Source organism: Homo sapiens, chromosome 1 (genome assembly GCF_000001405.40).
Source record: "Homo sapiens chromosome 1, GRCh38.p14 Primary Assembly".
In the NCBI taxonomy this organism is placed as follows: Eukaryota; Metazoa; Chordata; class Mammalia; order Primates; family Hominidae; genus Homo; species Homo sapiens.
In genome coordinates, this window is record NC_000001.11 from 203258336 (window position 1) to 203535337 (window position 277002).

Below are 277002 nucleotides of genomic sequence, written 5' to 3' on the forward strand. Positions count from 1 at the left end.
TGAATAGTGCCACAATAAACATACGTGTGCATATGTCTTTATAGCAGCATGATTTATAGTTCTTTGGGTATATACCCAGTAACGGGATGGCTGGGTCAAATGGTATTTCTAGTTCTAGATCCCTGAGGAATCGCCACACTGACTTCCACAAGGGTTGAACTAGTTTACAGTCCCACCAACAGTGTAAAAGTGTTCCTACTTCTCCACATCCTCTCCAACACCTGTTGTTTCCTGACTATTTAATGATTGCCATTCTAACTGGTGTGAGATGGTATCTCATTGTGGTTTTGATTTGCATTTCTCTGATGGCCAGTGATGGTGAGCATTTTTTCATGTTTTTTGGCTGCATAAATGTCTTCTTTTGAGAAGTGTCTGTTCATGTCCTTCACCCACTTTTTGATGGGGTTGTTTGTTTTCTTCTTGTAAATTTGTTTGAGTTCATTGTAGATTCTGGATATTAGCCCTTTGTCAGATGAGTAGGTTGCGAAAATTTTCTCCCATTTTGTAGGTTGCCTGTTCACTCTCATAGTAGTTTCTTTTGCTGTGTAGAAGCTCTTTAGTTTAATTAGACCCCATTTGTCAATTTTGGCTTTTGTTGCCATTGCTTTTGGTGTTTTAGACATGAAGTCCTTGCCCATGCCTATGTCCTGAATGGTAATGCCTAGGTTTTCTTCTAGGGTTTTTATGGTTTTAGATCTAACGTTTAAGTCTTTAATCCATCTTGAATTAATTTTTGTATAAGGTGTAAGGAAGGGATCCAGTTTCAGCTTTCTACATATGGCTAGCCAGTTTTCCCAGCACCATTTATTAAATAGGGAATCCTTTCCCCATTGCTTGTTTTTTTCAGGTTTGTCAAAGATTAGATAGTTGTAGATATGCAGCGTTATTTCTGAGGGCTCTGTTCTGTTCCATTGATCTATATCTCTGTTTTGGTACCAGTATCATGTTGTTTTGGTTACTGTAGCCTTGTGGTATAGTTTGAAGTCAGGTAGTGTGATGCCTCCAGCTTTGTTCTTTTGGCTTAGGATTGACTTGGTGATGAATTAATGAAATAAAGTGAGAGGAGAAATTTAGAGAAAAAAGAGTAAAAAGAAATGAACAAAGCCTCCAAGAAATATGGGACTATGTGAAAAGACCAAATCTACGTTTGATTGGTGTACCTGAAAGTGATGGGGAGAATGGAACCAAGTTGGAAAACACTCTTCAGGGTATTATCTAGGAGAACTTCCCCAACCTAGCAAGGCAGGCCAACATTCAAATTCAGGAAATACACAGAACATTACAAAGATACTGCTCGAGAAGAGCAACCCCAAGACACATAATTGTCAGATTCACCAAGGTTGAAATGAAGGAAAAAGTGTTAAGGGCAGCCAGAGAGAAAGGTTGGGTTACCCACAAAGGGAAGCCCATCAGACTAACAGCGAATCTCTTGACAGAAACTCTACAAGCCAGAAGAGAGTGGGGGCCAATATACAACATTCTTAAAGAAAATAATTTTCAACCCGCAGTTTCATATCCAGCCACACTAAGCTTCATCAGTGAAGGAGAAATAAAATCCTTTACAGACAAGCAAATGCTGAGAGATTTTGTCACCACCAGGCCTGCCTTATAAAAGCTCCTGAAGGAAGCACTAAACATAGAAAGGAACAACCGGTACCAGCCACTGCAAAAACATGCCAAATTGTAAAGACTATTGATGCTAGCAAGAAACTGCATCAACTAACGGGCAAAATAACCAGCTAACATCATAATGGTGGGATCAAATTCACACATAACAATATTAACCTTAAATGTAAATGGGCTAAATGCCCCAATTAAAAGACACAGACTGGCAAATTGGATAGTCAGTGTGCTGTATTCAGGAGACCCATCTCACGAGCAGAGACACACATAGGCTCAAAATAAAGGGATAGAGGAAGATCTACCAAGCAAATGGAAAGAAAAAAAAAAAGCAGGGGTTACAATCCTAGTCTCTGATAAAACAGACTTTAAACCAACAAAGATCAAAAGAGACAAAGAAGGCCATTACATAATGGTAAAGGGATCAATTCAAAAAGAAGAACTAACTATTCTAAATATATATGCACCCAATTCAGGAGCACCCAGATTCATAAAGCAAGTCCTTAGAGACCTACAAAGAGGCTTAGACTCCCACACAATAATAATGGGAGACTTTAACACTCCACTGTCAATATTAGACAGATCAACGAGACAGAAAGTTAACAAGGATATCCAGGACTTGAATTCAGCTCGGCACCAAGCAGACCTAATAGACATCTACAGAATTCTCCACCCCAAATCAACAGAATATACATTCTTCTAAGCACCACATTGCACTTTTTCCAAAATTGACCACATAGTTGGAAGTAAAGCACTCCTCAGCAAATGTAAAAGAACATAAATCACAACAAACTGTCTCTCAGACCACAGTGCAATCAAATTAGAATTCAGGATTAAGAAACTCACTCAAAACTGCACAACTTCATGGAAAATGAACAACCTGCTCCTGAATGACTACTGGGTAAATAATGAAATGAAGGCAGAAATAAAGATGTTCTTTGAAACCAATGAGAACAAAGACACAACATACCAGAATCTCTGGGACACATTTAAAGCAGTGTGTAGAGGGAAATTTATAGCACTAAATGCCCACAAGAGAAAGCAGGAAAGATCTAAAATTGACACCCTAACATCACAATTAAAAGAACTAGAGAAACAAGAGCAAACAAATTCGAAAGCTAGCAGAAGGCAAGAAATAACTAAGATCAGAGCAGAACTAAAGGAGATAGAGACACAAAAAACCCTTCAAAAAAATCAATGATTCCAGGAGCTTGTTTTTTGAAAAGATAAACAAAATTGATAGACTGTTAGCAAGACGAATAAAGAAGAAAAGAGAGAAGAATCAAATAGATACAATAAAAAGTGATAAAGGGGATATCACCACTGATCCCACAGAAATACAAACTACCATCAGAGAATATTATAAACACCCCTACGCAAATAAACTAGAAAATCTAGAAGAAATGGATAAATTCCTGGACACATACACCCTCCCAAGACTAAACCAGGAAGAAGTTGAATCTCTGAATAGACCAATAAGAGGCTCTGAAATTGAGGCAATAATTAGTAGCCTACCAACCAAAAAAAGTCCAGGACCAGATGGACTCACAGCCGAATTCTACCAGAGGTACAAAGAGGAGCTGGTACCATTCCTTCTGAAACTATTCCAATCAATAGAAAAAGAGGGAATCCTCCCTAACTCATTTTATGAGGCCAGCATCATCCTGATACCAAAGCCTGGCAGAGACACAACAAAAAAAGAGAATTTTAGACAAATATCCCTGATTAACATTGGTGCAAAAATCCTCAATAAAATACTGGCAAACCGAATCCAGCAGCCCATCAAAAAGCTTTTCCATCACGATCAGGTCAGCTTCATCCCTAGGATGCAAGGCTGGTTCAACATACGCAAATCAATAAACATAATCCATCACATAAACAGAACCAAGGACAAAAACCACATGATTATCTTAATAGATGCAGAAAAGGCCTTTGACAAAATTCAACAGCCCTTCATGCTAAAAACTCTCAATAAACTAGGTATTGATGGAATGTATCTCAAAATAATAAGAGCTATTTATGACAAACCCACAGCCAATATCACACTGGGCAGGCAAAAACTGGAAGCATTCCCTTTGAACAGTGGCACAAGACAAGGATGCCCTCCCTCACCACTCCTATTCAACATAGTGTTGGAAGTTCTGGCCAGGGCAATCAGGCAAGAGAAAGAAATAAAGGATATTCAATTAGGAAAAGAAGAAGTCAAATTGTCCCTGTTTGCAGATGACATGATTGTGTATTTAGAAAACTCCATTGTCTCAGCCCAAAATCTCCTTAAGCTGATAAGCAACTTCAGCAAAATCTCAGGACACAAAATCAATGTGCAAAAATCACAAGCATTCCTATACACCAACAGCAGACAGAGAGCCAAATCATGAGTGAACTCCCATTCACAATCGCTGCAAAGAGAATAAAATACCTGGGAATTCAACTTACAAGGGATGTGAAGGACCTCTTCAAGGAGAACCACAAACCACTGCTCAACGAAATAAAAGAGGACACAAACAAATTGAGGAACATTCCATGCTCACGGATAGGAAGAATCAATATAGTGAAAACGGCCATACTGCCCAAGGTAATTTATAGATTCAATGACATCCCCATCAAGCTACCAATGACTTTCTTCACAGAATTGGAAAAAACTACTTTAAAGTTCATATGGAACCAAAAAAGAGCCTGCATTGCCAAGACAATCCTAAGCCAAAAGAACAAAGCTGGAGGCATCATGCTACCTGACTTTGAGCTATACTACAAGGCTACAGTAACCAAAACAGCATGGTACTGGTACCAAAACAGAGAGATAGACCAATGGAACAGAACAGAGGCCTCAGAAATAATACCACACATCTACAATCATCTGATTTTTGACAAACCTGACAAAAACAAGAAATGGGGAAAGGATTCCCTATTTAACAAATGGTGCTGGGAAAACTGGCTAGCCATATGTAGAAAGCTGAAACTGGGTCCCTTCCTTACACCTTATACAAAATTAATTCAAGATGGATTAAAGACTTAAACATTAGACCTAAAATCATTGAGGAGTGACAAGGTTTGAAACATACGGCATCAGAGGCTAGTCTGTGGAAAATTCTTCACACGTCTAAAATTTTTCTTTTTTTTTTTTTGAGATGGAGTCTCGCTCTGTCACCCAGGCTGCAGTGCAGTGGCGCGACTTGGGCTTACCGCAACCTCTGCCTCCTGGGTTCAAGCGATTCTCCTGCCTCAGCCTCCCAAGTAGCTGGAACTACAGATGCATGCCACCACACCTGGCTGATTTTTGTATTTTTAGTAGAGACGGGGTTTCACTGTGTTGGCCAGGCTGGTCTCAAACTCCTGACCTCATGATCCACCAGACTTGGCCTCCCAAAGTGCTGGGATTACAGGCACGAGCCACCATGCCTGGTCTCAGAAATTTCTTTATGCTGTACAGTCCAGCTGCTAGCTTTTTGAACTGTGGGCATATGCCACCTGACTCTAAAGATTGGCTGCTAGCTTTTGGATCTTTGGGAAGATTTCTTTGCTCTGTAATCCAACCCCTGGCCTTCTGTGCTTTGGGAGATCTCTCTCCACCCTGATTCCTGTCCCTAGCGGTGGAGCGCCAAGTCAGTATATTCACTGAAAGACCAGAGTGTCTGTGAGCGGCTTTCTCAGTTCTCCTTTCCTGTTCCCAGCTTGAGCAGACTCTGCGTGTCTTTCCTCAGGAAGGTCTTTCTCAGCCCTCCTGTCCTGTCCCATCTCAGGCAGCCTCCGAGAGGGCCCAGTTTCTCAGAGGGTTTCTCTCAGTTAACGACCCTGTCCTCAGCAGGCCCTGTGTGTGTCCGCCTGAGGAGAGAGTCTCTCGATTCTCTGCCCTCAACTTTCACACCCTGGGAAGGTCTGTGGTGCGGCTTGGTGAGCAGGTGCAGACTCTCTTCACGGCTGGGGCTTGTTGGGACCCTGGCCCAGTATGCTAGCCCACACTGGTTTCTTTTTACCCTGATCAAGGGTGGCCTCCTTTCCCTCCTCTGAAAGTGGCTGTGGGAATGACTTATTACTTTGAATTACTTATTACTTTCTGGAATTTTAATTAACTTATTTTTGTTTTGCTTTGTTCTGTTTGCAGCCTCACTTCTGCTCTCTGATGGCTTTTAAAATCTATGCTGCTGTAGGTGTTCCAGCTGTCACGTGATGTTATAATGAGAGCCATGTTCTCGCAGGATTTTTTAAGTGGGAGCAGAACGCCCCCAGTTGTTTTTTTATTATGTTCGGGACATTGTGCTTGCAAAACTGTAGGAATAATTGAGGCCTGGGATGATGTCATTTTCTTCCAGAGATGATTTTTATTTGCTTCTTCCAAGCCTAACAAGCCTAGGAGTCCTGGTAGTTGGCAGTCTGGAGTAAGTTTAATCCAGCTTTAAAAATTGAGGTTTTTCTGGGCCGCCCAGATGACTGGAAGCTGGGCTGCAGCATGCAGGGAATAGATGACCTGCTCTTGGGATGCAGCTGTTTTGGATTCCAACCCACAGTATGTGTCAGGGCGGGGTGTGGGGTGTTATCAGGGCCCCCACCTTGGTGGGTTCTAGACTCCAATTTTTTTTTTTTTTAGACGGAGTCTCGCTCTGTCACCCAGGCTGGAATGCAGTGGTGTGATCTTGGCTCACTGCAATCTCCGCCTCCCAGGTTCAAGCTATTCTCCTGCCTCAGCCTCATGAGTAGCTGGGATTATAGGCATGCGCCACCATATGCGGATAATTTTTGTATTTTTAGTAGAGATGGGGTTTCACCATGTTGGTCAGGCTGGTCTCGAACTCCTGACCTTGTGATCCACCCGCCTCAGCCTCCCAAAGTGCTGGGATTACAGGCGTGAGCCACTGTGCCCGGAGACTCCAACTTTTATCCCCTAACCCCATGTGGCTCTCATGAATAATGTTCAACCTCTCAGCTGTCTTTTCTTGATTGGCAAATATTGTTAGGTCAAAAGTGGCCCAAATGCAGCTCACCTGTCAGGATATCCGCTTTCTTCCGGATCTTAGCCCAGGATTCTGTACTATTTTGTCAGGGCTCCTATGCTTTCAAGCAAGCATTCAGCTCACCTCACTGTCGTTAGCAGGAGGGTTGGTCCAAATTAGCTAATTTGCTATTGCCAGAAGCTGCCATTTCTGTATCTTAGTTTATTCTTTCAAAAACTCAATCTTCGACAGCTGAGAGCAGTATTTAAAAATTTCTCTTCTCCTATATGATTTGTGGTTTAGGCAACTCCTGAATTTTTGATATATTTCACATTTTATCTTTTGAGATAGCATTATTTAATGTCTTAAGGTTTATAATGGTTATAAACACATGGTGAATATTTTATGCCTTCTATTTCCCAGCCATTGCTTTTTTGTCTTAAATTTTACGTTCTGTTTTTTGTGTAAATTTCATCTACTTTGTATATCTTTGCCTATATTATTATTTTGTAACCATTCAAAAATATTTTGCTTTAAACCTGTGTTATAAAAACATTCACATTGCTTATCATTACTAGCATGATTTACCTACTGTAATTTTATGTTACACATTATATATCTTTTGTTCCTCTTTATTATTTTCTTGTCTTTTGCTATATTAATCCATTTTTTTCTTACTCTTTCTCTCTAGGTTCTTGGGAATTTTCCATTCAGCTTTTATTCTATTAGCGGATGGATAACTTTTATTTATTTTTTATCTTTTTATTTTTGAGACAGGTTCTTTCCCTGTTGCCCAGGCTGGAGTGCAGTGACTCAATTTTGGCTCACTGCAGGCTTGACTTCCTGGGCTCAAACCTCCGAGGACTGGGACTACCAGCTTGGCACGCACCATCTTGCCCGGCAACTTATCTTTTTTGTAGAGATGATGGGGGTGGGGGGTGGTTCTCAATATGTTGCCCAGGCTGGTCTCAAACTCCTGGGCTCAAGCAATCCTCCCACCTTGGCCTTCCAAAATGCTGGGATTATAGGGGTGAACTACTGCACCTGGCTGATACCTTTTATTTTTAAAATCTCTTAACTTCCTTTTTTTTTTTTTTAGATGGAGTCTCGCTCTGTCGCCCAGGCTGGAGTGCAGTGGCATGCTTTCGGCTCACTGCAACCTCCGCATCCCAGGTTCAAGTGATTCTCCTGTCTCAGCCTTCCAAGTAGCTGGGATTACAGGCGTACGCTGCCACGCCTGGCTAATTTTTTTTTAATTTTTTAGTATTTATTGATCATTCTTGGGTGTTTCTCGGAGAGGGGGATTTGGCAGGGACATAGGACAATAGTGGAGAGAAGGTCAGCAGATAAACATGTGAACAAAGGTCTCTGGTTTTCCTAGGCAGAGGACCCTGCGGCCTTCCGCAGTGTTTGTGTCCCTGGGTGCTTGAGATTAGGGAGTGGTGATGACTCTTAACCAGCATGCTGCCTTCAAGCATCTGTTTAACAAAGCACATCTTGCACCGCCCTTAATCCATTTAACCCTGAGTTGACACACCACATGTTTCAGAGAGCACCGGGTTGGGGGTAAGGTTATAGATTAACAGCATCCCAAGGCAGAAGAATTTTTCTTAGTACAGAACAAAATGGAGTCTCCTATGTCTACTTCTTTCTACACAGACACAGTAACAATCTGATCTCTCTTTTTCCCCACATTTCCCCCTTTTCTATTCGACAAAACCGCCATCGTCATCATGGCCCATTCTCAATGAGCTGTTGGGTACACCTCCCAGACGGGGTGGCAGCTGAGCAGAGGGGCTCCTCACTTCCCAGACGTGGCGGCCCGGCAGAGGGGCCCCCCACCCCCCAGACGGGGCGGCCGGGCAGAGGAGCCCCCCACCTCCCAGATGGGGCGGCTGCCGGGCGGGGGCGCCCCCCCATCTCCCAGAAGGGGCGGCTGGCCCGGGTAATTTTTTGTATTTTAGTAGAGACGGGGTTTCACCGTGTGGCGTAGGCTGGTCTCGAACTGGTGAGCTGAGGCCATCTGCCCGCCTTGGCCTCCCAAAGTGCTGGGATTACAGGCGTGAGCCACCGCGCCCGGCCTAAATGTCTTAACATCAAGAATAAGGCCATATCGATCAATAAGATACATGCATACTATTTTGCCACCTCTCACTTTTTATTAATAGTATACTCTTTCTTTGCTACCTCCCAGTTTTTGTCAAAGTAAATTGTGATACAAAAACCCCAATTTATAATCATGAAATATTTATTATATTTAATTTTAATAATAATGATTAGTTTCATATTATATTAATTATAATTATTTCGTTCATTTAGTTTTATTGATTTGATTGTTCTTTGCCTTTTCTTTTACATTTTTTCTGTTGAATTATTTATTTTGATTCGTTTCTTAGCTGGCAGGACTATGTCCTCAAGTACTATTTTTCAAAAAGGGCTTATAGAAGAGCTCTCCCATCCTCAGTGGAGTTGGCTAACATCCTGTACCAGTTACCAGTTTATTACTCTCTGGCTCCAAACGTTTCTCCCTTGCCAGCGGGCACAGTGTTAAACTGTGTCAGTAGAGGGCGCTAGAGGACAGAGAGAAGAAGAGACTTCTCTTGCGGTTTCTTTAAGCTTTCCTTCCTACTTGCTTTCGGGACTCTGAACCCCCGGGGTTCTCAGCTCAGTTTCAGGGCACTTCCGCAGGCATCTTCACGGCTAGTTCTGTGGGTGTCCCACTTAGTTTCCCAGTGGCGAGTTCAGCCGCACCGTCTTGGGTGGATTCCTGGTGGAGCCGACTTGACCCAGCCAGTTTCCTGCGAAGTCCCGCATGCGCACTTCCCCGGGGGCAGCTTCCCAGCAAGTTCTGCGTGAGTCCTAGGTGGCTTTGCCATGAGTTCAGCGCATCCCCCAACAGCAACTTCCGGAGGAATTTTGTGGGCACCCCAGCAGGGGGCTTCCAGCCCCTGAGCCGTGGCCTGCCGTTCTCTTCCCCACAATGTTCGCTCTCTTGACTGTGGCCCGGTTCTGTCCAGGGACAACCCAGAGAACTCTTCTGCCCTCAATGGGCTGCAACGCACTTTCTCCAGCAAGGACTGAACCCCAGTCTCGGAGAGCTAGGCTTCTTCACGTTCGTTCTTTCTTTTTGGGTTCTCCCCCACCCCTGCGAGATCATCTAACATTCCTCTTTATTCCCACTGCACCATTAATTTCTATCCTGACTGATTCACAACCCCGAGTTCCGAAGCAAGGGCAAGCTGTGGGGCGCTTCTTGCCGTCTCTACTCAAAACGGAAAAAGCTGGCCAGGCGCGGTGGCTCACGTCTGTAATCCCAGCACTTTGGGAGACTGAGACAGGAGGATCGCTTGAGCCCAGGAGTTCAAGATCAGTCTGGACAACGTAAGGAGACCCTGTCTCTTCAAATATATATATATATATATATATATATATATATACACACACACACACACACATATACATATGTGTATATATACATATATATGTGTGTATATATATACACATATATGTGTGTGTATATATGTATATATGTATATAATTATATATGTATATATGTGTATATATACGTATATAATTATATATACACACATATATGTGTATATATGTAAAATTAGCCAGGCATGGTGGTACGTACCTATGGTCTCAGCTACTCAGGAGGCTGAGGCAGGAGGATCGCCTGAGCCCTGGGGTGTTGAGGCTGTGGTGAGCTGTGATGGTGCCACTGCACTCCAGCCTGGGGCAGGGACTGAGACCCCATCTCAAAAAATAAAAATAAAAAGAATGGAAAGAACCAATGAAATCTTGATGCTATTAACACCTCTGAATATTTCACTGGTTTCTAGAATCCACACAAAACAGGAATCCTACAGAATGATGGCTTGCAGAGGACATTGTAACAGGGCAGTCAAACCAGTTGGAGAAGTGTGCTCTGTCCTATAAAAACGTGCTCCTTCCTGACGTCTACCCCATGTTGGTGGGCCCATGATCTCCTCCTAGACCTCTCAGCTGAAATCAGTCCTGTCCCTGTGTTTGGTGTCCTTCATACCCTCTCGTGGCTGCCTCCCTGCCACGGCCCTGGCTCAGGCCCTGGTCACCTTGCCTAGGGTAGTGGCTTCCCTGGGAATGCCATCTCCACTCAATACTCCTTCTGGTGCTAGAGTGCCCTGCTCAAGGCCTCACCTCCCACGAAGCTTCCTGAACAGCTTAACTCACTGTTTCTTCCTGTTCTGCCCTCTCCTATTATCTGTGCAAATCTGAAGGCACTTTCTGCTCTGTCATGTACCTGATCTTTCCTGCCAGCCTAGACTGCTTTGATGAAAACTGCATCAGATAGCAGAGGAAACACTTATTTGTATGGAAGTGGCGTCCTCTGCTGGTAGAAGTATGTAATGACTGGAACTTTTCCCTAGCTGTGTAAAGGACCCTCACTGCCCAAAGCTGAGACAACCAGTGATACCCAAGGAAACCCAGCTGCCCTTCTCTCTGCCCACCCCAGTCCCTAAGCATGTAAAATTCAATCCACTGACTCACTCACCAGATTTCCACACCTCACTATTACACTAAGATGTTCCTGATGCTCCAGTCTCATGGATAATGGCAATCTTTAACATTAATTGGATATGCACTGTATATGCCAGGCACTGGGCTAATCTCTTCATCTGTATTATATTATTTAACCCTCATAGCAACTTTGTACGGCAGACAAGTGGACCAGATTCCTTAAAAGCAGAGCCTGGGACAGATTTCATGCATATCTTCTTCTGTTGGGGAAGAACCCTCAGAAGAAAGAAAAGGAAGGAGAGTGGGGTGGGGAAGGAGGGAGCCAGGCTGTGGTGTCAGCTGTGGCTGAGCTGCGGCCTGATTTCATGGGGATCCCTGAAGCATGTGCTACACCAGAGTTCATCTTGTCTTGAGGTCGGGGACTGGCCTTTCCTGCCCCTGTGTCAGACAAGCATCGGCTGCAAGCCCCAAGTAAGGCAGCTTCCATTCCCGGGGAAGTCTCTGCAGAGGGAATAACTGTGAACTGTTACCAGCCAAACCTCACAGCAGCCGGTGGGCAGGGATGGAGGGTTGCACCAGACCAGTAAAGGGGATTTGGCTGGGCACTAATAGCAACCATGGTACTGTTATTTCTACTGTACAAATGCAGAATTATAATCTTCCAGGTTTGTAGATACTTTATAGATTTTGAGTGTTTTCATATTCATTACCTCATTCAATGTTACAGTAAGCTTGAGAGGTAGTGATCATGATCCCCACTTTATGAATGAGAGTGAGAAGTGGGAGACTTCCTCAGGATTGTCCAGCCAATAAATACCTTCTCTGTTTATAAATAGCGTCTTCTCAGATACATAGGCAGCTGTATTGGGTCCCAGTCCAACCTCTTCCCTGTGACATTCAGGCTCTGGTCGTTTACCAAGGATCTTACAGCCCTTTTAACTCAAAAGAGCCATGAAGCTGGCAACCTTCCTTGCTGAGACTAGGTACGAGGATACACCTCCTATCAGGTGAGGCCTTACCTTGCCTGCCTGACACTTTGCTGGGCTCAGAATGCTTCTCCAAATTCCCCCATGGAAAGAAGACACCCGGGCACTTCTCACCTGCTCCTGCTTCTGCAGTTCCCTTGGCAGTTTCCTTAGAGGTGTCCCAGCAAGCTAGAGTCTGTCAGAGGACATTGAGGGCCAGGCCAGAGAAGTTTAGAAAGAGTCCCAGGACTACCTGAGCACTGCCTTCACCTGCCACAGGGGTAGCTGTGCAGCCAGTCTTGTGGCAGAGGCTGGGGTTTCCTGGATCTTAGAAGTGTCACCTCTTCCACCCTCTCAGGGCCCTGGACTTTCGCCCTCAAGCTGCCTCTGGATCTAGCAAAGGCCCTGAGCCATCTTTGGAATGGATGAGTTCGAAAAGCTGCATTAGAGTGGCTCCCCTCCTTCAACGCCACCTCATCAGAGTTCTAAGGGATGCTTCACACCTAAGAGCTGATGAGGTACAGCAGGAGCACACAGGGGACCCAGAAACCTCGCATTGTGTTGAGAAACAGCTGACTGACTCAGGTTCAAATCCCCCACTCTATCACAGGGCATCTCAGTTAAGATGAGGTAGAAATGAGAGTAACAGAAAATTCACAACAGCAGCAATTGTGTTGTTATTGAGTGGCCCTTGCCCTCATGGTACAAGGTAGCACCTGCCTACCAAGTAGCAAAACAGAGGGAGGGACAAAGAAGAAGGAGCAGACAGCAGATGCACAACCTGTGTCTTAAGAAAGGTTCCCAGACACTGCTGCATAACGCGTCTACTTACTTCTCTTTGGCCAGAACTCAGTCATGTGACCACGCCTACCCACACAGGAGACTGGGAAATGCAGTCTTCATTCTGGGCAGCCATGTTTCCTGCTACAACTTTTCTTACCCTGATAAAATAGTAGAAAGTTATTGGAGACTAGCAGCTTCTACCACACTAGATTCTGGCCTCGGGCAAGTCTCATGGCCTCTCTAGGCTTGGAGATAATGCTATCTTACAACAAACAATTTGTATTAACTGAAGCCTCCGATGCAAAGGATCTAGCACAGAGCCTGGAATATACTATGCACAACCTCCCCTTCTCTGTTCCTGCCTCCAGATATTCTGAAGTGTGTGGCAGTAGCTCAAGTGCTCTCAAATGTGGCCACAGTTCCTGCAGCCCGTGTCTGAGTGCTTTCTCTATGCAAACTCACAGGATCACCCTGTAACTTCTTACCAGAACTTCTGAACCAGACCTCAGGGTAGTAGAGTAAGTCACAGTGACATTTAAAGAAGAAATAATGCCACTATCACACAAACGATTTACTCCGTGGAGTCCATGCATTATCCCATTCCATTCCTGCACAACCCCAGGCCATAAGAACTATTATCCTGACTGACAGATTTGGAAACTGAGGTTCAGAGAAGTTAAGCAGCTTGCCCAAGGTGACAGATAGTAATTGGCTGAACTGGGATCAGATCCCGGTCTATCTGGCTCCAAGTCCTTGTCCTGTAATCATCATGGTACAGCAGTGAGGGGTTTCCCTGTATGAGGCATCTACTCACTGCCCAGTGATGGGAACTATTGTTAAAAGATCTCAGGCACACAAGAGAATCAGGGAGGAGTGGGCCCATGAAGGAAGCCTTTTCCCAGGTGAGGAGACTTAGCTGAGCTTTGGGGCCTGTGTGAGACACTGACTACAGTTGTTACCAGGCAGGCAACCTAAGAAGACGCCTGGAGCCTGGAGACATGATGGGAGTCATAGCCTTGGACTTGCCTACACACTCCTCATATTGCCCCAGCCTCAAGGGCAGACCGCCAGGACCAGATGGGAGTGGGGACAGCCCTGGCCCCTGGCCAACAGCTCTGAAAAGAAAAAGTTTCTTTGTAAGCTGCAGTAAATCCTTAGGGTTAATTGCAGCCTGAACGTTCATTTCAAAGACCTCACTTCCTGAATCCCAGGAGCATCCAGAAGAATGGCACCAAGGTGGCCCAGCCCAAAAAAGCAAGACACGAACACTGTCTCAACCTGTACGTTCTCAAGGATAAAGAGGGCCCCTACTAGCAAGACAAATGGGTGGCCCCTATGATCCTGGAGGGGCTGAGCACAGGGGAAGGATGGCATAGGAGACTCCCACCAAGAAGGCAGTGATCCTGGGCTTGGGCGCCCACTCCCTGCCAGAGAACCCAGCCTGGCCTGGCTTCAGGAGCCCTCTAACCTTCACCCTCAGGCCACTTGACCTCCACCTAAATCCAGCACTGCTCCCTGTAGGAAGGCAGGGGTGTGACTTCTTGGTAGTCTCATCTGGCCTGTCTCCCCCAGGGGTGGGAGCTCCCCGAGGGGAGGGCTGTTGCAGGCCCCTTCAGGACCTCAGTTCCTGCAGTGGTCCCCCAATTACGCTTCCTCACTAAGTGTCTGAGGGAGCATTTGCCCAGCATCGCGATTCCTTTAGCCCAGAGCCCTCCCTGAGCAGGCCCAGGATATAGAAATGGTCCAGCGTTGGCCTTTGACCCGGGAGAACAGGGTGAAGGGGACACCCAGGTGCGGACTCCTGCGGGGGTCTGGGTGGGCCCAGTGACGTCAGTTCTGGTTCTCCAGTGAAGGAGACCAATTCCAGGACTGCCCCCAACTTGCTGTGTGATCCTGGGACATTTGCTTAAACTCTCTGAGCCTCATCTTTCCTTTCACACGACAGGGAGACGATCCTGCCTTTGGGAGAATGACTTGAAGTAAATCACTCTTAATCCCTAGACGGAAAGGAGGGAGCGGGAGAATTTCTGCCATCCCACGGGACGCAGCGCAGAGGAGGCGGCTCCCCCAGCTTATTAACCACAGACCAGGTGTGCACGCCCAAGCTCACCGGCAGAGGGCGCCAGGCCTCCGCTTGGTGCTCGAGCCTCGAGGCCCAGAAAAGGTAACCTGGTCCCCAGAGGTCTGAAATCGCTGATTGTGTTTATTCAAAGCCAGTCACCATTGCTCACCCGTCTGACTTACTCTGGGTGTGTGTGGACGGGCGTGCATGTGACCGCGTCTGTGCACCGGGGCTGTGCTGTGGGCTTTGTGCTGAGCCAAAGGTGGGGCTTCTCCTGTCCGCCCGGTCCTGGACTCCCGGCAGCGGCCGGCAGAGGCGGTGCTGATGCTGTAGGAGGGTCAGGAGCCACTGCCTCGTGCTCAGCCCCACGGGCGCCACTCTGTGTGCCCTGCAGCGGGGAGGACCCACAGGGTAGACCGCCTCCTTGGCCGGTGACCCCTGCAACAGAGCCGTCTCTCCGGTGCTCTTGCTCGCCAAGTCAGTGTGAGGCCCGGACGGAGGAAGCCCTGCTTGCTTCTCTGTTCAGAGGAAAGGGGCCAGGGGATTGTAAAATAGGCCTTAGGTTATTGGACAAGAAGACAAAACCAAACCAAACCAAAAGCCTGGTGAGATCACGGTCTCACCCAGACGCAAGTGATTGCTCAGGTCAAATCAGCCAGCCTGGGCTCTGATAACTGCCGGGCCAGGTGGAGCCCGTGCACAGGGGAAGGGGGTTAGCATGGCCTCTGCCTGGGGCTCCCAGCCTGAGGAGGCAATGCATCCTTACCCCAAGAGACCACTGTTTGCAGGACGATACTCCCCAGGATAGTCAGGCTGGTCTGGGAGGCAGCCTGTGGCCACACAGGGTGGAGAATGCGAACTCAAACTGTGAAGCAGACAGGGCTCGCGGAGGCCCCTCCCATCTGCCCCGCCAGCATCCCCTTTTTGCTTCTGCACTTCCCAGAATCACCCTTTTCATAGACACTTACCGAAGGGCCACCATGTGATCATCCTTCCCAGGCTGAGGGTACAGACAGGAGCTGGCAGAGCAGGGAGGGTGCTGGGCATCTACCACAGGGTCAGGAGCCCTGGGGAAGTCTCCTGATGGTGGTAGGTGGCTGGGGGTGGGGTGGGGGTAGAGGGCTGCCAACAAAAGCTTCCAAGACCCTGAAGGAGGCAAGGCACGCTGAGTTTTAAGGAGCCAGAGGCATCATCTTATCGGGTGACAGGAGTGAGGCCCCACTGCAATGCCTGCCGTGGAGGGGCCAGTGGGCTAGGCAGGCACACACAGCAGCTGTGATAACTTTGGGCAGACCATAAGGCAGTTTACGGTTTGCTGAGTCATTTTACAAATCTTTATTCTGTGAGGTTGGTAGAAAAATGAAGCTCAGAGAGGTTAGGTAACTTGTCCCAGGACACAGAGCCAGGACTTGGGCCTGTATATCCCAAGCTCTAGCCTGAACTGGCTCCTTAGGTAGCCTCTGCCCCTCCCACTACCCCAACTCCCTGAAGCAGAACCTTGGTTAGAGCGGCAGGGCCCGTCTTGTTTTGACAGGTCTAGAACTTGTCTTTGTTTTATTTTTCAGGACACCAGAACTGGTTAACATCTACAGGCCTGGCTCACCCAACCAAACATACGGGAGGTGGGTGGATGGATAAACAATGCCACTGTGACCGCTTACAATGAGCGCCAGTTCGTTTAGAAGGCTGATGTCAGGAATTGGCTCAAGTCATTCATTCCCTCCTGGTGATGCCGGGCAAATGCAGAACCAGGGCAAATGCAGAACCAGAGCAAATGGAGCCAGCCTTTCTCGAAGGATTTCTCAGTCTGTCAGACTGGGCTACAGAAATGTGTGACGTGCCGGGAAGTGTCAGGGAAAGTGTGGCTCAGGAGTGACCTGGGTTGTAATCTTAGCTCTACCAGTTCTTAACAACATGTCCTTGGCAGGTTGCTTAAGCCTTGGCCTTTTGTTCATCTGATACATGGAGATGATCATAGAACAACCCAGAGAGTTGCTGGGAGGAGCATACAGATGATGTGCTGTGCAATGACTAGGTCCAGGCAGATGCAACATAAACAGTAGCTCTTGCTATTACTGGACAGCTGGGTGACTTCCCTGTCTACAGAAGGCGTATTTACAATGGCCACTGTCTGCAAGCTGTTCTTCTTCACCCCGGTCAGCCCTGGGTCCTCTCACAAGCCCTTGCTATTCCTCGAGCCCTTCTCTTATCACAGTGTCTCTCCAGTCAGGCAGGTGTCAAATAATTCATTGGGCTACAATTTGATTTAGTGACATTCTTTTTTCTTTCCTTTTTTTTTTTTTTGAAACAGAGTCTAGCTCTGTTGCCCAGGCTGGAGTGCAGTGGCGTGATCTTGACTCACTGCAACCTCTGCCTCCTGGGACAATAGGCACACACCATCATTCCTGGCTAATTTTTGTATTTTTTGTAGAGACGGGGTCTCACTGTGTTGCCCAGGCTGGTTTCTCAAACTCCTGGGCTCAAGTGATCTACCCACCTTGGCCTCTCAAAGTGCTGAGATTGCAGGTGTGAACTCCATGCCCTGCCAACTGAGTGCCATTCTTACCTTAAGGGTGCACAGCACTCAACTTGAGGGAGATGTTCTCTGGTTCCTAGAGTGGATTTGAAGATACTATATCTCACTTCCCTCAGCCACATGCCTTCCCTGAGTGACAGGTTTCCCAGGTGACAGATTTCCAAGTCTGGGGGACCTGGGATGACAGCTGATCCTGCCACTTGCCACAGCGTGTGAACTTGGGCATGTTTCTTGCCCTTATGGAACCCCAGATTCCTTATGTGTCAGTCGGGGCACACTCAGCCACAGAGCTGGGAGAGGATTACATTTGAAATGTGTAAAGTGTCTAACGCCTGGCCCAGTGTGAGGAGGGACTCAGTAGGTGATCGTTGTCTTGGCCGGGCGCGGTGCCTCATGCCTGGAATCCCAGCACTTTGGGAGGCCGAGGTGGGTGGATCACAAGGTCAGGAGATTGTGACCATCCTGGCTAACACAGTGAAACCCTGTCTCTACTAAAAATACAAAAAATTAGCCGGGTGCGGTGGTGGGCGCCTGTAGTCCCAGCTACCGGGAGGCTGAGGCAGGAGAATTGTATGAACCCGGGAGGCAGAGCTTGCAGTGAGCTGAGATTGCGCCACTGCACTCCAGCCTGAGTGACAGAGTGAGACTCCATCTCAAAAAAAAAAAAAAAAAAGATAACTGTCTCATAGTTATGACACAGATGCTGGTTTTTAAAGTTTCAAATATAGAGATTTTACCAAGCCCATGGGAGAGAAAGATCAACTTCACAAACAGGGCTATGGGGCAGGTTTTCCGCAGGCATCTGAACCAGGTTGGCCGAGTCCCTCTGCTCCTTGGCCTCAGCTCTGTGTCCCTGATCCTGCTGGTATGAGCCCACCGGTGGAGAAGGGAGACGAGGGAGGAGGAAGTCCCGGGGTGATCTGCTTCCCCCATTCCCCCCAGACTGTTTCTTACCTGGAGACCTGAGGGACCAAGGAACTGAGGCTGGAGCTGCCCAGAGAAATCTGAAGATTTGGGGTTGGTGGGTGGAGAAGAGGGTGTGGGGTGCTGCTTGGGCCAGGAGGATGGAAGCCTTTTGGAAGAGCCTTTCTTCCCGGCGATGGCCCCCTCCCAACCTCTACCCCACTGACACTCTCTACACAAACCTCTGAAGGAGAGAGGCAGCCCCCAAACAGATCTTCTTGAAGATACCCCAATTCAGGGTCACCCTTCAAGAAAACACACCCCTAAGAAAGCTAACTCCTATCCCTGCTCTGCTTGGAAGCCTGCTGTGGGTGACATGAACACAAGCCAGCCTAGAGCAGGTAGGACATCGGGATCCCCTGAACTGTGTGTGCTGCACACACAGCTCACAGACGTCCTTCACAGCTGGCACTTCCATCCCTGCTCATCACTATCCTGTGGGTTAGCAAAGCAACTGTTTTTATTCCCATTTTACAGACCAGGAAACTGGGTCCCAGGAGGGAAGGGGCCTGCTGAGGTCACACGGCCTATCCTTCATGCTAGAGTACATGGAGAACAGGACTTGCTGTCTCCCAGGGCGGCCCCTGATGAGCCGAGAGCCCAGAAGGGTGTTTGGCTGACTCGAGTGCTCAGCTCAGCTGCCTGGTGAGATGTGCCAAGTCGCAGTACTTTAGAAGGGTGGGAGGCAGCCCGTGCCTGGAAACAGCACCCTGGCTGCCCCCACCCAGGCCCTGACCTGCTGGATGGGGCTCAGACTCAGGAAGAGCTGCTGGAAACCTGGGTTCCCCCTTGGCTAGGAACAGAAGGGTTAGGAAGCGCTTGGGGAGGAAGCTGCCCTCAGTGCTTACCTGTGGGAGTCTGTGGTTTCCCTCTGTTTCCTTGTCCCTCTGGGTTTTTGTGTTACTTTGTTTTTGGTTTTCTTTTTGCTTTTTTCCAGGGCTGACAAGAAAAGGGGAGACAGGGGTATAAATTTCTGAGCTGGAAATCTGGAAGGGGAACTGAGCTGGACTCTGATATGTATCACATTAATCCTGTGTAACATTTCTCATAGGCCTGCCCTTGCTGTGTCTTTGAAAATTGTCATGGCTCGCCAAGGTGGGTGGATCACCTGAGGTCAGGAGTTCAAGACCAGCCTGGCCAACATGGTGAAACCCCATCTCTACTAAAAATACAAAAATTAGCCAGGCACGGTGGCGTGTGCCTGTAATCCCAGCTACTCAGGAGGCTGAGGCAGGAGAATCACTTGAACCTGGGAGGTGGAGGTTGCAGTGAGCGAAGATCGCGTCACTGCACTCCAGCCTAGGCGACAGTGAGACTCTGTCTCGAGAAAAAGAAAAAAAGTTGTCATGGTTTGAACCCATACTTGGTGGCCCCATCTCTGTCTCTGACTGTCTATCTGCCTCTGCCTCCCTCTGTCTCTGCCTGTTTCCTGTGTCTGTCTTTGTCTCTATGTGTGTGTGTACAAATACATATAGGTATATATATTCTGTCTTTCTCTGTTGCTGTCTCTCCCCCGACCAATCTGATCTGAAGGATCACAGAGCTGGATGGGACAAGGGTCACCATCTCATCCATTCACAGCCTTTGACCAAGATGGTCTGTGAACCATTGGATGTGGGTTAGGTTTTGAAACAAACTTCCCCTTCCCGCCCCACTTGGGCATCAGTTCATGCTCAGCTTGGGTTTAACAGTCTCCAGATTTCCTCTTTGAGCCAAATTCTCACCCTTCCTGCTGCTGTTTGGACACTTGCTTTGGTGTCCTACAGGGAATAATGATAAGGCAGAGGTCACAGTCCTGGCCCCCACCCAGCCTTGCCTGCTGCGCAGTGAAACTGGTGTTTGCCGGGGCCGGTCTTGGCCAGGAGAGAGGAGGAGGGGTGGAGGCAGCTGGGGAGTGTGAGCAAGATGCCGCGGGGGCTCGGGGGAGACTGCAGCCAAGTGCTGCGTCTGAGGATATTTATAGACAGACACACAGAGAGACATGCACGCAGGGACAGAGTACTGTTTGTTTCCTGGAAACATGGACTGTTCTCTCAGTCCTACCAGATTTCCCAGGGAGCATCATACTGAAATAGGGAAAACTGTGTCTGCTGCCTGGTGTCCGCCCTCCACATAAGGAGAGATCTGATTCGCTCCACACCCCCTTGGTAACTGCAACGACTGCCCCTAGCCTGGGGAAGCCCTTTCCAGGCGTTCCTGACTGCCCCGCTCACTTCTCTGTCTCATCTCGCCTCCCAGGCCTCCTTGCGCTACTCCCACAGCAAAACACTGCACCAGTGCTTGCCCTTCTTGGGGGCTTCCTGGCCTTTGCACACACAGCTCCGTCTGCCAGGAATGCTTTTCCATCCATTCCTATTCTTCTGGCAAAGCCCTACTCATCATCTGCCCACACGTCACCTCCTCTGAGGGGTCTTTTCTCACCTCTCCTCTGAGAGCTTAGGACTTTGCATGGTTATGTCGCTGTTGTTATTTCTATTTACCTCTGTCTCCGCCTCCAAACCATAAATTCCTCAAAGTCAAGGACTTTCTCTTACTCATCTGTGCGTCCTCAACATGTAGACCAGTGCCTGAAGCAGAGCTGATGAGCAATGGAGAATTGTTGAATGAATGGATGAGATTTGTACAGTATAGCTGCTAAGAGTTCAAGGTCTGTGTTCAGTGGAAGATTTGGTTTAAATACCAGCTCTATGTGAACTTAACCTGGAATTAGAAAACAAAACAAAACAAAAAACAAAAATAAATAAATAAATGCCAGAGCTCTGCCTCTTGCTAGCTATGTGATTTTTCCAGTCACCTGGCCTCTCTAAGCGATTCCACGTCTATAAAGTGGCCTATAACAATAGAACCTTGCAAAGGCCGGGCACAGTGGCTCACGCCTGGAATCCCAGCACTTCGGGAGGCCAAGGCCGGCAGATCATGAGGTCAGGAGATCGAGACCATCCTGGCTAACACGGTGAATCCCCGTCTCTACTAAAAATACAAAAAATTAGCCGGTCGTGGTGGCGGCACCTGTAGTCCCAGCTACTCGGGAGGTTGAGGCAGAAGAATGGCGTGAACCTGGGAGGCGGAGGTTGCAGTAAGCCGAGATTGTGTCACTGTACTCCAGCCTGGGCAACAGAGCAGAGCGAGACTCCGTCTCAAAAAAAAAAAAAAAAAAAAAATAGAACCTTGCTTACGTGATTAACGTAAAATTTTAACGACATTACATATTCCCATGGTGCCTGGCACACATGGGTTTTTCTCACAACCCACATTTTGTCAGCAAACCCTGTAGATTCCTCTTTTAAAATGTCCAGTCTCTTCTTACCTTCCAACTGCCAACAACCCAATCCAAACCACCACCATTTCTCACTGACACCCAGCCCTCACTTATTTCCAGCACAGCTTTCAGAAGCAGTCTCTTAAAAATATGTCACATCATCTGACTCCTCTGCCAAAATTCTCCTTGGCCTCTCCTTCTCACTAGAGGAAAAGCCCAGGTCCTCATCATTCTCATCATGGCCTACGAGGCCCTTTAGGATGGTGTCGCCCACCACCACTGACTCCACCTCTTCACTTTCTCCCCTGCTCTCCTGGCTCCAGCTGCACGCCACTCTGCCCAGTGCCCTTCTACGTGCCATTTCCTCAGCTTGGAATTCTATTCCTTCAGAATCCTCATGCCTCCCTCAAAGGCTGCCTTCTCCATGAGGCCCTCCCTGGCTGTCCAATTTAAACTTTCAATGATATGCTCGCTGTTGGCACATTCTTTTTTTTTTTTTTTTTTTTTTTGAGATGGCGTCTTGCTCCTGTTGCCCAGGCTGGAGTGCAGTGGTGGGAACTCAGCTCACTGCAGCCTCCACCTCCCAGGTTCAACGATTCCCCTGAGTTGAGTAGTCCCTGAGTAGCTTGGACTACAGGCATGTGCCATCATGCCCAGGTAATTTTTGTATTTTTAGTAGAGACGGGGTTTCATCATGTTGGTCAGTCTTGTCTTGAACACCTGACCTCAAGCAATCCACCTGCCTTGGCCTTCCAAAGTGCTTCTTACAGGCATGAGCCATTGCGCCTGGCCTCACTATTGGTACCTTCTATCCCACTTTGCTGCTGGATTATTTCACGTTAGCCTTTATGATAGTATTTATCATTAGTAAATATCATTAATATTTATCAATAGTAAATATCATTACTATTTTAGGTATTTCCTTATTTACCGTCTGTCTTCCCTGGTAGAATATAAGCTTCAAGGGAGCAGGGATTTTTGCCTTTTGTGTTTGTTGCTGTATCCCTAGCATGTAGAACAGTCTGGCATGAATGAGTACTCAGTAAATACTTTGTTGAATAAGTAGATCAGATCTGGGAAGTTTTGCTAGAGTACATTTCCCTCTGTTTACAAGAACTTGGTGCCCCGAGACTGTGAAGATGAGAGCTTATACTGATGTAAAATACGAAAATGTAGCATCCCAGAGATCTGGGTGGGGCTCGGCCACTCCTCCTTGCCCCTGGGCAGCCAGAACTGACTCAGGAGGCAGAACCCCAAAGCATGCTTCTGCCTCAGACTGGATTTTCCCCTCCTTCCAGCCCAGCCCAGCTGCCTCCAGTAGAGGGCTTGGCTGGGAACTTCAAGCTTGTCCTTTTCTCTGGAGAGGATGGGCATTGGGCCTCCACCCTTGGAAGAAGGAGTGGCAGGTGAAGATGACCCACAGCTAAATGGCTGCTAGCTGCCTTTTGTCCAGTTTTCTTGGGATTCCCACAGGGCCTTCCTAGGGAAAAAAATCAATGCCATCCTCCTTGGCCTTGGTTTTCCAAGAAAGCAATGCTCTTCGCTGGGCATGGTAGCTCACGCCTGTAATCCCAGCATGTTGGGAGGCTAAGGCAGGAGAGAATCACTTGAGCCCAGGAGTTCGAGACTAGACAGGGAATCATAGGGAGATCCCGTCTCTACACATAATAAAATAAAATAAAATAAAAAATTAGTGGGGCATGGGGTGGCACGTTCCTGTAGTCCTCACTACTCAGGAAGCATCCGTCTTGTTTCTCCAGATAAACTGAACATTTGCTGACAGCACAGACCCTGTCTTATTCACCTTCATTTGCCAGTACTTTAGAGCATGGTAGCTGCTCATTAAGTTTTTGTGAAATAATTATGAAATTATTCCTATTTCATAATTAATAGTGAAATAAATATTTCACTAGGAGTGAAATAATTATGAAATCACCGTTACCGCCCCCACCCCCAACCTGCCAAAGTCTTCCTAGAAAAGCATCCTGCTGTTTTTCACTGTAACTCCCATCAGGCAGAAAGCCCCAGAACTCGGGGCAGGGAAATGTTCACCCAACCCAATGAGGCCTTCCTGGACCCTCCTTGCCCCTCTCCCACTCCCAGTTCTCTAGCCCCATGTCTAGGAACCTCTCTGGGTCCTCTGGCACTGGTGGTGGGTCCTCTGTCCTGCTCCCAATCCCCTCCCTCTGTCCTAAGAACACTCTTTCCAGGCTCCTAGCTGTGAGTGACACATCAGATACCGCAGCACAGGGTGCTCCTGGATGGAGACAAGGTAGGAGGGTGAGGGATGGTGACAGGATATAAGAAATTCAGAGAGCAGGAGAAATTGGAGAAGGCAGCAAGCCCACTGCCCTCCCTCCCAGCTTGGAGGCTAGATCTTTAGACAAGGTCTGTAAATAACATCAGAGTGGCCTCTGGTTCTGTGTTTGAACTGTGACGTTCTACTCCCCAAATAGAACTCGACTATCTGATCCAGGCATTCCCTGGGCCTGGGGGAGCAGCGAGAACCTGTCTCTCCCTCTCAGGGTACTCTAGAGCCAGGACCCAGGACCCTGCCCCCATGACCCAGCTCACATATCTACGAATCCGTGAGGTTGTACTGAAGGTATGGTTTGTGTGACCTTTGCAACACACTCATGTCTCTGGAGCACCCGAGGTTAGAGTTTTCAACAGTTCATAAGAGAGACAAGTAGTGCTGTGTTTTCTCCCTGAAAATAAGCAGAGATTCTGATGCCCAGGGGGAACACCAGAGTGGGCTCAAAGGTCACTTACTGTGGTCAAGCTCCACAGAAATTCAACCACTCACTCCCCTGTGTTTTGGGTCTCCCAGGAGGGCCTTGGGAGTATGTGCAGTGGGCTGCCCCTATGGGAGGTGGCTGAGAATAGGGAAGGTGGAGAACACAGCCAGGGCCATGCAAGCGTGCAGTGAGGCGTTCTGTCCTGTTACAGTGTGTCTCCCTGCCACCCTCTGTTTCTCCCACCCTCTCGCCCTTTCTGCTCCAATAATCCCTCCTCCCTCCAGAGAGCAGAGGGGTGACTGACGGGTCTGCCATCTGCTGCCTTCCCTCATGCTCCAGGTACCCTGCACAGGAGTAATCTAAACGACTTGGGTAACCGAGATAAGATCCTTGCTGCCATTAAACATTGACAGGCCCCAGTGTGATGAGAGTGCTCAGTTGCAGAGAAACTCCTGGACTAGTCCATGGGGAGGCAGGGAGACCACAGCAGCTGGGCCATTAAAAATGAATGGAAACCAACCCTTCTAAGGGGCTGTGCCTCTTAAAGTGACAGTTCTCCTGTTGGCTGGGGGAGAAGCCAGGAGGATTCAGAAAAGGCCAGGAGGCCCAGGCCCTACCCAGTATTCAAAGTCGTAGCTATTTGTGCCCTTCACACTCTGTTAGTTGGGCGGAAAGAGCGTGGGTTCGGAATCAGGCAGATTTGAATTTGAGTCTCAGCTTGACCCTACAGTGTGGGTTTAGGCACCCTGAACGTTAGTTTGTTCATCTGTAAAATGGGCTTAATACTTACTCAAAAGGCTATAGGAATGAAGTGAAATAATACATATAAGTTGTCTAGTATGGTGTTTGGTCTATTAGAAATAATTACTTAAGGCTGGACATAGTGGCTTATGCCTGTAATCCCAGGACTCTGGGAGTCTGAGGCTTGAGCTCAGGAGTTTGCGACCAGCCTGGGCAACACGACGAAACCCCATCTTTACAAAAAATACAAAAATTAGCCAAGTGTAGTGGTGCATGCCTGTAGCTTCAGCTACTCAGGAGGCCGAGGTGAGAGGATCACTTGAGCCTGGGAGACGGAGGCTGCAGTGAGCTGAGATCACACCACTGCACTCCAGCCTGGGCGATAGAGCCAGACCTTGTCTCAAAAATAAGTAAATAAATAAATAATAATAACTTACAAGTTAGTCCCCCCAGCCAGTTGTAATGGCTTACACCTATAGTCCCAGCTACACAGGAGGCTGAAGTGAGGGGATCCCTTGAGCCCAGGAGTTTGAGGCTACAGTGCATTATTATTGCATCTGTGAATAGTCATTCACTTCAGCTTGGGCAACATAGTGAGACCCCATCTTAAAACAAAACAAACAAAAAATGTTAGTCCCCTTCTCCCTTGCCCCTACTTCTCCTGGAACGGGGTGAGTTTCTTCTCAGACCCAAGTCACCTGAGGAAAACCCTTTCTGGCCTGCTGGGATCTTTTCCCTGTTCTTCTCCCTCCCACAGCTTCCAGAGACCCTGGTCTCATTGTCTGTTCTCTTGCCTGCCTTCCTCTGCTAGACTGGAAGCACTCTGAAAACAGATATCTCAGCACCATTGATTTTCCAGTATCGGGTCAATGTCGGGTGTATACCAGCTGCTTGGAGAATGTTGAATTTAACTAAACTGATAAAATCCTTTAAAAAGATGTATATAAGACCAGTAAGTGGAAGGCAAATGACACAAGATGGAAGGAATTAGGGTAATTTGGCACAGAGAAGGTCATCCCGGCTGTCCAAGCTCACGGCTATCTTAGGTACGGTTAGTCCGACATCCTCACTTTATAATGAAGAAGTCTGAGACCCAGAGAGTCGGTGGCTGAGCCAGAGAGTTCACCAGGCTCCTGACTTCTGGCATCATGCCGGAGAGCTGGGGCTGGGACTGACGGGCTCTGTCCCTCTCCCCCGTGAGCAGGGCAGGATGATCCTCCCAGGCCAAGTGTATGGAGAGGGTCTGTGTCTTACTCCCAATTCCTCAGAATCAGTGCAGGGTGACCCTAAACCCAGAAAGCTCTTGTGACTTTGAGGCCAGCACCACTGTCCTCAGGGCACCTGGAATTTCTTGTTAGCAGGCTGGATGTGCACTTGACTCTGCAAATTTTGGCTCTAGCAATAAGGCCACGTACTTCCTTGATTCTGGGAGGTCAAGCATTAAGTGGGAGTGTTTTTGAAGAGGGAAGAGGATGAGCCACGTCTAACATGGCCAGCCCTTTCCCTGCAGTGCCTGCTCCAAATAACAAACTGATTCAACCTGTCATTAAGTCATCCTGTTATTATGGACTCTGAACTGGTCCTCCATGGAACCACCTTGCAGCTTCCTCAGTGGAATGGCCTGGGGCAAAGATGGATAGGATCCTTCTCAGTAGGACAGGAAGTGGGAGACCCGTCCCAAGGTCCCAGTTGCCTTCTCTGATAAGATCTTTATAGCCTATTCTGTGGGATCATCATGAAGATTAAATAACACAATAAATGTGAAAGTTCTGGGATATAATATAGTTATAATAAATATATGGCAGGATAGGGACTGAATGAGTCAAGTCAGGGACACCTTGGCCAGGTGGGTTTCTTAGTTTGAAAAGGTTCTCAGACCTTCCACTTCCTAATACTCCCAAATGGCTCTCATCACCCCATTGCTGTTGATGAATGTCTCCTGTGGCTTTTAGTCCACAGGAAGGAACTGAGCATTCTCCTCTTGCTGAACCTGGAGCTCAGAGGCCAGGAGAAACATAATATATTATATATAATGTCATATATATTATATATTGATCATGCCTATTACCCCAGCACTTTGGGAGGCTGAGGTGAGTGGATGGCTTGAGCCCAGGAGTTTGAGACTAGCATGGGCAACAAGGTGAGACCCCTTCTCTTAAAAAAAAAAAGAAAAAAGAAAAAAAAAGAAAAAGAAAGAAACAAAGGTGTCGGAATCAGGGAGAGAATTTCTTTTCATAATGGTAGAGAAATTAAACTAGGAAGCCTCTTAAGTAAAGTTCTTTCTTATAATAACAATACTGAGCCCTAAGTGTTTTGCACATAGTAACTCATTAATCAAAAACAATCCAATGTGATAGATATCATTGTAATTTCTACTTTATGGATGAGGCAACTGAAGCACAGCGAATATTAGGTAACTGTTAAAGATAAGATTTGAACCCAAGCGGTCTGGCACAGCAGCCGGAACCTCCGACCACCCATCACACAGTTCCGCCTCTATTAGAAGAAGACCACTCTGGTGAGCTTCCTGGGGGAGGAGAAACTCTTGTTACAATAATCAATAATCAATCAAATTTCCAAGGAGATTTCTCTGGACCTTTGGAGGGAGATTCAAAAGCCCTTCTCCATCCCACTTCTAGGTCTGCTTGCTAAGTCAGGAATAAAGCTACCCTGGATCTTCTGGAACTTTCTGTTCTCTGAGGCAGGAGGGCATTTCTTTGGCCAGGACCTCCCAGCTCAGAGGCTCATTGGCCCCAGAAACATGGGTGGCCCACTGGAGGTGGGCTGTGCCAGTTGGCTTTCAGACGGGAAGCTGCTGGGCACGCTTGTTCTCCACCACACCTCTGCAAGGTGAACCTGGGACTGGGAGGGACAGCCTGCTGAGGACTGAGAGCGTGGGACACTTATGACTGTCACACTCCTTCTCTGCAAATCTTCCTCTAAAAGGCTTCCCAGGGCTTGGCTCTGCTTGGTTCTCTGAGCTCCTCCTGCAGGCAGCTGCCTTTCAGTTCACTATTGTATCCCAGTGAATCCAAAATTAGCTTGATTCACAACAGAAAATGAGCACAAAACCCCTCTATAGCCAGAGAGTGATTGTCTACAAAGTCCTATGTGGTAGAAATAAGGCTTTGCCCCAAGGAGCCATCTGGCTGTGTGCCCTCTCCCACACGCACACTTCCATTTGGCACACTTATTGTTATCCTGTGCTGTGAGGGAACAGAGGTACTGGCCACGGATCCATTGCAGAGGAGCCAGCTTATACTCCCACGGTGCTAGGAAGGAGGCGGGACAGGTAAGACAAGCACACAAACCATGGAAAAAACTGGAGGAAACTTTCCACACCTCTTAAGCAACTGGTGCATTTCCCTGTGGTGTAGGTTGAGTAAGTAAGCCCGAGGAGAGAGGATGGGGTGGACTCAGATGCCCAGGGAGGCAAGTCTTGGTTTGGGGTTTTCAGGAAGGCAGGGCCACTTGTAGAGATTGCAGCTGGTGGTGAACTGGGGTCTGTGGAGGTGGCAGGCAGAAATAGCAACTCGTGTGTCCATGGTGGCACCGTTTTCAATGCGCCTTCATAACCATATCTCGTTTGATCCTGACAGTCCCTCTATAAGCAGTTTGCCACTGTCATTTTTCAGATGAAAACATCGAGGCTTAGAGGGGTTTCTGAGTAGCTGAGAAGTCAGGACTTCACACTCCCGATCTTTCCCCTGGCCTCCAGTTTGCCTGGCAAAGTCACAGGAAGTATCTCCATGGCACCGCATCAGCCCTCACAGAGCAGGAAACCTTGATTTCTACAGAGGCTGTTTCCTCCCAGCCTTGTGCAAGGCCCACTGCAGAGACAAAATTATGGTGGCCAAAGTGTGAATGCCAAGGCCACACTGGTAAGAGCCAGTGGCTGGGCAGCTGCAGTCACCCCACCGAAGGTAGACGGGTGTGGCTCAGTGGCAGGCAGAGGCTGGTCCCCACAGGGAGGAGGAGGGAGCCTGTGGGCGGCCCAGGGGCTGCCCCTCTGTCCCCAGGGGAGTGGGTGGAGGCCTGAGGGGGACTGTGCTGAGATGTTTGGTCATCAGAGGTCTGGGTGGGGGGTTGGGGAGGTAAAGCAAGAGTCTCTTATTTTTAAACCAATCAATGAGAGGACAGCTGTTCTTTGTTTCCATGAGCTCAGCAGAAGAGGAAATGGTTTGCCTGTGCGGTGGGGGAGGAGGAGAGGGTAGGGTTTTAGGTTAGTGCCCTGGCTGTGATGAAGTGGAACTTGTTACCCAAGGACTTCCCTTTTAGGCAGAATGTCTGCTTTCCTACCAGGAAGAGTGGCTTGGCCCTCTGCTGAGGCTCTCAGAGGTTCTCCCAGCCTTGGGATCGCTGAGTAAAACCAGTCAGCACCATGTCACCCTATGGAGACTGGTATTACCTTGCGCCTGTGTGTGGTGACAGCGGGCATCCTTTGGCCTGCATAGCAAAGGGCCACTCCCCTCCTTTCCTCCTGTCTCCCTTCTTCCCCAACCCCTCTCTCTTGGAGGACAGAGTCTGCTCCCCTAAATTCTACTGGGTTCTTTTTCAGGCCTCCATCCCTGGGATTTGCTGGTAGAAGAAAGGGAATCAGCGCTGACTGAGCTCCTACTATGTGCCCTTCCTGGGCCTGGCACTGGAATCACAGGATGAATGAATAAGGCATATTTCCTGCCCTGAGGAGGCGTCTATAGGGGAAGTCGGAATTAAGGCACCTCCAGAATTCTGAGGTCAAGGGAATGTCAACAGAGCTGTGAACAAAATGCCCAAAGCCATGAAAATCTACAGAGAGAGACTCGAAGGGGAGGAATGGGGTAGGAGCTGGTGCCGAGGATGAGAGGGGAGAATTCACCTGGTGGAGAACTGATAGGTGGGGGCTGTTTTCAAAGTATTTTCACAAACGTTTATTCTCTTGACTCTCACAATAAACGAAGCCAGCCAGAAAGTATTCTCCCCATTTCAGTGATAAGGAAATGGAGGCTCAGAAGGGTGGAATGGCCCAGGGCAGGGCAAAGCTGGGGTGGAAGCATCGGTCTTGTGCTTCCACACTCATTGCACTTTCTTCCAGGCCAGGCTGAGGTCGGGATGGTGGAGGAGGTGGTGGAGGTGATGAGGTACCAGAGCAACCTCGAAGAAAGCTGAGAGGCAGGAGACCGCCAAAGGCAAACTTGGAACACCTGGTGACTCCGACTAACTCTCCATGTGGTGTCCTTGAGGACTTTTATGATACTGCTACCACTGCTAATAGTAATAAAAGCCACTATTTAATGTGTTTACTATGCGCTGGGTGTGCAAATATTGTGGAAAGAGTGAACATATGTGCAGAATGCTTAATAAACGTGATCTCCTTTTATCTTCAAAAGAACAATACAGGCCAGGTGCGGTGGCTCATGCCTATAATTCCAGCACTTTGGGAGGCCGAGGCAGATGGATTGCTTGAGCTCAAGAAGTTTCAGACCAGCCTGGGCAACATGGCAAAACCCCATCTCTACAAAAAAATACCCAAAAAATTAGCCAGGTGTGATGTTGCCTGCCTGTGGTCCCAGCTACTCCAGAGGTTGAGGTGGGAGAATCGCGTGAGCCCAGAAGGTCAAGGCTGCAGTGAGCTGTGATCCTGCCACTGCACTCCAGCCTGGGGTGACAGAGTGAGACCCTGCCTAAAAAAAAAAGAATCAATACGATTAATACTTTTACTTCTATTTTTCAGACAAGGAAATTGAGGCTCAGAGAGGTTAGGAACTTGCCAGAAGACCTACCAGCAAGTGGCAGAGCTAAGGTCCCATCTGACCCCAAAGCCCACCCATAACCGCTATGCAGTACTGTCCAGGCAGAAACACAAACATTACCCCATTGTTTTTATTCTTCAACACCTTTGGTATCATCCAGTCCCAGGACACTGGCTCCTGAGGAAGGAAGGCCCCTCCCACATCCTTTAAAATTCCCAGGCATAAAACCATGTTCACCAGCCACCGTGAGGGTAAGCCTCAGAGACAGGGACCGTGCCCACAGCCAAAGCAAACTTGCCACATCCTCGGCCAATGCCCTGCCAAGGAGGGCCACTAGCTATTTTTCATGCCTCAAACTCCCACTCTATCACAGCACCCAGAGCTTGGGGATGGGGTGAGTTGTCCCCCCAGACAACTCTCTACCGTGGAGAGACTGGGCCAGGGGAAGTAGAGAGAGGAAGTAGACCTTAGATAGAGGAGCGAATGTGGGTGGCTAAGCACTGTGGGTGTGAAGGGATGGTTGGGAGGCCCTGGGGACTTTCCCCGGAGGCTGAGCTACCCAATTTACTCCCCAACCCACCACAGGCAGGCACGCACACCCATAATTTCAGGCGAGACGAGGCAGGCCTCTGAGAACAGCACTCCAACAGGCTTTATCTGAGTGCTCAGCTGGACTCAGAAATCAGAGCGCCTCCCCCAACCTGCCCCAGGACAGTGAAGGCTCCATGATGAGCCCTGAGTTCTCATCGCAGTTTCTCTTCCTTTTCTGTTTTTTTCTTGGCCTCTGCCTGGCAGGAGGCCTCTGGAAACCCTCGTTTTTCAGGCTGCTTCTCCGTCAGCCCCTAGGCCAGACCTTTTTATTTGACTGGTCTGGGGAAGACATGGGGAGGCCACTTGGCTAATGAGAAGCCAGTCGCCTTACAGCAGTGCCTCTTCTGAGACTTTCTGGGATTCTCTGGAAACACAGATGCCAGTTTTTCTTTTTATTTGCTTGTTTCAGGACAGAAGAGATTGAGTTTCAATAGGAGATGTGATTGTCTTTAAACACCTATGGGAAAATCCCTGGGCTCTGCAGTAAAAATACACACCATGGCTGTCCATGTCATATGCGTCCTTGACACCACCAGGCAAAATGCACAGGCTGTGAAACACATTTGGACGCCCAAAGAGCAGGTCCTCCAGAGCACAAACACCTGCACCCACCCCAGGACAGAAGTGCTCAGGCAGGTGTCACCAGCGCAGCCCCTGGCCCCCGACTTTCCCCACTCCACACCCCCATTCACACAGAAGGGCAAAGACAGCCCACAACCTTGGCTGGCTGCGCTCAGTCCTTGGCTCCAGCTGCCTGGGCAGGGGTTAACGAGGCAGGCGCGGCCACTCCCTCCCGCCACCTGCCACCCACCGCCTCCCTCCCGCGCCGCGTCACTTGTTTTTCTGCTGGGCTTTCCCGCCTCCCGCCGGCCGCTGACGTGGACTGGGGGCGTCACAGCCTCTACCTCAGCTGCCGGGAAGTGCTTCCCTTATATGGGCACAGACTCCGGAGGGGCCGGCAGGGCAGGGGCGCTCTTGGGGAGGGCAACAGCTGCCAGCCATCAAGGGCCAGGCTCTCCTCTCCCAAACAATGCCCAGGCCGGGGCAAAGGTGACCCGCATTTGGAAAAGGGAGGCCAGCCTCCCTGTCTCCTCTCAAGAGCCAGAGCCCAGGCGGGCAGCCTTCCCAGACGCTGTCGCTCTGCATCCTCCCTCTTTGGGTTTCTCATGAAATGTGCAGAGCTAGATTGAAATGCAGATGACCAGGTGGCCTTTCACTGATGCACTCTGATAGTCCCTGAATGCTCTGCATCCCAAAGTCTACGGCCGGAAGGCTGTGATGCTAGGCCACTGTTGGGTGGTAGAAAGGACATCCTTGCCTCTGCCTTGGGGCCTTAAATTTGTCTCATAATTCTTCAGGCCCCAGCTTCCTTCTCCATAAAATATGGAGGATACTGCCCTCGAGCCTTGTAAGGACTAGATGAGTGTTCTGCTTGGTGTAAAACAGCTTTGCAAGCTGTAAAGTGCTATTCAGACTTACAGGTGGTCACTTGGTGCCAGGGAGGAGGAACCTGTTCAGGAGCCCCCTCCAGAACCTGCCTTTCCCGGGCCACACCCATGTGCTGTGAGAATGCCCTTTGACCCTGTTGAAAAGCTTAAGCTGTGTAAATAAAGTCATCTGGAGTTTGCCTCTTGTGTGTACTGTGGCGAGCTGTTTGTCTGGGGCCTCTGTTAGTAAGCAAGTGGTGAGCATGCTGGAGATGATCCTTCCAGCAGGGAGGGGAACCGCGGGTGAGCGGTCATCGTGCAAACGCCTCGCACAGTACTGGACACTGTGCAGCACATGACTGTCTTCTGTTGCTGCTAGTAAGAACTCTTTCCTTCCAAATCCAGCTCAGCTCAAAACTCCCAGGCCCAACAAGCTATTTCCTGCTGACACCTTCACTCCAACTCCTTGGTTAATTGTGAATCGTGTTTGTGCAGTGTGGCTCTGCCCATATTTGCCTGTCTCCTGGCAGCTTTGCGTCTGTGTCCTCGATGTGGATGCTTCTCCCTCCTTGGGAACTTGCAGCGTCCTGTGGGCAGGAACCGTTTCTCCCCAGTCAGAATGAAGAACCCACACTCTCTACCTCTGAGGGTGGGGACTAAATCTCCTTCCTCTTATCACTCTAGGACAAAGACGACAAAAGGTATCCAGATCACGAGGTCAAGTGATTGATTTGTGACCCATGTGACCCATACATAAATGGCAGTGAGCCATAGGGCCAGCCAGACATGGTAAATTTCTGCAGCATTTCTCCTCCCCACTCATTGGCTTCAACGAGCCCCCACGGAACCCTCTCTCAGGGAGGACTGTGCTAGGTAGCCAAGAAGTAGACTGCACAGTGGGCAGGCAGGTATCCTCCCTTTGGAGATGGTTGTCCTCATTAAACATCAGGTATTTGAAGGTGACACCTAATTCCATGCTCCCAGTGGGTAAACTGTTCGTCAGCTGTGCCCAACTGCTCTTTAGGTGCTGGGCAAGATTGGTTCAATGTTTTATTCGAAGATCGATGAGTGATCCAATAGTTTTCCTCAAAATATTCCAGATTCCCCTGGAAGTGGGGATGGAGGGTGGAGAAGACATTCCTTCTCATCAGTGCCTCTGGCTTTGGGATCTCAAGTCAGTTCCTTTTGGGAATCATCCTGCTGACCCTGAGCGCTCTCACTGTTGTGAGCCGTGTCAGGCCTGTCTCTTGTTTCTTCATATGAATTCCTTACAAGGTCTGTATATACATCATGGGCTTTAGTGAAGGTTGGGGTCTCCTGAGGGGGTTAATTTTGCAAAAATGTAAAGAGCTTAAAAAGGGAGTGTTGGGCATTTCTGTTCTTAAACTTCCCTCGGCTTCCTCTCTCACATTGGCTCTAGGCCCTCCCAACACCATTTTAAGGTTACTCAAGCCCCCTTTTTTTGCTGCTCTCTCTCAGGAACAAAAATATAGATTCCTCTTGTTTTCTTCTGTGGAGTAATTCAGCTCTAACCTCCAGCCACACCTCTGAACCTGTCTAAGAATTCAACGAGATAGGTCCAAAGCTTCTGAGTGTGTAAGTTCGTAGGCAAAGAGCCACTTTTTTTTTCTTTTTTTTTTTGAGACGGAGTTTCGCTCTTGTTGCCCAGGCTGGAATGCAATGGCACAATCTCGGCTCACTGGAATCTCTGCCTCCCAGGTTCAAGCGATTCTTCTGCCTCAGCCTCCCGAGTAGCTAGGATTACAGGCAAGCGCCACTACGCCCTGCTAATTTTGTATTTTTAGTAGAGACAGGGTTTCTCCATGTTGGTCAGGCTGGTCTTGAACTCCCGACCTCAGGTGATCTGCCCGCCTCAGCCTCCCAAAGTGCTGGGATTACAGGTGTGAGCCACTGCGCCTGGCCGAGCCGCTTTTTTTAAGCCTGGCAGGTCAGGCTGGAAGATCGTGGTGGTGGTCTTCCTGGACTTATGCAATGTTTTTACATAAGGATATTGACTTACAATAGATTCTGCTGAATTCAAAAAATAGGGGACACAGAGTTGTTCTCTTTCTAGGAGCTTACCCATTCCCACTAAGATAATCATTCTGTTACATGTTTGGGAGCTCAATCGTCTCAAAGCCCTCTTAGACATACCTCATAACCTTCCTGTCTCCATTCACCTCATGAGTTTTTGCCATGGGTTCCACCTTGCTTCTACACAACTCTAATGCTTCAGGGAGGCAGCTGAAACCACCTGGGGCCACCTGACTATTTGACCGAGCGAGGCTCAACCCCTGACCTCAGAGAGTTCCTGAGCCAAGAGGGAAGGAAGGAAACCCTGAAATAAGGATAGAAAGAAATGTAGAGATGATATTGATTGTTACTATCCCAGCCATTATCCTGATTACTTCTGTTGTCGTTATGGGCTCTTATGAAAGGTAAACCCAATTGAGGAAGATACTAAATGCCAACTGAGAACAACTTCAGACTCTTTGGCTCCAGTATTCCAACATAGGGATTCATATCATAAATTTCTTCTTGAGGAATGTGTGGATGTAGCGGGCTGGTGGGGGTGGGTTTTAACAGGCTAACTTGAATGCTTTTTTATATTTCACAATGAAAACTATATAATGCAGGTATTTCCCTTTTTACCTTGGCTTCCTGGAAGTTCAAAGATAAATTTAGGTGTCAAAGAAGTATCTGATTCAAACAAGTTTGTAAATATCTATCTTTCTCTTTCTTCCTCCTACTACCAATTCGTTTCTGATCTTTAATATAATATAAACACACACATAAAATCATCCTCTATGTGGTTTAATATTTTAAGCTGTCTCAAATTCTTCTTGGAAGTAAGCAAAGTATAAATTATAAGTAATAATAGTTAACATGTACTGACCACTATTATGTGCCAGACACTATTCTAAGTATTGTAAACTCATTTGATTCTCCCAACAACTCTAAGAGGTAAGAATTACTATTAATCTCATTTTATAGATAAAGAAATTAAGGCACAGAAAGCTTCAATAACTTGCCTAAGGTAGCACAGCTAGGATTTGAACCTAAGCAGTGTGGCTTTAAGGGATGTGCTCTGCCCATCGCACTAGAACAAATCCGTCAGTTCAAAAACTTAATTAGCCCATCCAGGGACACCAATGTAAAAAAGCATAATTATATGCCATCGGAGCCAGTCATCATCAAAACAAGACTGATATAAGGCCAGGTGCCTATAATCCCAACACTTTGGGACGCCGAGGTGGGCAGATCCCTTGAGGTCAGGAGTTTGAGACGAGCCTGGCCAACATGGAGAAACCCCGTCTCTACTAAAAATAACAAAAATTAGCCAGGTGTGGTGGCGCACAGCTGTAATCCCAGCTACCCAGGAAGCTGAGGCAGGAGAATAGCTTGAACACGGGAGATGGAGGTTGCTGTGAGCCGAGACCATGCCACTATACTCCAGCCTAAGCAACAGAGTGAGATCCTGTCTCAAAAAAAAAGACTAATATATCATAACAAGCAGCTCAGGCCACCCATTCTTAATCTAAATAAAGATTCCTTTCCACTCCTCCCCAACCTTATTCTTAGTGGAAGGGATGGAGGAAGTAGGATTTAGAATCCTTTCCCACCCTTCCCTAGCCCACTCTCACCCCACTACCCCAGCCCCCTTTTTAGAGACTTTCCTGACATGTCCATTGCCCTATATGTTCCTTACTTTTTTCTTCAATAATGTGGGAAAAATAATGTTTTCACTCCTTCTGTATCACTTGCACGGAGATAATTAGTCAGCTTTTTGATGGACAAAGAGCTGAACAGAGAGAATTTCAGGCAGAGCAAATAATATGAGTAAAGGTACAATAAGCTGGGCACTCAGCTACTCAGGAGGCTGAGGGAGGATGATCACTCGAGGTGAGGAGTTTGATGCTGTAGGGAGCTATGTTCATGCCTGTGAGTAAGCACAGCACTCCAGAGCCTGGGCAACATGGCAAGACCTCACTGTTGAAACTACAAAGGCACAATGGTATGAAAGTGCAAAGTATGTATTTGAGAAACACTGAGAATGGGTTAATTGAGCTTTGAGGTTGGGCCAGATTGTAAAGGCCTTGAAGGCCAAACCAAGAATTAAACTTTCAACTGTAGGGAGCCTTCAGAGCTTTTAAACATGAAAGAGACAAGACAGACCTGTAGTTTAGGAGCTCTGACAGCAGAGTATGGACTGAGGAAAGGGCAGGAAGGGAAGCACTTCAGGCAAAGAGACCACTTAGGGAACTGTTGAAACTATCCAAGAACGATCTAACAGTTGGTGGCTTCAGTGATGCTGAGTAGAAGGTATTTCAAGAGGATAACTGACAGGACTGGGCCAGTAATTGGATATGGGATCCGCTCAGGAAGTAGGGCTCCAGGATATCTTGTCACCTCATCAGGAAAATCCTCTCTTGCTGGCAGGTGATCACGTATTCCACTAGGACCCAAGGAGTCATCAATGTGAACCATAGATGACAGATTAAGAGGCAGGGTGGGTCTCCTAGCCCAATACTCTTTTGTTACATATAAGCAAACTAAGGCTCAGGGAACTCCAACCATCTCTCCCTTTCTCCTAGCTCCTTCCTCCAAACCACACGGATCCCTGGACCTGAACCCATGGTGCAGTAGAGAAGTACCTCAGGCCCAGAGCCAGGAGGCCACAGGTGAGAAGCTGCAGTACCTCTTCTTTAGACTTTTTCTTGTGTCCTCCTTTCTGAATCTGTCTTCCTCTTCCCTTCAGCCCCCATCCCCCAGGTGGTCTCTGGCTGTCACAGCTGTGATGCCAGCTTCCTGCTTGCCCCAGACACTCAGCCCCAGGAGGCCCAGCCCCATTACGGCTCTGCCAAAACAACATCTGGGGAAGCTCCAATAGGTTCAGGGCCTCTTCTCTTGTTTTTTGTCTGGAGATAAAGGGGGTTTATCCTGGGCCCCTGGGAGTGAGGATGAGGAGGGTTTACAACATGTCTGTCTTCTAAATTTGGGAAAGAGGCAATAAATTCAGCTTCAGATCTGCTTCTGTCCCAAGTCCATGTGTTCCCCTGTGAGTTTCTGGCACTTTCAGTCACACCTTCTCGTACCATAGGAGAAGGCCTAGAGGGAGAAGGTGTGGGAGGTCACATTCTTGGGGGGCCTCCAGGATAACAGACTTTTAGCAGATCGTTCCCATCCTTTTGCTCCTGATACACCGAGGGAGTCGCAGAAACAAAAACACATCACTAGGGACCTTTCCAGCCATATTGGTCTGGCCATCTGTCCACGTCTCTTCCCCTTCCCCAGCTCCCACCTCATCCCGTCTTCACTGTCTCTCCTGTACCCTCCGCCATCCTTCTTGCCTTCACCCTTCCCTGACCACACAGCCAGGGTGGCAAAGGAGGGTGAGAAGCCCAGATCATTCATCTTCCCACAGACACTACTGGGTTAGTAGAGCACAGCAGCTGAGAAGCAACCCTCAGGGGAATACATGCCTTTGGGGGGAGCAGATTCCTTCCCCAGATGGGGCCTGGCATAGAGTCAGCTTTAGTTACAAGCTTGATGAATTCCTAACACTTTCCAGCCCCTCCCTCCCAGCAGCAGGAGAGTGGGCCTGTGTGGGCCAACGCGATGCAGAGTAACATGGAGAGGATGAAGAGGTGAGTTAGGGGAGCACACAGCCTGCATCCAGGACCCTGGAGGCCCTGTCCCTCCGAGACACGAAGACCACTCTGCAGTCGTCAAGGCAGTGGCTGGCCCCTGACAGCAGAAATGGAAGTTCCCTGGAGGTTGTCTTTCTCTGCCCTGTGCAGCACTCTGGGTCTCATGTCTCAGTTGCCAGGCCTCTCTCCTAGAACCCTGTGTTTGGTTGCCACCTCCAAGGCCCAGACAAGACTAAAATCCTCACTCCCTCTATGGATGCTGGTCACTGTCCGAAGGACACATGTTCTCATCCCCATTCCACTGTGGGTGTGCTCTGTGGTAGTCTAACTCTCACCACCCTCCTTTCCAAACCCTTTCATTGAGCCCCCTTTGGGCCCAGAAAAGTCCCCTATATCCTCACCCCTCCAAGCATTTTCTCCATCTCCTGGCATTCCCTCAAACAGGCTGTGTCAAGAGAAGCCTGTTTTTCTGCCTCACCCAACACTCCTCAGAATGAGGCAGTGGGGACCAATGTGTCTTGCTCTATGTTAGCCTTTCCCTGCCATCATTCCTCATGCCTTTCTCCGAAGTTCATTTATCCCACTGTCTCATCAACATGGGCCCTCCCGGCCGCTCTTTCTCATTGACTAAAGATCTTGCCCTGCGAGGGTTAGGGCCTTTCTCTGTACTCTAAATTCCTGCTACCACCTGATGAAACATCAACTTCTATGTGAGTAGCTGAACTCATTCTGCTCCTGGGCTCCTCTGTGTCTCCAAGTGGCCATCTCACGCACTCAGCCTCCAGCCCTCACCCCCAGATAGACACTTGGAATGCTGATACCAACTCCCAAACCCACCATGGTCCACCGCTGGCTCCCAGGGGAACCCAATACATATTCCTTGAGTAAGTGAATACATGAATAAAGCCAGGGTCACATGATGGGAATCTGGCCTAATGGAAAGGGCCCTAGGCTGGGTGGGAGATCTAGGTTCTAGTCCTAGCCCTGCCACTAAGTAGCTGTGTAACTTTGGACATCTTTTTTTCATCTCATGGCTTTCTTTTCTCCATCTGAAGAATTAAAATTTTTGTGTAGATTATTTCTGAAAACCCTGCTTCTGACAGTTGGCAATTATGAGATATGGTTTGCTGAGCATCTATAATACTTAGGTAGTATGCTAGGTGCTTCCTATAAATTACCTCTCATATACCTAATAACTAAAGGCCAGGTGAGGTGGCTCACGCTTGTAATCTCAGCACTTTGGGAGGCTGAGGCAGGCAGATCACGAGGTCAGGAGTTCAAGACCAGCCTGGCCAAGATGGTGAAACCCCGTCTCTACTTAAAATACAAAAATTAGCCAGGCGTGGTGGCAGGCACCTGTAATCCCAGTTACTCAGGAGCCTGAGGCAGGAGAATCACTTGAACTCGGTGGGGGGCAGAGGCTGCAGTGAGCCGAGATCTCGCCATTGCACTCCAGCCTGGGTGACAGAGTGAGACTTCATCTAAAAAAAAATATATATATATATATACACACACACACACACACACATATATATATATGATATGTATGTATATACTTAATAACTGATTCAGTAGTTTGAGGTGGGTGGGTCCAGAATCTCAGGGAGAGGCTGTGTGATCTGAATTTTTATCAAACTTCCTGGGTGATTTGAATGGGTATCCTAAGGTCCCTTGGTATGCAGCCATTTGAATGTCAGATGAGAGATTTTTAATTAGTACTACAGGCAATGGGAAGCTATTGAAGGTTTTTAAAGCAGAAAAAGAAGGGTAATACTAAGGAGAGAGAGAAAGAACTAAGAAACAAGGAAGATGGGAGAGAAGTATCTTTGATCTGTTACATGTTGAGACTGAAACACCAGAAAAATGCTCCAAAGATGTCCAGCTCTCAGTTGGAAAAAAATGAATTGGAAGCTCTGTAATAAAGGTGAAGTTAGAGATGACAATTTTGAGATTTATTCTTTATCAGGAGATGCAAACTCAAATACCTCCAGAATGAAGGCAGGTAATGCAAATGAGGATTAAGTATAATTAAAAAAAACAGCATTCATCCTTAATAAATGGCATGTACCACTTTGTCTCAGCAGGGATGCAGTAGGTAAAGGTGGAGACTGTGGTGAGCTAGAGGACATACCCCCTGTCTTAGGGGCCAGTCATTGCCAAATAGAAGTGTGGGATCAGTGTTAACAGATCTTCTGGTTTTTAGAGAGAAACTATAGATATTTTCATTTTGACACTTTCTAATTATTAAATGTTCACAATGAATTTTTTAAGTGCTTAAACACTATACAGACAAAACCATTTGTATCTATGGTCAGCTTTGCCTTGGGGGGTTCTAATTTGTGACTTCTAAGCTGCACAGATGGGATTCAAGAGAGAGAGTTGAGTAAATTGAGAAGAAATCCAGGGGCTGCACTGTGAAGAACGACGGCCCTCCCAAGCACCCAAGCTTGCCTGGCGGTGAGCCCAGGGCTTAGAGAGACCCTGGTTCTTTTGGCCACTGGGTGTTTGGTGAGCTCCCATGTTGGTGGCAGCAAGTGAAGCCTGCACCTGCCACAGCTATTTCTGCTCATCAGCTGGAAATCATGTGGGTAGCCTCTGAGGTCCTGATACCTCCGGGGTTAGATGCCACCTTGGGGAGGGGCCTGCAGCCTTCACTCCACCACTCTGTATAGTCACTTTTATCCCAAACTGTGAAGATGCTCTCCATCCAGGAGTGTCTGAGTCCTGGCTGGAGCAGGCATCTTGTTTAACACATCTTAGACACCCACTTTGTATCAGGAAATTCTTCTGTTGTCTAATTTAAGTGCTTTTTGTACAATTTAATCTTTTTTTGCTTCTTCTATCTTCAGAGCAGGTGGTGGAATGGGTTACTCTTTAGCTTCCAGATTCTTCCTCAGCCTTCAATAGGGTCTCAAAAAGCCCCAGGCTGGGCCCGGTGGCTCACGCCTATAATCCCAGCACTTTGGGAGGCTGAGGAGGGCAGATCACGAGGTCAGGAGTTTCAGACCAGCCTGACCAACATGATGAAACCCCATCTCTACTAAAAATACACACACACACACACACACACACACACACACAAAAATAGCTGGACATGGTGGCATGCACCTGTAATCCCAGCTATTCAGGAGGCTGAGGCAGGAGAATCGTTTGATCCTGGGAGGTGAAGGTTGCAGTGAGCCGAGACCATGCCACTGCACTCCAGCCTGGGAGACAGAGCGAGACTCTGTCTCAAAAAAACAAAAAACAACAAACAAACAAACAAACAAAGTCCTATCTCAAAAAGTGTCCTCAGGGATGTAAAACTTGTTACCTGCAGATTAGAAAGCTGTTTGCTTACTGATATGTTAGCAAGCCTTCCTTCGGTCTAGATGGGTAGTTTTCTGCTTACCCTCAACCCTAACCGTCTTTGCATTATCTATTTCTGTACCTACTCTCAGTTCATTCTGGGGTGGAGGAAGGGGTTCAAACCAGAAATATTAAAAGTAGCTAGCATCCCCACCTTCCTGTAGTTCTCATTAGCAGGTTTTAGAGACAATCTTATCTTCTCCTCTTCTTAAATTCTCTTCTGATTCTAAAGAATGACTCCCAGACTGGCTGGCCTAGAACTGACCTTGAAAGGCTCAACTTTGTGAGAAAATGATAGGGAACCCACAAAGATGTCCCGATCATTACCCAACGATGCTTGCAAAGAGTTGTGATATATTTAGCAGTATTTCCACCCTGATTAGGAAGCAAGGAAGAGGCAGCTGGTCTTCCCCGGGTGATGTTTCTTATCAGCTCTGGGCAGCACAGTCAAGTTGTCACCAATGAGGTCTGTAAAGAGGAAAGATCAAATTAGTATTTGCACCAGCTACACTCAGACATACTCCACCAAAATGTACACTCTACCATAACACCCACATTTCACAAGACGACTTTCTTCAACAGATACCATTATATGTGCTTACTAACATAGTGAACACATATCCATATCCCCTGCTACCCACAAACATCAGAGCCCACATGCAATCTAAGTATGTATGCTCACTCAAATATACATACTAATACCTCCCTAACCACACCGACACACAGACCAACAAAAACTACACTCTGCATGGTGGAGAAATGACCTGATATTACCCTCCTACAATATCTCAGCCCAGCCACTGCCTGCCTCACTCAACCTCAGGTTTCTACTTGTACTCAGAAAATTGAGCCAACCAAGCCAAGTCCCCACAGGCCCAACAGGGCGCTGGGAAAGATAGAAATCACTTACAACGATCCAGTTGCTTCTGAGCTGGAAATGGAGAGCAGGGCTGCTTGCTAACCCCACAGACGGGGCCAGCACAGAGGCCTGAGGAGTGGGACCCACTTCTGCGTGGGAATATGGCCTGAAGAGAGCAGGTGGGTCAATCCTGAGTCGGCCACACAGGTGGGCTGTGCAAGTGGGCGAGATGAGCAACCAGGACTAGAGGAACCAATAGGTCTGAGGTCACATGGGACAGAAATTCTGGTCCAGATGAGGCATAAATGAAGTCCACCCTCACTTCCATCACCCCATTCCCCCTCTTCAGTGGGTGAAGTCACTGGTCAGCACAAGTCAACATTTAAAGTTCAAAATTCAACCCAAGACCCTTGGGTGGGAGTGGAGGGAGGTAGAGAAGAATGAGGAGGAAGAGGAGGAGGAAGGGCAGGAAGGGAGAAGGAGAAGCAGGAAGGACAGGTGGGGAGGGAGAGGAAACCCACTCTCCTTATCTTGCTGCTCAAACAGCACCTTGATTATACCAAGGAATGGGAAGCAACAGGCAACATGCAAAGAGAAAAAGCAGGGGTGATATCTTGACTTTTAGAGTTTCTAAGGATTCTGGTCCTAGCAATATAAGAGTAGTTTCAGGAAATTTCAAAAACAATTGGGACTGCTATAATGTATTCAGAAATTGATTGAGAACCTAAATCCAGAGTTGAGTACAATTACACTGTGTGTATATATATATTTTTTTTAAATTATTTTTTATTTTTTACTTTTTGAGATGGAGTCTCACTCTGTTGCCCAGGATGGAGTGCAATGTCGTGATCTCGGCTCACTGCAATCTCTGCCTCCCAGGTTCAAGCGATTCTCTTGCCTGAGCCTCTGGAGTAGCTGGGATTACGGGCATCCGCCACCACACCCAGCTAATTTTTTTTTTTTTTTTTTTTTTTTTTGTATTTTTAGTAGAGACTGGGTTTTGCCGTGTTGGCCAGGCTGGTCTCAAACTCCTGTCCTCAAGTGATCAGTCTGCCTGAGCCTCTGAAAGTCCTGGGATTACAGGTGTGAGCCACCACACCCGGCTACACTGTATATTGACTTGGGAACTTTGAATGTGAGATACATTAAGTTTCCTCTCCCTAGGCTTGTGTATAGAAAGAAAAGAGGAGAGGCTGGGCACAATGGCTCATGCCTGTAATCCCAGCACTTTGGGAAGCCAAGGTGGGTGGATCACGAGGTCAAGAGATCAAGACCATCCTGACCAACGTGATGAAACCCCACCTCTACTAAAAATACAAAAATAGCTGGGCATGGTGGTGCATGCCTGCAGTCCCAGCTACTCGGGAGGCTGAGGCAGGAGAATCGCTTGAGCCCGGGAGGCAGAGGTTGCAGTGAGCCAAGATCGCGCCACTGCACTCCAGCCTGATGACAGAGTGAGACCCTGTCTCAAAAAAAAAAAAAAAAAAAAAAAGAGAGAGCAGTGGGACTGCCTTCTGGTATTTATGGATCATCTCTGCCCTACACAAAGTTCACAAACTAATCACCAATGACGAGGCCAAGGCACACCCTGGGTAATGGTGGAGACGAGGGGTTCCAGCCTCCTGGCTCCTGTCCCATTCACTGCATCATCGCCTGCAATGACAGCTCTGTCGGACCACGGCCCATGCAACAGCAGCAGAGGGGCCCAACAGTCTAATGAAAAGGCCCCATACTTGAAGTCAGAAAATTTGGTCCCAGTCCTGGCTCTCTTGAGAATTCACTATGTGGCCTGGTGTGGGACAGAAAAATCTACATAAGGACAGAATTCTATTTTCTGAAGCAAAAAACAGTCGAGGGGCTACCATAAGATTTTTTTCAGCAGTTCAGTTGCAAGAGATGTTAGGCATCTCCTACAACTCACACCTGTCAAAGACATACCCAGGAAGATGTTCAGCGTTTTCACATTTAGGTGCTGAACAACCCTATATAGCTGTCTATATCTTGACCTATTTCCCTGACTTCCTTGGTGGTTGACCTTGGTCAGTTCCGGCCTTGCTGACACCTGGTCTCCATGGCTGGGTATATCTCTAAGTTATCTTGTTTCCAGGGTCAGCCCTGTTTCCTGTAACAAATAATTCTTTCCCCTCAGTGAGCAGAAGTAATGGCCTCATCTGGCCTGATCCAGCATTTGGGGAGAAGCCGGTGAAAGAGGCCATCTAAGAGATATGTTTAATGCCAAACTATTAGAATTTTGGGTCATTTTTATTTGTTATATGAAGCAGTAGAGCAAAATATTTGAATTCTGAATTGTTCCAGAAATGTGGGACATGTGAGCATAGTAACCTGTTTTCAATTAACTTGCAAGCTCTGGTTGAATCTCTAAAAAGATCACTAACAATACCAAATGATAGATTATGAATGCCCAAAGAATGGTATGGATGACTAACTCAGCCTCGAGAGAATGGTCAGCATAGGTTTTCAAGGTGGAAGACCAAGATTACACTGTACCTTCAGTAGTGTGAGAGATTGAGGCAGGGGTGGGGCGTGGTATAGACAATGATGTATGCAGGAGATAAGGACATGAGCCACGGAGCAGCAGGGTCACGCATGTTCAGGCATGCATGGAATGGGGACCACGTTACAGGGCAGAGATGGGGATCATGGGCAAGCTGTTGAGGGATCCAGGCTGTAGATTTGCTGATACTTAGAGGGCAGTGAGAAGAGTGACCCTGGAGCACAAAGTAGCAGCAACCTAAAAAGGCAGATGGGGCTAAATTATGAAGGGTCTTAAACATTAGGCAAAGGAGTCTGGACTTGATTTAGTAGACGAATGGGGGAGGGGATGTTTCAGAATGACCTGAGCAAGAGAAGAGCTAGGGAATGAAGTCTTTTAGGAAGGGAACTCCACTAACAGTGGGAAGGGTGGTCTGGGGATGGGACTGGATAGAATCCACTGCAACCATCTAGATAGTAAGAAGCAGCCGATTTGGGGACTGGATTTAGGGAGCAAAGTACAAGGAGGGGCTGACCTTTCTGGACGGAGTGACTGGGAAATGATGGTATCGCTGACAGAAATGGAGATCAAGAGCTTTGGAGAGACACTGGGCTTCGGCTGACATTGAGGTGGTGGCTGGACATCTGAGGGAGAGGACAGAGCCGGTGGGAACAGGAGCAGGATGGAAAGACAGGAGGACAGACTATGCAGATGAGAAAAGCCACTGTAAAACAGTAAACATCAAGACAGGCTACATGCATAGGACCTCTCCAAGGAAAGGCAGCCTAGAGAAAAGGGAGGAGGACTGAGGAGACATAGTGCGGGGAACGGGGCACGAAGGGATCCAGGGGCAGCACAGCCAGACAGGGGGGTGGAGAAGCCTGGGGCACAAGGAAAAAAGACAGGGACACGGCTTCCAGAAGGTGGTCAGAGGGCTCAGAGTCCAAGGAAAATAGGAATTTACAGAGGCCACTGGGTTTTAGTCACCTTACAAACACGGCATCTGTATGCCAGACCCTGGGCCAGGCTTCACGGTGTTGGGTAGAAGTTATCCTCATTCAGCAGACATCTACCGAGTGCCTGTGATGGTGGCGGTCCCTGAGTGTGGAAGAGGGAGACTGAGGCCAGATTCTTTCTCGAGAAGGTCCAAACCACAATGAGGAAGGAAGACGGCTGGGGGAAGGAGGGAGTGGACGGAAAAATACGTACAGTTGAGAGCAGACCACTAATTCAAAAAAATTAGCACTTAAGGAAAGTGAGAACTAGAAAAATAAGTTGAGAAGACAAAAGTCTTGCAACACACCCCCTACCCCTACCCACCAGAAAACTTAGACTTGAATGGTTCTCAGCAAGAGAAAAGACATTGCTGTAGAATGGAACTTGTTGTGGGAGGTGGGATTACCACGGAAATAAATAGAAGACAGCCTCCCTTTCCAAAGAGCCAAAAGGAACCCATTTCGTCTAGTTAAGAGACGAGGCAAAGCGGTAAAATGGTGACAACACGTCCTGGTGAGTGGTTCTGACCGTGAATGGTTGGAAAATGCTGTGGGAATCAGAAAGGGGAACCGTCTGGGAGAGGTGGTGTCACCGAAGGCTTCTCGGAGGAGGTGGCCTCTAACTCGAGCCTTAAAAATGGGCGAAGAGGCGAGGCCGGGGCCTGCCCCGCGCGGAGTACTCGGGAGCCGCCTCCCTCCTTTCAGAGCTCTCAGTCCCGTCCCCGGGCCTCGCTTTCTCCTCTCGCCTCGCTCAGCTCAGCCGGGCGCAGGTTCCTAGCACTGACGACAGCGAGCGATGACCTCAGCGCCGCCAAGGCTGCGAGGGCGGGGGCTGGGGTGGCGGGGGCGGGGAAAAGCGCCGGAGCGGGGCCGAGCGGAGCGGCTCCGGGCCCCGCCCCCATCCTCTGGCCGCGACCAATGAGCGCCGCCGCCGGCTGCCCCCCTACCTCCCTGGACCTCCTGAAAAACGCTGCCCGGGGAAAGTCCGGGCAGAGCCCGAGCAGCGGCCAGGGTAACGCTGTCTTGTGGACCCGCACTTCCCACCCGAGACCTCTCACTGAGCCCGAGCCGCGCGCGACATGAGCCACGGGAAGGGAACCGACATGCTCCCGGAGATCGCCGCCGCCGTGGGCTTCCTCTCCAGCCTCCTGAGGACCCGGGGCTGCGTGAGCGAGCAGAGGCTTAAGGTCTTCAGCGGGGCGCTCCAGGAGGCACTCACAGGTGAGCGCATGCCGAGGGGCCTGGCGCCACCGGGGGTCGGCCCCATCCCTGCCAGGGCCGTCTTTCTTCTACTCCTGCGGCAGGGTGACCCACGGGAGCAGCTTTGGGACTCGGTGGCCCTCCTCCGACCCCCGGGGCGGCCCGCAGTCCCCAGTTTCCTGGGTCCTCCTCCCCAGCCCTGTGCTCGGGTCTCGGCCGTGGCGGTTCTGATGGGGCGCGCCCCTCTACGCTCTCGGAGGCGCAGACCCTGGTCCTGGAGTGCCAGCCCGAGTCCCCAGCTTATGCCCCTGTCTCATTACGGGCTCGTCTCCCTCGCTGGACCCTCGAGATCTTAAGACCCTCGATGGATGTTGTTGCGGGCCGCCCGGTCGGCCGAGGGGTCCCGATGAGGGAAGAAGGTGCAGTCGAGCCTTTTCAACAATTTGGAGTCCCAGTGCGGTTCTTCCTGCCGGTCGGGGTGCGCTGTGCCTGGGGTAGTCCACTGGTTGCTGACTGGCTTCAAGTTGGAATTTGGGCCCCCTTTGTGTTATCTTTGGTTCCCCTTAGCCATCTGCCACCTATTGTGGTAGGGAGGAGAGCCTCGTAGCTCGTGACCCTGCCGTGCGGGCCTTCAAGTTGGGAGGTGAAGAGATAAGCAGCCCGCTCGCTGGCTGGGGAGAGACCTCTCTCCCAGCTGTTTCTAGCTGGTTACTGTCAGTTTTGGGAAGCGATAGCCATCTCGGAACGCACCCACACAGACCCTGCCTTCTGAGGAAAACAGATGTTTCATCAAAACAACCCAGTTTTCACTCCCTTAGGCACTGCTAAGGAAGGTTCTCTGACTCTTCTGAAGGAAGCAGAGGGAACACAGGGTGGGAGGTCCAGTGACTTGCTGTGGACCCAACAATGTTGGCAGCCTTCCTGGCCCTGAAACTTCAGCTCACAGGTCTCCAGAGGCCCTGCCTGGACATGCCAGTCCCAGTCACACCCTTCCCTTGCTTTGGGGGTGTGCCAAAAGCAATACACTGGCCACTAGAGAGTACCCTAGAGCTCTAGAATCCCCTCCCAACACGCACACACACACACACACACACTCTCTCTCTCACACACACACACTCAGTCACACACACACACACACACACACACACTCTCTCACATACACTTGTCCTGGAAGCAGGAAAGTGGATCTTTCCAGCTTCCATAAAATTTTCTCTGCTAAGTGGAAAGAGGGTCCTAGAACTCAGAGGAATCCACCTCCCTTACTTAAAGGGCCCCTTTCTCTCCTCCTGTCCCTTGACCCTCCACCCCGCCCTATGGTAGTATCCATGGCCTAGCTGCTCTAACCAGGGCATCTGCCCCTGGTCCTGTCTCCACAGAGCACTACAAACACCACTGGTTTCCCGAAAAGCCGTCCAAGGGCTCCGGCTACCGCTGCATTCGCATCAACCACAAGATGGACCCCATCATCAGCAGGGTGGCCAGCCAGATCGGACTCAGCCAGCCCCAGCTGCACCAGCTGCTGCCCAGCGAGCTGACCCTGTGGGTGGACCCCTATGAGGTGTCCTACCGCATTGGGGAGGACGGCTCCATCTGCGTCTTGTACGAGGAGGCCCCACTGGCCGCCTCCTGTGGGCTCCTCACCTGCAAGAACCAAGTGCTGCTGGGCCGGAGCAGCCCCTCCAAGAACTACGTGATGGCAGTCTCCAGCTAGGCCCTTCCGCCCCCGCCCTGGGCGCCGCCGTGCTCATGCTGCCGTGACAACAGGCCACCACATACCTCAACCTGGGGAACTGTATTTTTAAATGAAGAGCTATTTATATATATTATTTTTTTTTAAGAAAGGAGGAAAAGAAACCAAAAGTTTTTTTTAAGAAAAAAAATCCTTCAAGGGAGCTGCTTGGAAGTGGCCTCCCCAGGTGCCTTTGGAGAGAACTGTTGCGTGCTTGAGTCTGTGAGCCAGTGTCTGCCTATAGGAGGGGGAGCTGTTAGGGGGTAGACCTAGCCAAGGAGAAGTGGGAGACGTTTGGCTAGCACCCCAGGAAGATGTGAGAGGGAGCAAGCAAGGTTAGCAACTGTGAACAGAGAGGTCGGGATTTGCCCTGGGGGAGGAAGAGAGGCCAAGTTCAGAGCTCTCTGTCTCCCCCAGCCAGACACCTGCATCCCTGGCTCCTCTATTACTCAGGGGCATTCATGCCTGGACTTAAACAATACTATGTTATCTTTTCTTTTATTTTTCTAATGAGGTCCTGGGCAGAGAGTGAAAAGGCCTCTCCTGATTCCTACTGTCCTAAGCTGCTTTTCTTGAAATCATGACTTGTTTCTAATTCTACCCTCAGGGGCCTGTAGATGTTGCTTTCCAGCCAGGAATCTAAAGCTTTGGGTTTTCTGAGGGGGGGGAGGAGGGAACTGGAGGTTATTGGGGTTAGGATGGAAGGGAACTCTGCACAAAACCTTTGCTTTGCTAGTGCTGCTTTGTGTGTATGTGTGGCAAATAATTTGGGGGTGATTTGCAATGAAATTTTGGGACCCAAAGAGTATCCACTGGGGATGTTTTTTGGCCAAAACTCTTCCTTTTGGAACCACATGAAAGTCTTGATGCTGCTGCCATGATCCCTTTGAGAGGTGGCTCAAAAGCTACAGGGAACTCCAGGTCCTTTATTACTGCCTTCTTTTCAAAAGCACAACTCTCCTCTAACCCTCCCCTCCCCCTTCCCTTCTGGTCGGGTCATAGAGCTACCGTATTTTCTAGGACAAGAGTTCTCAGTCACTGTGCAATATGCCCCCTGGGTCCCAGGAGGGTCTGGAGGAAAACTGGCTATCAGAACCTCCTGATGCCCTGGTGGGCTTAGGGAACCATCTCTCCTGCTCTCCTTGGGATGATGGCTGGCTAGTCAGCCTTGCATGTATTCCTTGGCTGAATGGGAGAGTGCCCCATGTTCTGCAAGACTACTTGGTATTCTTGTAGGGCCGACACTAAATAAAAGCCAAACCTTGGGCACTGTTTTTTCTCCCTGGTGCTCAGAGCACCTGTGGGAAAGGTTGCTGTCTGTCTCAGTACAATCCAAATTTGTCGTAGACTTGTGCAATATATACTGTTGTGGGTTGGAGAAAAGTGGAAAGCTACACTGGGAAGAAACTCCCTTCCTTCAATTTCTCAGTGACATTGATGAGGGGTCCTCAAAAGACCTCGAGTTTCCCAAACCGAATCACCTTAAGAAGGACAGGGCTAGGGCATTTGGCCAGGATGGCCACCCTCCTGCTGTTGCCCCTTAGTGAGGAATCTTCACCCCACTTCCTCTACCCCCAGGTTCTCCTCCCCACAGCCAGTCCCCTTTCCTGGATTTCTAAACTGCTCAATTTTGACTCAAAGGTGCTATTTACCAAACACTCTCCCTACCCATTCCTGCCAGCTCTGCCTCCTTTTCAACTCTCCACATTTTGTATTGCCTTCCCAGACCTGCTTCCAGTCTTTATTGCTTTAAAGTTCACTTTGGGCCCACAGACCCAAGAGCTAATTTTCTGGTTTGTGGGTTGAAACAAAGCTGTGAATCACTGCAGGCTGTGTTCTTGCATCTTGTCTGCAAACAGGTCCCTGCCTTTTTAGAAGCAGCCTCATGGTCTCATGCTTAATCTTGTCTCTCTTCTCTTCTTTATGATGTTCACTTTAAAAACAACAAAACCCCTGAGCTGGACTGTTGAGCAGGCCTGTCTCTCCTATTAAGTAAAAATAAATAGTAGTAGTATGTTTGTAAGCTATTCTGACAGAAAAGACAAAGGTTACTAATTGTATGATAGTGTTTTTATATGGAAGAATGTACAGCTTATGGACAAATGTACACCTTTTTGTTACTTTAATAAAAATGTAGTAGGATAAACTTGTGTGGTGTAGAGAAGTTAAAATCCTCACGTTGTACATTTGTGTTTCCCTTTCAGATCCAAATCCTTTCTTTGTGTTTAATAGTATTTCTCCTCACTTGCACTCAGACAATCTATAGCATGTGGGTGGTATAAAAGAAAAATCTGGTTGTATGGCTGGGCCATTTCCAAGCATCCCCTCTTTCCTGGAAAGTAGCTCCTTACTTCCCTCCGTTTTGTTTGTTTGTTTGTTTGTTTTGAGACAGTTTTGTCACTCAGGCTGGAGTGCAGTGGTGCAATCTCAGCTCATTGCAACCTCTGCCTCCTGGGCTCAAATAATTCTCCCACCTCTGCCTCTTGAGTAGCTGAGATTGCAGGCATGTGCCATCAGGCCCAGCTGATTTTTGTATTTTTTGTAGGGACGGGGTTTTGCCATGTTGTCCAGGCTGGTCTCAAACTCCTAAGTTCAAGTGATCCCCCTGCCTCTGCCTCCGAAAGTGCTGGGATTACAGGCGTGAGCCACCGCGCCCAACCTACTTCCACCTTTAATGAGGATTCTAATTTCCCTGTGAAGATGCTAGAAGTAACAGGGTTCTAGTCTGAACATTCCCTAGTCTAGCCAGATCTCCATCTTATGCATCTTGTTTTTGATAGTCGTTCATTTCATTCATTCATTCATTCAGTCAGTTATTCATTTAGCAAGCATGTATTGTCAGTAAGTGCTAGGCACTGAACTTATTAAAAATCCTTGAGACACAGCCTGTCTCACAGACCAGGGTTTGGTAAGCAGCGGGTAATGAACTCCTTCCCAGGCTAAGGCAGGATTGTTGGCAATTCCCAGAAAAGGTGCTCTTGTCATCTCTGGGGCTGTCATTTGCTATCCACCATACTTGTCTTGTTAGACAAGAGCAGCTAGGCCTCAGGATCTATGCACTGGAGCTGAATGCCAATGCTACAGGTTAGCTAGAGAGCAGCTACTTCTGACAGCAAACACTGGAGTGAGAGCCAAAAGTTTGTTACCAATTTGTAACTCCCTTTGGTTACATGCAAGGAAATAACAGTTTTTATCTTCCCTGACTTTTGAGTTCTTTCCATGAGATTTTTGACACAAGCCCAGAGTTTCCCACTGAGGGCAAGTACATTCCCAGCCTGGTCTAGTTTTTTCTTGGCTGTAGGTGAGCTGTATTTATTTGTTTATTTATTTATTTCTTTTCTTTTCTTTTTTGAGACGTAGTCTCACTCGCTCTTGTCGTCCAGGCTGGAGTGCAGTAGTACGATCTTGGCTCACTGCAACCTCCGCCTTCCGGGTTCAAGTGATTCTCCTGCCTCAGCCTCTGGAGTAGCTGGGATTACAGATGCCTGCCACCATGCCTGGCTAATTTTTGTACTTTTAGTAGAGACGGGGTTTCACCATGTTAGCCAGGATGGTCTCGAACTCCTGACCTGAGGTGATCCACCCTCCTCGGCCTCCCAAAGTGCTGGGATTACAGGTGTGAGCCACCGCAGCTGGCGGTGACCTGTATTTAAACTAAACTTTACACATGTTGCTTCATATACAGTGACAACTCCCCCAACTTCATTTCTTACCTCCATGACCTTTATCAACAAACATACAGTTTTCCCTAGATGTGCTATGTTGGAAGTAGCCCAGGGAGGCTGTGTGTGCTATGCCTGTGTTGAGTGAGGAGGGTAGGGGAGCCAGGGATGGGGTTAGGGAAGGCCAGGTCATCTGTATCATAAATAGAATTTGGTTAAGACTCATTGTATCAAGGGGTTGTTACTGAAAGGAGTAGTCCCATTTTTATTTGTAGCTTCTGAAATAAATGTCCTAGACACTTGTTTAAAAAGACCTACTTTTTTGGATGTAAGGACAGGGTTAGTTAGGGTTGAGGAATTTTTGCCCACCCTCTTTTGAGTGTATGGTACAAAGTCAGCATCTATCTTCCTGATTCCTAAAAGGCCTAGCTCATGAAGGATATTTCCTTGTTTAGTGGAAAGCCTGAAATTCGGGGAAGGTTGTCTGGAGACTGAGGGGACCCTTCACCCACGTGTGTCTTCAAGTCAGGGAAGCCACAGCATGGCAGATTCACCTCAGGGCCACTCTCGGCTGTTGGTAAACTAGTAGTCCCTCAATTTACATGAGAGGGTTCTGTGGTCAAGCAATGTGTTTTCTTTTTTGATATGAACCAATTTCAGTAGAACTGGAGCATACCCATTGGCTACCTGGGGTTACAGGGGCTCTGGCCTGAAATTGCTTGAAGAGTTGCAGTTGGTGGCTTTCATGTGTTCAGGGACTAGGCATTGGTTGGTCTGTTCTGCTTCCATCTTCTCCACTTGGTAAGCAGTGCCAGCCTGGGAGACCTGTGGTCAGTCAGCTGTTTTTGAATGATAATGCACCTCCCCAGAGAGTGTAGACAAGGCTCTGCATGCTGCAGATTAAGAGCCCATCCTGGATCCTGATAAGGAGTTCTGGGTGGAGGAGTCCTTGGTGCTGCAACAAACAAGTCCCAGGAGGAAGAAACCCACTTCTGTAGGCCTGACTCCTGTAAGGAGCCTTTGGTAAGGAAGGTGAGGACTCAGGTGTCCTGGCTTCCAGGCCAACACAGCATCCCTGGCCCAACAAAGATTGGTGCAACAGAAAGAGTTCTGGACTGGGAGGAAGAATGTATGGGTTGTGGTCCTGGTACTTCTTAACTAGCCATGTGAGTCTGGACAAGCTCCTCAGCTTTTCTGTCTTAAAAATTAGGGAGTTGGCTGGGTGCAGTGGCTCATGCCTGTAATCCCAGCACTTTGGGAGGCCGAGGCAGATGGATCACTTGAGGCCAAGAGCTCAAGACCAGCCTGGCCAACATGGTGAAACCCTGTCTCTACTAAAAATACAAAAATTAGTCAGGTGTAGTGGTGCGTGCCTGTAGTCCCAGCTACTTGGGAGGCTGAGGCAACAGAATCACTTGAACCCGGGAGGCAGAGGTTGTAGTAGCCGAGATTGAGCCACTGCACTGTAGCCTGGGCGACAAAGCAAGACTCCGTCTTAAAAAACAAAAAAAAAAAACTGGGAATGGTGGCTCATGCCTGTAATCTCAGCATTTTGGGAGGCTGAGGTGGGCGAATCACGAGGTCAGGAGTTCGAGACCAGCCCGGCCAACATGGTGAAACCCCGTCTCTACTAAAAATACAAAAAATTAGCTGGGCATAGTGGCGGGTGCATGTAATCCCAGCTACTTGAGGCAGGAGAATCACTTGAACCCGGGAGGCCAAGGTTGCAGTAAGCCAAGATTGCGCCACTGCACTCACTCCAGCCCGGGCAACAGAGTGAGACGCCGTTTAAAAAAAAAAAAAAAAAAAAAAATTAGAGTTTTGGATTAAATGACCTACGTTCTTTTCTTTGGCTATTTATTTATTTATTTATTTATTGAGACAAGGTTGCACTCTGTTGCTCAGGCTGTAGTATAGTGGTATGATCACAGCTCACTGCGGCCTTCATCTCCGAGGCTCAGGTGATCCCCCTGCCTCAGCTTCCCAAGTAGCTGGGACTACAGGTGTGAGCCACCTCTCCTGGCTAATTTTTTGTTATTTTTTTTAGAGATGGGGTCTTGCTATGTTGCCTGGGCTGGTCTCAAACTCCTGGCGTCAAGTAATCCTCCTGTCTTAGCCTCCCAAACTGCTGGGATTACGGTTCTTGCCCAGCCTTTTTCAGCTTTTGATTCTAAATCATCCATCCCCATTATACTGCCAATCACTGGGGGGGCAAATTAGCACCATTATTATCATTATTTTCAATTAGTTGAACTGAAAGGTAAGGTAATTTGGGCTGAGAAGTACAGTAATTAATAATCTTTTGCTTGGGTCAGACTCCTGCCTGTTAAGGTTTCAGTTTGCAAACACTGTGAAGCAGTACTACAAAGAGGTTAGGAGCTCAGGCTCTGGTGTTAGGCTCCCTAGGGAGGTTTAATCTCAGCTCTACCACCCACCTATCCACTGTGCAACCTGGTGGCTAGTGACTTTAGCCAAGCCTCAATTTCCCCCTTTGTAAAATGGAATGAAGAATATAACCAACTTAAAAATGTTGTTACGAAGATTAAATGAGAGCCATAATCTACTTATAATTGTCCTGGCACAGGTAAGTACTCGATAAAAAGAGAATACTTGTTCTTTCTTTCTTTTTCTTTTCTTTTCTTTTTTTTTTTTTTGAAACAGAGTTTCGTTCTTGTTGCTCAGGCTGGAGTGCAGTGGCATGATCTCTGGTCACTGCAACCTCTGCCACCTCGGTTCAAGAGATTCTCCTGCCTCACATGGGCAAGGACTTCATGACCAAAACACAAAAAGCAATGGCAACAAAAACCAAAATAGACAAATGGGATCTAATTAAACTAAAGAGCTTCTGCACAGCGAAAGAAACTACCATCAGAGTGAACAGGCAACCTACAGAATGGGAGAAAATTTTTGCAATCTACTCATGTGACAAAGGGCTAATATCCAGAATCTACAAAGAACTCAAACAAATTTACAAGAAAAAACCCCATCAAAAAGTGGGCAAAGGATATGAACAGACACGTCTCAAAAGAAGACATTTATGCAGCCAACAGACACATAAAAAAATGCTCATTATCACTGGTCATCAGAGAAATGGAAATCAAAACCACAATGAGATACCATCTCATGCCAGTTAGAATGGCAATCATAAAGTCAGGAAACAACAGATGCTGGAGAGGATGTGGAGAAATAGGAATGCTTTTGCACTGTTGGTGGGAGTGTAAATTAGTTCAACCATTGTGGAAGACAGTGTGGCGATTCCTCAAGGATCTAGAACTAGAATTACCATTTGACCCAGCAATCCCACTACTGGGTATATACCCAAAGGATTATAAATCATGCTACTATAAAGACACATGCACATGTATGTTTATTGCGGCACTGTTCACAATAGCAAAGACTTGGAACCAACCCAAATGTGCATCAATGATAGACTGGATTAAGAAAATGTGGCACATATACACCATGGAATACTATGCAGCCATAAAAAAGGATGAATTCATGTCCTTTGCAGAGACATGGATGAAGCTGGGAACTATCATTCTCAGCAAACTGTCACAAGGACAGGAAGCCAAACACCGCATGTTCTCACTCATAGGTGGGAACTGAACAATGAGATCACTTGGACACAGGGTAGGGAACATCACACACTGGGGCCTGTCAGGGGGTGGGGGACTGGGGGAGGGATAGCATTAGGAAAAATACCTAATGTAAAAGATGAGTTGATGGGTGCAGCAAACCAACATAGCACATGTATACTTATATAACAAACCTGCACGTTGTGCACATGTACCCTAGAACTTAAAGTATAATAATAAAAAAAAACCTTAAAAAAAAAAGAGAGATTCTCCTGCCTCAGCCTCCTGAATAGCTGGGATTACAGGTGCTGCAACTATGCCCAGCTAATTTTTATATTTTAAGTAGAGATGGGGTTTCACCATGTTGGCCAGGCTGGAATCGAACTCCTGACTCAGGTAATCCACCCACCTCAGCCTCCCAAAGTGCTAGGATTACAGGCGTGAGCCACCATGCCCGGCCTGAGAATAGAAATAACCCCATCTCCTTAAGGACTCTGAAGAGGGTCCTAAAGTGAAAGATCCTAAAATGAAGAAGAACACTCTGGCATACTTCTAACTGGAAGGAAATCATTCTTAAAATCATAGCACCTACTAGTACCTTCAAGAATGGCTACAGCTGGCTGAGTATGGTGGCTCACGCCTGTAATCCTAGCACTTTGGGAGGCCAAGGCTGATGGATCATGAGGTCAGGAGGTCGAGACCAGCCTGATCAACATGGTGAAACCCCGTCTCTACTAAAAATACAAAAATTAGCTGGGTGGTGGCACGCACCTGTCATCCCAGCTACTCAGGAGGCTGAGGCAGGAGAATCTCTTGAACCTGGGAGGTGGAGGTTGCAGTGAGCTGAGACCTCACCAGTGCACTCCAGCCTGGACGACAGAGTGAGACTCCATCTCAAAAAAAAAAAAAAGAAAGAAAAAAAGAATGGCTACAGATAACACCATCCGAGCAGCCTGTGGCCTCTCCCCTACAAAGATGATTTTCAATCCTTTGTTTAAAAACATGCACAGGGCCAGGCGTGGTGACTCATGACTGTAATCCCAGCACTTTGGGATGCCGAGGCCAGCGGATCACAAGGTCAGGAGTTTGAGACCAGCCTGGCCAAAATGGTGAAATCCCGTCTCTAATAAAAATACAAAAATTAGCCGGGCGTGGTGGCGCATGCCTAATCATCCCAGCTACTCAGGAGGCTGAGGCAGGAGAATTGCTTGAACCTGGGAGGAGGAGGTTGCAGGGAGCTGAGATCGTACCACTGCACTCCAGCTTGGGTAACAGAGCAAGACTCCGTCTCGAAAATAAAAAAAAAAGAAAAATTAAAAATTAAAAAAAACATGCACAGGCCAGGCATGGAGGCTCACGCCTATAATCCCAGCATTTTGGGAGGCCATGACAGGTGGATTACTTGAGCCCAGGAGTTTGAGACCAGCCCAGGCAACATAGTGAGACGACATCTCTACAAATAATACAAATAATAAAAATAAAAAACATGCACAGCCCAGGCTGTGGCAAAGAAAATATGCACAATACAAAAGCCCTTCCTGGGTCATATGTAGCCTACAGTAGGGACTCTAAAAGTACCTGCTGAATTAATGATTGATAACTGAATGAACTCATGTCTGACCTCTGTCATTCTTGCAGAAATGTACGGTATCCTTGCTAGGCATCTGACCTCGGTGGGCCACGGGGCAACTTTGACCCATTGGCTCCACTGGTCTGCTTGTGGATTAATACCAAACTGGGCTATGTGCTCATTTACACACAAAGTGGATGGGGAAAGTTTTCTAATAGCAGCTTTACTTACCTCCACTCAGCCCATCTGTGGAGTACACCCACAGGTTCTCCCTTCCCAGAAGAGAAATAAATGGAGAAGCTAAGAAGGGCAGGGCCAAGCTCTCTGGCTTTTTCTCCACACCACTTCTTTGCAGAGCTGGCAAGAAAAACGTTTGAGCTCAGTCTAAGAGGCTACCAGGGCCCTGGATAAGGATCTTATACAAACGAGTATGCCCTGGATACGCAGCCAATCCTTTCCCCTGATGTGAGCCTGGTTCTCTGGGCCCCAGCAGCTTCAAGCCATTTTGTTCCCATTGGCTCTGCCATTCTCCACCCTCATTCCTATAAACAAGAATGAACCTTGATTCAACTCTTGTCCAGTAAACTGCACAGGCTGCCTAGAGCATATCAGATAAGAAGAGGTAATAGCTGGGTGAGTTTGGAGCAAGAACTGCTTTACTTAACATCACTATCAGGGAAGGGCCATTTAAAATTCGATGGGCAGGGGAGTGAGGGTGGGACCAGGCAGTAGATAAGTGAGGCTGGCTGGACAAAAGCCATGGTAAACTTGAGGAGTGAGCTCAAACCTTGTCTGAACAGAGCCTCTGTTCCTTAGCTTCAGTCCACTGCAATCATGAGGCCAGTGATTTCAGATATGGTAATTTTCAAGAGCAGCCTGAAATGTAGATGTTTATTTGACATTTCCCTAAACTCTAATCATGGCAACTAATTTTTTGAAAGTGCTAAAGGCTGTTTTTTTAAAAGTACATATCTGCATGTGCTCTCAACTTGTGGCCTATGATGTACCTGGGGCCACCTGGGAATGGGATGTAGGGGTTTTCAACCCTATCCCCCAAGCTAGGAGTGAGTCTCTGCATTGAGGACCTCAGTGGAAGGCTGTCCCTATGGCCACAATCTCTAAGAAGGAGCATTCTGGCATGTTCCTGATAGAAATGAGGGCACACAAGGGGCCTCTTCACCCCTAAAATTAGATAAAAAGCAGCGCTCCCCACCTTCAACTGGTGGTACCCGTTAAACTTGTGCTTGGGACGGCAGCCTCCAGGCTTTTGCTCAAGGAATGCCCTGTCCCCTTCCTTTCCACCTACTTTAGCCAGGTTCACTCACGTTTTTAAGTTCACACTTTTCCAATGTTCACTGTTCAGTGTTCACACTTTCAAGTTCACAGTTTTTCAGTGACATCTCTCCTTCACAGACTGGGCTACATGGCCTTCCCCTGAGTTCCCATGATGTTCGGTTTTATAACCCTGAATTTATAGCTAGAATGTAGACTAGAGACCTTGCCTGAACAGTGTCTGGTACTTAGTAGGTATTAGTGAATACTGGTTGAACAAATGAATGTCAAAGTTGCCAAGAGTGGAGGCTAGTGGATGAAAGGAATTTAGATCAGGGGTGGAAGAAAAAAAATTAAGCCCATTCAGCAATTTTGAGCTGGGACTCCCTAGGAACCTGTGATTGCACCTTAAGAAAACTTGGTCCTTTGAATCTTGCAGGCTTTTAGGTCTTTAAACACCTCTTATTGAAATGTAAATGTCACTTAAATAGGGGTGTTCACACCTTAAATCATAATGTGAGAGAGCCTTCGTTATCAATTAACTCCCTAAATGGATTTACCCAAAAGGTAACAACCTGGAGAGAAGAAATCTGGGCTGATGCCAGGAAAGGACTCTGGCCCCAGTGGCAGGAGAGGGAGAATAGATTCCACAGCTACTAAACGCTGATTTCTATCCAGAGAAATCCTTCCTAGTGTCTACTTTGGAGGCTGGCTGGGGGCTCACAGAAATGGCACTGGGGTAGGAGTTGTTAGGAAATAGGGGGCCTAGCTTCAGGGCTGACAGTAACTTGTAATAGAAGTCTTCGATATCTTGAACAAGTCCCTTCTCCACTCTGAGCCTCAGTTTTTGTCTTCCTTCTTCCTTTCTTTCTTCCTTTCCTTCTCTTTCTTTCTTTTTCTTTCCTTCCTTCCTTCCTTCCTTCCTTCCTTCCTTCCTTCCTTCCTTCCTTTCTTTCTTTCTTTCCCTTCCTTCCTTCCTTCCTTCCTTCCTTCCTTCCTTCCTTCCTTCCTTCCTCTCCTCCTTCTTCTTCTTCTTCTTCTTCTTCTTCTTCTTCTTCTTCTTCTTCTTCTTCTTCTTCTTCTTCTTCTTCTTCTTCTTCTTTCTTTCTTTCTTTCTTTTTGGAAAGTGTTTAGTTTATAAATCATCTTGTGAAAAATCCACAATGGCTGCAGCCTTGCACCACCTTTTCTCCTTCATGAGCCTCAGTTTTCCTATCTGTAAAATGAGTCACCTGTGCTAAATTATCTCTTACCATTCTATTTTTGTTTCCATATGGAACAGGAAAAAAAAAACAACCTATTTCTTCTGCTCTATTTCCTGCCGGCACATAACCCAGGTCTTGTCCTCGTAACATTCATACAACAGCCTCCTGCCCTCCCTGCCCTACCACCGGACTGACCATCATCCTAGCACAACGCAAACTCTATTTTCTTTTTTTTTTCCCAATTTTTTTATTTATAAAAATACGGAATGCTTCACAAATTTGTGTGTCATCCTTGCGCAGGAGCCATGCTAATCTCCGTATCGTTCCAATTTTAGTATATGTGCTGCCGAAGCGAGCATGCAAACTCTATTTTCATCATGCCATTCCCTTCCTGCAGACTTTCTTTGCCATTCTGTATTCCTAAGATGGGAATCCCAGGCTCTCTCAGTCTTTCCAACCCCAAACTCCTTGTGCAGTAGCCCAACCAGGCCAGAGCCCCTCACCGAATTCTCTCCTGCTCACCTTTCCTTGCAGCTCTGCTGACATCTGCAAGTTTCTGTACTCTGCCAATTGATGTGGCACAAATCACTTTCTTCTAGGATGTGAGCACCTACTGTGTGCTGAACACTCACTATTGCCAGGGACTCCGCCTGGTATTTTACACACAGTATCTCTACTGTTTTTTTGAATGCAGTCTCTGAGATCTTATGACCTCAGATTCACGGATGAAGAAAGCAAGGCACCAGTAACTAGAAGAGGGCAGTGGTGGAAATGGGTTTAAAACCTATGTGCGCCTGTCTCCAGCATCAATGCTGTTTTCCCTTACCACTGCCTCTTCAGGATGCCTTCCCTGAATAATTCCACTTGTCCTCTATATACATTCTTACCTCAGGGGTTTCCAGCATTCATGCATATGGTTTAAAACTGCTCACATCTTTATGACATATTTCTTACTTCAGAACTCCTTAAGGATGTATACACATAGTTTATTACTGTTCACACTTTTATAGCAAACACAGTCAGCACATTGCTCTGTGTGTGTGTGTGTGTGGGTGTCTGTGTGTGATGGAGTCTCGCTCCTTCACCCAGGCTGGAGTGCAGTGGTGTGATCTTGGTTCACTGCAACCTCTGCCTCCCCAGTTCAAGCCATTCTCCTGCCTCAGCCTCCCAAGTAGCTGGGATTACAGGCACGTGCCATCACACCGGGCTAACTTTTGTATTTTTAGTAGAGACAGAGCTTCAACACAATGGCCAGGTTGGTCTCAAACTCCTGACCTCAAGTGATCTGCTGGCCTCGGCCTCCCAAAGTGCTGGGATTACAGGCGTGAGCCACCGGGCCCGGCAGCACATTGCTTTGAGTTGACGTCTGGTGGCTCTGCAAGCCCTTCTCCCCTCTCCAACTGTCGTCACTCACACCTCCATGGCAGGAATCATTTCTATTTCCTTTTTCACCTCCATGTGCTTGTCTACCATTCTGCACGGAGCAGGCCTAAGTACACTGACCATTGGATGACAGATACGGGTTGAACAAACTACAGTGTGGTCCTCAGGTAGCTGTGGGGCAAGTGTCCCCTCCTCACCACCCCTCCATCCTCCCACTCTAAACCTAAAAGGAAAAGTGCTCTATTTGGGAGTCTCCTAAGAGGGAGTGAAGGAGCTCTGTAAGCTAAGCCAGCCTGCATACATGGTTCCCGGCACAAAGTCTACACACCAGTGAACACGTTCTTGGGTGGATGCTGGATGCTGATGGCAGGGCTTCATTTGATGTTGGTGAAGTCAGTTCTACCCTGAACCTCAACAACTTGAAATCATAAGCAGTAAATAGGCAGACACAGATGGAGATCTAGGTAAGTTTGGAAATAACTGAAGACTTATCTTTGGAATGAGCTTTCACATTACATGGGCGGGCTTTTACATCACGTGGGCTGATGAAGACTGATGATTCAGTCTTCATGCCTGAACCACGGGTTTACTTTTACATGGTCCACAGAGGTTCAGAAGCTCTGGCTGAGGCTAAGGAGGCAAAGCCTTCTGAGGAGTCTTTCCTGTATGATTGCTCTTGTTCTCACTCAAGGCAAGCTGGTGCTAGACAGGGATGATCCCTTTACTGTGTATGTGTTAGTGGGGGACTGAGAGGAGGATGGTGCATTTCAGCAACTCAGCTGTTAGTTCCCAGCAGCTGGTGGGTGCCATGAGAAGTGCAATTAAGCCCCTGACCCCCCTCCCCCAGCTCCTCCCCAGCCTAGCTACTCCCTTGCAAACCCTTTCTTCGTGGGCAGAATGTTCCCTTGCCAGCTGCCTGCTCCTCCAGGTGTTTCCTGTACTCTCTATTTACTGGCTGGGGTGGCTGAGGGTGGAGAGAGGGAGTCTGTTTTGGTTTCCTGTTAGCCAATGGCAGTGGGTGTGGGGAAGGCTGGCGCTCCTGTATCTAGGGGGAGCTAACCACAAGCAGCAGCTGCCTCCTGACACCTGCCTTTCTGAGAGCATGTAAACAGTTAGGGGACGAGGGAGGAAGAAGGCCTCCTGAGCAGGGCAGACACTTCTGTTCGGTCAGGCTGGAAGAGGTCATTTCATAAGCTCCCAACCTCCATTCTTTCCAGGGGGGAAAGGGTGGGGTCAGGTCACCCCAATGACCTCAGGCCTCCCTGGACTCTAATCTCTACATGAGAAGCCCAGGTAGTACTGGGTCTACCTCCACTGTCTACCTGCCATGAAATGGATGGCACTGCCTCCCCAGGCAAAGGCCAGGAGTGGAGAGCGAGACCTTGGCAAAGCCTCCATTTCCTTACCTGAGACCTGAAACAGCTACACATTCCCCACCTTCACCAAGGTCCCCAAATCCAGCCAGCTTGGTGCAGAGACACTGTCACGGGTTTCCCCCTGGCCACTCTTCCCAAGAAGGCAGGACAGTATTTTTGGTTTGTTGCAGTTTTTCCAATCCAGTTGAAATGATACACTTGTCTATGTATGTGTGATCCTTCCCTTCTTTCCTTCCCTCCCTCATCCCCTTCCCTCCCCTCCTCTCTCCTCCCTTCCCCTCTTCTTCTCCCCTCTTCTCCCACTTCTCCCCTCCTCTCCCCTCCCTTCCCTCCTCCCCTCTCCTCTCCTCTCCTCTCTTTTCTCTTTCCTTGACAAGGTCTCACTCTGTCACCCAAGCTGGAGTACAGTGGCACCATCTTGGCTCACTGCACCCTCAAATTCCCGGGTTCAAGCAATCCTCTTGCCTCAGCCCCCGGAGTAGCTGGGACTACAGGCGTGCACCACCACACCCAGCTAATCTTCATATTCTTTATAGAGACAGGATTTTACCATGTTGCCCAGGCTGGTCTTAAACTCCTGAGTTCACGCTATCCACCTGCCTCGGCCTCCCAAAGTGCTGGGATTACAGGCTTGAACCACCATGCCTGGCCTCCTCAGAGCAGTTCTATAGCATTGACATTATTACCCTTAGACTGTAGAGGAAGAAACAGGCTCAGAAGGTTAAGCAAAATTACCTATGGGCACAGTGCTAGTAACTGGCAGTCAGGCTTGAATCCAAGACTGACTGAATAAACAAGAAAAATTATAGCAAACAACCCAGGGTTTCTTATGTTTCTTCTTGTCACGCTTAGTGCTCTTGTCTTCTGGATTCTAGGAACTTTTACACAAAGCCACAGTTCACTTTGCAGATAGCCTACATAAGATAAGCAGTCTGACATCCCAGTCTTACACATCTCTTATGCCCAAGCTCAGATCACCTCTCCTCTGTGAAATCATTGCCATTCATCCTAATGTTAGGTGATGTTTTAAAAACCTGCTGAGTTCTTACAGCAAGAAGCCACTGCTCCCTCCCACTGTGTGTCTTCCATGGGTTTCTTTTTTGTGTATATGTCATATTTCAATTTAAATATAAGGTCCTAGAGATCACCTCTGATGTTGCCCAACATTCACACAGCATCTGCATCTAACACAGTACCTGGACATGAAGCTGAAGCAAGAGGGACTGAGGAGACTAGATAGTCTAGATGCTTTAGGGAAGCCTCTCTTTTACCCTTTGTCTCACTCCAATTGGAGAAATCCCAGTTCAATACAGACTGGCCAGCCAGATGGGTTGCTTCACCCTAATCAGGAATTTCAGCTGCTGACTTCCCAGCCCTGGTACAAAACACAGGAACTCCTTGTGTTCATTGTGACCCACTTCCTTACTGGAGCCTGCTCAGGGTGGAGGCTTAGGTCTCAGTGGCTTCTCTTGTTTTCACAAAAGGAAAATAATCTCTGTCATAATTACTGCTTGACCAATAGGCTTCTCCTGTGACAACTCCCTGGGGGAAAGAAAATGGAGCACTGACTGTTTCCTAGGATGAAATTCAAAGATATCCAGGGGGGTGGGCCAGGATGTAAAAGCACTTGTTGAGATTATGGTGCTATTTGAATGTGAGGGATTGATGTGGATCCATGCTGGCCTTGGAGTCCAGAGGTTGTTATCTGGGTCTAGCATGGGGCCAGCTGCAGCTGGCAGCTTGAAACCCATTTTTATGGTTTTGAGTTTTCAGCCATCAGTCTGGCAGGCAAGTAATGAGTGTCCTGCAGTAAGTGCCCTCTTATGGGCAGAGACAGGTCCTTTCGAGAAGCACAGGGAGAGAGGACAGCAGAGGAGAAAAAACAGGGATGGGTCCACAGTGTGTTGCCAGTCCAAAGGAGGTGACAGGAAAATTATATATCAAAGTACCTAAAACACTGACCACATGGGATTGAATGCAAACTAATGGAATTACACAGCATGATCTACATCAGTGCTGGGATGTTAGGTACACAAATGGAAATGATCAGAGATGGGTGAGGTTAGCCTGGGCAAGGATTGGGAAAGACAGATGTTTTGAGAAATGCCTTTGCAGCTAACATGTCTTTACTACCTTATTTATGCCCAGGAGAAGACATTTCAACCACTTCTGAGCACTGGCACTTTGGCCAACACAAACAACAGGAGGTCAGGTGGGTGGGCAAAAGAGCAGGGCATGAGGCCAGTTAGGAGAGCGTCAAGTACTGTTCCCTGTGTTCTCTGGGTAGCCACTTTCCTCCCCTGTGCTTCCCATCCTCCCCTGACACCAGCATCACCAGCTCAGCCCTCTGCAGTGGCATTTAGCCTAGAAGAACGCATGCCTGTGGCCTCAGAATCGTAACTTTACTAAACCTTTGATTAAGACATAGGGATGATTCCCTTTTATTCTGAATGTATTGACCTCAATAAATAAACTCTTAGCACCTTAACCCAGAGTTCCCCTTGAATCCTCCTAAGTCAGGCTAGATTGATGGAAGGCAGAGGGAGAAGGGAGACAAAAATCTGAGATTCAGGAGGTTGCGGGGAGGGCACTAGCCTTAGCTCAGCCTCCACCCCTACTCTCTAAAAAAAGATCTCTGCACAGCCTTAGACCTTTCTACTCTCAGTTGCCTCACGAAATAATAGATGTGAAGTACTTTGAACTACGTTTAAAGTGCTGTGCCCACTCCACTTCCTGGGAGATGTGGGTGTGGGAAACTTGAGAGGAGAGCCTTGCGCAGCTTCTTCTGTTTACCTGGTGTTGGACCGAGCATCAGCTTGCTCTCTACCACACTAGGAGGTAGGGCGGTGGGGGTTTTTAACTCCCCAATTTACAGAGAGGAAACTAGAACTTGAACAACCCAGATGACTTGCCCAGAATTACACAACACGCAGACAGTGAGCTGAGACTGGAAGCTGAGTTTTCTGACTCCTGGCCCACTCCTAGCTTCTTAATGTTTGCGGGAATGTGGGAATGATTTTAACAGAATCCCATTCTGGAACAACTCAAACTTTATCATTTAACTGCAGAGCACCCAGATCCCACTATTCCCCACCTGTCCCAGAGGCCTTGGATTTTCCATTTAAACCCATTTCTGAAGAGGCAAAACGATGCGGGTCAAGGGATGTTTGCCTGATGAAAGCCTCAAAGTACAAAGTCCCAAAGTACTGCAGCTTAGTGCTGCTGCCCCAAACTGAAGTCTTCCTTCCCAGGGGCCCTGGCTCTGCGCAGAGCTGGTCAGAAGCCCAGGAGGAGCGTGGGGGCAGAGCTTCCCCAAAGGAGGACAGATGGGCAGGCTGGCCTCAGTACCCGTGCTTTCAACAAACTTTTGTTTTCCAGCCAAACATGCAGTGTCAGTTCCCCTCTCACCTCCCGCTCCCTGGCAGCCCACCCTCTAGCCCCCATTCTGCCTTCGGGTTGGCCCTGAGGAGCCGATGGGCTGTAGAGGGACTGGGGTCTTTCTCCTTTATGACTTGGGAGAAGGATGAAAAGGAGGCTTGCAACTGGTGTGGGGCAACTGTTGCCATCTGTCTGGTGGGATGTCACCAGGGAAGGTCTCGCCCATTCACTCCTTCATGCACCGCTGGGCTTGGGCCTTTTGTTTGGTTGGCTGGGGAGGGGGGCTGCTGTAGTGGAGGGAGGCCGTGGGTGAGAGAAGCAGCTTCTTTGTGTCTGGACCAAACTTTCAGTGACTCACCAGGTTAATTTGCATGAGGATGCTGCCCAAACCCCAAACCACTCAAGTGATTGACACCCCCTTCCCACTTCACAACCTCTCCCCGCCTCCTTTGGTCACACAGCTCCCCAGAGTCGGAGGGAGATGCTCTGGCTCCTGCACTGGGATGAGGAGCAGGCCAAACCTCTGGGTTCTCTCTCTCCACCCTCATCCCTGTCCCTTTCCCAGTGTAAGGTGGATCTGGTGTCCTCCTCCCTCCCCACCCCTAGCCTGGAAGAGCTGACATCCAAAGTCCTGCTTCCTCCTTACAGCTCTTTTTGTTTGTTTTTTCGGTGCACTGGGCCTGGCAGGCGAGGGGCCAAAGCCGGAGAAAAGACCCAATAGCCACCGCCCAGCAGCTGAGCAGGAAAAGAAAGGAACTGAATAGAGGCGGTGGGGTTGGCAGCCCTCCAGTCCAGCTTCTGGTCTTTGAATAAACACCCCAGCCAGGGGCTGGGGATCAGTGTGGGGAGGCTTTGGGGCATTTAATTATTTAAAGGTCTCAATTGGATGAGCTAAGTCCCTTGGGAAGGGGGAGGACAGGCAGATGGTGTGCCCCAGGAGCTGGGAAACGGGTGCAGGGTGCAGCGGGGATGGTGGAGGATGGGGGTGGGGGAGGTAGGGGAGACTACACCAGAGGCAGGGCTCAGAGAGTAAGAACATGGCGGAATGGGAAGTGAAACCGCGGACTGCCCTCCCGACCCAAGCAGCGCCCTGAAAATAGCCTTTCCCAACACCAGCTGGGGGCAGGTTCTCAGCCTCTTCTTCCTGTACCCCTTCCCACCATTCCCCATCTTCAAAGTTGGTGTCTGCCCTAAGCGAGATCCATTTTGAAAATATACAACAAAGCTGTGACGTTTGGGGGATGAATACTTCACTTTTCTCCGGCTCTGAGGCATGCTCCAGGCTGGGCCAGGGGATCAGGACTGTACTGATGGGAGGATTTTCTTGGCTCCATTTTTTTTTTTTTGCATAGTGGTGAAATTCACCTATAAAATTCAGCATTTTATCTGTTTTCATTTTATATGGTGAAGCCACACGGGGAATCTCTTGGGAGTCTGGAGAAGTCTTGGGAGTCCTAAGGACCTTAACTGAAGTCCTGCTCTTGGGGGGCATGTGGTGTTTCAAAAGGCAACCATTCTAGCCTTTTCCTTTGGCAATATAGCAGGAAAGTCCCCGTCTTCTAGAGCAAAGTCAGATGGGTTTCCCAGGTGGAAACAGACTACCTAGGTACAGCTAGCTCTGTGACAACAGGCAAGTTACCTAACTTCTCACTGCCTGTTTTTTCATCCTTAAAATAAGATAAAAGTAGTTCCTAGTCGGTATTGTTGGGAGGATTGATTTTTGTGAGGTGCTCAGAAGGGTACCCAGCTCTTAGAAAGTACACAATAAATGTGATTAAATATTATTATGGCCATTACTAGAACAGGAGGCATTCATCTAGGTTACACAATGGAAACTGAGATAAACAGGACTGGGGAATTGAGTATGAGGCCAAAGGAAAATGTGTGAGGGGTAGAAAATGTGTGAGGGGTAGATCTGCCTCTGCCCTTTCTCCCTTGTGTAACTGAGCTATGGTTGGAAAAGTGAGACCCTATCGTCCAGACCCTTGCTTTGTGGCGGTTTGGGCATTATTGTTACATGGGGAGAAGGTGTGCGATTTACGTCTCCTGCTTCCCGGGGCCCTTTTCATTCTCTCATTAGCACCTCCGGGCCTGCAAGGTCAGCTGGTCCCTTTTGGGGCACACACTGCAATACAGCACTGTCTTCAGTTCATAGTCTGTTCTGCCTCAGAAGTTAGGTGGATGATTTTTGCACCTTCTCACGTTTGCAAGTCCCTCTTCCTCAATATGCTTGGTGGTGAGGGTAAGGGGACAACGGTGATGCCTTTCCACCCGGGACCGTTGCGGCCAAGGCGATCCCACACGGGCTGCCTGGAGTCAGACCTGTCCAGCAAGGAAGCTTCGGGGAGGAGGGAGACAGCGCCGGCTGGGCGTGCAAAGGCAGGCAGGTGACCCTCCCTCCGTCCCGGATATGGGCCCTCGGCCGCTCACCCCCCAGCCACCCACCCACGTCCCTCAATCCCCACGAGCAGCTGACTGGGACCTGAAAGTGCCACCAGACGCCCTCACAAGTCTGCTTTCTTTGCTGGGAAACAGCAGCCGCGCCGCAGCCTCCGCCCGCTCTGGGGAAGCCCCACCTTGGCAACAAGCCGCTGATTGGCTGGCTCGGGGGCGGCGCGGGCCAATCCAAGCCCGCCCTGACGCCGCGGCGTTTGGCCGAGAACTATTAAGAAAAAAAAAAAAAGAAAAAAAGAAAGGTGGGGCCGGGCGCTAGGTGGCTTCCCAACGGAGTTGCTCCCCCGGCGGCTGTGGAGAATGGGGCCTTTCAGAGAAGGGGGAGGCGGGGAAGGGGCGAGGCGGGGCGGCCGTTGGGCTTGGGCCTTTTCGCCACCTGCCGCCGGAGCTCAGGTCCCTAAAACCTCGAAGGCGTCCCCGCTTCTCAGGTCCTCCTCGCAGCTTGAGCGACTGCAGGGCCCCGCCCGGCGCTTCTTGAGCAACTGGAGGTTCGGGGGTGAACCTCTGGCCCTTTCCCGTCCTCCCTCCAGAGTCCCTCAGGCTTTGGGCATTGATTTCCCCAAGTTCGGGCTCAGGCCCTCTTCCTTTTCTTCTCGTGCCTCTGCGTGCTTGCGCCCTCCTATGGGCGCAGTTACTTGAGCTCTGTCTGCCATCGCCAATCCGCCATCCTCTAAAACCAGATTAACCACCCCCTCCATTGTACTGTGGCCACGGGCGCCAGCCTCAGCCTCTAAGACAGCATACAGTTCCCCAGCACGTACATTGTAAACGTCGTTTAATGTATCTCGAGTGACGTTGTTCCCCCGCCCCAGGACACAGAAGCACACACACACCCACAAACTCAAAGAATTCGGCACAGTAGCATTGAGATTTAGACTGAAGAGACAGGTGACCACGATTCGACTCTAGCCTCTGCCACTTTCTGGCTGTGTTACTTTGAGCAGTTACTTAACCTCTCTGAGCCTCAATTTTCTCCTATGAAAAATACTAATGATAATAATGGCACTATCTCCTCTCATTATTGTGACAAAATGCCTGGCACATAATTGCCTAATAAATGGTGATATTATTTTAGGTATTAATAACAAAGGAATGAGCATTTCTTTCTCACATTTTACCTCAGCTCACAATTCTTGGTTTAGGTGCTGGGGATAGCACTAGATCCTAAGGACATTTAAAGTCCTATGAGTAAAGTAATTTAAGACTCAGAATAAAACTTGGTATGGTTTCAAGGCCCTGGGATGGGTCCTGCGTTTGGCTCCTAGATTTTTACTAAGGGAGAATTATCTTGGCAAGACTAGATTTCTCTTTTCTTCAAGGTCTTTTCTTCACATTTCCACCTCTCAAAAATTTTTAGAACAGCAGCAAGCAAGGACTTACAACTCCCTTTTTAATAGGATTTAACTTTCTCCTTTTGTTAGGTAGAACATTCCATAAATGTTCTCTCCATATATGCACATTGACACTTAGATGGGCTTGTTTGTTTTCCCCAAATCCCTTTCCTGAAGTCTTTTCGTGTCACCTGGAGACTCACCCCTTCTGCATTCTCTTGCCTGCCCCAAACATACCACATGCTGATACATCATACATTATCTTCAGTGGACGTGGAGACTGGTTGTTCAGTGCTCACAGACCCCTGGCGGCTGTCCAGTCCTATCACCTGCTGGGCTTGGTTGATGTTTCACATTGTTAAGAACAAAAGCAGTGATGCGTCTGGGGCATTTCAGTGACGCCTGACGGCGAGGTCAGGGAAGAGGGTAAGGAACACACAAAGATGGGATACAGTTCAATGGGGAGCCAGTAAGACTGGGGTTCTGGGGTTCAGTCTTGAGTCTGTGCCTTTAGGGAGACAAGTCAATTAAACGTGCTAGGTCCCAGTTACCCTGTCTTGTAAAGTAGGCTGTATCATACCTGTATCCTTACCGCATAGATGTGTCAGGGAAAGAAATGTCATAGAAGTGAAAGCACTTTATATTTTCTGGGTTAAAAAAAAGGTGTGGCGCCGGGCACGGTGGCTCACGCCCGTAATCCCAGCACTTTGGGGGCCGAGGCGGGCAGATCACGAGGTCAGGAGATCGAGACCATCCTGGCTAACACGGTGAAACCCCGTTTCTACTAAAAATACAAAAAATTGGCTGGGCGTGGCAGCGTGCGCCTGTAGTCCCAGCTACTCGGGAGGCTGAGGCAGGAGAATGGCGTGAACCCAGGAGGCGGATCTTGCAGTCAGCCAAGATCGCGCCACTGCACTCCAGCCTGGGTGACAGAGCGAGACTCCAACTCAAAAAAAAAAAAAAAAAAAAAAAAAAAGGTGTGTGTGTGGTAGGGGTGGGTGTGTAATGGGCTATTAAATCCATTTCATGCCACTCTTTTTATTGGGCCCCAAAGAATATGATTCCACAAGTGTCATTAAAAACTTAGGAATGCAGCTCTGTGTTAACTCTTGGGGAGTATTAGCAGGAATCATATGATATGATCCCTACCTTTAAAGAATTTACAATCTAACCATGTTGCTCAGCTAACACATGAAACATTGATGTGTGGCCCTACTGTGGTTTATAACAATGGTTCCTCAACCTATCCAGTTCTGTCCTGCAATAAAAGGATCATCTGGTGATGTGACAGTGGAGCCGATCAGCGGATGTGCCTCACCCCAACCAGCACAAGTGCTGGCCCCTTACCTCTCCCTTTCTGTCCTTGGCAGTGTTACAAACCATCCTTGCTGCTGCCTTCAGTGTTCATGAGCCATGGCCTGATGCCTTGAGTCCTGGGCTTGGGATGATAGTGCATTCATTGCGGCCTTCTCTCCTTCTCACCCTTGATGCTGCCCTTCACCTGCAGTCACACAGTACCTGTTCCTGATGCTTTCCTGCCTGCACCTGCCACTGCCACTGTTCACAAATGCCAATACAGCCATTGTAGCTGCAGCTGCTACTCTGGGGTAGACCCTGGATAGGACATTGGGGGTGCTGTTGTCCCTGCCTCTTCCACCCTGGGATAAAAGGGCCATCTCCCTTCCCCCTTCTACAAGAGGAAGAAGAGTGCTAGTGTAGCCCTCTAATCTCTGCATTTGCTCCTGAGGCCAGGTAACCAAGGAAAGATGCAAGGTAGCCAGGTGCAGTGGCACACATCTGTAATCCCAGAACTTTGGGAGGCTAAAGTGAGAAGATTGCTTGAGCCCTAGGAGTTCGAGACCAGCTTGGGCAATATAGGGAAAACTTTTCTATACCAAAAAATTTTAAAACTAGCTGAGCTGCACTGAGCCATGATTGTGCCACTGCACTCCAGCCTGGGCAACAGAGTGAGACCTTGTCTCAAAAAAAAAAAAAAGTGCAAGGAGCTCATCTTTTCCCACAGCACACCTCCTTGGTGGAGGGTGTTAGACTGGGTTGGCAAGAGGACCGGTTCTGTTGCTGCATGCTCAGCAGGCAGCTCCCAGGTCCCGGTTCCGGTTTCCCAGTGCTGGGCCAGCAGACTCTGCTCCTTTCCTTTTTTTTTTTTTTTTTTTTTGAGACGGAGTCTTGTTCTGTCGCCAGGCTGGAGTGCAGTAGTGTGATCTTGGCTCACTGCAACCTCCGCCTCCCGGGTTCAAGTGATTCCCCTGCCTCAGCCTCTTGAGTAACTGGGACTACAGGCGCTCGCCACCATGCCCTGCTAATTTTTTGTATTTTAGTGGAGACAGGGTTTCACCATGTTGGCCAGGATGGTCTTGATCTCCTGACCTTGTAATCCACCTGCCTTGGCCTCCCAAAGTGCTGGGATTACAGGCGTGAGCCACCGCGCCCGGCCAGCTCCTTTCCTTTTTTCGAGGATTGCCAACAAAGTTTCAGTATAACTTCTGGGAAGGAATAGATCAGTGTAATTGCTACCATCTTTGAAAACAAAAGATGGAACATGCCAGTTAAAATTAAAAGCAATACCAAGTCCCACTTATCAGTGTCACACAATTTCTGAAGTCTGAAGCAATATTTGGCATTGGGAGGATGTAGGGACATGGGGACCCTGGTATACTGATGGTGTGAGTGAACATTTGTACAACCACTTTGGAGAGCAGTTTGACAGTATCGAGTAAAGGTAAATTGGTCATACTTCATGACTCAGCAGTTCCCTCTTGGCATATATGCCAGTGGTTCTTAACTGGTGGTGATTTTGCCTTCCAGAGAACATTTGGCAACTCTGAAGACATTTCTGATTGTTCCCACTGGGGTGTAGTTAGAGGGTGGGTGCTACTGGCATCCAGTGGATAGAGTCCAGGGATGCTGCTGAACATCCTACAATACACAAGCAGCCCCCACTCCACCAGCAAAGAATTATTCAGCACCACATGCCAAAAACTACCACTGTTGAGAAGCCCTGGTATATATCCTAGAAATGCTCTCAAATGCAAGCCCAAAAGAGAAGTGAAAGGATGTTCACTGCATTATGTTTTTAACAGTAAAATATTGGAAAACTATCTAAACGTCCTTCAAAAGGAGAAGAGAGAAGTAAATTTACAGGAGCTAGAATGAATGAACTGGAACTATGAGAATCAATATGGATAGATCTTAGACACCCAATGTTCGGGGAAGAAACCAGAGTGATACATAATGTATGATGCCACATGTAAAATCTAAAGAAACAAACAACTCTCTATGGCTACATAAATATGTAATAAAAGTATAAAAATACACCAATCTCAGAAGAGCATTTACCTCTGCAGGGGAAGGGAGATGAATGGGAAGAGGTAAAAGGAGACTTAAAATATAGTTCCAATGTTCTTTTTTTTTCTTAAAAATTTACCTAAAGCAAATATGACAGAATGTTAACATTTGTTAACTCTGGTAAACAACTAGATGGTAAATACATTGGTCTTTGTTATATTGCTTTCTGTGCTTCACTGTAGGTTTTTAATTAATTAATTTTTTTTTTTTTTTGAGACAGTCTCACTCTGTCACCCAGGCTGGAGTGCAGTGGTGAGTTCTTGGCTCACTGCAACCTCTGCCTCCGGGGTTCAAGCGGTTCTCCTGCCTTAGCCTCCTGAGTAGCTGGGACTACAGGCAGGCTCCACCACACCTGGCTAATTTATGTATTTTTTAGCAGAGACAGGGTTTCGTCATACTGGACAGGCTGGTCTGGAACTCCTGACCTCATGGTCCGCCTGCCTCGGCCTCCCACAGTGCTGGGATTATAGCATGAGCCACTGCACCCGGCCCATTGTAGGTTTTTAAAAGTTTCATAATTAACAAAGTAAGGAAAGATACAGACTCAAGAATAAAAGTGAGCTGGGCGTGGTGGCTCACACCTGTAATCCCAGCACCTTGGGAGGTCAAGATGGGAGGAAGGCTTGAGGCCAGGAGTTCGAGACCAGCCTGGTCAGCATGGCAAGACCCCATCTCTATTAGAAAAGAAAAGAAAGAAAAGGAAAAGAAAAGAAAAGAAAAGAAAAGGATAAATGTGAGTTGTCATCTGTATACACCAACCCAGGATGTCCCCTTTTCTTTTTCTCTGCTGTTTAGTTTGGTGAATAGACGATGCCTTCCTTGGGCTGTTTTTGCTGTTGTCAGGGTATCATACACCAAGGCCTGGGTTTCAGGTGCCTGGGACTTAGTGCTTGGCTGGTATTCCATTCCCAAGGCCCTGGAAACATCTGTCTGACATCCTAGATGAAGCTCTTTTGTCTGCCTTATGGAAGTCCCTGTTAGATGGCACAGTGCATTGAATAGTGTCCCCCCAGGATCCATGTCCACCCGGAACCTTACAATATGACTTATTTGGAAACAAGGTCTTTGCAGTTATAATTAATTAGGGGTCAAGATGAGATCGTAAGATAAATATGTACAAATATTACGTGTCCGTAATAAATAAAAATAAAAATAATTTAAAAGATGAGATCCTAATGAATTAGGGCGGGCCTGAAATCTGATGACTGGTGTCTTTTTTTTTTGTTTTTGAGACAGAGTTTCACTCTTATTGCCCAGGCTGGAGTACAATGGCGCAATCTCAGCTCACTGCAACCTCCACCTCCTGGGTTCAAGCAATTCTCCTGCCTCAGCCTCCCGAGTAGCTGGGATTACAAGCACCTGCCATGACAGCTGGCTAATTTTGTATTTTTAGTAGAGATGGGGTTTCACTATGTTGGCCAGGCTGGTCTCGAACTCCTGACCTCAGGTGATCCACCCAGCTGGGTCTCCCAAAGTGCTGGGATTACAGGTGTGAGCCACCGCTTCCGGCTATGACTGGTGTCTTTATAAGAAGCAGAAGACACAGAGACAGGGAGAAGATGGCCATGTGAAGACACAGGCAGGTGAAGACTGGAGTTATACTAGCACAAGCCAAGGCACACCAGGAGCCACCGGAAGCTGAATGAGGCAAGGAAGGATTCCTAGAGCCTTTGGAAGAAGCATGACTCTTCCAACCCTTGACTTGGGACTTCTGGCCTCTGGAACTATGAGAAAATAAATACATCTTAAAAATTGTTTTAAGCTACTCAGTTTGTGGGTACTTAGTTACGGCAGCCCTAGGGAACAAATGGAAATGGGTTCTGTGGATCTGAAACCAGATTCAAAGCAGTGTTAGCTTTCACCAGGATGTAATGTTTCTGGATTAAGAAGGAGGTGTTTGTATGTGGCAGTCCTAATTTATATAAGGTCATTCTATACCCCTGTTGGTGTCTCTCTTACCCAGTTCCACAGAGCTGTCTTGGCGGCTGGTATATGGATGAATGCAAGGCCAGGCATGGTGGTTCACGTCTGTAATCCCAGCACTTTGAAGGGCTGAGGCAGGAAGATGGCTTGAGCTCAAGAGCTTAAGACCAGCCTGGGCAACATAGCAAGACCCTGTCTCTACAAAAATTGAAAACCAAATTAGCTGGGCATGGTGGCGGGCACTCGTGGTCCTAGCTACTTGGGAGGCTGAGGTGGAAGGATTGCTTGAGTCTGGAAGTCAAAGCTGCAGTGAACCACGATTGAACCACTGCACTCCGGACTGGGTAACAGAACAAGACCCTGTATCAAGGGGGAAAAAAAAGATGAATACACCTCACAAACCCCTTCCACAGATTTCTTGAAAGGAAAATCTTCTATTTTTTGGCTGTTCGGCATCTGAGCCCTTTATTTATTTTGGGAAATTCCCCACTATGTGAGACAGAGCCTGACTCCTATTATTAAATATGAGATTGCCAGATACTCACCTCCCAGTCTCACTTGCTGGTAGGGCACTAGCACCTGACTTGGTTCTGCCAGTTTGACTTGGAATTGAAAGTTAATGACATGATAAAGCAAAGGCCCTGTGGAACCCACCCTGATGACGGTAGGGCAGTGATGGCAGTGGCCTCCAGATTCCATAGGCAGGAACAGCAGCAGTTCTCATAAATGGAGCTCCCGAGTCTGTGCCAGGGCGGGGTGGGGGGTCTTTATGGACATGAACTTGGGTCCTTGGGTGTTGTTTCTGATTGCATGCCCTCAAGCTTGGTCTGGAGCCCTCCCAGAACTACCTGATATGCCATCCCCCTTTAAACGAACAAACGAATGAATTCTCGTTCGGTTTAAATCAGCTAACTTCAGTTTCTGTTGTTTGCAAACTAAGAACTGGGACTGACACAACCCAGCCTCTAGCTGGTGGTCTGGCCCCAAATGGTCCTTGATGATTATTTCTTGGACTTCTAGGACATGAATGTTTAAAAATATTCTGTTTTGGCCGGGCCCAGTGGCTCACGCCTGTAATCCCAGCACTTTGGGAGGCTGAGGCAGGAGGATCACGAGGTTAGGAGATCGAGACCATCCTGGCTAACACGGTGAAACCCCATCCCTACTAAAAATACGAAAACGAAAAATTAGCTGGGTGCAGTGGCGGGCGCCTCTAGCCCCAGCTACTCAGGAGGCTGAGGAAAGAGAATGGTGTGACCCCAGGAGGCGGAGGTTGCAGAGCGAGACTCTGTCTCAAAAAAAAAAAAAAAGTCTGTTTTATTGTCCTATGAAAACATAGGTATTTATTAAAATGTGTCATAATTTTTGGCTCAGAAAACATAATAAGTGAGGCCAATGAGAGATGCTTTTCATAATTTTAAGGTGCCTATGGGCTGAGAGTCCCCTTAGGGGAGGACGGGCCAGGAAACACCACCTGACACTTGCTCTGGGCCAAAGCCCTCAGGGCTGTTCTGGGTCCACTCCCCTGCTGCCATAAGGACATCCCCTCTGCTCCTGGCTTACCCTTGCTACAGGGCTTGGAACTGCTTATGCCCCTGACGCCTTGACCGTGTGTATACCTTGATTGTATATATCTGTTTCTACTTTGGGACTTGAGTTTTCTGGCTCCTTCCTTGGAATAGCTTTCCGCACACCTTCTTGTGCAAACTGCCATTGTTGGTCTTGTTATCTGACTCAGATCTACCTCTGGGACTGCCAGCTAAGCCTGGCACTGATAGCATGCTTCTGTTATTGTCCCTGCCTGCCTCCAGAGTCCTATTTTGCCAAAACTCATGGCTCTGATGAACACTTGTGGAGAAAATGTGGGGATTATTGGGGTAGAATACAAGGACAAAGCTGCCGATTCTCTATTTCTGGTGGGTTGTAAGAAAGTTCAAGACTGACCCCTCTGATTTCCAATACTCTTGCTTATGTAGGTAGGTCTTCTTATTGCCTCTTGGAACTCTGACCCATTTCCTGTTTTTATTTCTTAAACTGGGTCAAATGTACTTCTGTTCTTTCTCCCCTACGTGTAGCTCACAATCTGGACACATAGATGGAAACAGCTCATTTATCTTTAGTGTTTGCAGTTTCTTTTGGAGCCCAGCATGGCTGGGCATGGTCTGCTTGGTCCTTTTGTCCATTCCAGTCTTTCTGGACTCATTTCCCCCTTCTTCTGCTCCCTGGACCACACGGTCCAGGAAAGGATTAGGTCCAGTTTATTGTGCCATTTCATGCAGCACATATGAGCATGGCCTAGTTTCCAGAAAAGTTTCCTACTCTGGAAACCTGGGCTGCTACAAGATTGAGCAATGTGTTTGCTCCATCTGGGCACAACTTTCTAGCCTAGGTACCCAGAGGCTCAGCTGGCAACAGGAGTCATGTCTACTAGCTCCCATCTGTCTGAGGCAGAAGAATTTCTGGGAGAGTTTGAGGTCTACACAGGATACTGAGTCTCCTGATGATATACATCAACTGTGGACCCTGCATCTGAGTGCTTAGTAGAATAAATGGCTGAGCTAGCAAACAAAGCTAACAAAGAAGTGCATTGCAAGCCCCCAGTGAGAGGGAGCTTGGGGCTGTTCTGCAGCATTCCTGGCTACCCTGCCCCTCATCATTCCCCACCCTTGGAAAAAAAAAATGAACATTTTGTCCCTATGCCTTAATTGGCACTTATAGCAAACTACCTCATGGGTTCTTGAATGAACTAGGTGTCTTTTAAGTTGTTAAGGTAAAACAAATGTTAGTTATTATTATTTCTATCACATGCCATGGCAAGAACCTTGAGAACTTTACATTCAACTTTCACATACTAAATGCAGCAACTACTGACACATTATCTAGCTCAAGGTTTGCATTCAGTAAAAATTTGTTGAGTGATTAAGCTATGTTCATAGAGAGAAAAGACGATGATTTGCCTATTTTTCTTGCCTTCCCTCTATGATCCATGTTTCTGCTTGTCTTTCCTTGGCTTGACTTAGAGAGAAATGGGAAATCCTATCTTTGTTTTTCATACATCTAACAGAAATGTAGCATTCCTTTCAATTATGAAGGTAACAAACCACAGCCTTATTAGCAGTACCTGAGGCTTTGTCACCAGCTGAAATCACATATATTTTTATTTATTTTTTATTTTTTGAGATGAAGTCTCGCTGTTGCCCAGGCTGGAGTACAGTGGCTCTATCTTGGCTCACTGCAGCCTCCGCCTCCCAGGTTCAAGCAATTCTCCTGCCTCAGCCTCCTGAGTAGCTGGGACTACAGGCATGCGCCACCATGTCCAGCTAATCTTTGTATTTTTAGTGGAGACAGGGTTTTATCATGTTGGCCAGGCTGGTCTTGAACTCTTGACCTCAAGTGATCCATCCGCCTGAGCCTCCCAAAGTGTTGGAATTACAGGTGTGAGCCAGAGCACCCGGCCCACAGATTTTTTTTTTTTTTTTGAGACGGAGTCTTGCTGTGTTGCCCAGGCTGGAGTGCAGACCGCTCACTGCAAGCTCCGCCTCCCGGGTTCACGCCATTCTCCTGCCTCAGCCTCCCGAGTAGCTGGGCCTACAGGCACCCACCACCACGCCCAGCTATTTTTTTTGTATTTTTTAGTAGAGACGGGGTTTCACCGTGTTAGCCAGGATGTTCTCTATTTCCTGACCTCGTGATCCGCCCGCTTCGGCCTCCCAAAGTGCTGTGATTACAGGCATGAGCCACCGCGCCCGGCCAGCCACCGCGCCCGGCCAAGATATTTTTATATCACATTACAGTTGTTAAAATAGTTTGATATGCCATTTACATGCATCAATAGTTTGAAATGACTATAATTAACTAGACCTGTTGCTAAATCTTGTTATTCATCGACTTAATAAAGAAACATATATATTATTATATCAAAAATGTATATGTTTTATATTTTGGTAACTGTACTTCAATGTAATTAGTTTCCTTTGTAATCCTTTACAAAGTCTTTGTAAGCCTAGGCATGTGGCCTAGGCGGGCAGATCGCTTATGTCCAGGAGTCGGAGACCAGCTTGGGCGACATGATGAAACCCCATCTCTACAAAAAAGCCAAAAGTTAGGTATGGTGGTACATGCCTGCAGTCCCAGCTACTTGGGAGGCTGAGGCAGGCAGGAGGGTTGTTTGAACCCAGGAGGTGGAGGTTGCAATGACCTGAGATCGCGCCACTGCACTCCAGCCTGGGTGAGAGTGAGACCCTGTTTCAAAAAAAAAAAAAAAAAAAAGGCCGGGAGTGGTGGATCACGCCTGTAATTCCAGCACTTTAGGAGGTCGAGGTGGGCGGATCATGAGGTCAGGAGTTCGAGACCAGCCTGACCAACATAGTGAAACACTGTCTCTACTAAAAATATAAAAATTAGCCGGGCGTGGTGGCGCACACCTGTAATCCCAGCTACTCAGGAGGCTGAGACAGGAGAATCGCTTGAACCCGGGAGGCGGAGGTTGCAGTGAGCCGAGATTGTGGCACTGCACTCCAGCCTGGGCGACAGAGCGAGATTCCTTCTCAAAAAAAAAAAAAAAAAAAAAAAGGAAGTTGGGAAAAAGTGGGCTAAGTGGGCTGCGATTTAAAGGTTTCAGAAAAGGCTGGTGGTGCGAGATGAGATGCTGCCCACTAGTGGCTAGAAGGCAGAACTGTGAGCCTGCATGTAAGGCAGGCCCTGGGACATGGGGTTTGGGACGGTGGTAATTAAGTTTCTTCGTACTTGGGTCTGAAATAAGAGAACAAAGCCTACTGCCTTTGACCCCTGCCTACTGCATCAGCGTGATCAACTGAAACTCTCTCCCTTTCTCTCTGTGCTGCAGCCATTTTCGCTGTCTAGAGCCTCAGAAGCTTCCTTGTGCATTAGGGTGTGTATGCATGCTGCTATCTTTGCCTGGACCTGCCCTTCCATCTCTTCGTCTGGATTACTATGCTCTCACTCTGTATCTCAGAGTATCTAGGCCAGGCTCCTTGATAATCCTGGTGTAGACCTATGCTCATCGTCACAGCTCTTTCTCAGTCTAACTACATGATCCTCAGTGTGATTTTTTTGCCGTTGTTCAAGGACTGTCACTGCACTGGACTACAAGCCCCCAAGGGCAGGGGCTGTTTGCTTTTGTTCTCTGCAGTATCCCCAGTTCCTGCTCAGTGGCACTCACTAAACATTTACTGATGAAAAGTGAATTTTGAATTGGAAATTCATAAAGGAACTGTGAATGCTAGCAGAATGGATTTGGGTCCATCTCCAAAAAAAGTAAGATGATCTTTCTCTATTTATGACAGCCAGTGACCCACAAGCCTCCTGCATACACCTAATAATCCAACAATACAAGGATCCTTAGGACAGCACAGTGTAAATAATATTGCAAAACTGACAGGCTGGGGAGACAGACGGCCAGGGTCAGATCCTGGCCTTGATGCGTCCTTCCTGGGTGACCTCTGTGTCTTTGTTTCCAGTTTCCTCCTCTGTAAAATAGTGAAAATAATAATCTCCATGGTAGAGAATGGTGAAGAATACTAAATAAGTAAAGCCCTTAGCACATAATAAGACTGATCAAATGGCAGCTGAAAGAAAAAGAGTCAACTGAGCCTGAGGGACAGTCTATTCTTGCTACTCTGTTTCTTACAAAGCACTGGGTTTAGAAACAAGGGAAGCCTTGCAGCAGGGCTGGCTCCCATTCCTCTCCCTGCTCTGTCTTGGTTGGGATGCTCATGGGAGCTGCAAAGAAGCAAAAACGGAGAGGCAGAGGATTCCTCCTTATAGTTAGATAATTCCTGCCCTATGTGCCACATCTCTGTCTCCTCCACATGGCATCTTCCTGTACTGGAGATCCAAGGCAGAGGGGCCTTATCTGCTGTCCTTGAGGAGAGGACTGTGATTAGAGCTATGATTTCTTTCTGGTAGTTTCACACACTAGCATTCCTGCCTAACTCTCACGTCAGAGAAGTATAGTCAAATTAGTTTACTTTGGCTTAAGATGGAGTTGTAACATTTGCAACATGCTTGGTACAGAATTTAGTGCCCAATAACTATCAGTTGTTATTTCCCTATCAGAAAATAGTGGATTGTTCTGAAGGCACAAGCCTAGTCTGCCCTCCTAACTTATGCGACATTTGCTAAGCACCTATCACAACATCTGGCACTCAAAGGCTTTCACGATATGAACACAGGATGAATGAGAAAACAAATGGGGGGTAAAGGTTTGTTTTCCTCTTCCAGGGCCAACGGGCTTTGGCAGGCTTGGCTGCCCTCAGATCTGCACAGTTGCCACTAGAGGGCAGAAGCAGTTAAGACAACAATACCCAGGACTAGCCAGATCCCGAATTACCGGCTTTGCAAGAGAGGATGGTGGAAAGGGTTGAAAAAAAAACCCCAGTTATTCTATATCTCTTGGGGACCATATGGAAGGGAATGTGTAGAGAGGATTGAAGTTAGACTTAAAGAAGAACTTCCAGAACACAGTTTGCTAACTACAGCTTTTATACAAGTGACTTTTTTTTTTCATTTTTTTTTCCTCTTAGCTTCATCTGCCCGAACAGAATAGATGAGAAAGAGGGCTCATCAGTCCAAGGCCTGTGTGACCTGCGACCTCACCAGGTCCTCCTAAAGTAACCCTCCTGCAGTCTGCTTTAAATGACTCCACTCTTGTAGATGCAATCATAAAATAACTTTATTGGTCAGGTTAGCCACCACTCATGCTTTTCCTGTAATAAGGATCCTTTATAAAGGCATGATGGTGTTCACATGCAGATGCTTTCTGAAGAGCCCTGGGGCAGGGGGCAGCCTTGCCCCTCACATCGGAGCTCCTTTGTTGAAATGAGCTGGTTTGGCTTTTGTGGATTCCAGGTCTGGAGCCAAGAACGTAGTCCAAAGATCCCCTCTTCCCTTCTCAGGGAAGGTGCTTCAAAGCATACACAGTATCAGGGATGTGATGGCATCTGGGCAGAGCCTATACTTGGGCTAACTCTCCTCCAACAGTCCTTGCCCCTGACTGCCCAGATGGCTTTGTCCCAACCTTGCCCAAAGGGCAGGTGGGTTAAGCCCCAGGCAACATTACCTTTTGAAATGGGAAGAATTAAGTGCTCCCCAGCCAAACTATAAAGCAAAAGCCACCTTCACTAATGAGGATATAGCTCAGAGATGTGAAAGCAGAGGGTTGTATGCCCAGCACAGGCAAGATTTGGCTGCCTGGCCTGGGCTTCACGGACCCCAGCCAGAGCTGGTACTTTTTAACTATGGCCTTAGGACAAACCAGGTGAAACAGATTAACCACATCCTCCTTCTTTGGGCTAGCAAGTCCAGGGCTGCCTGGAGTCTGTCTCTACCATCAGGATATAGAATCTTCCTGCTTGGATAAAAGGAGAGGACAAACTGTGTTTCTCATACTTTAAAAACCATGTGGCCGCTACCTTTGTGGATAAAAACCCAGGTAGGATGCTGTTTGGAATGCAGAAAGTGCTGGGCAAGAATGGAACTACTGGGGCTGCTTTCTCAACTCAGCCAATTTGAGGTGTGTTTGGCCCATTGCAGATGCTGATGGTAAGCAAAGTCTGGCCTTTCCTCTTCTGAAGTCTTATCCACCTTCAAAGAGCTACCCAGCTGCCAAAATATAGCCCTATACATTGATCTAAGCCTGAGGTTGGCTGTCTCCTCCCACATCAGGTCATGAATATTATCATCATGCTGGTGACCTCCAATCTGGTGGCTTTCCAGGGGTGAGGTTAGGGAGGTATAGAAGTGACTCCTGGTGTCCTTTCACCCTCAGACACAGTGTGGGTTGTCTCCACAGGTTGCTGGGCAGATGCTCACATGCCTTGGGGTCTCCTGACTCTGCTTAAGGCACAGAAGAGGCATCTGTGGAGGAAAGTGGAGTGGGTGAAGTGGATTTCAGAAGAGGCAGCTGGGCAAGAGGTATATTTTGAGAAGCAACAAATGGGAGCCCAGAGTAACTGCACGACCAGCCCAGCACAGAGGGAGAGCTGTCAAGTGCTGCTCACAGACAGCCAGGGATTGTTAGAAAAGTATGGTTATATACTATTGCCCATGCCACTTTTGAAGTTCCATGACCTCAGATCATTGGGAAGAACTTAAGAGCCGTGAGATTTATGGGGTTGGAACATCCAGGGATCCTTCCATCTACCACCACTTCTGTCCCTGGAAAAGAGTGAGCTTCTGCCTATGTCCTCAGCAGAAGGCTGCCTGTCCCTGATCGCCCCCCCTAACCCCACCTACAGGAAAGAAGACTACAGAGGGTGCCCGTGGACTTCTGTCACATGGTCCATCCTGGACCTTCCAGCAAAAGCCAAACCAAACCATCAAGCCAAATGCCACGGGGGCTCTCCGCCCAGTACCCGGTGCCAGGGCTGCTCAGATCTCGATGAGGCTGGCAAGGCGCAGGCAGAGGGGCGCGTCGGCAGGCATGGCGCTGCGCTTGATCTCGTTCCCGTCCAGGCGCAGCACCTGCAGCTTGGAGAAGTTCACGACGTCCACCACGGTGCAGAAGCTGCTGATGGAGAACTCTGTGGGGACAAGAGGAGCACGGGTCAGGGAGAGAAGCCCAGATTACGAACCTGAAGCCACAGTGAGATTAGCCTTTGTGAAGCAGCTTAGATAAAGGGGTGGAAGTTGGGGATGGAGGGCAGATGTTTTCCAGGATTGGAGTCATACTTACTGGCGCCACTAGGGGCAGAACTAGGGACAGAGTGAGGACTGTGCCTGCGTCTGCAGCTCACCTCCTAACCACCAACCTGAACTTTACTCTGCAGGCCCAGGAATGTTCTTAAGCGTCCTTCCCTCTGGGACATTTTTTTTTTTTTAGCAGGATAGGGGGGCAGGTGGGCAGCTGTGGGCAGCAGTAGGAAGCAGAGGGTAGCCAAAGACCAACCGTAGACACCTTGAAATACTTGATTGTTTTTGGAGAGGGAGGGCTTTGCTGAATTGCTGTGAGAAAGAAGACTGGGGAAATGGAGGGACTTAATACTTTACAGATAGAAAAAGTGGCAGGAAATTAAAGAGAGAAAGCCTGGGCCGAGAGACAAGTGTCTTTGTGTGCCAGGGCTTTGAGTGGGTTGCACGTCTCCATTCTAAATACTGCCAGAGCAGTGAGCAAGGCTCTGAGTTTAAAGGAAGCTGGGGACTCATAGAGCACTGGGGCTGCTAGGGACCTCAAAAGTCAAATAAATAATTTCCCTGCCTCCTGCATTTAATATGATTACAATCTACTCCCTTTTTTAAACCTGAAAAGAAGTCTCCTAAGATTTTCCCCTAAACCGCAGAATTCTAGTAGAGACAATAGTTCTGCTTGGATGGTATTAGCATAAATCTTTCTGTTGCTATTAACCCTGTTGTCCCTCTGGTTGTCCTCTTTGACAAATCAACCACTCTGTCTCCAGTCTACTGGGTCAGTAACTTGAAAGGAAAAGCCAAGAACTCAGCTAAAACTTCAGGAGAGATGGCAAAAGTCACCATTGAAAGCTGAGGAAGCCTCGTAGGGCTGTCTTTACCATGGTGAATGAGGCTTTCAGGAAACTTGCTCCTGTTGTCATTCTCTGCAAAGGGGGTTTGAATGAAGTTACCCATTGGGTCTTGAGGGTAGGATTGTCCATGGACACATCCCTAGCAGCTGTAATACTTGGGTAGACCCAGAGCTGGGGCTTGCTGTTGTACCAGAGGCATCCATCGGCTTGCAGCAGTGGTCAGGAGGTGCGTCAGTCTGGGGCCAGGCACGAGGAGTGGGGGCAGGGGGTGCTTTTCTAACTCTATTCTTAGGTGTGACCATGAGGGCTCCCCTTGGGAGAGGTTATAGGTATGAAGAAGACAGTTCCAAGAAAGACAGCATGGAGAGCTTAAAGAGGCTGATGAAAAAAGTGTTTTTAAATTAGCATTTTCAATGGTTTTCAGTCTCTGTTAAGCACTGACCAAGATAAGATGAGGTGAGGTTGCAGCAAATTAACTTGTATTGCAGGCATAACACAGAAAATCTAGGCCTAAAGAAAATTAGACACTGAGAAAAGTAGCGGAAACTGGGAAATACTCGTCTTTGGAAAACACTCCTGGTGGGGTAGAATTTCTGGAATACTTTTGGATGTTTCCTTTCTGGTCCCAAGGACTAGATTAAGTGGCCTCTGAGTGAGCAGGTTGGGGGCAGAGCCTAGACCGGGGCTGGGTCTATGTTATCTGTGTACAAGCAGAGCAGTGGGGTGAGGAGAAGAAGCAAAGTGGCTCAGCTTAAGTATCATTTCCAGCCCTACTTAGGATGGAGCTGCAGGCTCCGTGATAGATTCTTTCCCAGCCTGGAGCCCTCAGACTGCCTGCTAAAATTCCAGATCCCAGCTGTGGATAGGTAAATGTGGGACATACCTGTGGGGAGCTAGACACACAGTGTATATGGACTCTAGCCACATACTGGGTACTGTGAGCACCCCCCCGTCTTCCCCAAGCCCATGAATAGGACAGGCTTCTGCGTGGAGGCACTGGAGGACATTTTTCTAGCCCAAATTAAATACTGACATAAGTCTTTCCAAATTCCTACTGGTGTACCCGCCCTGCTCCACTGAATCCCAAAGCTTCTGAATAACATTCTGAGCTGTGTTCTTGCCAGGCTGGAAAAACTGAGGGAGATACTGATGGAAGAGGGAAGTGGCGAGGAGAGGACCACATCTGATTCCCCTGTGCGCCCCTGAGCTCCTGTTCTTCTTTAAGCTCCTCTCTCAGAAGCTTGTTTCAATCCCACCTCCAACACCCCCCATCCCCAAGTCCCTGACTGGTTTGCAGGGAGATGTCCCTCACGTTTGCTGTAGGAGAGGGGGCTGAGCTTGGGGAGCTGTTTTCCTGCTAGTGGTCTGCATCAGAGAGATATTCCTCACCATTCTCAGTCGGAGATGCCTGGCTCTAGGTCCTTTAGGTCAGGATTCTAATCTACATCATCTGGAGGACTTTGAGAGATGGCTTTACCTTCTCTGTGTCTCTTTTTCCCCAAAACAACAACAAAAACTGCCTGTCAACTTTAAAGTGGCAATGAGAAGAAAGGCTAATAATAATAGCTATCATTGGTTTTTAAATTCTATGCCAGGCCCTAGACAAAGCACTTTACATATATTAATTCACTACTTTAAGGAAAATAAAGCATTATTTTGTCTAAAAAGAAGGCTGAGAGAGACTAAGTGATACCTAGTCACGGGGCTTGGACTTAAATTGCACAAGAATTGATTTGGGAGTAGACACCGAAAATTTGGGGGTTGTTTGAACAGAGAATTTGTTTGCGGGACCTTAGGAAACTGCACTAATTTTATTTTCTGACAAGCGTCTGGAAGAGGTGGTCCACCTCCCATTTGAGTGGCAGATGTGGTTCTGCATGAAGGCAGAACGATGATAAAAGGTTGTGATGAAGCCTTTTCCATCCCAACTTTCTCTGATTGTATGGGTAGGTGCTAATAGATTCTTTCCCATGACAGCTGTTCTTTGCTGTCACAGTTTCAGGGTCAAACTTGGATGAAGCACAGCATACGTGTGACATTTCTGATGTGACTGCTCCTGGATTCAGAGTGTGTGGCAGGTAAGTAGTGGTAACTGCTGGTGTGATGATAGACAGCCACAAGGAAATGTCAAACGTCTGCAGCTTGCAACATCTTCAAGATGTCTTGGCTGGGCGCGGTGGCTCATGCCTGTAATCCCAGCACTTTGGGAGGCCGAGGCAGGCAGATCACGAGGTCAGGAGATCAAGACCGTCCTGGCTAACACGGTGAAACCCCGTCTCTACTAAAAATATAAAAAGTTGGCCGAGCGTGGTGGCAGGCGCCTGTAGTCGCAGCTACTCAAGAGGCTGAGGCAGGAGAATGGCGTGAACCCAGGAGGCGGAGTTTGCAGTGAGCTGAGATCATGCCACTGCACTCCGGCCTGGGTGACAGAGCGAGACTCTGTCTCAAAAAAAAAAAAAAAGACGTCTTAGAGGACCCCTCAATCCCCACCTTGGGAATAAAAAGACCCCAAAGAAAGAGAGATTTTAATAAAAAAGAGTTTAGGCTGTACATGATGGTGTCAGGCACTTCAAACTAAAGGTGCCAGACAGATGCCTCTTTGCCTTGCCCACCCGACTGTCAACTCCCAAATTGCCCTCTGGGGCTGGTGCCTCTCTCACTCAGAGGGCTGCCCAGCTTGTTAACATCTTGCTCAATGACTGATCTGTTCCCTGAGCACAGGGGAGAAAGGAATGAGAGGGAGAGGGTGACGACTCTGTTCTTCTCAGCGCTTTGATGGTGCGGTTCTATCTCAGCAGGCTCCACTTCAAAGCCCTTTGCCAGTGGTCGTTAATGAGTCCTCCCTTCTCCAGATGGAAGAGGACTTTGCTGACAGGAAGGGAGGTCAAGTGCTGGCTCAGTACCTTCCAGCTGGGATTAAGACATCAGAAGCCCTGGGGTAATGTAAGCATGTTCTGAATACTAGATCCTAAGACTAAAGGGAGCTGAAAATCAGCTAGATAATTCCATCTGAAATGAATATTTCTTAGAGTCAGGGAGGCAGCCTTTTTTTTTTTCCTTTGGGCATTGCAAGGAAGTGCTTATGAAACAGGAAGCCCAGTGTCCTAGGCTTGGTGGTAGTCAGGCTCATGTTACCCTAGGAAGGATATCTGCCCTGCCACCAGGGGGTCCTTGTACTCCAGGAAGAACTGACCAGAACAAGTGCCGCATTCAGCTCTGAGAATAAACACCAAAACACAAGACCAGGCTGTAGACGCAAGAGTAGTTCAAGTGGAAAAAGAGAGCTCATCCTCTTCTGGGACAGTGAGTAAGTGCAGGGCTTCAACCCACCATTCTCCTGAAACAGACTTTAGAAGCTAAACTTAAATCTCCCTCCCTTTGAAGTATTCCCTCCTAAACTTCTCCGAACTCATCTCTTACTGCTCCCTGACACATGACCCCTTCATCTCAGACACGTGACATTTCCCAGCTGTCCCCTACATCGACAGGTGACCTGTGAAAATGACTGGCTCCTTTGTGGCAAGCCTCTGTCCCAGAATGTCTCCATCCTGCATACCCCCAACCCATGCCCACTTATCTCTCAAGACCTGGAATGAAACTTACCTCTCCTGGAAAGTCTTCTTCTGTACCAACCCACTCCCCACTGAATTGTCTTAGCACTGCTATTTAGTATAAGTGTATTCTCTTTTGTACAGGGGTATGGCTTGGTTGTCAGGTTGCTTCATTTGTGCTGTCTGGTTCCCCTATTTCTATTTCTTTTGTTTTGCCACTAGCACTCAGAATAGTGTCTTTCAAGTGAAATAGACAGCCAGTCCCCGCCTCCCTTTGCCAAGGTCTCACCATTGATCCTATTGCCTTGGAGGTAGAGGTTCTCCAGGTTGGTGTTGACTGGGGGGATCTTCTGCAGCTGGTTGTAGGAGAGGTCTAGCTCAAGGAGGCTGCTGGAATTGAAGGTGTTGGAGGCCAGGCCATTGTTGGTTAGACTGTTGTGGGACAGCCGCACATACAGCAGCTTGGGCGCCCCCCGGAAGTAGCTATCGGGGACGGTGTAGACATTGTTGTGCTCCATGTACAGCTGCTCAAGAGCTGAGGGCAGCCCATCAGGCACCTTCCGAAGGTGGTTATAACTCAGGTCCAGCAAGATCAGTGACCGGAGGCCCCTCATGGAACTGCCCACTTCCTGGATCTCATTGTGTTGGAGGTACAAGGCCGTGAGGTTCTCCAGCCCCTCCAGAGCATTGTTGGGGACCCGTGAGATCTGGTTGTGGTCGAGATGGAGCTCTCTCAGGGATCGAGGCAGGGGACCGGGCATCCGGGTCAGGTTGTTGTGGTCCAGGTACAGCCTCTCCAGGTGCCTCAGCTTGGAGAAGACCTTCCTGCCCACCTTATCACTGGTGATCTGGTTGCCGTGGAGAGCAATCCAGAGCAGCCCTGTGGCATTGTCAAAGACGCCTTCCTGGATGGAGGTGATCTGGTTGTTCTGGAAGTACACATACTTCATGCGGGAGGGAACGAAGGGCAGGTACTTGAGGTTGCGATTGTCACAGTACATGGCCGTGGGGAAGTTGGGTGGGCAGTCGCACTCCTGGGGGCAGTCGCGGGGATCTGGAGGGGATGGAGAGCCGTAGGTGTAGGCTGGCCCTTCATCCACCCCATAGGGGTAAGGCTCGTAGGTCTCATACGGGTAAGGGTCATAGGGATCGTAGTAGGTGGACTGCTGGCTGCGGAGGTAGTGGAACCACCAATGAGGGTCATCTTCATACTGGGCCTGGGAGAGGGAGAAGAGCCCTGCCAGCAGCAGGAGGGAGGTCCACTGCATTTTGTCTCTGCAAGAAGCGGGAGAGAACAGAGCAAGCCAGCATGAGTGAGACTCCACAGAGGCAGTGAGGCAGAGTAGGCAAGCCTTAGGCTTTGAGCTATGCAGAGCTGACTTCCATGTCAAACATCTGAGAGCAGGAGCCTTGCTCTCATTTCTTCGGTGCCTCCTCCCAGTCTGGTTCTGCACTTGGTCCAGCCGGACCATGGCTATTTGGGGTGAGCTAAGTGCATTTTCCCCTGGTCATAGAGTCACAGACAGAATGTCTTTGAATGGGAACAGCTGCATTTTTTTTTTGGAGGGGCAGATTCTTAGGAGCCTCTAGCACTCTGAAAGTCCTGTGGGAAAGCTGAAAAGCCCACAGCAATCCCTGTGTTTGTGGTGTGGTGGTAAGGATGGTAGTGGGATGCTCTTCAGATCTGAACCCAAATCCAGTTTGGATGTTCCGGGGAAATAGTATTTTTCTAAGAGTCCAAGGAGAAAGCCCTAGGATGGGAGACCTCCAGAAGCCGCTTGACGCATCGAAGGGGAAGAGCTGAACTACATCTGGAAAATCTTTTGGTCTCTTGGGCAGGCTGGGAGTTTTTGGTCTTGAGTGTTTGGGGAGGAGTGTGGTCCCTCTGCAGCCACCACAAGGCTCAGGTTGCCCTCCAAAGTGCCATCATCTGTAACAGTCTGCTGAGTGAGGAAACTCACTGGTTAGCAGTTTGTGGCTACACATGCAACTTGGCTGGGACAGGGTCTTCATGCAGCAGTTACAAATCCTTTCCAGACTGAGGACCCTGGCACTGGGTGTGGCACTTGCCTTCTAAAGCAGGTACTCAGTGTGTGAAGTCTGAGTTAATCTGCTTCTCTCTTCCATGGTGCCTAGTAAGGTGTTAGCACTCCTCATGCTCCACCATGGGCATCATGCAAGAGCCATGTGGGGCCAAGAGAAATGAATGAGGGACACCAAAAGAATAGCTAGAGATTGGAAACTCTTGTGTATGCTCAAGGGAAAGCAGCTTGAGGTAGGACCCTGACATTCTCCTCTCCTTTCCCAAGCTACCTGCTCCCAGCGATGACACCTAGATGACCAGGCTCTGTGTCTAGGTCCCCACATTGCTGGAAACCTGTTGCTTTTGAACCTGTTGTGCTAATGAGATAGGAACAGGGCAGACTGAAGAGGAAATGTGGGTCTGATGTCATCTGAGAGGGAAACTAAAGGTATGGAAGGTAAGAGACTAGGGGTGGCCTGGGTACCCTACCCTGGTTACCTATAGCCAATGCATGACATACTCCTGTGAGCAGTGGGCATCTTCCTGAGTGTCACCCTTGGACAGAGAAACCTTAGAATCTTTCTTGGCCTGGAAGAGTCACATACAGCCCTCACATTGCTGTTGGGCCTACTGGGGTTGGCAACTGTAAACAGAAGAAAGAAAGGAGTATAAAAGCCAACATCATCAGATCCAGTGAACTGATGGGAAAGACCCCAACTATGACACTCAACAGAGTTACCTCCTGACCACCATCCATCCCAGACCTCTCTGTCCCCTCAAAACAGTTTCCTTGGGCCCACTTCATCCCATCAGTTCCTAGGTTGCAGAGGAGCAGGCACCCTGGCTCATCCACAGGCAGCCTCAGGCCTCAGACAAAGAGCCACAGTGTTTTGGAGAAGCTGACCCAACTGCCCACTGCCTGGGCAAGCTGGCTGGTTCCTGGCTCTGGCCAGGAGAGAAGACGAATGGAGCGGCCCACTGCCAACAGAGCATTTTTCCATGCACAGCCCTGGGCTGTTGCAGGACCAAGGTGGCTGTCTGGAGGGCTGGCACAGTGAGCCTCTGTCTCCGTTTCTCCTTCTTTCAGACTGGGCACCTTGGCAGACAAGAGCCACCTTCCCCTTCAGACTCAGCTTTCTAGGGGCTGTGCACCCTGCCCACTTCAGCCTCTTCTTAGAGCCATGGGTGCTGAAAGGGTTTGATGGGGAGCTTATGCCTCTCCTTACCCCATCCCATCTCTTAGCAATGTTGCTTCAGGGTTGCATAGTCTTACACTGTTTCCCATAATGCTAGAGGCCCTCCTGTGCTCAGAGTTTCTGTAAGGTCGAAAGTTTCCAGGACTGCCACACTATCAGCTGGGGGAAGTTTACTCAGGAGCTACTGCTGTTCTTTCATTTCTCCACTCTAGAGAAAGATCTCTCCCTCCTATCAGTGGAGAAGGTCAAGCCAGAGGCCATCCCCTCACCTGGATTGCATCCCCACCCCAATCCACAGCTCCCTGGACATGGCCAGTTCTCAATGCTTCTTTTTATTCTCTCCTTTCCACTCCAAACACACACACACACACACACACACACACATTCTACACAAAAGTTTCCCCCTCTCCCATAATAGCATTTATGTACCAAACCCCTCTATAAGAGAGATTGCAGGGACATCCAGGTCTTGGAATACCCTTCAAAATGCCCACACTCCCAGCATGATGGGATTTATGAGTAGCAGGGAAGAAGCTTCCCTAGACAGAGGGTCCTTCACTTTTTCATGCCTGAGAATTGGAGGTCCCCTCAGCACCCATAAAGGAACTGTAAGAGAAAGGTACAGGGCTGGAACCCCTCCCTTATACACCCTCTCTGCCACTCTCCAGCATCCCTGGGGTCATGGCCCAGATGTGGAGAAGGAGGAATGAACCCTCCCTGCCTCCCCATCTCCCCTATCCCCTACCACTTTTCCTTTATTTCTTTTAAGGAACTGCTAGGGACAAACCCGAAGTAAAACGACTATACTTACCTCAAGTTGAACTTTTCAGAGAGTGACCACGTCCCTCTGTCTGGCCTCCTTGGGTTGGAGAACGTGTGAGAGAGGAAGAGAGAGAGGAGTGAAAGAGTCTACTGAGAGTGTGCGTGCCTGTGCCAGACCAGGGTCCCGCCCCAAATTCCTAATCAAATATTGTGAAAAGGGGCTGAGGAACCCGGATCCTGGTTTTTTTCAGCTCTGCTGCAGGGGCGGAGTTCACGCTCAACCACGCAAATCCTTCGGTCCGCCTGACGCTATAAAAACCACCTTTTTTCCACTCACTTATCTTCCCTGAAACATTGGCAGCCCTGGGTCCCTTTCTGCTGAATGAGTTAGTGGCGCCCTAGAAGTTATTTGTACAGTCTCTTATGAAGCGCCTGGATTTCTCATTAAAGCCACAAAGGCAGATGCAGGGATGGGGAGGGCCAGGGTTTGGTAAGAGACATCTTAACTCCTTCAGCAACCCACATGTCCCTCCAGAGAGCGAGAACTCGCGCTTCTCAGCTCCCCCTATAGACAGGTCATCAGGCTAGTGGATAAGGGAGCATGAATGACAAGGGACAGCCGGCTCTGGTTCCAGTTCTATCCCTAAGCAGTGTAGACTTTTCTAGGCTACAGGTCCTGCCCACCTCCACCACTGGAACAAAAGGAAAGGCAGGGACTCCAGCATTTGCTGATCACTGCTTATGCACTAGCATCATCCACTTCCACTTAATGCTCACAACAAATTCAGAGTTAATAACACTTACCTTGCTGGGTTGTAGCAAGGACTGTATCAGGTGATGTGTGGGAGGCTCCTGACCTGGCACATAGCTGAGGTTCACTGTGTCCTACCCATTTCACAGCCATAGAATTCCTCAGCCAGGGAAAGACAAGATCAGAAAGCTGGGCAGGAGCTGTACCATGAAAGGACTTTTGGGCGATGGAAGTGATTTGGTTTTTATTCTAAATGTTTTTGTTGTTGTTGTTGTTGTTTGTTTGTTTGAGAAGGAGTCTCAGCTGGGCGTGGTGGCTCATGCCTGTAATCCCAGCACTTTGGGAGGCCGAGGCAGGAGGATCATGAGGTCAGGAGATCGAAAAGGAGTCTCGCTGTGTCGCCCAGGCTGGAGTGCAGTGGCACAATCTCTGCTTTCTGCAACCTCCGCCTCCCAGGTTCAAGCCGTTCTCCTGCCTCAGCCTCCTGGGTAGCTGGGACTACAGGCACACGCCACCACGCCCAGCTAATTTTTTGTATTTTTAGTAGAGACAGGGTTTCATCATATTGGTCAGGCTGGTCTTGAACTCCTAAACACAGGTGATCCACCCACCTCAGTGCCCCAAAGTGCTGGGATTACAGGCGTGCGTCATCCGGTCCGGCCTATTCTAAATGTTTAAAAAAAAAAACATGTTTCAAGCAGGAGAAGCCATGGGATCTGATTTGCATGGGATCTAATTTACATTTTAAAAGCATGTAGGAGGGGCTGCTGTATGGAGAAGGGGAGGCCAGGGTGGAAGCAGGGAGGCTCCAACCCAGCCTCAAGGAGAGGTAATGGCAGATTGGACTGGTGCAATGGAAGAGAAGATCTTATATTTTAGACAGAGAACTGACAAGTCTTGCAGAGTTAGGAAAAGTCAAGGATGATTCCTAGAATTTTAGTTTGAGCAACTGGGTAGGTGGTGGTAACATTTCTTGACATGGGAAAGGTGACGTGGGACTGAGTTGGGTAGAAAACCAAAGTTACATTTTGGATATGCTGTTAGAGATGCCTGCTAGGCATTCCCCTGGAGATGCACGTAGACCGTTGGACATATGAATCTGAATCTGGAGTTTAGGGGCTGGAAGAAAACATTTGAGAACCATTATAATGTGGGTCACACAGAATCTCAATAGCTTAGATAAACTCATGTGTCCTAAATGTTCTCTCCTCAAGTATGTTAACTGGCTTATGCCAACATCAAAGAAACACCTTTATCTTAAAAAAATACCAACTGAGAAACCCTGAGATGACTTGAATTTGAAGAATTTAGAAGTGTCGAGGCAGATGGTCCTTTTGGTTTCTCCAATAGGTTTGAGCTTTTGACTTAGCGTGTGGGCTGTCAGAAAGGGCCTTGTCAGGGACCCATTCTCAGAATTTAAGAAGAGATTTCAAAAAGATGAAACCTAATGAATGAGCCTTTTCTGACCACCTACTATAGACTAGGTGGTTTACTTATGTTATCAAAGATAACAGTAGATATTTTGCATTGGAATTAGTGTTTTTTTTTCAAAGCTACTTTTAATACTTTGGGGTGAGCCCCACAGGAATAAAAAAACACTGGGAAGGGGTAACCTCCCACCCGCCACTTCCAGGAGGGGCCAGGGGGAGAGAGGCTACGTGAGGGGAAGGAAGCACAAAAGGGACCCGCTGCAGACTCAGGGCAAAAGGAGGCCATGGGTGCGGGGACCTGCGGGCACTGCAGGAGGAAACGTGAGGGTGGTGGGACTGGCTCCAGTCACATAGGCGAAGGGCAGGAGGGTTGGACATGAAGCCACAAAGCTACTCGGGTTCCTCCTTCTTCTCTTTTGCCTTCTTCTGCTCCTGCTGCTTGGTCTCTGAGCTCCTCTGCTTGCCGCAGCAGCAGAAAGCCCGTCATCTCGACGTTTTCCCTTAACTGAGTCACTCTGCTTTTTCCTATTTTTCTAGCCAGTAAGCTCATGCTGGTTACTGCGGGTCATGGTGACAGCAGTGGCTCCGACCTGCCTCTGTTATGTCACCTCATTCTGTCAGGATTTTTTTTTTTTTATTTTTGACCCTGCTTTCAGCCAAGGAATTAGGGTTTTAGTGATATAAAGTGACTAGCTGGTAAGTGGCAAAACAAGGATCTGAACCTTGGTCTACATGACTTGAAAGCCCACACACTTTTCTCTAACTCTAGCACAGAGGATTGGCAAAGTGGAGGGGCAATGACTACCCTGCTGTCAGGCTGGCCTCGACTAAGATGAAGCTTAATTAATTACGATTGACCAATCTGCCTGAATCTGGGGGCAGGGGGGTTTTAAAGTGAGATGGGGCTGGGGTATAGGGGTTCTCTTCCTCATCCCACCCATATTTCATTTCCGTTTAATAAATTTGAGCATCTACTATGTGTTGGGCATGATCCTAAGTGTTGGAGACACAAAGAAGGCTTCGGTATAATGCCTGATTATAATAAAGCAGATCTGAATGTAGCAAACTCTGACCTCATGAGTGAAGCAGAATGGCCTTACTGTGAAAATGCTTATGAATAATGCACAGATAACTTTCTAGTCATTTTTGAGTCCAGAAAGCAGTCACCTTTCAGTGGAGGACACTGATCTTGGCAACCGAGCCTGGGAAACACTTTTAAATGAGCCTAGATAGCCTGGACAGATTCACCATTGGGTACAGATGTTTATTTTTTTAAATTCCAGCATGCTGACTAATTCTGCATTTACTAACAATGAAAGTTACTAAAGTCTGGGAACCAAATAGTGACTGGATTCTTCCCAACCGGGCACCACCAAAAAGACAGTATCTCCATGGGGTTTTTTGGCCATTTCTAAAGTGGTGAGATGTGCACCAGGTCTTTAGCTATCCATCCTGTTCCAAGGCAGGCCTGGGATGAAGGAAGGATGGAAGGGATGATTGGGACCAGGTCAGAAGGCAGAGTTTCAGGGAACCACCCACTGTTCAAAAGTTCTTTTCTCTAACCTTTAGTGGAGGTTTCTACCTCCATTTTGGCCACTGCTGCTTTGTTTGCCTGGTTCCTGGATCTAGGCCCTCAGAGCTTGCCTTCAACATGGGAAGCCAAGAATGAGATATTGATGTCCACCAGATTGCTTGCTGAGGGAGTCCACATGTGAAGGAGGACACCAGTATCTTCTAGGGGGTGTCTAGCCAGCACTATGCAGTCACTAGACTGAAAATAAACTAAAGAGAAAGGCAATGTCATGCATTTCTGTAGCCCCTGTCCCAGCTGGGCACACAATGCGTTGGCACTTAGTAGGCAATCAGTAAAGGGTTATGAAAGGAATTGTATTTTTGGCTCCCCACAGAGTATGTCTGTCTTCAGTACTCAATGCTGGGTGGAAAAACCACCACCAACCAGGCCAGGAAAACCTTTAGACTTTCCAGGGGTTCAGGCCACTGCTATTTCCTCCCTACCCAGAAAAGTACAGGTTAAGCCACAATCACTAGGCAAAGCTCATTGCCTCTGATGCTGGACCCACCCTGTCTGGGAGAAATGAAGTCCCTTCTGACTCAAGTTCCCACCAGCAAAGACACAGTGACGTTCTTGTGGCCACCAACCCTTTTCTTCCTCTTCATCCCCCACAAGACTCAACAACCCTTGTTTTTATGATCCAGCCTCTGATCCCAGATAACTCAGGGAAGGTGGAGGGCAAGAGGGTGTGACTGAAAACCCACCCAACCAGATTTCTTGAATTGAATATACAGAGGTCAGCAGAAAGATGACCATGGCGATATTATATAATCCAGACCCCGCTGCTGGCCCATCCTGAAAACTCTTGACGCCAGCGAGGGAGTTTTTCCTAGTCTGATGTTTCAATGGAAATTCTTGGCTACATTGGCACCCAACAATGGTGTCCCAAAGCTTCCAAGAGAGATATTTTCTCCTATTCCCTTGGCACCAAAGGGCCATTAGAAGTCCTCATCATGGAGAGTGTCCTCTTTCCAGAAGGATGAGAGCCATGAAGATGTTGGAGCTGGAGAAAGACTTGTTTTCTTTGAACTGCAATAGGAGAAAGACCTCAACTTCCAAGTTCTAGAAGATGCCTGAGGGCTTATAATTTCCTTTTAGCAATAAGCTGCTTAAAAAGAAGGTAGAGAACAACCTTTCTCTTTTAATGGATAGCATCTCTTATTTTTACTGTGTGTTTACTGCATGCTTGATATTGTTAACATGATGATGACATGATGGATCCCAGAAGACCACTTTCTAGAAGGTATGAGTGTATTTGAGTCAGGAAAGGGGGGCCGTTCAGGGAGAGATACCTGAATAAGGAAGGAGGCAGAGGGGATAAATTAAAACCTGAAGGCTAGAGGATTTGGCCATTCAGTGACTCTGTACATGATGTTCACCTTTGTTCTGCAAATGAGCCAAGAACTAATGGTGTCCCTCAGACTGTGCTGAGGGCTGTTGGAAGAAACCAACATAAGACAGACCAGCTCCCAGGATGCTATTAAGGAAATTACATGACTGCAGGGGAGAACAGACCCAGATATTAGCTCTAAAATGCCAGTCCTAGATATTAGCTCTAAAATAGTTTAGCTCTAAGTTAGCTGAAATACCAGCTATCATTTCTGAGATTCTCACCACAACCCTGAGATAGGTATTATCATACCTTATTTTTACAGATGAGGAAATTGAAGTTCAGAAAAGCTAATTAATTTGTTCAACATTGGATAGTAATTAAATAGCCAAGTTGGGATTCTAAACTTAAGTCTGGCTGTTCCCAGAGTTTGAGTTTCTAACCACTATGCTATATAGAATCTCCAGTGTAGAGGAAAAAGCATGGGCTTGGAACGTAGTTATATGCTCAAATTCCAGCCCTACCACTGATTAGCTCTGTGACTTTGGGCTAATTGCTTAAGTATCAATGAGACTCAGTGTCCTCATTCATAAATGGGGACAATAACCGTAACCTCGTTAGCCATTGGGAGGATGAAATGAGATAAAGAATAAAGGCTTCTAGCAGAGGGGCTGCCATGTGATGGCCCTTCAGCAGCAACCACTCTTGGTTATTTTAATAGATTGGAAGCTCCCTGAGGAAAGAGGCAATGTCATTGTGCCTTCAAAAGTTAGCACAGTGCTTGGCCAAGTGCTGGCCTGTAGAAGGCCCATTCTAACCCTTACTTGAATAAATGAAAGGTGAAGAAGTTAGCTTTCACTAGAGGCAAGTAAATCTACTTTGGTAACTTAAACCAGAGAGAAGCTAGCCAAGGGTAGAGCAGGACTTTTGATGACTGGAATCATCAAACCCCCAACAAGAGCAAGAGAGCAGGGCAGGGTTGGTACAGAACTGTCTACAGCTATGGAAAAATATCTTCAGGGGATATATAGGAAAATATCTTACTTACACAGGGTATATTAGTCCATTCTCATGCTGCTATGAAGAAATACCTGAGACTGGGTAATTTATAAAGAAAAGACTCACAGTTTAATTGCCTCATAGTTCCACATGGCTGGGAAGGCCTCAGGAAACTTATAATCGTGGCAAAAGAGGGAGCAAACATGTCCTTCTTCATGTGGCAGCAGGAGAGAGAAGTCCCGAGTAAAAGGGGAAAAGCCCTTATAAAACTATCAGATCTCGTGAGAACTCACTCACTGCCTCACTGTCACAAGAACAGCATGGGGGGACTGCCCCTATGATTTAATCACCTCCCATGAAATACCTCCCACAACACATGGGGATTATGGGAACTACAATTCAAAATAAGATTTGGGTGGGGACACAGAGCCAGACCATATCACAATGGGTCATGGAAAAGGTCAGCATCCAAGAGCCAAGTACAAAGCATCCCAGAAGAGATGTCCTGAGTCTTAGCAGTTTAAAAATCAAGTTTGGAGTTGGGGGAAGAGTTGACCAAGAATACCACTTAAGCAGTAGCATCATTATGAATTCCCTGGAGCTAAAGAGACAGGGTAGCTCCTACCTGGGATGGGTGGGGACATTTCTTCAAGGTGAGAAGCGTGACATATCCCATGTGCCCATCCAAAGGTCTAAGAACTTGGATTCTAGTTCCATTGGAGTTCAGTGAAAACCCAGAATAATGACCCCTAGTAATGTGTGAGATTTCTTTAACTCTAGTTTCTTCCATTGTCTGTTTGCCTGTGTATAGTCCTTATGGTAAAGCAACAGTTAGACAATTTTTTAAAATAAAGAAAACCTCTTAAAAAGAGGGATCTATTTAGGAAAGCCAATGTATCATTGTTGTCTTGGAAAGGGAGTGGATTTGGGGTCAGACAGAAAGGTTTTGAATTCTGGAAATCTAGAACATTTCCTAAATTGTTTTGGTCCTCAGTTTCCTTATGTGTAGAGTAGGGATGACTAACACCTATCTCAGTGGGTGGTTGTGAAACAATTGTAAGTATCCAGCATACATCTGGCTTAGGCTAGATGCTTAGAAAATGCTCGCCTTGGGTGTTTGTCCAGAGACTAGTTGGTGGGTAGAAAGGAGGACCCTATGTCCTAATCTATCGAAAAATCGAAGGGAAGATTATTTTAGTAGGAATGTAGGTGGTGGCAGCTTGGAAAAAAAAAGAGAGGACATACCTGACATTTGTGAGACAAAACAGAAGTAGGGATTTAACAGACCCAAAGCGTCTAAGCTTCTGACAGTACAGCCCTCCATTTAAGAGGGATGGTTCTCTCGCTCCCCCCTCTTTTTTTTTTTTTTTTTTTTTTTTTTTTTGAGAAAGGGTCTCACTCTGTCTCCCAGGTTGGAGTGCAGTAGCACAATCATGGCTCACTGTAGCCTCAACCTCCAAGACTCAGATGATCCTCCCACCTCAGCCTCCCAAGTAGCTAGGACTACAGGTGCATGCCACCACACTCAGCTAAATAAAGGAGGAATGGTTCTTAGCCCCGGCCACATATCAGAACCACCAGGGAGCTTTGGAAAACACCCACACCCAGGCTCCTCTCCAGGTCAGAATCTCTGCAGACGGTGCCTGGCATCCTTTTTATTGATTGATTGATGATTTTAGTCTGTAGCCAGGTTTGAGAGTGCTATCCAGAGGTGAGGGATGGACACAATGACCTCTAAAATAATCTTTAAACATCTAGCTCCGAAAAGAGGGGTTGTTCAAACTTTTCTTTAAGAAATAACCAGAAAGGGATAGAAGGATGATTGTGTACCTCCAGGTGATCAAGGGGCATAATCTAAAGCAGCCCGCTCAAGACAAAATCTCACATTTGACGTTAACAAATCATGCAAAGTTTGCATTTTATCTTACCAAATATTAGTGTTTATTTCAACAGAATTTCCTTGCCTCCCCAGAGATCCTTGAATAAAAATGGTGCTCTAGACCCATCATGCTTCTCTGGGGTTTTATGAACTTCTAGCTGTCCCAACTTGAGTTGCACAGTTTTAGGCTATTCTTCTTGGCTGGTAAGGTCCTCAGCCACTGGAGGGAGAGCTCAGAGAGCTGTCTGTTTGCATCTTGGGAAAGCACCTTGGCTGTAGGGTTCCCTGGGGCAGGAACTGGCATACCCATCTCCCTATGTCTTTTGCTGCAGCTTCTTGGGGGGCACTGTTGCTTCTTCCATAACTTTCCTGCTGAGAAAACTGCCAAATGGCTCCCAGCCAGGCTGTTTGGTAAGCTTTGTGAAGAAATAAATTCCTTTCCCAATCCCTATGAGGCTGTATTTCTAAGGGAATTTGCAAGAATAGAAATTGTTTTGATCTTCAATCAAGATACAGAAAGATTCACTCCCTCCCCCATCTCCTACTTCTTAAATTTCCAATCACTTTAAGAAACACACCCTGTGGGAGAATTTGCTTCTCCCCCATCTGGCTGCCAGCAGCCAGCCTCAAAGTTCTCAAACTTCACCACCTTAAGGCATTTCTATCTGGCCTGCTACATTTTTTTCAGACCTACCCCTCTCTCCATTGGCCCCTCTTTCTCCAGCTCCCCATTTCATTAACTTCAATGAAATAGCATCTTCTAGGAGCAAGAGTGTTCTGGTTTAAGGAGATCACTGGGGTGTGGGGTGTAGGATTAGAAGGAGGTGACTTCTTTCTGGAGAACTGGAAGAGGGAATGAATATTTTTTAAGGCTCTAGACTAGGTCCTCTACCTACATCATTTCAATCTTTTAAATCAATTCATCATTTGTTTTTGTTTTGTTTTGTTTTGTTTTTTTGAGGTGGAGTCTTGCTCTGTCGCCAGGATGGAGTACAGTGGCACAATCTTGGCTCACTGCAACCTCCACCTCCCGGGTTCAAGTGATCCTCCTGCCTCAGCCTCTGGAGTAGCTGGGACTACAGGTGCGAGCCACCACACCCAGCTAATTTTTTGTATTTTTAGTAGAGATGGGGTTTCACCATGTTGGCCAGGATGGTCTCGATCTCTTGACCTAGGGATTCGCCCGCCTTGGCCTCCCAAAGTGCTGGGATTATAGGTGTGAGCCACTGTGCCCAGCCTCAATTAATCATTTGAATCTTTGATGAACTGAGATTTAAACACAAGCCCAGTACCTGGCATATAGTACCAATGAATGAATGGATGAATAAACTAATGGATAGAGTAAATTGGGACCAAAGTCAGGGTTCTTTCGACTACAACACCTGCCTGAGGGCCACCAGGAGCTGTTGTCAGTGATCCTTCTCAGGGAAATATACAGAAAGATTCTCCCGGGCTTCTCACAGCTGCTGCCAATCCCTCACCATCCATGCTTCTCTTGTTGCCAAGGATCCCTCCTCACCAATGGCGGAAAGAGGTGGCCCCTGAGGCGCTCAGCATTTGCCCTGAGACCTGCATTACAACCCATACTTGTCTGAAAGAGTCAGCTCTCCCCACCTGGGAATGCGAGTTGAAAAAGAGCTCTCCCAGAAAGCCTCAACTCCAACAGATCTGCTCCTGGGGTCTCCATGTGACATCCAGCTTCCCGCTGGATCGTGGTGGGTCATAGCAGGACCCACCCTACCTACTGCAACAGGCCTGTCTTACCCTGTCCTCTCTGTCCACCAGAACCAGGTTTCCATGGAAACCAAACCTGGAGGGTACATAAGAGGAGGGCTTTTCCTTTTTATCCTTTTTTTTCTTTCTGTATTCTTGCCTAATTCTTTGACTTTGGCCCTGGTTTGTACTGACATTACTGAAGGAACAGCTCCCCCAGCTCTGCACCCATGCCTAGGATATTGTAGATAGCAGTTTGATAAACTGCATTGAGTTAACAGCTGCCAGACACACCATCTTGCCTCAACAGGAGGGAAGAGAGCCGCAGGCATGACTAGGAAGGCAGCCGAGGAGGAGGCAGTGAGGAGTGGGAGGGAGCGGGGAGCAGGAGGCGATCCTCTAAGTCGGAAAGGCCGTGGTCTGCAGCTGGCTACTGTGGATTTGTAGGAGAGGAGCTAGCGTCACCAATTATTGGGATTTGACATGAGCAAGTGCTTTTATTTGGAAGGAAATAAAGAATTGAAAGGTTAGTAGCTGGGACATGTGCTTGCCTAATCATACTGTTATCCTTAGAGACCTGTGTCTGCAACCCTAGACTGGGAGCCCCGTGGAGGCTCAGAGATGTGTGGGGATATCATCAGCCAGCATTTTAAGTAAGTGGAAGAAGTGACTGGGGTGCAGGGACAAAGTTGATGCTTTAACTAGTGTCCTCTCTGCTGTGTGAGACCCTCTTCTAATGTAACATAGAGGAAGGGATGGGAAGGAGCACCTGCTGGCTGTAGGTAAAGGCAAGTCAGATTGTGTTCCTATTCTTTCTTGTTTCTTTCATGTTTACTTCCCTTCCCTCCCTCATCTCCCTCCTCCTCTTTCTTTCTTTTTTTTTTTCCGCCTGTCTTCTTCTCTCTCCCGGCTTTAAGCTGGATGCCACTCCAACTACAGAGGACCACCTCTGACAAACTCTCTCCTCTCTTCTGTATTCTGTATGCAGAGATGAGTGTGTGTGTGTGCACATGTGTGTCCTTTTACATGTGTAGGAGAGGGCGATGGGTCAAGCAGTTTGAATGGCTTGTACTGGCTCCCTCTCCTTTCCCACAAAACCTCATCCAGACCCCTGTCTGTGCCATGATTGAGGCAACCACATGGCAGCCATTGAGTTTGGTACAGCCGTCAGCTGCCAGGAGCTTCTCATGAAGCCTCAGTACCTCCCAGGCCTGGGAAAAATGCAAGGAGACACGAAGGAGCCATCGTCTAAGGCCCATGGCATCCGGGAATTGAGTGGGCTTGGCCACCAGGTCGAGGGAACCTTGAGTGCTGCTGGCAGGGCCTCTGGCAGTTCGTGTGGTAACTGCAGCGCCAACCCAGGGCAAAAGAGCCCAGTGGCATGCACTCACTTCCTCTTTCAGCTTTGCAATTCAAAGGGGTCACCTGGTTCAATTTATCTAGGTTCATTAGGGTCTGTGACCTCAGAATCAACAAGGCAGCTGATCCAGAGGTTGGTAACCAGATGCCTTCTAGACCTCTGTGTCCTGAGGAGGGACAGGGGGATGAATATAGGAGACCTGATGACTCCTCCTCCTTGGCAGTCTAAAAAAGTAGCCTTTGCCTGATGAGTCAGGAACAGCACTACACTGCCCTGTCTGCTCAGCCCTGCTGGGATCTTTATGTAAAGTATAAAACCCAGTGCAATCAGCGGAGGAGGATACCAGTCCCAGAGTGCTGAGAGCAGCAATGATTCAGCCACCCCTCCTTCCCATGGTGCACATCCATCCCTACAAGGCCCTGGCTCCCCTCCTTATCCCTGCTTCTCCAGGGACCCTCCTGAAGAGAGGCAGGAGTGGAGATCAGCTTGGAGATCAGCTAGGGAGAAGGAGCCAGGGAGTGTGGCACACTATTAATTAGCTAAAAGCAAATGCCACCTGCATAATGCATTATGGCTGCTGCCTCTGCAGCCTCCCACTCTCCACTGGCCTGCTGCTTGCTATTGTCTCTGGAGCCTGTCTCGCCTTTATTGGAGCCCTGATGAAGCACTGCTGTGTATGAAGTGGCTCGGTGTTAATAGAAACTCATCATATTCACTGATAATCCTCCATTGCCTGAGATGGGCCAATTAGGAGCTCTCAGGCACATTTGCTTACTGCAGAGGGGCCTCCCTGTGGGAACTGTGTGCTCCTGAGCACCACAGTCTGTGGGCACATCAGTGTATGCATGGGTAACATATGCCTGTGCAGTTTGGCAACAACACTGACCCAGGAGGCTGAATTCAACCATATGTAGTGGAGCATGGCTGCAATATGCTTGTGTGGGAAAGTTAAGGCAAGCTGCCCCCATTCCTTCTCATTTTAGAGGAATGAGTTAGCTGGCAGTTATTTATTTGTAAATAATCAAAAACCAAAAAAGCCAGACAAGCTGCAGAGGGTGCTCCACATGGAAACTGTGCTCCTGAGCCATGACTTTAAACAGTGCGCAAACTTCCACAGAGACAGATGTTTCTATCTTTTATTGAGGTGAAATCCACATAACATACAATTAGCAGTTTTAGAGTGTACAATTCAGTGGTATTTAGTGTATTCCCAATGTTGTGCAGCCACCACCACTCTCTATTTTCAAGTCTTTTTTGTAACTCCAGAAGTACACCCTATGATTCTCTGGCAATCATTAATCTATTCTGTCTCTATGGATTTACCTATTCTGAATATCTTATATAAAATAAGTCATAAAACATGGGATTCCGTGTCTGGCTTCTTTCACTTAGCATAATGTCTTTAAGGGACATGCAGGTTGTAGCATGTATCAGTACTCCATTCCTTTTTATGGCTGAGTAATATTCCATTGTCCATATATACTATGGCTTGTTTATACAGTCATGGACATTTGGGTTGTTTCCACCTTTTGGCTATTAGAGTCAAGTTGCTATGAGCATTCATGAACAAGTGTTTGAGTGGCTTGTTTTGTTTCAATTATTTGAGGGTGTATACCTCAGAGTAGCATTGTTGGTTCGTTGGTAATTCTGTTAAGTTTTTGAGGAAATATATTTTTTATTTGATCCTCACAGCATCTCCGTGAGGTAGAAAGGACAGATATTAAAGAGAATGCATATTAAGCATCCAGCTCATCACCTAGCACATAATATGTGCTCAATAAATTAAAAATTGTTACTATTGTCAGGTGCAGAAACTGAGACTAAGAATGGAAGTGACTTGCTCAAGCACACTCTAAGTAGCAGATATCAGAACTAAATGGAAAGCTTCCAATTTCTAGCCCATAAGGCCAGTCTTCTTGGAACTCAGGCCATAGTTTTTTTTTTTTTTTTTTTTTTTTTTTTTTTTTCCAGAAAACAGCCCTGGTAGTATGAATTTCCCCATGGGCTTAGAGATCTAACCCACTCTGGCTTAAGGAAAACAGACAGGACAACTGAGCAGAGATAGCTTTTGCATCCAGTCCTGTAATGATCTCGCCTTTTTCCAGTGCCTTGGCTGCTGCAGGCCTGCCAGCACATAGAGAGTGGCATTGATTGTAATCGACATCTGTTGAGCTGTCACTTCCCCCAGCTCCTGTCCTCCCTCCAGAGACCCTCACTTTCCTGCCTTGTGGGTGCATCTGCAGAAGTAGCTGCATTGAGTCTCCACTGAGGCAGCCAGGGGCGGTGTGAGCTGGAGGCTTGCCACTACAAAAGGATCCTTCTGTTTTTCTCTCTTCATCTGGGAACCTGGGGAGCATCTTATGTCTGCATCAGTGTTGCCACAGGGACTTGACCCGTTGCCCTCGCTTCAGAGGGCAGGATCTGCAGCCCAGAGGCGTTAAGTGACTTTCCAGAAGTCAGGCAAGGGAATGATGGCTCAATATCCTGGCTGGAGCCTTCTGACTAGCCCCTGTTTTCTTACTCTCCCCTGTTCCTGCCTTATCTATCCTCTGATACTGACAGCAGGCGCGCAGACTCCTGGCGAAGAGAGGGATCACAAACTCAGACAGGAAGGCGCGACAAGAAGCCACGTGGCTTGCGCCTGCCTCTAGGCAAGATTAGACTAAACTCCTGTGGGTCTTGCTTACCCCTGCTGGTATAGCAGAGATGTCTCTGGTAGGAGGAAGGGAGGGGGATGTGGTGGACAGGCTATTCTCAGGGACTTGATAATTATTGCTTTGTTTCCTTAACCATCCATGATCCCAGCCCTGGGGTCTACCTTCTGATCTCCTCCCTCCCTTCTTGTTCAAAGTCTATGGTTTTACTGCTTAAAAAAAAAAAAAATGTGTCAGCCACTCCCAGCTTTTACAATTCTGAAAGTGTCAAGACCAGTGAAGAGTTGTGTGTTGTGTTTTGTTTTGACGTCTCTAAAGAAAGCGATGGGGAAGAGCCCTAGAGAGGCTTAGCTTCAGGGAAATCCTGAGCCTTAAAGGAAGGAGAGCAGGGGGTTCCCCCAGTACATATACAGGCTTCCATCTTTTTACTGCTGCCTCCAATGATTCTTAGTGACACAGAGGTTGAAATGGGATGCGTCGTCCAATCACTGGCCTGGCATGGGGCAGTGGTTACCTTGGTTAGGAGGAAATGGAGAGTGATTGCCAGGGGGGCAACTGGGAGGCAGGCAGTATTCTATTCCTTGACCTAGATGGTGTTTATGTGGGTTGTGCTGCTTTGCTTGAGCTATACATTTGTGTTTGTGCATTGCTATATGTGTGTTATTACACTTCACAATAAAAAATTTAAAGAAAAAGAACTTTGGCTTAAGAGTTAGAATATTTGGGTTCAGTCTTTGCTCTTCCACTTATTTGTCATGGTATCACAGGATAATCACCTTAATCTCCCTGATCTTCAGTTTTCACATCTATAAAATGAGATCAAAAAGCCTTTAAACTCTGATCATGTGCGGTGGCTTATGCCTGTAACCCTAGCGCTTTGGGAGGCTGAAGTAGGAGGCTCGCTTGAGCTCAGGAGTTCAACGTTGCAGGGAGGTATGATGGTGCCACTACACTCCAGCCTGGGCGACAGAGCAAGACTTTGTCTCTAAAAAACAAACAAAAGAATGGTTCACATGTGAAATATGGTGTTATTTTATGTAGAGCCAGATAAAGTTGGGGATCAGCAGGAGGGTAAAGGCTGCCGATGGGAATGGGGCCAGCCACAGAAAGGTCAGCAGTGGTGCTTCAGGTCTGGGGGAGAATGTTAGTGTTCGTTTCCTAGAGCTGCTGGAACAAATTACTACAAACTGGGTAGTTTAAAGCAAAAATCTATTTTCTCACTGTTCTAGAGGCTAGAAGTCTGAAATCAAGATACGGGCGGGGCCCCTTTCTCTAAACCTTCAGAGAGGAATCCTTTCTTGCTTCTTCCTAGCGTCCGGTGGCTCCCAAGAATCCTTGGAGCTCCTGGGCCTGTGGCTGCATCACTCCAACCTCTGCCTCTGTCTTCGCATAGCCTTCTTTGTGTATCTTTGTACCCAAACCTGCCTTTTTTTTCTTTATAGACACCACACTCCAATCCAGTATGACTTCATCTTAACTTGATTGCATCTGCAAAGACCCTATTTCCAATTATGGTCACATTCACAGGGGACTAGGACTTCAGCCTATCTTTCTGGGGCACACAATTCAACTTACTAGCATGATATTCTATGTAGGGCGACAGAAAATCCAGACTCAGACCCCACTTCTACCATTTTGTGGCCTTGCATACTGGCTTCTCAACTTAAAGGAGAAAGTAAGTAGGTAATTAAGCTTTGTTAAGTGACTGAAATGTGATGGAAGGGTATTGTGAAGTTGGTGGTATCTTTCTATTTTACAGATAAGGAGATTGATCCGGGAAGGGGCACAAAGGCTACCCAAGCATACGGCTGGTAAGAATGGTTTCCTGGAACATGAGTGGTGATGGGTTTCAGTCCATCTGGATTTCAAGTTTGATATAGTAAAAGCCTTATGATTTGATAGAATACCAGAGGGTTGATTCCTGGTCCGCAAGTGAATCAGAAGATGGGAGATTAAATAAATAAACTGTAGTTGAAACCAGAAACCAAGACTTGTACTGGCCTTGGGGAAATGATTTAGACTGCTAGAGCCCTGAGACAGGATGCACGACTATGTCATTACCTCTGGGCAGTGGTCAGTGCAGCACAAAGCCCTGCTCTGGACATGTGATGTGGACCTTGAAGGACAGGGCAGATTCAAATCTCTGCTCTATCTGCAACTGAAGTGGTCCACAGCTGCAACCCTACAGTGCCTTGACTCAGACTGGGCATGAATAGGTTCCCATCTTGAATTGTCTGTGGGTGGTCAGCCTGTCCACCTGTCCTCTACAGTCTGAGACCCCTAGAGACTCCGTCTGCTGGGCATGCAGCACAGCCCACCTCCCAGGCACTGTCTGAATGTAAGCACTGTGCTAGGGATGCAGAGAAGGAATGGGTTTTCCCACTCTGAGGAATTGGCCCTGTATCTGGGGTACATTCCCTCTTCTGAACCCTCTTGCCAGCCCCTTCTCAGGGGCCTAGCTCTCCAGCAGGTAAGGATTGATCTTCTTTTGCCCCGGCCCTCTCGTGGGGCCACAGCTGCAGCTGCCAACAGTTCTGGTCACAGCTCCAGGTGCAGGGGAAAGGAAAAAAGCGATTCTGTTTGCTCATTTAACAGCTTTGAATAGAGCCTTTCAGAAGGGCCTTTGCTTGGCTGGCTCTCTGGCGGCCAACAGAAACTGCTGCCAGGTATATCAACAGCCTTGGAGAAGTTGTCTATTCCAGCCTTTTCCTTTCAACAGGCCAGTCACCTAGAGAAGACTAAAGATGCCCCAGGGTTTGCTCCCTACCATTTGGGCTGCACTGGATAGGGTCAAGGGACCACAGCTGGAGTCAGACTTCTACAGGGTCCCTTGGATCAATGGCTCCCAAACTTGAATCTACCCAGGACCACCCAGGGCAACAGGTTCTCAGACTGGAATTGCATCAGAATCACCTGAGGAGTTGTTAGTGCATTTCTAATAAGTTCTCAGGTGTGGCTGCTGCTGGGGTTCACACTTTAAGGACTACTGATCCAGGGAGTTATAAACACAGAGTCTCAGGCCCTTATCCAGGAGATTCTTGGTTTGAACTGGATGGAGCCTAGGAATCTATATGTTACCAAGCTTGCAGGTGATTCTGAAACACAAGGTTTAAGAAACCAGTGCCTTTGATCTGCATTAAGTCAGTGTGTCCCAAACATACATTCAGGGGGTGGGCTTTGGGCCCATTTAGGGCAAGGGTAGTTATGTATATATAGACATCTCTGTACTTAGCAGCAAGCAGCAGGAAAGAAGTGTGAAATGAGAGTTTATTGCTGAGTGAAAACTGGGATTGCCCCTAAGGTAGATGGAGCTTATGTGCTTTGCTTTTTTAGTAGGTGAGAAATCAGATGTAGCTGGGGGTTCTGGTTACACTCTGGGACTTTGCTCAGCCTATCAGGGGATTATTTCCCCAACTTTGGACCATAAGTCAAATAAGAGTCCTGTACATTCTTCGCTCCTCAAAATTTCCCTCTTCCTAAAATGGATAGAGTAATGCAAGTCTTTGAGATTAGAAGGAAAAATGAATTTAAGTCATAATTAGCATCTTTGAGCTTCTTGCCATATTTGGGGCATAGCCTGGTGAAATGGGGCAAGGCGCGGGGGTGGGGGCGGGGAAAATGAGGGCAGTCCTTGCTAGAGGTCCCAGCTGCAGGGCCTGGGAGGGGTCCAAATGGAAAAAGCAGAGATGGCAAATAGGATTCAGTTCCCATGCTGGGTGTAATGGTTTGGTAGTGGCTGTCTGGAGCTCTGTGTCAAGGGGGATTTTAAGTCTTGCTTTAGCGGAAAAAAAACAGGAAAGAGTGATGTGATCGATTAAGAATGGCTACCATGGATATCTAATTGGGATCTTCTGTCCCTGGGCAAGAGCAGGAGGGCCAGGAGAAGAAACAGCTTCCAGAAACGGGTTCAATGGATGGAGCCTTCACTATAAGGCTGGTGGAGAAGTCTAGGTCCTCATGGGATAAGGAACTGGGGCTCAAGAGCAAAACAGAAAAAAGCCAGTTATCAGGCCTGGGGCTTGAAGTCAGAGGGGCATGAACAGCTAGGGGATGTGACGCACAGTCCCAGAGCACTGGGCTTGAGCACCTTCAATCCCACCTGCACAGGACCAGGATGGGGATGCATGGACTGTGCTGTGGCCCCGGTCACCTGGAATGGTGACCCGGCAAGGCTGCCTGCTGTGGCAGCCTATTCTGACTCATTCTGGAAAGAACACAGATTGGGTTCCTTGGGGCTCCAGAGTCCTGTTGGCAATGCTGACCTCTCCACCCTAACCTCTTCTATCCAGCCTCTGCTGAGGGACTGGCCAGGCCTGGACAAGTCATTTGGGAAGTGTCTGCAATCAGAAGAAAAAGAAAATAGCAAGGACCTGGGAGATCCATTAACTTTTCCACCCTGTGTCCTGACACCTGATTTTCCACTAGGGAAATTCATAGGATGCCTCTGCCTCCTTGACCTCTGTGGCCCTGGCTGGGCCTCCTGACTTTGTTGCTTCATCTCATCCTTCAGAAGATGACCTTGCATCAACTCAGGCAAAGCTTAACACCCAGGATTTCCCACCCCACCCTCCAACATCCTGTCCCTTGTGCAATCCCAGTTTCTGCTACAAGCCTGTGCACATTCCTATCTGAGGACAGAAGAGGTCGTGATGGGCTCACAATTAAGTTTCTGGAGCACCAGAGTGGAGCCAATTAGTACGCAAGGCCTAAACAAATCTTGTGCAGCAGGCTGGGGTTGACGATCTGGTCTTAGGGTTTTTGGGCTCTCAGCAGAACTGGCTAAGGAGAGGAAGCGATAAGGAGGCAGCTCCTTCCACCCTCCCACTCCCCTCAAATAACAGGACTACGGAAAGCAGCCTTTGACTGGTGCCCAAGACATACAAATCAACCCCCTAGCAGCATTTCATCTTCCCAGGTTGGCTGTCAGAGAAGCCTCTTATTTCTTCCCCAGGGTCCCAGGGCCTTTGTCATTTTTCCTCTCCTGCTCACTGTGCAACCACCATTCTATCCCAGTACCAGCGAGAAGTGTTCTTTCCAGGTCCTTCTCCCTGGCTCCTCCACCTTCCAAACCACGAGTACACAGGGTCCATTTAATGATGTCTCTATGTAGAAATAGACAAGAGAATAGGGAGTGTCCTCAGAGAACTTATAAACCCTTTGTACCAGGAGGAAAAGAGGAAGCAGGGCAGTGACTGACCTACAGTGACATGGGAGGCCAGTGATGCCTCCAGGTCTCACTCTTCTTGGGGGTACATCTGTTCCTCCTAACAAGATTGTACATTCTTTGTGAGCAGGAACTATGTCCACACATCTTCAAAGATCCATAAGGTCTTGCAGCGTCTGGCACATAGTATGTGCTCAATAAATGTTTCGTTCCCTCATTCATTTTTTCCCACAAGATTTATTGAGTGCCTCTTATGTGCCAAGCATGGGGACTACAATGATAAACAGGGCTGTGGAGCCCTGATTTCAAGGAACAATGACTAGAGGAAGATGTGAACACCTATAATTGCAAAAGAAGATAAAAAGTCATGATAGACTCTGTTAGGGTGGAGAGTTATCTAAGGCTTCCCAGGGAGACTTGAAGGGTCAGTAGGACCTTGTCAGGTGTTAATGAAGAGAAATAATTATGGCAGACAAAGGGAACAGACTTTGCCATTCCTGGGAAGCATGGAGGCACCCGCGGGATGTTATTACTTAAGTGACCAGACTGAAATGCAAATGATAGAGGCCTTTCTTTCTCATAATCTCTTCTCTGAAACCCTTCATTATCCTCCTCTTAGTGTGGAGGGGATTGGTGGTAGGTGGGAAAGAAGGAGCTCAGCTATCTTATCCTCCTCTCAGTTCTTCTTTAGACCACCTCTCCCCTTTCAACTCTCACACCTAATAAGAGAGGCGAAAGGGTGACAGCATGGCATAATGGTTAAGAGCAGAGACTTTGGAGTAAGACTTTCTGAGATCAAATTAGGCTTTGCTACTTACTAGCTATGTGATCTTAGAACACCCTCTCTGTGCCTCTGTTTCCTATTCTATATAATGAAGACAGCAGCAGAACCTACTTCGTAAGGTTACCGTGAGAAGGAAATAAGCCGTGTACAGCACACAGGAATAGCACCTGCACATCAGAAATGGTTAGTAAGTGCTAGCAATCTTTACTAATCCCATTTCAATTGCTAATGTTACAGAATTACGATACCTTGGGTTCTCTCCGGAGCATCTCTTATTTCAGACTCTGTAGAACTGGCTCCTGAAGCCAGTAGTTCTCAAACTTTGGTGTGCATCTGGATTCCCTGTGGTGCCACTGAGGCAGCCAAGGAGACTCTGCCTCTGGAGATTCGCATTCAGTGGTTCTGCATAGGGGCCCAGGAGTCTGTAATTTTAACGGTCTCTCCAGGTCTTTCTCATTAACACCAAGGACTGCAGTGTTGGGCCATTTGTTTCCCTTTCAGATTTAGGGACTTGAAGATCTTGCCCTATCTCTCCTGTCCCTCAGGGCTGGATTAACTGAAGGACTTTGTTACCTTAGAGAAGCACACCTGGGAGAGGGATGTGAATGTATTTGCATCTTGTTAGCCATCAGGAAGGGACGTGGACAATCTGGTATAATGGAGAAGGGGTCAGTGCCAATGATGAAGATCCCCATAGGGGTGTGAGTAGGTGGGCAGGCACAAATGCCCACATGTGCTTGACACCGCAACTCAGCTTCCAGCGCTCTAGCTACAGTGGAACTGAGGGAGGGCAGGGTGTAGAGAAGGGAGCTCCAGGCCAAATTTCTTTGTCACTTTGGCAACACCTGCACCACCTTCTGGCCCAGGGCTTTGGCTGCCGTCTTTGCCCTCAGCCTCTGCCACAGGTCCACAGTCTTCCTTGTTCACCCCAGCAGGTTGCTTCCTGCATCATGCTGTCCACTGCACTGCTTCATGTCTCCTGGGCCACAGGGCTGTTTTTGTAGGCCTTTCATAATCTGCTCCTCCTCTCCAATTAGCCTTATACAAGTCAGTTCTGCTCTGCAAGTTGCTGAGGTTAACTAGAACACAGAGACTGGCCCAGAGGGGTTAAAGTGGTGAAATGAAAAGAAGGGTGTATCATCCTGGGAGCACTGAAAGGAAGTGATATAAAAGTGATGGGGACAGGTGCAGTGGCTGATGCCTGTAATCCCAGCACTTTGGGAGACCAAAGTGTGTGGATCACAAGGTCAGCAGTTCGAGACCAGCCTGGCCAACATGGTGAAACCTCGTCTCTACTAAAAATACAAAAAATTAGCCAGATGTTGTGGTGCATGCCTGTAATCCCAGCTACTTGGGAAGCTGAGGCAGGAGAATCGCTTGAACTCAGGAGGCAGAGGTTGCAGTGAGCTGAGATCCCAGCTACTGGGGAGGCTGAGGCAGGAGAATCACTTGAACCCAGGAGGTGGAGGTTGTAGTGAGCTGAGATTGCACCACTGCACTCCAGCCTGGGCAACAGAGCAAGACTCTGTCTCAAGTTTAAAAAAAAAAAAAATGATGAGCCGGCTGGGCTTTGGGAGGCCAAGGTAGGTGGATCACCTGAGGTCAGGAGTTCGAGACCAGCCTGGCCAACATGGTGAAACCCCATCTCTACTAAAAATACAAAAATTAGCCAGGTGTGGTGGCTGGTGCCTGTAATCCCAGCTACTCGGGAGGCTGAGGCAGAAGAATCGCTTGAACCTGGGAGGTGGAGGTTGTGGTGAGCCAAGATCACGCCATTGCACTCCAGCCTGGGTGACAAAATGAAGACTCTGTCTCAAAAAAAAAAAAAAAAAAAGTGATGGGCCTCTGGGATGATGGCCCCAACCATTGGGATCACACAGCCGCTGGGGAAATAAACCCCCAAAATGCTGTTTGAGCAAGATGGCCAAAAAATGGTACCCTTGCCGCCACACCCACTCTGCATCAGTCAATCCTGGCACTCAAGACCCAGAGAGGCTGCAAATGCTTCTCAATGGAGTGCCTGAGGGAGCCACCACCATGTTTGGGGATTGATGTGAAGGTAACACTTAGTGGGCATCCCCGTCTGGAAAAATAAGCGAAGCAGCTGAGCTTCACCACATATTAAAAAACCAGCCCTAACAGATATCTGGTGAAGATATCTTCACCACAGGCAAAATAGGAAAGTAAGAAAGAGGCAGGGGTGAGCAGAGACTGGCTCCTCTTCTTCCTGGGAACACAGCTACCCTACATTTCCCAGCCTCCCTTGTGGCCATTTGACTGGGCTCCAGCCAATGGAATGTGAGGAGAAGCCACGGGCCTCTTCCAGGCCTGGTGCGTAAGTCTACCCCACACAGTCCTTTGCGATTTTCCTCTCCCACTTTGGGAGCCAGTGGATGAAGAGGGTGGAACCATAGAATAGAAGGAACCCAGATACAGATCACTGTTCAGAGGAGAGCTGCCTGCCAGTCAGGAAGACCCATTTTGGACTTTATGTGAGCAAAAAATACCTTCTTTCCTTCCTTCCCTCCTTCCTTCCTTCCTTCTTTCTTTTCTCTCCTTCCTTCCTTCCTTTCTCTCTCTCTTTCTTTTCCTTCCTTTCTTCCTTCCTTTCTCCTTCCTTCCTTTCTCCCTTCCTTCCTTCCTTCCTTCCTTCCTTCCTTCCTTCCTTCCTTCCTTCCTTCCTTCCTTCCTCCCTTCCTTCTTTCGACTCACTATGTTGCCTAGGCTGGTTTCAAATTCCTGGGCTCGAGAGATCCTCCCACCTCAGCCTCCCAAAGTGCTGGGATTACAGGCGTGAACCACCATGCCTGGCCAAAAACTAGATTACTGTCATATTTGATCCATAGAGAGTTTTAGGTTTATTATAGCAGTTAGTGTTATCTTAACTAACGCAAGGTGGAAGGGTAGGACTTGCAGAGGCCCATGGCTGAGAGACCTTGATTAAGGTTGGAGGGGGAACAATATGGCAGTCTTAGACCCCAGGGGGAAAGTCCTCTCTTGTCCTGGGGTCCAGGAAAAAGAAGAGGACTGGGGGCAGAGTGGAGGCATAGGCCATCCCAGAGTGGGGAGGAGAAAGGGAAGAAGGAAAGGGGACCCCTGGGGAGGCTGAGGCACAGACTCTAGGAGGGACTCTGCAGCTCTTCTACTGGCACCTCCGGTCTCCTGAATGCCAACGCTGCTGACCACTCTCCTTCCTCTTCACCACCTCTCCACTTTGGCCCCCTTTTCCCTTCTGTATTTCCTCCCATTTTCTGCCAGTGGTAAGGAGGGCTTTACCACTTTTTTGGAGTAAGGTCAGAGAAGACCTTTAAGAAATGCCAGCTCACAGAGAGAAATAACATAAACTGGTTCAAATGTTAGCTGAAGAGAGGCAGCTGCCTTTCATATTTGTACCAACAAAGGTTAAGTAAATCAATCACCCTTCAGAGTTAGTTCTCAGGGGAGGGAAAGGAGGAGGAATTTGTGATCTGAGGCCAGCAGTCTTAGCTGAGAGTCTGGTGCATTTCAAGGGAGAGAAAACCTTTAGTTAAAAGCTATCTTAGTGGTAATCCAAAGGGAAATTGAGCCAAGTGAAGTGCAAAGTAATTTCTGACCTTGGGACAAAGGGAAGGCAAAACTACGCCAGCTCCCAGGCCTGAAGGGAACACTTAGTTGATTAATGCTGTGCCTGCAGGCTCTGTTCACTCTAATAAAATGATATTTAAAGGTGCAGGGTTTACCAAGCTGTGGTCTCTAAGGGAGCACAGAAGATTTCTAGAAAGGGTTCCAGGGCCTTCACGGTATGCTCCGTGCTTGCGCCCGCCACCCCTCTTGTCTGTAGACTGTCACTGGGTACAGTGACAGTCTGCAGTGCTGTTTTGATTCCTCAGAACCTTTTATGAAGGACAACTTCCAAAGAATTAGACCCTGGAGCTCCCTTAAATACAAGCCAATGAAAATGGCATTTTTTCCCCCTAGAAATGCTCTGACCTTAAAAGGAATATTGGAGGCAGGAGGAAACAGAGGAAGCAAGAAGAATTTCCTGGAAGGTAATTATTGTAATATAAGCATACTTCGGAGATATTGCAGGTTCCGTTCCAGACCACTGCAACAGTGAATATCTCAATCAAGTGAGTCACATGAATTTTTTGGTTCCCTAGTGCATATAAAAATTATGTCTATACTATACTAGGGTCTATTAAGTGTGCAATAGCATTATGTCTAAAAAACATTGTACATACCTTAATTTAAAAATGCTTTATTGATAAAAATGCTAATGAACATCTGAGGCTTCAGCAAGTCATAACCTTTTTGCAAGTGGAGGGTCTTGACTCATGTTGATGGCTGCTGACTGATCAGGGTGGTGGTCACTGAAGACTGAAGTGGCTGTGGCAATTTCTTAAAATAAGATGACAATGAAGTTTGCCACATTGATTGACTCTTCCTTTCATGAAAGATTTCTCTGTAGCATGTGATGCTGTTTGATAGCATTTTACCCAGAGTGGAACTTGTTTCAAAATTGGAGTCAATCTTCAGCTCTACTACTGCTTTATCAACTATGTTTATGTAATATTCTAAATCTTTTGTTGTCACTTCAACAATGTTCACAGCATCTTCACCAGGAGTAGATTTTATCTTAAGAAGCCACTTTCTTTGCTCATCCAGAAGCTACAACTCCTCATCATGAGATTTCAGCAGTTCAGTTCCATCTTCAGGCCCTATTTTTAGTTCTCTTTAGTTCTCTTGCTATTTCCACGACATCTGCAATGACTTCCTCAACTGAAGTCTTGAACCCCTCAAAGTAATCCATGAAGGTGAGAATAAACTTCTTCCAAATTCCTATTAATGTTGATATTTTGACCTTGATTGTTCTTAATGGCATCTAGAATGGTGAATCCCTTCCAGAAGGTTTTCAACTTACTTTGCCCAGATTCATCAGAGGAATCATTATCTATGGCAGCTATAGCCTTACAAAATGTATTTCTTACATCATAAGACTTGAAAGTTGAAATTATTCCTTAATCCATGGGCTTCAGAATGGATGTTGTGTTAGCAGGCATGAAAACATTCATCTCCTTGTGCGTCTCCATCAGAACTCTTGGGTGGCCAGGATTATTGTCAACGAGCAGTAATATTTTGAAAGGAATCTTTTTTTCTGAACAGTATGGCTCGATAGTGGACTTAAAATAGTTCATAAACCATATTGGAAACAGATGCGCTGTCATCCAGGCTTTGTTGCCCTATTTATAGAGCATAGGCAGAGTATATAGGGTCTCACTCTGCTGCCCAGGCTGGAGTGCAGTGGCAAAATCATAGTTCCCTACGGCCTTGAACCCTTGGTCCCAAGAAATCTTCCTGCTTTAGCCTCCAAAATAGCTGCAGCTACAGGTACACACCATCACACCTGGCTAATTTTTTTTTTTTTTAATTTTGTAGAGATGGGGTCTGGCTCTGTTGCCCAGGCTGGTCTTGAACACCTGGGCTCAAGTGATTCTCCCATCTCAGCTTCTCAAAGAGCTGGGATTACAGGCATGAGCCACTGCTCCTAGCCGCATAATTCCTTAGAGTTTTCAAAATGGTAAATGAGCATTGGCTACAACTTAAAGCCACCAGCTGCATTAGCCCCTAACATGAGAGTCAGCCTATCCTCTGAAACTTTGAAGCCAGGCATTGACTTCTCCTCTCTAGCTATGAAAGTCTTAGATGGCATTTTCTTCTTTAAAGAAGCCTGTTTTATCTACATTGAAAAGCTGTTGTTTAGTGTAGTCACCTTCATAAGTTACCTTAGCTAGATCTTCTAGATAACTTGCTGTAGTGTCTACATCAGCATTTGTTGCTGCACCTTGTACTTTTATGTTATGGAGATGACTTCTTTCCTTAAACCTAATGAACCAACATCTGCTAGCTTCTGCAGCTTCCTGACCTCTCTCAGCCTCTTCTATGGGATTGAAGAGAGTTAGGGCCTTGCTCTGAATTACGATTTGGCTCAAGGGAGTATTGTGGCTGGTTTGATCTATCCAGACCACTAAAACTTTCTATCAGGAGTAAGGCTGTTTTCTTTCTTATCATTCATGTGTTCACTGGAATAGCACTTTTAATTTTCTTCAAGAGCTTTTCCTTTGCATTCAAAACTTGGCTGTTTGGCACAAGAGGCCTAGCATTCAGCCTATCTCAGCTTTGGACATACCTTCCTCACTAAGCTTAACAGTTTCTAGCTTTTCATGTAAAGTGAGAGACATGACTCTTTCACTTGAACACTTAGAGGCTATCCTAAGTTTATTAATTGGCTTAATTTCAATGTTGTGTGTCTTAGGGAATAGGGAGGCCCAAGGAGAAGAAGAGAGATGGGGGAAAGCTGGTGGGAGCAGTCAGAACACACACATTTATCCATTGAGTTTGCCATCTTACGTGGGTGCGGTTCATGATACTACAAAACAATTACAGTAGTAGCATCAGAGATCACTGATCACAGGTCACCATAACAGGCATAATAATAATAAAAATGTTCGAAATAATATGAGAATTACCAAGATGTGACACAGAGACAGGAAGTGGCCACATGCTGTTGGAAAGATGGCACCAATAGATTTGTTTGACACAGGGTCGTCACCGACCTTCAAGTTTTTTAAAAAGTCATGTCTGCAAAGTGCAATAAAGGAAAGTACAATAAAATGAAGTATGACTGACTATAAAACTTCAGATCTAAAACTATCTGAGAACTGGTAGCAACAGTATAATGTAGAGGAAAAAGCATGAGTTCTGGAATCCTGGAGTTATGAATATATCTTTATTTCACCCTCCTTTAGGAAGAACAGATTTTTCTAGGTACACAATTTCAGGTTGAGAGGTTTGTTTTTTCTTTCTCTCAATATGGTTCCACTTCCTTCGAGCTTCCGTTATTACTCTTGGGGATTATACAATAAATCTATGCCATTATTTTGCAGGTGATTTCTCTTTTCTGTCTTACTGGTTATAAGATCTCTTTGACTCTATTATTTTTCAGTTTTTCTGAAATGTGTCTAGTAACGAATTTAGTTTTGCTTATTCTGCTTGGTATATGTTGTATCCTCTATCTATGGACTCATGTTTCTCCTCTGAGAAATTCTCTTCAAATATTCACTGTCTTCTCTCCTTCTGGAATTCTGATTAGATGTTTATTCAATTTCTCATTCTATCTTCCATTATTGCTTCATGCCTTTACGTATTCTGTTAGTCTTAATAATTTCTTCAGATTTCTCTTCGGGTTTACTAATTTTCTCTTCAGCTATATTTAATCTTCTACTTAAACTCTTTATTATGTTTTAAAATTCAAAAATTATTTCATCATTTACTAGCTTTGTGGCCTTGGACAAGTGTCTCCACCTCTGTGTGCTATTTTTCTCACCTGTGGAATAGGATAATAATTATCCTTACATGATTGTGATGGAAATTAAGTATGTTGATACACAAAGCCAGTGATCCATGCTATTATAATAAATGCCCAATAAACATAAGATTCTTACAAATTCCAGAGGTTGGCCGGGCACAGTGGCTCACACCTGTAATCCCAGCACTTTGGGAGGCCGAAGCAGGTAGATCACTTGAGGTCAGGAGTTCAAGACCACCCTGGCCAACATGACAAAACCCCATCTCTACTAAAAATACAAAAATTAGCTGGGCATGATGGTGCACGCCTGTAGTCCCAGCTACTTGGGAGGCTGGGGTGGGAGAATCGCTTGAACCCAGGAGGTAGAGATTGCAGTGAGCCGAGACTGCACTACTGCACTCCAGCCTGGGTGACAGAGTGAGACTCTGTCTCAAAAAACAAACAAACAAAAACTTCCAGAGGTCATTCTGATGATTGTATGAACCTCCGTGATTCTGATTCTAACTCATCTCAGAGAACTAGGAGTCTTCTCTCAGAATCACCTGGAACAGACTTCACAAACACTTCAGAAAGCCTTTATCATATCTCACAACTCATAAAGAAGTAGACGTTTTCTGTTGGTTCTAACCCCATTATGCTACAACAGGATCTCATGTCTTTGTGTCTTCTTATCCTCAAAAGGAAGATGACCACGGCCCCTCTGTTCCCTCGCCTGTGTGCCAAATGGATCCACAGCTAGAGACAAGCTCCTTCCCTTTGAACGGTGGGAAGCAGGCCAAGATGTTTTAAAGACAGATGGCATCAGATGCAGAGAAGCAAGGTTAGGCTTGATTCATCTAAACCTGTCCCCTTCAGAGCCCCCTCCCACACCCTTCCCCTGACAACTGAGTGATAAAATTCTGTCCCTGGATGAAGTCAACAATCCTTATCATGACAGAAAACTGCAAATATTTGGTGTTTTTCCATTGCACACAGGGCTTAAGGGAACATAGGGAATCTCAAAACAGAAATGTGTTTGGGGGTGTGTGTATGTGTGTGTGTGTTCAATCCTTTCTTCAAAATATTTCAGCTCCTCTATTTTTAGAAGATGATGACATTCTCCCAGCATTTCAACCAGGTTTTCAGAAGTCACGAGGCTCAGTCCTGCACGCACACAATCACATCTGCCTATACAAAGACACAGAGAAACATACATAGCTACTCACACATAATTCCATACACGTTTAAATGCCCAGGCATCTAGAAAATGACCCTCACATATGCCCGTCTACACACATACATGTATACCTGCATCTGGGTTCACAACAGACCACACCCTAACACATACATACACATACACACCACACTCTAACACATAATGTGAATAAATAGAAACTAGTAAATAGAGCTATTTCTGCAGTGCCCCTGGCATATACTCACATGAAGTGCATGTGCAAAGTACATCTGTGTGTGGTTAATTCACCATCAGATTTTAGGGTAGTAAAGGCAATCACCTATTTTCAGGGCATGTCAGAAATCTAGCTGAATTCCTAAACCTGCTAGATTCCCCATCTCCTTCTTCTGTCCTTGGCCCTCAAGTGAAATGACCTAACTTCAAATGGACTCAGGGGCTGGGGGGTTATTCCAGCTCAGAACAGGAGATCCTTGAACATGGACCCTTGAAAGGGCCCATGGAGGCTAGGCAATGTCTACTATGAAAAGAGAAATAAATAGCTCCACCATTGGAAACAAGTGTCCAGAAAGCTGCAAGTTTATCCTGTACTATAGCCAATGAACAACCAGGTGGTGATCACATCCCCGGGGAAGCGGGGAGGGCGATGCAGGCACACATGGGGTCCTGTTGTAGGAGAGAGACCAGAGGGCAGGAAGGGAGGAAAATCTGAATCCATAAGCTTTCTCTTTATGCAAACCAGACTCATAAGTTTTATTTATTTCAGCTGGAACTCGGAGCACAGCTGCCTTATTTACTTACCTACTGGCTGCATTTCTGAGAACCAGTTTTATTCCTGTTCAAAGGAAGCCAGGCAGAGTTGGGAAAATATTTTCCTAGCCAGCTCCTTAGCACCACTGTCTGAGGGAAACCATCTGGCCAAGATGCCCTTCAAGTGAGTAAATGCAGTATTGCCCTCTCCCTGCACAGGGGAGGGGGCATGCACCAGACAGGGAAAATGGCAGGCTCCTGGGGTGGGCTGAAGCTGTGGTTCTTCCCACTGACCCTCCTGGGCCCCTGGAGTCCAGTGATGTGCTGGTAAAGGTTTAACAATCAGCTGTCTGGGAGGTAGGGGTGGGGCATTGCCTTGCAGTGTTTGCTGATTTCCATGGCCTGTTTGGAACTACCAAAGTGAAGTCACTGAGTGTGGGGTTAGGAGGAGATGCCCAGGAGTACCCCATTTCAGAGTATTTCTACCACGTAGATGCAGTAGGGGGTATGTAACCTCAAGAGTGAAGATACTAATCAATACAGTAAAATAATTAGCAAGTGATGAGTTTTGAGTACTTATTACTTTTATTTTTAATGTGATATAATTTTAAGTTTATATAATTTATTTTCAAATGACATATGCCTTTAACAACTGGCTCTCAGAGTTCTGGAAAATTTCACTGTCAGTTCTTGCAAGGCAGGATGGGCTGGCTCCGGAGCACTGCTGCTGGAGTCCCTCTTTTACTTAGAGTCAGAGAATAAATATGCCAGTGTTAAGATCACTCCCTTTAGAAGCTCAGGGCGTATCATGGGAGATTTAGTGAGGGCTCTACTTCCTTAAGGAGATTTTGTCTTCAGAAGGCAGAATAGACACCTGCTTGGGAAAGAACAGAGGTTGAAAAACACCATGTATGGGTTTTTTTTTTTTTTTTTTTCGGTTCTACCCACCATGTGTACTTGACCAAGACAGCACAGCACACAAGTTGCAGGTTCTGCCTTGCCTGGGCAGCTCCTGACTGTATATGCTTCAGCTTATAGAGTCAAAACAACTTGGCAACATCTAGCTTTATTCCTCCGGGACCCTTGTGCTCTAAGGATAGTTCTCTGGCTGCAGTACCCTGGCATTTTCCAGGTCTCAAGCTCTAGCCTCTTTACCAGTTTAGCAGGATGGTGCTAGTGGGTCTGTGGCCATAAGATTTTCCATTATTTCCTACAGCTTGTCTAGAGGAGTTGGGATATTTCTTGTCTCCCAGAACTCTCTCATGGGAAAAATTCTTACATGAGAGACAGAACACTTTACCCAACTGGAGTCAGGGAAAGTTACACATCTGTCCTGACCTCTGAGCTTCTGAAAAATCACTGAGCTTTATCAAAAGCACACAGGTCCAGAAGTGGAAATTTATAAGACAAAAGAAAATAGGAAATGAAAGTTGGAGGGGAAACCCTCTTAGTGTTGTTGCAATGCCAAGAACTGGGGGAGGGTTTACGGCTCTAGTAGTTTGCTGAAGGATGAACAGGACATGCCAGGGACCAGAGGGTCAGAACAACAGATAATCAGAAATGAAGAGGTCAATGGGTGGGAAAGTAGGAGTGAATGGTGTTGATAGATTTGTTTCTACCATTTTAGGGTTGTTCTGTAATGGCTGCCTATAGTCACAATCACGCCCACAATTCTTCCTACTCATTAAGACCTCTGCTACCCTAGCCCTGAAATTTTCCTTCATCCCCTCCTGTCTTCACTTCCTTCCTAACCCAGTATAGATTCTATGGCCCTTCATAACCACCCCTTTGGGCATGTCCTGGTCTTCCTCCAACATACCTTCCCAGCAAAACCCTAACCTTATGTAGATCCAGCTCTCTGCTCATTCTATACCATTCCAAGAAAGCAAACGTGGCCAGAGGAAAACCGCAACCGTGTGGACTGATTCTACCCTGAATACAAGATGATGCATCTCTAACGAGGCTCAGAACTGCCTGGAAGTCCAGCTACACTTCCCTAGTCAATCCACGCCCTCAATCCCCAGCTACAGTGGACCAACAGCCCTTACTCCTATTGAGGCAGCTCCCCCACCCCCATCCCCACTTAAACATTGGATCGATCCCATCTCCTGTCTACTTGGGACCTTTGGTCCTGCTGATATCCCCTCTCCCTCTTGAAACATCACTTATTTCCTTTCTACTGAATCAAAACTCCAAATTTCTTATGACATTTAAACTTCTCCTCTCTCTCAGCCTTTGTCTGCATCAGGCCAGGAGCTGCAGTGGGGAATAATGGATGGTGATGAACTTCATCTGTTTCCCTGCTGTGTACATCTCCTCCTCCTCCCCTTCTCACTAGGCTGCCTCTTGTCCTCTGGGGCTGCTGCTCTGGGAGAGGGAGGAGATGCAAAGAGCAGGAAAGGTCTTGCTCGGCTGGTACTGTTGTAGGATAGCACAGAATTTTCTGGCCTTGGCAGGTGTTTAAAGCTGACTTTCTTCTCTTGGGTCTTACATAGGTTTCTTACACAGGGGTTGGGCTTCTCTGCTGGCAGCTTCCTTGATACTGACCCTGCCTTTCCTCCAGCTCTCCATTCATCACCCCTCCCTTAGCGCCTATGCATCCTTTAGTCCACACCATACAGACTCTTGTGGGGACCCCATTGTTCCTCCAGGCAGGCTATATGAACAGCATCCCCAGGCCACCATCCCTTGCTGGGCTCTCATCAGCATTTTGGTCCTACTGTCATGGGATTACGGCTACTTCCCAACACAACAGTCTTTACTTGGCTATGCCCAGGCAGATAACCAGCCACAGGTTCTTGCCTTCATTACCTTTGCAGGCGTGGGTCCAGCTCCAGTCGCTTATTTCTATTATGGTCGCCAAGTGGTTCCTGAAAGCCCCAATCACTTGTTTTCATGTGAAGGGCAGGCTTCTTCCTCAGAACATTTCTCCATCTTTCTCCAAGGAAATCAAGTTCTGTCTCTCTCCACTTACTCCCCACTTTCCATCTCAATCTTTAACACCTGTAAGTGCTTGATGTGCTCAGGGTTGTAAAGTGGGTTCTTCAATATCTCAGTTGTGTGTCCCTTGTAGATGGTTTAGCCCTCACTCTGGAATGTGGGCTCATTTTGCACCTATCAGTTTGCGCCAAGCCTTTGGGCTCTCCTTCAAAACTGAGGAAGAAAGAGTTGTGTATTAGCATCTTGTTTCACACATCCCTATCCACCCATGGCTATCTCCACAACCCCCAAATTTGGTTGGCTTCTTCACCAAATACTTCTCTCTAGGAATGCTCCTCCAGCACCCCTGACTCATTGAGCCCAGGCTGGAGTGTAGTGGCGTGATCTTGGCTCACTGCAGCCTCTGCCTCCCGGGTTCAAGCCATTGTCCTGCCTCAGCTTCCTGAGTAGCTGGAATTACAGGTGTGCACCACCACGCCTGGCTAATTTTTGTATTTTTAGTAGAGATGGGGTTTCACCATGTTGGCCTGGCTGGTCTTGAACTCCTGACCTCACACAATCCACCCGCCTCGGCCTCCTAAGTGCTGGAATTACAGGTGTGAGCCACTGTCCCCAGCCCTCTTCCTGACTTTAAAGTTTTCGTTGTAATTTTCTTTTCTTCTCTTCCTCTGTTTTTTTTTTAAATTAATATTTTATTTTATGATTTGTTTATGTAATAGCCAGCATGAAGGGTGGGTGCAGGGATGATGGCAGGAGGAAGAGGCCACACTGCACAGCGGAATGACAGACCTCTCCCTGCTGTCCTCCTGAGCCGCCCTGCAGTCCCACTCAGAGCTTTCTGCAGTAGGCAATCGTCTTGCTTGGGGGAAGCCAGCATCTTTTGAGCATGCTCTCTGCCATCTTTGGTGTAAGGGTTTTACTCTTCATATATGTCATCTTGGTGTTATAAAATCCAGAATGCTTTTCCTCTGAGTATCACGTCCATGTTCTGGAAGATAGAGGACGGGATGGAGTCTGTGTCAGAAAAGCACAAGCTTCCCCCATAAATTCCCAGCACTCTTCTGCTTGTGTTTCATTCACCAGAGCTGTGTGTGCATCCCTAGCTCTAAGGGAGTCTAGGAAAGTGAGAATAATAGAAAACTCCCTAACTTTGTCAAAGCCTTCCATTTTGTTTGTTTTGAGATAATCTCAAATGTATAGTGAAGTTGCAAGTATAGTACAAAAACCTTTATTCCCCCTGAACTGCTGAGAGTAAGTCACCAGCCAATGCCCCAGCACTCCTGAAAAATTTAATGTGTATGTCCTACAAACAATGGATTTGTTTGTAGGACATGCTGCATGTTGCATAGCTGCATAGCTGCAATACAACCATGGGAATCAGGAAATTAACACTGGTATAGTATTGCCTGTTAATCCCTGGAGCCCATTCCTGTTTTGCCATTTGTCCCAAGGATCTCCTTTATAGCAAAAGTATCCAGTTTGGAATTCTGTGTAGCATTTGGTTGCCATGTCTCTTTGGTCTCTTATGTCTGGAACAGTTCCTCAGTCTTTCCTTGACATGACCTTGACAATTTTAGATTAGAGGCCAGTTATTTTATATAATAGATCTCTATTGGTGTGGGTTTGTTTGTTTTCGTGTGATTAGATTCAGGTTTTGCCTCTTTGGAAAGAAGATCACAGGAGTGATCTGGGTTCCCACTGCATCCTAGCAGGTGGAGCTCAATTCCAGTTTGTCCTATTACTGAAGATGTTTGCTTTGATTACTTAAACTGGTGTCTGCTGGGCTTCTCACTGTGACATTTTCCTTTTCCCTTTGTAACTAAAAAGAATCTTGCAGGGCAGTACTTCAAAACTATTCAGATATCCCACTTCTCATCAACCATGGAATTTACTCATTTATTTATTTAGGTTAGTTGAGACCAAGGGTCAGCTGTTTTGTGTAAAGGATCAGATAATAAATATTTTAGGTTTTGTGGTCCAGGGGGCAAAATCAAGGATAGTATATAGGTACTTTTATAATGAGAAATTAAAAATTTTTGCAAAATTGTCACTGATGAAATTAAAACTGTAATAATTATTGAGTAAATTTTTTTAATGCAGGTCTACTAATAAGAGAGGAATTCTTTTGTGAGGGTAAGATTTGACTTAATTTGGGTTCAAAGTGAGTGTTCCCTATTATCAAATTGATTGTAAATGTTCCCCTATAAAAACCATTCTTGGCCAGGTGCAGTGGCTCACGCCTGTGATCCCAGCACTTTGGGAGGCCGAGATGGGGCGGATTGCTTGAGCTCACGAGTTCAAGACAAGCCTGGCCAACATGGTGAAACCCTGTCTCTACTAAAAATACAAAAATTAGCTGGGCGTGGTGGTGCGTGCCTGTAGTGCCAGCTACTCGGGAGGCTGAGGCAGGAGAATCACTTGAACCCAGGAGGTGGAGGTTGCAGTGAGCCGAGATTGCACCACTGCACTCCAGCCTGGCGACAGAGCAAGACACTATCTCAAAAAAAAAAAAAAAAAAAGGGAATTAGCCAGGAGTGTTGGTGCACACCTGTAATCCCAGCTACTCGGGAGGCTGAGGCAGGAGAATTGCTTGAACCTGGGAGGCAGAGGTTGCAGTGAGCCGAGATCGTGCCATTGCACTCCAACCTGGGCAACAAGAGTGAAACTCCATTTCAAAAAAAAAAAAAAAAAAGAAAAAAGAAAAGAAAAGACAAAATGCTTTCTTCTTCAATCTATTCCCCCTGTAAGTAACCAATTTCCCATCCCTGTTGCTGCCCCTGTGCCATGTTGATGGCCCCCTCATCTGGCTTGGGCTCTGATATCCTCCAGTGGGCCACCCTTGTATGTGGACATCTTGTCTCCCCGTGCAGGCTCTGTAAAAGGTGCAAGCCACCCTTTTCCATCCATGTAGATGCCTCAGCATCTCACAGCCCATGACAATCTACTCTCCCCTGTGTGAATGGCCCTGCCCTGCTCAGGCTCTGACTCCCCATCACAAGCCATCCCTCTCTGTGGATGCCAACTTTCCTCTGCCTTACCTAATGGCTTCGGGAAGGGGAAGGTTACTTTTTTTTTTTTTTTTTTTTTTTTTGAGGCAGAGTCTAGCTCTGTCACCCAGGCTGGAGTGCAGTGGTGTGATCTCGGCTCACTGCAACCTCCGCCTCCTGAGTTCAAGAGATTCTCATGCCTCAGCCTCCCGAGTAGCTGGGACTACAGGTACCCATCACCAAACCCAGATAATTTTTTTTTTTTTGTATTTTTAGTAGAGACGGGGTTTCACCGTGTTAGCGAGGATGGTCTCGCTCTCCTGACCTTGTGATCCACCCGCCTCGGCCCCCCAAAGTGCTGGAATTACAGGCGTGAGCCACCGCGCCCGGCCAGGGAAAGGCTACTTTTAAAAATCTTTATAATTTAGCTGGGCGTGGTGGCTCATGCCTGTAATCCCAGCACTCTGGGAGGCCGAGGCGGGCAGATCACAAGGTCAGGAGTTCGAGACCAGCCTGGCCAGCATGGTGAAACCCCGTCTCTACTGAAAATACAAAAAATTAGCCGGGCATGGTGGCGCCTGCCTGTAGTCCCAGCTACTCCGGAGGCTGAGGCAGGAGAATTGCTTGAACCCAGCAGGCGGAGGTTGCAGTGAGCCAAGATCGCGTCAATGCCCTCTAGCCTGGGTGACAGAGTGAGACTCCGTCTCAAAAAAAAAAATTATATTTTGAAATACTCAGATTTTTTTTTAAGGAATAATAATTGCTAATGCTCTTGGTGCTTACTAGGTACTAGGCATTGTAGACACTTTAAACTGAGCTTGTGTAATCTTCACAGCCTCTGTAGGAAGTTGTATAATTATAATCTCTATTCATAGGTGTGGAAATTGAGGCAGAGAGAAGTTTAGTGACTTGTCCAAGGTCACACAGTTCATGAGTGATGGAACCAGGACTTGGATTCTTTTTGAGCTTTGTCCATATTTCAATGTATAGCTTTAGTTTATTCTTTTATATTGCTGTACAGTATAATATTGTATGAATATACCTCAATGTAATTATATTCTTATTAGTGAACTTTTAGTTTTACAATTTTTCACTATTAAAAGAATTTGAAATAAACTTTTTTTGTCTCTTTATGCAACTGTATGATTTTCTTTAAAATATGTATCTAACAGAAGAATAAGTTATGTGCATCTTCAACTTTATTAGATAGAGCCAAATTTCTCTTCCAAAATGATTTTACCAGTTTACATTCCAACCAGGAGTGAATGAGTTCATATTTTTTCACTTTCTTCCCAGTGTCCAGTACTGTCAGACTTTAAAAAATTTTTCAGTATGATGGGTATACTCATTAATTTTCTGAGTTACATGCCCCTGATTAATAGTAAAGTTAAGAATCTTTTTGCAAATATACAGGATTTGGGGTTTTCTCTTTTGTGAATTACTTGTTTATATAATTTGTCAGTTTGTCTACTGGGTCTATGCTTTTCTTACTGATTCTGAATAGGTCTTTTTTTTTTTTTTTTTTTTCTGAGATGGAGTCTCGCTCTGTTTCCCAGGCTGGAGTGCAGTGGCATGATCTTGGCTTACTGCATCCTCCACCTCCCGGGTTCATGCCATTCTCCTGCCTCAGCCTCCCGAATAGCTGGGACTACAGGCAGGTGCCACCATGCCCAGCTAATTTTTTTGTATTTTTAGTAGAGATGGGGTTTCACCGTGTTAGCCAGGATGATCTCAATCTCCTGACTTCGTGATCCGCCTGCCTCAGCCTCCCAAAGTGCTGGGATTACAGGCGTGAGCCACCACACCTGGCCGATTCTGAATAGTTTTTTATATAATATGAGTACAAATCTTTTATTCAGTTGTAAATAATTTTCCCTCTTATGTGGCTTGTCTTTTCATTTAGTAGATGGTAATTTGTTGTACAGAAGATTATAATTTTAAGTCAATCAAATTGATTGCTCTTTTGTAGCTTACATTTTCAATATTTTTTAAAAATTTATTCCCTACACAAAAGGCATAAAGATAAATCTATATTTTCTTCTAAAAGTTTTAAAGTTTTGCTTTTGAAACATTTAGGTGTCTACTTCACCTGAAATTTATTTTTGTGAATGTTATGAGGTAGATATCTAATTTTATTTTTTTCCATATGGATACCCAATTGTCGCTGCCTCATTTATTTAGAAGTCCATCCTTTCCCCGTTGGTTTAAGAATGCCATCTCTGTTGTTTATCAGGTTTCCACGTATATGTGGCTCTGTTTCTGGGTTCTCTAATCTGTTCTGCTTGATTGTCTATCCCTGTATGAATACCACACTCTTAACTACAATGGTTTTATAACAAGTCTTCATATTTGATAGGGCAAAACTCCCTTCCTCTGTCATAGCTGGCTTTGGCTGTTTGCATTTCCGTATTATTCTATAATCAGCTTGTCAAGCTTTTTGTTTCTTAGGAGTCTCGCTGTCATCCAGGCTGGAGTGCAATGGTGCAATCTCAGCTCACTGCAACCTCTACCTCCCTGGTTCAAGCGATTCTCCTGCCTCAGTTTCCCAAGTAGCTGGGGCTACAGGCATCCACCACCATGCCCAGCTAATTTTTGTATTTTTTAGTAGAGATGGGGTTTCACTATATGTTCACCAGGCTGGTCTGGAACTCGTGATCTCAAGTGATCCAACCACCTCGGGCCTCCCAAAGTGCTGGGATTACAGGTGTGAGCCAACACGCCCGTCCTGTTTCTTAGCTTCTTACAACTGTGTTGAAGTATAATTGATGGACAAAAACTGCACATTTTAACATGCACAATTTGATAAGTTTTGACATTAATATATATCTATAAAATCATAAGCACAATCATGTAAATGACCATACCTCTGGCAGACAGACTATAAAAGGGCCCCCAGTTGTCCCCCCTCCACCTGGTATCCATGCCCTGTGAACCCCATTGTGTGGGCAGGACCCACAGCTTTTTTCTAACCAAAAGAATAAATCGCTGCTGTGATTGTTTTATGTAAGAGTGCAATTTCCATCTTGCCAGTAGACTCTCTCCCTTGCTGCCTTTGATGAAGCAAGCTGCATGCTGTGAGCTGCCCTATGGGGATGCCCACATGGCAAAGAAGTGAGCGTGGCCCCTGGCCAATAGCCAGTGAGAAACTGAGGCTCTCAGTCCAATAACCCATAAGGAACTGCACCCTGCCAATCATCATGTGACCTTAGAAGCAGATCCTTCCCCAGGAAAGCGCTGAGATGAGTCTGCAGCCTTGTGAGGAACCCTAGAGCAGAGCACCCAGCTAAGCCATGCCTAGATTGCTGACCCCTAGTAATTGTGAGATGACAATTGTGTGTTGTTTTAAACAAATTTGTAGTAATCTGTTATGCAGCAATAAAAAACTAGTACAATATCCATTATTCCCAAAAGTTTTATTATGCCTCTTTGTAATCCACCACACCTTTTCCTCCCCAACTCCATCTCCAGGCAACTACTTGTCTGTTTTCTGCTACTATAATTTAATCATCTGGAATTTTACATAAATGGACTCAAACAGTATTTACTTTTTAAAAAAATTAATTTTACTTTATGTTCCAGATACATGTGCAGAATGTGCAGGTTTGTTACATAGGTATACATGTGCCATGGTGGTTTGCTGCACCCATCAACCCATCATCTAGGTTTTAAGCTGACATGCATTAGGTATTTGTCCTAATGCTCTCCCTCCCCTTGGCCCCCACCCCCCGACAGGCCCCAGTGTGTGTTTTTCCCCTCCCTGTATCCATGTGTTCTCATTGTTCAACTCCCACTTATGAATGAGAACATGCGGTGCTTGGTTTTCTGTTCCTGTGTTAGTTTGCTGAGAATGATGGCTTCCAGCTTCATCCATGTCCCTGCAAAGGACATGAACTCATCCTTTTTACGGCTGCATAGTATTCCATGGTGTATATGTGCCATGTTTTCTTTATCCAGTCTATCATTGATGGGCATTTGGGTTGGTTCCAAGTCTTTGCTGTTGTAAATAGTGCTGCAATAAACATACGTGTGCATGTGTCTTTACAGTAGAATGATTTATAATCTTTTGGGTATATAGCCAGTAATGGGATGGCTGGGTCAAATGGTATTTCTGGTTCTAGGGTGTGTGGTAGTATCTCTTTGTGATTTTAAATGCATTCGCCTATTGGCTGATGATACTGAGCATCTTCTCATGTGCTTATTTGCCATCCATACATCTTCTTTGGTGAACTGTCTCTTCAAATCTTTTCCCATCTTTTAATTGAGTTGTTTGTCTTCTTATTGAGTTTTAAGGCTTCTTTATACTTTCTAGATACAAGTCTTTTGTTTAATATATGTTTTGCAAATCTTTTCTCCCAGTCTACGGCTTGCTTTTTATTTTTGTAACAATATCATTCCAAGAGCAGAAATTTTAAATTTTCCTCTTAACAGAATAATGCTCCACCCTCAAAGATTTCTACAACCTAATCTCTGGGACTTGTGAATATATTACCTTTCATGGCAAAGAGGAATTAAGGTTGCAGATGGAATTAAGATTGTTAATCTGCTGACCTTAAAATAGAAAGATTATCCTGGATGATCTGGGTGGGCCGAAAGTAGTCACAAATGTCCTGAAAAACAAAAGAAGAAGGAGGAAGAGGAGGTCAGAATGATGCAATATGAGAAGGGCTCAACTAGCCATTGTTGGCTTTGAAGAGGAAGGAAGAGGGTCACAGCCAAGGAATGTACGAAGCCTATAGAAACTGGAAAAGGCAAGGACATAGATTCTCCCCTACAGCCTCCAGAAAGGAATTTGGCCTTGCTAACACCTTGACTTTTAGTCCAGGGAGATATATGTCAGACTTCTGACCTACAGACTTGTAAGATAATAAATTTATGAGGTTTTTAAAAGCCATTACGTTTATATAATTTGTGACAACATCAATAGGCGACTAATACAATTTCAATGATGTCCAATATATTGATCTTTAAATTAATTTTTTTATGTTTATTCGTTTATTTTTTAGAGACAAGGTCTCACTCTGTCACCCAGGCTGGAGTGCAATGGTGTGATCATAGCTCACTGTGACCTCAAACTCCTGGGCTCAAGAGATTCTCCCACCTCAGCCTCCTAAGTACCAGGACTATAGGTGTGACCATCACACCTGGCTAATTGTGTGTGTGTGTGTGTGTGTGTGTGTGTGTGTGTGTGTGTGTGTGTGTGTGTATAGGCATGGGGTCTCAACATGTTGCCCAGGATAGGATTGAACTCCTAGTCTCAAGCAATTCTCCCACTTTGGTTTCCCAAAATGCTGAGATTACAGGTGTGAGCCACCATGCCCGACCCAAGTTTTCCTCTTTATAGTTTGTGCTGCTTCTGCTTGCTTAAGCTAAGGTCACTAAGATTTTCTCCTTTGTTTTCTTCTACAAGTTTATATATTAGCTATTATATTTAGGTCTATGACCCACTTTGAGTTAATTCTGTATATGATATGAAGTAATTTTTTTTTTGCATTTAGTTATCCAATGGTTCCAGCACCATTTGTTGAAAAGATTCCTTTTCCTCATTCAGTCATTAGGCGCCTTTTTTGAAAATCAATTGACTGTATATATGGCTCTATTTCTGGGTTCTGTTCCATTGATTTATATGCCTGTCTTTATGCAAATACTACCCAGTCTTGCTTATTGTAGCTTTATAATTAATCTTGAAATTAGGTAGTATAAGTCTTCCTTGTTCTTATTTTTCCTATTTTGACTAGTCTAGGTCTTTTCCCTTTACATACAAATATCTACAAAAAGACCACTGGGATTTTGATTGGGATTGTGTAATATTGTAGGTCAATATGGGAAGAAATGATATCTTAACAATATTGACTCTTTGGATCCAGGAACATGAAATATTTCTCCATTTGTTTAGGCCTTCTTTGAGCTCTCTCAGCAATGTTTTATACTTTTCAGTGTAAAAGTCTTGCACATCTTTTTTCAAATTTAATCTATTTTCTATTTTTGATGCTGTTAAAATGGTACTTAAAACATTTCAATGTCCAGTTGTTTATTGCTAGTATATACAAATACACTTGATTTTACCTTCTATCAAGTAATCTTGTTAAACTCACACAAAAGTTCTAGTAGTCTTTTTTGTAGATTCCCTAGGATTTTCTACATAATCTGAAAATACAGAGAGTTTTACTACCACTACCTTCTTTCCAATTTGTATGCCTCTTTTCGTTTTTCTAGTCTTATAGCATTGGTTAAGACCAAATTGTTGAATTTATCACCATAAAGTTGTCATAATATTCCCTTATTGCCATTTTAAGGTCTGTAGGTTCTATGATGCTGCCTTCTTCTTCCTCACTCTTGATGTTGATCATTTGTGTCTTCTCTATTTTTTTCCCTAATTAATCTGGCTAGAGATTCAACTATTTTATTCATTTTCTCCAGGAATTAGCTTTTGGGTCCATTAGTTTTTTTCTATTTTTAAAAGTTTAATTATTTTGTGCTCTTATCTTTATTTCCTTTCTTTGGCTTTAATTTGTGCTTTTTCCTAATTCTCCAAGGTAGAAGCTGAGGTCACTGAAAATAAATCTGATATTACCTCTCTAATATTAATGTTTAATGCTACAAATTTTCCTCTAAACGCTACTCTAGCTACAGCCCATGTAATTGTATATGTCATGTTTAGTTTAGATTAAAGTATTTTCTAATTTCCCCTGTGAGTTTTTCTTTGACATATGGCTTTTTTGAAAGTGTGTTGCTTCAAACTATACTACAAGGCTACAGTAATCAAAACAGCATGGTACTGGTACCAAAACAGAGATATAGATCAATGGAACAGAACAGAGCCCTCAGAAATAACGCCACATATCTACAACTATCTGATCTTTGACAAACCTGAGAAAAACAAGCAATGGGGAAAGGATTCCCTATTTAATAAATGGTGCTGGGAAAACTGGCTACCCGTATGTAGAAAGCTGAAACTGGATCCCTTCCTTACACCTTATACAAAAATCAATTCAAGATGGATTAAAGACTTAAATGTTAGACCTAAAACCATAAAAACCCTAGAAGAAAACCTAGGCATTACCATTCAGGACATAGGCATGGGCAAGGACTTCACGTCTAAAACACCAAAAGCAATGGCAACAAAAGCCAAAATTGACAAATGGGATCTAATTAAACTAAAGAGCTTCTGCAAAGCAAAAGAAACCATCATCAGAGTGAACAGGCAACCCACAAAATGGGAGAAAATTTTTGCAACCTACTCATCTGACAAAGGGCTAATATCCAGAATCTACAATGAACTCAAAGCAATTTACAAGAAAAAAATAAACAACCCCATCAAAAAGTGGGCAAAGGACATGAACAGACACTTCTCAAAAGAAGACATTTATGCAGCCAAAAAACACATGAAAAAATGCTCACCATCACTGGCCATCAGAGAAATGCAAATCAAAACCACAATGAGATATCATCTCATACCAGTTAGAATGGCAATCATTAAAAAGTCAGGAAACAACAGGTGCTGGAGAGGATGTGGAGAAATAGGAACACTTTTACACTGTTGGTGGGACTGTAAACTAGTTCAACCATTGTGGAAGTCAGTGTGGCGATTCCTCAGGGATCTAGAACTAGAAATACCATTTGACCCAGCCATCCCATTACTGGGTATATATCCAAAGGACTATAAATCATGCTGCTATAAAGACACATGCACACATATGTTTATTGCGGCACTATTCACAATAGCAAAGACTTGGAACCAACCCAAATGTCCAACAATGACAGACTGGATTAAGAAAATGTGGCACATATACATCATGGAATGCTATGCAGCCATAAAAAATGATGAGTTCATGTCCTTTGTAGGGACATGGATGAAATTGGAAATCATCATTCTCAGTAAACTATCGCAAGAACAAAAAACCAAACATCGCATATTCTCACTCATAAGTGGGAATTGAACAATGGGAACACACGGACACAAGAGGGGGAACATCATACTCTGGGGACTGTTGTGGGGTGGGGGGAGGGGGGAGGGATAGCATCGGGAGATATACCTAATGCTAGATGATGAGTTAGTGGGTGCAGCGCACCAGCATGTCACATGTATACATATGTAACTAACCTGCACATTGTGCACATGTACCCTAAAACTTAAAATATAATTTAAAAAAAAAAGTGTGTTGCTTAGTTTCCAAATACTTGGGAAGTTTTCAGGTATCTTTCTATGATTATCTAATTAAATTCTCTTGTGACCAGAGAATATATTTTGTGTAATTTGAATCATTTAAAATTTATGGTGACTCACTTTATGGCCCAGATGGTCTATCTTGGTAAATGTTCCATGAGCACTAGAAAAAAATATGCATCCTGTTGCTATATGGAAGAGTGTTCTCAAAATGTCAGTCAGGTCCAATAGGTTAGTAGGGTTCCTCAAGTGTACAATATCCTTGCTATTTTCTGTCTATTAGTTTTATCAATTATTGAAATAGAAATGATGAAATCTCCAACGGTAACTGTGGATTTGTCTATTTTTTCTTATATTTCTATCAGATTTTCCTTCATGTATTTTGAAGCTATGGTATTAGGTGCATAAATATTTTTGGATTATTACATTATGTTGAAGAATTGACACCTTTATCGTCATGAAATGATGCTAATTATTCCTAGTGATATCTCTTGTTCTGAAATCTACTTTGTCTGATATTAGCATAGTCATTACAACTTTCCTTTGATTAGTATTAGCATGGTATATCATTTCTATCCTTTTATTTTTAATCTGCCTTTGCTTTTATTTTATTTATTTAGGAGTTGAAGATCTCACTATGTTGCTCAGACTGGCCTTGAACTCCTGGGCTTAAGGGATCCTCCTGCCTCAGCCTCCTGAGTAGCAGAGACTGCAGGCTCGAGCCACTGTACCTAGTTTTGTCTTTGCCTTTATATGTAACTTGGGTATCTTAGAGACAGAAAATAATTGGGTCTTGCTTTTTTAAAAAAAAGTCCTGTCGGCCAGGTGTGGTGGCTCATGCCTGTAATCCTAACACTTTGGGAGTCCAGGGCGGGCAGATCACTTGAGGTCAGGAGTTGAAGACCAGCCTGACAAACATGGTGAAACCCCATCTCTACTAAAAATACAAAAAATTAGCCGGATATGGTGGCACACACCTGTAATCCCAGCTACTCGGGAGGCTGAGACAGGAGGATCACTGGAACCTGGGAGGCGGAGGTTGCAGTGGGCTGAGCTCTCACCACTGCACTCCAGCCTGGGAGACAGAGGGAGACTCCATCTCAAAAAAAAAAAAGTCCAATCTGACAATCTGTGCCTTTTGATTAGAGTGTTAATACTAACTACATTTTATGTGATTATTAATACAGTTGGGCTTAAATCTATTATCCTGTTAATTGTTTCCTGTTTGTTCCATCTTTTCTTAATTCCCTTTTTCCTTTTTTGTGTCTTCTTATTGGTTAATCATTTCTATGATTCTACTTTATCTTCTTTATTAGCATATTAGCAATACCTCCTTGTTTCATTTTTTTCATTTGTTGCTTTAGAGTTTATACTACACACCTTTAATTTATATAGTCTACTTTCAAGTAATATTTTACCACTTCGTGTAAAATATAAGCCCCTTACAACAGTATATTTCTATTTCTGCTCTCCCAGATTTTATGCTATTGTTGCCCTACATTTTGTTTCTATATATGTTGTAAACCTCACAATGTATTACTATTATTTTTGCTTTAAACAATAAATTATCCCTTTTAGATATTTCAATTTAACTTTTTTTATATTTATCTACATATTTACCATTTCCAGAAATTTCTTTTATTTTTTGGTATAAATCCAAATGTCCATTTGGCATCATTTTCCTTTTGTGCAAAAAAACCTTCCTTTAACGCTTCTTAAAATTCTGCTGTTGATTTTCTCTCATTGCTTTTGGACATTCTCTTTAACACTAGTTCTTAAAATTCAATTATGATGTGTCTTGATATAGTTTTCTTCATGTTTTTTTTTCCTGCTTGGGGGTTCATTGAGCTTCTTAGATCTGCAGGTTTATCGTTTTGTCACATTCAGAAAAGTTTTAATCATTCTTTCTTTAAATATTTTTTCTGCTCCCTCTTCTGGACTCTGATGGCACGTATATTAGGCAATCTGATGTTGTTCCTCAGCTTACTGACGCTTTGTTGGTTTCTTTTTTCCAGACTTCTTCTCGGCGCTGCATTTTGAATTGTTTCTACTAGTGTATCTTGAAGTTTACTAAGCTTTTCTTCTGGAGTGTCTAAGATGCTGTTCATCTCGGCCAGTATTTTTTCATCTGTAGAATTTAATTCAGTCTTTTTTTATGTTCTCCATATCTCTCCTTAACATGCTCATACATTCTTCTACCTTTGTGAACACATGGAGTATATTATCACTTTTTAATATTCTGCTCCGCATAATTCTAGCATCTGTATCATTTCTGTTTCAGTCAATTTATTTTTCTTCTTATTCTGGGTCATATTTTCTTTTTGTTTTGTTTTGTTTTGTTTTCAGAAAGAGTCTCGCTCTGTCGCCCAGGTTGGAGTGCAGTGGCACGATCTCGGCTCACTGAAACCTCCGTCTCCCGGGTTCAAGCGATTCTCCTACCTCAGCGTTCCGAGTAGCTGGGACTACAGGTGCGCACCGCCACGCCCGGCTAATTTTTGTATTTTTTTGTAGAGACGGGGTTTTGCCATGTTGCCCAGGCTTGTCTCGAATTCCTGAGCTCAAGCAGTTCGCCCGCTTTGGCCCCTCAAAGTGTTGGGACTACAGGTGTAAGCCACTGTGCCCGGCCCTGGGTCGTATTTTCCTGCCTCTTTGTATGCCTGTTAAGGTTTGATTGGATGCCAGATGTGGCTGGAAAGGTCACTCATGATTAGTTACTTCTACTAATTCTCTGACTTCATCTTCTAATCTCCACCCCTCCCAGGTCTCTGATTTTGCCACCCTGAACTTCTTGCACACTTCCTCGTTCATTTGCACATGCTGTCCCCTTTCTCTGGGGCACTCTTCCCTAGGCGGTCCCCATGGGTTTCTCCCTAACTTCATTTGGGTCTGTGTTCAAATGTCACATTACCAAAAACATTCTATCACCTTTCCTTGCTTTATTTGCCTTTAAACATTTATAACCACTTGCCAGCCATGTTACTTACTGATTGTCTATTTTTACCTCACCGCCCACCTCTGCTAAAATGTACCATGACAGCATCACCGAGAACTACTGCCATCAGCTATATAATGAAACTATTTTTAAGCAACAACAACAGCAGCAGAGAAGAGGGACCAACAGGGTCCAATGCATCAGAGGGGTCCAAACTGGTAAGCACTGAAAAATATCTATTGAATCGGACAATTAGGAGGACTAACCTCCTCAAGAGTAAGTTCCTGCAGTTTGCTGGATAAAGGGCATCAGAGCGCCGTGGGTTGGGTTGAGGACATCTTCTCCCTTACAGCCTCCTGGTTCTTCTCTCAGAAAAACTTCTCCTCCTTCCCAGCTCAATCCTATTTATTTATTTTAAAATTTATTGTGTATATTTAAGGTATACAACATGCTGTTATAGGATACACATAGTTAGTAAAATATTTACTATAGCAAAGCAAATGAACATCTCTGTCGTCTCCGCACAGTTACCCATTTTTGTTGCTTTTGTGGCAAGAGCAGCTACAATCTAGTCATTTAGTAGGAATCCCAAGTACAGTGCGATTTTATGACCTACAACCATCATGGTGTACATTAGATCTCTCCACACACCTGTTACATTGTATCCTCTGACCTACGTCTTCCCATTTCTTCCTCCCATTCCTCCCCAGCCTGCTTCCACCCCAGTAACTGCTGTTTTATTATCTGCGTCTGCACATTTGATTTTGTTTTTAGATTCCACATGTAAGTGACATCATGCACTATTTTTTTTTCCTGTCTGACGCATTTCACTCAGCATAGTGTCTTCCAGGTTAATCCATGTTGTGCCAAACGACAGGACCTTCTTTTTAAAGGCTGAATAATATTCCATTGTATACAGATGCCACAGTTTTTTAAATCCATTCCTCCATCGACACTTGGGTGGTTCCATATCTTGACTATTGTGAAGAATGCTGCGTGAAAATAGAAGTGCAGGTATTTTAAAAAGGTGGTTATTTCATTTTGGGGGGATATAGTCACAGAACAGAGATTGCTGGGTCTTCTGGTAGTTCTGTTTTTAATTTCTTTAGAAACCTCCATACTGTTTTCCATGATGGCTGCACCAAATCTACATTCCCACCAACAGTGTACAAGTGTTCCCTTTTCCCCACACCCCTATGACTTTTTGATAATAGCCATCCTATAGGGTCTAAAATAATATCTCATAGTGGTTTTGATTCACATTTTCCTGATGATTAATGATGTCAAGGACCTTTTCATATATCTGTTGGCCATTTTTATGTCTTCTTCGGAGAAATGTCTATTCAGGTCCTTTGCCCATTTTAAAATTAGTTTATTTGTTTTTCTATAATTGATTTGTATGTGTACTTTATAAATGTTGGATATTAACCCCTTATCGGATATATGGTTTGCAAAAATTTTTTCCCAGTCCATAAGTTGCTATTTTGTTTTGTTGATTGTTTCCTTTGTTGTGCAGAATCTTTTTAATTTGATGTAGCCCCATTTATTTATTTTTGCTTTTGTAGCCTGAGCTTTTGCTGCGATCTCCAAAAAATCATTGCCAGTTGGATGTGGTGGCTCACACTTATAATCCCAGCACTTTGGGATGTGAGGTGGGAGGATCACTTGAGTCCAGAGGTTCGAGACCAGCCTGGGCAACATAAGGAGATGCTGTCTCTACCAAAAAGGAAAAAGAAAATGAAAAAAATCATTGCCAAGGCAACTGTCCAGGAACTTTTCCTCCATGTTTTCTTCTAGGAGTTTTATAGTTTCAGATCTTGCATTTAGGTTTTTTTAAAAAAATCTATTTTGAGTTGATTTTTGTGTATGGTGTCAGATAAGGGTCTAGTGTCATTCTTTTGCATGTGGAAATCCAGTTTTCCTGGCATCATTTATTGAGAAGACCATCCTTGCCCCATTTTGTCCTCTTGGAGCCCTTGACAAAAATGAGTTGACCATATATGTTTGAAATTATTTCTAGGCTGTCTCTTCTGTTCCGTTGGCCTATATGTCTTTTTTTCTGTCAGTACCATACTGTTTTGTTTACTATGGTTTTGAAATATATAGTAATTTTTCACTATATTTTTAAATTTTTAACTTTTACTATATTTTAAAGTAATTGTTAAATCAAGAAATGTAACGCTTCAGAATGCCTTCAGGATGGCTAATCATTAACAGTTTTCTTTCAGAAACTGTAAGAATTTAACACAAAAAGTAGTTTGGAAGCACACATTAAGGAGTTACCGGAAGAAGTTTCTTTTCCTAAATGTGCCTATAGGACCAGATACAAATCCAGCCCTGAATAATAAATGGAAGATTTCTATTTGTATTTCTTTCTTAGAATTGTTTTGGCTATTTGGGGTCTTTTGTGGTTCTGTATGAATTGTAGGAATTTTTTTTTTCTATTTCCATGAAGAATGTCATTGGGATTTTGATAAGAATTGTGTCAAGTCTGTATATTGCTTTGGATAATAGGGACATTTTAACAATATTAATTCTTCTGATCCATGAGCACAGAATATCTTTCCATTTGTTTATATCTTTTTTAGTTTTTTTATTGATGCTTTATACTTTTCAATGTACAGATCTTTCATCTCCTTGATTATTTCTCCCAAGTATTTTATTTTATTTTATTTTATTTTATTTTATTTTTGATGATATCACAAATAAGATTGTGTTTGTTATTTCTTTTTCAGCTAGGTCATTATTTGTGTATAAAAATGCTACTAATTGGGGCCAGGCGTGGTGGCTCATGCCTGTAATCCCAGCACTTTGGGATGCCGAGGTGGGTGGATCACCTGAGGTCAGGAGTTCAAGACCGGCCTGGCCAACATGCTGAAACACCATCTCTACCAAAAAATACAAAAATTAGCCAGGCGTGGTGGTGCATGCCTGTAATCTCAGCTATTTGGGAGGCTGAGACAAGAGAATTGCATGAACCCGAGAAGCGGAGGTTCCAGTGAGCTGAGATTGCACCACTGCACTCCAGCCTGGACGACAGAGTAAGACTCTGTCTCAAAAAACAAACAAACAAACAAAAAAGCTATTGATTTTTAAAAAATGTTCGAAACACATTTATTTTCTAAATCACCTGAAGTTGACTTATATAAGATAATTTCAACAAATAAAATGTTCAATGAAAAATTGTGGTATGCAACGTACTTATGTCATTACAAGTTGAGGAACAAAGATATTTTTTAAATTAACTGTAGGTTTTAGGGAAACATTTATTATACAGTACTACCAAAATAAAAGTGGATCCCTAAGAACAGCTCAAATACCCAGTGAAGTATTAAGAGGTTAACTATAATTTGTTTTCAGTCATATTCAGAAAATTTAATGTGTTTACTTGCTTGTTGAGTCTTTACAAGTTTAATCTTTTTGGCTTTGGTGATTAACTTTTAGTACCTCTTTCTTTTCCCTAGCTGATTAAGTTTGGCCTACCTATCAACAAAAATCTGCCAGTATCTTTGTGATCACCAGAAAAGCCCTTGAGTTTCCAGCGGTATTTCTTTTTAATTTCTGTAAGTGCACTTATTATTGCTTGAGATCCTCAGGAGTTTTGAATCTAGCCTGGCATTCTGTATCTCTTTCTAGCAAATCAACATAAACAACTCCTGAGATTGCTCCAAAGTATTGCATACAAAAGCACTTACAACTTTAAAAATGGGTAAAAATCAACCAGGCATGGTGGCTCACACCTGTAATCCCAGCACTTTGGGAGGCCGAGGTGGGTGATCACTTGAGGTCAGAAGTTTGAGACCAGCCTGGGAAACATGGTGAAACCCCATCTCTACTAAAATACAAAAGTTAGCTGGGCGAGGTGGCGCACACCTGTAGTCCCAGCTACTCAGGAGGCTGAGGCAGGAGAATCACTTGAACCTGGGAGGCAGAGGTTGCGGTGAGCTGAGATCACACCACTGCACTCCAGCCTGGGTGAGAGAGCAAGACTTGGTCTCAAAAAAAAAAAAAGGGTAAAAATCGTTGTGTGTGTGTGTTTGTTGTGTTTTGTTTTGTTATAGTCACACCTGTGTATCAAACACTTCCCCTGGGGCATTTCAGTCCTTGCCCTCTAGCAGGGCACAGTGTGATGGAGGAGGGTTCAGAGAGCTCCCAGCCAGATGGGATGTGCTTGAGCGTGTATGTGTGTGCATAGAAATAAAGATCATCAAAAAGACAACAAACGTAAAAAAGCAATACAGGAACACATTTAGTGAGCACATGCTACGGGGATGCTGGAGAGAAGAGGCCAACTCAGGGACGGAAGGCAGGGACACCCTCTCTGGCTCTGGAGCACTGGGACTGACAGTTGCGACATCCATAATTCATAGCCCATCAATCTTGGAGGGTCCTGTGCTCTGACCCTTTTAAAAATGACCCTCTTCTCTGATAGCTGAGCCCTCCTTGGAGGCCCAGGGCAGAAAGGTTTCTCTGCAAGACATCCTCTGGTGCCCAGCATGATGGATGAGGAGGCCAGAGCTGCTCAGGGCAGCTGAGGCCAGTGGGGCTGAGTGGGGAGATAAATATAGCAGCAAATCCAGCTCTGTGTATAGAGAGTGCGGAAGGCCAAAGGGCAGTGCCCTGGGTAGCATTGAACATGTAAGAGGTGACTTAACAAGCGCAGCTCGTGAAGGAAACAGGGAAGGAGCAGTCAGAGAAAGGTGGAGAAAACAAGCAGTGTAATGCATCATGGAAGCCAAAAGGGAAGACAGCTTCACCAGGACAGCGGAGACGCCAGCGGTGCCTGCAGAGTCCTCCAGAGAGGCCCCTGCCATGGAGGGTGGAAACGTGCCTCGTGAATTTGATCAGTAAGAGGTCCTTGGGGAGCCTGGGGAGAGCAGTATCAATGAAAGGTGGAGGCAAAAACCAGGTTTCCATGGGCTGAGCAACAAATAGAAAGTGAAGAAGGGATACTAGGAGTCAGATTGTCAGATTTAGCAAATAAAAATACAGGATGTTCACTTAAATTTCAATTTATCTGACATTTGAATTTCAGATAAACAATGAATAAATTTTTAGTATAATAAGTATGTCCCAAATATTGCATGGGACATACATAAACTGAAATAATTATTTGTCATTTATCTGAAATTAAAGTTCAAGTGGGCATCATGTATTTTATGTGGCGGTTCTAACAGGTTAGCGTGTGGACTTCTCTCCCAAACAACTTGTCTGGGAAGAAGAGCTGATTGCTAGAGCCATAGCTAGAAAGGGACCCCAGTCAATGGAAAGTTGTATTTAGGATGGGATCATCTAAGCGTGTAGCCCAGGCAGCACTTTCTGTAGCCTGTTTGTAGGCCGAAGAGAAAGAAGGAGAGGCTAAAGACACAGTTGGGAGAATGCTAGATTATTGAAACCATGGGCCTCTAATCAGGACCAGCAATCATTTCACTGGATCCACCCATAAAAAGCAGAAAGTCCCTCCCCAACACTCCATTCCACTAAAAGCTCAGAAAAATGCAAATTTCCAACATTGATTTGCAAGTGTATTCCCGCTCCTGCAAACTGCAGGATTGTGGATTTCATACAAACTCTATCCAGTAGATTTTTGTTTCTTTTGTTCTTTTGTTCTTTTTCTTGGTGTTTTAATGGACCACCATAGCTGAAAATATTTTGCTAAATAGAGCAATCCACTTTGCCAACTTCAGCATTTCTTAAAATTCTGTCACCAGATAGAACCATTTTTAATAGCTAGATTCCATAACCAGTTCAGGCCTCAAGCCTAGGTCTTTTAAAGCGAATGAATCAGATTAGTGCTGAAATCGAGCTCCTCCTTCCTCTTTTTCTATTTTTACTCTTACTGCTAATGGCGAAGTTATCAAAGCCTCTTTTGATGATGAAATAATTGTATCATTGAATCATCACATGACTGAGTCAACAGCTGTTTTTCTTCCTCATCACACCAGTTTCCAGGGTCACATCTGGCTTGAGAAACTTGAAGTCTGGTGTCCTTTTGTTTATTTTTGTTCCTTTTCCTCTAATTCCTTAGATTTCTGCCAGATTGGGAGCCTTCATTAGTGTTTTGTTTCTGTGTTCGTGAGACAGAAAGGCAGACAATGGTTTTTTTCCCCTTTCCACAAATGCTAACTTGAAGTCTTGTTTTGTTTTCATTCACTTTTGAGGCAGAGTCCAGCCCACCAAGTCGAATTCTTTGCTCAGTTTTAGGCATGTAGACCCCACAGCAGAAGCAGTGCTGTGGCTTCCGCTGTCCTTCCTAAGAATGTCCCTGGCTGCTAACTGTTTGGATGTTCCCCTCCTTCACTAGGGACTTTGAGACTGTTAATAAGAAAAAAATAACAACATTGGGCTACACCAATTTCCCTTCTCTCAAATTGCTTGTTCTATGTTAGTTTCAAAACAAGAGTTTGCCACCTTGGTTTTAAAGAGAGCACTAATGGACTGCCCCCAGTGCTACCTGTTCTGTTTCTAATCTGCTCCAGGATCCGACAGAATCCATATAAGGTAGAGGACAATTGCTTTGAACAGACATCCTCAAGATAGTTCATAATTTTGCCTTTGGTTTTCTCATTTGTAGCACTCAGGATAGAGCTTGGTCTTCTTTGGTGCCTGAGATTTAGGATTGGGCAGGAGGAGGTTATGTTTGGGATCTGCTTTCAAGTAAAATATCTCTACCAACTAATGAGTAATTTAAGATTCTCTCTCTATATGGTACTTATCCCAAGAGGTAGACAAGTACAGACGGGGTGTAGCTAAAGCTGGGGCCATGGCGGGACAGGAAAGTTTCTTTATGGGTCAAAATACTTGCAGTGTTAAACAGGCATGTTACCAAAACAGGTTCCCTCAGGGTGATGGCTCTTCGTCTGCTAGGCTGACCAGGGGGCCCAGATGGTGTGCCTGATATCTGGGAGGACGTCTCCAAGAATGTGTGACTTAAGTCACCTCACCTGGAGGTTGAAGGCCTTACATTATTTAAGCCAGAAAGGACTTCGAAGACCCTGTAGCCTCAGGGCTCCCAGACTTAATTTCATGGTCTATTACAAGTTGGAAGTAAAATACTGTAAAAAGTAACTGGTTGTCGATAAGTTTTATTTTGCCAGTTGAGCAAATAAAATACTCACCTTCTGTCATCATTTCAGAAAAGTACCTTTTAATGTAAAAAATATGGAAGACTTATTCTCTCACTCTTAACATAAAGGATATATATCCCTGTCCTTCCCCAGAAAGTCAGTATTAAACTTACACTAACAGTACACAAATATACTGTATTATATGTCTGTGTGTATCAATATGCATGCACATCATCATCCTCCTCCTTACTTTTTCCTTATCACATGGGTAGCTGTAATGTAGTGATTTAGTACGTGGACTCTGGGACCAGGATACCTGAGTTCAAATCCAGGCTCTACCACTTACCATATGAAGACCTTCAGGTAAGTTACTTAACCTCTCTGAGCCTTGGTTTTATCATCTATCATGTGAAGGTGTTAATAAGAATACATACTTTTCCAGGTGGTTATGAGATTAAATGAGTTAATATATGAAAACCACTTCACACAAAGGAAATACCCAGTAATTCATAGCCATTGTTATATTATTTTGCCACAGACTAGTGAAATCTTTATAAATTGGTATCTGGGAACCACTGACAAAGCACTCCTTTCCTTTTCCATATAAGGAACAACTTAAGTCTAGAGTGGGCATGATTTGTCCAACTCAGGTCATGGCCAGTCAGTGACTGGCATGGGCATAGAACTCAAGTCTGCTGACCAAGTCCAATGCATCTCTGAGGTTTCCTGGAAAAAAAAAAGTCAGTTAGGCAAATGACTGGAGGGTAGGATGGGAATCAGTGAACATGGGCTGAGTGTGTGCATAGAGAGGGGCGGGGAGCCAGCACTTGAGCAGAGCACACTAACCAGTTTGGGAACCCCAGGGAAGTCTGGCCATTGCTGTCTCCTTTCTCTTTCCTCCAACCTCAGAGAAAATGAATATAGGAGCAGGTGACAGCCTGGGGTTGGGGGTCGAGGGAGTCTGCACGTGGGATGGAGTAGGTCGGTAGCAATGCACTTCTACCTCTTCCTCCTTCAGCCTTCAGTCCACCCATAGAACATACGGCTGAATCTCCAAAGTCCTACCTCTTACGACTCTGCTGGTACAGTCTGTTGGATGGAGGTCCTGCCCCTCCCAGGCACCAATCACCAGAGCAACCAAGGCTGGAAATAATGCTCAACCCTTCCACTCATTTTTGCTGCTGTGGTTTGGGGACCATTCTCCATTTCCTAAGCAGACACAGCCTTGGTGAGGACCATGGGATCAGGTAGGATTGCACTCAGTGGCTGGTAACAGAATCCATGGGACTATGGCTTCTTTTTCACTCCCCATAGCAGGAAATCAGGGTGTCCAGGGCAGGCTCCTTTAGTCCCTCTGTTCCATCATCCTTCACATATGACTTTCATCCTCATGACCACCTCCTGATCACATGTTCCAGGCAGGACGGAGACAAAAGAAAATGACAAAAAGCAAGGGTTGGGTACATATCAGGAAATCCAGACTTTCCCCTAAACCTTCCAGGGGCTCCTGCTACTGGAAGCTACTCCTAGCTGCAAGGGAGCAAAGGAAAGGTCATCTTTTGTCTGGGTAACAAATTGTGGTTTTATTAAGTAAGGAAGGAGAGAATTGATATTGGATAAGAAACATTTACTCCCAGGAAGATACAAATTGGAGCCTTTTCATTTCCTTTCCTCCAAAGTTGATTTCAGCGGGATCACAGTCCAAGGAAGCATTAGCCCAGCTCCAGAAGCCTTAATGTCTGTATGGCCTTTGCTGAAACCCAGAACTCACATACAGTGGATCAGGCAGCACACAGCACCCTGCATACCTTTTTTTACAAGTCTCCTTACACTTTCCTCTGACTCCTCTCAGTGGCGCTTCCAACCTCCCTCTCTCCTGCAAAGCAAAACAAAACAAAACAAGAGAGGCCAACTGGCAGCCTGTGCTGCCCTCTCTGCACAGCCTCCCATCTCTCTGACATCTTCCCTGTTACCACGTTTTTCCCTTTGTCTTCTCTGTGCACTTTCTTGTGGAAATGGGTTTGGTCTCTGGGTTGTTACAAATCTAGGCCTCCACCCCTTAGCCCCATAAGCACAACCAAGGCTGAAAATGATGAATCTGGGAGATTATGACACAACCTGTGAACTATACTGTGATATTTCCCCCCGGCTACCCAGGTTACCAGCAAGCCAGTGTAAACTTAAGCGCTGCTTCTACAACATCTGCAGACACCAGTCAGGGTGGGTCAGCTGTGCTTTGCTCCAGCCCTGGAGACCTGCCCCATCCCCGCTCAGCCTCCTGCTCTTCTTGTTCTTATGTTGTCTGAACTCCCCACTTTGATACTCATCCTACTGGCTTCAGCCAAATAATTCCCATCTGCTCCTTCAGAGGCCCACTTAGGATGGTCTGTTTGGGGAGGTTCTCTCAATTCACCTCACTGGCCCCAAGCCAGTCTGCTGTGCTACTCTGATAGGTCAGCCCTTGGTTTATATTATTTGTATTTGTACTTGGTATTCCGATTTTGAGCTGCATTCTTTATATCTGTTCTGTCTCCACTATTAGGCTGGGACCAACCTGAGTGCAAAGTCTGGGTCTCCTGTCAACCCCTCGGGACAAGGGTTACTTTTTTTTTCCCAGCTGATGTTTCTTGGGTACCTTCCATGTGTCAGATGCTGAGGTTGGTGCTCAGGACATGAGACAGACCCAGCCCCTGTTCTCCCTCAGGACTTGCTTCTCCTGGTCCTGTCTGTGCCCCCAGGACAGCACTCTGCCTGACACATCGGGACAACTGACCACTGTCTGGACAGAGATGAGGAAGAGGATAGGGATTCAGCCCTTGGAGATGAGCCCCATCACTCTCTTCCTGGATTCCAAGTTCATACCACTCTGGCGGCTCCTCTGAAAATCCCCAGGCCTCCTCCCAGTCTCCCGGCATCCGGTGTTGCTGTTGGCCGGGCCTGCCTGCCACACAGCCAGGGACTGAAGGACATTTTATTCCAAATGAGGGCAGTCAGCTGAATTTCCAAACCAAAGATTTTTCCACTTCAAATTTTCTCCTTTCCTCTTCTGCCCAAATAACACATTTGTTTTGTAGAAAAGGGACAGAGCAGTTCTATATCTAAGGGTTAAAGACTTTATGGGGATACCTGGGGGATAGGCAGGGCTGTGGCCAAAGTCCTTATCCTGTTGGGAGGAGAGGGAAAAGAAAGGAACTGAGAAGGGCCTTCCAGTCCCCAGGAAGACAAAGGGGATAAGATCAAATCAAGGGATGCCTTTTTTCTTTCCGACCCTATACTGCACTCTCCTTCTTCTTCCATCTCCTTTTCCTGTTTTTTATTTCCTCTTCCTCTCTTCCTTCCCACTATCTTCTTCTCTCTCTTCCTCTCCTTCCTCTTCCTCCATGCATTCATTCATTCATGCATTCTCCCAGCAGACATTTATTCAGCATCTACTATGTGTCAGACACTGCCGCAAGCTAAGAATACAGAGACAACTAAGTCAAGGCTCAGAGTTCTTATAGTCCAGAGGTTGAGGAGGGTGGGGCAGACAGATGACAGGCTGGGGTGAGGAGCTACAACTGGCAAGGAGAGGTACTGGTAAATCTCCAAGTACATTCAGAAGCTCATGCAGTACATTTAGAACAAGGGAAACTCTGGGAATCAAGGAAAACTTTTTAAAAAACTTAAAACTTAAAATTTTTAAAAATAAGTATTTATTTATGTATTTCTTATTATTACTATTATTATTTTTTGAGACAGGGTCTCACTCTGTTGCTCAGGCTGGAGTGCAGTGGTGTGATCATAGTTCACTGCAGCCTCAACCTCCTGGGCTCAAGCAATCCTCCCACCTCAGCCTCCCAAGTAGCTGGGACCATGGAAGTGCATGACCATGCCCGGCTAATTTTTTTTTTTTTTTTTTTTAAGAGACAGGGTCTCTCTGTATTGCCTAGAGTGGCATTTTTTAAATAGACTTTTTTTTTTTTAGAGCAGTTTTATGTTTACATCAAAATTGAGTAGAAAGTACAGAGTTCCCCATGTATCCCCTGCCCCTCACACACACAGCCTCCCCAACTATCAACATCCCCCACAGGAACAGTCATTTGCTAAACCCGATGAACCTACATTTTAACATCATTATCACCCAAAGTCCAGAGTTCACATTAAGGTTCACTCTTGGTGTTGTACATTCTATGAGTTTGGACAAATGTATAATGAATTGTATCCACCTTTATAGGATCATGCGGAGTAGTTTAACTACCTAAACATCCTCTATGCTTTGCCTCACTTAATCTTTCAATCTTCAATTTCTTCTTCTTTGAAATGGGAAATATAACAATTATCTCATAGAGTGATCATGAGGATAAAACAAAATAATATATATGAATATTCTGCTTTAAGTGTGGGTTATTTATATAATATCACAGGGAAAAACCAAGAGAACTCACATAGTTGTCCCTGATTGTGGTATGTGCTACGGGAGAAAGGAGAGAAGCAGATAGGAAAGGATGAACTTTCGCCCAAGCATCAGGGAGACGCTGCTGCATGAGGTTTGGGCTGCAGGCGACACTGGGAGTAGTAGTAGGAGGAGGGCACGGAGGCCCACGGAATTCTAACAGGGACTCTGGACTGTTCCCTGCTCCTGAAGTAGCCCATCCCAACTTTATCCAGGCAGTCCTCTGGCTGCTGCTGGCAGGGGCTCAGAGAGCCTGTGTGAGTCACATCCACGTGGCTGATGTGGGGAGGGAAGAAGGGATGGGGAGGGCTCATGCCCGCGCAGGGCCACGCTGGCTTGGAGAAATGGTTCCTGAAAGTCCCTGGCAGAAAGTGGGCTGCTGTGGGCTGTTAATGTGCCATGCAAATCAACCAGTAAACAGTCCCCAATGAGAATCCCAGATGTCTGTTCACTCCAAAGCACAAGACACTCATTTTGGGCTCCAGGTGGGGACCAGCTCAAGTGAACCCTGCCCATGAGCTGAGGCAGGACTGCTGGTCTCTCTGTCTTCCTGCCTCTGGACGGGGACCTTGTTCCTGGAGACCTCATTGTCCTCCTACACTGAGACAGGCAGTGTCTACACAGGGAGAAGGCGACCGGCAGTACAGATGACATCAACATATCACCTTTCATTCAGGATGGGAAAAATCATTCTGGGGTCTGCTTAGGCTGTCTAGGCAGAACAAAAGAGCTGCACCATAGTGCTAGAGACAGGATGAACCATATGGTATGCTTGTGGGGTACCCCAAATTTCCACCTGAGTTGGGTCTGTTGCCAGGCAGAGGCACAGCTGGGTTTGGGGGGATGCCAGGTGCTTGCTGTATATATGCTCAGAATGCGTTGGCTTGTGGGGAGGATAGCTAGAGAGGGAGAGGTGGAATGAAGCACATCTGGTGACCCGATTTTTTGTTTTCTTGTTCTTAGTTAAGAGCCTCAGCTATTCTTGGGGCTGGAGGAAGAAGACAAGGAAACAGGCAGGGGCAGGAGAAGGAGAAAATGGGGCAGGTAGTGTATGTTACTTGGGGAGGCTCAGAGAGGGAGTGCTGTTTTGATCCCGGGAAGGCCTCTACTTCTCATGGAGTGCGAAGGGGCTTGGTGTTCCTAGGTGAGGAAGAAAAGTATGGTCACATGACCATTTAGCAGCCTCTCCCACAGGGACTCAACATGCAGTCATATCAATATATCATTCCAAAAGCAGCACATAAACACATATACCTTCAAGGATAATTGCAAGCACAGGGTTTAATTATACAGACAATGAAAGCCCACACTTCTTAGAGACACACTGCCACTGAAACACACACAGCCCTGCTCATAAAGACTAGAAGTGGTCACATTGACCCTTCAGGTCAGGGCAAATGTGCCTTGAACCAGCATCACCCTTTGGAGTTTGCAAAGTCTAATGTCCATCTCAAGTTTTCCACAAACTTCTGGAGGGTGCTCCTGCTTCTGATGAATTGTTCGATCCAGGGTCCTCTGGCCATTCCTGGTGACTGTCCCTGTTCCACACCACCACCATCCAGGTGGAGAACATGGCAGAAATACTTGCAAGGCTTCTGTGATGTGGAAAACTTAGGAAGCTTTGAAGAAATGAAGAGCTTTACATCATAGCAATAACACTAAACACTAAATAATACTAAACAACAGACATTTCTGGTATGACTTTTTAAAAATCCATTGATCATTTTCATAACTCAGGGTGCAGACTCTTTGCATGTTATTCAGCTAATCCCCTTCCCCCTCTTCATTGTTGTCTTCTTCTTAGGGGCAAAATCCGAATTCCTCTCATTTCTTACGTGGAACAACTTTCTCCAATCTCTGCTGCCAAACGTGGCTCGTGAACTCCCTTAGCATAGCCAAAAACTCACTGGAAGCTCTGAAAATAGCCCTGGTGACTTGCTGATTAAGCTCCTAGAGCAGAGGCTATCTGCCTTCCCCATCTTCCTGTACTAAGGGCAGTTTTTATTTTTCTAGCTAAATGTAAATATGCAAATATACACTTGGACACAGAACTCTCGATCCACTTCCCCAAATAGGTTAGACAGGAAGAATTCATCTATGCCATGTTCAGGGCAGTTAGCTAAATCTAAAATTGCCTCCCTCCCTCAACTTCCTACTCTCTACTTTCAGGGTTCCCGGGGCTCTTTTTACAACAGATTTATAAAGTCAACATCATTGAGAGCCTGCCCTATGCCAAGCATTCTTCTTGGGAGATACAAAGATGATAAAACAAGACCACGGAACTCAAGGAGCTCAAATCCTAGATGGAGTGGCAGATAAGTAAACATGGAATCATGATGTAATAAGATGAAGTCTATGATAGGGAAGGTAAAATGTGCTATTGGAACACAGAGAAGAGCAGTTGAACCAGCTTGGGGCTGGGAGTGTGAGGAGGATGTGCAGGATGAGTAGAAGTTCATCACTTAAAGGAGAGGGTACAAAACCTGACCATCCATTTATGCAGTTGCAATTGTTTATTACTTTGCTAAGCAGTGAACAAGATGGACAGGCTTCACTTGGTGGTGAAAACTGCAGGCTTTATAAATAGGTGAGTGTTGTGGAAGGGGACCCTCAGGGCCAGGTAAACCTGTCTAATGAGGTGACACTTAACCTGAAGCCTAAAACATCGGTTCCCTAATGTTTTTGGTACCAGGGACTGGTTTCATGGAAGATAATTTTTCCATGGACAGTGGGGTTCAGAGGGGAATAGTTTTGGGATGAAACTGTTCCACCTCAGATCATCAGGAGCCAGTTAGATTCTCATAAGGAGTGTGCAACCTAGATCCCTCGCATGCACGGTTCACAAGAGGGTTTGTGCTCCTATGAGAGTCTAATGGCACTGCTGATCTGAAAGGAGGAGGAGCTCAGGTGTTAATGCTTGCCAGCCACTCACCTCCTGCACCTCCCACTGTTTGGCCTGGTTCCTGACAGGCCATGGACTTGTACCAGTCCACAGCCTGGGGGTTGGGGACCCCTGGCCTAAAAGAAGAATAAGAGTTAGCTAGGTGAAAGGGTGGGAATATGTTTAGGCAGATTAAAAAAGCATGTTTTGGGGGAGGTTCCAAGATGGCCGAATAGGAACAGCTCCAGTCTGCAGCTCCCAGCATAAGTGACGCAGAAGGTGGGTGATTTCTGCATTTCCAACTGAGGTACCGGGTTCATCTCACTGGGGCTTGTCAGACAGTGGGTGCAGCCCACAGAGCAAGGCGGGACATTGCCTCACCCAGGAAGCACAACGGGTCAGGGAGTTCCCTTTCCTAGCCAAGAGAAGCTGTGACAGACGGTACCTGGAAAACTGGGACACTCCCACCCTAATACTGCGCTTTTCCAATGGTCTTAGCAAATGGCACACCAGGAGATTATATCCCACGCCTGGCTCGGAGGGTCCCACGCCCACGGAGCCTTGCTCACTGCTAGCACAGCAGTCTGAGATCGAACTGCAAGGCAGCAGCGAGGCTGGGGGAGGGGCATCTGCCATTGCTGAGGCTTGAGTAGGTAAACAAAGTGGCTGGGAAGCTCGAACTGGGTGGAGCCCACCACAGCTCAAGCAGGCCTGCCTTCCTCTGTAGACTCCACCTCTGTGGGCAGGGCATAGCTGAACAAAAGGCAGTAGAAACTTCTGTAGACTTAAATGTCCCTGTCTGAAAGCTTTGAAGAGAGTAGTTGTTCTCCCAACATGGAGTTTGAGATCTGAGAATGGACAGACTGCCTCCTCAAGTGGCTCTCTGACCCCCAAGTAGCCTAACTGGGAGACACATCCCAGTAGGGGCTGACTGACACCTCATACAGCCGGGTGACCCTCTGAGATGAAGCTTCCAGAGGAAGGATCAGGCAGCAACATTTGCTATTCTGCAATATTTGCTTTCTGCAGCTTCCACTGGTGATACCCAGGCAAACAGGGTCTGGAGTGGACCTCCAGCAAACTCCAACAGACCTGCAGCTGAGAGTCCTGACTGTTAGAAGGAAAACTAACAAACAGAAAGGACAACCACACCAAAACCCCATCTGTACATCACCATCATCAAAGACCAAAGGTAGATAAAACCACAAAGATGGGGAGAAACTAGAGCAGAAAAGCTGAAAATTCTAAAATCTGAGCACCTCTTCTCCTCCAAAGGAACGCAGCTCCTTTCCAGCAATGGAACAAAGCTGGACGGAGAATGTCTTTGACGAGTTGAGAGAAGGCTTCAGACGATCAGTAATAACAAACTTTTCCGAGCTAAGGGAGGATGTTCGAACCCATCGCAAAGAAGCTAAAAACCTTGAAAAAAGATTAGACAAATGGCTAACTAGAATAAACAGTGTAGAGAAGACCTTAAATGACTTGATGGAGCTGAAAACCATGGCATGAGAACTATGTGATGCATGCACAAGCTTCAGTAGCCAGTTTGATCAAGTGTAAGAAAGGGTATCAGTGATTGAAGATCAAATGAATGAAATGAAGTAAGAAGAGAAGTTTAGAGAAAAAAGAGTAAAAAGAAACTAACAAAGCCTCCAAGAAATATGGGACTATGTGAAAAGACCAAATCTACGTCTGATTGGTGTACCTTAAAGTGACGGGGAGAATGGAACCAAGTTGGAAAACATTCTTCAGGATATTATCCAGGAAAACTTCACTAACCTAGCAAGGCAGGCCAACATTCAAATTCAGGAAATACACAGAACATTACAAAGATACTCCTCAAGAAGAGCAACTCCGAGACACGTAATTGTCAGATTCACCAAAGTTGAAATGAAGGAAAGGCAGCCAGAGAGACAGATCAGGTTACCCACAAAGGGAAGCCCATCAAACAGCAGATCTCTCAGCAGAAACTCTACAAGCCAGAAGAGAGTGGGGGCCAATATTCAACATTCTTAAAGAAAATAATTTTCAACCCAGAATTTCATATCCAGCCAAACTAAGCTTCATAAGTGAAGGAGAAATAAAGTCCTTTACAGACAAACAAATGCTGAGAGATTTTGTCACCACTAGGCCTCCTTACAAGAGCTCCTGAAAGAAGCACTAAATATGGAAAGGAACAACTGGTAGCAGCCACTGCAAAAACATGCCAAATTGTAAAGACCATCAATGCTAGGAAGAAACTGCATCAACTAACCAGCAAAATAACCAGCTAACATCATAATGACAGGATCAAATTCACACATAACAATATTAACCTTAAATGTAACTGGGCTAAATGCTCCAATTAAAAGACACAGACTGGGAAATTGGATAAAGAGTCAAGACCCAACAGTCTGCTGTATTCAGGAGACCCATCTCACGTGCAGAGACACACATAGGCTCAAAATAAAGGGATGGAGGAATATCTACCAAGGAAATGGAAAACAAAAAAAAAGCAGGGGTTGCAATCCTAGTCTCTGATAAAACAGACTTTAAACCAACAAAGATCAAAAGAGACAAAGAAGGCCATTGCATAATGATAAAGGGATCAATTCAACAAGAAGAGCTAACTATCCTAAATATATATGTACCCAATGCAGGAGCACCCAGATTCATAAAGGAAGTCCTTAGAGACCTACAAAGAGACTTAGACTCCCACACAATAATAATGGGAGACTTTAACACCCCACTGTCAACATTAGACAGATCAACGAGACAGAAAGTTAACAAGGATATCCAGGAATTGAACTCAGCTCTTCACCAAGTGGACCTAATAGACATCTACAGAACTCTCCACCCCAAATCAACAGAATATACATTCTTCTCAGCACCATATCGCACTTATTCCAAAACTGACCACATAGTTGGAAGTAAAGTACTCATCAGCAAATGTAAAAGAACAGAAATTATAATAAACTGTCTCTCAGACCACAGTGCAATCAAACTAGAACTCAGGATTAAGAAACTCACTCAAAACTGCTCAACTACATGGAAACTGAACAACCGGCTCCTGAATGACTACTGGGTACATAACAAAACGAAGGCAGAAATAAAGATGTTCTTTGAAACCAACAAGAACAAAGACACATCATACCAGAATCTCTGGGACACATTTAAAACAATGTGTAGAGGGAAATTGTTGGGAACAGGCCCCCCAAAATTTGGCCATAAACTGGCCCCAAAACTAGCCATAAACAAAATCTCTGCAGCACTGTGACATGTTCATGAAGGCCATGATGCCCACGCTGGAAGGTTGTGGGTTTACCGGAATGAGGGTAAGCAACACCTGGCCCACCCAGGGCAGGAAACCCCTTAAAGGCATTCTTAAACCACAAACAATAGCATGAACAATCTGTGCCTTAAGGACATGATCCTGCTGCAGATAACTAGCCAGACCCATCCCTTTATTTTGGCCCATCCCTTCATTTCCCATAAGGAATACTTTTAGTTAATCAAATATCTATAGAAACAATGCTAATGACTGGCTTGCTGTTAATAAATACGTGGATAAATCTCTGTTTGGGGCTCTCAGCTCTGAAGGCTGTGAGACCCCTGATTTCCCACTTCACACCTCTATATTTCTGTGTGTGTGTCTTTAATTCCTCTAGCATCGCTGGGTTAGGGTTTCCCCGACCGAGCTGGTCTTAGCAGAAATTTATAGCACTAAATGCCCACAAGAGAAAGCAGGAAAGATCTAAAATTTACCCTCTAACATCACAATTAAAAGAACTAGAGAAGCAAGAGCAAACACATTCAAAAGCTAGCAGAAGGCAAGAAATAACTAAGATCAGAGCAGAACTGAAGGAGACAGAGACACAAAAAACCCTTCAAAAATTCAATGAATCCAGGAGCTGGTTTTTTGAAAAGATCAACAAAATTGATAGACTGCTAGCAAGACTAATAAAGAAGAAAAGAGAGAGGAATCAAACAGATACAATAAAAAATGATAAAGGGGATATCACCACCGATCCCACAGAAATATAAACTACCATCAGAGAATACTATAAACACCTCTACGCAAATAAACTAGAAAATCTAGAAGAAATGGGTGAATTCCTGGACACACACACCCTCCCAAGACTAAACCAGGAAGAAGCTGAATCCCTGAATAGACCAATAACAGGCTCTGAAATTGAGGCAATAATTAATAGCCTATCGACCAAAAAAAGTCCAGGACCAGACCGATTCACAGCCGAATTCTACCAGAGGTACAAAGAGGAGCTGGTACCATTCCTTCTGAAGCTATTCCAATCAATAGAAAAAGAAGGAATCCTCCCTAACTCATTTTATGAGGCCAGCTTCATCCTGATACCAAAGCCTGGCGGAGACACAACAGAAAAAGAGAATTTTATACCAATATCCCTGATGAACATCGATGCAAAAATCCTCAGTAAAATACTGGTAAACCAAATCCAGGAGCACATCAAAAAGCTTATCCACCACGATCAAGTTGGCTTCATCCCTGGGATGCAAGGCTGGTTCAACATATGCAAATCAATAAATGCAATCCATCATATAAACAGAACCAAAGACAAAAACCACATGATTATCTCAATAGATGCAGAAAAGGCCTTTGACAAAATTCAACAGCCCTTCATGCTACAAACTCTCAATAAAATAGGTATTGATGGGACATACCTCAAAATAATAAGAGCTATTTATGACAAACCCACAGCCAATATCATACTGAATGGGCAAAAACTGGAAGCATTCCCTTTGAAAACTGGCACAAGACAGGGATGCCCTCTCTCACCATTCCTATTCAACATAGTGTTGGAAGTTCTGGCCAGGGCAATCAGGCAGGAGAAAGAAATAACGTGTATTCAATTAGGAAAAGAAGAAGTCAAATTGTCCCTGTTTGCAGATGACATGATTGTATATTTAGAGAATCCCATTGTCTCAGCCCAAAATCTCCTCAAGCTGATAAGCAACTTCAGCGAAGTCTCAGGATACAAAATCAATGTGCAAAAATCACAAGCATTCCTATACACCAATAACAGACCAACAGAGAGCCGAATGAGTGAATTCCCATTCACAATTACTACAAAGAGAATAAAATACCTAGGAATCCAACTTACAAGGGATGTGAAGGACCTCTTCAAGGAGAACTACAAACCACTGCTCAATGAAATAAAAGAGGACAGAAACAAATGGAAGAACATTCCATGCTCATGGATAGGAAGAATCAATATTGTGAAAATGACTATACTGCCCAAGGTAATTTATAGATTCAATGCCATCCCCATCAAGCTACCAATGACTTTCTTCACAGAATTAGAAAAAACTACTGTAAAGTTCATATGGAACCAAAAAAGAGGCGGCATTGCCAAGACAATCCTCAGCCAAAAGAACAAAGCTGGAGGCATCATGCTACCTGACTTCAAACTATACTACAAGGCTACGGTAACCAAAACAGCATGATACTGGTACCAAAATAGAGATATAGACCAATGGAACAGAATAGAGCCCTCAGAAATAATACCACACATCTACAACCATCTGATCTTTGACAAACCTGGCAAAAACAAGCAATGGGGAAAGGATTCCCCATTTAATAAATGGTGCTGGGAAAACTGGCTAGCCACATGTAGAAAGCTGAAACTGGATCCCCTCCTTACACCTTATACAAAAATTAATTGAGGATGGATTAAAGACTTAAATGTCAGACCTAAACCCATAAAAACCCTAGAAGAAAACCTAGGCAGTACCATTCAGGACATAGGCATGGGCAAGGACTTCATGACTAAAACACCAAAAGCAATGGCAACAAAAGCCAAAATTGACAAATGGGATCTAATTAAACTAAAGAGCTTCTGCACAGCAAAAGAAACTACCATCAGAGTGAACAGGCAACCTACAGAATGGGAGAAAATTTTTGCAATCTACCTATTTGACAAAGGGCTAATATCCAGAATCTACAAAGAACTTAAACAAATTTACAAGAAAAAAATCAAACAACCCCATCAAAAAGTGGGCAAAGGATATGAACAGACACTTCTCAGAAGAAGACATTTATGCAGCCAACAGACACATGAAAAAATGCTCATCATCACTGGCCATCAGAGAAATGCAAATCAAAACCACAATGAGATACCATCTCACACTAGTTAGAATGGTGATCATTAAAAAGTCAGGAAACAACAGGTGCTGGAGAGGATGTGGAGAAATAGGAACAGTTTTACACTGTTGGTGGGAGTATAAACTAGTTCAACCATTGTGAAAGACAGTGTGGTGACTCCTCAAGGATCTAGAACTAGAAATACCATTTGACCCAACCATCCCATTACTGGGTATATACCCAAAGGATTATAAATCATGCTGCTATAAAGACACATGCACACATATGTTTATTGAGGCACTATTCACAATAGCAAAGACTTGGAACCAACCCAAATGTCCATCAATGATAGACTGGATTAAGAAAATGTGGCACATATACACCATGGAATACTATGCAGCCATAAAAAAGGATGAGTTCATGTCCCTTGCAGGGACATGGATGAAGCTTGAAGCCATCATTCTGAGCAAACTATCGCAAGGACAGAAAACCAAATACCTCATGTTCTCACTCACAGGTGGGAACTGAACAACGAGAACACTTGGACACAGGGTGGGGAATATCACACACCAGGGCCTGTTGTGGGGTGGGGGGAGGGGGGAGGGATAGCATTAGGAGATATACCTAATGTAAATGATGAGTTAACGGGTGCAGCACACCAGCATGGCACATGTATACATATGTAACAAACCTGTACATTGTGCACATGTACCCTTGAACTTAAAGTATGATAAAATAAAATAAAATAATTTGAAAAAGCATGTTTGAACCTAAAACAAGAAAAATTTTAATGCTTGTGAGAAAAACGAAGAAGCCCAGCATCATTGGTGCTAAGAGACATGGAGGACAGTGGCATGAAATGAGGCTGGGGAGGCAGGCAGGGTCCAGCCATATTAAGGGAGTCCCCCAATGTGCACACTTGATCCTAATACAGTGGAGTTCAGAGTTAGGGTGAACTTTATAAAAGCAGAGCTGGGACTGGTTACCTGGGTTCAATCCTATGAGCTAAAAGAGCTCTGGGGTGAAGGCTGATTTACCAGCATGTGGCTGAGTCTGGAAGCCCCTTTGCATGCAGTCACCCTGGCATGGGAGATATGGTTTAGGAAGAGGATGAACATCGGCCAACAGAGCTATAATCGTGGCTATCCTGTAGCCAAGTGTCCCACTACAGGCATGCAATTCTCTCTGAAGGACCCGCCACCACCATGGCCAGTGCAGGGGATGTGGACCAACCAAGGATATCACGGAAGTGTTAGACAGGAATGGGCCAGTCAAATGTGCCCAGCCTACAAATGGGATGCCATGGGACAGTCAATGATGGCCAAAAGGATGGACTCAATGATGGCCTGGCATACTCTCAAGTTCTCCCTTTGCTTGGCATTTGAATGCCAGATCGACTCCTTTGAATTAGGCCTAAAAGGGATATTGAACACCTTCTAATCTGAACAGACTGAAGCTCCAGTGGTTATTGTGAATATTAAAAAAGAGGCAGGCTTCATTTTTATTCCAAGCTGGTGAAGCTGGCCATACAAGTTTCACTAAACTAAAGGATAGAACGCCATCAAACACATTTAGCAAGGACGTGTCAACATCAGAATTATATTTCTAAAAGATTATTCTGAATACTGTGTGAGGAATAAATTAAGGGAGAGGAAGAGAACAAAGACAGGGAGATTTTATTAGTTAGAAATGCTTTCAGCTTCATGTAATAGAATACCCAACATAGCTTAAAACCTGTAATGACATTGTTTACCCATAGGAAATCAGGAAATAAGACCTCCTCAGGGATGGCATTGTTAGAAACCCAGGCTTTATCCATTCTTCTGCACCACCATCCTCCACATATTGGCTATGTATGCTTTTGCTTATTCCCTCATTGTAGCAAGATGACTGCCTCAGCTCCAGACCCAATAATCATGTTCAAGGCAGGGAGAAGGGGGAGGGGACAGTACTAGACACCTTCTATTCTTTTTCTCAGTAAAGCAAAACTTTCCCAGGAGCCCATCGTAGATGTCTTTTTACATTTCATTGGTCAAAACTGGGTCACACTGCCCCTCTAATTGCAAGCAAGGCTGGAAAATTTAGTATCTGGCAAAGAGGAACAATGTTCTTCATAACGACTCAGTACCTAGATCTAGGCACATGGCTGCCTGAAGCCATGTAGGGGTTCTTACAGGCAAGTAAATAGGGAAATTATGTTGGGTAGGAAATAAATAATGATGGTCACAGAGGCTAGAGATGATGGCCTGGACTAAGAGGGTGACATTGAAGATAGAGATGTTTAAGAGTTGTAAGTTACAGAGCTTGATGATGGGATGTGGAGAATGAAGAAGAGGAAGAAGCCAAGTATGATTTCCAGTTTTCAGCTTGGGCAGCCAATAGATTATGATGTCATTTACTAAGACAGAGAACACAAGGAAGAAACACAGGTATGGAGAAGATGAATAGCCTACTTTTAGACATTTTGAGTTTGAAGGGTCTGTATATATCTAAGTATTAATATCAAATATGGAGGTGGGTAGATGGCTGTGGAGTGTAGGAGAAAGGTCTGGGCTATAGGGATGGACCTGAGTGTCACTGGAGGCCATGGGAATGGATGAGTTTATTAGAGAGGATGCTTTGGGTTGCACAGAAAGAAATGTAACCTGAACAAGGTTAAGGAGAGAAAAAGGACATTTTTGGGTCACACAGCAGAACACACATGGGATGGGGCTGAATTTTGGCATAAGAACACGTAGCACTCACACACGGAGGCTGGGTTTCTCTCTTACCCCCAGCTCTGCTTTAGTTTATCTTTTATAAGATAAGCCATTCTTGGGTATATTATTTCACTGTATCCTCAGGATTATCCTTTGAAGCAAGTATATTATTGTCCCCATTTTAAAGATGAAAAACAAAAGCCTAACAGAGTGGCGTTTTGTCATTCAAGAGAAGAGCCATATTCAGATTTGTAGTCTGCAAGGGACACTAATCTTTGACCCTCAGAGCTCCTGAATCTTTGGCCACAGTCATAAAGGGCCTTTTGATGAAACTGTAAACTGTGTCCTTCCTGCTCTCCTGTGGCCTAGCATGACTGATGATTGTCTCTGTCTTGCAGCAACTCACTGAAGGTCAGCAAATGCTGACAAACACAATTTTAGTTCCCAGCATTTTTCTATAAGTCCTCTAAGTCACTGCTCCAAGAGTTGTTTGACTTTGTTTAACATGGGAATGATTTAAGAACATATTAAAAAGTGAATAAGATCCAAGAGAGCAGAAAAGTTTGAAGATACAGGAAACAGAGGTGAGGAGGTGACAGGGCATGGGATCCATAGCACCAGTGGAAAGATTGGCTGCCCACAGTCATCTCTCCTTGTAACAGCAAGGCTGGAGAGGAGGATGGGTAAGGACGCAGGGGAGATGTGCGTATTTATGTTGGCTCTGTCTACCCCATTTCAATCCTCTTCTATATTACCTTCCTCTAGTATAAGGGCTGGAAAGGAAAATGCTTAAATGTCTAGTGTCCCTTGCAGCTAGTGATGTTCATGAGATGAGTTCTACTCAAAGGGAGGGGGAGCTATCCCCGAGGAGGCCTTCCCTTCCTGAATAATCAGAGCCAAGGCCTTCTAGCAGTGGGCTTTTCCCTCTCCCTGACCATTTTCACCCTCTTCTTGACTGGAAATTTAGCAGTTACTTTGCAAACATGAGGAGAAAGGCTAAACACTGAGGATGATAGAACAGAAAAAGAGAAAGAGCCTGGTACCTTAATGACCTCCTTGAGCAGCTGTACCTGCCCGGGACTGCCCACCCCCAGACTTCTTGTTGCATGGAAGGGACAGAAACAAAGAAACAAAGAAACAAGGAAGGGCAGGGAGGGGGAGGGGAGGGGAGGAGAGAAGGAAGGTAGAAAGGATGGTAAGAAAAGGAAAGAAAGGTGAGGGGAGGGGAGGGGGAAAGGGGAGGGGATGGGAGGGAAGGGGAAGAAAGGGAAGGGGAGGGAAGGGGAAGGAAGGGGAGGGAAGGGGAAGGAAGGGGAGGGAAGGGGAAGGAAGGGGAGGGAAGAAAAGAACTTTCTTGGTTAGGCCACAATTTGTCAAGATTTCCTTTACCCATAACTAAATATGAATCTGACTGATGTATCCCCTAGGGGTATATCTTGGATGTCTCCTTTCTTTCATAGGGACACCACTCCCCTGGCAGCTATGGACATAATATTGATAGCAGTAGATGCTGGGGCTCAGTGGGGCACCCCAGAGAACACATGGGTGTCAGACTCCATTAGAAGTTCCACTGGAGAGCAGTAGGTGTTGGGGTGGCAGAGTCAGAGGACTCCCCCTTCAGTAAGAATGATGAAGACAAGAGAAAGCAGAGAAGCATGTGGTGTGCAGAGAGGGCAGTTGACTAGGGTCAGTTCACTTGGTCCTAACCCTAGGCCTGCTACTGACCTGCTGCGTGACCTATCTGGGCCTCATGCTTCTCATCTATGGAAAGAAAGATTTGGGGGAACCAGTGGTTCCCAATTTTTTTAACATCAAAAAGAAGGATCCCATATTTTGAAAAATTGTACCCACCAAACTGCATTTATCAAATAATTTATTTTTCCATGAGGACACTGTGTTGATATAATTCTAGCCAAAAGCAAAGAAAAGCAACCATTTACTTTAGCCTATTCAATCTTACCATATGATGAAAATTCCACGAGTTCTTTGGAGAAATTGAAAGTGTCTCTCAGGTCCCCATGATTACTTTTAAGGACTCGGAGTGACCCAGGGTTGCCCTACAGCAGCCACTGGCCTGGGAGAGCCCAGAGGTCCAACTCTACCTTCCATGATGCTGGAGCCCTGAGCCCCAGGTGAGACAGCATAGGTACCTTTTCCATCCTGCTCCCAGGCTCAGTTCTGACTTCTGGTGCCAAGAGCTGCCTCACGAGTTTTAGGAAAAACAAGCCTGTCCAGATGGCACATTCCCACTGGTCTAAAGAAGCCTCGTTTGTCCTGCCAGCCCTCCTCAAAGGCAACCTTCCTCCACTCACCCCTCCTCCGTCCTCACCCCAGGAAAGAGCTGTCTAACCTCAACCTTCATCCCAGTTACCTTGCTGTGCGACCTTTGTTATCTGCAAGTAACCTGGAGGTCCTCGCATCCAGTCTGAGGAACAGGCTCTGAGCCTTTCCCTCTAGCATCCCTGACTATTGGTGAAGAGGAAGAGGCAGAGACTATCAATCCAGTTGATTAAAGGCTGTAATGGAATATCCAATATTCCATTGGAGAACGGAATGATGAATTCTGCTTTGACATGCAAAAGGGCAGGGAGAAGTAAAAGAGGAGGTATTGTCCGAGTTAGGGCCTGAAGGGTTAAGGGAGAAGCCAGAGGAGTCCCACAACAGAACATTGGGCTGAGCTGGGAAAGGACAGGGCTTGCATCCTGGTTAGCAACTCATTTGGTTGAGTTTACTTAAGGCCTCCCTTCCTCTCTTCTGCCCACAAATATTTATTGGCATCTTTTTTGTGCCACGTGCCCTGTTAGGTGGGAGAAACAAATATGAATAAGACATTCCTTTCCTTGAAGGAGCTTGTAGATTACTGGGAAGACAAACATGTAGAACTTCCTCCAGCCCTGGTCCTACATAGAGGACATACCTTCAAGGAGACATACCATAGATCCCAGAGTAGCATCTTGCTTGACCCCTTCATGATGCCAAGCAGCCTGCCACCGAGCCTAGAAACAGCCTCAACATCTTACCTCCAGGGCTCTCTTACAGTCTGTCCCATCTTGATGGTTGAAGAGATACTGAGTCTTCTCTGTCTGCTCTGAAAGCTGTAGAATTTTCCTGGCTGAAGGCTGGAGACTGAGCCAGATGACACTGTCTGCTCCAAGAGTCTATGGTGGGGGGAGGGGTTCTAAAGAAGCCTCAGAACTTGCCCTTCCCCTCAGACAGTCTTAAGGAGGGCAGAAGGAGGGACCCTTAGGAGGCCAAGCTACATCTGCTCTCCTAATTGTTTCTATTAATAGAAGAGGTGATAGGATAGTTTTCCCTTGTGCCTCACTGCCCTGGAGTCTAGATCTGGACAGAGGACAGGGGACAAACTTATGGAGTATGGGCAGTTGATGGAGAGGCCATGGGGGAAATATCACAAAATAATCCTCAGAGTGCTATGACCCTGGTAGATCTTGGGGGAAAGAGGCCAATGCTGATCAGTTCTTTTCAATCATCTCTACCAGGCATCTCCGAAGATCAGGTGCTCCTGTGAGGAGTTACCAGGAAGAGGAAGGCTCATTCCTTCAAGGTGCTCACATCGAAGTTGCTGAGACTAATATACAATGAGCATGTAGGTAAAGAGAATTGGCCACGCGTGGTGGCTCATGCCTGTAATCCCACCTATGGGAGGCTGAGGTGGGTGGATCACCTGAGGTCAGGAGATCGAGACCAGGCTGACCAACATGGAGAAACCCCTTCTCTACTAAAAATACAAAATTAGCCAGGCATGGTGGCGCATGCCTGTAATCCCAGCCACTCGGGAGGCTGAGGCAGGAGAATCGCTTGAATCCGGGAGGCGGAGGTTGTGGTGAGCCGAGATCATGCCATTGAACTCCAGCCTGGGCAACAAGAGCGAAACTCCGTCTCAAGAAAAAAAAAAGAAAAAAGAGAGAGAGAACTGCCCTGGGAGAGGAATTAGGGGCAAACTGAGCACAGAGGGAGGAAGGAGCCTATCCAGCCAGGATGATTAGAAATGGAGGGAGAGGTCGGGTGAGGTGGCTCATGCCTGTAATCCCAGCACTTTGGGAGGCAGAAGTGGGAGGATTGCTTGAGCCCAGAAGTTCAAGACCAGCTTGGGCCACAAAACAAGCCCCCATCTCTCTTTAAATAAGTAAATAAATAAATAAATTTATATATTTAGATAAGCCATTGTATCGGTTAGGACTGCATTTGGCTGCATGTAACAGAAACCTGACTACGAGGTTTAAACAAATAGAGGTTTATTTGTCTCTTGTTATAAGAAGTGTGGAGATAGGACGGTGCAAACCTCAAGATGTCATGAAGGACCTAGGCTCCTTCTGTCTTCCAGGCCAGCATCCTTAACATGTGGTCTTTATCCTCTTGGTTATAAATTGGCTACTCTACCCCCAGGCTTAGACTTTCCAGGGAGCAAGAAGGGGAAAAACAAAACACACATGCCAGACACAGGCCAGCTGTCTCTTCCTTTTTTATTTTAAGGAAATTAAAAGATAAAAATAAATATTAAAAAATAGCTGGGCATGGTGCCGTGTGCCTGTAGTCCCAGCTACTTGGAAGGCTGAGGTGGGAGGATTGTTTGAGCCCAGAAGTTTGAGGCTGCAGTGAGCCGAGATCATGCCACTGCACTCCAGCCTGGGTGACAGAGCGAGACCCTGTCTCCAAAATAAGTAAATACATAAATCCCATTGGCTAGAACTGTGTTACATTATCACTTCTAGCAACGAGGGAGCCTGGAAGCAATATTTTTAGGATGGCATATTGATCTCCCTTCCTTAAACAAAATCAATGGACTGTAAATGAAGAAGGGGAGAAGAGATGAAGGTTATGCAACAAGCAATGTCTGCCATGGCCCTAAAGAATGAGTAGAATATGCTGGACGATGTGGGGAAGGACTTCCAGGCAGGGGAAACAGCAAGAGCAAAATCTCAGTGTGGGATGGGAGGGTGCCAGGTGTGTTTGGGGAATTGGAAACAGCCCAATTGGAGCAGACGATGTCATCTAGTTCAGTTGGAGCTTAGTGGGAAGGATGGACAGGGCAGTTTGCATGGCCTGGGTTTGTGGACTTGCCCTCCTGCCCAAACTCATACTCTGTGGTGCAGTGGATCAGGTGATGGGGGACCAGTAACAGCAGACAGTGAGCAACATCTGAAAAAGTCAGGTTCAGCTGCAACAGTAGACAGTGATTGGAATTCAGAGAAAAGCAAACTATGACACATCTCCTGACAGCCTGGCAATGACAGGCACAGGGCAGAAGCCTGCTGGCCTGGACTGATGGGCACACTCAAGCCAAAACAGACCCCCGCAAGATAACCTATTGTCCTGAGTAAACAGCTGAATGAGATCCATGCAGCAGCCTCTTGTCTAAGGTCTGTTTATTATTGTTATTCTCCCTCCCCACGTCTGTCTTCTCTGTCTCAGCTCTTCCAGGCTGCAGTAACCAGCTGCAGGATCATGCAGAGCAGACAGGCTGTGCAAAGGGGTTGGTGTGGAGGGTGCAGATTCCAGCTCTAGGGTGTGTGACAGCTCTTTATTTGACTCTTCCTGGAAGTTCCTGAGATGACCTCTATACAAAGAGAGGGGAGGGGGCTGCAGCTACCCTATGCTGTACCTACATCATAGATTCCCAGCTTCCTTGACTGGGAGGCACTTCAGAGGTCTTGGACTCCATCTGTCTACCATCAGCAAACCTATCTAAACTGCTGGCTCTGAAGCTTAATGTACATATGAGTCACCTCACCTTGTGAGCTTATTAAGAATACATTTCCTTTTCTAGCTCTTGGGAACTTGGTAAGGAAAGAAAAAAGAATACATTTCCAAGGCTCATCCCCAAGGACTCTGATTCCCTAGCTCTGTGGAGTCTAGGAATCTGCATTTTACCAAGGCACACAGGAGAGTCTGATGCGATTGGTTGGTTCTCAGCCACGCTGTTTTAAAAAACTTTTCACAAATATATATCCCTAGGTTTCAGTTCCAGTTCTGCCACTAACTATGATCTTAGACAATTCATTTTACCTCTCTGAATCTGTTTCTTCACCTAAAAATGAAAAACCTTTTCAGTTTAAATCATTTTTTGTTAACATTCTCAGGCAGTTACACTTCAGCATCATTTTAGGTGGGTAATTCTCAAATAGGTTTTCATGTGGGGTGTTTGTTCTCTGAGAAGAGCCTCCTGGAGATTCTGAGTGCCCTGCCATGGGGCTTGCCCACTTCCCTTTCCTAGATTTCAGAACACTTCAAATCGCCACATTCATGCCATTCCATAGCAGTTTAGATTTGTCATTTGTGCCTCAATAGCAGTCCACGAGGGTCTGAGCCCAGAACCTGGACTCATGTTTGGTTGCTGATTCTAATTTCTGTTCCCCCAGATGGAATCCCTCACCTTCCCTTGGGAACCACTTTCTGTGTGGACTTTCCTCAGTGCGGCTCATTTCTTCCTGCTGGCCTCTGAGGCGGTGGGATCAACAGGTCAATGTCTTGCTCCACATCTGTCACGGGGCTTCTGGCCTCCCCTCAGCCTCCCCTTTCTTCTTCTGTCCCCTTCTGACCTCTGTGTCCTTCGCATTACTTTTTGGGGACCTTCTTCAGTTTCTCACATGTTATTAAAGGCCAGGACCAAGGAGTTAGGGGCTAGGAGGGGTAGAGCATTATTTAAGAGGCAGGGAGTAAGGTTCTAATACCACTTTGATCAGCCCCCATCCAATCAGTTCTTGGTTTCTGGAAAAGTGCAATCCCTTCGATTCATGGGGTGCTAGGGCTACAATGTGCCAGGTCTGTCCTGCAGACCCCGGCTGACAGATGAAATGAGTACTCAGACATAGGTATGCAATGTAAGAGCAGCCAGAGGACTGCCTGGTGCAAGTGGCCAGAGCGCAGCCCTGGGAAGCTGGAGCTGCTTGCTTTTATTCAGGGCAGGTGCAATGCTGAAAACCTGGAGCCAACACAACCTGAAGGTAATTAACATTTATTGTTCCCCTTTCAGGGAACTTCACATGCAGGGATGATCAAAGGTCAGTTCCTGGTCAACATAACAAGATTGTTTAAGATCAATTCCCCCCACACTCCCTTGTATCTACTCCTTGCCCTCTGTCTCAGGGTTATAGAACAGCTGCTTCCAGCTATTCTCCCCAGGGGCTCTGCAGACCCTTCCAACCTTTCAGAAGGTTTGTGTCCTTTCCCTATAGTTTTTCCCACCACTCTGAGTGATCCCCTACATCTCTCCCTTTTCTGTTTTTTGCATCAGGTTTAGTTGATTGAAGCGTACAGATGTGTGCAGCGACAGGTTTGACAGGTGCAGCGGTTACAGCTTGTGTTCCAGCTTTGCATCCTTACAAGAGTTGCAATGTACAACAGACAGCATAGCAAGGAACAGATTATCTGGAGTGAATGGTGTCTGTGATTCACTTAGCCTCCTGAGTTGTCTTATTTAGCATCCCCCAGTTGTCTATTTCACATTCCCCATCCGGGACCTGTGTTGTCCGAGGAAGCTGCATTGTCCGGGGCTGCGGGTCCTACAGGCTCACATTCTTCATTTCCAGTACTGCATTGGGTCCCAGCCATGCCATGGTATGGTTTGATGCATTGCACTGGAATCCCAAGAGGACCTGAGGGGATGTGAACACAAGCATATCCTCTTCCCCATGTTAGCAAATCATGTGGACTGCACCATAGATTACTATTTACATCTTTCCATAACACTGAAGGCTTTGTATCTTGGGAGGTTTTAGCAAAGTGCTTTTCTATGGCTGATTGAAATTTATTATCTAAATTTAAGAAATTAAGGGTGAATAAGACTTGTGCTAGTAGTGTTGTAGGGTCCTTATTCATATTCCCCCTTTTTTTAAAGCATATTTTTAAGCGTGGAATGGGCACGTTCCACTATGGCTTGTCCTTGAGGGTTATACGAGATACCCGTGGAATGGTCGATGTTCCATGTGTGCTCTTAATTGCCTGGGTTAACTGATGGATAAATTCAATAAATGGCTCCTGTGGCCCTTGTTGAACATTTACAAAAGATCCCTGTTGAACTCTGCCTTCGGGAATTTGGTCCTAAGCCCTGAAGATGCATAAGGACACTTGTGCATAGGCTTGGGGGACAAAATTTAATTGTTGTTGTACATTAACATAGGGACCCCTCCCCTGGAGCATAGCAGCCGATGTTTTGTCCAGGCAATTGATTCTGGTTAGCCTGTTGTTCACACAATTCATCATATTCTGCCCTCCAGAGGGGGTATTGACTCGCCTCCTAAAGTTGTTTTAGCTAGCACTGACCAGTCCCATGGAGTCATATGGTAGTTATCTGCTATTGCCTCAATTAATCCTCTTGTGAATGGGCTAGTGGCCCCATTTTCTCTAATGCTTTTTCTTATTTCCTTAGAAGTGTTCAATGTAATGGGCTCATGCACCCAATTGCCTTGTTGATCTTGCATCACTGGGCAGGCCAAGAGTTCCCCTTCCAATGCTGCTTGCCTAAGGCAGGGTCCCATAACTGTAGTATATCGCTTGTCTTCTTCCCAGTTCATTGGGGGGAGGGGGAGGAAAACCTCCGTCTCCTCTTTGGTATCTTTAGCCAGTGACGGCAAGGCTGAGGGAGGCTGAGGCATTAAAGTGGGTAGTGGTTCCTCTTCCCTTATCTTTTTGGGCTCTTCTATGAAGAGCAGGGCCAAAGCAACCCTATTAGGACCATAACATTAAGATGTTACTGGGACCTACTGCCCTTGCGCACGTCGTTTAAGATTTCTTCCCACTTGTTCCCAGAGCTCTAGGTCTAGTGTACCTTCTTCTGGAAACCATGGGTTATGGAAAACAACAGTTTGCATCAGGTCCTTTAATTGGATCTCTGAGACTGAGGCTCTGCTAGCTTTAGGCAATTGTTTCAATACACTGTTGCTGTTGAGGGGATAACTGTTGTCCCATGATGAAACCCTAGCTGGAAAATCCCCTCAAACTTGGAAATCCCCAGCGGGCACCGATTACTTACTGCGCAGTCACTTCACGTTCATTTTCGAGGGTTCCATCATGATCCACTGCGCTGCTCCTCACACGGGGCACCACCTGCCTAGTCTGTCCCACAGACCCTGACTGGTGGATGAACTGAGTACTCAGACACAGGTATACAGTGTAAGAGCAGCTCAAGTGGCCGGAGTTCAGCCCCGAGAACTGGAGCTGCTTGCTTTTATTCAGTGCAGGCACAATGCCAAAAACCTGGAGCCAACACAACCTGTAGGTAATTAACATTTATTGTTCCCCTTTCAGGGAACTTCATGTGCGCAGATGATCAAAAGTCAGTTCCTGGTCAACATAACAAGCTTGTTTAAGATAAAATCCCCCACACTCCCTTGTACCTGCTCCTTGCCCTCTGCCTCAGGGTTATAGAACAGCTGCCCTCAGTCATTCTCCCCCAGGGCTCTGCAGAACCTTCTGACCTTTCAGAAGTTTTGCATCCTTTCCCTGTAGTTTTTCCCACCACTCTGAGCGATCCCCTATGACAGTGCAGATGTCAGCCAGGCACAGTGGCTCACGCCTGTAATCCCAGCACTTTGGGGGGCCGAGGTGGGTGGATAGCAAGGTCAGGAGTTCAAGACCAGCCTGGCCAAAATGGTGAAGCCCCACTTCTACTAAAAATACAAAAAAAATTAGCCGGGCACAGTGGCAGGCACTTGTAATCCCAGCTACTCGGGAGGCGGAGGCAGGAGAATCGCTTGAACCCGGGCAGAAGAGGTTGCAGTGAGCCGAGATCACGCCCCTGCACTCTAGCTGGGCGATAGAGTGAGACTCCGTCTCAAAACAAACAAACAAACAAACAAACAAAAAAGCAATGCAGATGTCTTGATCCGCCTCTAGAAAAATGCCAGAATAGAAGGACCAAGTGACTGACACACCTACTCCAGAAAACCCTCTATAACGTCCCTGCAGGAAGTTGAGCATTCCCAGGTACAGAAAACTCATTACAACTCATAACCTCTCTGGCACTCTGATCAATTATTAGGCAGTTTCACTGATGAAAAGGAAATAAAATCTTCCTTGTGTTTTAATAACAGGCACTACGGAGCACCTTCTCTATACCAGGGACTTTGCTGGGCACTATTCAGAAAGAACCCACTGAATTTGGGATTCGGTGGTTTTGTTTGGTTCTATTATTTTCATTTTACAGATGAGGACACTGATAACAAGAGGGTTTTAGTAACTTGCCCACAGTCTCAAGGCTAGTAAATGGCACTGCTGGTATGAGAGATTAGAACCCCAAGCCTGGGCTTCTTCCACTGCATTAGAGTTACTTGACCTTGGCACTCTGATATTTGGGGCTGGATGATTCTTTGCTGTGGAGGGTTATTGTCCTGTGCACTGTGGAATGTGTAGCAGCAGCATCCCTGGCTAGATACCCCCCTAGATATCAGTAGCACCTCACCTTCCAGTTGTGACAACCAAAATTGTCTCCAGACATTGCCAAATGCCCTCTTAGGGAAAGGGGAAAACACCCCTGGTTACTTTGTCTGCACTGCATCACATGTTGTCTTTCTCTTTTGAGCTAAAATATTTTCCTCCCACCCAGTGGCCTTGGGTCTCCCCACTGGAGTCACAGGGAGGATCTACTTTGTCTTTATTTCCATCAGTCCTGGCCGAGTGTGGTGGCTCACGCCTGAGATCTCAACATTTTGGGAGGCTGGGGTGGGAGGATTGCTTGAGCTCAGAAGTTCAAGACCAGCCAACATAATGAGACCCTGTCCTTACAAAAAAAAAATTTTTTAATTAGCTGGGCATGGTGGTGCACACCTGCAGTCCCAGCTACTCAAGAGGTTGAGGCAGGAGGATTGCTTGACCCCAGGAGTTCAAGGCTGCAGTGAGCTATGATCATACTATTGCACTCCAGCCTGGATGACAGAGCAAGACCTTGTCTATAAATAAATAAATGAATCCATCAGTCCTTCAAATAATGACAAGGGTGTCGCTTGTCTCCAAGTCTCTTCTCCAGCTCAAACTCCAAATTTCCTTCACCCTTTCCCAGTACACTATGATTTCTAGGCCTTTCACCATGCTGGTTACTCTCTACTGATAAGCATCAGTTGCAGGGAGAATTGGGCTACACAAAATAAGAACTCTTCCTTATGGCTCCTCCTTTCCTCCTCTATTAGAAGCAACCCAGCTCAGCTATCATTTCCTTTGTAAAGTGCTTGCTATTTCTACTCTACTATAGGGTTGGTGTTTTCCTCCTTTGATCCCCATTACCCCTTTTTCCACCTTAAATCCTCATCATTTGTTTATTCTGTCTCCCTATCCAAGGTTTTATCTCCTCCAGGTCTAATTTGCTATCACATCCCTCTAAGTGCCTAGCATAATGCCCAACACATAGTAGGCTCTCACTAAAAGTCTGATGAATAGATGGGTCTATACTGATAGCATGTAATGAGTATTGGGTTTATAGAGGCAAAGTCCTTTGAAAAGATACAAAGCATTATACAAATATAAAGTGTTTGTACTTTTCTTTTCTTTTTTTTCTTTTTTTGAGACAGAGTCTCGCTCTGTCGCCTAGGCTGGAGTGCAGTAGCGCGATCTCGACTCACTGCAACCTCTGTCTCCCAGGTTCAAGTGATTCTCCTGCCTCAGCCTGCTGAGTAGCTGGGATTATAGGTATGCACAACCATGCCTGGCTAATTTTTTTTTTTTTGTATTTTTTTAGTAGAGACGGGGTTTCACCATGTTGGTCAGGCTGGTCTCGAAATCCTGACCTTGTGATCTGCCCGCTTCGGCCTCCCAAAGTGCTGGGCTTATAGGCGTGAGCCACTTTTCTTCTTCTCTTTCATCTCAGTCCCTCTCTCCCCCAGTCTTCTCCAAGGCATACCAACAGGTTGGCAGAGAAAATTAACCAAGAATTATGTGAGAAATGTGGAACTAGCAAAAGAAGGAACCTTCTAGAGAAGGAACCTTTTTTCCCTTCTCTAGTCTGAGCAGGTTGCTCCAGTGAGGGTTAATTTGTGGATTGCCAGTGTTAGAATCTAGAGAGATAGCTTCCTCTCTCTCCCTGCCCTCTGAGTTATTTGCAAGGCTACTTATTAGGGAAATTCAATCTCCCAAGAAACTACTGCCTGGAAAAATACCTTGCAGCATACATGGTGAACAAGGAGTGCATTAATGGAAGAGGGCGAGTGGTGGTGGGCACTGGACCAATGAGTCCATCAGTCCCAGAGGCTGGTACCAAAGGCACGTTGTTGTGCCTGGCTGGGGGTGTCTTTCCACCTCCACTCCCCTGGAATCCGGGAGGAATGCAGAATCAATGTGCTATTGCTTCCCAGGGCTTCTAGGTTTGGCTGTCCTTCTGGGCCTTTGCTAAATGCTGGGGTCACCTTGAAGTCCAGCTCCCCCCATGAACTGAGCCCAGTAGGTGCTTGGAGAATAGGGGAAGAAGTCATGGGATACACAGCCCCTGTCCTCAGGGAGCTCTTGGCCTAAGGTGGAGATCTACCTGCCCTTAGGAAGTTAGGAAGAGAGAATCCCACAGGAAGAAAGCTCAGTGATGCGTGCAGTTAAGCATAAACATCAAAGCCACCTGCTGCTGCTGTGAGATCAGTTCCAAGGTGGGGACAGAGACCTTGGAAAGGTCAGAGGAGGAGCATGAGTGGGGCGGAGCACAACCCCCCCTCAACCAATGTGGAAGGGGCTGTGTTGTTTCACCCAGCACAGACACAGTACGTGTGTGGGTGGAGGGGGAGGGAGTTGGGGGGTGCTACCCTTAGAGGCATGTGGGTACATACACACTCTGTGGGAGTGGAGAGGCCGGAGGGCCGTGTGGAGCGAGACATGTCTAGTCCACATTCTTCTCTGATCCGAGGTCAGGGAATGTGACAGGGCGGTTTGGAAAGAGGTCAGATCATAAAGTGGTGGGGCCTTGTGGACAGAGAGCTGGGCCATGGCCTGTGCCTTAGGCTTGTCACTGGCCAACCCACGAAGTGACTTTGAACAGGTCTCTCTGGCCCAGCATCTCAGAACTCAAAGCCAGCGCCTGACTTGGGAGACGGGAACCAGGATGGTTGTGCTGGATCGCCCTTGGGCCAAGCTGAGCCTCCTCGCCTCCCTCATCTCAGCCCAACTTGGCCTCTGCCTTTACCCAGGCTAGGGGCCACTCACCAGGAGGCAAGAAGACAGCAAAAGCAACATCCATGAATGTTTCTATGGCCACAAAAATGAACTTAGCATGCATCATGCTACCTCTTCCTCATCAAAATAAAAAGGAATTTGACAGGTGCCAACGGTTGCATCTAACAGGATGAGATTTAACAGGGATAAATGTCAGGCCCTGAACTTGGGTTTAAAAATTCAACTGCGTGAGCCCAGAATGATGAAGGCAGGACTCAGAAATGGAAGATGCAGGAAAGTTCTTGGGGTCTTAAGGGATGGTATGTTTCAAGGAGGTGGCAGAAATGAAATTGGCTCTTCAGCTATACAAATATTTACAGTATAGCACAATCTCATGCTATTCTCAAAATAACCTAGGGGAGAAGTACTACCTTATCCCCATTTTGCAGAAAAAGAAACTGAGGCACAGAGAGATTTAAGTAACTTACCTAAGATCTTGTGGTTAGCAAGTGGTACAGCCAGGATTAATCTGGACCCAGACCCTGAACCCTATGGGATGGAAGCATGGAATTTAGAACAGATGGGCAACAGTCATTCTCCACTCTGTGCTGACGAGAACCCATTTTCAGGAGTCTTCCATTTCATAGAATAAAAGAAGATCAGCACTTCATATCTTCATTTGAGGCAAAATGGAGCCTATTCAAAAGAGAGTGTTTAGGGATACTGAAGAAAGGAAACACCCTCTTTTCCTTAAATTCTTCATCTTCATCTTCCCAGGTGATCCAGCCTACAACATGGGGAGTCATCCTAGATTCCACCCTCAAATTCATTCCCCCACACCCACCCATTGCCAGCTCCTTGAGTCCCAGCAAGCTTAACACCCCCTAAAATCCTGAAAGCTTTCCTACACAATCCTAAGCCCCGCCTTCTACCTCCAAAATACACCTCGAGTTGACCCACTTCTAGCCATCCCCATGGCCACTTCTCCAATGTAAGGCAGCAGCAAGCCTCGCCTTGATCACTGCAGACCCCTTCTAACTACTCTCTCCAATCTCTCATCACCACACCTGAGTGCCAGATGGGCTCATCTAGCCAAATGGAATCATGCCACTCCACTGCTTAAAGCCCTTTCATCCTTTACATTCTACTTAGCATGTGATCCCACATCTTAAATCTGCACCCCCGTCCACCTCTTCTCTCATAGCCCCTCAGTCCTTGGCACTAGCCACATCAGCCTTCCTCCCATTTCTGCTACATGTTATGCCCCTGCTTGCCCAGGGCACCCACACATGCTGGTCCCTCTACCTGGAATGTTCTTTCCCACCACCCAAATCCTATACCTGCTCCTTCTCATCCTTCAGATTTGAGCTCAAAGGTGATTTCCCCATATAGACCTTTCTTAGCCCCCAACACCCCAAGTAGGTTTGCCCTGTTATTCTCTTGCAGTGTCTTATTTTTTGATTCTTTAGTAGTATACAGCATGATTTGACATTATGTATTGATATGTGCATTGACAATAAATCCCATGAGCACTGGGACCATTTTGTTTTGTTCACACAGCCAACCCAATGCCAAACACAGAGGCACATGGTAAGTGCTCAATAAATATTTACTGAGCAAATGAAGGGCTTGGAGAAGAAGAGGTCTAGGGAGCCTGTGAGGGCTATCCAGACCTGCAAGATAAGCTGGCAGCTGTGCAATCCCATATTTCAGAGCTGGGACCAATTTATTTAGCAAACGCTAACACAGGACTTACTACATATCAGGTACTGCTCTAAGCACTTCCTAAGTATTAATTCAATTAGGCTGGGCACGGTGGCTCACGCCTGTAATCCCAGCACTTTGGGAGGCCAAGGTGGGCAAATCACCTGAGATTAGGTGTTCCAGACCAGCCTGGCCAACGTGGTAAAACCCCGTCTCTACTAAAAGTACAAAAATTGGCCAGGCATTGTGGTGGCTGCCTGTAATCCCAGCTATTCGGGAGGCTGAGGTGGGAGAATCACTTGAACCCAAGAGGCGGAGGTTGCAGTGAGCCGAGATTATGCCATTGCACTCCAGCCTGGGTGATAGAGTGAGACTCTGTCTCAAAAAACAAAACAAAACAAAACAAAACAAAACAAAACAAAACAAAAAAAAACTCAATTAGTCACCCTAACAACACTGTGAGGTAGGTATTAGCTCTGAGACCCAGAAAGGCTAAGGAATTTGGCCAAGGTACCACAGTTGGTAGAGGGCAGAGCCAGATTTTGAACCAGAGTCCATGTTCTCAAGCACCTCAGTATGAGGCCAGCGTGTGGAAGCTTCTGGAAGTCTCCTCTCTGGAGCAACAGAAGGCACCGCTGTCTATGGGGGTGGTCTCCAATGCAAGAGGCAGCAGACTCCAGGGGCCTGGGGAGCCAATGTGCTGGGAGGAATGCAAGCACGGACTCAGGGCCCTCCGCGGCCCTCAGGCCTGTCTCTCACCTTATGTCTGTCCAGGGCTGCCAGAGGGATAAAATGGATTAATAAATGAAGGTGCTTTGAAAAGCACCCGAATATATCTCGTTGTTCTTCCCCAGGCTGGCCTGGCCTGGAATACCAATGAGGCCTTCTAGTCTGAGGCAGGTCGAAGGGCACAGCCAGGCAGAGGGATGGTTCATGCTCAGCTCAATCAGCCCATCAATCCCCTCCGGCTGCTTTCCCTCTGTTCCTGACCACTCCCACCCCCTTTATCCCCCACCCCGCCCCCAACTCCAGACAGGGAGTGGGAATGAGGCAAAAAGCAAGCAGGGAGCCGCCAGCACAAGAAAGGTCAGGTTGCTTACAAACCACTGCTCAACGAAATAAAAGAGGACACAAACAAATGGAAGAACATTCCATGCTCATGAATAGGAAGAATCAATATCGTGAAAATGGCCATACTGCCCAAGCTAATTTACAGATTCAGTGTCATCCATATCAAGCTACCAATGACTTTCTTCACAGAGTTGGAAAAAACTACTGTAAAGTTCATATGGAACCAAAAAAGAGCCTGCATTGCCAAGACAATCCTAAGCCAAAAGAACAAAGCTGGAGGCATCATGCTACCTGGCTTCAAACTATACTACAAGGCTACAGTAACCAAAACAGCATGGTACTGGTACCAAAACAGAGATATAGACCAATGGAACAGAATAGAGCCCTCAGAAATAATACCACACATCTACAGCCATTTGACCTTTGACAAACCTGACAAAAACAAAAAATGGGGAAAGGATTCCCCATTTAATAAATGGTGCTGGGAAAACTGGCTACCCATATGTAGAAAGCTGAAACTGGATCCCTTCCTTACACCTTATACAAAAATTAATCAAGATGGATTAAAGACTTACATGTTAGACCTAAAACCGTAAAAACCCTAGAAGAAAACCTAGGCAGTACCATTCAGGACATAGGCATGGGCAAGGACTTCATGTCTAAAACACCAAAAGCAGTGGCAAAAAAAAGCCAAAATTTACACATGGGATCTAATTAAGAGCTTCTGCACAGCAAAATAAACTACCATCAGAGTGAATAGGCAACCTACTGAATGGGAGAAAATTTTTGCAATCTACCCATCTGACAAAGGGCTAATATCCAGAATCTACGAAGAACTTCAACAAATTTACAAGAAAAAATCAAACAACCCATTCAAAAAGTGGGCAAAGGATATGAACAGACACTTCTCAGAAGAAGACATTTATGCAGCCAACAGACACATGAAAAAATGCTCATCATCACTAGCCATCAGAGAAATGCAAATCAAAACCACAATGAGATACCATCTCACACCAGTTAGAATGGCGATCATTAAAAAGTCAGGAAACAACAGGTGCTGGAGAGGATGTGGAGAAATAGGAATACTTTTACACTATTGGTGGGACTGCAAACTAGTTCAACCATTGTGGAAGACAGTGAGGCGATTCCTCAGGGATCTAGAACTAGAAATACCATTTGACCCAGCGATGCCATTACTGGGTATATACCCAAAGGACTATAAATCATGCTGCTATAAAGACACATGCACACATATATTTATTGAGGCACTATTCACAATAGCAAAGACTTAGAACCAACCCAAATGTCCATCAATGATAGACTGGATTAAGAAAATGTGACACATATCCACCATGGAATACTATGCAGCCATAAAAAGGATTAGTTCATATCCTTTGAAGGGACATGGATGAAGCTGGAAACCATCATTCTGAGCAAGCTATTGCAAGGACAGAAAACCAAATACCTCGGGTTCTCATTCATAGGTGGGAATTGAACAATGAGAACACATGGACACAGGGTGGGGAACATCACACACCGGGGCCTGTCGTGGGGTGAGGGGAGCGGGGAGGGATAGCATTAGGAGATATACCTAATGTAAATGATGAGTTAATGGATGCAGCACACCAACATGGCACATATATACATATGTAACTAACCTGCATGTTGTGCACATGTACCCTAGAACTTGAAGTATAATTAAAAAAAAAAAAAAAAGAAGAAGAAGAAGAAGAAGAAAAGAAAGGTCAGGCCGCTTAGAGCAACAAGCCCCTCCTGATTTACAAGATTCGGTCCGCGCTGCGAGTTTTGGGATTCCACCGAAATCCTTTGGCCCATCCTGCAGTGGCTTGGCACCGGGTTTGTTTTCCAGGCAGATTGCCTCCACCTGCCCTGGAATTTTTCTGGCAATGAGGCCAGCACAGTCAAGGAGAGGGGTCTGGGAGAAGGAGAGCTAGTAGCACCCACCCTGTGGAATGGCAGGAGGCTCTACAGGTCCCTTTGGCATTTGTCAGAGGAGCTAGGAAGGCGGCCTCAACTTCCACCTGTCCCCTCATCCTACTTCTCCCGGGAGCAGGCAGCTGGGTCAGCCAGCCATCAGGATCCAATACAGACTCACCCTAGCTGTTTGGTTTCAGTCTGCCCAGGACGGCAGCTGGAGCTGCGGTGTGGTGGGCAGAGATAAGGTCTCCGCCAGAGGCGGGCATTGAGCAGGGCTGAGATGTCTGGGCGGGAATGGGATGTGGGAGGGGCCACCCTAATATGCGGGATATCATCAGTCCGCTGCCCATCTGAAAAGAAAAGACAGGGACAGGGGCACAGAGAGAGGGGTGGGGGTAGTTCTAAAAGCCCAGGGGAAGGAGAAAAGGAGGAGAAATCAGGATATTGAAGAAAAAATAAACAGATATGGTGGAAAAAGAAGGGAAGAAGGAAAAAAATATTTTTGCATCCTCCTGGAAAGCAAAACAGAGAAAATAACTTCATTCCTAAATTGCAGTAGGAAGTATTGGGCTAGATGGGAGGAAGAAGAGAGGCCCTACCTAACTTTTATCCACTAGCCTGAGTTATACAGTGAAATGCCTTCTTTAGAAGTTCCAGGATAGGATGAAATGCTTTAGAGGGAAGAGAGGGGTCAGCCCTAAATACATGCAGGGAAGTGGGCCAAAAGACCTCTGAGAGGCCCTTCTAAGTAGACCTTAAGATTTTCTAAGAGGGAAAAGACAGAGAAGGCAAAACAACTCTAAGAACCAGAGGAAGGGGCAGAACTGACATTTATTGAGAGCCACCATATCAAGCACAGGGCTGGGCACGCTGCAGACATTATCCCATCTGTAATTCACACTCCAGCCCTCCAAAGTAGGTGCTATTTCTCTGTTTCACAAGTGGGTAATTTGAGTAATATACAAGGCTCTCTTAGTTGAATGGCAATTAAGTAGCAGAATCAGGATTTGAACTCAGGTTTGACACAAATATCCATGGTCTTTCTACCAGGCTCCTTCTTGGGAATGGGCAGTTGGAGGATTCTTACTGGTGGTAGAGGAAGCTGAAATGGTATAATGGAGAGAAGACTGAACCTCAAAGACCAAGGTCAAACAACTGGATCCAACAAGTAAATGATGTCCTGTGACCTTGGACAAATAATTTCCATATCACAGTCTCAGTTTCCCATCTTATAAAGTGAGGGTGGGGGCTAGATGCTCTCTAAAGCCTTTTCCACCTCTGAGCATATGGAATTTAGCTGGAAACTGACTTCCCATTTACTACTGTAGCTTCTCATTTCCTACTGCTGGTATTATGTAATCTTCTGGGCATAAGCTCTAGGTGTGAGAACCGTTCCTGCAGCCTGTTCAAGATTGAAGTCAAGACTGGAAATTATAATGACATTGCCTTAAGTGAGTTTGATCAATGAATAAGTAGTTAACCAAATAAAGAAATAATTCTTTATTAAGCCTCCCATGTGCCCGGTGTGATGTTTAACTGATAATACAAAGGAGAATTGGACTTGATTCTTCAGCTCCAAGGAATTTACAGGCTAATCAGAAATCCACACCCACAAAGGATGTTTGCCAAGTGTGATCAGAAATCACTAACATCTTATGGAAAAGCTTTGAAAGCCATGGCTGCATCAGCCTGCCTCTCCCACTTAGAGACGGGAAAGTTTATGTGAGCCAGGGTCGAGGCTGTTTGGGACTGTGTGATCTCTGTTTTGACGGCTGTGCTTTGCCTCCCTTGATGCTGGCTGCCTCTCACACATTGCTGAAGCCGTAGTTAATTGTCTCTGACTGTAATCGATCATCTCGGAGTGGGGAATCTGGTGCACTGGAACATGACCAGTCTAGGACCATGACCATGGTTCAGTCTAGGACCTGTCTAGGGGGAGACAGACCAGGAATAACAATTCATGGGGATGGCATGAGCATGCGGCAAGCAGAGAGAGGCATGTTGCACTTAGGAACAGTGACCAACCTGACTTCAGAAGGTGAGGTCCTCGCAGGAGAGACCACTGGTGTCAGGAGAGATCAATGGTGTCAGGAGGAGCTGGAGAGACAGGGAGAGGTACAGGTGGAGGCCTTCCTGGCAGAGGGGAGGAGAGTTGTTCACAGGCCTGGAGGAGAGAGAGCAAGGGTCTTGTCCCATGGATTGCAAATAAATGCTTGAGTCAGCTGGAATAGAGGACCAGGGTGCTGTGGGAAGAGGCAGTAATGAAGGGTGGGCAGAGCCAGATGAGAAGGATCTTGCGAGTGAACCGGGGGGCCTGGCTTTATCCTGAGAGTAACAAAGGAGCTGTTCCCCATGCTCCTGTCTAGAACAGCCTACTGTGGACTGTCCCCTTCCTTACCTCTCCTTTTAGGGCTCTCTGCCGCACAGGATACATTCCTTTCTACTTGGCCTGGTCAAATTCCACCCATCCTCTCTGGGCCCTGTTCAGATTTTCTTTCCTCCAGAAAGCCTTCCTAAACTACCTCATTCCACTAATTCACTCAACAAATGTGTACTGAGCTCCTCCAGCAGGCCAGGCACTGTGCTAGGTGGGCCCACCCTCAGGCAGCTTGCAGGGTGCAGTGGTGCACAACCCTCACTGACATTGCCTCCTGTGATCTCTTCCACGTGCCCAGCCAAGGTGGCTGTCAAGGACACATCCATAAGCAGTCTCCTCTGTCCTCAATAGACAGCTCTTCTTCATCTCTGCATTCTGGGGCTGGCTGGCACAGTGCTGGGCACGTGGGGGTCCTCAGCCCATATTTTAGAGATGTCTGGATTTCCAGCAACATTAAACTGAGTGGAAATTTCTCCCAGCTGACACCCACTCCTTTCCCTATTCTCCCTCTGCAGAGAAGAGAGACGGAAGCTCCAGCAGAACCTTTAGCACCAGGATGCAGAAAGAGAATGAGAAAGAGGGATGGGAGGGGAGGAAATGCCTGGGCTGTGTGCCAGCCCCGCATGCCTTGAGCCAAGCTGGGAGTTCGTGGTCCTCTGTGCTCTGGAATGTGACAGGGGCTTGCCAGGGCATCGTGGAGTGGCTCCTCTGCAAGCCACTCACTCCTCACCCTGGACAGAGCTGTGCTGGCAGCTCCTCCTGGGCCTTCCTTGAAGTGCACGGGTGCCCCACGGTGGACAGAAAGCAGGCCGTGATCTCACTCCTCCTGAAGGCTTTTGTCCCATTAACTAAAGGGCTCAGAAGCCTTTGTCCCCATAGGGTGTTGTTCCTTCCCTTGCATGGAGGTGAGCCTTGGGCTCCATGGTGTAAGAATCCCATGTTAAAGCCCTTTCTCTGACATGTGACCTGGGCTCTCTGGGTTTTTGCCTGACAGCGTGGTACACTCGTCCTCAGGTCAGCCCTGGGTCCCTGTGTCATCCTCTGCCAAATCAGGCAGACACCCACCCCCTTCTCATGGGCGTATCTTGCCCAGTGCAACTTTAAGAACAGAATTCAACTCTTCTGAGATTAGTCTAAATGCCCAGATTGGGGCTGGGGCATCCTGTGAAATTCTTCCACCTTCAGGACCCACTCACTGTCTCCAGAGACGGTCCCTGCTCTAGGCAGAGGCATGGAGAGCAGAGGCAAAGGGAACGGAGGCCAAGGAGCCACAGAGGCTAAGGTGAAGGGCTGAGGCGCAAGGCTGCAGGAGGAGTGGGGTTCTCCCTGACTGAGGCAGAGCCCTGGAATGCTGTGGAATGCAGGAGCCTACATCTTTACATTTTATTTTTTGTTTTTTCCTGAATAACCAGCTATGTGTAGCTGCTGGAAAGACACGGGTGTTCACCCCCCAGAAGCCCTGGGATGGGCAGTTCTATCCCTCTTGGCTCATCTCTGAGCTGTCTGCTGGTCCCTCACCTTCTAGGGCATGAGCCTCCTGGAGGGACACTGCCGGTACCCTACCAAGGAGGCTAAGCTGGAGCGAGAGACAGAGATGCAGCAGGGGAAAACAGCTCCAGCGAGCAGTAACCAAACCGGGAAAGGCCAGGAGGACACAGGATTAGAGACAAGGAGGATGGAGGAAAAAGGCAGCTTGGAGGGATCAAAGGATAAGGGACAGTCCGAGGGCAGGGAAAGTGAGCAGGGGCTATATTTATCCACCAGAGAGAAGGAAGCCTGCAGGCCCTTCCTGAGATCCACGAGCTAGGGGCTGGATTAGGGGCTTCTCATTTCATTTCATTTTCAGTGACACATTCCGCTTAATCCTCATCGCAGCAAGGATCCATGCTGCTGTTACAAGAATCTCGGCCTCTGTAAGGAGTTCAAGTAATTTGCTTGAGTATCCAAGACTAAAGTGATGGAGTGGGGATTTGAATCCAGGTCTGTGTGATTCCAAATGGTCCCTAACCCTCTGTCAGCAGCTTACCTGAGAGAGAGGAGGCTGGATCCACTAGTGGAGACAAGAGAACTTGAGCTCCAGAATTCTAGAATTTTAAGACTGACATCGGGGTCCCCTATACCAGCTCTAGCTCCAGGAGAAATTAGATGCAGTGAGAATAATGTTATGTTTCAGTTAGGTAGCCAATTAATTTTGAGAGGAAGTTAGAAAACCAACCAACCTCTCTCCTCCTCCTTCTTTCCTATCCTCCCTGCCTTCCTCCTTCTATTCCTCTCTCCCACCTTCCTTCCCTGCCTCCCTTCTTCTCTCCCTCTAAATTATTTATGGAGCAATTACATGTCAGGCATGATGTAAAGTCTGAAGAACAAACATGAATAAGGGCCAGTCCGTGCTCTTGGGGAACTCACAATCCCTTGGAATATTTCAGGAACCCGAAGCAGCTCTTTACGCGCCCCTCTCTATCAGTTGTTTTTTCCTTCCTGTCTTTACTTCTGTACTTCTGCGTCCACTATCAGGCCCAGCAAACCTCTTCTCCCTCCAGCCCCAGATCCCTCTGTTTTGAGAAGGGGAAGGTCAAGCTCTTGACAAGCCCCTCCCGTCCCGGGGCTACACTAGAGTGGGCAGTGATGCCACAAACAAGGCTTCTAAAAGCCCCGAGCCTTTGAGCTCCTTGCACTCATCTGGACGCAGCTGGGCCCGGGACAGCCCAAATTCTGCAGGTCATAAGTCACGCTGACTTCCAATTCTGGAACAAATGAACAGTTCCTTGGCTTCCATCCTCTTCCCCTCATAGCCACTGACCGACTGTCTCATATGCCCAGAGCCACCCACCACACCCCATTCCTCTCTGCTACTCATTGCAGAGACACTTAGAGCCCCATCACCCACATGGTCCAGTCTCAAAGTGGTTGTCACCAAATAAACTCAGTCCAGCAACCAAAAAATATTTCAGAAAAACTCAAGTTATTGGTACACCTTCTCTGATGCAATGAAGAGGATGGGGTAGGCCAGAACAGTACTTCTCAAGGTCCTAATTTTTCTCTCCCATTTATTTCTGTACATATCAGATCTGATCTGGCACCTCTCCTTTCCAAAACTCCCACCTCCCAAACTCCTTTTCCAGCTCTAACCACACACGCTTTCTCCTTCTTTTCTCCCTTTTCCTCCTGATTCTGCAACACAAAAGCCCTGCATATACAACCTGGCTAGGCAAGACCCTCCCTGGAGAGAGGAAAGGAAACGATGACTGAGTATCCTCTTTCCTAGGCAGGAAAGAGGGAAATGGCCAGAAACCCTCAGATAGTCATGTTGTTTCCCCATCATAATTGCTGTCACTCCAGGGAGCTCTTCCAGATCACTCAAAGCCCCAACTGGGCAGAACAATTTTTGGACAAAGTGACCATATATCTTATATACTATTGTAGTCAGCCCTGATTCAAATATTTTGTCCCAATTCCAAGCTACAATGGTCTACTATTAGTCAATTGTCCCGATTCTGAGTTGGAAAGATATGGTCAGCATATCCCTGACCGACCCTTCTTGCTAGTGTATTCTGACTGGATTAAATACTTACCGTATGCTGTTGATTGTGTTAATGTCTGCTTGGTCACCTAGAGACTCTAGGTTCCTGGAGCCCCCAAACTGGGTCTATTCTCATTTTGTCCTAAGCCTCAGGAATAGGTCTATATTAGCTGAAGCTACATAACAATTACCTTGAATATTAATGACTTAAAACAACAATAATCATGGACTGTCTCACATTGTTTCTATGGATCAGGAATCAGAGTGGCTTGGCTGGGTGGTTCTGGCTTGGGCATTCAAACGAAGATGTAGTCAAAATGTCAGCCAAAACTGCAGTGTCTAAAAGTTTGACTGGGGCTGGAGGATCCACTTCCAAGGCTGCCTACTCACATGGCTGGCAAGTTGGCACTGGCTGTTGGGAGAAGGCTTTGGTTCCTCTTCAAGTGTATCTCTCCATGTGGCATGGGCCTCCTTGCAACATAGTGGCTGGGTTCCAAAGGTGAGCATCTGGAGACAGAGAGCCAGCCAGAAGCTGAGCCCTTTTTTATGACCTAAGAGAATGTAAACCCTGCCTCTTGGTGGGAAGACTATCAGTTACAAGAAGAGCAGATGGCTTGGGATAAATTTGTAGGTGTGACCATCTTTGGAAAATACAGAGTGCCTCAAGGTCTCTGACACTTTTGAGCCCATAACAAATGCTCTTTGGTCAACTTAGTATTTACTGACACCTGGCGATGAAACTGCCATATCACAGAGGGCCTGAGATAGGAAAATAATTCAGGGTTCCAATTCTTTGCTCTGTATTTATACCCTTTGCCATGAAATTTTATAATGCCTTCCTACCTGACACTGGCCAACAACTTGATTTGCCTTGACCAGTGGAACATCAACAGATGTGAGTTAGGCAGAGGCCTTAAAAAGTGCTTGCATTTTTCTCCCTGGGCTCCTGCACATCTACCTGGCCATGCAAAATAAGTCCGGGTTACCTGACTTACCTATTATCCCAGCTGATCCACAAACATGTGAGCAAGGCCAGGGGAGATGAAAAGAACCACCCAGCAACCTGTAGGTTTGTGTCCAAATAAACACTTATGGTTTCAAGCCCCTGAGTTTGGGGGTTGGTCAGTTGTGCTGTGCTTTGAGGTGATCACTACCTGATATAGCCCTTTCTTCATGCTAACAGGAGAAGCACCTCATGAACTGGGAGCCAGGGACCTGTGTTTTAGTTCTGGCTCAGTATCTGTGGTGGATAGAATAATGCACCCCCATCCCCACCCTGCCCCACAAAGATGCCTACATTCTAATCCCCCAACCCTGTAGACATGTTATCTAACACAGCAAAGGAGACGTTATAGATGTGATGAAAGATCCTGAGGTGGAGAGATTATCCTGGATTATCCAGGTGAGCCCAGTGTAATTGCAATGGCCTTTACAAGAAGAAGGCAAGAGGGCCAAAGTCAGAGAAGCGGTGTGATGACGGAAGCAGAGGTTGGAGTGAAGACGGAGGATGGGGCCACAAGCCAAGGAATGCAGGTAGCCTCTAAAAGCTGGAAAAGACCAGGAAACAGCTTCTACCCTAGAGCCTCCAGAAGAAACTCAGCTCTTTATTTCCTCCTTTAAGGCATATTTTGGACTTCTGACCTCCAGAAGTATAAGAGAATACATGTGTGTTGTTTTAAGCCACTAAGTTTGTGGTAATATGTTACAGGAGCCATCAGAAATGAATGTAGTATCTAAGGACCCTGTGACTGAGAAGCTGTCGGTGAGCACTGTGGGCCCCACTTATTCCTTCTAGAAAATGGGGATATGTGGTAAATTCAAGAGGGCCCAAAATCTTTGCTATTCCTTCTTTTGAGATCTGGGTTGGCTTTAGTGGCTTGCTTAACCAATGGAATATGGCAGTTGTGATATTCTGGAACTTTCAAGTTGTGTAACAAGAAAGCTTGCAGCTTCCTTCCAGGTGGCTCTAAACACTCTCTGAGAGCCCTGGTCCTCTCTGTAAGAAGCCTGACTACCCTGAGACTGCCATGCTGGAGTGTGCACTCTGGTCAGCAGTCTCTGCTGAGCCCAGCCTCCCAGCCGGCCTGCCAAGGTGCCAGACATGTGGGCGAGGCTGTCTTGAACCCTCCTGATCAGCCCATCACCAGCTGAACACTGAAGTGACCTCAGGAAAAAACACACAGAACAGAAGAACCATCAAGCCAAGCCCTGCCAGAATTTCTGACCCACAACATCTCAAGATGTAATAAAATGGTTTGTTGTTTTAAGCTACTAACTTTTGGGGTGGTTTCTTATGCAGCAGCACTTAGCTGGCACAGTATGTTAATACATTATTTTCCCCTCTCATAGGATAATTAGGAGTCTCTAGTGAACAGCTTGGGTAAAAGAACCCTGAAAGTGAAAAGTTAGATTATCTTCACACTAGAGCAAAACAACTGGTATGAAAGAGGACAGGCAATGCCCCTTAAGTGAATGGTGTTGAGAACAAGACACTATGAAAATGAGAAAACTTAGGCTCAGAAAGAGAGTGCTATGGACTGAATTGTGCCCCTCCTCCCCTCAAATTCATGTGTTGAATCCCTAACTCCCAATGTGGCTGTATTTGGAAATGGGGCTTTTAGGAGACAATGAAGGTTAAATGAGGTTATAAGGGTAGGGTCCTAATCTGATGGTATCAGTGATCTTATAAGAAGAGGAAAAGAGAGAAATAAGTGAGAAGGCAGCTGTCTGCAAGCCAGGAAGAGAGTCCTCACCAGAACTCCACTATGCTGGATCCTGATCTTGGACTTCCAGTCTCCAGAACTGTGAGAAAATAAATGACTGTTGTTTAAGCCACCAGGGCTATGATATTCTGTTTCAATAACCCTAGCTAAGTTAGATTACCTAAGGTTCCACTGGCAGTAAGCAGGCCTGGGGCCTGGGGGCAGTTTGCTTTCCTGACTCCTGCTCCATTGTTTTTTCTGCTGTCTCCACTGTCTCTGAGAAGATCCTCACTACCCCGTGTCCTCTGGGTATCCTGTTGGCAGATTTCTTTGACTAAACTGCTGCACAAAGGACAGGACAATTGGAGAAGTCAGCCCTATTTTAAGCCAGGTCTGTCTCCTAAGCAGCTAGTTATCCTTGCTCAATCTTTCACCAAAATTTCTACCTGCTGGAGAGTCACTGAACCCCTCGGTCCCTTCAGACTCCTCAGGGAGATCTGAAGAGCAAAACTTTGAATGGGTGTCCACAGATGGACTAGACAGAGAGCCAGGCTATCACCCTGGTGGAATAGCCGGGTAATAGGTTGGCTCTCCTCCTTTCTGTATCATTCCTTCCACTGGCTTCTGGAAACAGGGTAGCCTTGGCATCTTCCCTTGGAACTGTGATTCAGGGCTCTGTCCACCCTGCTGTTTTCCTGGAAGCTGGTGGGTTCAGTCTGAAGTTTGGTGGGGTTAGACAGGGTGGAGAGTATGGTTCATCAGAAGGTCTGTGAATTAGTCTAGAATTGGATTTGGGCTGGGACACGGAGAAGGAAGCAAGCTCCCTTCTTTAATTTAGAGGAAGTTGTTGGTGCAGTCCCAACCTTCCAACTCACTTACTCCAACTTCCCTTTTCCACCAGCTTTTTGCAGCCATGACCTCCATGTCTGTATTTGCCAAACATAGGAACAGCATCTCCATTTTTAACAATGGAATTTTCTACCTTTTCCTAAAGATACCATCTACAATTTTAAAATATATTTTCTTCCTCCTCTCATTTCACAGACTACTCCCGTTATCTCCCTAGCTTTCTCTATGTTAAGCATCTCTTTGCATTCTCTCTAGGAAATAGTGGAGTGTAGGAGTTAACATGTGGGCTCTGGAGTCAGATGCTCCTGGGTCTAAATCCCAGCCTACTTTTTAACAGCTATACAACCTTAGTTGAGTTACTTAGCCTCTGTGTGCCTTGGCTTTTTCTTCTGAAAAATGAAACTAATAATAGTCCCTACCTCATAAGGCTGTTAAGGGAATTATAGAAGACAGACTACACCACATCAAGGGCCTGGCATATAGTAATTGCTGGAAAATGTTACACATTGTTATTTAAACTCTCATTGCCTGACTGGGTGCGGTGGCTCACAGCTATAATCCCAGCACTTTGGGAGGCTGAGGCAGGAGGATTGCTTGAGCCCAGGAGTTTGAGACCAGCCTGGGCAACATGGTGAGACCCTGTCTCTACAAAAAAAAAAAGAAAAGAAAAATTAGCCAGGTATGGTAGTGTGCACCTGTAGTCCCAGCTACTCAGGAGACTGAGGAGGGAGAATTATTTGAGCCCAGGGGGTTAAGGCTGCAGTGAGCTGTGATCACACCACTGTACTCCAGCCTAGGTGACAGAGGGAGCCCCTCTCTTAAAAAAGAAAAATAAAATAAAACAAAAGAGTCTGTGTCATTGCTTGATTAGGTCTGATCATTACACAGCTGGCTCTTTCTCTGTTTCTTTATCTAAAAGACAAAAATCTGGGGAGAAAGGGAGACAGGAATGAATGCCCAGACCCAAGGTGTTTCTATTCTCCACTCCCCCAAGGTCAGAGGTGATAGGCTAATGAGTTCAGAAATATTCCTGAATTTGACAAGAAACCCTGAGACTGGAGATGGGTAGTCATCCTCTCTGTTCTGTCCATTCTTTTGCACTAGCCTGTCTCCTGCTGGAAGAGGAGACCCTCTCCACTTGAGGATTAGGGAAGTCCCCAATTTCCCCTGGGGACGTGAGCCAGTGTTTTATGGTCCAGATGATCTGGTAATGTTCCCTCCTGCAGCCAAAGCCCTCTTTTCCTTTCTGAGTGTCGAGACAGTGAACAAACAGCCAGGGCCCCGCTCTTCCCCAGCAAGCATATTTTCTAAATCTGCACAGCCTGTCCCAGTGGGAGGCCCCTGATGGCAGAAGGTTCCATGGCTCCACCTCACAAATTAGGGAGGATGCAGGGGGTGGAGGGACAGGACTCGCTGGGGTGAGGCGGCTGTTCCAGACATCAAGGCGGCAGGGCACTAAATACACAAAGGTCAAGGGAGCCTGTGTCTGGAGTCTCTGCTGGGCTCCCCTTACCAGGAGGCACCAGAACGCGCTGCATTCATGACCCATTACACCAACAGAAGCGGCAACAACTACAGAATTGCAAAATATTTTCCATCCCCAGCCCCTGTTCTGGTAACTTCTTTTTTCATTGCTCATTCTGCCGATTTTTCCATATTTGCCTGAGATGAATGAATGGCTAGATTCAAGGGATTTTTTTTTTTCAGTGAAATGTTTAGAAAATGACTACTGACACTACAATGACTTTCTTTCTCCTGGTTTGTTTGTTGGTTTGTTTGTCTTTTAAGGGAGTGGACTTGGATTTTTTTTTCCCTTCTTTTTAAAGACACCTAAAGACTCAGGTTTGTCGTACAATGACCACTTGTGTTATATATATTCCTAAAGTCCCAGTTTTTTTTAAGGCCAGTTCATCTATACATATATATTATATTAAATGTATGGATTTTTGTTCACAATTTATGTGTGCAAGAAATGTGGCTTTCCTTTATTTTCTTTAAGAAATTAAATTTTTATGAACATATTCAGACTGGAAAACTAACATAACACACAAAAAAGAAAAAAAACAAAAATCAAAGAAAAAGTGAAAAACATAGAAATTAGATTTTTATTTTGACTTTTCAGTCTTTTAGGCTGGCAGAATCTTTGTCTTGGTTAACTCAGGAATCAACCTCCTTTTCCCCAGGGTTGTGTCTAATTTATAGGGTGGGATGGGTCCAGGTCCGGGAACTCATTGTCACCTATTACAGAGGCATCCTCTGAGACCTCCATCAGTCTGCCTCGTCCTGGCTGGTGGGCTTGTCAGATAGGAAAAGATGCCCCTTGTCCCTGCCCCGTGGTCCCTTCAGGTTGGTGTCTTTCCCTGTTACTTCTCTGCTACTCAGCAAAGACTCTGGAGCTTCACCACATGCTGGAACAAACAGATTATATATGAGGAAATCATCTATTTCCTCCCAATAGTGTATTACCTGCCTAGGAACACGAAGCACTTCTCAGAGCTTGTTGCTCCATGGGTCTGTCCAGATACAGAAGGCACAGACCCCACTGTTCTTGGATCCCTCTTATCTCCTGGTATTTAGTCCCTCTCTGGGGCTAAGTTTGGTCCATGAATGAAGAAATGGGTGCAGGGCCCACTTCTCTAAAACTCACCAATTTCTGTATTCTCTTGTTCTCCTTCATCCTGTACACCTGAGTTTTAGGAGATGTCAATCATGCATGGGGTAGGGGCCTTACGATATTCCCCTCCCAAATCTTTTACCTAATCTATGTTATCTAGTCAAGGGAATGAAAGCTGGGTGCAGTGATTTTTTCTCTGCTAATACAACCCTGTCTGGAGGCTTTGGGAAGCATGGGCAAAAGAGGGGGAGGGAATTCTGGGGAGGAATGTAAGTTAGCACTTCAGAAAAATTTCCTGCCCCTCCTAAAGACTCACAGCCTTTTAATATGGTGAACACATGTCCAGTACTTTCTATAACAGTCCCCAAAAGGAATAATTTTATTCTTTAAAAGGTGATCCTCTATTAAATCTCTAGCTAAACATGTTTTAGCTTGCATCCTCTGGTAAGGCTTTTCATAAAGAAACATGAAAAAGTACAAGTGGGGAGAGGTGGGAGGGCTCTGAGCCCTGCCACTGTCACTCCCATGTGGGATGCATCATGGCAAGGGGTATGTCACCGGGTCCTGCCATGCTGACCGGAACAGGGATTTCTCAGAAACCCCCTCCAGAGGAAGGAGGAGCGTGCCTGAACTTCCTTCTCTTGAGGGACAATGGAAGTGTTCCTGGGCTCCCCCGTCCTGCCAGAGGAGCTGGCCACTCAGCCAGAGAGCTGTGGAATCCTATCTGCTTCAAGGACTCTCAAATGATCGCACAAGCCGATTATACCTGAACTTGAAGCAGTGACAATGACGCCTTTCACCCCTCCCTCATTTTGTCCTTGCTCATGTCATCCCCTGCCCCCACGCGCAGCATGCCTGACTTTCCTACTCTGAAGTAGTTTATTAATCAGGGTTTGCTTTACCTGGTGAGGAGTTCTTAAAGTAGCCAAGGTAAGTCCCGTGTGTTTGAGTCCCGATCAAGCCTGACTGTCTTTTGCTCTTCTCACCCCACACACCACCGCCACCTCTAGGTCGTCCCAGCAACTCCCATGACTTCAGCTACCACCAGCCTACAGATGAGCCAGATCTCTGTCTCCAGCCTACCCTTTTCACCTAAACTCCACACCGGTACACCCACCTGCCTGCTAGACATTTCCACTTGGATGTCAAATTTGAAACACCTCGGGCGGGCACGGTAGCTCACACCTGTAATCCCAGCACTTTGGGAGGCCAAGGCGGGTGGATCACCTGAGGTCAGGAGTTCAAAACCAGCCTGGCCAACATGGCAAAACCCTGTCTCTACTAATAATACAAAAAAATTAGCCAGGCATGGTGGCGCATACCTGTAATCCCAGCTATTGGGAGACTGAGGCAGGAGAATCACTTGAACCTAGGAGGCGGAGGTTGCAGTGAGATGAGATAGCACCATTGCACTCTAGCCTGGGTGACAAGGGCGAAACTCTGTCTCAAAAAAAAAATTTTTTTTTGAAACACCTCAAATTCAACTGTCCAAAAGTGAACTCGCTAATATCCCCCTTAACCAGGTTCTCCTTGTAGTCCATATCTCAGTGTGTCACACTTGACAGTGGTTTCACTGTCAGTGGATGGGCTTGGAGTGGGGCAGTGTCTATGAACCTCCTGAAATTGCATGTGAGATCTTGTGTGTATATTCGTTTTCTTCCTGCAGACAGGGATGGTAGCTTTGTCAGATCCTGTCTGAGAAACAAAATGACCACTGAGCTAGAGTCAAGTCCCTGTGTATTTCTCTGTTTTGTAACTTCTGGCAGTCTTTTCCCTGTCCTTCCACCCCCGCCCCTCATGAACCTATGCTCCATGGACACTGACTGCCTCCTGCAGTTTCCAGAAAATGACACTGATTTAATGCATGCTGATCCTTCTGCCTAAAAGGTGATGCCCACCCACTTTGCATGAAACCTTCAGGCATCACCTCCTCTGGGAAGCCTACCCTGGCCCTGGCTGACCCAGGTGGAGTAGATTAGCCTCTCCCTAGGGCTCTCACATTAATATGCCACCCATCATACTATAGGGCAGCCTCTTGTAGATTTTAATGAAATGCAGATGTTCCAGCCCTGCCTCCACCCTAGTTAATCAAAACTGTGAGGGAGTGAAGCCCCAGGGGACACTGAGGCACACCCTGCACAGAGAACTACAGTTGTAGAGACGTTCTTTGTGTTCATTTTTCTTTGATGCAATAGATGATGAACTCCTTGAGAGCAGGGATCTTGTCTCAGTCAACCCTCTAATCCTTATGGCACTCAGGACAATGCCAAGGAATAATACTATGAGTGAACCCTGATGCAGCGTTTTATATGTGGCAGGCTCTGTCCTGGGAGATTTATGTGTATTTATGTGTTCAGTATCCTCACAATTCCCCAGGAGGTGTACTACCAGTCCCATTTATAGATGAGGAAATGTTTGATAAACAAATGAATAAGGGAACCATACTTACTAGAGAGCTGATTGTTTTAGCAAAATCTGAACTGGATTCATTTCATAACATGACTTTATTTTTTGCATATATTCAGATTTTTCAGTGAGTGAGTGTAACATAGGTTACTAGCTGTGTCCTAAAATATGCCTTCTCCTGCCTTCTCAGAATAAAAACTACATTTCCCAGCCTATCTTGGGGCTAGGTGTGGACATTGGAGTAAGTGGCCAACAGGATATATACAGTGGTGGTCTTTGCTACTTCTAACAACCCTTCCCTTCCTGCCAGCTGGAAAGTTGGTATGAGGATGTGCCCTCTTGGGCCATGCAAACAAAGAGTCAGCTAGAAAAGAGGGGAGGATGAGGTAGAAAGCACCTTAGCACCTGCTGACTCTATGAAGCCAACTGTCATGCTTTCCCATGCTTTTTATACCAGCAACAAATAAACTTCTGCTTTGCTTAAAGTATTTGTATTTGTGGTTTCTGTCACAGCACATGAACTTATATCCTAACTAATACAGTAGGTTTGAGTGACAGTGTTTCATATGCCCAGGACCTTACTGGCTCTTTGGGACATAAGAGAGAGACATGCACAGGACTCCGTCCCTACCTTAGGACCTTGCATGGTGAGTGTGAAGACAAACGAATGGAGGACAGACCAAGGCAGCAGCAGAGGCATTCAGCTCAGACTCTACACCCTCAGAGCACAGGGCTGAGAAGTGTCTCATTCTTCTCTGACTGTATCCAGAGAGACCTTCTCAAGCGGTGCCAGAACCAGACGGGCACTACGAGAAACCCACCCAGGAAGACCCGGGACAGTCTAGCCTGAGCTGGCTCCTTGCCCAAAATGGGGGAAAGAATGGTATAGGACAGAAGTGGAGAGGGCCAGCAGGGAGGGAAGATGACATTCTTGTTTCCTGCCTCCTCCTCCTCCTGGCCACCAGCCCCAGGATGCAGCCTCCAGCTATTATCTGCTCTCTTGGGACGAAAGTGATCAGGAGAGCACTTTAAATAACCAGGTTGTTGTTATGAAGCATAGGAGGCAGGTGATCATGCCCATTCACAATTACCCCTAAGCTGAAAGAGACCACTGCCCCTTACCTCTGTCCATTTAATGGAATTAATAGATTTAATGAAATTAATGGTGGGACCACTCCCAGCCAGATGTTTGTTGGAAGGACAAGTGGGGTTCAGGAAACAGTGATAAAGATCAGTAGGAAGGATCCCAAACCATACCACAACCACGGCCCCTGAGGCACTCCCACCCTCACTCTCTTTTTCAGGGACCACCTCCTCCAGAAGACTTTCCAGAAATTGCCTACTGTGTCTCCTCTCTGAGCTTCCCACGGCTCTCAGACATCCACACACAGCAGGCTTTCCCTTCCAGCTTCCTTCTCTCTTCCTGGTCTGTGAGTCCCAGCTTCCCCAGGGAGCTGTGAGCCTCATCTATCCCAGACTCCCCGCAGGAGCAGGCACCCCACTGGGCTCAAGAGATTTAGGACATCGTGACTGTTCCACTTGCTGGTGAGTTAAAACCCAGTGAAATAATCTCCCACCATCTGTGTGAATACTTTGCCCTTACTTTTTTTTTTTTTTTTTTCTGAGATGGAGTCGCACTCTGTCGCCCAGGCTGGAGTGTAGTGACATGATCTTGGCACACTGCACCCTCCACCTCCCAGGTTCAAGCAATTCTCCTGCCTCAGCTTCCTGAGTAGCTGGGATTACAGGCACCTGCCACCACACCCGACTAATTTTTGTATTTTTAGTAGAGACGGGGTTTCCCTACGTTGGCTTGGCTGATCTCAAGCTCAGGTGATCCGCCCACCTCAGCCTCCCAAAGTGCTGGGATTACAGGTTTGAGACACTGTGCGGCCCCTACCCTTACATTTTTATGTAGATGTTAGGGTTATCTCAGCAATGTTTTCCAGAGAAAAAACATTGAAAGAGCTCGGCAGGGGCCCTGACCTCTGCACCTACACTTACTGGATTCAAACCCCAGCTCTGCCACTTACAAACTATAACTTCCTAAGCAAATTCCTTGACCTTTCTGTGCCTCAGTGTCCTCATCTGTAAAATGGGGATAATAACAGCCTATACCTCAGAGGGCCTGTGTAAGGAGTGAATGAGTTCATGCACGTGTAGTGCTTGGAACAGTGCCTGCCACATAGCAGGCACTCTTATTAATTAAATTCATTTGAGTCTCACAGAATCTCATTGGATTCTCACGACACTGGGGAGTAGGTAAAAATAACTCAGGCCAGGTGCGGTGGCTCACGCCTGTAATCCCAGCACTTTGGGAGGCCCAGGCAGGCGGATCACAAGGTCATGAATTCGAGACCAGCCTGGCCAACATGGTGAAACCCTGTCTCTATTAAAAATACAAAATTAGCTGGGTGTGGTGGCATGTGCCTGTAATCCCAGCTACTCAGGAGGCTGAGGCAGGAGAATAGCTTGAACCCGGGAGACGGAGGTTGCAGTGAGCCGAGATCACACCATTGCACTCCAGCCTGGGCGACAGAGCGAGACTCTCAAATAAATAAATAAATGAGTCTTCACAGAAGAGAAAACCAGGCTCAGAGAAATGAAGTGACTTGCCTTAGGCAACACAGCTAATAAGTGACCACGTGGTTCCTTGAAGCTGAGATTCTGAGCCCTGCAGACGTGGCATGTGGAAGCCCTGAACGCTGGCCTCCCTGCCATCCCTCCATCTCCCCCTCCCCTGGCATTCCTGTGGCCTCCCCACACATTCTTGAAGCCTCCCAATAACGGTCGGCGTTCCTGCCCCAAACCCACCAAGGGCGGGGAAGTGGTACCCACCTCACCACACCCCTGCTTGCCTGGTCTCAGGCAGCGAGCCCAGTGCGAGCCACACGGCTCCAGCGGCGGTGCGGGTGGGCACCATGAGCGGAGGGGCCCCAGCCCTCATCTGCCTCTGAGGGCCCGCCTGCCCAGGATCCTGTAGATTATCTTCTGGCCTCAACCTGCAGGGCGTTGCTGGCATGCCTCCTGGCCCAGGACAGTGGAGCCTTGTTAGAGAGAACGCACAGATCCCATGGCTCTGCCACTAAGACAGTGTGGCAGAGCAGACGTGCCAGGAAGGGGGCTGGGTAGGGGTCCTTGGACAGGGGTCTTTGGACAGAGAGGAGTGAGCAGGTCACTGTCTGCATGGGAGCCAGATGTTATCTGAGAGGCAGAATGAGGCTGCATGGGTTATTTGGGTGGGGTCCTCAGGCAGGGCTGGCCTGTATAGAGACACATCAGCAGCCCCTTATGTGTTGATGTGAATGGACGTGATGTGGAGCTTGATCCCTTCAGGGTGTTCTGGGCTTTGCAGCTCACACAGTCCCTTCACAGATGCCTCATCAGGTCTCATAACCACCCTCTGGGTAGGTATTACCTCTATTTACAGATGAGGAACCAAACTCAGAGGTCCTGACTTCAATTCAGAGGTCTTGCTGCTTGACCTCACCATTTAGACAGACACAGGCCTAAGCCAGGGAGAGCAGGCAGGCCCCAGCCGCATGCAGGAAGGGAGCTGGTGGGGCGCAGGGTGGGGCCAGAGGGCAGGCGCTGCTCTGGGCTGCTGATTGTTGCCAGGTGGGAACAAAGCCTCTTGATTGTGAGAACTTTGGGTTTTTCCAGAGAAGCTGGAAATCTGGATTTTTGAAATAAGAAATCTCCCATCCTTGAATGTTGACAACTAATTTAATTTATTTTAAAATGTCTAGTGGGCTAAACAAAACACATTTTTGGGCTGGTCTGGGCTCCAGGCTGCCAGTTTGCAGATTTGGGCCTTACGTTGCCTCCACGATGCCAATAAAGCCCAGATAAAACCTTCCCCACCCCAACTGAATTTAAAAATTCAAATGCCCCTGGGGTGGGTCAACACAATAAGATTATTTATTGAGCACCTATATGTCAGAGTTGGTTTTGGTAATATGAGATATAACTCAACAGAAACAGACAAAGCCCCAGCCTCATGGAGCTGTCATTCTAATTAGAGGACATAACACAAAGATTCATTTATAAAATTTATAATGTGTTAATAATCACTGCTAGGGAGAAAATAAAGCCGAAAGGGGGTTAAGAAGTTTTGTGTGAGTATTGCAATTTCAGGTAGGGTGGCCAGAGGCAGCCTTGCTAAGAAGGTGAAATGTGATAAAGCCCTGAAGGATCTTAGGAAGAACACCCAGAAGGAGGGAGTAGGGCGTACTAGTTTGGTGCAAAAGTAATTGTGGGGTTTTGCCATTACTTTCAAGGGCAAAAAGCTGCAATTACTTTTGCAACCAACCTAATACAAAGACCCTGAGGCCCAAAGGGGAGTGCTGGATTGGTTGAGAAATAGGAAGGGAGTGAGAGGGTCTGGGTGAATGAAGGGCGAGTAATAGGATTAACAGTCAGAGAAGTAAGAGGAGTGGGGACGGGGAAGCCAAAGGGCCCAGAGCCTTGGGTTTTCCTCTGAGATTGGAAGCCACTGGAGTAACAGGATTGTTCTTGCTGCTGTGTTGAGACTGAAATGAAGAGAAGCAAGAGAGGAAGCGGGGAAACCCTTTGAGAGACTATTGCAACAATAGTGCTGGGACTAGGGTGGTGGCTGTGAAGGTAGTGAGAAGTGATCAGAATCTCGACGTAGTTTGTAGCTAAACCCAGTGGTGTGCTGGCAAAGGTTTAACAACTGGCTCTTGGGAATGGGGGTTGGCTGATTTCTGTGATGTAAATATTCCCATCATGGCTGATTTCAAGCTACCAACAGGATGTCAATCAGCTTATGAGATTTCTAAAACTTGTAACTGTTGGCTCTTGGGAGTCAACATAGGCCAGTTTCAGCACACCACTGAGTAGGTCTAACAGGATTTGCTGATGTGAGAGATGAGAGAAAGAGACCAAAGATGACTCCAAGATTTGGGCAATTGATAAAATGAAGTTGCCATTTATTTAGATGGGGAAGAATATAATGGGACTAGGTCTGGAGGAAAATATCAGAGATCTCAGTTTGGACATTACAAGTTTGAGAAATCCATTATATCTTTAAACTTTAGACTTCACAAGACATTACTGTTACTGTTTTCTACAATGGATGGTCATTTGGATTACCCACACATTTGCCACTTTATTGCTTTTCATTCTTTCTTGCCTCTCAGACTTTCCATCCAAGATCATTTCCCTTCTGCTCGAAGAATAGAATTTCCTTTAGAGGAAATCAGCTGGTAGCAAACACATTTTTGTTTGTTGTTTTTCTACTTTATTTTTATCATCTGAAAGCATCTGTACTTCACTCTCACTGTTGAAATGTATTTTCACTGAGAAAAGAATTTTAGGTGGGCAGTTATTTTCCTTCAACATATTAAAAATTTGTTTAGGGCGGGTGCAGTGGCTCATGCCTGTAAGCCCAGCACTTTGAGAGGCCAAGGTGGGCAGATCAGCTGAGGTTGGGAGTTCAAGACCAGCCTGGCCAACATGGCGAAACTCCGTCTCTACTAAAAATACAAAATTAGCCGGGCGTGGTGGTACATGCCTGTAATCCCAGCTACTTGGGAGGCTGAGGCAGGAGACTCACTTGAATCTGGGAGGCAGAGGTTGCGGTGAGCCGAGATCACGCCATTGCACTCCAGCCTGGGCAACAAGAGCGAAACTCCATCTCAAACAAACAAACAAACAAAAAACAAACAAAAAATTTTGTTTAAGATAATTTATCTTTAATATTGTTTTTTGTGTTTGGATTTACGCAAGTTTCATAATAATGTGTCTGGATGGGGATATCTGTTTATCCTTTTGGAGATGAATTTGTCTCCTTAAATTTGATATTTGTTTCTTTCATCAGTTCTGGAACATTTTCAGTTGTTATCTGTCTACGCATTGTCTCTGGCAATTACTCTCTCTTGTGTTTCTGAGACCCTAATTAAACATATGTTGGTTCTTCTCACTCTGTCCTCTGTGGCTCTTTACGTTTCTTTTATCATTTCCATTCTATTGTCCCTCTGTGCTAAATTTTGGATAATTTCTTCTGCCTTCTAGTTTGAATTCCCTCTAGCTGTATCTTTCGAGCTTTTATTTGTATTAATCGAATTTGTTATTTCTAGAAGTTTGATTTGGTCTTTTTCTAAATCTAAATCAAATGTTATAATTTCTTATTTACCATAAAATTTTCAAGCATGACTTTTATTTCTCTAAGCACAGTAATCATAATTGTTTTATACTGTGTCTGATAATTATAAAACCTAACGTTTTTACAGTTTAGTTTCTCTTGTCTGTTGTATCTGTGGGTTCTTATGCAAGGTGTCTATTTCTGGTATGTTTGCTTATTTTTGTTTGTTTCCTGCTCATCATACTTGAAAAATAATTTGATGGAATAATTTGAAATCCAAGGAATGAGGGTGACTTTCTTCTAGAGAAGGTTTTTTTTTTTTTTGGCTTTGTTTTTTTTGCTTTGCCAAACACTTGTGGCCAGCGTTGATCTAAAACCACCTTAAATCAAGTGCGAGGAACTGAGTTTCCTTGGACCACAGTGACGAGAATTCTGCCTTCCTGTTGCCAGCCTGGTATAATCTGGGTTCACCTTTACTCCAAGGGTGTTGTCCTTTGTGGTCCTTGCTTATGGAAGGGATGGATGTCTCTCCACTTTCTTCAAACCCTGAGTTTTGATTTCTTTCTTTCTCTCTTTCTCTCTTTCTTTCTTTCTTTCTTTCTTTCTTTCTTTCTTTCTTTCTTTCTCTCTTTCTTCTTTTTTTGAGACAGAGTCTCGCTCTGTTGCCCAGCTGGAGTGCAATGGCGCAGTCTCAGCTCACTGCAGCCTCCACCCCCTGGATTCAAGCGCTCCTCCCACCTCAGCCTCCTGAATAGCTGGGATTACAGGCACCTGCCACCACACCTGACTAATTTTATTTTTAGTAGAGATGGGGTTTTACCACGTTGGCTGGGCTGGTCTTGAACTCCTGAACTCAAGTGATCTGCCCACTTCGGCCTTCCAAAGTGCCAGGATTACAGGCGAGAACCACCACGCCAGCCCAGCTTGAGCATTGATTTCTATCTTCTTTCCCTTGTAGACATCAAAACAATAGTTGAGATTTACTGGGATCAGCAAATACCCTCGGGGCAAACCTTTAGTTTCCATCTCTGAGGTTTCCATTTTTTTCCCTTTAATTTTGTCTGGTTGGTTGTTTCTCTCTTGCTAAGTCTTATTAGCTCTTGTTTCTAAACAAAAAATTTTTTAAAAAATTTATCTGTCAGTTTTACTTGTTTTCAGTGGTAGGCTTGGTCCAAATAACCTTATCCACTATTACTAGAAATTAGGGAATCCCACTGAAAGGTTTTGGGTTGGCGCAAGTGACATGACATGAAATTTTTCATGGTGATGAATATATTTTACATTTGACCGGCATATTTAAAAAATGCTTAGCATCACTAATCATCGGGGAAATGCAAAGTAAAACCACAAGGAGATATCACCTCACACCTATTAGAATGGCTGTTATCAAACACAGACACACACACACACACACACACACACACACACAAAGACACGAGATAACCAAAGTTGGTGAGGATGTGGAAAAAAAGGAACCCTTAGGAATGTAAATTAGTACAACCGTTACAGAAAGCAGCATGGAGATTCCTCAGAAAAACTTAAAAATGGAACAACCACGTGACCCAGCAATCCACTACTGATATATATCCATAGGAAAGGAAATCAGTGTAGTGGCCCCCGCTTATCCATGGGGATACAAGTACTTAATTAAGTACTTGTCATGCACTGTGGCTGTCACTTCTGCGATTTGAGATGTGACAACAAAACTAGCATGAATTTCTTTTTCCTTCTTCACAATTTCATAGATAGAAGCTTCCTTCTTATCATAGCTCTTAGTAATTTCAGCCTACAATATTTTTTCTTTTCTTACTAAGTTGAAAACGTTCACCTTTTCACTTCAAGGAAGCACTCTGTGGTGTCTCTTTGGCATACTTGAATTGTCACCATCACTACTCTTGTGCTCTGGGGCCATCATTAAGTAAAATGAGGGTGACTTGGACACAGGCACTGCTGTACTGAGACAGTTGATCTCATTACTGAGATGGCTACTAAGTAACGTCTACAGTGTGGGTATGCTGGACAAAGGGCGGATTCATATCGCCAGCAGGATGAAGCGGGAGAGTGCAGGATTTCATCATGTTACTCAGAACAGTACACAATTTAAAACTTATGAATTGTCGGCCGGGCGCGGTGGCTCACACCTGTAATCCCAGCACTTTGGGATCCGAGACGGGCGGATCACAAGGTCAGGAGTTCGAGACCAGACTGGCCAATATGGTGAAACCCTGTCTCTACTAAAAATACAAAAATTAGCCTGGCGTGGTGGTGGGCACCTGTAGTCCCAGCTACACAGGAGGCTGAGGCAGGAGAATCACTTAAACCCAGGAGGCGGAGGTTGCAGTGAGCCGAGATCAGCCACTGCACTCCAGCCTGGGGAACAGAGGGAGACTCTATCTCAAAAAAAAAAAAAAAGAATTGTCTATTTCTGTAATTTTCCATTTAATATTTTCAGGCCATTGGTGGTGGTGTGTAACTGAAACCACAGAAAGCAGAACTTTGGATAAGAAGGGGCTACTGTATATCGAAGAGATATCTGCACTCCCATGTACACTGCAGCACTATTCACAATAACCAATGTGGAATCAACCTAAGTATCTATTGATTGACGAACAGATAAAGCAAATGTGCTGTACATACACAGTGGAATATTATTTAGCATTAAAGAAGGAAACCTTGTCATTTGCATGAACATGGATGAACCTGGAAGACATTATGTTAAGTGAAACAAGACAGGCACATAAAAACAAACACCATATGGCCTCACTTATATGTGGAATCTAAAAAAGTTGAAACCATAGAGGCAGAGAGCAGAATGGCAGTGACCAGGGGCTGGATGGGGGTGGAAGTGTTGGGGAGATGTTGGTCGAAGGATACAAAATTTCAGTTAGAAAGGAAGAGTAAGTTTAAGAGATCTATTGTACATGACGGTGACTGTAGTTAACAGGAATATATTGTGTACTGAAAATTGCTAAGAGAATACATTTTTTTATGCTCACCACAAAAAATGAGAAGTACATGAGATAATTTATATATTAATTAGCTCAATTTAGCCATTCTACAATGTGTATGTGTGTAACTGTATATATTTAGGTTATACAACATAATGTATGTTATGTATACACACACATTATGTTGTATAACCTAAATATATATAATTTTTCTCAATTTAAAACATTTTTCAATACATCTGATTGGGGTGGTGGTTGCATGGGTATATATACATACACATATGTGTCAAAGTTTGTCAAGCTGTATACTTCAAATGGGTACCTATTTGTAACCTGTTACTCTATGCAAATTATAATTTTTAAAAATTGATTTAAAAAGTAAGAACTCTGGCTTCTGGTACAGAATGAATTATACAGTGGCAAGAGGCCCTGCAGTGGACCCCTGATGGGGAGTGTAAAGGCTAGGTGGTGTTTACCATCCCAGCCACCTGTGGAGCCCAGAGTCTAATTATAGATGGTGGGAAAGCCCCTTTTTATAAATGCAGTGTTAATGAGCGTGTATAGTTATTAAGATGGGTCAGTAGGTAGCACGTGGGGTAGAGTTGTTTATCAGAATAGATCCAGGGCTAAATGGAAATGGGTCTGGAGGAACCGAGGAGCTCGAGTTGAAGATGGATAGGATAAACCCGGGGAAGCCTCTTAGAAAAGAAAGCCTCATCTTACAAGAAGAGAAGGAGCCAGAATGCTTTGCTCCTGCTGCTTTTGTGGGCAGACCTTGATGCAAGGGAGGGAAGGCAGGGAAACATGAAAGTGAAGATGGTGGGGGCACTGGGAGGTGGGTGGCATGGCCTGGAGATCAGAGTTTTTTTTTTGGGTGCCAGAGTGTATATGAGGGCACCAGGGGAGAATCCTTGATGGAGCAGGGAGGGTGCCAACCTCACTCTTGCTGGACTAGCAGCGGCTGTGTCTCCAGGTCCCCCACTCCCCACCAGCCTGGTTCTCCAGCTTCTCTTGTGGGATCTTGGGGGCCCCTGGCCCCATGGAGCAGTGAAGAAGTATAAGACATGGATCTTCTCCTGGTGCTAGCTGTGTGGCTTTTGACAGGTTATTTAATCTGAGTTTCAGTTTCCTTTAAAGTAGAAATAAAAATCAAAATAAGGCCATACATTAAGATTCTTAACATATTGCCTGGCACATAATAGCCATTTAATGCATGGAAATGTATTAGTATTATTAATTGTGAGACAAAACTAATAATACAAGAGGAACAAATGGGAGAATAATTTAGGACAGGATATAATTAGAGATATTTTTAGGTGGCACAGACCAGACCAGCCTGCAGGCTTGGAAGCAAAGTAGAAAAGGAAATAGAAAAAAAAGTGGAGTTGGCCGGGTACAGTGGTTCACGCTTGTAATCCCAGCATATTGGGAGGCCGAGGCAGGTGGATCACAAGATTCCAGGAGTTTGAGACCAGCCTGGCCAACATGGTGAAATCCCATCTCTACTAAAATAAAAAAATTAGCCAGGTGTGGTGGCATGTGCCTATAGTCCTAGCCACTTGGGAGGCTGAAGCAGGAGAATCACTTGAAATCAGTAGGCAGAGGTGGCAGTGAGCCGAGATTGCGCCACTTCACTCCAGCCTGGGTGACAGAGTAAGACTCCGTCTCAAAAAAAAAAAAAAAAATGTGGAGTTAATTCATGATTCATGCATTCCTTTAAGGACTTACTACGTGTCCTTTCCCTGCTTCATAGCACCACCAGTTGTGATATGCTTATGTTCATTTATGTGTTTGTTTATTCCTGTATTTTCCACTGGACCGAACACCTCAGGAGGACAAGGATGATGTCTGTTTTCTTCCCAGCTATACCCTCGGAGCTTACTATAGTGCCACCCACATAATAGGTGCTCAGTAAATGTTTGTCAAATGAATGCCAGGCCTGCAGGGTGCTGGGATATACTGTAAGCCCTCATCGAGCTTTTATTCTAAAGGGGGAGCCTGAGTAATTTAGATCACTCCTCTGAGGGTGGCTTGGGGACTCTGTGAGAGCAGAAGCTGTCACGCAAAAGGCCCGAGTGACCAGAGAGGAAAAAGATGGGTGGTGGAGGGACCTGGCAGGGCTGGCACAGAAGCCCCCACAGGAGGGCAGCAGGGCACCTGAAGATAGGCTCAGGAGCCAAGGGAGAAAAGAAGAAAAAGGGTGCTTTCCCTTGGTCAAATCAGCGCCCAATTCAGGGCTTAGAGCCTGGGAGGGAAACCCCTAGAGGAGAAGCTGGAGTGAGCAGGCTTTGAACCACCTCCACGCCCACCCACCATGGGCTCCGGATGAGGGATGGGGCCTGGCTCTGGGCAACAGGAACTGGAGTAGAGTCAAGGCCAGACCAGGGAGCAGGACTGAAGGGCTCCAGGAGGTGCCTGTAGCTCTGTGAGGGCCCTAATGGAGAGAAGAGTGATGTCGGAGAAGCTGCCAGAATGATTTAATCCCACTGCAATGTGGCAGCTAATGAATTTCATATCCCCTCCCTAAGCTCAGCCGCTAGAGTAGCCCAAAGACAGAGGAGAGAAGAAGAAGGAGCAGAGAGCAAGGAGGGAGCTTAGAGTGCACAGCCGGAGGGGAGGAAAGGGTTGGCAGATGGAGGAATGGGAGAAAAGTGGGAGGCACGAAGACAGGAGGGAGAAAGAAAAGGCAGGGAGAGGAAAAGAAGAGAAAGAGCCAGAGAGGGAGGAAGGAGGAGGAGGAGGGAGGAAGGAGGAGAGAGGGAAACGGTCTCAGGTCCACAGCAATCAGAGTGTAACAGCCTCAGGAACCAAATTCCCCTTGGCCCACCCTCCCTGTGAATAGAGACAGCAACGGGAGCCCACCAGAAACCTGGACTTAGAGGTCGCTGGCTCCCCTTATCTCTCTGTGTCTTTCCCTTCCTCCTTCTGCCCACACTTCCCCACACCTCCCCACCTCCCCTTTTTTTCCCTCTCTCCAGAAAAAACAGGAGGGAGGGTGGCTGCCCGCCCGGAGAGCTACTGCATTCAGCAGGAGCCCGGCAGATGAGTAATGCTAATGGCATAATAGTGCTAAGGACAACACCTGCCCTTCACCCAGCACCTGTCTCCAAGGAGCCCAAAGCTGTCCTCAAATCCAAATTCCACTCAAGATGGAAAAGGGCTTCTCTGTCTTCCAACAAGGATCTAAATAGAAAGAAGCCTGAATTCCAGCATGAGAGAGGCAAGGTAGATGGAAGGAAGAACTTCCCAACAAGGTCATTTTAGCTTGAAGTGCTAGGCTGACCATGACTGGGGGAATGAGGCACAGTGGGGTAGAGAGCCTTCATTTCTGAGGGTCTCTAAGAAAGCAGAGCCATCACTGTCCTGGGCTGCCTTTCCCCAGGCCCCGCACCACTTCGGTAACTCCACAGCCTTTCATGGAGCCCTGGCCCATGGAGCAGACAGTTGGGGCTGCCAGCCACCTTCCAAAACATGTTTTGCCTTTTTGCCTTCATTCTGTGGCTTGGCTCAACTGGGCCTGAAAATTCCCCACACCTGGGGTGGGCCAAGATGGGATGCTCCATTGCTCACATAACTGTTTCCAGCCCCAGAGCCCTGCTCTGTCTTAGGAATGGCCTCCTGGAATGGGACAGCTGGCCCTGAGGCCCTGAGATTAGCAAGGGGCAGCTCCCAGGGACCATGTGGGGAGGAGGCCATGGCATGGAGGGTCTGGTCTTGCTGCTGCATGGACGCTAGTCCCACCCCAGAGTGCCTCCCAAGAAAGGGCACCTAGGATGGTCTCCCCAGGCATGGCTGGGGTGGCTGCAATGCACTGCAGAGAGGTGACTGGATGGAAGGGGCAGCATTTGTACCCAGTAAATTACTTCCCGAGCTCGTAGCCTCGGCCTGGAGCTCTCTTGGCTAAATCCATTGTTGATGACGCCAAAGCCAGCATAAACACTAGAAGGAAACACAGTGTCTCTTGGCATGGACACCTCATGACAGTGCTCTGGATCCTCCATCGTGCTATTTCACGAGCCACAGCCATAAAAAGTCTTTATCCTTTACTATGTACCTTTGGGGTCAGACAGTCGTTATGGGTCCTGGTGCCCTCAGATCATCCTGTCTGCTTCCGTATTGCTCATTTGAGGCTGTGAGTAAGCTTTTAGCGCAGAAGCAAGCATGCCTTGCTCCATGGAGCACTTTGACTAGTCCCCAGGCCCCTGCTACCCTCTCTGGGCACCGACCTGGGAGGGAGAACAAGGATAAAGCCAAGCGTGGCCCCACTTTCCCACACCATCAGCTGGGAGACTCCCTTCTCTTGGCACTCTTGGGAAATGCCAGGCTGACCAGGGATACACAGCCCCTCTGCCTGAGGCATATTCCACAGAAAGGCAGAGCCAGGCTTTGTAAAGCGTGGGCGTAGGGGTTCAGGGAAAATCCATAAGTGAGTGTGTGCGAGTGGAAGGCAGAGTAAGCATAGGAACAGAGGGGTCTGCTCAGGTGGGCTGCCTGCCAGGGAAGAATGCCAGCCTAGGAGGGCTCAGGCAGTAGACAGGTAGGGAACATGGCTGGTGACATCCTGCAGTAGCAGTTCCAAGCCTGGGAGGCTGGGGAGGGAGTACATGGACTGAGCATGTTCTTGGTATTGGTCTTTGCCTCTGGCTGGGTCATTTGCTTGTGGTGGGGCAGGAGTCGGGAGGCTCACAGGCTCAGAAGGCAGCGGGGTGGGCAGACACGTGGCCCAGCCCCTGAACCCTGTGATTTGGCTCTGAACAAGGCTAGGGCTGTGCACGGGGGGTTAGAAGGAGGGGCCTGGAGAGGCCAAGAGGAAGACCAAGCACCACTCCCCGAGCTGCAGGCCAACCAGTCATTTTTCCAGACTGGCCAAGCAGAACAAAATAAAGGAGAAATAACAAAGAAAGGAGGCCGAAGCTTGTGGGAGAAATGAGGGGAGTGGGCGAGGGTGGGTAGCACCTGCTGGAAGAGATGACAATTCTGTTATTTCATTGAAAGCCACAGTCTGTACCAGGCCTCAGGAGAACACCTTTCCAACCCAGTTTGACACCAGAGCTTATGTGGGCAGGGACAGAGTCATATCATGTCTTGTTAACACACACATAAACACACACTCACTAGCTCAGAGCCTGCAGATTACCATTCATTCTAAGGGCATTTATCAGGACCGCATAGACAGCGTGAATCCCAGAGTCAGGCTGCCTGGGTTCAAATCCCAGCTTCAACCCTTACTGTAATACCTTAACACTTACTGACTGTATGATAACACTCTGCTTTAGCTTCCTCATCTGTAAAGTGGGGATGGTAATAATAGCTCCTACTCCTGAGGCTGTTATGAGGATTAAATGAGCCAATGCCCTGTAAAGCACATGCATGGCACATAGTAAGTACTCTGTAAGGGCTAGCTATCCTGACCATTATTATTTAATTATTTGCCAGGAGCTGGGTTTCTGCCTTGGAGACCCTTCAATCACACAGTAGGCAGACGTGGAAACAAGAAGTAACAGTGCTGTGCAGAGCTGTGGCCCAGGGAGGCACAGTCAAGAGTGAGCTCACTCTGCCCGTGGGAACCGAGGAGAGCCTCACACAGGAGGTAACATTTGATTTGGGCCTTGCAGGATGAATAGGAATTCCCCCAAATGGAGAACAGGAGAAAGAAGGACAGCTGAACTCAGACTGGGCAAAGGCATAGAGGCATAAAAACTCAGGGAACCAGCCGGGTGCGGTGACTCATGCCTGTAATCCCAGCACTTAGGAAGGCCGAGGCGGGTGGATCATCTGAGTTCAGGAGTTTGAGACCAGCCTGGCCAACATGGCGTAACCCCATCTCTACTAAAAATACAAAAAATAGCCAGGCATGGTGGTGCGCACCTATAATCCCAGCTACTTGGGAGGTTGAGGCACGAGAATCGCTTGAACCTGGGAGGTGGAGGTTGCAGTGAGCCAAGATCATGCCATTGCAATCCAGCCTTGGCGACAGAACGAGACTCTGTCTCACAAACAAAACAAAACAAAAAACGCAGGGAACCAGGATCCCATGAGTCTGGTTCTCTGGTTCCACAGGAACTATGAAAGGAAATGAGAATGGCAAGAAAGTCAGGTCAGGCTGCAGGGTCTCAAATGTCATGCCAAGGCATTTGAATTTTATTCTATAAATACCTGAGAGACATTGCAAAATTTTAAGCAAGGGAATTACATGATCAGGTTTGTGTTTGAGGAAATAACACACTTGTTCGGTCATGGAAAACAGATTAGAAGATGAGAAGCCTTCAGGAAAAAAATAAAAACAGGAGGATTTTGCAATTATTCAGACAAACACGCTAAGAGGAGAAAGTGTTCTAGCGCTTCTCGGCTCACTGCCCGATTCCTGCTGGGGCCAGAGTGCAGGATCCTGAGCGCCTACTCTGTGTTAGAACCATGTAGGTCTTGGGACTCCAAGTAGGAATCCGGTTTGGCACAGGCCCATGGGAGCTTGTGGATAAGGCAGACAGGAGAGCAGAGAAGGGCGAGGAAGTGGCACGGTTCCTGGGAGGGCCATCCACTGGGGGACTGCTGCAGCAAACGGAGAGACCAGGGGTCAAAGAGGAGAGTGCTGTCGGGAGAGCATCCTAGAAGATGTAACACCTGGGGGGGTGAAGGGCTTTCTTTTTTTCTTTTTTCTTTATTTCTTTCTTTCTTTTTTTTTTTTTTTTTTGAGATGGAGTCTTACTGTGTCACCCAGGCTGGAGTGCAATGGTGTGGTCTCAGCTCACTGCAACCTCCACCTCCCGGGTTCAAGCCATTCTCCCGTCTCAGCCTCCCGAATAGCTGGGACTACAGGCACATGCCACCACACCCTGCTAATTTTTGTATTTTTAGTAGAGACAGGGTTTCACTATGTTGATCACGCTGGTCTCAAACTCCTGACCTCGTGATCCACCCGCCTCGGCCTCCCAAAGTGCTGGGATTACAGGTATAAGTGAAGAAGGGCTTTCTACATGGAAGGAGCAGTGGGCAAAGGCATGCAGAGGTGAAATCTCTTGGAGTACTCTGGCTGCTGTGAGACAGTCACATGCTTGGAGTCTAGACTTTGAGAAACAGGGCTGGAAAGGTAAGCAGGAGACAGACCATGGAGCTTGGACTGCATTCTACAGGTCTAATTATCAGCAAAGGGCACAGATCAGAATCATTCTTGATGACAGCCTGGAAAACGCACATGTATTTGAACCAGCATCTCTAGGGCTGGGGCCTCAGGCACTTTCAGGAACACTTAGGTGAATCTAACATGTGCTGTGGGCCAAGAACAATGGTCATGGGGACAGGGAACCATGCAAGGTGACCTGAGGAAGAGTCAGGTGGAGGGTGGAGGGCAGGGAGACCCATCAGGACACCGTAGCAGTGGGCCAGGGTCTAGAAGAAAACAGTGCCATGACAGGAGAGAGGGGGCCAGCTGTCAGGCCATCGAGGAAATAGAACTGACTGGACTTGGAGAGTCCAGGGCGTGGGGAGCAGGGTGAAGGGAACAGTTGAAAGCAACTCTGTCTTTTAAGAAGGAGTAACTGAAACCTAGATCAGTGGTTCTTAACAGTTTTAAGTGCAAAGATTTCTTTTCAACTTAAAAAAGAAGTATGTGATGATAGTTGGACTTGTATGAATACATAATGACACAAAGCTACATGAATTTAAAGATGATTTTAAATAATCTGCATTTTATTCATCACAACAGTATACATACACACAAACAAGAACATCATAGGAAGACGACCTGGGTTCAAATCTTATCTCTGCCATTACTAGATTTGTGACCTTTGGAATGTAAACTGTCTGTGCCTCAGTCTCTCACCTGTTAAATGAGTATTATAGAAGTCCCTGCCTCATTGAGCTAAGAAGGGTGGGCTAAGAAGGGTGCTTTGCCTATAATAATTCTCAAGAGGCTTTATTATTGTTACTGTTATTCAATTTAGAGACGTTGCTTGGTGCACAAATGGATGTGGGGACCCCCAAGGTCATGTGTGGGGGTCCCTGGCAGGGCTGCCTTGCTCCTGCCCTCCTAGACCTTGTAATATGTGGCATAACTGACCACACATGTCCACAGACTGGCCATCGTCGCAGGATGCAGTGGGACTGTGCCTGTATGAGGCAGTGTCATTACCCAATAGTCTATTACGTGGAGCAGGATGGCATTTGGAAGCTTGCTCAGGATGATACCTGGAACCTGGATATTCGATCCAGGTGCTTGTGACTTGCTGTGACTTGTGACTTTTACAACATAAAATTAAATTAGGCTGGGTTTCAGGATGATGTGATTGGGAGATCCCAGAACCTAGGAGGACCTCACCTTGGAAGGCAAAATGCCATCACCACTCACTCGAGCCTGGCTTCTGGGAGACCTAGGGAAGCCCAGAGCAGTGCTTACTGAGCAGCCCCAGGCTAGTGCTGTCTGCTAACACCAGCTGACGGTGTAGCCTTTGCACTTAGGCCTAAAAGCCATGTCTATAGCATTCGTGTATCAGCACCCTCTTTCCCACCAGGTGTCAACAGCCCTCTCTCTGTAGGACTCTCTGTAGGACTGCTCAGATGGTCCACAAGCTGACAACCCCTCAACAGGATCACGGACAATTTGCACAGAGGGATTTAGGGGTTCTCCAGTCCGGCTGTGCTCACTGTGTGGTCGACAGATAAGTTTTATTTCTTCCTCCGCTGCCTTTGCCCTGTCCCTTCCTCTCATCGAAACAAGCAGATCAGATCTGTGGGGAGGCAGGAAGCAGAAGCCGCCCGCATGTGCCTTTGGCTTCATTTTCCATAAGCCTAGGTTCTTGGGGGCTTCTGGGCATAGACACAGTGTCTTGGCCAGAAGAAAGGGGAACATGGAAACTTCTTTCCCCAGAAAATAAAAGGGCCCCTGGCTTTAATGTGCATGTAAAAGGAGTTGAGCTGGAGGAGAATGAGAGCCCTGAGAGAGGGAATCGGGGAGCCTGCCCCTGGCAGAGTGCCAGGCAGCCAGCATGTTTCCAGAGAGGAAAGTTCCTGCAGAAAGTTCTTGTCCCCTACATGTAGCCTAGGAAATGTCAGAGGGCTGCTCGGCCAGAAGGGGCCTGGTGGGATGGAGGGTGTGCCCCACAGCAGCATCAGCCAGGAGCCATGTACGTCCCCTCCCCACAGACACCCTCCATCCCCGTTGGAGCTGCCACTGCATAAACCTGCCTCAAGCTGCTGGGTGGCCCCCCACGGGTACCAAGGACTGAGATGGAGTATTTCACGATCCTGGTGAAATGAGCACTTGGATCCAGAAATTAGAGAAGTGAAATGATAGGATAAAGTTGTGTTTCTGTCACTACTGAGCTGATGGACTGCCTTGAATACCTGAGACATAAAAGGAGAAAACTGAGGCTCAGGAAGGGCTGCGTAGCCCAAGGCCGCCCCGTTAGCATGGAGAGGAGGCAGAGCCAGGCCTGCAACCAAGTTTGTGAGACTCCAACTCCAGCACTGCCTACCTTAAAAATGAGGAGGTCTCCATCCTGGCTAACATGGTGAAACCCCGTCTCTACTAAAAAATACAAAAAATTAGCCAGGCGTGGTGGCGGGCGCCTGTAGTCCCAGCTACTTGGGAGGCTAAGCCGGAGAATGGCGTGAATCCAGGAGGCGGAGCTCGAAGTGAGCCAAGATTGTGCCACTGCACTCTAGCCTGGGCGACAGAGTGAGACTCCATCTCAAAAAAAAAAAAAAAAAAAAAAAAATGAGGAGCCCAGGCCGGTGAGGTGGCTCACTCCTGTAATCCCAGCACTTTGGGAGGCCAAGGGAGGAAGATTACCTGAGGTCAGGAGTTCGAGGCCAAGACCAGCCTGGTCAACATGGTGAAGCCCCTTCTCTACTAAAAATACAAAAATTAGCCGGGTTTGGTGGCGGGCACCTGTAATCCCAGCTACTCGGGAGGCTGAGACAGGAGAATCACTTGAACCCTGGAGACAGAGATTGCAGTGAGCCGAGATTGCACCATTGCACACCAGCCTGGCGACAAGAGGGAGACTCTGTCACAAAAAAAAAAAAAAAAAAAAAAAAGAGGAGCCCAAATGTTCACCAAGAGAGACTGTCAACTAAATAAATATTGGGGGGTGGGGGCAGAGAAAGAATCACCAAAAGGACCAATATGATCATCTTCAAAAGATACCTGTACCACTAAGTGAAAATAAAAGTGCATAGCTGCTTATTTGTTACTAGTGTGTACCTTAAATAAATCTGTGAGGACACAAGAAACTGGCGCACGGTCCTCTGGGGGAAAGTGAGTGATGAGGGGATAGGCAAGGGAAAAGACTTTTTCCCTATGCAAGCTCTTATACCTCTTAGATTTTCAATCAAGAGAATGTATTACCTATTCAAAAAATAATAACCTTTTTTTAAAAAAAGAGGGTGACAGAGAATCTCCTTGTTCAACCCTCTTAAATTCAATGAAACAGACCCCTACTGAGCACCCAGGGTGTGCCAAGCCGTTGGTGGGTGCTGTGGGTTATACCATGATGAACAGGATGCTGTCTCTGCCCAGCAGGGGCCCACTCACCCCAGGCAACCCAGGCCCCCCAGGCTGGAGGGTGGGACAGGCTGCCACAGGACTCACACAGCTTCTCCCCCGTTATGCATTTGCCCAGACCCCACCCACCCTGGACTGGGAGCCTCAACTAGTACAGGGTGAGGGTCCGTCCAGGGCCAGCCTCTGTGGGTCCTGATGACCACTGAGCAGTTTGAGCCAAACTCTTCGGGCCCACACTGCTCCTTCCCGGCAAAGTCTCAGGACCACCACGGGGGAGGTGGGAAGCTTGAGTACCTCCCTCCTGTACTTCTATGGAAAGAGTATTACACAATTGTGTCCTTTCTTCTCTTGCTTTAAGCACTCACTGCTTGTAACCAAGGCAGCAATTACTGTGAGGGTCAAAGAAATGGTAAGCCCCCCAGATGGATTTCGGTCTGGATGGGAAGTGTGGGCAGGTCCCAACTCTGCAAATGCAGCTGAAACCCACCAACTTGGAGAGCCCCCTCCCTCTGCTGCCTGGCCCTCCCTGCATTCTGTCTCCTAACCATGCTGCCCCTAGCCCTCTCCTAGGACCAGGCAGCAGTAGCAGCAACAATGTGCATATCTGGACTTCTCACCATATGCCCCAGCATTCACATCATGTGCCTGTGACTGTTCTCTGGCTACACCAGCAAGAGATAAATACCTCCCCTGGGTTGAAGACACACCACTGGTGTCCCTGAGACTCTAGGAGAGTAGAGGAGGCTCTTCCTGGAGGATCCACATAGTCCCAGGGTGCATGAAGCCAGTGAATCACAAAATACTCCCCTGCCATTGCTGCCAATGATCCTTGTGTTATCTTGGGTATACCCTGGGAGGGAGATGGGGCAGATGAGAAAACCAAGGCTCGTGTGCTGAGACCTACTCACCAGGTAGCTAGAGAACAGCAGAGTTGACATCTTAATCCAGGTTTCCTAACCCCAAACCTTATACTCTCTCTTCACAGTATTGTTGGAAGAGCACTGAGAGGTCATTTGGTACAACCTCGTGTTTTATAAATGGCAAACTGAGGTCAGAGAGGGAGAGAGACATCTTCAAGGTCACACAGCATGCAATGGGGCAAAGCCAGGTCCCAAGAACCTGGACCCCTGTCTACCAGGATGGCGACTGTGTTGAACTGGGAAGTGCTTGTCCTGACTAAAGGTGTTCAAATCCTTTTTTTTTTTTTTAACCAATGCTTCAAAATATACCAGTAGGGTTTGTGGGAGTGGGGAACACAGAAGAAACAAGATTGGCCATGAGTCGGTAATTGTTGAAGCTAGGTATTAGATAATGGGGATATTAATACTATACTGTGTAAATATGTATACGTTTTAAAATTTCCACAAAACTTTTAAAAAATTAACGTGCTGTCAAAAAAAATTAGGTACTCAAGCCATATTAGGTCCACAAGCCACTGATTAGCAAACTCTATTCTGGACACTCCTGAATATCCTGCTGGCCATGTCTATACTTCTTTCCAATTCTCTCTGCATAGCGTGGGATGCGGGAGATAGGAGAGGGAGGAAGGGAGATAACTGGCTTAGGCAGGGCTTGGAAGTTGGCCATCCATTCCCGAGAGCATAGACTCTTGGGATTTGGATGGCTGTCATACAAATGGATACAGGTGACACCCCTGCCCCTGCCCATACTCCACACTCCTTCCAGTCTGTCTATCCCCACAGACACTCTACCCATCATCCCTGTACCTCACTGTACTTTGCTCACCTTATTATTTTTTGAGACAGGGTCTTGCTCTGTGACCCAGGCTGGAGGGCACTGGCGTAATCATAGCTCATTACAGCCTTGGTCTCCTGGCCTCAAATAATCCTCTCACCTCAGTCTCCTAAGTAGCTGGGACTTCAGGTACACACCACCACACCCAGCTAATTTTTAAATTATTTGTACAAACAGGGTCCCCCCATATGGCCCAGGCTGGTCTCGAACTCCTGGGCTCCATTAATCTTCTGCCTTCGTCTCCCATAGTGCTGGGATTACAGACATGAGTCTCCGTGCCCAGCCAGTCTTTTTTGCCCTCTATCATCTACCACCCACCATACCAAGGGAAACAAGCAAATCTGGCGTCTGATGTTCCCGGCCTGCAGAAGACGCCATATCCCATCTGGATGAGAAATGAAGCACATGAGCAGCCTGGCAGAGCCACAGTTAATGTGAACCTGGAGAGGAACCGTGCTGTCTTCCAGCAAGACCTCACCAGCAGGGCGTGAAGCCATGAGATCTGGGGTGGAAGGGGGTTGGAGAAAGGTCTGGGTTTTATTTTTCCTTCTCCTTTTCTTAGGCTAATTACCATTCATCGCAATCCCTTTCCTAAACCCTAATATCTTCCCAGTTTATAAAGTGCTCTCACATTTACAATATTTAATCTTCCCAACCCTGTGAGGTCAATATTATCCATATTTTGTAAATGAGGAAACTGAAGGTCCTCATGATCAAGTGATTCACCTAAGACCATAGCTTGTGGGTGGCTGAGCCCAGGGCTGCAGACCCTAATTTTAATGTTCTCTCCTCTACCCCATATTGCGGAGGGCAGGCAGGCAGTCCCCTGTCATGGGGCTCTGCAGCTCTCCATGGAACCAATAATGGAGAAGAAAATTGCGTTGCATTTTCTAAGTAGTCAGCTGGGATGGCAGGAATTTATTTATTTTATTTACTTATTTATTTTTTGAGACAGAGTCACGCTCTTGTTGCCCAGGCTGGAGTGCAGTGGCACGATCTTGGCTCACTGCAAGCTTTGCCTCCCAGGTTCAAGCAATTCTCCTGCCTCAGCCTCCCTAGTAGCTGGGACTACAGATGCCCGCCACCACACCCAGCTAATTTTTTTGTATTTTTAGTACAGACAGGGTTTCACCATGTTGGCCAGGTTGGCCTCAAACTCCTGACCTCAGGTGATCCGCCTGCCTCTGCCTCCCACAGTACTGGGATTACAGGCGTGAGCCACTGTGCCTGGCCATGGCAGGAAATTTTGATGGGCATCTACTTACCTGCAAGTGTGTTGTGCTTTCTTAATTGAGGGGCATTGTTAGAGGATTGTTAGAGGTAGTGGTGTTACTTGACTGGGTCTTCTGGGGTGTTGATGTGCACAGGGGAAATTTGGATTTCCCATCACTTTGTGTGATGACCACACAGCCCCTAAATCTCACCTAAGTGTGATATGGAGAAGCTGAAAGAAGCCACTACATTGTCCACATGAGCTAGGAACAGTGACTTTAGGTCTTACATTAAATCTTAATTCTGCCTTAACTTTGCTGTGCAACTCAGGCCAGACTTCTCCCTCTCTGGTTCTCAGAACAGCCCTGGCAGCCAAACCGAAGTTATCTCCTATGCCAGCCTGAGACTCCACTCCCTTTGCAACCTCCTGGAGAAGATAACTTAGGGAAAGACTGTCACTGCTCAGAGGAAGCATCCCAAACCCCTCACTGGTTTAGGAATTTAACACTACCGAGCAACGGCCCCAGAAGGCAAGGCGATTGTTAGGAGGAATTAAACAGGCTAGTGCTGGACCCAGCCATCCAGTCCTGGCTTACACAGAGGTTGCTTTTCATGCCTTTTCACTCTGTTAATTTGGCTTGTTTTCCAAACATGGGTCAAACAACCCCTCTCCAGAAGCGGCAGCAGCAGAAGGAAATGTTATTAAAAATGAGTCTGTTAGTGGGAATGGTGTGTGGATGAAGTCTTTGGGAGTTTTGGCTGCCAAATAAAGACTTTATTGTCATTCCTCCTTTCCCAAGCTCCCTCCCTCTCTCCTCCCCTCCCCTCCCTCCCTCCTCCCTCCTCTCCTCCCCTCCCTCCCTATGATCTGCCCCTCCCTCCCCCCAAGCTAACCTCCCCACCCCAATAGGATCTGGTGGAAGAAAAGTCAGGCAAACACAAGCACGCACACACCACTGGGAGATCAGATCTTCTAGCTGGCTCTCTGCTGCCACAGCTCCGCCGAAGGGAGGGGGTGGAAGAGGAGGACTAAACTCAGAGCTGAGAGGAGAGGCAGGTGTGTGCAGGTAAGCCCAGTTGGGAGATGGGCAGGAGACTGGGAAGAATCTTTCATCCAGTAAGTTTCCTCCAGCTCTGTCCATTTATTGATCTAGTCTCTATCCTCTCACTCCTTCCTTCCTCCCACCTCTTTCTCCTCTCAAATGAGTTCAAATTTAGTCTTCCTAACTTCTTTCCTATAGCCTCTTCCTTTTCTTTTCATCACTCTGTACCCCTATATTTGCTTACTGCAAAAGTTAAGCTTTCCTGCTGCAGATGTTTGTTGTAGCACAGAGAGCCACGCTGCACAAAGTGTTTCTACAGATCAGGTGTTTCCATAGAAACTGGACTCCAGAACCCATTTCTTTGCACCTTTTGTGTATTGTCACACATTGTGGAAGTCACACACATCACACGGAGGCTGCACGTTCACTACCATCACCCCACACGACCATACAAAATGAAGACATCCTGTCCATTCACCTCTGCCCTCTGCATCTGACATGCAGAGCTAGACCACATCATCACCAGACACCAGCAGACACACACACACATGCATGCACACATGTTCCCTGCATCTTGTCTCTCGCCCTCTCACACACACCTCCCTAGCTGTAAGAGCAAAGATAAAGTACGTTTTCCCACTGAGATGGCAGAGCCAGAAGAAAATCTTGCATCCCAAGTCCAGGCCGAATAGGGAGGAGATAAGCAAGAGCGGGAGCTGGAAGGGTTTCTTCATTATTTAGGGCTTCACTGGGTAGGAGGGAGAGAAAAACGGCTTTTTCCAACCTGCACAGTGTCTTCTCAGCAGCTTTCAATTTCTGTCTCACTGGTCCAAACCACTTGGCTTTTGGAAAGAAAGAAGAAAGCGACCCAGTTCCCAATCCTTGAAGGTCCTAATTCCCAGCTCTGGGGACAGTTCATTTTTTTATTTTTTTTTCCTGCAGGCAGCCAGAAAAATATTTTTCTTTAAAGCCGTTCTGAAATTATTCCAACCATTTAGGTTGGCAAAAGGTCCTGTGGCAGAGGAGAAAAAAAAAAAAAGGCAGCAGTTCCTTAAGCAGTTGGGGAGGGGAAAACTGAAGGGCGGCCCCTCTCCTGCTCCCCTGCTCATTCCTCTCTATTAATAGAGAGGGTCTGTCCCAAGGCAGGCGGGGTGTAGGGAGATCAGGGGTCCCACACACAGCTGATCTTCACAGTCACCTAAGGGCTGGAGAGGGAGGAGTGTGGAGGGCTTACTAAAAATACAGATGTCGGCTCTCACTGCAGATCTACTGAATCGAGACCCAGGAATCTTGTTTTAATACTTCAGGAGATTCTGATGGTCCACCAGGGCTCGAGAATCAGGGGCCTGAGAGAGAGCTTTGCTGTAATTTTTAAGCCCAAGACTCCGGCAGTGTTAGCTGGGCAGAAGGACTGTGTCCTGGAAAAGGAGCACCAGAGTGTCCCAAATAGGCCACCTCTTTTTTGGGGAGTGGGAGTAAACAGGGAAGAGCTGTCTCCCTCTCTCCTCCTTGCAAGCACAAGCAGCCATATATACCACAGAGGAACATTCCAGTAAGAAAGTTCCCCCAAGATGGCTCCACAGAGCTTCTGTTTCCCCTCACCTGTTAATCTGCCTGCCCCAGGACCCCAGGAGCATGTGCTGGGCCCTTCCCCTGACCCTTATAGGTCCCTGCTCCTCCTTCCCAGCAGCCACCTGTCTGGGCTCTCACAGAGGGTGAGCTGAACACTTTCTTCATGCCCCCTCCACCTCCCTAGTGGGCAATCCCATTTATTGGGCATGTGAGTGAAGCATTTCAAGGCTGGAAGGGGCAAAAAGCTGGGAGAAGTCAAGAATCGCAGTGGAACTCCATGGCCCACTGAGGAAGGCAGACTTGCACCTTCTGTGGCCAGTGTCCCCTCACCTGTTGCAGAAAGCATCGGTGAGAAGTTGGTGAATTAGAAAGACAGAACAAGCTTTCCCTAGGTGGCTGGGGACTTCCAGAGTCTCCTCAGTTAGTTGTTTCTGAGACCCAAGTGTGATCTCACAAGCCACAAAGGGGAGGAAGTTGCTCTGTGTGGAAGAGCTGGTACCCCACTCACAAGGATCCCTGCCTTCGAGCAGTGCATGGGGGCTGCCCTCTAGCCAGGCTGGAGGGAAGGAGACCCCATTACTTTGAAATAATATCAACAAGACCTTAACATTCAGAAAACACTCACTTTGCATGTATTAACTCATTTAACCCTCAAAACAGAAAAGAAGGTGTTAGTATCCCCATTTTATAGAGCAGAAAAGCAATTGCTTTGCCTAAGCCTACCTAGCTAAGCATCTGAATGAAGAACTGCAGGATTGGGTCTCAGATCTATAATCACTCAAGGCATCAGACACACTCTTCTAGGCTTTCTTCAAGGCTTGGAGATGCTGGGGGAATGGGGCAGAGGATATGGTAGGTGGCGGGCTGTCAGAGAAGAGTCGTCTCACCCTGGTTTCTTCCCCACCGCTCAGAATGGAAAACTTTCTCTTCTAAACTAGTGGCCTGAGGCCAGAAAATCTTCATTCTGTTTACACTTTGCCTTGTGGTAGACACTGGGGAGACAGATGGTCTCTCCATAATAGTGTTATTTTTATTTTTAGCACTTTTTGATCTGTAGTGCATTTTAAAGCTGCTAACTGCACTTGCTTCTGACAATTGGGTAAGGAATATAGGTATAGGGAAGATTTTTTTATTCCCATTTTACAGATAAGAAAACTGAGGCCCAGAACAGGGTTCGCATCACTAGGTAGTGGTGGAGGGGTGAGAATCTTCTCTCCTAACTAGTATGCACCACAGGCTCTCCTCCCACTGCCCCAGGCAAGCTCATCCTTGTATCGTTTCACCTTCCTAGAAAGGGGCATCTTGAAGTCATCATGCCCCCATAAGGCTCCTTTGTTATCTCAGGACCACATCAGCCCTAATGGGGGCCTTGAAAGGGCCTCAGGCTCACTCCTCTACTAACTCTGCTCATAAATTGGCAAAGACTGCTTGATTCTCCCTGCTTCCAACACCCTTCTGGACTACAGGAAGAGATACAGAGAGCAGGATGGCTTTCAGACACCTAGGTTGAGAACAGAAAGAAGGGAAAAAAGAGAGAGGGGTGTTCCGACATTCACCGGCACAGCGCTAGGTCAGAAGCAGCCCCATTCTCCACTGCAGGGTAGCTCTGGGTCAAGGCATGGAGGCTTAGGGGTGACCAATTAGACAGGAGATCTGACAAGTAAGAAGAATGCCAGTTCAGAGTGCGGCGTAACCCTGCTGCTAGCCCTGCCTAGCCCTGGGAGACAAACCCAACCTCATTCCCAGCCCAACCTCAACCTCTCCATACAAAGCCAATTAGCCTTAAATAGCTGCTCCTAATGACTTGACCAACCCATCAGGACTTCCACCCAACCCTGCCCTGAGCAGAAACATTCCACCACTCCTGGGTTTTAACATTAAATTAATGAGAGAGATAGGGAAGGGGGCTATCTCACTTTAAAAATCAAGGAGTCCTTGGGGCGCTGTGGCTCATGCCTGTAATCCCAGCACTTTGGGAGACTGAGGAGGACAGATCACTTGAGCTCAGGGGTTGGAGACCAGCCTGGGCAACATGGTAAAACCCCATCTCTACAAAAAAGACAAAAATTAGCCAGCTGTGGTAGCACATGCCTATAGTACTAGCTGCTCAGGACGCTGAGATGGAAGGATCACCTGAGCCCAGGGAGGTTAAGGCTGCAGTGAGCTGTGATTGCACTACTGCACTCTAGCCTGGTCAACAAAGGGAGACCCTGTATCACCAAAAAAAAAAAAAAAAAAAAAAAAAAAAAATCAAGGAGTCTCTCTAGAGAATCTGCTGTTTATAAACAAATAAATGAGTAAGTAAGCCTCTGCCACTTGCAGAGATTTTGCACTTTATAACATGCCTTCAAATGCATGATCTCATTTGATCCTCACACAGATGAGGAGCCCGGGTTGGAGAGTCAGAGCCAGGAGTCAAGCCCAGATCCACAATAGTTGGAATTGAAATTAGAATTTAAAACTCTCTTAGAGGCTGGGTGCAGTGGCTCACACCTGTAATCTCAGCAATTTGAAAGGCCGAGGTGGGAGGATTGCTTGAGCTTAGGAGTTCAAGACCAGCCTGAGCAATACAGTGAGACCCCCATCTCATTTTTGTTTAAAGTGAAAAAAGAAAAAAAAATTAAGATTCTCTTAGGAAACGTTCTTTAATGTGGAGAGTGAATGTTGGGTTGGGCAAAGCAATTGCCTTTCTCTTCCGTGAAGCAGCAGCTTTTCCAGAACTGATGGTGGAGAGCAGAACTGCATGCAGTTGGCTGTTGTAGGTGGTCAACAAACCTTCACTGATTGAGCAATGAGCAGAGCCCAGTAGAAAGCTGTGGGTGGAGAAGTGCACTTGTGAAAGCATAAGAAAAATTTAAAAACACACACATGGACCCATCCTAAGGAATCTTATGATTGGACAGAAGTTTCTAGAAGGCAGGAGCATAGAGTGTGGGTCTGAGGCTTTGTAGGAGGGACTATGACTACCCATGGAGTCCAGGTACCCTCAGTCTGTCACACAGATTCTGGTTTCAGAGACCTAGGACATCACGGAGCACTGCCAGAGAGAATGGCTGTGCTGTCAGCTGTCAGAACTTTTCATCCTGCCTCATGGCAAAGCTCCGGCAGGAAGGGGCATCACCCCATGAGAAAAGCCTTAGAAATGAATGCTATTTCCTTAAGAGAGAAGCATCCCTGCACTTGGAATGGTTCTGATTCAGCCCTGGGGCTGAGGGAAGGGGAGGAGAGCAGGCTCAGCTTCCCCACATAACTTGCTCCTGGGAGCATTTCCTGGGGAACCTCCTGTTGGCTCTGGGAGCAGCTTGGCTAGGCCCAGAGGTTTGGAATGTAAACGGGTCAGAGGACTAGTGAAAAGATAAGTTCCCAAAGGGTCTGGTGCTGCACATGGGGATGAGGAAGGCCTGTGTTTACTGTGGATGAGAAGGCGCGCACAGCCAGCCTGCTGGGTGGAGCTGTGAGTAACCTGCCTGTTCCTCTCACCCCTGACAATGAAGACCAGGGCTGCCCTGGCACTGAGCCAAGGAAACCCCGCCCCGCCCAGCACAGGTCACAGCCACAGTGCCTCACTGCTTTTGCTGGAAGCCCTGGGCAAATTGGTGCCCAGTCCCTGGCATATGCTTTCGGTGACAAAGGCAATGAAGGGATATAGAAAAACTCCCGCCAGTGCTGGGAGCCTCCTTGGGACAGGGCTTCTCACAGTATGAAAGATTTCTAGATCATTTCTAGGCTTCTGGGTGATTAGAAAATAAATTTTTTTTTTTAAATCAGGGTCACAAAAATTGAGGCTTTTAGAAATGTTTGTTTTAGAATACCAATGCTTTAACTACCCCCTTAATTTATATGCAAGATGACTGTTCTGTTTTCCAGAAAATTACAGAACTTACACAATGTTAATTCATAGTTCACCAATTACAAGTGAAGTGGGGTTCAGCCAACAAGACTCAAGCTTAAAGTTTTGCAATTAATGCCTTCTCTTTTTAACCCTTGCAATGTATCTCTGACAATGTTATATCCTTAACGGGAGATCAAGCCAAAAACCTAACTGCAAGGTCCTTTGTGATAGGAGGCCAGGGAAAATGGCCTTCCAGACCTCCTTGGAGAGGCCTGCCTTGGAAGAGACCACCTTAGAGGGAGGTGGAGAAAGACAGTCTCTGCCTTCCTTCCCTTCCGCCTTCCTTCTTTCCTTCCAATACTCAGTGTACTGCGTATGGGCTCATATACGCACACAGAGGATAAGTGAGTGAGTTTGCTTATGTGCATGGGACCTGAAGAGGTGTGTGTGTGAGTGTGCAGACTGGATCTGCTGTTAAACAGCATCTTGGCCTTGGCGAGCCACTTCTTCCTTCCAGTCCTCAGTTTTTGCAAATGGTGGGGTCTGGAGTTGATTGGTGGATTTCAAGCCATTTTTAGCAAAGAAACGTGTCCCCTGCCCCTCAACAAATGAATGCTTCGGCTAAACCTCAATATATATAATAGGTTTTTTTAAAGAGAGCTGCTGAGGTTGGCACAGGGATGGGTTGAGGGTACCCCAGGGCCATCTCCTCAGTCTCCTCCCCACAGGGGTATGTCACAGAAATGAAAGCAGAGTTGGAAAACCACTAGGTTATAGGATCTTTAAGGACCTTTCTGGATTTAACCAGGACGCTAAGGTTCATACATCCTAACATCCCTCTCATGAAGACACTGATGATTTTCTCATGCTGTGAATGGGAGGACTGAGGGCCAGAGTGGTTAAGGGTCTTCTCTGACAAGCCCCAGGACTCCTGACTCGGAGTCCAGTGTGCTTTCTTTCTTTCTTTTTTTTTTTTTGAGAAAGAGTTTTGCTCTTGTTGCCCAGGCTGGAGTGCATTGGTGCAATCTCGGCTCACTGCAACCTCCTCCTCCTGGGTTCAAGCGATTCTCCTGCCTCAGCCTCCCAAGTAGCTGAGATTACAGGTGTCCAACACCACACCCTGCTAATTTTTTGTATTTAGTAGAGATGGGGTTTCTCCATGTTGGTCAGGCTGATCTCGAACTCCTGACCTGAAGTGATCCACCCGCCTTGGCCTCCCAAAGTGCTGGGATTACAGGCTTGTATGCCACTGTCCCACCAGCCCCAATGTGCCTTTTTTTTTTTTTTTTTTTTTTTTGAGATGGAGTCTCACTCTGTCACCCAGGCTGGAGTGCAGTGGTGCAATCTCGGCTCACTGCAAACTCCGCCTCCCGGGTTCACGCCATTCTCCTGCCTCAGCCTCCCAAGTAGCTGGGATTACAGGCACCCGCCACCACGCCTGGCTAATTTTTTGTATTTTTAGTAGAGACAGGGTTTCACCGTGTTAGCCAGGATGGTCTCGATCTCCTGACCTCATGATCTGCCCACCTTGGCCTCCCAAAGTGCTGGATTACAGGTGTGAGCCACCGCACCTGGCCACCAATGTGCTTTCTACCAGCATGTCCCCCGCCCTCTTCAGAGCAGGCTCAACACATCGAGTGGCTAAGCCAATGGCCAGGGAATCCAGAGCCTCAAGCCCTTGTTATTCCCTTACCTGCTGGGTACAGGCAAACAAGGAGATGCTTCCACAGCTCCCTGAGCTCTGCCCATCTTCCCTAGAGCTCTAGTTCTGCCCAACTCTGGCTTCAAAAACATGACAACTAGTTACTGAGGGCCCAAGGATAATGACCTTATGTGTCTTCTCCCTGCAGGTGCATCACCTGGATCATGAGGTCACCCCTCTGCTGGCTCCTCCCACTTCTCATCTTGGCCTCAGTGGCCCAAGGCCAGCCAACAAGACGACCAAGACCCGGGACTGGGCCCGGGCGCAGACCCAGGCCCAGGCCCAGGCCCACACCCAGCTTTCCTCAGCCTGATGAACCAGCAGAGCCAACAGACCTGCCTCCTCCCCTCCCTCCAGGCCCTCCATCTATCTTCCCTGACTGTCCCCGCGAATGCTACTGCCCCCCTGATTTCCCATCTGCCCTCTACTGTGATAGCCGCAACCTGCGAAAGGTCCCTGTCATCCCGCCCCGCATCCATTACCTCTATCTCCAGAACAACTTCATCACTGAGCTCCCGGTGGAGTCCTTCCAGAATGCCACAGGCCTGCGATGGATTAACCTGGACAACAACCGAATCCGCAAGATAGACCAGAGGGTGCTGGAGAAACTGCCCGGCCTGGTGTTCCTCTACATGGAGAAGAACCAGTTGGAAGAGGTCCCCTCGGCCCTGCCCCGGAACCTGGAGCAGCTGAGGCTGAGCCAGAACCACATCTCCAGAATCCCGCCTGGTGTCTTCAGCAAGCTGGAGAACCTGCTGCTCCTGGATCTCCAGCACAACAGGCTGAGCGACGGCGTCTTCAAGCCCGACACCTTCCATGGCCTCAAGAACCTCATGCAGCTCAACCTGGCCCACAACATCCTGAGAAAGATGCCGCCCAGGGTCCCCACCGCCATTCACCAGCTCTACCTGGACAGTAACAAGATTGAGACCATCCCTAACGGATACTTCAAGAGCTTTCCCAATCTTGCCTTCATTCGGCTTAACTACAACAAGCTGACAGACAGGGGACTCCCCAAGAACTCCTTTAATATCTCCAACCTGCTTGTGCTCCACCTGTCCCACAACAGGATCAGCAGTGTGCCCGCCATCAACAACAGGCTGGAACACCTGTACCTCAACAACAATAGCATCGAGAGTGAGTGGGGTGGGCCGGGGCGGGGCCGAAGGCAAGGAGGTTGGCTTGTGTAGCACTTCCACCCTCTCTAGGGAGACTCAGGGTGGGGTGGTATAAAAAGCATCCACTTTGGCACTGGACTTCAATTCATGGCCTTGCCACTTGCTATCTGGGTGACCTTGAAAAGATATTTGACCAGTCTGGGAAGTTTCCTCATCTGTAAAGTGAGAATGGTAACAATATCTTCTATCACAAAGGTGATATGAGGATGTAATAGTTTAATATGGAGAAAGTGCCCAGAATACCATACTTGGAGGGTCATAGGTTTTCTTCCTCCATTCTTCCTCAGCCCCAGTTCCTTGGCAACTGGATCTATAGGTAGGGTAGACATGGAATATACTCCTGGACATTCTGCTAAAAACAGAACAGAGACATTTAAATACCTATCCTGAAATGTCCTGGGTCTGCCCTCTGCAGAAACCTGCCCCTGTGGGAAGATGCTTCTTCCCAAGCCTGAGCCTGGGTTTTGATTCAGGGTATGCAACTGGTAAAAATGTGGCAGTCAGGAAAAGAAGGTCTGCATGCTGGTGCTTTCTGAATCTATCTGGAAGGGTGCGATGTTTAGGTGCACTTAAGGAAGAGTTTGCCTAAGTGACATTTACAGGGTTCTGGACTTGGAGTATCAATTGCAGCCCAGGAGAGGAGGCTGGAAGTTGCAGTTTTGCTTCAATCAAAAATTTCAGCTCGGAGCAGAGCATTAGCAGAAAGGTTTAGAAGTGAAATAATATTTTCTGGTCCTTGAACAAAATCAGCCTACATTCACAGAAGGGATGCAGCAGCAGAAGGGAAGAGAGGGATTGAGGGAAAAGAGAAGGACCCCTAGAATGATATTTGGGGATCCTTAGGTTCCAAACCAAAGAATGAGATGGAGATTGTTGGTGTCTCTACCGACACCAACAATGGGCGAATAGATCGTTCACTCATTTGGGATAATTTCAAGAAGTAGGGGAGGATTTTTTTTTTAATCTTACAAAAAAAAAATGGGAAAAGGGGAAGACTGTATAATTTTACCCTGGAGACAGCACACTAAAATAAAACACATTACCCCCAGGAAGCTATGAGGCCAAAATACAGACAGAAGGGATACCTTGATTAATAAATGGCTGATAGGTCTCTACCAGATTGTGGAAGAACAGGTTGCTGGAGGATATCCCAACCTTCTAAGGTTGAAGTCAGAGAACTCACACCTCACCCACATGAGCCCACCCCATCCAGCCTGTCTCCTGTGCCTTTTACCCGACAGAATGGGCTGAGTGGGGCCTAGGTCAGTGGGGTGATTACGTTCTTCACAATGACCATAATGCTGCCACTGGTACTGTCTTTAAACAGCTTACAAAATGCCTTTGCCAACATTCTCTCCCCTGATTACAGGGCAGGCACCACTCTTACCATTTCACAGATTGAAGAACTCAGCATGAGGGTGGCTAGGCCACAGCCCCAAGCTCATAAGAGAAAACCCCCGTGTCAGGGCCCTTCTGCTACTCCAATGGCAAAGAAGAAAGACGAGGAAAAGGAAGAGGAAGACAATTACAATGAAGATGATGCCTACTCTTCCTCCTCCTGCTCCTCCATAAATGATAAGTGAGGCAAGGCTTAGGGAGAATAAAACAGTTCATTTAAATGCTGGCATGCCTGGTGCCACAGGCATCCAACAAGATGTGATGGAGGAAATGGAATCTCAGGCCATGGACCCTTCAGAATCAGTAGGCTCATCATGTCCCGGGGGTTCCGGAGCTCTCCCCAGATCCTCTTTCCTCTTCCTGTCATCCTTATTTCAGTTACCATCTTTTGCCCATCCTCATGTCTCACATCCAATTCAAAGGAAAACCTGCAGAGTAATTTTCACATCCACCTACTGGCTTCAGATCTCACCTTACTCCATTGCTTCTCCACAGTGTAGCCGGATTATCTTTGTACAGCATAAACCTGAACATAGGGATCTCTAAGGACCCTTCCAGATTTAACGCTCCAGGATACCATGGTTCAAGTATCCTGTTAATAACATCGCTCTCACAAAGACAGTCCTGTTCACTGCCATTCCTCAGACCAGAGATCAAAAGCCTCTTAGTGAAAGCCTAACTACCTTCCCAGCTTACTCTCCTTAGTACATCACATTGGGCACTATTACTATTCCCAGATTCGCCCACAAGCAGAATTTTGGCCTCCACAACTTCATTCAAACAGATTCCTCTATCAGAACACCATCCCCCAGGTCTCCACCTGTTGTAATTCTACCTATTCTTGAAGGCCCAGTTCAAAATTTACTTCCAATTCTCTAGAGTTAACTTGCAATAACAGTTGTTGATCAATTCCAACTTAATTCATTTTACAAATGAGTAAACTGAGCCTGGAGGTCAAGGCAGCTCATCTATGATCACACATTCCCAAAGCTAGCCAGTTTCAGAGAGAAGTCTACAGTCCTTGCTCTCGGGTGTCTTCCCCCTTCCCCTTCCTCATCTTGGCCGCCAGCCTCCACTCCCTTCTGATTTCTCGTCTTCTTTTTCCGTAGAAATCAACGGAACCCAGATTTGCCCCAACGACCTAGTGGCGTTCCATGACTTCTCCTCGGACCTGGAGAACGTGCCACACCTGCGCTACCTGCGGCTGGATGGAAACTACTTGAAGCCGCCCATCCCGCTGGACCTCATGATGTGCTTCCGCCTCCTGCAGTCCGTGGTCATCTAGGCCCTACTCCGCCACCGGATCTGCTCTGACCGCACTTGAAGGCTGGGGCCCAGGCACCTGTGCCGGCCATTCGTTTTCTCTCTCTCCCTTTCTTTCTCCCAGCTTTGCCTCCCTTATCCCACCCTCGAGGCAGGGAAAAGCCATCTATTCTTCTGCAGCCTCAGGAGCGAGACTTCAAGGACTCAGTTTGGTTCCACCCAGTTGAAAGACACCCAGTGCACACCCAAACTCCTGGCCTTCTGTGGTTTCCCTTTGCTCCAGAAACACAGATGTGTCTAAAGACTTGGTGTCCCCTTCTCTCTCCTCCCCCACCCGCCACTCCTGGGTACATCTGGGCCGTGGACTATCTGATCTTGGTCCTGGCCGAGCAAACAGCCCGGAGGTAAGGTTCAGAAAGTCCCCCTGGGGACTCCTCCATCTTCGGCAGCTCTGGCTCAAAGAGGCCGAGAAACCCAGTTCTCCTGGGCCAAGGATCCCTTCTGGCAAAGCTGCTGCTCCGCCGCTTGGTTCCCCGGCACCAGACATCGCCCTGGCCCTGCTGGCCCGGGTATCGGGAAGGAGGAGCGAGGGAATGACGGAGGTAGGGTGCAGGGTCAGGGCTCCCGCAGGGGCCTGCATCTGGCCAGCAGGACACAGGGATGCGCAGGGCGCCCCCTTCTGTTCCAGGGTGAACATAGCACACGCCCTCCTGGCTGGGCCTCAGGAGGAACAGCCAAGGAGAAGAATGGCCCAAGGAACTAGGAAGCAGCCATGGGAGAGGGGAAGGGTTCAAGCCCGGGATGGGCCCGCGTGACGTCGATGGGTCCTGCGGCCCCCTTGCCCAACCTCGGGTTTAGGGAGGAGGGTTCACAGTGTTTTTGTGGGGGCGGGGGAAGGAAGAGGCAGCCCCGCCCCCGCCATCTGTTCTCCATCAGTGTGCGCGGCCCAGCCATTTCCACCCTCGGGAGGCGGCTCCTGAGAAACAGGGAGGAAGGGGCGGAGCACCTGGACGTCTCCCAGAAGCCCCTCCACGTTTGAAAATGCGCCTCCTCCTCGGAGACAGACGCATCGGTGCCACCTAGTGGCTGGTGGGAGTAACAGCTGGTCCCAGTCTTGCGCCTGGCCCTCTTCCTGGGGTGATTTTCCTCGGTGGAGGAGGCCCGTGGGGTCCCAACACGGAAGAGCCATGGGCCGTGTGCATGGTGTCGCTCTCCTCTAGGGTCTAGCGGGCACAAACGTCCCCAGGCTGGGCTCATTCCCATCGTGAGTGAGCCCAGGTGAGGACATAGTCGGCTCCCGTTTGTTGTAGGCCCTTCCCAGGTGCCTTCTCAGCTCCCTCATCTGTAAACCGAGGAGGTGGATAAGATGCTCCCGGCCGGGCGCGGTGGCTCACGCCTGTAATCCCAGCACTTTGGGAGGCCGAGGCGGGCAGATTATTGCCTGAGCTCAGGAGTTCGAAACCACCCTGGGCAACATGGTGAAACCCCCGTCTCTACTAAAATACAAAAAAATTAGCCAGGCATAGTGGCGCGCGCCTATAATCCCAGCTACTGGGAGGCTGAGGCGGGAGAATCGCTTGAGCCGGGGAGGCGGAGGTTGCAGTGAGGCGAGATTGTGCCACTGCACTCCAGCTTGGGCGACAGAGTGAGACTCCGTCTCAAAAAAGAAAAAAAAAAGATGCTCCTCTGAGGTCCCTCCGGCGCTCATGTTCCGAGTCTGCAGCTCCACACTTTAAATCATACTCGAATGCAGGACAAGTCCTAAATATTTGCCCCTTCCCTTGCAGTAATTTATTTTCTGTATGGACTGTCCCTCCCCCAGAGGCTTCCCCACCCTCCATTGCCTGGCCCAGGTGAGCAGCTTGGCAGGTCTCCAAGTGGAACCCGGTCCAGACAGGGCTGCCTCGACTTCACCTTTCCCCCTAACTTCCTCCAAGGGATGCTGCCCCTTCTCAGCCCCCTGCGTGTGTATATTGGTGGGAGGCATAGAGGATGGATGTTCTAGAAATGAGTAAGACACAGTGCCCACCCCCAAGTTAGGATGAAAAAAGTTCCAGAGGTTTTTAAGAAATTGGATTAAGCTGGGTCCCTAACTTCAAGAAATTCCCATTATGCTCCTTCTCACCTTTCTTTTTTGCTAATTATGGAAAATAGGGCCCATTTCATCATAGCCTCCTTCCCCCGTGCTCCACTACAATCGCCGCATTCTTTCTAGCTGCAGCTGGTTTCTTCAAGGCTCCTGCTTAAAGTCCACACGTTATTATGGCCGAAAGCAACCTGGTGCTTCGGCCTGGATAAGAGCCCCTTCTGCATCTTATTCACAGCTTGCAGCCTCAGCCCCTTTGATGAGGCCCTCAGGGGAGAGGTCATTACCTTGATCCTGCAAACCCAGACTCGTTGAGCAGCAACGCAATCACCATCATCCCACTGCCCAATCTAGAATATGTCTGCTCTCCTTTGCTCTCTGCAGCTGTAAGCCAGAGGGGATTCAAGGTAAATAGGCTTTACAGGCTCCCCTCCTCCAAACACACACAGAATGGGCTGGTTTCTTTCAAGTTTAAAAAAAGCCCCCTTCTCCATGCACAAGTTCATTCCCTCCATGCTGTCGTCATCGACATATACAGGTGTGTACGTAGGTGTATGTGTGTACTCTGCACGTATATCTCTTCTGTCTTGAAGACCCTGTTAACTTTGTGAAATAACTTCCACATTTCAACACACTTCACAGTACAGGAAATAAAGTAATATGAAAAACACCCTGCGTGAACTCAACGGTGTGAACAGGTCAAGAATAACACTTCAAAGTCATCTTGCCAGCCAGGCGTGGTGGATCACGCCTGTAATCCCAGCACTCTGGGAGGCCAAAGCGGGCAGATCACCTGAGGTCAGGAGTTCAAGACCAGCCTGGCCAACATAGTGAAACCCCTTGTTTACTCAAAATACAAAAATTGGCTGGGTGCGGTGGTACATGCCTGTAGTCCCAGCTACTTGGGAGGCTGAGGCAGGAGAATTGCTTGAACCCTGGAGGCAGAAGTTGCAGTGAGCCGAGATCGCACCACTGCACTCCAGCCTAGGAGACAAAACGAGACTTCATTTAAAAAAAATAAAAATAAAAATAAAAATAAAGTCATCTTGCCACCCACCCCCTACCATTGAGCCACCATGCCCAGCCCCAAAGCCTCTTAATTGCTCTAACAAGATGAGTGGGGAAAAGATTATACTCTTAAGAAATTCCTACGAAAGCTATCCAAAAGCCTTTTCTTTCCTCTTTTCTTATTATTTTTAAATAGAGGCAGGGTCTCATTATGTTGCCCAGGCTGGTCTGGAACTCCTGGCCTCAAGTGATCCTCCCACCTTGGCCTCCCCAGAGTGCTGGGATTACACACGTGAGTCACCATGCCCAGCCCCAAAGCCATTTCTTGAAGAATTTCTCGCAAACTCACAACCCTCATGAAAAATTAATCCTCAGTTCCACGAGACTGCCCACCCACAGACAAAAAAATATATATATTCCTAAAGTCGGACCAGAAATCTGACAGCTGCCTTTGAAACCCAAAGCCTCGGGTTCTTTCAAGCTACATGTACTAAATTGTCGAAGGTCTCCCAGGAGCTCTGTACTGAGGCAGACACAGAAAGACACAAAACGGTCGTCTTTCCTGCCCAAGTAAAGCTTACAGACTAACTGGGGAGATGTAGTGTGCATACAAAACAGTAAAAGAGCCATCTCAAGGACAGAGAGCATAGACCAAGTCATCTGGAATGGTCTACATGCCATGCGGAAGTCCACCGAAGGGTTAGAACAGGGTGTCCCAGACTCTCTCTTCTGAGGGAAGGTTGGTTGCAAAAGTGGGATTCATGACCCTCCCAGGCTACACCATCTTCTTTAGAATGAGAACTGCCAGGTGACGCCCTCGCTGCTCCTACCTGGCTACTAAACATCGACTTCGGTTCACTTCACGGATGTTCAGTGGATATCGGTCACATGCCAGGTCCCCAGCTACGCATTCAAGGATGGATAATATACATAGCAGCACATCCTTGAGGAACTCATACCTTGGTAAAGGGAAAGAAATCCATGAATGGATACCTCTGTGTCCTAAGTGTTTGTAATAATGCTGTGTGTCAGGCCTCTGAGCCCAAGCTAAGCCATCATATCCCCTGTGACCTGCATGTGCACATCCAGACGGCTGGTTCCTACCTTAACTGATGATATTCCACCACAAAAGAAGTGAAAATGGCTGGTCCCTGCCTTAACTGATGACATTACCTTGTGAAATTCCTTCTCCTGGCTCATCCTGGCTCAAAAGCTCCCCCACTGAACACCTTGCAACCCCCACCCCTGGCCACCAGAGAACAACCCCCTTTGACTGTAATTTTCCATTACCTACCCACATCTTATAAAATGGCCCCATCCCTATCTCCCTTCGCTGACTCTTTTCGGACTCAGCCCGCCTGCACCCAGGTGAAATAAACAGCCTTGTTGCTCACACAAAGCCTGTTTGGTGGTCGCTTCACACAGACACGAGTGAAACTACTGTGTATGAACAGTATAAAGGAAAGGGCTTTTACCTCTACCTGAGGAAAACCAGAAAGACTCCTACCATGTGAGCTGGCTCTTAAGGGATAAATCAGATTTTGCCAGGTGGATGAAAGAAAAAAAGACGCCACCTGGACAGGAAACAGCATGAGTACAAAGGTAGGAAGGTGTGGAGTCTACCCTGTGGGGCTTGTGTGTCTGAAAAAGAGGAGAGGGTCATGTTCCGGTCATGGAGTGGAGTTATGTGGCTACAAGCCCTCAGCAGGGGATATACCCCTGTCATCCAAAACACAGGAGGGTTCCTGAACTTCCCCGCCTCTCTCTCCCTATCCATGAAAAGGGCAACAACAGGGTTGGCTGGTCAAACTTCTGTCCATACCACCTGCCGCCTCCGATTCATCAACACGCCTTTTGCCTCTCCTAATGAGAGATTAGGATTAGGACGCCTCCCCCGCCTCCTGCTTCCTTTGCCAGGCTCTTGGGGAGCTGGGCTGCCTGGAACAGCAGTCTGCGGGGTTAGCCGTTTCCCCCACCAGGTCACATGTACACATCCATGGACAGCCCCTAATATTCATGAGAACAAGAGTGTGTGACCTGTGAGCTTGGGAAAGCAAGAGGAGAAGTTGGGAGAGGGTCTAGGATGCGAGCCTGAGTCTGGATGTGGCTCCTGCAGGGAGTGGGGGGAGCAGGTGTGTATGCATTGGGGAGGAACGATGGTGGGGGTGTGGCAACCAAGCAGGGATGGCAGGAGCGTATGTCTCTGGGAAAGCAGGGAGGGAGAGTGGGAGCAGGCGGCAGGGAGAGTGAATGAACACTCGCATTTGCATTTCTCCCAGGAATAAATGTGTGGGGTGGGAGCGGGGAGATTGCCTAGGCTGGCTGTGGGGGTGGAGGGCCTCTGGCTGCAAAGCCCAGGCTGTGGAGAGAAGATGGAGGCATACAGCCCGCCAAATGTGCCATCTGCCTACTGGATGCCCTCCAGGATCCAGGGCTATCTTTCCCTCCACCCAGCAGAGCCTCTGATGGTGTCTTTTCCCAGGTGGGGGGCTGCCAGGGGTACAAGAACATGCTCTTCTCTGGTGACCAGGCTCTTGGGCTGAGGGAAGCCCCCTCTTGCACCAGCTGGAGCCCAGGAACACAGCAAGCCAAATGCTGCCCTCGAGGGCCAGGCTATTAGATCTGCCTCTTCACCTGGTGTGCCAGGGCAGAGATGAGTTCTGCCAAGCCATCTGCTCTGAGGGCCTGGAAACACACGGATTCAGGACTCCTGGGGAAGAAGGTGGAAATGGGGAGGGTCATATGAACTAAAGAAAACTCTCTGACCAGGGAGTCAAAAAATCTAGGCATTGGCCCTGGCTCTGTGTGACCTAGGGCAAGTCACGTCACCTCTTTGGGCCTCACTCTCCTCATCTATACCACAAGGACTTGGACTAGATCTTTAGGGGGCCTCACAGCTGGAATTCAGTATCTGGTTGGTGGAAAGGAGTAGGGAACAAGGAGAGTCACTGAGAAACCTGGGTGGGCGCCAGGGCACAGGCTGGCAGAAGCTGGGGAAGACTCCTTAGCCACCCCACCTCTGCCTTCAGCAAGGACTTGCTCGGCAGCCTGCTCGAGGCACCAAGGAAAGGGGAGTGTTTCCAGATGAATGCCGTTGGCCCTCTGTATCTGTGGGTTCCACATCCGTGGATTCAACCAACCACAGATTGAAAATATTCAGAAAAAAAAAAAATTCACAACGTTCCAAAAAGGAAAACTTGAATTTGCTGTGTGCCAGTACTATGTGGAATCCATGTGAATGGAGTGAGGTGTAAGCATTGTGTTTGGTGTTATAGGTAATCTAGAGATGATTTGAAGTACACAGGAGGATGTGCGTAGGTTATGTGCAAATTCACCATTTTATATAAAAGACCTCAGCATATGTGGATTTGGTATCCACTGGACGTGCAGAACCAATCCCCCATGGTTACTGAGGGACGACTGTACATCTCTGAGGGTGCGGGAGAGGATACTTCCCAGGCCCCCGAGACCCTACACAATGTCTACTGGTGTTTATGATCCTTTCTAGGGCCCACCTCCCAATTTCCATTTGGTTTCCTCCTAGCAGATTTAGAGAATTTCCCGTATCCTCATGATCATCATCTGTGAACTTGAAGTTGGCTTTCAAATCCGATCTCATCCCCCATACACCTTCTCTTTGAACTACCTAGGCCTGCAGCTCCTGTCTCTGGTGATTTTATTCAATTATGGTCTCTGTGCTGGCGCTCTAGGTGAGGGTGAAGTGCCTCATTTCCACCTATTTTTATCTTTGGATTCTGGCTATGAAGCTGAAGCCTTGTCACTCTCTGGCTGGAGAAAGAAGCTGCAAAGACAAGCTCTATCTCTCCATATCCCCCGACTCCAGCCTTCTCTGAGGACTCAGAATCTGAGGGATGGGGCCCCTTCCTTGCAGGGGATGGCACTCCCTGTTCCTCAAAGATGTGGCCTTATCAGGAGAGTGGACAAGGAAAAGAAAGAAGGAGCTGACAGAGTAAGAGGAGAGAGAGCAGGAGCTGGAGGTGGGGGGTGAAGCGGAAGGTGGGGGGAGAATTCTCTTTTGTCAAATACAGGAATGGGGCAGGGGACCCCCTGAGGAAAGAGGAGGGGAAACAGCTGGACATCAGAAGGAATGAGAAGTCTGATTGGTCGCAGGCCTGGCCAACTCCTTGCCCTCCCCCGGGCACCACTGTCTAACCCAAGCCCCAGTTCAGACAGCCTCCACCAGAGTCCCCACCTTTCTGGAAGCTGCAGGGCTCTCCATCCAGGATCCAGAAGCATTGAAGGGGTAAGGCTCAAGGTTGAGGCCTCTGGCCATCGGTGCGCAAATGAGGGCAAAGTGTTTGGCTGGGGCAGGGGATTGGGAAGGGAAAATGAAGAGAGTTTAGGCCTCTGGCCAAAGAAGTTGGACAAGACTTTTGGGTGGGCACTAAACTCTCTTAGAAAAATTTTTTTTGAGATTATGTAATTCGTTTGGGGTGAGGTATGGGAGGTAAGGTGAAGAAACACCTCTTGCTACTGCTAGAGGCTTGCCCCCTTGCCCAGCTAAAATTAAGAAAGGGTGGGGAGGTTAACTGGGCATGGTAACACACGCCTGTAGTCCCAGCTACTTGGGAGGCTGAGGCAGGAGGACTGCCTGAGCCCAGGAGGTTAAGGCTTCAGTGAGCTGAGATCATGCCATAACACTCCAGGCTGGGCAACAGAGTGACACCGTCTTAAAAATAGAAAATAAAATAAAAATTAAAAGATAAAAAAAATTTTAAAAGAAAGAAAGAGGGAGAGTCTACTAGAAACTTGTGCAGCTAGCTTTGGGGAGGGCTGTGTTAAGCCTACACTGGGTATGACTGTTGTATACACTTATGCCTGGATACAAAACCACACCACATGCATTTCCTGACCCGTCTATACATATACGAACTACATGAACATTTGTACTCACATGCATATCACATACATACGCAGGCATCTGTGTGCACACACACACAAATATACACAGGTATCTAAGGAAATTTCCAGATGCGTACACACTCATGCAATCACACACAAAGAACTCTTTTATCTGTAATAATCTGTTTCTAAAAAGCTGCATTTAGAAGTATATTTCATAAACTAACATTCTTTTTTACATTGTATGTTTCATTGTAAGTCCATGTCTCCTAAAGAGACTAGGTGCTCCTAGGAAGGGCTGTGCCTCATTCATTCTGTACCCACAGAGACAAGTCCTGTGCCTGGAACTCAATAGACACCCATAAATGTTTGTTGAGCAAATGCATGAATGGATGATCTTTATAAAAAACCACAAGAGTCAACTGGGCGCGGTGGCTCACACCTGTAATTCCAGCACTTTGGGAAGCCAGGGTGGGTGGATCACCTAAGGTCAGGAGTTCGACACCAGCCTGGCCAATATGGTGAAACCCCTTCTCTACTAAAAATACAAAAATTAGCCAGGCATGGTGGGTGCCTGTAATCCCAGCTACTCAGGAGGCTGAGGCAGGAGATTCGCTTGAACCCAGAAGGCGGAGGTTGCAGTGAGCCAAGATCGCACCACTGCACTCCAGCCCGGGAAACAAGAATGAAACTTCGTCTCAAAAAAACAAACAAACAAAAAGACCCCATAAGATTATTTGATGTTGACATTCTCTAAATCGAGCTTAGTGACTAGCAGTCATGTTCTGAGCATGGGGTTGTTTAAGAGAGGACATCTGTGTGCATGCACCAGTGTGTGCCTCGTTTGTAAACAAGGGGACTCTTGTGAATGTGTCTGTGTTGAGATGTGTCTGCACATGCCTCTGTGAGTGAATATCAGTGTTTGGGTGAGCGTGTAAAAACACTCAAGTGGGGCGGTGGAGGGAGGGGGCTGCTAGGAGATACCCCCCAAGACATAGTCCCAGCTGGTAGGGAATTTGTGCATGTGATGAGAGCACTGAGTCTGCAAGTGTGGGGGTGGGAAGTGGAGTAAATCTGCGAGCCATTCCCACAACACTCTGGAGAGCCTGTCCCTCAGATCGCTGCCCTTCCTCGTGCCCACTTGCCAGGACCAGCCGCTGAAGGGATTCTCAGTCCCATCTGACTCCCCATGAGGCTCCTGGCTTTCCTGAGTCTGCTGGCCTTGGTGCTGCAGGAGACAGGGACAGCTTCTCTCCCAAGGAAGGAGAGGAAGAGGAGAGAGGAGCAGATGCCCAGGGAAGGCGATTCCTTTGAAGTTCTGCCTCTGCGGAATGATGTCCTGAACCCAGACAACTATGGTGAAGTCATTGACCTGAGCAACTATGAGGAGCTCACAGATTATGGGGACCAACTCCCCGAGGTGAGGGACACAGCAGACCAACTACATTCCCTGCATGACACTGGGAGTCAGAGGCCAGGGCCCTCCCATCTGCCCCAAAGTGCGGGTGTCTCCAGCCTCCACCTCTTTCTCTGTGAGGTGGAAATTCTTATCCCTCCATAGGGACTTGTCACTTAGATGATACTAAGAAACAGGACACAAACCTGGGACTTCTCCTTCTTCAAAACTCATACTTGCCTCCCCCTGCCAAAGCTATGTCTCACTGGGGGAGGGGTTCGCAATGTCCTCATCATATTCTCTAGGAAATAAAAGTGCCACATCCCCCATCTCTTTTCTGAAACTGTCCTCCAGTCTGAAGTTCTTTCCCAGGTCCTCTTGGCCTTCACTGCAGCAGCGTGGGGTGCAAGCCCAGAAGCCCCTACTCAATTGTGCGTGAGCCTGGTCGGTGTGGAGCAGGGGAAGAGTGCCGGCCTGGGAAATCGGGAGAGCAGGTTTCGTCTCTGCCTTGACCACCTGCTGGCTCTTTGATCCTCATCCCTCTCCTCTCTGGGCCCCAGTTTCTTCATCCATAGGATGGACATGCTGGACCTGATGCTCTGTCAGGTCCCCTTTTTGCACAGTCTTTCTGCTATCCTTCCCTCCTCCTCCTCCACAGTGACTCTTTGCTGGTTTGAAATCCATCACTGAGGTTCCCAGAGTCCAAAGTTAAGTCCCTTTTGTGCAAAAGCTGGGCTACTGTGTACTCTGTGCTACATCTCCAGGTTAAGGTGACTAGCCTCGCTCCTGCAACCAGCATCAGTCCCGCCAAGAGCACTACGGCTCCAGGGACACCCTCGTCAAACCCCACGATGACCAGACCTACTACAGCAGGGCTGCTACTGAGTTCCCAGCCCAACCATGGTAAGTGCACAGTCACATGGTCGCAATATCCCTAGGTCATAGGCCAAGCAGCTATGACCCAGCACCAGGGGGTACCAAAGTGGAACGTGGTTGGGGTTGGGGCATGGAGGGTCAGGGCTACCCTTACTAGCAGGGAGAGAAGGGGAAATAGCCACAGTAAGAACAGGAAAAAAGAAATCAAAGACTGGCACTGGCTGTCCCTAATACTTTTGCCTGAATGTACAAGTTGAGTAAGAAGCAAAGAAATGCAAGAACTCCCTTATGCCCTAGCAAAGCCACCCTGCCTTAATTAATAGCATGACGGGGGAAGCAGGTTGAGTGGTAATTAGATTACAGACAATTAAAAGCCTGTAGAGAAGAATAACTAACTTTGTGGCTGTCACTTGGCATGGGAGCAAATGAAGCAGTCACACTGCTTTTCAGCTTCAAAGTCCCTCCTCAGCAGCTCTCTTTCCTTCCCTGATGCCCTCCTGGAGGCTGCGGCTGGCATCCCTGGCAGTGAGGCCTCAGCAATCTGCTGGAAATCAGAAGTGGGCAGAGGAGGGGTGAAGTTCATTCTGGACCTGCTTGCCCGCGGTTTCCCTGTTCTCTTCTCGGGATGTTTGCCTTGGGTGGACCTGGGGTATTGGGGCATTGGCAGGAAAACCATTCAGTCAGGAATCCATGACCTCTCAGAGCTACAGTCTCAGGCTTAAAGAGGCCATAAAGGGCCTCAGCTGAATCCACCATTCAAAGCCTCAGGATAAGAAAGATGCTGGGGCCCCTCTGCTCTACCCACTCCTCCTGGTCACTGCTGGCAGAGAAGAGCTCCTTAATCTGGGGGCTGTGTCACTGCTACCAGAGTTATTCCTTGAGTTGAGCTAAACTGGTCTCTCAGTAATCTCTGTGCCTTGTGATAGCAAGTGACAGAAACCACCTGCGCTATTCAGTTGTATGATCCAATAAAGTCTCCCCAACTACTTGGGGTGGCTGACCTGGCCTAACCTCATTACCCGTGGGTACAGAGACAGGGTCATGGACAGAACAGGAGAGGGCTGCTTCCCAAAGAAAAATTGGCATGCTGATGCCATAAGAAGGGGAAGTGGTTGCTGGGTAGGCACTGTACTCCACCTTGGTTCTATTGTGCTTCTTGGAGCCACACAGAACATGTCTAATTTCTCTTCCCCAAGGCAGATGGCAGAGCCAGCAACCACTGGCCATCCCACTTAATTCTGGCTTTACTTTTTGGGACCAGAGAGGAATCCTGTGGAAAAGAGACCAAGGGATTTCCTAGAAACACCCACATAGGCCCAGGAAAATGTACACAGAACCAGGGTCTGCTGAAAGTATAAATGGGCTTGGGCTGGGTAGTAACTGAGGATGGACCTGCCTCTCTGGGGTAGAGGACAGAGTGACAGGGGAGCAGACAACAGCACCGTGTACATGGTGCCCGTCAGTTCTGGGCAGCAACCCATAGGCTATCAAAAAGGCACAGATGGCCATGGTTCAGACACTCCCTGGGGCGAGGGCCATTGGCCCCAGAGGCTAAAGAGATCTCCCTTTGTTCTGTCTTCCACCTGGGCCAGGTCTGCCCACCTGCCTGGTCTGCGTGTGCCTCGGTTCCTCTGTGTATTGCGATGACATTGACCTAGAGGACATTCCTCCTCTTCCTCGGAGGACTGCCTACCTGTATGCACGCTTCAACCGCATCAGCCGTATCAGGGCCGAAGACTTCAAAGGGCTGAGTATGTAATGCCCTGGGAAAAGAGGAGTGGGGGCAGGCATATGCAGCCACCCTGCCACTAGGACAGTCACCAACACTGTGTTAGTGCCCCCCGTGTTAGCTCTTTCCTGTTGGCTCTCAGTCCCTCCAGCTGTCAAAGGGAAATAGCCCGAAGTCTCTAGAAGTCCCTTCCTTGAAGTATTTAGATGGTGGAAGGGACCTGTTTTTATTTGTTCTCCAAAAACGTCTGGGAAGCTGGGAGGGGAAGGTATGATCTGCCAGCATCTTCAGGATGTCCCAGCAGTGACAGCTGTGTGATCAGCTGGCCTCTGGGCAGGACAGTCTTAAATCTACTCTCCATGGCACTGATGCTGTTTACAGGGTTGTTTGTGTGCTTTTAGCTTCTTTATGCCTTATGCCCTGCTTGAGACAGGAGACCTGGGTTCTGATCCAAATTCTACCACTAATTACCCAGAGCCTTTCCAGGCCTCAGTGCCCTTTTGTTTAGACTCACAAGTGGAGGTGAGGTGGATCCAGGGATTCCTGGGCCTGTTGGTTCTCGCTTTCAAGAGGCTTCTTCTAAAGGATGCAAGATGGACGGCCACTGCACAGGACAAAACTCCAGGGAGGGGCACTGAGGCATCCGAGGGCTTTTCCAAGGAGTCCTGGTTTATGTTATTTCCTCTGGTTTGGGCCTAGTGCAGGTGGAGAGCTGGTTAGAATCCCCTCATCTTGAGAGGGATGGAGCAAGGTGTGGAGACAGCTCCAACCTGGACAAGGAAAGATAGTGTGTTCTGGTTTCTCTCTTTGTTCTCCCCTAACCTCTCTCAGCAAAGTTGAAGAGGATTGACCTCTCCAACAACCTCATTTCCTCCATCGATAATGATGCCTTCCGCCTGCTACATGCCCTCCAGGACCTCATCCTCCCAGAGAACCAGTTGGAAGCTCTGCCCGTGCTGCCCAGTGGCATTGAGTTCCTGGATGTCCGCCTAAATCGGCTCCAGAGCTCGGGGATACAGCCTGCAGCCTTCAGGGTGAGTCAAGGCCTTAGATCCACTATCTATCACCTCCACCACCCACCTCTACCACCACCCACCTCCACCACCTACCTCCACCACTCACCTCCACCACCACCCACCTCCACCTCTACCACCCACCTCCACCATCACCCACCTCTACCACCACCCACTTCCACACCTACCACCCACCTACCACCGCCACCACCACCACCTACCTCCACCACCACCACCTCCACCTACCACCACCACCACCACCCACCTCCACCACCTACCACTGCCACCACCACCACCTACCTCCACCACCACCACCCACCTCCACCTCCACCACCCACCTCCACCACCACCACCACCACCACCACCACCACCACCACCCACCTCCACCACCACCTACCACCCACCTCCACACACCACCACCCACCTCCACACACCACCACCCACCTCCACCTCCACCACCCACCTCCACCACCACCACCCACCTCCACCTCTACCACCCACCTCCACCTCTATCACCACCCACCTCCACCTCTGCCACCTCTACCACCCACCTGCACCTCCACCTCCACCACCATCACCCGCCTCCACTGCCACCACCACCACCCACCTCCACTCCTACCACCCATATCCACCACCACCACCCACCTGCACTACCCACCTGTACCACCCACCTGCACTCCCACCATGCACCTCCATCACCACCACCCACTGTTTTCATCCTTTTAAATTTGCTATTTATTGATTCTTTCAGTTGCAAGAAACTGATTCTGACCCAAGAAAAGGCCATCCCAAGAACCTCCATGAATGGAAACAGTACTATCAGGCCTCATGGGCCTGTTACTGGCTGAGCATCCCTAACCTGAAATCCAGAATCCAAAAGCCTCCAATAAGCATTTCTTTTGAGCACTTTGTTGATGCTCAAAAAGTTTTGGGTTTTGGAGCATTTTGGATTTTGGATATTCAGATTTGGGATACTCAACCTGTACTGGGAATGGGGGTTCAGAAGTCCAGGTGGACAACTCTCTCTCCCTCTTTGGGACACACGGCCTCTTGTCTTGACTTCTTTCTGTGCATCTGCTCAATTCACCTGTTTGCTCACCAGCATCCTCTGCACACTCACAGGTTCTGCTCCCTGAAAACATACACGTGAGTTTGGCTTGGAATAGTGCTGATTCTGGCCCTAATTCTACGTATCCTTTTATTTCCAAAACCCTTCAGTAAGTGACTGATGAATCATTGTCTTTCTATGATCAAATACTCAAGAGAGACTTTTGTTGTTGTTGTTTTGAGACAGATCTGGCTCTGTCGCCCAGGCTGGAATGCAGTGTGGCATGATCTCGGCTCACTGCAACCTCTGCCTCCCGTGTTCAAGCAATTCTCCTGCCTCGGCCTCCTGAGTAGCTGGGATTACAGGCATGCACCACCATGCCCGGCTAGTTTTTGTATTTTTAGTAGAGATGGGGTTTCACCATGTTGGCCAGGCTGGTCTCGAACTCCTGACCTCAGGTGATCTGCCCACCTTGGCCTCCCGAAGAGCTGGGATGGCAAGCATGAGCCACTGTGCCTGTCCAAGAGAGACTATTTGATTGGTCATTGGCTGGCCAGTTTTGATGGGAAGGGCTAAGTTGTATGACACAAATATGCCCACTGGGGCAGCCCATTCAATAGGGCTAGGAAGAGCCCCGGGTGTGTTCGCCCATGTGCTCTCTCTCTTTCTCTCTCTGTCTCTCAAGTAGTAGAATCTTTTACGCAATCTAATTCCTATTTAGAAGCATCAAATAAACCAAATTAGACTTGCATTTTTGAAATAGGATGAGAGCACAGAGGCACACCTGCTTGCTCTCTTGCCCTGCCCTCCCCAGTGACTTCCACCCTCTCAGCCTTCTCCTGTCTGCAGTGGTCTTTGAGGGAGTTTTACAGAACAGCGTCACTACCACTGTTGTGGTGGAAGAGCACTAGACTGGGAATCAGAAGCCGGCCACGTGACCCCGGGCCTCAGTTTTTCGGTCTCAAAGAACGGGATTGCATGATCCCTGAAGTTCCCCACTGCTCAGCCTCAGCAACATGCCAGCTGTCTCCATATTAGGAGGCGCTGCTTTGCCTTGACTCAGAGCTGTTTTCTCAGCCCAGGATAAGGCCTGGGCTTTGGAGCCACAGAGACCTGGGTTTGTGCGAGAGTCTCCTGACCTCTCTGACATTGTTTTCTCATCTGCAAAATGAGGGTAATAATACCTGCTTGACACAGCTGCTGGAGGGTTAAATAAGATAGCATTTTACAAAGAGAACAGGAGGGTTAGATACGCATAGTAGATGCTCCATAAATGGTAACTATCATTTTTATTTGCTCCCTGAGCCCTGCTGAAGGCTTGTCTCTTCCCAAACGCTTCTCTGATTAACACTGTCTAATTCTGAGAGCACGGTCCCATGCACACACTGTGTACCTCTCTGTGCCTGAGGTTCTCATTCTGCTGGTCTGGCTGTCTCCCGAGTGTCTGCTCTGTACCTGCTCCTCACCCAGAGCATGGACGATAAACAGAGCATGGAGGATGGAAGTTAGATACCAGGGAGCAGGTCATGCCAGTGAGAGGCATGAGGCTTAGGCAGCTGTGGGGTCTCCTTTATTGGAGGGTTTATTGGAGACATTGATTGGGAGGTCTTGTTTAGATAATTGTCCATGGCCCCAGGTTTAGCATTTGGAGACTTGTCATTGGGGAAAGTCCTTTCTGATAGCAGAGAAGTTGAGGCAAAGCGGAAATGTCCCCTGGTCCTCCCTTCTACCCTGTCCCTGCCCCTCCCCTGCACTACCCAGTGTCATTACCAGCTGATTAGCTCTTTCCTACTTCAGTGGCTGGCACCTCAATGGTAGCAGCTTTCCTCCTGCATCCAGTTGGAGTTAGTGTCTGTAAGATCCTTAAAGACCTGGGCAACCCCTGTGGCACCCAGCACAGAGCTTGGCGCATGGCTGAGGCTAAGTGAGCCCTGAGTGAACAAATGGGGCCACCTGTCTCTGGTCTCATAGCCCTCCTCACTGCCAGGGTCCAACAGGACCCACCAGCCTCCTACACTCTTTGCTTTCTCCACAGGCAATGGAGAAGCTGCAGTTCCTTTACCTGTCAGACAACCTGCTGGATTCTATCCCGGGGCCTTTGCCCCTGAGCCTGCGCTCTGTACACCTGCAGGTAAGGAGCACCACCCAGAGCAAGGGTGATAAACAGCGTGGAGGATGGAAGTTAGATACCAGGAGCAGGTCGTGGCAGAGAGAGGCATGAGGCTTAGGCAGCTGTGGGGTCTCCTTGATTGGAGGGTTTATTGGAGACAAGGATTGGGAGGTCTTGTCTAAATAGTTGTCCATGACCCCAGTTTGATTTTCTCCATTTTTTCTTTTTAAAACACTTTCTCTCCCTCCACCATTTTATTTTATCTCACCCAACTGCTTTTCCTTCTCTCTTTTTCCTACCCTCTGTCTCTTTCCTTCCCTTCAGTCCTTCCCTCCTTCCTCTCTCCCCTTCTCTTCCTCTTCATCTGTGCCCTCTCTCTCCATCCATCCCCCCTGGGGCTCCTCTTCTCACCCTTGTTGTGTGGCTTTGGCCCTAGATGCTTCAGTTTCTCCAGTTGCACCAGAGCAGGCAGAGCTGGTAGGGACAGCTGATGTGAGCCTTTGGTGCTGCTTAAGGGGCAGAGCCTCTTGGTGAGGCTCAGCTGGTATGTGTTCTTCCCAGAATAACCTGATAGAGACCATGCAGAGAGACGTCTTCTGTGACCCCGAGGAGCACAAACACACCCGCAGGCAGCTGGAAGACATCCGCCTGGATGGCAACCCCATCAACCTCAGCCTCTTCCCCAGCGCCTACTTCTGCCTGCCTCGGCTCCCCATCGGCCGCTTCACGTAGCTCGGAGCCCTTCCACTCCTCCCAGGTAAGAACCCTCCAAGGACCATGCAGGCATGGGCCTCCAGCCATAAAGCCCAATTCCTTATCTTTAAACGGTGATCTTTAGCCCAGGCATTAATCAACCTCTCGATCCCTTGCAAATATCACACACATGCACACGCATGCATACACACACACACTCATGTACTGAAATGTTTTTCAGTAGCCAAATTTGCATTTCTCCATCTTCTTTCCTTGACACTTATGGCTCCTGGCTCAGAAAATAGCAGTGTCTGCAGTGGAGCTCTTTTCCATATTCCCCATCTCTTGCACCCACACAGAATGCCAAGAAAGCTGTGGGAGAGGAAGAGGGGGAGGAGGAAGAGAAGGAAGAAGTGGGGAAGAGGAGAGCAGTGATGTGCTGGAGCCAGCTCTTACTACTTGCAGGAACCGATTACTAAATTTTCCAGAATTTTGCAAGTCAGTTGTTAAACACAGCCATTATGAAAAATTAAATTATATAAACTCACAATTAAATATATTATATTGAAAACAAATGTAATAATTATTCAAAAATCATCATTTTCAATTAGTTTACTATATTTCACTATTAATCGTGCCCTTGAAGTTATTTCTGTCCATGGTGTCTGTATGGGGGAAACTCTAGATAATGGTGTGCTACTGGGCATCTCTTCCAGCTCCTCATTCAGTGACATCATATCGGTGGTTTAAAATGGGCCATGGTAGGGGTATTTACACTACAGAAATTGGTAAACACTACAAATTGGGATTTCCTTTTTTGAGAGCTGACTGTAAAATGTTTGCCTGCATACCACTGAGGAGAAAGAATAGCTACTTAAACCAGCTCCCCCTACCTGCACACCATCCTACTGGGGCTGAGGTAGGTAAGATTTCTATAGGGCATTCCTTCATTTCCTGCTCTTCTGAGGCCAGGGCCTCCTGTTAGATTTGGAGGGAGCCATTCATAAGGATGGAGAACTGACACGAATCTTCACCCAGATGCGCTTCTTGTAGCACTTACCTACTCCCTGGCTCGCTGGCCAGTCTCTTGAGCGTGGTTGGCTCAGCCAGCTGGGCTGGTTCCTGGCTACTGGGGTTTCCATCCTTCCCATTCGCTCCTACATGTTCGACCACCAGAGGGCAGCCTTGTGCAAAGATAAATAAAAATAGCAATTACTCACCTTCTGCCTTTTGGATCCTGGGCAGGGGCTACTATGCTGGAAGGATGGGAGGAAGGGCAACTATCATGTAGCCAGTGATTTGTTCCTTGAGTTAGAAGGGAGAGGAGGAGATGCCACCCTTCTCCTGACCGTTATAAGGAGGCTTTGGGCAAGGGGTATGTGATGGACGGGCTCTTGGCCTCAGGCCTCATGCTAAGGCATGAGAGAGGGATGAGGCAGGGAATTCACTTACTCACGCAGGAGGATCTTATGGAGCACCCACTGCTACGTGGTGATAAGATGGTACGCAACAGAAACATATTCCTTTTCCTCAGAGAGCTTAGAATTTAGTGCAAAAGACAGGTGTGAAACAAATAAGCACACCAATAACCATGCTATTCAACTCATAAAAGTGCTGTAAAGGGTATGTAGAGAATGCTATGAATGCTTACAAGAGGAGGACCCAACTTAGGGGTCCAGAAGATCTTGCACAACTGATGTTTAAGCTGAAACCCAAAGGAGTGGGAGTTAGCCAGGCAATGAGTTGCCAAGGCAACTATTCAAGGTCCCTGGTGGTCCCCGAGTCTGGAGGGACAGGTGTTTCTTGTGGGCCACGTGGAAAGGAATCCATGTATCTGCCTCCCCCCACCTCACTGTGCACTTGGATCCTCACGGCGGTCCTGTAAACAGCCAAGTCAGAAATTATTATTCACATTCTTCAGATGGAGAGATGGAGAACTAGAGACCAATCACTGACCCCAGTTCACACGGGTGACTCAGGGTTGGACCAGGACTCAACACACAGGCTACAGACTGGCAGTGGGAAGTCTTGAAGGTGGTGGGAGGTGACTTCATGCCGTCATGGTACCTACCCTCACTCCCAGGGAATCTAGGATTCCAGCGCACCTGGCCCCAGGGAAGGACGGGGAAGGCAGTGAGCCAAGGGCCCCTTGACTTTCAGAGCAGCAGAGCTGTCACTGGCCCTTCCTCTCCTTTGCCTCCTCTTTCTGTCTTCCAAGAGTTTGTTACAGCGGAATCTCTCTCTCTGTGTGTGTCTCTCTCTCTCTCAGAGTGTGTGTGTGTGTGTGTGTTTTCTGTCTCTCTCTCCCTTTCTCTGTTTCATCCACCAATCCTATCCCCTTCCATATCCAATATCCCGTTCCATATCCTGCTTTATTGGATTATGACAAGGCCTAGGCATGCAACAGCTGAAAGCCTAAAGTTCTCCAAATGCAAGAGATCCTGGATTGAGGAATCCAATTTTCTTTTTTCTTTTTTTTTTTTTTTTGAGATGGAGTTTCACTCTTGTTGCCCAGGGGGGAGTGCAATGGCGTGATCTTGGCTCACCACAACCTCTGCCTCCCGGATTCAAGCAATTCTCCTGCCTCAGCCTCCTGAGTAGCTGGGATTACAGGCATGCGCCACCACACCTGGCTAATTTTGTACTTTAAGTAGAGACAGGGTTTCTCCATGTTGGTCAGGCTGGTCTCGAACTCCTGACCTCGGGTGATCTGCCCGCCTCGGCCTCCCGAAGTGTTGGAATTACAGGTGTGAGCCACCACTCCTGGCCGAGGAATCCAATTTTTTCAAAAATCTAATTAAAAAAAAAAAAGGTTTTCCAGAACTGGGGCTTTTGGGTACTGGAAGCCACATCATTCCCACATGCCTCTCGGTTACTCTTTGCTGAATACAGAAAGTCACCTGGCTCCTGCTCTATTGTGGGACAGGAGATCTAACAATCCCTGGACTCCTGGAGTTTGCCAGACCTATAATAGAAGCTTTTCTGTGCATCAACTCATTTAATTCCAGCAAAAACCCTAGTGAGTAGGGATGCTCATCTTCAGACTGCAGATGAAGAAACAGGCTTCTGAAAGGGGAGAGGCCCAAACCCAAACAGCAAGAGAGTGGCAGAGCTAGGATTCAATCCGGGGTCCATCCAGCCAGAGTCTGAAGTCCTGCTCTCTGCCACACTCCAATGCAGACACCATTTTCAAGTTCCAATTAAAGGAGGCCAGCTCCAGAGAGTTTCTTTCCCCAGGCCATTGCTGCTCCGGGAGGGGTTCCCCAAGGGCCGCTGCCTCTGCAGCTGTCTCTTGGCTAATCCCCCATTTTTGGCTAGGGAAGCCCAAGGAATAGAAAGAATGCCCTTGTTGTCTGTCTCCCTGAAGAAATTCTAAACAGAGCATCTGTCCCTCTGCACCAGGGAGGGAAGGAGGAAGAGAGAGATGGGGAGAGACAGAGAGAGAGAAACCCCACAGCTGTTCCTTCTCGATCTTGATGTGAACAGCTAGGCCTCCTGTTTCTCAGGTACCTAAAGGGGTTAGGGTTGGGCAACTGGCAGGGAAGGCAGAGAGCACCTCTTTAGCCAGAGTGAGGCCCTCCTGTCTTGTAGAATGGTAAAGATGGAGAGAATGACACAGAGCAGATGCAAGCCAGCCCTGAGAGAGTACAAAGGAAGGGAGTGAGAGGAGGGGCTGTGGGGTCCAGCCAGGCACGGCAGCTAGCTTGAGGGCCTCATGCCAGCCGGCAGTCTAGGTTTGCATCACATCCACCTCCTCCAACACCAGACTTTCCTAACCTCACTCATCCAGGTCCTTTGTGGCCCAGCAGCAACTCATATTTGACCTTGGCAAGGGCACTTGCTCTGGGCGGCACCCTGGTGACTATTCTGCCAGCTCTGTGTGAAGGGGAGTGCCTCCCTCCTCTGGGGCACCCTGTGGCCTTCAGGAGGGTCTTGCCCTAACCTGTCCTATGAGTATCAGCGGGAGGAGGTCAAGGGGAAGAGGCCAGGGCCCCTCCTCTCCGTGAGAGAAAGGATGAGTTTGCAATGACCTCCCCCTCTGCCTGCCCCATTCTCAGCTCCAGGGTCCTGTTTTTCCAAAGGTTACCCAGCAAGGCCTAGGGCCAGAGGAGGCTCGTGGAGAAGGGAGGGTGGGAGGGGCTGCTGGAGAGGCTGGAGCTAAGTCTGTTTTAGGAGCCAAGGCCATTTCCCCACCCTGACCTTGCCTGGACTCCCTTCCTGCTTCCTTTTCTCTTTTGTCTCTTCCCTGGGAATAGTAATCTCTTACATTTCTGCTGTCAGTTTGCACTTCAGCAAGCTCTTTTACATATGGGACCTAATTTGGCAGTCCTAACAACTCTGTGAGGAAGGAATTATTATCCCTGCTTTTACTGATGAAAATGAGAGGCTAAGTACTTTGTCCCAGAGAAAGATGACTTAACATAAACAATCTATAACAGAAAAAGAAAGATGGGCATGGGGGTGGAGCTGCAGTGACAGCCATCACTTCTTGGGAATTCTTGTCAGAGAAATGGGAAATCCCATCTCCAGCTCCTGGAGCAGAGGATGGGTGCCCCTACCACGTCCCCCCAAAATGCTTTGAAAAGCAAGGACTCGGGAGGGCATCACCCAGGCTAGAAAAAGGGGGGCTGCCTATGGAGCTTGAGTCCAGGGCCTGCCCCCAGCAGGTTCAAGGCCTGTATCCTTAGGAAGCACATGAGGTAATGAAGGTCTCAGCTCAGGAGAACCTTGGGGCTCAAAGACACACGGCCCCCCATCTCTGCCGCACCCCTACATGCCTGTGTCTGTGTCCTCCTTCCTTCTGGCCAGGACAGAGGCAGACAGACCAGACGGGGAGGTGGCCCCGGCTCTCCCCACCCCCTCCCTGTCTAGCTGCCTCTCAGCTTTCTCCTCCCACCTCACCTGCCCCTCCCCTCTCCCCCACACTAGACACCAGCTCAATTTTGTCTCTCCTCTCTCTCAAGGTCATCTCTTGGACCAGCGGGCATCACATTCTCCAGCAGCCGCCATCTCACACGCCTCCCTCCTGTGGCCGCCGGCAGCATGGACAAAGGTCTCCATGCAGGGGGAGGAGGCCTGCTTCTTTCCCCACAGCTCTCACGTCTCCCTTCTCCCTGCGGGTGACAAAGAAGCCCAAGGACCACCTCCTTCCTGCCTCATTGTAATAAAATTCCCCACACTGAGGCCTTCTTGTCTTCAACCTGGCCTGTCCAGCCCTTCCAGATATGGCCAAACCCATGGCCTGGATGGGCTTGTGTACTTCCTTTCAAATGAGCCCACACAGAACGCCCTGCTCTCCCCTTCCTCCCCTCTGCACTCCTTCTGCCTCCTTTTTCTCTATTCTCCTTCTGTGCTCAGGCACCACAGCAAATAGCTTTTTGTTTCCTCCTGGCACTACCAGTCCCAGCCCTGCCTTCAGGAATTCTTTTCTCTCTCTCTCTCTTTTTTTAAAAGACTGGGTCTCACTAGGTTACCTAGGCTGGTTTTGAACTCTTGGGCTCAAATGTTCACCTGCCTTAGCCTCCTGAGTTCCTGGGATTACAGATGTGTGCCACTGTACCGACTCCAGAATTATTTTCTTTTGTGTCTAACACACAGTTCAGACACAGGAGGGAGTGGAAGTGTTTCTTGTTATGGCATCTGTAGAGGAACTGTGATGCAAGGGAGTGAGCACTGGAATGAGAATCTGAAGACCTGAGTTTGACTACCCTATATCCTGATCACACCAGCACCTCACTCTGTCCTGGCCCCTTGGAGTTCCCTCACTCCAAATCTGTTGCTCAAAGCATATCCAAGCCCAAGGGGTGTGGTGCCTATCCCTATCTTATTACATTTCTAGTCTAAGAACAAAGACCCAACCCTCTCCTACTGTTCCCAGTAGCACAGACTACCATTGACAAAGAGGTATCAAATGGTAAAAGGAGAAAAGGAAGGAAGTACAGAAAATACAGACACACAATCAGTCTAGTCTCACAAGTTGAGCTTTCTGAGCCCAAATCAACTATACCATGGCTTTAAAGCTTGCTTAGCTGCAGGCCTTCCTGACCCTTCTCTAGTCCATGCAGAAGAGAGAATAATCCAAGCTTTTCAGGCCCTTTCTGACCCATCCTGAAACCAAAGGTAACGACCTTTGAATTACACGTTGTCCATAATCAGTGTCCCCCAAGGATCACTGGGCAGTCTTAGGAGAGGTGCTTCCTCCCACAGAGAGGCCCCCTGCCTCCCAGGACAGGCTCCTGGAGCCCAACACCTGTGAGAGCCGCAGCACCTCTCTTGGAGATCTAAGAAATCCCTGAAGGAGGCTCGGCACAGTGGCTCACGTCTGTAATCCCAGCACTTTGGGAGGCCGAGCAGACAGATCACAAGGTCAGGAGTTCGAGACCAGTCTGACCAACATGGTGAAACCCCGTCTCTACTAAAAATACAAAAAATAGCCGGGTGTGGTGCTGTGCGCTATAGTCCCAGCTACTCAGGAGGCTGAGGCAGGAGAATTGCTTGAACCTGGGAGGTGGAGGTTGCAGTAAGCTGAGATTGCACCACTGCACTCCAGCCTGGTGACAGAGCGAGACTGTGTCTCAAAAAAAAACAAAAAAACAAAAAAAAAAAAGAAAGAAATCCCTGAAGGAGCCATGTCCTGGGAGACAGGCAACATGGCAGGTTTTAACCCTGCGGACATACAGTGGAAGATGAGCGCCTCTGCCCTTGAGGGAGTGTTGGAGGTGGAAGTGGGGGCATGAGAAACGGGGTGGGCAGAGAGGAGCAGGACCTCCCCCAGTGCATGAGGTCCTTGGTTCTAAATAATCCTGAAAAATACTAGCCCAGAAAGATGCAAACGGCCCCGATGCTGGGAATGTTCTGCAAAATAGGAAGGTGTTAAGCAGTTACCCAGATGTTTCAAGCTAAAGCATCCTGCAGAGGAGGAGGAAAAAAAAAAGTCATCTTTTGGGACTCAAGTCTTCCAAATCAGCTGTGTGCTTGGGTTGTAATCACCTTGCCAATGTAGATGCTGCTCCTTTGAAGAAGTAATCTGAAAATAGGGTCCTTCTTAATGTCAGCAGATCAGTACATTATTCCTGCAGAGATGATAGGAAATGAAGACAGGAAGCTGTCAGAAAGTCAATATTTCAAAGGACCAAAGAGTCCTCAGGGTCCTTTGGTCCATGCACCTGTGTCTAGGCAGGGCTTTACCTAGTGCAGATGGTGATCTTCTCTGGTTTACGCCAGGGCCAGAGGTGCAGGCTGCAGAAAGCACCTGCCACCATCTGTAGGACATCATGCTAGCCCTACACATTACACACATCATCACGTTTCATCTCCATCGTAGCCTGATGAGGTGGGCGCTACCCCAATTTTATAGAAGGCAGACTTTGGGAGGCCGAGGCGGGCAGATCACCTAAGCTCAGGAGTTCGAGACCAGCCTGGCCAACATGGTGAAACCCTGTCTCTACTAAAAATACAAATATTAGGCAGGTGTAGTGGTGGGCACCTGTAATCCCAGCTACTCAGAAGGCTGAGGCAGGAGAATTGCTTGAACCCGGAAGGCGGAGCTTGTGGTGAGCCCAGATCACGCCACTGCACTCCAGCCTGGGCGACAGAGTGAGACTCCATATCAAAAAAAAAAAAAAAAAAAAAAAAAAGAAGGCAGAGAGGTTAACTTTTGGTCCAAGGTCACACAGTGAGGAGTAAGAGGCAGACTAGATATTCAAATTTGACCTGAGTGCAAAGCCTGCTGGCCCTCTGGCCTTAGAACTGCGTGTCTGACACACCTGCTGAATCCATCTTGCCTCACTCACACTTCCTTGCTCATAGAACATACCCAATAAATCTTATGCCAAGCCAGCTCGCTCCATGGCACGGTGGGGAGGCAGACCTGCTACAGAAATCTGACCATGTAAATGGCTCCTTTTCTACCCCTCCTCTCCTGACGTTCCTAGTGGTGGCCCCTGCACACCTGGCTTTCTCCTCTAAGCCTCACCAGTCTGGATCTCCCTTCCCACACCCCCTCCCTTCCTATCTATTGTCTCTGAGCCCAACTTCTTGGCTCCTGTGCTCCTATTCATGGGATTTCTTTCCGCTTCTGTAACCCTGAGTACAATAGGCTCCTTCCTGCTTATTGGTAAACAGAGTCACAACAAGCCCGAGTGTGTTCTAGGCTAGGCTTGAGCTCTTGATCGAGACTCTCTCTCAGACTTTTGTTCCAGTTTTTTCTTTTTTTTTCTAATGGGGACATGAACTCCTAGAGAGGTGGCCTGGCACGCCCCTGCCTCTCTGCTGCTCCTCTCCATTCTAGAGCATTACAGTTTGAGAGGGTACAGCACCAAACTTACTGCCTCATTACTTCCATGAAGTCCAGGAACTGCCCACTTACCTCCTGTCTGGAATACCGGAAGAGAAGTGGGAAGGGGAAAGTGTTTGTTTGTTTGTTGCCATCACCAAGCAAGTTCCCACCACCCCACCCCCCAGGGGTGGGTGGTGTTGTCCAAGTAACTTCTATGACAGCCTGCAAAGAAGGAGAAATAGACAAGTTGGGGACATCAACACCCCAGAAGCAAGAGCACACACCCCACCCGGAACAGAGCAGGCAGCCACAGCTCCTACATCTCAGGGGCTGATGGGGATGTCCTAACTCTTAACCAAGGAGGTCCCCGGTCTCCCGTAAATCCTGAGTCTCAGTTTCCTGAGCAGGGTAGAGAAGGAACCCTTGAGTGTGCAAGGCCCCATCGACAAAGAGATTTACACAGATCCAGGCCCTGACTCAATCTTACCCACCTTTAGTGTCCTTCATTCATTTTGTTTTAATGATTCTTTATTAAGTGCTGAGCACCAGGGTCAGCATAGTAATAAAGACAGACAAGGTCCCTGGCCTCAGGGAGACAGGCAGGAACAGAATAAACAAATAATAACAGATAAATGATACAATTCAGACAGGGACAGGTGCTAGATGACAACAAAAGGAAGTGAACATGGCAGTGACTGGTAGTGGAGGCCAGTGACAGGAGATAGGGCAGTCAAGGAAGGCCTCCTGGGGGTAGTGATGGTTGACCTGAGACCTCTGTGATGAGAAGGCAGCAGCCATGCAAAATGTGAGGGGAACGTTTTCCAGGCAGTGGGGACAGAAGGCAAAAAGCACAAAGGAGAGAGGAGCCCATGTGAGCAGCAGAGAAGGCTTGGGGTGCGGTCAGAGGCAGCAGGGTCCTGGATAGGAAAGCCTCCGAGGATTCTATTGTGAGTGCACGGGATCCTTCTCTGAGAAACCCACACCCCTTGCCGCCTTCTCTGCCTGTTAGTCATGCTGAAAACACGAGGCAGGAGGGAAAGGCAGCATGATTCACAGACTGGAGGGTGACAGTGACCAGAGCAAGTTTAACCTTTTAAAGAGGAAGGATCTGTTGCTTGGCTACCAGGCAACAAGGTAACGAGTGGAAATGGGGAACAGAAATGGAGAAAGGAGACCTAGAAGAGGGGCGGTGGAGAAAGGGCAGGAACCCCTCATGGGCTGGAGCCTGCAGAGGGAGGGAGAAAGTGAGCAGCTTCCAGGAGGTGTGGGGCTTTGAAGAAAGGGAACAGAGAGCATTTGAAGGAAGTGTGGGTGTAATGCAGGCCACCGTCTCCAGAAGACTCAGGCAGGTGCTTCACTGTGTCTTAAAGCTTTTAGAGTCAGATACTGGGTTCTTTAGGGTGTGTCTCCAGCTTGAAGTGTGCCTCACAGTAGACGCAGGAAGGCCTTGTTTGATTTGGGTTACAGGAGAAGCAGAGGCCCCTGTTTGGGGCTGCACTGTGGAGACTGGAATTTGGGTAGAAGGGGCCACTGCTCCCGCTTGGATACTAACCAGCTGTGTGGCCTCAGGCATGTCTGCTTTCTTCTATCCCCTCCTCTGGCCAAGAGAAGAGAAGATTCAGTGATCTCCAAGGTGCAGTCTGCAGCTCCGTGATCTCACATGTTCTTTTGTTTTCTTAACAGGAAGGCTACTCAGAGAGGGGTCCCCACAAGGGATGAGGGACAAGTTGCCTAACCCTGTGGCAGACGGCTCTGCTTCTCTTCATGGTAAGAGAGGAAAGTTACAGGGGTATGCCCCCTGGCTCCCCGGCATCCACACGCTGCTCAGACCCAGCCACCCCAAAGACACCACCCCTCCCTCAGGGACGGGGACTCCCAGGAGCCTCCCTCAGTTTCCAACTTTAGGTGCCAGGAATGGGGCTGGGTTTCCCCCACCCTCCAGAAAGGTAGAGAAAGGAGCCAAGTGACCCTGTAAACACGTCCCCAAGGAAGAAGGCTGCGACTTCGGCGGATGAAGCAGCCCCCTGGAAAAAGAAGGGCCCCAGGTGACTGTGGCCCTGAGAGCCAAGAGTTCAGCAGCTCTGTCCCTCTTCATGCTGTGGCTCAGGGCAGAGCCAAGCCCCAGGTCCTGCCCGGCCCTCTCCTTCCCCATCTCCTTCCCTCTAGCTTGGCGGCGGGGGGGCCTGTGGATAGCTTCTGAAACACACTGCCTGCTTTCTCATGCAGGATAAATGCCTCCCTCCAGAACCTGCCCAGCTTTTCCACCGCATTAGTAATCAGCGCACAGAACAAGCGCTTTCTCTCCCTCTCCTCCCCCGCCTCAGTCTCTCTCTCTCTTTTTTTCTCTCCCCCAGCCCCCGCTTCCTTTACCTACTCCTGCCTCCTCCCCACCTATCAGAGTCACTGCCACCTCCCGGGAAGCTGAGAGGGTTTATCATCAAATCAGGCTTTGTCATAAAGAAAACAGATTTATTTTCCTCGCTTTGAGAAGGTGCTGACAGGAGCAGCGAGGGAAGGGGTGTTTTGTATATTGAAAGCCTTTCTCCCCCTGTGGCTAAATCTCGCGCTATTTTCTAATTTACCTCAAATGCTGCTCCTCCAGCCTGCCTCTCCATACGCCCACGCTTTCAACCCCTACCTGTGAGCCTCTGCCCACCGGACCGGCTCACTTCTAGTCATTCCTTCATTCAATGTATTTCCCTTGTTCAGGATGTAGAGGCCTTTCTTACATGCCAGGGACTCCAGGTGCTGGAGATGTGAGACATACAGCAGGGCAAGGAGGTGGGGAGGGAGTTGCACAGGTACAGGAATAGAACATTAAAATACCAAGCAGTGGCCTGGAGCGGTGGCTCACGCCTGTAATCCCAGCACTTTGGGAGGCCAAGGCAGGTGGATTGCCTGAGGTCAGGAGTTTGAGACCAGCCTGGCCAACATGGTGAAACCCCGTCTCTACTAAAAATACAAAAATTAGCTGGGCATGGTGGCAAGCACCTGTAATCCCAGCTACTCAGAAGGCTGAGGTGGAAGAATCGCTTGAACCTGGAGAGGCAGAGGTTGCAGTGAGCCGAGAATACACCACTGCACTCCAGCCTGGGCAACAGAGCGAGACTCTGTCTCAAAAAATAAAATAAAATAAAAATAAAGCAGTAAGTGGGGACAGAGGCATGCACATGGCCAATGGCAGCACCAATGTGGAGCAGCCAGTTCATGAGGAGGCAAAGACCAAAGAAGGATCCTGAAAGCAGGGACGCTGGACCAGGACACCTAGGACTGGTGGAAGCTCCTGGGCATAGGGTGGGGGAAGGAAGGCACTCGGGGACCCTCAACAGAGGGAGCACTGTGCAGGCAGCAGCTGGCGCATGTGGCGTGAGCAGAGGTGGGGGTGGAGAGGGCAGGAGAGGCGGCTTCAGGGGGCAGAGCATGAAAGGAGCTCCTGCTGGAGTTTCATGGAGGGGTGATTGGTCAGAAGGCTCAGGTGGAGATTTGGGAAGTTCTGTGAAAGGTGGCTGTGACTGATGGGGACAAGCCTGGAGTCTGAGGAATTGGTGAGGAGGCTGATGCATGTAGATTAGAGGAAGATGTGAGTACTGTGTGAGAACAGAGGTAGCAGAGTTGGATGGGAGAAGGGTTCGGAGATGTCCAAGGAGCCATTCAGGGTAAGAGCTGAAAATCATTCCACAGAGGTAGGACTCTTTGGCAGAGGGAACAGCTGAATCCAGGGGAGGGCATGAGGGGGCTACCTGAGCATGTGGGCATGTGGCAGGGGAGAAAGGTGGAGGTGGGGCTGGGCAGAGGGAACACTGCTTGGGAGAGCCCCTGCCAGGGACAGGCCTGGGAATGCAAGCAGAGTGGGGTGGGGCAGCAGAAGGAGAGGCCAGCGACCCCAAAGGAAGGAAGAAGTGGGGGTAAAGGAGGAAAGAGTTGGGGCAATCCTTGCTCAGAGCACAGTGAAATGCTGTTTGCTGGGGGGAGGAAGTTAGTCCCTGTGGCCACTTTGTGCACCGTCTGGCCTCACTGCTGCCTTCATAGACTCCTGGAGCCACTCTTCATTCTTCGTAAGACTAGGTGACCGCATGATACTGAGCACCTAAGTGTGGCTGATACTAGCCATGGAAGAGGAGCAGCCCTTATGCTCAGGGGTCCCGGTTGATTAGGGCGGGGGTGCACATCAACCCCATCCATTAAACAAAGCAACCGACAAGTAACATCAGTACAGGAAGGCACCTAATATGAAATGAGCGAACGCTAAAGGGATGCCAGAGAGAAGACGCCAACAAAGAAGGAAGGCAGGGATACCCTCTCTGGCTCTGGAGCCTTGGGACTGGCGGATGCGACATCCATAATTCATAGCCCATCAATCCTGGAGGGTCCAGCGCTTTGACCCCTTTGGAAACGGCCCTCTTCTCTGACAGCTGAGCCCTTCCCCTTGGAGGCCTAGGGCAGAAAGGTTTCTCTGCAAGACATACGCTCGTGCCCTGCAGCCAGCATGATGGATGAGGAGGCCAGAGCTGCTGGAGCCAGTGGGGCTGAGCAGGGAGAGAAATATGATGCAAAGCAATTTTAAAAGGAGGTTCTTAAGGGCTGGCTGGGGGTGGGGCAGTTTGGTCCCTCTCTCAGCCATCTATCTCACCTGTCTGTCTCTCCAACTAGGTCCTCAGTTCTGTGGCACAGATGACAGGTTGGGGACAGCAGAGAGGGAAAGGTGAAAGATCAACAGTCCGTGAGATCTTCTCTCTTCTCTCTTCAGGGCTATGGATCTGGAAAGCTCCTGGGTGCATTGAGGAGTAGCTCACCTAGCAGCCAAGACCTATTCCCTGCCCCAGTGCCCCAGTGCCCCAGAAACAGGCCAAGCCCCAGACTCTCCTGGCATAGATACCGGCTCTGGTCCAGCCTCACACCATCAGGTATGGGAGACGCTGGGACCAGCAGCTAGCAGAGGGAAAATGACATATCCTAGGATTCAATCCAATCAGGTTTCCATCCCAGGGACCAAGGTAGAATAGAACAGCAGCCATTCTCTCTGGGAGCCGAACCCTGCAATTGAAGCTGCCTGGCAGGCTCGGCAGCCTGTAGGTGTGACCGGTAAGGCCTCAGCCCACTCTTTCCCCAGCCCTTGAATTCCATTTGTCCAGGCCTCCAGGCTGTACGGCACCCCTGCCATGTGCACATAAGACAGCAGGGAAGCTGACAGGCGACCACTGTCCTCCCACTCCCCATCAGCTGCTAGGTGAGTGGGGAGCAAAGAAACAGAAAGTCATGGGAACCACCCTCCCTTGCTAAGCAACAAATGTGCTAAGATGCTGAGCCAGGGGAGGGGGGACTGGAGCTGGGGGCAGCTGGTATTATTGGTCTCACCTGCCCAACAGACAGAAAATGGCTACATTATTGGTTGGGTAATTGAACTGCCTCTCTTTCCAGAGGTGAGCATGGGGCAGTCAGAATTACAGAGCATCTCTAAGCAGAGGCCTCCACTGCCTGTAGTTCCCTCCCTCCTAGGTATGGGTCCTGGGGAGGTTATACTTGGGGGGCAGTAACTGTAGGCAATAATGCTAACAGTGACAGACATGGTGCTCGGGACAGGAAGGGAGCCTTGGGCTGGGGTGGGCTGGAAGATTCCTCGGAGGAGGCAGCCGGTGAACTGACACTGCCCCTCCTCATTCGCTTAATGAGCCTGCCCTCAGGCCAGGCAGCCATGGAGGGCGTGCCCACACTGACAGCTGCCTAAGCACAAGCTTGTGCTTGGCAGGAACTGGCCTTGCCCACAGTAAGTGTGCAGTACAAATTTGTAGGAAGAATAAAAGGCTGCGGCAGCGAGTGTGTTTCTGAAAGTGAGAAGCTGGGAGACAGCTCTGCTGCTGGCTCTCTCCCACTCCTTCTCTCAGAGGCGGCTTCTTCTTCCTGATTCCTCCCCCTCCTGACCCCCAGGTCCTATGCAAGTATGGGAAATCCTCTGGGTACCCCAGGGAAAGAACAGGGGCCCTCCCTTGGGGCTCTTGCACCCAGCATGGCTGGTGGTGGTCAGAGAAGCCAGAAGGATGAAGCTGCCCTGGGCGCACACAGAATAGCATGTTCTGCTTTCCAGCCCACCCCCTCTCGGGGGCACAGAGCGTCACTGCCACCCTGTCTGTTCCTCAGAAAGCTCCAGAGAGTCCAGGCATGGTGGCTTACACCTGTAATCCCAGCACTTTGGGAGGCCAAGGCTGGAGGATGGCTTGAGCCCAGGAGTTTGAGGCCAACCTGGGCAACATAGTGAGACCTCATCTTTACAAAAAATAAAAATAAAAAATCAGCCAGGCATGGTGATGCAAGCCTGTAGTCCCAGCTACTCAGGAGGCTGAAGTAGGAGGATCACTTGAGGCCAGGAGGTCGAGGCCGTAGCGAGCTGTGATCATGCTGCTGCACTCCAGCCTGGGCAACACAGCAAGACCCTGTCTCAAAGCACACACAAAATAATAACAGAAAGAAAGCTCCAGAGGCTCCCTGTACCCCACCTCCCACTCTCCACTCTGCCCCACCCTGCTCTGCACCCCGTACCTGAAGGATTGACTTCTAAGGCTGCACCAACCAGGCCTTTGGTAGGGTCAGTTATGGAGACCTGACTGTGAGGATGAAAGGCTGTGGATTGCTCTCCACTCACTTACACACCCTGCTGGGCCTGGGGTGACCGTGGTTCTCCCCTGTGAAGGCCACGCTTCTGTGGGGCAGCCCCTCCTCCAGCCGTGCGCTCTCCAGGTCCCAAATGACTCTGCTCTGCTGCCTTCAAGGTGCTCTGCACTCCCTCGCCAGCTCCCCTTAGCCCAGCCCTGTTACATTCGCCATCTCTTCTGCTGGACTTCCACTAATACACACCTCGCACTTGCTCCCCTGACCAGGAAGAGAAAATAGGGAGAAAAGATGCTTTAGACTGCACTTCCTCCTTAAACAAGGCCTGGTCTGGTTAGTGCATGCAGATGGACCTGGGTTTAAATCTTAGTTCTGCCACTAGGTAAGTTATTGTTCTCCTGTTTTACTTTCTCCATCTGCAAAATGGAAATACTATCCTACTCAGGGCTGTCATGAGGATCGGATTAAATAATGTGCACACACATAGTGCTTACCACTATTTGATACTTAGAGCTCCACAAACAGAAGCTATTGTCCTGCTGTAAGAGAAGTATGACCTGCCCGAAGGTCTCCCACTTTGATCCCCTTTTGAGACCAGCCAGCAGTCCTGGTGACCGAGGTATGGGGCTGCTCTGGGTCTGTAAGAAACCGCCGGACAGTTCCTGGAACACGTATCTCAGCTCCTTCCCACTGCTGCCGGACAGTTCCTGGAGCATGTATCTCAGCTCCTCCCCTCTGGAGCTGCCCCTTCTCTCCCCGCTCACCCCCAAAAGCTTACCTTCCCAGGATACCGTGCCATCAGAACAGCCCAGGAGCAGCAGGTGTGTGTGTTTGAGGGGGCAGGGGAGTTAACAGAGACCCTTTGTATTAGCATCCCATTTGTCAGGGCAGGGACAGAGGCAGCCTGCCTCTCTCATGCATCTCCAAGTTTCCCTGGGAGAAGCTCATCAAGCTCATTATCATAACCAAGATCACAATGCTGGCTCCTTTCATCTCTGTGTATTGCTTGCTGTGACTCATTCACCAAGTGTCAGGGCTGATTAGGAGTCATTGGAGTTGTGTGGATCCAGATACGTCACTCCTTGGGAGTGGAAATCAGGTGACACAGGTGAGGCCAAGGTGACCCAGCAGCAATACTGCAGCCCCAGCCAACACCAGGCCTCCCAGGTGCCGAACACCTCCTAGGTCTATCATGTTCCCTGCCCCAACCATATGCTACAGCTAGGACACAACTTAGCCAGAAAGAGGAAAGGGAGAGAGGCAGTAGGGCCTATAGGACAGCCACTGTGTGCCAGACATGGGATTAAGCACTGTACACCCATGGTCTCATTTGATCCACACGTTCAATCAGATCCCATCTGCGTTTTACAGTTAAGAAAAATCTCTAAGGCTCAGGACGGTGGTATTCTTTGCCACATGACGCACAGAGCGTTCATTGGGGGGCTGCCAGCCCTACCTCCCCAAGGTGCTTTCTCCTGGAAAGGAATGCATCCTCACTGTGAGCAGGGTTGGGTGTCCACAACTGGGGGTGCAGCCATGGGAATGATGCCAGTCAGTAGACAAAGGATGAAATGGCTGAGCTGGTCAGGCCCGGGGTGGCTGGGAGCAACACACAGGGTGGGGAGTGGGGTCAGAAATGCCTGGGCTGAGGGCCATTCAACACCAGAGGCCCTTTGGGTGAGGAGCTGGGCCCAGGTGCATCTGCTGTCCTCTGAAAGATCCCAGAGGAGCTGGTGCATGGTGGGGAGGGGACAGAGGAAAAGGTACAAAACAGTTTTGCTTTGTTTTTTGAAGGGCTGGCTCTAATGCCAAAGAGACTCAGCCTTCGGGGTGGGACACTGCAGGGAAGACTGGACCAAGACTGTGGCTGGCCAGCCATGCCCCACAGGAGAGACAGGGGAAGTGGGCAATTCTATCAGAGGCCCAGGAGCCAGTCTGCCAAAGTGATCTCAGAGATGACATCATTGTCCACCATTGCGTTAGTCCCTAAGGCGACTCAGACAGAAACAAAGGGAAGGAGAGAAGCCAGGCAGACGGAGGAGAGCAGAGAAGTTCTTGGTGCACCCTGAGGAGGAAAGAAAGCCCTTTTCCTGGGGCGTTCTGGTGTGCAGGGTGCCTAGGAGGCACTCATGTCTGCCTCCTCCATCCTGTCTTCTCTTGGAAAGTAGAGGGGCCCAGATGTCAAAACAGCACCAGCTACAGGACTTCTAAGAGATGTTTCAGTACAGACATTCAGCAACAATGTGTCTGGGACATCGCCTGTCATGGACACTTTGGAGCAGACAGGTGGGCCCTCATCTAGACCCAGAACTCACCAGTGTCCACCACAAAGGCCTGTGATCATTTTTAACTGTTAACACCTAATCCACATCATATTTTCAGTAGAACTGAAAAATGCTCACATTACAAGACCATTTGTGGGTGTATGAAATAGTTAATATTTTTGATTTATTACATTTTCACTTGGCTTTTATTGGCCCTCCTCCCCTCTGCATTTGCTGTCAGGGCTTTATGTGCCATGAACTTGTATGAACTCAAGACATAATCACATCCTGGGCAGTGGGAGGGTGCCACGCCTCAGTCAGCCTCAGAAACCACCCCCCTAACCCGCCCCCAGTAACCCTGAGGCGGTAACAGACAAAGGCTTCCACCAGCCAGGGTGGTCTTACCCTCAGCACGCTAATGCAGGAGGGTGCCTAGTGGGCACACCGGGAGTCACAGCTTGGGCCACAGGATATCCCCCCAGTCCAGAGCCATCACTGACTCCAGAGCCCAGGCAGGTGGCTCTCACACAGGGCAGGCTTAGTTCTCTGGTGATTACATGTGGGATGACTCTACGCTTAATCAGGGTGGTTAGAGCCTACAGAGAACAGAGTTGGACCATGCAGGACTGATATCTGCATAGATCTGGAAGATTCTGCCACCAGTGATCTGCCATGGGGTTTTTCTCATCTATAAGAGTGTATGCCCTGGCTCCAATCCCAGCCCTGCCCCATCCTAGCTGAGTGACCTTGGGCACGCCACTCTGATTCTCTGAGTTTCTGTTTCCTCTGTCAAGTGTGCTGGAAAGTGCGGCATTGGAAAGGCTGATGTGATAAAGGAGATAACATGGGCGAAGCTCCTGACACATGCCTGAAACCTAGTGTGGGTTCAACAAGCATGAATTCTCTCTCACCCTCACCCCAGCCCCAGATAAATGACCAGCATGTTGTGGCCACAGCCCAGCTAGGCGCTTCCCACCCACCATCACCACTCCTTACCTGTTCCACAGACACCCAAACAGATTCAGTTCGCCCCTCAGCACCAGCAGGCACAGGGGAGTGGGGAGGACGCTGGGTGATGGTGGAGGGGGCAGAAAAGGGAATCCTCCCTGGTGTGAGGAGGAGAATTGGTGGTGTACCCAGCAGAGGCAGCCCCAGCTATGCCCCAGCTGGAAAAAACCGCCAGCTGGCCTCCGTGGAGGGAAGCCCAGGGTGGTGCCATTCCCCTCTCCATCCCCCCTTCCCTGCCACCAGACAGAGGCAGGGTGTTTGTGGGTTGAGTTCTCTCTATGACTCTGGAGCCCTGGGGACCTCACCTGCCTGGCTGAAAAGGTCCCGATGCCCCACTCTGCACCTGTCCTGGGGCCCTGGAGGCTGGTGTTTCCAACAATAGCTTCCAGCCCTGATTAAAATGCTGCAGCAGGGAGCATCAATAACCATTGGCAGCTGAGCCTCTAATAAGTATAATAATCACCATTAGGGAAAAGAGTAGGGGAGTGAGTGGGGCTGGTAATACAGTGATTATATTAATCTGCCTCCAGCCCAATCTGCATCCCTCTGCTCTTGGCATGCCCTCCTGGAGCCCGGCAGGAGGCACGGCGGCCAGCCAGAGCAGCCGGCCTGGCTTCACCCTGCCCCCAGCCTCTGGAGCTCCGCGGCCCCCACGCCCACTCCTTTCACCGACCTGAATAAAAGCTCCCTGCCTGGATGGGAGGAGACAAAGGGAATATTAGGAAGGTGGGTAGGGAAAGAGAGAGGCGTGAGGAACTCTGTGCATGGAGACGAGCGGACAACTGCTGAGCCTGAGTCTGGGGTTTGGAGTTCAGGTTTTGAGAGTGTCTCACTTCCTGAGCAGCATGGGGCTGGTAATTTATTGAATCTCATTTAATAGAAATGTACATCATGCTTACCATGTGCCAGGCATTGCTTAAAGCATTTTGCTGCTATCAACTCACTGAATCCTCATAATAGCCAACAAGGTAGATGTTATCCTCACTTTGCAGATGAGGAAACTGAGTCGCAGAGTTGGTTAAGTAACGTACCCAATGTGATGAAACCTTAAGTGGTAGATCCAGGACTTGAACCAGGTGGCCCAACTTTACTGTCTGTGCACTTCATCCCTTTCTATGCGGCTTCTATACCTCCACGGCTGGCACGTAGTAGACACTCAATAAACAATATTGACTGCTGGTGCACTAGGTGCCCCAAGGTCCTCCTCATGCCCTCACTCCCAGACCCTGCCAATTATGATATTTAGCACTATCCTGTTCCCCTTCGTATGTAAACCCCCATCCCAGAGTCTGAGAATGTTTCAAAATGCGTTTCTAACAAGCACTGGCAAGCGTGGAAGCGTCCTGGGTCTGTGGCAGAGCACCTCTTGTTCCTTCTTCTCCACTTTGTCTAGGTCTTGAATACGGACCAGGCCGTCCTCATGGCTGTGGGAACATGACACCAACCCAGAGGCCCTCTAGAGTGCTTTTTCTGGTGACATCCTTGCCTAGCCCTTCCATGTGTCTGATCTACTCTAAAAAGCCTAAAACTAAGTGAGCTGGTCTACTCAGCCACCGCCTTTCAGAGGAGGAGTTCGTTTGTCTCCAGAGGAGGAGTTTTATGAGGACGATATTAAGGTATTCATTAGAAATGGCCATGCAAGGCCGGGCGCGGTGGCTCACGCCTGTAATCCCAGCACTTTGGGAGGCCGAAGTAGGCAGATCACGAGGTCAGGAGATCGAGACCATCCTGGCTAACACAGTGAAACCCCGTCTCTACTAAAAATACAAACAAATTAGCCGAATGTGATGGCGGGCGCCTGTAGTCCCAGCTACTCAAGAGGCTGAGGCAGGAGAATCGCTTGAACCTGGGAGGCGGGGGTTGCAGTGAGTTGAGATCACGCCACTGCACTCCAGCCTGGGCAACAGAGACAGACTCCGTCTCAAAAAACAAACAAACAAACAAAAACAACTTCCTGCGCTCTTCTCCCCTAGGCCCAAGCAACCGCCATTCTACCTCCTGCCTCTGTGAATTTGACTACTCTGGGTACCTCATAAATTTGAGGAAGTGGCTCTATCATGATTTAGTTAACTGTTCTCTTAGGATTGATTACACAGATTGTTTCTGATTTTTCCTTATTATCAGTAATGTGGCAACAAATATATTTGTGCAACCAGTTTCTTTGTGTGGTTAGGATTATTCCCTTGGGATTGTCAGAATCAAGAATTACTGAGAAAAAAATAACCTGAACATGTTTAGGTTTTTGATGCATATTATCAGTTAGCTATCCTAAAGGATTTTAGTGGTTTATGTATTGCACCTGAAGCATTATATTAGCAATGTATAAACTTGCCTGTTTCTCTGTAAACTTACCACCACTGGCTTGTAAAAAAATGCATTGCTAATTTTTTAGGCAAAAATCGATACATCATTGTTAGACTAAAAATTTGTTGTGGCAACTGGAGTTTAGTGGAAAGAGTGCGGAACTTGGAGTCAGATCTATTTTTGGAAGTTGAGTATAGAGCAAAATGTCCCCGGAACTGAAAGGAGAACAAATAGCCACTCTTTTGAGCAGTTAGGCCCTAAGTGGGCTGGAAGAATGAAAGGAAAGGGAAGGAAAAGAGACTGATCTTTGTATACTGGGCACTGCCTTAGGAGATGGGAAGTTAAAGTCAGTAAGGCAGTCCCTTGATCTGTTCACAACTGAATAGATTGTGAAAAACAAACAAACAAATACGCCATTTTACAGATGAGAAAACTGAGGATGGGAGCTATAAAATAACTTTTGCAAGATCATACAATTCATCAGTAATGATATGAACTGCTAACAGCAATATATAGACTGCTAACCCCTAGCTAGACACTGTGCTAAGTACTTCATAAAGATCATCTCATTTGCTCATTACCTCCCCAAATCCCCATGAAGCTGGTCCTATTTGTTCCCATTGTATAGACTTCCCAGCATCACAGAACCCAAAGCACACTTGGGCAGCCTGCCTCTGCAATTTGATGCCAAGGCCTGTATGCACACCCTATCGTCTCTCACAGCACTGGACACCCCATTGCAGACAACACGGGGGCTCCTAAATGCCTCCCTCTGTTTGCTCCAGGCTGTTTCCTCTTCTGGAGACACCCTTCCCTATCCCCCACCCTTTTTTGGACTTGGCTAACCCATTCATAAGGATCAGCTCAGAATCAGCCCTGCCCCCTGCACCCCTGCCTCACCACATGCATGCCGTAGGTGTCCCTCTTACATGCTTTAGTGGGTAGACCTATTGCAGCACTTGTCCCACTATAGTGTCATTGCGTATGTGCCTGTCTCCCCAGGGAGATGCCTTTCAGATTATAGGCTGTGTTTTTATCCCAGTATTCCTTTACCTTAGCACTCCTGGCACACAATAGGCCTCAACAGGTGTTTGTGAATGAATGCTGTCTGTCATTCAAGCCCAGATTTGACCCATTCCAGAGACCGAGACTGAGGAATTTCCAGCAAAGCCGAATAAGGCAGAGTGGGAGGATGCACCGAAGCTGGAGCCCTGGGATCTTCTCCTGGGGATAACTCTGCAATCTCTTGAGCCAGCCTGAGATTTTCCATTCTCCACACCTTCACCTTGAGACCAATAGGACTTCTCATAAAGAACCTGGGGTGCTCAGGAGGGAGACTCTATGGAGGCACAGAACCTTCAGCCTGGTGGGAGGGCAGTAAATTAAATTTCTCTGCTAACAAGCTCATCCCGGAACAGCCTCCCCTACAGACTGGTCCTCTGGGAATAGAGACCTGGCTGTTTTCTTTTTCTGCTGTCATAGCCAGTTGCTGGCTGAAAGTGCAGGAGGCCCAGGAAGCTGCTGGCACACAAGAGGAAAGAGAATGGGGCTTGGGGATGGGGGTGAGGGGTTCAAATGCTGCCTAGAACCTGCCACTGGCAGGTTCTCCAGGGAGGCTGGGGAAGCCTTCTAGACCACAGACCACCAGGCCCAGGGCGTGAGATTCTAACTTCCCTCAGAAATGGGCCCACACAGGCCAGGTACACTGGCCCACACTTGTAATTCCAGCACTCTGGGAGGCTGAGGTGGGAGGATCACTTGAACCGAGGAGGTGGAGGCTGCAGTGAGCCAAGGTCATATCACTTGTACTCCAGCCTGGGCGACAAAGTGAGACCCTGTCCCTAAAGCAAACAAACAAACCAAAACCTGTCAGTGACTTACTGTTTGATATCCTGGTCATCATTATGGGAAGAAACAGAATTCTTGGTGTTCCTTACTCTAATTTATCTCTGGTTTAACTTTATGTTATGGGGATGTGGGGGCAGTGAGGAAAGCACCAGTGTCTTTTTACGGCCCAGGACATCCTAAGTACCTTACCCCAGTCCTGGCAAGCTTGCAGGACATGCTAAAGATGGGAGCCTTTAGTTGGCATCGCTTACTTGGCCTGGGATGAAGTCTTGACCTCCCATCTGGAGCTAAATGTCCAAGCCAAGGGGCATCTGGGGGTGGGACTGCCCTTTGCCCAGCCACGGCCTTGTGGGCTGATGGCAGACAGTCATGTTCTTATGAGCCACTTCCCCCAATGGCTGACATTTCATCTTTGGAGAGGAAAGCTACCAGAGTCAAAGAGGGAGGCGGGTAAGAGAGGACTAGGCTATACCTTGCACGATTAGTCTTTCATAAGTAGTGTTTAAGGATCAGGATGAAAAATTAAAAAAGCAAAAAACAAAACCAGCAAGCCAATTCCTCTCAAGAAACTTCCCTGAAAGAAAAGGGAGGAAATCAATATTTAATTCAGACTTCATTGATTTGCAGTTTGGGTACCACACTCAGCACTCGATTCTGTCCCGGTTTCCCAGTAAGAGATTATGGAGTCCCTGGCAAAGGATACTAAAGGGCCTGAGGGAAAGGCAGCGCCAGGGAAGAGAAGCCGGGAACTTTGTCTTGAGTCAACTTTCCCCAGCTGCTCCCTGCCCCAGTGTGGGGCACCTCCCCTCCCTGAGGGCTTCGCTGAGCTGGGAGGGATGAACCAGGCCTTCCTTGGCCCACTCCCCTGCCTCTGAGAAGAGCAGCAGCCAAACCCCCCCTCAAAGAGCTGTGTGCACTTGACACAAACGTGCACTCTCTCTCTCTCACACACACACACACACACACACACTCACACACCACTCCTCCACTCACATACCACACCTACAGACACTCACATAAGCTCACACAACACACACACTCTCACACACACTTGCACACCACTCCTACACTCACATACCCACCTAGACACACTCACATAAACTCACACACCAAACTCCCCCCCCACACACTCTCACACACCACTCCTACACTCACATACCACACCTACACACACTCACATAAGCTCACACACCACACACTCACACACTCACACACCACTCCTACACTCACATACCCACCTAGACACACTCACATTAGCTCACACACCACACACACTCACATTAGCTCACACACCACATACACTCACATTAGCTTACACAGCACACACACTCACATAAGCTCACACACCACACACTACATTAGCTCACACACCACACACACTCACATTAGCTCACACACCACACACACTCACATAAGCTCACACACCACACACTACATTAGCTCACACACCACACACTCACATTAGCTTATACAGCACACGCACGGCACACACACTCCCACACACACACCCTCTTACGTACATTCACATACACTCCATACCACATACACTACACACACATACACCACACACACACACACACAAAATGCCCTAACTTTACTTAACTAGCCTAAAAAAAAACCCCTAATTTTTCAAAGATACAAACTGAAGTATCTAGGAATGAAAAATCATACCTGTAACTTACTCTAAAATACTTTGGAAAATAAAAGACCAAAAAAACTTAGCCAGGAAACTTCAAAAGTTCACAGTTCTTTTCTTTTTCATTCCTCAGGCCTTCTAGCTAATCTAAGCTATCTAAAGTCTAGTCTAGGCTGCGCGCAGTGGCCAGACCTGTAACCCCAGCACTTTGGGAGGCCGAGGCGGGCGGATCACTTGAGCCCAGGAACTGGAGACCAGCCTGGATAATGTGGCGAAAGCCCTACAAAAAATACAAAAATTAGCCAGGCATGGTGGTGCATGCCTGTAATCCCAGCTACTTGTGGGGGCTGAGGCAGGAGGATTTCTTGAACCCGGGAGGTCGTGGCTGCCGTGAGCTGAGATCATGCCATGGCACTCCAGCCTGGGTGACAAGGGAGACCCTATTAAAAAAAAAAAAAAAAAAAAGTCTAGCCTAAATCCATGTTGTTGCAAATGAAGCATGTGCCATTCTGTTCCAACACTGGATGGCAGAGAAACTGGCTGCTCACCCCCCCACCCCACCCCCACCCCAATACCCAAACAGATGGGAAGGCAGTGACTAAATGCTGGAAGAAAAATTGAATATCCCCACGAACACATGGCCAAGCTATCAATCAGCCACTCATCAAATTCTGTGGCAGAGCCGCCCTGCTGGTGAGAGGGGCATGTAGGGTGGGACAGTAATGACAGAAATATGGAGAAGTATGATTTGAGCACCTCAGCCTTCTCTGTCAGCATGCAGTCTACGTGGGGAAATAAGCTCAGAGCACCCAGGATCAGAGAGCTCCAAGTCAGCAATAAATGGCCTAGTGGGTCAGACCATGATTTTTTAAAAAATTAATTAAAATAAACAACACACAAAATTCTCTCCTAGCACTTCAGAGCTTATACAATTTCCAATGCTCTTCTCCATCTGTTGCCTTAGTTGGTTCTTGTTGAGAATACTATAAAATGGTTATGGTTGGAATTTTGTGTCTCCATTTTACAGATGAAGACACTGAGGCCCGGGAAGTTGTGTAAATGAGCAGCATAGAGTGGTCAATGGCAGGGCTGGGACCAACACCCATACCACTCCCACATGGCTATTCTTTCTTGCAACTTGAGAGGGCTTCTGGATACGCCACCCCACCGCCACCACCGTGAGCCCAGGGCTCAGAGCTGGGCAAGCTCTAGGCAATCTTCCTGAGCTTTCTTCCTCTCTCAGCCCAGCAGCAGATGCAGCCAATATCCAACTACCCAATCCTTCTCAATATCTATGAACCCTCTCAGTGATCTGCCTCTGATCCCCTCCAGCACACAGAGTTTGTGTAGGTGAATTTGTATGGGAATGTATGCAGTGGAGACAAGAGTCTGGAATCCGAAGGCCTGGGTTTTCAGTCTGTCTCTATGTTCAGTTGGCTGTTCTACCGTGGAACCCCAAGTCCTCTTTTTGGCCCCACTGGTTCCTCTGTTCTTCTCAGGTCTCCTTTCTAGCCTCAGGAATGTGCCGAAACTCAGAGAACTGCTTGTTCTCTGAAAAGCTGCCACCACCCACACATCCCCTGGGGTTCTCCTCTTTCTGTGCAGTAGGATGCTGTCCCCCCAGTTCTCGTTTCCCTGCTGCCCCCATGCAGTAGGATGCTGTCCCCCCCAGTTCCTGTTTCCCTGCTGCCCCCATGCAGTAGGATGCTGTCTGCCCAGTTCCCATTTCCCTGCTGCCCCCATGCAGTAGGATGCTGTACCCATTTCCTGTTTCCTTGCTGCCCCCATGCAGTAGGATGCTGTCCCCCAGTTCATGTTTCCCTGCTGCCCCCATGCAGTAGGATGCTGTGCCCCCAGTTCCTGTTTCCTTGCTGCCCCCATGCAGTAGGATGCTGTGCCCCCAGTTCCTGTTTCCTTGCTGCCCCCATGCAGTAGGATGCTGTGCCCCCAGTTCCTGTTTCCCTGCGCCCCCATGCAGTAGGATGCTGTCCCCATTTCCTGTTTCCTTGCTGCTCCCATGCAGTAGGGTGCTGTCCCCCCAGTTCCTGTTTCCCTGCTGCCCCCACGCAGTAGGATGCTCTTTTACCATTTCCTACTTTCTTACTGCCCCCAAAAACATGTAGATAGGTGGTTCCCCTCATCAGGAGTTCACTGCTCATTACTCAGGGGAATGGATGGGAGATTAAATTATCAAGCAAGGGGAAATGACAAAGGTTCCAAAATTTGTGACATGTACCTAGTCTTGGCCCCTCTTGTGTAAAGTTCTTTTGTTATTTTTATTTATTTTTTAAGAAAAGACAGGGGTCCCCATTTGTTTTCATCATCTGATTTTGTTCACCCAAGTGGGCTCTGTGACTTCCACCATCTTTTGGCCATCCCTGTGTTAGCAAAGGCCGCACTGATTCCTTTCCTCCTGCTCGTCCTGCTTCTCAGCACTTGGGCCTAAAAATGCAGGTAAGGCAGAACAGTTCCTGTCCTTCTAGCTGATATGGGTTCACTAGCTCTCTGTCTCACCCAAAAATGATACTTTCTCAGCATTTCTGCATTAGCTTGTGGCCTTGGCCAGGGCTCCTGACCACTCTAAGCCCAGGATTCCTGATCTGTGAAAAGAGGCCAAAAATACCTCCTTCCCAGTGTTGAGATAATGGACTGAAAGTGCCTTGGACATTGCAAAGGGCAATTCTATCGTGAACTTTTTATTGTACCTAAATAAAAAAGAAATGATCAATGCCTCTCATTAATAGCTATAATTTATTGAGTGCCAACTAGGTGCTGGTTACTATATTTAGTGCTCTACGTACATTATTGCAAATACTCTCAAGAACAGTAAGGAAGGAATGACCCCATTTTATAAATAAGTGATCTAAAGTATTCAACTAAGTGGTAGAGTTGAAATTTGACCCTAGGTGTGTCTGCTTGCAGTTTGTATTTTTCCCTACCCCAATCTGTGTTTTAAACAAACCCTATACCACACACAGGCTTCCGTTGCTATATTTATCACATTATATTTGTGATATCACATTGTGTGTGATACATCATTGTATCATGTACACATGTACACCTTGTATTATTACACGTGTGTGATACACATGTGTATCACTTTGTAATTTGCTTGTTTATAGGTTTCTCATCTAGGAGACCATGCCCTGGTGGTGGCCCAAGACTATACATCTTGGTCATTTTTGTAGCATCGGCTCCTCTATGGCTGTCACATAATAGGCATTCAGTAGGTGTTAGTGACTGATTTTATAAGTATAGCTATTCATCCAATCTGATTTCCTCCTCACCCTCTTCAGAAGCCCAGTTTAGAGGTGAGGAGTGGGGGGCTGAGAAATAGAGCATGCAAGCCCTTTGCCATTCTCCACCTAGGGGGCTCTAAATCCAGAAGCTGTCCCCAGAAATCTGCCTCCTCCCAAAGTTCTAAGAGCTCATACATATTCATAATAGGCAAATACACTGAGAAGATATATTTATTTTGTTTACTAAACTGGCATCTCTGCAAATTTATAGCAGAAAATGACTAAGTCTGTTTCCTTGTGTGCTTTCATAGCCTGAAAGTTGAATTGATGTTGCCTCCAAGACTGGCAGAGTGAGGAGGCAAGAAAATCTGGGCCACCACCCGCCCAGAGCTAGCCCAGGGAGACAGGGACACATGACTGTTCACAGGCAGCCCTGCCAGGGAAGATGATGCCCACTGCGGTTTGGGAGGCTCAACAGATAACACTCCTCTATTCTCTACCCAAGGGGGGAGAAGAAACAAAAGGAGAGTTAGACCAAAGAATTACAAAGACGGAGATAGAAAAATTAAAAACCCCAAACTATTGTACTTATTTATTTTTATTGTTTTTTGTTTGTTTGTTTTTGTTTTGTTTTGTTTTGAGACAGAGTCTCGCTCTGTCACCCAGGCTGGAGTGCAGTGGTGTGATCTCAGCTCGCTGCAACCTCCGCCTCCCAGGTTCAAGCGATTCTTCTGCCTTAGCCTCCTGAGTAGCTGGGACTACAGGCGCGCGCCACCACGCATGGCTAATTTTTGTATTTTTAGTAGAGACGGGGTTTCACCATATTGACCTCGGTCTCAAACTCCTGACCTCATGATCCACCGCCTCGGCCTCCCAAAGTGCTGGGATTACAGGCATGAGCCACCATGCCTGGCCTATTTTTATTGTTTTTAAACACAAGGTCTCACTCTGTCACCCAGCCTAGAGTGCAGTGGCACAATCATAGTTCACTGCAGCCTTGAACTCCTGGCCACAGGCAATCCATCCATCTCAGCCTCCCAAGTAGCTAGGACTTACAGGCGTGCACCACAACTCTCAGTTAATTTTTTTATTTTTGCAGCGACGGGGTCTATGTTGCCAGGCCGGTCTCCAACTCTTGGGCTCAAGCTCTCCTTCTGTCTTGGACTCCCAAAGTGCTGAGATTACAGGCGTGAGCTACCATCCCTGCCCTGCTTGCTCCCCCAAAAAAACTACTTCAACAAAATGTTTACGTGTGCTTACTGATGTTTCCTCCCCAACTACTGAATTTATCCTTTGCTGAGCATTACTTGAAATTGTCAAAAGCTGGAAGTAATGCAAAAAGATGACTGCTTGTCCTCTTGATGTTCTACTGTGATGTGTCTAACAGGCCCACCAAAATTTATTTCATTCACTATAAGAAACGAGTCTTTGCTTGCCTTCATATTGACTATATATTAGAGCCTGGATTCATTAACACTTATTAACATTACATGTTAATTTGTATATTTTTGTCTAGTAAAGATGAAAATTTTTGCTCTTTGGTAGAAGAATAATTGCGAAGGCTACAGTTTTGTTGCACTGTAGGATATTAACTGATTTTGCATCTAATTTAATAAACTTATTTATGCATTCTTTTCCCAACTAACTATATAAATCTCTGTCCATCAAATGCTCTTAAGAACCGTCTTTAACATACTGCTGGTTCCCTTGTTAACGAGTTAAATGGATCTTTGACACATGTCCATTCTATATTTGTATGGAAGCCACGTTTTAAAATTCTTTGAAAATTATACTTTGACCCACTTCCCCCTTAAACAGAAGCCTGTTCCAAAGAACCAGAACACGCTCTGCTCAGCTCACCTCATGGTAGAGGGAGCAGTTCAGGGTATATTAGGTTGATGCAAAAATAATTGCGGTTTTTGCCATTTTTTTTTTTTTTTTGAGACAGAGTCTCATTCTGTCACCCAGGCTGGAGTGCAGTGGCTCAATCTCAGCTCACTGCAACCTCCACCTCCCGAGTTTAAGCAGTTCTTCTGCCTCAGCCTCCCAAGTAGCTGGGACTGCGGGCATGCACCACCATGCCTGGCCAATTTTTTTTGTATTTTTAGTAGAGATGGGGTCTCACCATGTTGGCCAGGCTGGTCTTGAACTCCTGACCTCAAGTGATCTGCCCACCTCGGCCTCCCAAAGTGCTGGGATTACAGGCATGAGCCACCGCACCTGGCTCTGCCATTACTTTTAATGTAAAAAACTGCAATTACTTTTGCACCAACCTAGTAGATTGCAAGATGGAATTTCAGAGGGGCTCACCACATACATGCAGCTCCTTCTTTTTTCTTTTTTCTTTCTTTCTTTTTTTTTTTTTTTTTGAGGCAGAGTCTCACTCTGTTGCCCAGGCTGGAGTGCAGTGGCATGATCTCTGGTCACTGCAACCTCTGCCTCTTGGGTTCAAGTGATTCTCCAGTCTCAGCCTCCCAAGTAGCTGGGATTACAGGAGTGCACCACTACACCTGGCTAATTTTTGTATTTTTAGTAGAGACGGGGTTTTACCATGTTAGCCAGGCTGGTCTCAAACTCCTGACCTCAGATGATCCGTCCCCCTTGGCCTCCTAAAGTGCTGGGATTACAGGCATGAGCCATTGCACCCTCCTAAAGTGCTGGGATTACAGGCATGAGCCATTGCACCCGGCCCAGCTTCATCTTTAAGATCACTAATCAGGTAAATCACTCCCTTGCTCTTCCGGTGGAGTGAGAGAGGGCTGGGGTGAGAAACCAGGAACGTTACTCTAGCTAAGTTGTTTCTCATGGAAACAGGAAAAGTAGAGAATGCATTCATCCCCACTTATTAGGGCCCAGCATGAGAAACAGCGATAAGCCCAGTGGGAAACTGACCACTGGGCTGGTAGCGGATGGAGGAAGATGGGCAATGTACCTTTCCTGGTAAGGTCACCAGGACTAAAACTCCAAGGACACAGCCAATGGCCACCAGGACTCCATTTATTTAGAGGGTTAGCCTTCTGGTATCCAGGGCTGAGTCGGCTCAGGGCACTAGGAGCAGCTGGAGGTTCCAGAAGAGAAATAGAAATTCTTTGAGCAGCATCTCTGCCTAAACAACCCTAACTGCATCCTTCCCCATAGTGTTACTTGGGTTACCCTCAGGTCCTAGAAATCTAAACATGGTCTGGACTGCTGGGGAATTAACCCAGCCACATCTCAGATGACTGTGGTCTTAATTCAGACCAAGAAATAGACTGTATTTCAGCATTAATAGGGGAAGCATATAAAATTAATTTAAGACCTTTCATGCACCAGGTACTGGGTAGATGTTTTTGTATATTTTGTGTGTTGCAATCCTTATGACAACCTCATGAGTGAAAACTTATTATCTGCTAGATAAAATAAAACTAAGGCCCAGAGAGGCTAGGTGGCTTGTTCAAAGACACAGAGCAAATTAATATAGAGATGGGATCAGAATTAAAGTCTGTGGCACCAAAGCCTGTTCTTAACCCCACAAAGTCTCATTCAAGTGAGTAATTCAGCATCTCTCAGGTCAAAGTTCTGCAGATTCAGGCCCCGGTGCCTAACCACTGTGAGATGTCAGACAAAGGCTGACCTTGTTTCTCTTTCATGAGGATTACCACTTCTGACGTCTCCTAGAGCTTCCATGGAGAATGTAAAATTAAATGTGGACCCAGAATCGCAATCAATTTTCATTGCAGTTTCTGTTGGAGTTGGCTTACTTCTTTCCTTGAAAGGTTCTTGTAAGAACTAGCTGCAGTCACAAGATGATTCATGATTAGGAGCATGCTGAAGTTAAGATGGCCATTTGAGAAAACACAGAGCAGGCTGTGTCACCTCCTTGGCAGCCGGGAGGTCTTGGGTGATGACTCCCTTGTCTCTCGGCTCTTGGCCAACTGGTCCACCACTGACAAGCCTGTTCAAAGCCATTCTATCCCTCACAGCCCAGGGAGTGTTACCACTCCCCAGCCAAGAGCTGGAGAATCCTGTTCTAGCCACAGAGATAATATGTGTACAAGAAGAGTCTATCTTTTTTCCCTCCTTCAACCCCAATCCCATAGGGACAAGAAACAGAGGCAGAGACAGGGAGAATGAGTAGAGGGAGGAGGTTAGCACAAAGAGAGAAGAAGCCCATCGCCCGGCCCCTGCCCAGACAGCCCACCTTGGCAGCCCCAACAGCCCACCTTGGCAGCCCCAACCACACAAAAGGCTATAGCTTAAGTTGGAAACTTTTATTATTACACGGGGCTTGACATTTTAATTTCTAAATTGGGGCAGAGTTTGACAACTTAACATGACCCGAAAGACTTACCTAAGAGTGAATACAAAGTCAGAAGACTGGCTGGGTGCGGTGGCTCATGCCTGTAATCCCAACACTTTGGGAGGCCAAGGTGGGTGGACCACCTGAGGTCAGGAGTTTGAGACCAGCCTAGCCAACATGACAAAACCCCATCTCTA

The 277002-nt window shown here is 47.4% G+C and overlaps 4 protein-coding genes, 8 long non-coding RNA genes and 3 pseudogenes across 28 annotated transcripts, besides 42 other annotated features; 6 read left to right on the forward strand and 9 right to left on the reverse strand.

The window, feature by feature from the left end:
- Positions 1-8778: 8778 nt before the first annotated feature.
- On the reverse strand, positions 8779-15714 carry LOC124904486 (uncharacterized). Its single transcript, XR_007066798.1, has 2 exons — positions 15625-15714; positions 8779-15376 (listed from the first exon to the last, which is right to left on the reverse strand). It is a non-coding gene; the product is annotated as an uncharacterized LOC124904486 (long non-coding RNA).
- Positions 14496-15097: an enhancer, noted in NCBI's record as "H3K4me1 hESC enhancer chr1:203241959-203242560 (GRCh37/hg19 assembly coordinates)". NCBI's record gives its function as "activates a minimal SCP1, AML or CMV promoter by ChIP-STARR-seq in primed H9 embryonic stem cells {active_cell/tissue: H9 hESC(primed)}" and the evidence as "EXISTENCE:reporter gene assay evidence [ECO:0000049][PMID:30033119]".
- Positions 14496-15699: a biological region, named in NCBI's record as "H3K4me1 hESC enhancers GRCh37_chr1:203241959-203242560 and GRCh37_chr1:203242561-203243162".
- Positions 14966-15260: a silencer, noted in NCBI's record as "tiled region #10055; K562 Repressive non-DNase unmatched - State 4:PromP". NCBI's record gives its function as "represses a minimal TATA promoter and a strong SV40 promoter by Sharpr-MPRA in K562 cells {active_cell/tissue: K562}" and the evidence as "EXISTENCE:reporter gene assay evidence [ECO:0000049][PMID:27701403]".
- Positions 15057-15106: an enhancer, noted in NCBI's record as "active region_2342". NCBI's record gives its function as "activates an Ori minimal core promoter by ATAC-STARR-seq in GM12878 lymphoblastoid cells {active_cell/tissue: GM12878}" and the evidence as "EXISTENCE:reporter gene assay evidence [ECO:0000049][PMID:35858748]".
- Positions 15098-15699: an enhancer, noted in NCBI's record as "H3K4me1 hESC enhancer chr1:203242561-203243162 (GRCh37/hg19 assembly coordinates)". NCBI's record gives its function as "activates a minimal SCP1, AML or CMV promoter by ChIP-STARR-seq in naive H9 embryonic stem cells {active_cell/tissue: H9 hESC(naive)}" and the evidence as "EXISTENCE:reporter gene assay evidence [ECO:0000049][PMID:30033119]".
- Positions 24960-25009: a silencer, noted in NCBI's record as "silent region_1717". NCBI's record gives its function as "represses an Ori minimal core promoter by ATAC-STARR-seq in GM12878 lymphoblastoid cells {active_cell/tissue: GM12878}" and the evidence as "EXISTENCE:reporter gene assay evidence [ECO:0000049][PMID:35858748]".
- Positions 28623-29822: an enhancer, noted in NCBI's record as "CDK7 strongly-dependent group 2 enhancer chr1:203256086-203257285 (GRCh37/hg19 assembly coordinates)". NCBI's record gives its function as "activates an origin of replication core promoter dependent on BRD2, BRD4, P300/CBP, MED14 and CDK7 cofactors, with strong dependence on CDK7, by STARR-seq in HCT116 cells {active_cell/tissue: HCT116}" and the evidence as "EXISTENCE:reporter gene assay evidence [ECO:0000049][PMID:35650434]".
- On the forward strand, positions 28817-30463 carry LINC01353 (long intergenic non-protein coding RNA 1353). 2 transcript variants are annotated; one of them, NR_117097.1, is made up of 3 exons: positions 28817-28976; positions 29654-29971; positions 30170-30463. It is a non-coding gene; the product is annotated as a long intergenic non-protein coding RNA 1353 (long non-coding RNA). The 2 variants fall into 2 exon arrangements; NR_117098.1 differs by lacking the exon at positions 28817-28976 and adding an exon at positions 29365-29496 and having other exon boundaries at positions 29654-29915.
- Positions 31210-31769: an enhancer, noted in NCBI's record as "active region_2343". NCBI's record gives its function as "activates an Ori minimal core promoter by ATAC-STARR-seq in GM12878 lymphoblastoid cells {active_cell/tissue: GM12878}" and the evidence as "EXISTENCE:reporter gene assay evidence [ECO:0000049][PMID:35858748]".
- Positions 31980-32379: a silencer, noted in NCBI's record as "silent region_1718". NCBI's record gives its function as "represses an Ori minimal core promoter by ATAC-STARR-seq in GM12878 lymphoblastoid cells {active_cell/tissue: GM12878}" and the evidence as "EXISTENCE:reporter gene assay evidence [ECO:0000049][PMID:35858748]".
- Positions 38024-38525: an enhancer, noted in NCBI's record as "H3K4me1 hESC enhancer chr1:203265487-203265988 (GRCh37/hg19 assembly coordinates)". NCBI's record gives its function as "activates a minimal SCP1, AML or CMV promoter by ChIP-STARR-seq in primed H9 embryonic stem cells {active_cell/tissue: H9 hESC(primed)}" and the evidence as "EXISTENCE:reporter gene assay evidence [ECO:0000049][PMID:30033119]".
- BTG2-DT (BTG2 divergent transcript) lies at positions 40423-46990 on the reverse strand. 2 transcript variants are annotated; one of them, NR_034151.1, is made up of 4 exons: positions 46518-46990; positions 46185-46370; positions 42755-42946; positions 40423-42312 (listed from the first exon to the last, which is right to left on the reverse strand). It is a non-coding gene; the product is annotated as a BTG2 divergent transcript (long non-coding RNA). The 2 variants fall into 2 exon arrangements; NR_034150.1 differs by lacking the exon at positions 46185-46370.
- Positions 40850-41054: a silencer, noted in NCBI's record as "fragment chr1:203268313-203268517 (GRCh37/hg19 assembly coordinates)". NCBI's record gives its function as "represses an EF-1alpha promoter that drives an FKBP-Casp9 reporter gene in an ReSE screen in K562 erythroleukemia cells {active_cell/tissue: K562}" and the evidence as "EXISTENCE:reporter gene assay evidence [ECO:0000049][PMID:32094911]".
- Positions 46680-46799: an enhancer, noted in NCBI's record as "active region_2344". NCBI's record gives its function as "activates an Ori minimal core promoter by ATAC-STARR-seq in GM12878 lymphoblastoid cells {active_cell/tissue: GM12878}" and the evidence as "EXISTENCE:reporter gene assay evidence [ECO:0000049][PMID:35858748]".
- Positions 46910-47189: a silencer, noted in NCBI's record as "silent region_1719". NCBI's record gives its function as "represses an Ori minimal core promoter by ATAC-STARR-seq in GM12878 lymphoblastoid cells {active_cell/tissue: GM12878}" and the evidence as "EXISTENCE:reporter gene assay evidence [ECO:0000049][PMID:35858748]".
- Positions 47184-51267, forward strand: BTG2 (BTG anti-proliferation factor 2). Its single transcript, NM_006763.3, has 2 exons — positions 47184-47413; positions 48769-51267. Exons 1-2 carry the CDS (start codon positions 47272-47274, stop codon positions 49101-49103), a joined length of 477 nt encoding a protein of 158 aa, NP_006754.1. The 5' UTR covers positions 47184-47271; the 3' UTR covers positions 49104-51267.
- Positions 47970-48109: an enhancer, noted in NCBI's record as "active region_2345". NCBI's record gives its function as "activates an Ori minimal core promoter by ATAC-STARR-seq in GM12878 lymphoblastoid cells {active_cell/tissue: GM12878}" and the evidence as "EXISTENCE:reporter gene assay evidence [ECO:0000049][PMID:35858748]".
- Positions 48461-49403: an enhancer, noted in NCBI's record as "OCT4-NANOG-H3K27ac-H3K4me1 hESC enhancer chr1:203275924-203276866 (GRCh37/hg19 assembly coordinates)". NCBI's record gives its function as "activates a minimal SCP1, AML or CMV promoter by ChIP-STARR-seq in naive H9 embryonic stem cells {active_cell/tissue: H9 hESC(naive)}" and the evidence as "EXISTENCE:reporter gene assay evidence [ECO:0000049][PMID:30033119]".
- Positions 48820-49059: an enhancer, noted in NCBI's record as "active region_2346". NCBI's record gives its function as "activates an Ori minimal core promoter by ATAC-STARR-seq in GM12878 lymphoblastoid cells {active_cell/tissue: GM12878}" and the evidence as "EXISTENCE:reporter gene assay evidence [ECO:0000049][PMID:35858748]".
- Positions 49404-50346: an enhancer, noted in NCBI's record as "OCT4-NANOG-H3K27ac-H3K4me1 hESC enhancer chr1:203276867-203277809 (GRCh37/hg19 assembly coordinates)". NCBI's record gives its function as "activates a minimal SCP1, AML or CMV promoter by ChIP-STARR-seq in naive and primed H9 embryonic stem cells {active_cell/tissue: H9 hESC(naive and primed)}" and the evidence as "EXISTENCE:reporter gene assay evidence [ECO:0000049][PMID:30033119]".
- Positions 53350-53945: a transcriptional cis regulatory region, noted in NCBI's record as "candidate enhancer chr1.10869 targeted for multiplex CRISPR interference". NCBI's record gives its function as "positively regulates BTG2 gene expression with high confidence in K562 cells {active_cell/tissue: K562}" and the evidence as "EXISTENCE:mutant phenotype evidence [ECO:0000015][PMID:30612741]".
- On the reverse strand, positions 60662-60763 carry RNU6-487P (RNA, U6 small nuclear 487, pseudogene; annotated as a pseudogene).
- Positions 66041-66965: an enhancer, noted in NCBI's record as "H3K4me1 hESC enhancer chr1:203293504-203294428 (GRCh37/hg19 assembly coordinates)". NCBI's record gives its function as "activates a minimal SCP1, AML or CMV promoter by ChIP-STARR-seq in primed H9 embryonic stem cells {active_cell/tissue: H9 hESC(primed)}" and the evidence as "EXISTENCE:reporter gene assay evidence [ECO:0000049][PMID:30033119]".
- Positions 66993-67072: a silencer, noted in NCBI's record as "silent region_1720". NCBI's record gives its function as "represses an Ori minimal core promoter by ATAC-STARR-seq in GM12878 lymphoblastoid cells {active_cell/tissue: GM12878}" and the evidence as "EXISTENCE:reporter gene assay evidence [ECO:0000049][PMID:35858748]".
- Positions 67523-67892: an enhancer, noted in NCBI's record as "active region_2347". NCBI's record gives its function as "activates an Ori minimal core promoter by ATAC-STARR-seq in GM12878 lymphoblastoid cells {active_cell/tissue: GM12878}" and the evidence as "EXISTENCE:reporter gene assay evidence [ECO:0000049][PMID:35858748]".
- Positions 69202-69301: an enhancer, noted in NCBI's record as "active region_2348". NCBI's record gives its function as "activates an Ori minimal core promoter by ATAC-STARR-seq in GM12878 lymphoblastoid cells {active_cell/tissue: GM12878}" and the evidence as "EXISTENCE:reporter gene assay evidence [ECO:0000049][PMID:35858748]".
- Positions 69502-69691: an enhancer, noted in NCBI's record as "active region_2349". NCBI's record gives its function as "activates an Ori minimal core promoter by ATAC-STARR-seq in GM12878 lymphoblastoid cells {active_cell/tissue: GM12878}" and the evidence as "EXISTENCE:reporter gene assay evidence [ECO:0000049][PMID:35858748]".
- Positions 70351-70987: an enhancer, noted in NCBI's record as "OCT4-NANOG-H3K4me1 hESC enhancer chr1:203297814-203298450 (GRCh37/hg19 assembly coordinates)". NCBI's record gives its function as "activates a minimal SCP1, AML or CMV promoter by ChIP-STARR-seq in naive and primed H9 embryonic stem cells {active_cell/tissue: H9 hESC(naive and primed)}" and the evidence as "EXISTENCE:reporter gene assay evidence [ECO:0000049][PMID:30033119]".
- On the reverse strand, positions 82293-92787 carry FMOD (fibromodulin). 3 transcript variants are annotated; one of them, XM_047416304.1, is made up of 4 exons: positions 92710-92787; positions 90911-90921; positions 88957-89942; positions 82293-84159 (listed from the first exon to the last, which is right to left on the reverse strand). In XM_047416304.1, the coding sequence occupies exons 3-4, from the start codon at positions 89933-89935 to the stop codon at positions 84008-84010; spliced, it is 1131 nt and encodes a 376-aa protein (XP_047272260.1). In that variant the 5' UTR covers positions 89936-89942; positions 90911-90921; positions 92710-92787; the 3' UTR covers positions 82293-84007. The 3 variants fall into 3 exon arrangements, 2 of the variants coding, with proteins under 2 accessions (XP_047272260.1, NP_002014.2); NM_002023.5 differs by lacking the exon at positions 90911-90921 and having other exon boundaries at positions 92698-92787; NR_103757.2 differs by lacking the exons at positions 88957-89942; positions 90911-90921 and having other exon boundaries at positions 92698-92787.
- Positions 84056-84558: an enhancer, noted in NCBI's record as "H3K4me1 hESC enhancer chr1:203311519-203312021 (GRCh37/hg19 assembly coordinates)". NCBI's record gives its function as "activates a minimal SCP1, AML or CMV promoter by ChIP-STARR-seq in naive H9 embryonic stem cells {active_cell/tissue: H9 hESC(naive)}" and the evidence as "EXISTENCE:reporter gene assay evidence [ECO:0000049][PMID:30033119]".
- Positions 87542-88202: an enhancer, noted in NCBI's record as "NANOG-H3K4me1 hESC enhancer chr1:203315005-203315665 (GRCh37/hg19 assembly coordinates)". NCBI's record gives its function as "activates a minimal SCP1, AML or CMV promoter by ChIP-STARR-seq in naive and primed H9 embryonic stem cells {active_cell/tissue: H9 hESC(naive and primed)}" and the evidence as "EXISTENCE:reporter gene assay evidence [ECO:0000049][PMID:30033119]".
- Positions 94948-95448, reverse strand: LOC100131747 (small EDRK-rich factor 2 pseudogene; annotated as a pseudogene).
- LOC102723529 (uncharacterized) lies at positions 114648-141757 on the forward strand. Of its 8 annotated transcripts, none has more exons than XR_001738386.2 (8): positions 114648-114777; positions 116243-116394; positions 116875-117078; positions 120312-120450; positions 121568-121735; positions 137658-138792; positions 139410-139588; positions 140140-140178. It is a non-coding gene; the product is annotated as an uncharacterized LOC102723529 (long non-coding RNA). The 8 variants fall into 8 exon arrangements; XR_001738387.2 differs by having other exon boundaries at positions 139494-139588; XR_922438.3 differs by having other exon boundaries at positions 137658-139588; positions 140140-141757.
- Positions 141931-142246, reverse strand: LARP7P1 (LARP7 pseudogene 1; annotated as a pseudogene).
- On the reverse strand, positions 146398-149290 carry BMNCR (bone marrow associated non-coding RNA). Its single transcript, XR_001738390.3, has 3 exons — positions 148196-149290; positions 147450-147517; positions 146398-147042 (listed from the first exon to the last, which is right to left on the reverse strand). It is a non-coding gene; the product is annotated as a bone marrow associated non-coding RNA (long non-coding RNA).
- Positions 151832-152032: a silencer, noted in NCBI's record as "peak658 fragment used in MPRA reporter construct". NCBI's record gives its function as "represses an SCP1 promoter by STARR-seq MPRAs in K562 erythroleukemia cells {active_cell/tissue: K562}" and the evidence as "EXISTENCE:reporter gene assay evidence [ECO:0000049][PMID:32103011]".
- Positions 168711-170913, reverse strand: LOC124904487 (uncharacterized). 2 transcript variants are annotated; one of them, XR_007066804.1, is made up of 2 exons: positions 170743-170913; positions 168711-169366 (listed from the first exon to the last, which is right to left on the reverse strand). It is a non-coding gene; the product is annotated as an uncharacterized LOC124904487 (long non-coding RNA). The 2 variants fall into 2 exon arrangements; XR_007066805.1 differs by having other exon boundaries at positions 168711-169393.
- Positions 170576-170845: an enhancer, noted in NCBI's record as "active region_2350". NCBI's record gives its function as "activates an Ori minimal core promoter by ATAC-STARR-seq in GM12878 lymphoblastoid cells {active_cell/tissue: GM12878}" and the evidence as "EXISTENCE:reporter gene assay evidence [ECO:0000049][PMID:35858748]".
- Positions 182604-182813: an enhancer, noted in NCBI's record as "active region_2351". NCBI's record gives its function as "activates an Ori minimal core promoter by ATAC-STARR-seq in GM12878 lymphoblastoid cells {active_cell/tissue: GM12878}" and the evidence as "EXISTENCE:reporter gene assay evidence [ECO:0000049][PMID:35858748]".
- Positions 198332-198532: a silencer, noted in NCBI's record as "peak660 fragment used in MPRA reporter construct". NCBI's record gives its function as "represses an SCP1 promoter by STARR-seq MPRAs in K562 erythroleukemia cells {active_cell/tissue: K562}" and the evidence as "EXISTENCE:reporter gene assay evidence [ECO:0000049][PMID:32103011]".
- Positions 217471-233017, forward strand: PRELP (proline and arginine rich end leucine rich repeat protein). Of its 2 annotated transcripts, none has more exons than NM_002725.4 (3): positions 217471-217603; positions 224834-225822; positions 228371-233017. In NM_002725.4, exons 2-3 carry the CDS (start codon positions 224850-224852, stop codon positions 228544-228546), a joined length of 1149 nt encoding a protein of 382 aa, NP_002716.1. In that variant the 5' UTR covers positions 217471-217603; positions 224834-224849; the 3' UTR covers positions 228547-233017. The 2 variants fall into 2 exon arrangements, with proteins under 2 accessions (NP_002716.1, NP_958505.1); NM_201348.2 differs by having other exon boundaries at positions 217471-217593.
- Positions 233125-233923: an enhancer, noted in NCBI's record as "NANOG-H3K4me1 hESC enhancer chr1:203460588-203461386 (GRCh37/hg19 assembly coordinates)". NCBI's record gives its function as "activates a minimal SCP1, AML or CMV promoter by ChIP-STARR-seq in naive H9 embryonic stem cells {active_cell/tissue: H9 hESC(naive)}" and the evidence as "EXISTENCE:reporter gene assay evidence [ECO:0000049][PMID:30033119]".
- Positions 235311-235539: a silencer, noted in NCBI's record as "fragment chr1:203462774-203463002 (GRCh37/hg19 assembly coordinates)". NCBI's record gives its function as "represses an EF-1alpha promoter that drives an FKBP-Casp9 reporter gene in an ReSE screen in K562 erythroleukemia cells {active_cell/tissue: K562}" and the evidence as "EXISTENCE:reporter gene assay evidence [ECO:0000049][PMID:32094911]".
- OPTC (opticin) lies at positions 235818-250614 on the forward strand. Its single transcript, NM_014359.4, has 8 exons — positions 235818-235882; positions 237630-237901; positions 238642-238780; positions 240346-240504; positions 241314-241516; positions 244579-244674; positions 245215-245410; positions 250311-250614. Exons 2-7 carry the CDS (start codon positions 237671-237673, stop codon positions 245383-245385), a joined length of 999 nt encoding a protein of 332 aa, NP_055174.1. The 5' UTR covers positions 235818-235882; positions 237630-237670; the 3' UTR covers positions 245386-245410; positions 250311-250614.
- Positions 245337-261063, reverse strand: LOC105371688 (uncharacterized). Of its 4 annotated transcripts, none has more exons than XR_007066807.1 (5): positions 261006-261063; positions 255177-260488; positions 253715-253846; positions 246407-252419; positions 245337-245718 (listed from the first exon to the last, which is right to left on the reverse strand). It is a non-coding gene; the product is annotated as an uncharacterized LOC105371688 (long non-coding RNA). The 4 variants fall into 4 exon arrangements; XR_922442.3 differs by lacking the exon at positions 245337-245718 and having other exon boundaries at positions 245944-247225; positions 252337-252419; XR_007066808.1 differs by lacking the exon at positions 245337-245718 and having other exon boundaries at positions 245944-246530; positions 246799-252419.
- Positions 246373-246548: a silencer, noted in NCBI's record as "fragment chr1:203473836-203474011 (GRCh37/hg19 assembly coordinates)". NCBI's record gives its function as "represses an EF-1alpha promoter that drives an FKBP-Casp9 reporter gene in an ReSE screen in K562 erythroleukemia cells {active_cell/tissue: K562}" and the evidence as "EXISTENCE:reporter gene assay evidence [ECO:0000049][PMID:32094911]".
- Positions 253415-254155: an enhancer, noted in NCBI's record as "H3K27ac hESC enhancer chr1:203480878-203481618 (GRCh37/hg19 assembly coordinates)". NCBI's record gives its function as "activates a minimal SCP1, AML or CMV promoter by ChIP-STARR-seq in primed H9 embryonic stem cells {active_cell/tissue: H9 hESC(primed)}" and the evidence as "EXISTENCE:reporter gene assay evidence [ECO:0000049][PMID:30033119]".
- Positions 254143-255342: an enhancer, noted in NCBI's record as "P300/CBP strongly-dependent group 1 enhancer chr1:203481606-203482805 (GRCh37/hg19 assembly coordinates)". NCBI's record gives its function as "activates an origin of replication core promoter dependent on BRD2, BRD4, P300/CBP, MED14 and CDK7 cofactors, with strong dependence on P300/CBP, by STARR-seq in HCT116 cells {active_cell/tissue: HCT116}" and the evidence as "EXISTENCE:reporter gene assay evidence [ECO:0000049][PMID:35650434]".
- LOC124904488 (uncharacterized) lies at positions 254562-273991 on the forward strand. Its single transcript, XR_007066809.1, has 3 exons — positions 254562-254758; positions 255308-255391; positions 273626-273991. It is a non-coding gene; the product is annotated as an uncharacterized LOC124904488 (long non-coding RNA).
- Positions 254680-254739: an enhancer, noted in NCBI's record as "active region_2352". NCBI's record gives its function as "activates an Ori minimal core promoter by ATAC-STARR-seq in GM12878 lymphoblastoid cells {active_cell/tissue: GM12878}" and the evidence as "EXISTENCE:reporter gene assay evidence [ECO:0000049][PMID:35858748]".
- Positions 254890-254939: an enhancer, noted in NCBI's record as "active region_2353". NCBI's record gives its function as "activates an Ori minimal core promoter by ATAC-STARR-seq in GM12878 lymphoblastoid cells {active_cell/tissue: GM12878}" and the evidence as "EXISTENCE:reporter gene assay evidence [ECO:0000049][PMID:35858748]".
- Positions 258816-259647: an enhancer, noted in NCBI's record as "H3K27ac-H3K4me1 hESC enhancer chr1:203486279-203487110 (GRCh37/hg19 assembly coordinates)". NCBI's record gives its function as "activates a minimal SCP1, AML or CMV promoter by ChIP-STARR-seq in naive H9 embryonic stem cells {active_cell/tissue: H9 hESC(naive)}" and the evidence as "EXISTENCE:reporter gene assay evidence [ECO:0000049][PMID:30033119]".
- Positions 259126-259420: a silencer, noted in NCBI's record as "tiled region #9714; K562 Repressive non-DNase unmatched - State 21:Repr". NCBI's record gives its function as "represses a minimal TATA promoter and a strong SV40 promoter by Sharpr-MPRA in K562 cells {active_cell/tissue: K562}" and the evidence as "EXISTENCE:reporter gene assay evidence [ECO:0000049][PMID:27701403]".
- Positions 260480-261311: an enhancer, noted in NCBI's record as "OCT4-NANOG-H3K27ac-H3K4me1 hESC enhancer chr1:203487943-203488774 (GRCh37/hg19 assembly coordinates)". NCBI's record gives its function as "activates a minimal SCP1, AML or CMV promoter by ChIP-STARR-seq in naive and primed H9 embryonic stem cells {active_cell/tissue: H9 hESC(naive and primed)}" and the evidence as "EXISTENCE:reporter gene assay evidence [ECO:0000049][PMID:30033119]".
- Positions 261312-262144: an enhancer, noted in NCBI's record as "OCT4-NANOG-H3K27ac-H3K4me1 hESC enhancer chr1:203488775-203489607 (GRCh37/hg19 assembly coordinates)". NCBI's record gives its function as "activates a minimal SCP1, AML or CMV promoter by ChIP-STARR-seq in naive and primed H9 embryonic stem cells {active_cell/tissue: H9 hESC(naive and primed)}" and the evidence as "EXISTENCE:reporter gene assay evidence [ECO:0000049][PMID:30033119]".
- Positions 263810-264640: an enhancer, noted in NCBI's record as "H3K27ac-H3K4me1 hESC enhancer chr1:203491273-203492103 (GRCh37/hg19 assembly coordinates)". NCBI's record gives its function as "activates a minimal SCP1, AML or CMV promoter by ChIP-STARR-seq in primed H9 embryonic stem cells {active_cell/tissue: H9 hESC(primed)}" and the evidence as "EXISTENCE:reporter gene assay evidence [ECO:0000049][PMID:30033119]".
- Positions 273992-277002: the final 3011 nt, after the last annotated feature.

Bases quoted from the DNA above. Each gene is read 5' to 3' on its own strand.
- BTG2 (NM_006763.3), top strand. From the start codon at position 47,272: ATGAGCCACGGGAAGGGAACCGACATGCTCCCGGAGATCGCCGCCGCC. The intron at 47,414-48,768 runs GTGAGCGCATGC...CTGTCTCCACAG, and splicing joins GCTCCAGGAGGCACTCACAG to AGCACTACAAACACCACTGG.
- FMOD (XM_047416304.1), bottom strand. From the start codon at position 89,935: ATGCAGTGGACCTCCCTCCTGCTGCTGGCAGGGCTCTTCTCCCTCTCC. The intron at 84,160-88,956 runs GTGAGACCTTGG...TTGTCCCCACAG, and splicing joins CCAAGGCAATAGGATCAATG to AGTTCTCCATCAGCAGCTTC.
- PRELP (NM_002725.4), top strand. From the start codon at position 224,850: ATGAGGTCACCCCTCTGCTGGCTCCTCCCACTTCTCATCTTGGCCTCA. The intron at 225,823-228,370 runs GTGAGTGGGGTG...CTTTTTCCGTAG, and splicing joins CAACAACAATAGCATCGAGA to AAATCAACGGAACCCAGATT.
- OPTC (NM_014359.4), top strand. From the start codon at position 237,671: ATGAGGCTCCTGGCTTTCCTGAGTCTGCTGGCCTTGGTGCTGCAGGAG. The intron at 237,902-238,641 runs GTGAGGGACACA...CTACATCTCCAG, and splicing joins ATGGGGACCAACTCCCCGAG to GTTAAGGTGACTAGCCTCGC. The intron at 240,505-241,313 runs GTATGTAATGCC...AACCTCTCTCAG, and splicing joins CGAAGACTTCAAAGGGCTGA to CAAAGTTGAAGAGGATTGAC.